The sequence below is a fragment of the Lepidochelys olivacea genome (assembly GCF_965140295.1).
Source record: "Lepidochelys olivacea isolate rLepOli2 genome assembly, chromosome: 2".
Lineage (NCBI taxonomy): Eukaryota > Metazoa > Chordata > Testudines > Cheloniidae > Lepidochelys > Lepidochelys olivacea.
In genome coordinates, this window is record NC_140412.1 from 240,970,277 (window position 1) to 241,226,479 (window position 256,203).

The following is a 256,203-nucleotide window of genomic DNA, read 5'->3' on the forward strand; positions in this document are numbered from 1 at the left end:
CGTTTGGGTCTGACAGGCCGTCTCTCAAGCCCCGGTTCCAGTGCAATGCCTTGTTGTGTTGATACTATGGTGAAGTCATCCAATGCAGATTGCTGTTGGCATAATCTCCTCTTAGTGCATAGGCAGGTGCAAGATAAGAAATATTCCATACCTGCCCATCAGAAAGTCGATAGGTGTAAGGTCCCTTCTTCTCTATGATTTTAAGAGGCGCTGTGAATTTATGGTCCCCTTTGTGTAAAATTCCAGGTTTTCGTATTCTGATGCAGGAACCACACTCAAACTTTGGTTCCTTAGCACCCTGCCAGTTGTCTGTGAAAGCTTTATACTTTGTTTGGTTCTGTTCAACTGTTTTTCTCACATCATCCTCGGTTGGGGCATCAGGTCGTGCCTTTAACAATCCAGCAATGTTCAGTTTAGTATTCATCTGTTTCCCATGCAGTAACCCTGCGGGTGATCTTTGCATTGTGACATGTCATGTAGCCTGGTATGCTTGCAAGAAATCAGTAGTGAAGGTTATCCACAATCGCCCTTCCAGTTTAGCCGTTTGCAAACTCTCTTTCAAACTTCTGTTAAACTGTTCGATTTCCCCATTGGCTTGAGGGTAATATAGGGATGACCTTCTGTGTAAAATGTTCCTCTCTGCTAGAAAAGTTTCAAACTCCAGGGAAGTAAATTGACTACCATTATCTGAAACCAGTTCTTTGGGGTTATCTTCCCTGCTAAAAACTGAAGAGAGGAACTTAATTACTGTAGCAGAAGAGATTTGCGATGTAAACACTACCTCAGGCCATTTACTGAAATAGTCTATTAAAGTGATGGCATAATGGCAGTATCAAAGGGTCCTACAATGTCAATCACCACTTTTTCCCATGCAGATTCAGGAAGAGGAACAGGCTGTAATGGAGGGGTACATGTCACTGCTGTCTTATCATGCATTTGGCAAGTGACACAGGATTTTATGAGTGCTTCAGTTTGAGAGTCCATCCCTGGCCACCAATACAGATCCTGTAGTCACTGTTTGGTTCTGACAATTCCTTGATGAGTATCGTGTGCCAGGTGTATGAGTTTTGATTGTAATTCTTCTGACACAAGTAGCCAGTGTGTACCTTGTAGCACACAGCCGTCAAGCAAAGAAAGTTCACTCTGAACTCTAAAATAAGGCAGCAAAACTGGGTAAAGGTTTTTAGGTAAAAACTGGGTAAAGGTTTTTACTGGGCCATCTCTTTGTCAGAAATTCCCGTAGTTTTTGTTGAATTGGACACACTGAACAAGCAGCTTGAAATTGTTCTTTTGTAACAATTGTGGGCAATGCAGGAGTGAATAGTGCAAGTACTGGACTATGTACAATCAAGTCTTTCACCATTTCAAAACTAGCTTGTGCATCCATTGTCCACACTAAGGATGAGCTTCTCTGTAGTAATTCTCATAACGGTTCAATGACAGAAGCATAATTGGGAATGAATTTTGCATACCAGGAGGTAAGACCCAAGAAGGAACTATTAGGTTTGAAAATCTGTTGGAGGAGGAGCATTTGAAATTGCCAGGATATGATCTGGATCAGGTTTTAGTCCAGCCTGTGAAATTGTATGCCCAGAAAGGAGAGTTCAGTTGGTCTAAATTTGCATTTGGACCTACTGAGCTTGAGGCCTGCTTTTCTGATGCAGTTTAGTACAGACTGCAGGTTATTGTCATGCTCCTCAGAAGTATTTCCAAACATGATAATATCATCCAGATAACACTGAACTCCATGTTGATTCTTCAGAATCAATGACATCATTTTTTTGGAAGGCACTTGGGGCAGATGCGAGACTGTATGGAACATGTTTAAAACTAAATAGCCCCTCATGTGTAATAAATGCTGTGAGGTCTCTGCTGTCTTCATGCAACATAACCTGGTAGTATGCGGTCTGCAAATCGAGATTAGAAAACATTTTTGCTCCACAGAGTTCTGCAAATACTTCTTCTATGTGAGGAAGAGGATGGCTGTCCATCACAATAGCTTTATTTGGCTCTCTTAAGTCCACACAAAGGCGAATGCCTCCACCCTTCTTCAGCATCACTACTATAGGTGAAACCCATTCTGAGGAGTCAATCTCTTCAATAATGTCCTTTTGAACAAGTTTTCTAAGTTCCTCTGAAACAGCTTCCCTGACTGAAAATGGTAAGTGCCGTAACTTCTGTCGTACAGGCATTACATTATTCCGCATTTTAACTTTATGCAGAAATCCATAAGCACAGCCGAGTTTCTTCTCAACCTGGTGTTGGGTCCCAGCTGAAACTGGTGTGTGTACCGCAAGAGTGCTTTGCTGAGGAAGATCAATTCATCCATTAACTACCCTGAGATTTAAAGCAGCCAATAAATCTCTGCCAAGGATAGGAGTGCCTTTGTGGACAATGTAGAACTCTGCAGTTGCACAGCAATCATCAAAAGTAACTATTGCTAGCAGGCAGCCATGTACTGGAATATGGTTTTTCAAATAGCACACCAAGTGACGTTCGGGTTCAGTAAGAGGTACATCTTTAAAGTAATGCAAATAGATGGAATCAGGTAGCATAGATACTGCTGAGCCAGTGTCCAACATTAGCTGAATAGAGTGTGATTTGCCTGAGGGTGTGGCAGAAACATTTACAGTGCACTTTATTCGTTCTGGAATAGGTGCAGTAGTGATTTTGTCCACGCTCAGCACAGTAACATCTGGTATTGTAACTGCATGCACCTGTTGATTGAACTGGCTGCTACGACATACTTTAGCAAAATGACCAATCTTTTTGCAATGATTGCACCGAGCTACTTTTGCCGGACCGCCTGTGTAAGCTTGCAAGGTGTTGTGGGGATCCACAGCAAAAGCATGCTTTTACTGTATTTTGAATTTGCTGATTTGGTGGTTTTCCATTAGTTTTCCTCTTGTAATTGTTTGTCTGCAGCGATAGTAAACTTTTCTGCAAAGAGTCACAGCCTGGACTGTGCCTCCTGTATCCATGCTCATTATTTTGGCTTCAGCTGTAGCTGACTCAATCTGAGTAGCAATGGTTATTGCTTTTTCTAGTGTAAATTGTGGTTCTAGAAGTAAGCGTTCTCTTACACGAAGCATGGTTGTTTTCTTAATGAGCTGGTCTCTAATCATCTCATCTGCCGTATTCCCGAAGTTACAAGTTACAATCAGACTCCTCAGGGAAGCAATATATTGCATTATAGTCTCCCCTGTTTTCTGCTCATGCTGGCAAAATCTGTAGCGATTAGCTACTACGTTCATGTTTGGCACAAAAAAGTTCTTTAATGCAGTGAGTGCAGTCTCATATTTATCATCTGCAAGGGGAAAAGTGTAAAATATACACTGCCCTTCTGCTCCAAGGCAGTGGATTAGCAGAGCACGCTTTCTTACTTCAGAGATCTCTATAGCAGTGATTGCAAGCAGATAAGTCTCAAACATATGGATCTAGGCAGTAAAAGCAATTGGAGGCTCACCTGGGCTTTGCAGAAAGGGTGCAGGTGGGTCCAGAGGCAGAAGATCCATCCTCCTCACCAAAAAGTTGTAGCAACCAGGCAAGGTACTAACAAACTTCAACAGGACTTTATTTTTAGAGTGGAAACCCCTTTACCAAGCTGCTGCTGCACCCTCCCTCGGTAGCTCTCACTCAGCCTCCTCAACTTCCCCCCCCTTCCTGTTTCCTGTCCTTTCAGACTCCCAACCAGTGCTCCCAGTTCTAATCATTACAAGCAGCATCTAAACACCACAGGAGTGAAAAAGGTTGTAAACCCATGGCATATTGTATTGAGATATGATTTCTTCTCTTCCAACCCCATATCTAGCTGAGATGGCTATGAAGTTTTAAAATGAGACCATTGTAGTTTAACTACTATGAGATAAGGACAGACAGACAAGTTTCCCACATTATGAGCCCTACTTCTGTCTCAATTACACTGGTGTAACTCATATGAAGGTACACATGTGATGAGAAAAGTCAGACTCGATACATTTCCTAGCTGAAGACCAGATTCTGCTCTCATTTACATCAGTGCAAATCTGGGGTAACTCCATTGGGACGCATTTTTTTTCCAAATACTAAAGAGCAGTGCTACATGAGATTTTCAATCCCAATGTGTTTTGTTTTATATTAAGAGAAAATAATAAAACCAGAATGCCTGGGAGAGCACAATGCATCTCCTCATCTCTCACACACTGTGCTCTCTCATCTCTCACACACGTGTGTGTTGATTATATGACAAGATTGCCTGCTGTAACAGAGGAGTGGACTTGATGACCCATGATATCCCTTCTAGTCCTTTGTCCTATTTATGGCTGTGTGTCTTCTCTATAACATGCTGCATTTGAACTGAACATAAAATGGCTGCTGCCTCCAAAAGAATCTTAGAAATTTTAAAGGTGCAGTACACGGAAAGCAAAATAATCTGTCACACCCCTACATACACAACTCAACTTCAGTGCAATTACTCTAGGTTTACACAAAATAGAACTTTGCCTTGATCCCTTTAAGCAAAAACAATGATTTAAAATAATCACATTTGTTCCGGATTTGGCTGCTTATTATCCAAGCAGTTGATGGATCTGAAATGTTTTTAAAGTCCTATGAAAACAAAACAAGTGAGAACATCTGTTTAGACTGATGCGTGTGCAAATGCGGGGTTGCTGGGTGAGTTCATCAGGAAGGAAACCAGTGATTGATCAGCTCACCGTCAGGTGTCGTCTCAGTCAATGGAAACACTGGCAATAAGGGGAACTGGACATGGGAAGGAAATGAGTAGCAAACAAGCCACGAATGAAGCACTGGAATCAAAAGTTGAAAAACAATGAAGCTTAGATAATGGGAGAGCACATGCCACATAGGAACAGGCTGCAGACTCATTCCAACCCAATCACTTTAGAGCGGGTGTATAAATCATGAGGGTGAGCACATGAGATGTTATTTATAGCTGCGAGTTGAAATACCTTTTATTTATTATGATGTTTATATACAAAGAAAAACCTCAGCGTAGGAGGGATGCTGCTGCAGGTCTCCAGTGCTTCCTGCCGATTCTCTATACATACTTTCCCCCCTGTTTTATTTAGGTTAATGTCCTTTATTTAAAAAGGACATGGATTAACGATGGCAGCACTGATAAATATTTATTAACACTCGTTGCTCCATCTCGAGAGCCTGAGCCTCCGGTGAGAGAGGTGTCTCAGAAGGATGCGGCCGGGGCTCTCCCACCCGATTAGCACACACCGTCTCCTGCCAGTGCTTCCATTACCAATCCCCTCAAGGGCACACAAAAGATTAAAAAAAAAACTTCAGGCTTTTCCTTACCAGATAAATAAATAAAATGATGTGGATCAGACTGCAGGCCCCTGATCTAGTGGGAGTAGAGCATGAGAGAGACATAGTCAAGGTAACTAAATCTATGGAAATCGCCTTTGATGCCACATTCTGCCCTTGGATGCACCATGGACGCAGCATTTAGGCCCTGAGATTTTGAGCATAGGTGTCAATCCCATCCAGCAGTACTGGGGTGCCCATGACTTCAGGGACCCTTAGCTGCCTGAGGAAGTCAAGTTCTAAGGTCCAGCTTCCGCCTGTGGTCTGCTGCATAGAGGCAGCTGAACAGGGAGAGCAGAGGACTAGCAGAACTGGGAAACACTGTTCCAGTGTAGCAGGCTCCTGCTGATGCTGCTAGGGAGGTGTGTGGCTGTTCCTCTGAAGGTGTTTGTCTGCCCATCTGACTGACTGCTGGCAAGTCACGTGCTACTCTTGGAACTGCAAGTCCTGTCAGCAATGTAGAAGGAGGGCAGCTACCTATCCAGTGTAGGTGCAGACAGCAGCAGTATCCCCTTTTGACAACCTAGGGTGACCAGATGTCCCGATTTTATAGGGACAGTCCCGATTTTGGGGTCTTTTTCTTATATCGGCTCCTGTCAAGGTTCCTCCCCTACTCTGAACTCTAGGGTACAGATGTGGGGACCTGCATGAAAAACCTCCTAAGCTTATCTTTACCAGCTTAGGTCAAAACTTCCCCAAGGTACAAAATATTACATCCGTTATCCTTGGACTGGCCGCTACCACCACCAAACTAATACTGGTTACTGGGGAAGAGCTGTTTGGACGCGTCCTTCCCCCCAAAATACTTCCCAAAACCTTGCACCCCACTTCCTGGACAAGGTTTGGTAAAAAGCCTCACCAATTTGCCTAGGTGACTACAGACCCAGACCCTTGGATCTTAAGAACAATGAACAATCCTCCCAACACTTGCACCCCCCCTTTCCTGGGAAATGTTGGATAAAAAGCCTCACCAATTTGCATAGGTGACCACAGACCCAAACCCTTGGATCTGAGAACAATGAAAAAGCATTCAGTGTTTTACAAGAAGACTTTTAATAAAAAAATAGAAGTAAATAGAAATAAAGAAATCCCCCCTGTAAAATCAGGATGGTAGATATCTTACGGGGTAATTAGATTCAAAAACATAGAGAACCCCTCTAGGCAAAACCTTAAGTTACAAAAAAGATACACAGACAGACATAGTTATTCTATTCAGCACAATTCTTTTCTCAGCCATTTAAAGAAACCATAATCTAACACATACCTAGCTAGATTACTTACTAAAAGTTCTAAGACTCCATTCCTGTTCTGTCCCCGGCCAAGACGACTACAGACAGACACAGACCCTTTGTTTCTCTCCCTCCTCCCAGCTTTTGAAAGTATCTTGTCTCCTCATTGGTCATTTTGGTCAGGTGCCAGCGAGGTTACCTTTAGCTTCTTAACCCTTTACAGGTGAGAGGAGCTTTCCCCTGGCCAGGAGGGATTTCAAAGGGGTTTACCCTTCCCTTTATATTTATGACACGCCCCCCAAATCTCAGCTAGGGTGAAACACTGGCTGGGATTTCTTACTGGAGCTCTAGGAAAACAGAGTTAATAAGACACATGCATCTCTAAATATACTACCAAGTACATAAAGACTAACAATATTTTCCACATCTCAAGGACGATTTTAACCAGTTGATTCTGGGAAACTTTCACGGGAGAGTGCATCAGCCACTTTGTTAGAAGCTCCTGAGATGTGTTGGATGTCGAAATCAAAATCTTGGAGAGCTAAACTCCACCGAAGAAGTTTTTTGTTAGTTTCTTTGACGGTGTGAAGCCACTTTAGTGCAGCATGGTCGGTTTGCAGGTGGAAACGCCGTCCCCAAACATATGGGCGTAGCTTTTCCAGAGCGTAGACAATGGCATAACATTCTTTTTCAGTGACTGACCAGTTGCTTTCCCTCTCAGACAGTTTTTTGCTGAGAAACACTACAGGGTGGAATTCTTGATCAGGTCCTTTCTGCATTAAAACTGCTCCCACACCACGCTCGGATGCATCTGTGGTTACTAGGAACGGTTTGTCAAAGTCTGGGGCCCTTAGTACAGGGTCAGACATGAGTGTCGCTTTAAGCTTGTTAAAGGCCTTCTGACACTTTCCGGTCCACTGAACAGCATTTGGCTGTTTCTTTTTGGTTAGGTCTGTCAGTGGGGCAGCGATTTGGCTGTAGTGCGGTACAAATCGTCTGTAATAACCGGCCAAGCCTAAGAAGGATTGAACCTGTTTCTTTGACTTTGGGACAGGCCACTTTTGGATAGCATCCACTTTGGCCTGTAGGGGGCTGATAGTTCCTTGACCCACCTGGTGTCCAAGGTAAGTCACTCTGTTTAGACCTATTTGACACTTCTTAGCCTTAACAGTTAGTCCTGCCTCCCTTATGCGCTCAAGGACTTTTTGTAGATGTTCCAGGTGGTCTGCCCAGGAATCCGAAAATATGGCCACATCGTCAAGGTAGGCGACTGCATATTCTCCTAATCCCTCAGGGGAGACCATCTACAAGTCTTTGGAAAGTGGCGGGTGCATTTCGCAGCCCGAAAGGGAGTACATTAAATTCATACAGCCCGAGATGTGTGATGAAGGCTGACCTTTCCTTGGCAGATTCATCTAGCGGTACCTGCCAGTACCCCTTGGTTAAGTCCAAGGTAGAGATGAACTGGGCCCGTCCCAGTTTCTCTAATAGTTCATCAGTGCGTGGCATTGGATAGTTGTCTGGGCGAGTTACAGCATTTAGCTTACGGTAGTCCACGCAAAAACGTATTTCCCCATCTGGTTTGGGAACTAGAACCACTGGAGATGCCCATGCACTTTCAGAGGGGCGGATTACACCCATCTGTAACATATCCTGGATCTCCCGTTCTATAGCAGTTTTAGCTTGAGGAGACACCCGGTAAGGGTGGACCCTAATTGGGTGAGCATTACCTGTGTCAATGGAGTGGTATGCCCGTTCAGTCAGTCCTGGGGTGGCTGAGAACGTTGGCGCGTAGCTAGTGCACAGCTCCTGGATCTGCTGTCGCTGCATACGCCCAAGGGTCATGGAGAGGTTCACCTCTTCCACACCACCAGCACATTTCCCTTCGTAATAGACACCTTCAGGCCACTCAGCGTTGTCTCCTCCCTGGGCTGTAAACTGACAAACCTTTAATTCTCTGGAATAAAAGGGCTTTAGAGAATTAATATGATACACCTTAGGCTTTCGGTTGGAGGTGGGGAATGCTATGAGATAATTAACAGCTCCCAGGCGCTCCTGGACCACGAATGGCCCTTCCCACGATGCTTCCATTTTATGGGCCTGGAGCGCCTTTAAGACCATGACCTGGTCTCCTACTTTGAAGGAACGCTCTCTGGCATGTTTATCATACCAGGCTTTTTGCTCTTTTTGAGCATCCTGTAAGTTTTCTCTAGCAAGGGCTAAAGAGGTTCGGAGGGTGTTTTGTAGGTTGGTTACAAAGTCCAGAATGTTAGTTCCTGGAGAAGGTGTAAATCCCTCCCATTGCTGCTTCACCAACTGCAATGGCCCCTTAACCTCACGGCCATATACAAGTTCAAATGGGGAAAACCCTAAACTGGGATGTGGTACAGCTCTGTAGGCAAAGAGCAACTGCTGCAATACTAGGTCCCAATCATTGGAGTGCTCATTTACGAATTTACGTATCATGGCCCCCAAAGTTCCATTAAACTTCTCCACCATGCCATTTGTTTGATGATGGTAAGGAGTGGCAACCAAGTGATTTACCCCATGAGCTTCCCAAAGGTTTTTCATAGTTCCTGCCAGGAAATTAGTCCCTGCATCTGTGAGGATGTCGGAGGGCCAACCTACCCTGGCAAAAATGTCTGCTAGTGCCTGGCACACACTTTTAGCCCTGGTGTTCCTTAGAGCTACTGCTTCCGGCCATCGGGTGGCAAAATCCATGAAAGTCAGTATGTACTGCTTTCCTCTGGGTGTCTTTTTCGGAAAAGGACCCAGAATATCCACAGCTACTTGCTGAAATGGAACTTCAATGATGGGGAGTGGCTGGAGAGGAGCTTTGACCTGGTCTTGGGGTTTTCCCACTCTTTGGCACACCTCACAAGACTGGACATAGGTAGAAACATCTTTGCCCATTCCCTCCCAGTGGAATGACCCCCCAAACGGTCTTTGGTCCTGTTCACCCCAGCATGGCCACTAGGGTGATCATGGGCTAAGCTCAAGAGCTTGGCCCGGTATTTAGTTGGAACTACCAACTGTCTCTGAGGGTGCCAGTCTTCCTGGTGTCCCCCAGAAAGAGTTTCCTTGTATAAAAGTCCTCTTTCTACAACAAACCTGGATCGATTAGAAGAGCTGAGAGGCGGTGGGTTGCTCCGTGCCGCCGTCCACGCTCTCTGGAGGCTTTCATCTGCTTCCTGTTCGGTCTGGAACTGTTCCCTTGATGCTGGAGACATCAGTTCCTCATTGGATTGGGGACATAGGCTTGGTCCCTCTGGAAGCGATATAGGGGATGGAGCTGTTTCTGTTGACTGTGAACCGCTCTCCGCTGGTGCACTATGTTGGGATTCAGGCTCCGGCTGAGCCTCTTGTGTAGGGTTATCGGCTGCTGCCAGTTCAGGTTCGGTGGGGCCCTCTGGTGTTGAGGTTGCAAGTACTGGATTCAGTGCTGGCACGGGGTCTGGTGTTGGTTGTTTGGCTGGTTCCGGTTCTGGGACTGGTTCCGTCTGGGTCTCTGGGACTGGATCCACTACTGCTGTTGCAGACATTGGCCTGGGGTCCGGGTCCATCACCTCTGACCGGGCCCTGATAGAAGTTTCCGGAACAGAGCTAGGCCCCACGGCTTGTTTAGCCTGGCTGCGGGTGACCGTTCCCACCCTCTTGGCCTGCTTCACGTGATTGGCCAAGTCTTCCCCCAACAGCATGGGGATGGGATAATCATCATAGACTGCAAAAGTCCACATTCCTGACCAGCCCTTGTACTGGATAGGCAACTTGGCTGTAGGCAAATTGAAAGAGTTGGACTTGAAGGGTTGAATCGTCACTTGGATCTCTGGGTTGATTAAATTGGGGTCCACTAAGGAAGCATGGATAGCTGACACTTGTGCTCCGGTGTCCCTCCACGCGGTGACCTTCTTCCCGCCCACACTCACAGTTTCCCTCCGCTCCAAGGGTATCTGGGAGGTATCTGGGCCTGTGGACCTCTGGTGTGATTCCGGTGCAATGAACTGTAATCTGTTGGGGTTCTTGGGGCAGTTGGCCTTTACATGCCCCAGCTCGTTACATTTAAAACATCGTCCAGCTGACGGGTCACTGGGGCGAGGTGGGTTGCTGGAGAACAGGGTGGTGGGACGATAAGGGGTCTGGAGGGTTCTTTGGGAGGTAGGTGGGGCTTTGGGCGGCCCCCGGTAATAGGGTGTGGTCTGGGGTGGTCCCTTCTGGTCTCCGCTCCAACTGCGACCAGTTTTCTTCTTCTCTGCCACCTCCACCCATCTGGCTCCAATCTCTCCTGCCTCGATTACAGTTTTGGGTTTCCCATCTAGGATGTATCTTTCTATTTCCTCAGGAACACCCTCTAAGAATTGTTCCATTTGCATTAGGAAGGGCAAATTTACTGGAGATTCAACACTTGCTCCTGATATCCAGGCATCCCAATGTTTCACAATGTGGTAGGCATGTCGGGTAAATGACATGTCTGGTTTCCACCTTAGGGCTCTGAACCTCCGACGAGACTGCTCGGGTGTTATCCCCATTCTGACTCTCGCCTTGGATTTAAACAGTTCATACTTGTTCATATGTTCTTTAGGCATTTCAGCTGCCACCTCAGCTAAGGGTCCACTGAGCTGCGGCCTCAGCTCTACCATGTATTGGTCAGTAGAGATGTTGTACCCAAGGCAGGCCCTTTCGAAGTTTTCTAAGAAGGCCTCAGTATCATCACCTGCCTTGTAGGTGGGGAACTTTCTGGGATGGGAAGTGGTACCTGGAGAAGGATTGCTAGGGTTTGTTGGTATATTCTGCTGGGCCTTTATCCTCTCCATCTCCTCCACATGCTTCCTTGCCTCCATTTCCCTCTTGTGGGCAGCCTCCTGTACCTCCTTCTCCAGCCGCATGAGTTCTATCTGTCTTTCATGTTCCCTTTGTTTTTCCTCAGCCTGAAATTTGGCTAATTCCAGCTGTAGTCGAGCCGAGGATTTGGCCATTCTAACCTCTCTGTTTTTAACTAACTTTACACCCGAGGTTTAGAAATAAACAAACAAAACTTAGCTGTAAAATTTTGCTGTGCTGGAATAGAATACCTATTCTCTGATAGTGATTGTCAGCCTACAGAAAAGACAATTCCCTTGTCTCTGCTCTGGGCCCAAATTAAAGCAAAAAACCTCCAACTACTTGGAAACCTGCTTACCCAGCCCAAAGAAAAAAAAATTCCTTTTCAAACCTGTGCTCCTTGTAAAACAAAAAAAAAATCAAAATCCTAAAAAAAACCCTGCCACTTTTGTCTCCAGGCAAATGGGTAGAGCACACCCCCCTATTTACTTTTAGGAAGAAAAGAAAAAAAAACCTCTGGGTTGGAAGACTGTGAATTTCCCTGCAGGAGTTAAGTACCCTGCCTCCAGGCAAAGAAAACCTGCAATTCACAAGATAATCCCCTTTTGTCTCTGCTTGGCCACAAAGCAGAGAGAAACCAAGCTGCTTTCAGTTTCAAAGCTGCTTTCTGGACTTCCTAAAAATTCCTTTTTAAAATCTGTATTTCTAGTTCAAAAAATCTCAACTGGATCTCAAAATGATTTCAGGTTAATCCCACCACTGTGCCACCATGTCAAGGTTCCTCCCCCACTCTGAACTCTAGGGTACAGATGTAGGGACCTGCATGAAAAACCTCCTAAGCTTATCTTTACCAGCTTAGGTCAAAACTTCCCCAAGGTACAAAATATTACATCCGTTATCCTTGGACTGGCCGCTACCACCACCAAACTAATACTGGTTACTGGGGAAGAGCTGTTTGGACGCGTCCTTCCCCCCAAAATACTTCCCAAAACCTTGCACCCCACTTCCTGGACAAGGTTTGGTAAAAAGCCTCACCAATTTGCCTAGGTGACTACAGACCCAGACCCTTGGATCTTAAGAACAATGAACAATCCTCCCAACACTTGCACCCCCCCTTTCCTGGGAAATGTTGGATAAAAAGCCTCACCAATTTGCATAGGTGACCACAGACCCAAACCCTTGGATCTGAGAACAATGAAAAAGCATTCAGTGTTTTACAAGAAGACTTTTAATAAAAAAATAGAAGTAAATAGAAATAAAGAAATCCCCCCTGTAAAATCAGGATGGTAGATATCTTACGGGGTAATTAGATTCAAAAACATAGAGAACCCCTCTAGGCAAAACCTTAAGTTACAAAAAAGATACACAGACAGACATAGTTATTCTATTCAGCACAATTCTTTTCTCAGCCATTTAAAGAAACCATAATCTAACACATACCTAGCTAGATTACTTACTAAAAGTTCTAAGACTCCATTCCTGTTCTGTCCCCGGCCAAGACGACTACAGACAGACACAGACCCTTTGTTTCTCTCCCTCCTCCCAGCTTTTGAAAGTATCTTGTCTCCTCATTGGTCATTTTGGTCAGGTGCCAGCGAGGTTACCTTTAGCTTCTTAACCCTTTACAGGTGAGAGGAGCTTTCCCCTGGCCAGGAGGGATTTCAAAGGGGTTTACCCTTCCCTTTATATTTATGACAGCTCCTATTACCCCCCAACTCCTGTCCCGATTTTTCACATTGCTGTCTGGTCACCCTATGACAACCATCAAGGTAACTGGGCAAAGACACATGGGAGGGAGGTGAGGAAAGGCAGAGCCAGGAGGAATGGGGAAGGCAAGAAAAGCAACAAAGCAGAGAGGACTTGAGGTTGCGGAAAGAATAGGAGCAGAGCTGGCAGGGACCGGAATAGGACGGCTAAGGGGAAAATGGCATAGGGTATGATGAACATTTTGGGTGGGTATCAAAAGGGACAGGATATGGGAATAGCTCCATATTGAATGTGTGCTTGGAGGAGAGAGGGATATCTCAGTATCATTAGATGCATTGTTACCTGAACTCAGGAAATTCAGAATAAATGCTTTCAAAACACCCATAGCCAAGCTTTCTTGAGTCCATAACATTGCAGCAGCTATGGTCCTGAGAGGGAGCTAGCAAAGGGCCTATATATGACATACACCCATACATGCCATGAGGGCACTCATTACTTCAACAGTAAGGGATGGATCCGTGACAAGTTATAGAGAGGAGTGCCCAGTTTCTACTGTAAGATAAACAGTTGGACCCAAATTATCCAAAGTGCCCACTCATTTTGGATGCCCACTGGAAGCAAAGGCATGTGACTTCAGCTGGAGCTGTGAGTGTTCAATACCTCTGAAAAGCAGGCCTGTGGTGTCTCAAGCTGGGCACCCACAGTGGACCATTAAAATATGTGATTTATATGTAGGAATAAATCCTTCTACATGGTATGAATTCTAATTCTGCCTGGCCAGGTCAAGGTGAGGGACTCTGAGGGCTAGGACTGTGAGTTCTGGAATTTCCTAGAGACAAGGCAGTATAAAAGCAAACAGTACTTTGGAAGCCTGCATTTCCTTTCTGTTGGGGATTTTTACTGTTTTATTCCTCCTCTGCCAAATATTTGATGCGGAAGAAACATGATATTCCAGCTGCTGTAGCTTTTCAGAGTTAGCCCTAGGAAAGGCCTGTGTTTCCAGCATAGCTCAAGAAAGCAGGGAGCAAGTTTTGCCAGCATGCCTTATATGCATGCCTGGGACAGCCAGAAGCAAGAAATGCCTCCGGTCTCAAGATCTGCCTTTCTTGAAAAATTGCCCGAGTGAATAACTCCCCAGGCGTAATGGGAACCTGTTCACTGCCTTTGACACTTGATACATCAGGCAATCAGCCTACCCCATGTGGCTGACTCAGAAATGGCTCCAAAGAATATTCTCATTTAGTTTTCCACATCTAGAAGGATGAAGGATATGGCCCGTGGGCCAAAAAGGTTGTAAACCGTTTCCGTGCCTGTGAGGCAGCTGGAAGAGGTGGGGGCAAATGCATGCTTGTGCTCTGACAGGAATAGCCCCACTTCACTAACCGCCATTACCATCTGCACTAACTGGCTCCTTTGTTGGCAGCCGCACCAGGCCACTGTTGGATTAAATGGTCCAGAGACACTGTTTTATCTACCATCTCTCCCAAAGTAGGGAGATTGAGGGGTGCAGGTGGGGAGGGTGTGGAGGAGCTTGGACTGTTACTGTCCCTGCTGTACCTTGTGTAGCCTTCAGTGTCAAGGTCTGCTTCAGTGTGACGCCCTTCACTAGTAGTACATTGTGTTTCCCCTTCACCTCAGAAACGGGTCAGCTGAATTGTTTGCAGGGATGAATTGAGCTTTTTCCAGTAACACATCAGAACTGTATCTGCAACTTTTTGCTCCACTGTACACTGGAGCAACCCGCCCTCCAACATCTGAATGTCCGTCTGCCTGACAAAACATTATTATCCCCATTTACAGATAGGGAAACCAAGGAAGAGATCCACCTATACAAGTGCCATCTAATTTTGAATGGACAGGGGAAGGCACAGGCAATTATGTGTAACTCCATTACACTCCCCTTGCTTCTTCCTGTTTATCTCTTTCCTGAAGTGCAAGCCAGAGTTCTGTCTTTTCAGAGTTAAAATCTGTCATGTACAGAGTTAAAATCTCAGCACTACTGCATGTAAAACCCTGACAGGTAGGTTTAGTAGCTCCCAGTCAGCTACAAAGAGAGAGTACCATACAGTTTCTTATTGCAGGTCTACACTACAAGCAGCTATGCCACTATCTACTGCTGTAGTAAATCCACCCACTTGAGAGGCGGTAGCTAGGTCAATGAAAGAATTCTTCTATCAGCCTGGCTGCATCTATGGTAGTGGTTAGGTTCACCTAACCATGTCACAAAGGGCATGACATTTTTCACAGCCCAGAGCAATGTAGCTACATCGAACTGGGTTTTAGGTGTAGACCAGGCCTTAGTCCGCAAACATTTAATGCACACCAAAAGCATGGGAAGTAGTATTTGGAATACTTATGCTTAATTTTTAAACAAAAGCTCTTAGGCAGTAAATCTACTGGTGTTTGTTATACAGGGTTCCCCCTTTGCTGCTGTTACATATTTTTAAATCCAAGGTTTCAACATAATATTTACATTTCTATACTTCAGCACACATGTATAAACGCATTCCTCTCTGATCTTCTTTCAGACATTATTTCTCAGTCTTCATAGTGTGACCATAATATGTAGTGTGCCACCTGGACTCTTGAGAGCTTGTGAAGAATGGCCCCATCTCAATTATTTTCCAAACACTTCAGAACTCTCTCAACAAACAAAGAATGGGGAGGGGGCGGTCTTCACAGCTAACCTCACTCCAGCTGACAGAGCTCCTCCATTGCTGGTAAAACATGTGTCTGCAGCCCATATCCAAAGTGGTACAGGGGTTGGGACCCAGCCCTCACAGCAGACACATCTCTTGGACCTGCATCAGTCAGACACTAAGTCCACAGGGCTGTCTTTAAATCCTGTGTTTATAACCTTCTTCCTCCAACCCATGGCTCTGATTGGCTCATATCTCAAATGGTGAGTATGTGCAGGACCTGCAAGATTCCTTGCCTACATTGAAACCTTCCCACACAGATTCATAACAGCTACGGAGTGTATCTAGTAACTACCATGCTCCACTTTGGATGTTTCTGGGCCCTTCTTGTTGAGTCACCTTGCCCTGGACGTGTGCAGAGAGACAGAATTTCCAAACAAAAATCCATGTTGCCTCTCATTGTTTTCTTCCCCTTTCTTTGGGGAGGGGACAATTGATCAAATGCACATGGGTTACACCTCATTGTGGGGTGCCCAATTTCAGACACCGATGGATTGAGTTTCAGCTGCAGATGGTCAGCACCTCTGAAAATTAGGCCAGAGGTGTCTCAATTTAGACACACAAATTAGTTGATACCCTTGAAAATTTTGCCCAGGCAGGCTTGTCAGTTGCGCTCCAGAGTTCCGGCTGTCATTTTTTTAAAAGTAAGCATTTAGCTGTTATGGGTGTGAAAAAACCCTTGAAAATATGTGTAAGGGCTTGTCTACATGGGGGCAGAGGTGTCACCCCGCAGCTTTTATGCAAGTTAGGTAAAATGTGCGATACATAAGCTTCAGTACTAGCATGCACATGGGGTGGCATGCCCTCTGTCAGTGTGCATCATTGTATACACACGGCATTGCGGAACTGGGGGCATGGTATTTGCGGAGGGAATCCCAGGTTCCTTTGCTCTGCTGCTGAGCAGTGTGCATTCTGGGATTTTTCTAAGTGTGCATTGTGGAATGCATAGCAGAAGCCAGGCTAGTTCAAATTTAAAAAAAAACTATGCAATGATTCATCTCTTTCCACCCCATACTTCCTTTATGGATGGGCTAGTGCCATTTGCAAATTGCTATTGCTCAGCTGGGACCCAACGATGCTCCACGCCACTACGCTGGCAACCTTGCATACACAGAGGCTGCTTGGACTGTAATTTGTCTTGGGGCTTCGCCTGCCACATGACCAAGCAGATGATGTGGTGGCAGCAGCATCTCCTCCAGCAGCGTTAGAGTCTTTAGCAGTGGTGGAACCAGGACACAGATGAGAAAGAAGAGGAGGTCACTGAGCAACTGATAGTAGAGGACCAGTTCATGGAGCAGCTTCACACGCTTCACAGCCTGCAGCACCATTTCTGGGCTCAGGAAACCAGCATGGCTTGTGGGAAAGGATTGTTCTGAGCACCTAGGATGACCAGCAGTGACAAAAGAATTTCAGGATGGGGAAGGCAGCCTATTTGGAGATATGTACTCAACTAAACCCAGAGCTACAGCAGCAGCATACCAACATATGGTGCCCCATACCATGGACAAGCAGGTTGCAATTGCCATTTGGAAGCTGGCCACCCCCCGCCCCAATGCTACCAGTCTGTAGTGAACCAATTCGGTATGGGGAGTGTGATGCTCTGTACCGGAAGGGAACACCCAGCACCCCCAGGTTCATGCTTGTAAAATGATTGTGTGGTATCCAGTGCAAAGTTTGTCATGTTGGGTGTCTTCAGAAGGCTCATGATGCACTGAACATGGTTGGTATAGTGATGTTATAGTAATTGTTATAGTGATGTCATAGTAATGTTATAGGTTATAATTTCATGTATGTAGTTATGAGGCTGAAAATGTGTCTTCATGGCTTAAAGCAAGTCCAGACAAAAACTCTCCAGCAGCAGAGCAGCAGTTCACACCTCATCAGGGCATGGATGGGACAAACCCAGCTCAGCCTCACAGGAACAATGGATGCTGGCCTAGGCATCAACAAAAGAATCTGTTAGAATCTCCAGGGAGCACCCCCTTCCTTTGGTCAGTTTGAAACTGTGATGAGGTAATGCTCACCTGACTTAGAAGGCGGGGGGGGGGGGAGCGCAAAGTCAAGAGGGAAGAAAGGACGTAATAAAAAGGAGAGACATTTGCCATGCTCTCGCTCTCTCTTCCACCTACATCTATAGACACCACCACCACCAAGCAACTGAAGCGCTGATCAAAGGGGAGAGCCTGGCGGAAGCGCAACCAGCCAGCCTGTGGTGTAGAAGCACCTAAGTTTGTAAGGACATTGAAAGTGTTGAGATCAGCTTAGAATGCTTTTTGCTTTTATTTAATTTGACCAAATTGGACTTGCTATGCTTTGATTTATAATCACTTAAAATCTATCCTTATAGTTAATAAATCTGTTTATTCTACCTGAAGCAGTGTGTTTGGTCTGAAGCATGTCAGAGGCTCCCCTTGGGATAACAAGCCTGGTACATATCAATTTCTTTGTTAAATTGATGAACTCATATAAACTTGCAGCATCAAGCAGGCATAACTGGACACTGTAAGACAGAGGTTCCCAGGGTTGTGTCTGGGACCACAGATATTGGCTAGTGTCATTCGCTTGCAAGTAGCTGGGAGCAGCTTACATGCCAGAGGCTGTGCGTGAACAGCCCAGGAGTGGGGGTTCTCACAGCAGAGCAGGGTAAGACTGGCTCCCAGAGTCAAGGATTGGAGTGCCCTAGCAGATCACCAGCCCGGATAACACCAGAGGGGAACATCACAGGGAGTTCAACCGTGGGCGTCATTGTCATGCTGGTGTGTTATGCCATGGAAAAAATATGATTTTACGGATTATAAAGCTTGATAATGCTCAGGAAGTTACTGATGGCTTTGCACACATGGGGTTCCCAAACTGTCTTGGGCCAATTGATGGGACCCATGTGCTTATTATTTTGACTCACCACACACCAATCAGGGCTCAGAACTCATAAACAGAAAGGGGTGTTTCTCTGTGATGCTCCAGGGCCTCGTCAGCCACCATAGCAGGTTTACAGACATAAACGTTGGGTGGTCTGGAAGGGTCCATGATGCTAGGATCTTTCGGAACTCAGCTCTATTTAAATGCATGGAGAAAGGACTATTTGCCCTGAGCACACTATGGACACTAATCATGTGGAAGCTGCTCCGGTTATCCCGGGAGAACTGGCTTATCCTCTGCTCCCTGGTTAATGAAGCCATTCACAGGCCACTTGGAGAGGAACTATTTAAATACTGCCTTGGAAGTTGCAGAATGACAGTGGAGTGTGCATTTGGCCATTTGAAAGGCAGAGTTTGCTTTTGGTGGAATAGAGTGGAAGCAGCAGGAAAAAAATTCCCAAAGATCACAGCAGCATATTGTATTTTGAACTATATTTGTGAGAGTGAGGGGGTATGGCCTCCGGGAGCACCCACAGGGATACAGCGGGGAGGAATTGCTGTAGTTCCCAGTAGCCTGTATTGTCTAGGGCAGAGGTTCTCAAAGTGGGGGTGGGCCACCCTGGGGATGCAGAATGTATTCTAGGGGGCATGAGAAGCTTTAGGAAAAAAGCTTACTGTGCACATTTTAGCCCCAGCAATGAATAACTAGCAACGCTGATTCCCCCAGACATATCAGGTCCTCATGTGGCGCTGTGCATTTCTCTCTAGATGGTGCTGTACATTTTGAGGGATTTCTGTTAAGCTTGCATAGCATTATACAAAGATGTTGCCAGCTGTACGCTAATCCGTTTGCTATGACACGATGTGCACATTTAATTGTAAGCATGGACCACAATTGCAGTTTTACTTTTGCTCTTATTACAATGGCTTGTTCGCTCCTTTGTGCAACATAAAAAAAACCAAACCCTCAAGTTAAAGAACAAAGAAGCCAAAAGTGATTCAAGTGAAGCCCCACTGCATATATTGGTATACGTACTTGTGTGGCAGGGGGGCATAAACCCCTACAGACACAAAGAAGGGGGGTACAATCAAATAAGTTTGAGAACCACTGTTCTAGGGGTTGCATAATATGCCTGGGTGTTGGTTTACAGTACTGCACTACATGCTGCCCTAATAATAACATGCACTGCAACTGGACATTTGGGCTTTGTTTTGCCTCCAGGAGCTGCTTCTGCATCTCCCTGTCTTTTTCCAATATTATCTTTGGCCATGGCACTGCTTTCCCTGGCAGCTGTCACATTGTCCTTTGCCACTGCAGCAATCTTCGTGGAAAGGTCTTTGTCAGATTCCCTCTCCATCCTCAGATACTGCCTCCACCTCTCTGCATTTGTCATTTTTTGCCCGGGGGTGGGGGGGGCAGGCTCTGTAATAAGATCTGAGAATATCTCATCATGAGTTTTCTGTTTTCTCCCCCTGAGGTGAGCCTGCTGCTTAGCCGTTGGTAAGGGCCATGTCCTTGAGGGTCTGGCCAGTGCAGGTGCCATAGCTGTGGAGATATTAAAAAAAAAAAAAAGACAATTTGTTATAGTTCATATTTTAGGAAGGCTGTGATAGCAGGTTTGTTTGTTTTTTTACATACATTTCTGGCTGTACCTCCCTGCAATTCTTACCAGTCTTGGGGGAACCTCGGAGATGGCCAGTAGTGTGTGCATGGAGATTTTTGTTGGTGCAGTATATGCTGTTTGGCTTTGCACTTGTGCATTGGGGGCGGGAGATAGATTTGGGAAATAGGTTCCTGGTCTGTCTTTGCTGTTTCGCTGTGCCTTGAAGATGCTTGTATGGTGTCAGTAGGGTTAGCAGAATGAATATGGGGGTGAGTTGTATAGTAATCCCCTCCACATTGCCATTAGGCTGTCCTGACTCTGGATGACGTTACACTGAGGCGGGTGACTAGGAGGCAGAAAATGGCCTTATTTTAAAAGGCAAAGGGCAGACCAATGAGATACACTGGGAAGTTATTCACCAACCTGGTGCCCCCATAAGGGCTGCAGAAGTGGAAGGAAGTTGCTAATTGTGCTGCTGTTTCTCATAATCTCTGAGCATAAAAACTGAGCTATTTCGTAGTCTTTGATTTTATTTTATCTCTCCTACAGATATGTTGAAAGTTCAGCGAAAAGTAAATAGGGTCTTGCAACGATTGCATGCCTGTAAAGCTACAATGGGTACAGATCCCCACTGATGTATAAATGCCCTGTAACACACATTCTTACAGACTGGTAAGAGTGAATGCCTCAGGTAGTGTCCATGCCTACCCCATGTATACTCAGAACACCAACCAGACTTTTTTTCCTGTTATCCTAGTCTCAATAAGCTATTTTGCATTTGCACAAAAGAATGTTTCCTTATATTGATCTGCTACAGGAGGAGGTGGAATAGAGGCTGCTGGCTGCCATTTTGAGTTAGCAAATGGAGTTGGGTAGGGGGTGACATTCGCAGGCAGGACAGCTGAGGGAAGAGGAAAGAAAAACAGATACATTGGCGTGTGTCTTCCGCAGCGGCCCTGAAGATGAATGGTAGATGGGGTTTTAGCCTGAGATGGAGGTTGATTGCCCTGCTGAAATAGATATCATTTTGGAAAGGTGTACAGGGTGGGCAGACAGGTAGGGAGCTAAGACTCAGAAAGGCGTCTAAACCTGTCATCCGCCTACAATGGCTGTGGCCATGGAGTACCTGGAACAGAAGCTAGCATGGCAGTTTAGCATAATAAAACTTAAAACATTAAAACTTAAAAATTACATTATTTTAAAAATTATAAAAAGACTTACATGCCAAGATTCGCTCAGGCTGCTATCTGTCAAGGAATCCCTGTTGAGGTTACAGGGACAAACCATCCCGATGTGTCGAAAGAATAGTAAATATGACAGGTGACCAGCTTGGCTTAACGGTGAAATCCTAGCAGATCTTAAGCATAAAAAAGAAGCTTACAAGAAGTGGAAGGTTGGACATATGACCAGGGAAGAGTATAAAAATATTGCTCGGGCATGTAGGAATGAAATTAGGAGGGCCAAATCACACCTGGAGCTGCAGCTAGCGAGAGATGTTAAGAGTAACAAGAAGGGTTTCTTCAGGTATGTTGGCAACAAGAAGAAAGCCAAGGAAAGTGTGGGCCCCTTAATGAATGGGGGAGGCAACCTAGTGACGGAGGATGTGGAAAAAGCTAATGTACTCAATGCTTTTTTTGCCTCTGTCTTCACGAACAAGGTCAGCTCCCAGACTCCTGCGCTGGGCATCACAACATGGGGAATAGATGGCCAGCACTCTGTGGAGAAAGAGGTGGTTAGGGACTATTTAGAAAAGCTGGACGTGCACAAGTCCATGGGGCCAGACGAGTTGCATCCGAGAGTGCTAAAGGAACTGGCGGCTGTGATTGCAGAGCCATTGGCCATTATCTTTGAAAACTCGTGGCGAACGGGGGAAGTCCCGGATGACTGGAAAAAGGCTAATGTAGTGCCAATCTTTAAAAAAGGGAAGAAAGAGGATCCTGGGAACTACAGGCCAGTCAGCCTCACCTCAGTCCCCGGAAAAATCATGGAGCAGGTCCTCAAGGAATCAATCCTGAAGCACTTACATGAGAGGAAAGTGATCAGGAACAGCCAGCATGGATTCACCAAGGGAAGGTCATGCCTGACTAATCTAATCACCTTCTATGATGAGATTACTGGTTCTGTGGATGAAGGGAAAGCAGTGGATGTATTGTATGTTGACTTTAGCAAAGCTTTTGACACGGTCTCCCACAGTATTCTTGTCAGCAAGTTAAAGAAGTATGGGCTGGATGAATGCACTATAAGGTGGGTAGAAAGTTGGCTAGATTGTCGGGCTCAATGGGTAGTGATCAATGGCTCCATGTCTAGTTGGCAGCCGGTGTCAAGTGGAGTGCCCCAGGGGTCGGTCCTGGGGCCGGTTTTGTTCAATATCTTCATAAATGATCTGGAGGATGGTGTGGATTGCACTCTCAGCAAATTTGCGGATGATACTAAACTGGGAGGAGTGGTAGACACGCTGGAGGGCAGGAATAGAATACAGAGGGACCTAGACAAATTGGAGGATTAGGCCAAAAGAAATCTGATGAGGTTCAATAAGGATAAGTGCAGGGTCCTACACTTAGGACGGAAGAACCCAATGCACAGCTACAGACTAGAGACCGAATGGCTAGGCAGCAGTTCTGCGGAAAAGGACCTAGGGGTGACAGTGGACGAGAAGCTGGATATGAGTCAGCAGTGTGTCCTTGTTGCCAAGAAGGCCAATGGCATTTTGGGATGTATAAGTAGGGGCATAGCGAGCAGATCGAGGGATGTGATCGTCCCCCTCTATTCGACATTGGTGAGGCCTCATCTGGAGTACTGTGTCCAGTTTTGGGCCCCACACTACAAGAAGGATGTGGATAAATTGGAAAGAGTCCAGAGAAGGGCAACAAAAATGATTAGGGGTCTGGAACACATGACTTATGAGGAGAGGCTGAGGGAACTGGGATTGTTTAGTCTGCGGAAGAGAAGAATGAGGGGGGATTTGATAGCTGCTTTCAACTACCTGAGAGGTGGTTCCAGAGAGGATGGTTCTAGACTATTCTCAGTGGTGGAAGAGGACAGGACAAGGAGTAATGGTCTCAAGTTGCAGTGGGGGAGGTTTAGGTTGGATATTAGGAAAAACTTTTTCACTAGGAGGGTGGTGAAACACTGGAATGCGTTGCCTAGGGAGGTGGTGGAATCTCCTTCCTTAGAAGTTTTTAAGGTCAGGCTTGACAAAGCCCTGGCTGGGATGATTTAATTGGGGATGGGTCCTGCTTTTGAGCAGGGGGTTGGACTAGATGACCTCCTGAGGTCCCTTCCAACCCTGATATTCTATGATTCTATGATTCCCTCCACAGGGTCAAATTCCTCAGTCCTAGTCTTTTGGTCTGCTCTTTACTCTGAGGTGCCCAACCTGGTAGGCCCGGGCCCCGGATGTATTTTAGGGTCTTGGGTGTGTCCCGCAAGAAGGGTTGCATTATAATAAGAAAAATTGTATTGGTAACAGATTATGAATAGTACGTATGTGGTCCAATAGCCTTTTTCTTTTTCAGCAGGGGAAGGGAGTGGGTGGTAAAGAGTAAAGCCGTCTCCGAGCTGCCTGCTGCTCCTTTAAGAAGAGGGGAGAGAGTAGTGAGAGAATAAAGGTCTGGAGCCATGTAGTCTTCCTTCCCAAAAGGAGGGAGCAAGCAAACAAGCAACGGGCGTAGGAGGAACTGGGGCTCCCACAACAGAGCACTAGAAAGAGGAGGAGTAGCAACAGAGGTCCCGCAAAAACAGATAGGGAGCAGCAGCAATTGATTTTGGGGGGGTTGTGGGGCCTCAGTAATTGACATGAACTAATTTGAGGAAAGAAGAATTGATTTGGGGGATGGGGCAGTGTGGGGGAATGGGTGCAGAAGGGAGGGTTTTGGGGGGTATGGGGTACCTGAGGAGCACAGAGTGGGAGGAGGGGGGTGGCAATAGGAGAGATGGGTAGTTGGAGGAGGCAAGGCTGGGATTCCTTGGAAAGGAAGCAGTTGTTTCACTCAAAGCTGAGGAGGGGGGTTTCCCAGCAGATAGGTTGGGGAAGAAGATTGAGATGGGGGTGTTTCTGAGGGATGTGGGGGAGTTAAAGCCATATTTAAAAGAAAATCATCCCTTTCCAAGCCCAGCTGTTGCTCTAAAAATGCAGCTCAGCACCTTTGAACCCAAATGTAAGGGGACTGTTGGCCCCTTACTGAAGCTTAGTGGGGTTTTTTGGTTGGCCCTCTCCCAGTACCAAAAGAAAGGAGGAAAGACTGATGAGAAATCAGGACCCTGGGACTGACAGTCCCCAGCACCAATGGGAAAAGTAGATAGGGTCTTGCAATGATTGCCTGTAAAACTACAAAGGGCTTTGTAGTTGATTGACAGGGCAGGTGGGCCAGTGAGGGAGTCGGGCGGCCGTGGTCCCATCCTCTATGTGAGCTGGAGCTGCCTGGGCCAGAGTGGGGCTGAATTAAGGAGAGAGCAGCAGCAAAAGAGCCAGAGCGAACCAGGGGGAAGCAGCCTGAGCTGAGGAGAGCTGCACCAGCCAGAACCAGAGGCGCAGCCCAGGGAGCTGTGCTGGAGGGGGAACAGCAGCAGCAGTGCTGAGGCAGAGTGGAGCTAGAGCCAGGAGCTGTGAGCAGCTGAGGAAAGTGAGGGGGACCCTGTGCAGAGGGCCCAGTGCAGGGGGGTCTTGTAGGCCAGATGTGGAGGGCGATAGTAACCCTGATGGGGGGCTGATGCTGGGAAGAAGGGTCCTGCCACCTAGAGCCTGAGGGCGTGGTCACTGCCAGAGCAAGTGTCTGACCCGCAGCATCCCTGCAGCACAGCCAGGGCCTGGGCAGGAGGCCTGGGACTTGTGAGGAACAGACTGAACTGCCCTTACCTTCCAGAGACGCTGGTTGTGATGTCCCCATGTCACACAGTGGGGTGACATGTTTTCCTTTCACCTTTCCCATTTTTTTTCCTTTTTTTTTAATTGGTCGCTGTTTAATAAATTGTATTTGCTTTGAACTGTAAGTAATGATCAGTGGATCATCCAGTGCAGAGAGAGCACCCCAGAGTGGGGACACTGTAGCCCCTGCCCTAAGTGACCAAAACAAGGTTGGGGGTCGAGCCCCCCTGGAATCCTGGGCCCAGCCTCATTGGGGTTACAAGGACTGTCACGCAGGAGGGTGGAAGGGGAGCCCTTGAGGCAGGCAGGCCTCTGGGTAAAGGAAATGGGAGCGAGGACTCAGATCCTTTCGCTAGCCCATTCCACCAGAGTAATTTATAAGGCAGGAAAGTTCCTTACAATGGCAGGACCATTCCCCCACTTACATAAAGTTTGGTGTTAGAGACGTGAGTGGGCAAGCTCCCTCTAGGCTCCCAGTTTTGTTTTCTTAATAGCTTAGACAGGAGAGGGGAATGGCAGCTTTAACCAGCCCCTCTCCTCTAGGCTGAGGTCCCTTGACAGTTAGAAATAATGTACTTCGCTCTTGGGCTGGAGCAGTTAGCATGATATAGCATGGAGGAGTCTACCTCTCCATTGTAGATGGAAATTGAAAGGCTCTTTAACCTATTGAGACCTGTGCTTGGCATCCTACATCAATGACACTTAGTGCAAGGAGCTGTAGTCTTTGTACAGCAAGAGAGCAATGAGGCCACTAGTTGTTGAAGGAGAAACACTCGAATCCCTGACTTGATCCTGTTGCCATGAAAGTTAGGGGTTCGAGTCTCATCCAATTCAATGGAACCAAGATTGGGCCCTGAAAGGGGAGTTGATTCCAGAGCCTGTGTTTTTAGTGTACCACGGGTATGTGATTTCAGATTCCCCTTGCTAATGATATAGGATCCTAAACAGTGTTTTAGTGTTTAGTCATGTAAAATAAGGAATTCAGTTCACTCTCAACAGGAGTCCCAGCCGAATTAACAATTCATTTCTAACACATTGTACCTCTCAGAAGCCACAGCACTTTCCTTCATGCTGACTGACTGCACTTCCCAGCACCTTTTTAACATATGGTCTATTGGGTGTAAGTGATGCACACCTGCTTTATTGTCTTTAAAATAGCAGGAAAAAACTAAATATATAACGGATGCTCAAGTACCTTGAGATTAATGTATTCTGGAAACAGAACTGTCATCACACCTATTGCAATCACATTTTTCACTGGCTTTATGTGCTGTTTACCTGTGGTTTGTTTTGACAGTGCATTTGTTAGCAGTTGGAAAGTTCCCAGCTTCAGAGCTGCCCTGCTGTCTTTCTTCTCTTCTTCCAAAGTTTTATCTGATTTCTAAGTGCAGCTTAAAACCTGTTCCACTCCTTTTAAAATGTGTGTCCAGTCACAGAGACCTCTAGATAAATAAAGATGCACAGACAGTATAAAGACCTTTTAAAGACCTCAGGACAAGCAGTCCTATATGGTTTTATTAAAGATGTGTAAACAAGGTCTGAATGAGCTCTCCTCTGACATCTACTGATATGCGGGGTGGGGAAAAGACTTCAGGAGCAGACCATATTTACATAGACACACCTACTGTGCCTAGGTGTTCAGCAGACAGGCCTTCTTTGCCAAAGTGATCAACTTTGGCTGGTTAAAGGTTAGAATTCACTTTGGTATTGAATGCAGGGATAATGAAAAGTTATCTTTCCTATGTGAGTAAAAGGCAGCAGAACTGTTACGTAGCATGGCCTGATTGAGGGGGTCACCCTAAACTGAGCCTCATTTGCTAATCTGGGATAAGAATGCCAAATCCAACAGACAGTGAGAAGTGGTTGTGGACTTTGCTTAAAGAGTCTGAAACACCATTTGATCCTCCTTTCTCTGGTGATAAAGAACACTGGTGATTGGACTCTATTTAGGGTCCTTGCTTCTGTTCAGTGGTTGTTAGTGCTGAAATTACTGATGAATTGATTGAGGGGCTAAATCTTAGACCTGGTTTGGGGACAGCGTTGCAGTGAAAGACAGCAAAGAGGCAGTAGCACAGTGCTTCCTGCTACCCAGTGAAATTATTAAGAGTTGTGTTAGGTGGGGGAACCTCAGAACATGGCATTGTGGAAGCACCAGAGATAATGGTAGCAATGATCCAGTGGTGGCATTGCTTGATAACTCCCCACACTTTTCAGGGATGGGCGGTGGACCTATGTGAATGCACCACTGAACTCTGTGTCTTCACTGGCGAAGGACAAATAGCTGTGAATGGGGTGCAGTAGAGGAAAAGGGGAGTGCCATGTTAAAGGGACATTTGTTCATGGGACTTCACACCGCAAGGTGGGAAACTGAGGCAAAGGGCACTGCCCACTGTATTGTGAGGTGGGTGTTTGCTTATCATTACGTGTTTTCAGTCATGGTTGTGTTCCCCCCCCCCCGCCCTTCCCCAAAAAATTATTCATGGATTCCCTCTCCCTTTTAATAAAAGTTTTCTTTTGTTATACATAGGCTCAGTACTTGTGAGTGGGGAAGTATTGCCTCTTAGAGGGATCCAGAGTGGTGGTTTGTTTCCCCAGATTACCAGGTGGGGGCTTAAGCTGTTTGGTTTTTGTTTTGTTTTTAATATTGTTAAGAGGAACCCCAGATACTGAAACCTTGTTTCTGCAGTCTCCACCTGACAGAAGGGTTACAGATGGATTCAAGTACAAATGGTGACAGGGCACTAGTCTGTGGGGATGACTGCACACTGTGAATTCTCCCAACATACTGAAATGACAGAAAACGCTGCTTAGAAGTTTTGTGAAGAGTTATTTCTTCTGCTAAAAGCAGCGGATTGTTTATGATCCTAAGGATTCCATACCTCTTCTTGGGGCTGACTTCATATTTCTGCATTGGACTACACAACAGGAAAAGCAGGGAATTGTCTCTCAATCACATTTAAGGGGTTTGGGGCCTGATGCTCATGTAATTTACACTCTCTTTGAGTAGGTCTGTGCAGTATTTTGGAGCTCACGGGAGTGAGCCTCCCCACTCTGTGGGACAGACTTGGGCTAGCAGGGCTCACACTAGAACTCTACAAGCAGCTGTGCAGCTTTGGTGGCTCGGGCTGTGAAGCCCACCGCCCTCCCCAGGCTTCAGGACCCAAGCTCCAGCCCAAGCCGCAACTTCAAAGTGCTGTCAATTATTGCTGCTAGCGCGACACCCCCCCCAGCCAGAGTGTGTCACCTCGAGCTGGGAGAGTTGCTTGCGCAGGTTCCAGAACACTTGCACAGATCTTGCTGAAATGGCGCGATGGGGGCCTTAGAATGAGAACTGGACTCTTTCTTTTCCTGCTTGCCTGTGAAATGCTTCTGTTTTGTGGCCACTCCAGTCGTCTTGGTTGTCAGCTCTGCGGCGTGCTGTGGCTACTTAGATGTAATGGTAATTAGCAGCCGTAGCACTCAGGAACTTCTGCTCCAAACACCATCCCTGAACTACCTCATCTCACCTCCTCTGGGAGAACTAAATGAAGAGAGGAGGGCAGTGTTCCACCAGTGTATAGCAGTGACCTGGGAATGTCTCAAATGCCATTTCCATCCTCCCAGTCAGGGTTTGCTTGAGCCTAGCTCACGAGTGAGCAGTCACACACAACAAGGCCATACCTGAGTTACTGTGTCCTTACTAATTCTGCACTCATACCTCTGTGGTGTTAGGAGTTCTGAGGGCATAGTCCATGGTTCTTTGTGCTGCTGAGCCACTGTCCTTCTGGATACCCTGCGGGTGAATTGTAGGAAGGCACTGGAGGAGTATCAGGTTTTGAATGGTTTAGCTTGTGTCCTCACTACACAGTGGGTGTGTTACCAGACTGAGTGAAAGCATGCCCTGAGCTTTAGCCTTTACCCCCTAGCCTGGGTTGAAAGCACCACTAAAACTCAGGTGACAGGGCTCTGTGTGTGGATGGGAGTGGGGTTAGGGGCAACACCCAAGTAAGAGCTCATGTTAACTTGGCAGTGAAGACATACCCCTACAGCGGAGGTTCTCAACCTTTTTCTCTATGAGGCCCCCCCCAACAGGATATAAAACCCCACGGCTCACCAGTGTCATAACAACTGTTTTTCTACATATAAAAGCCAGGGTCAGCATTAGGAATTAGGAAGCAGGGCAATTGCCCAGGCCCCCATGCCACAGGGGCCCCCACAAAGCTAAGTTGCTCAGGCTTCAGCTTCAGCTCCAGGTGACAGCACTGGGAGCCCTGGGCTTCAGCCCTGCACTGTGAATCGTCAGCTTTCCACCCTGGGCCCCAGCAAGTCTAACACTTGCCCTGCTTGGCGGCACCCCTGAAACCTGCTCACAGCCCCCTAGGGGGCTGCGGCCTGCTGGTTGAGAACCACTGCCTTACAGTACAGACCTGGATAATGCTGTGTGCCAGGTTACTGGCAGGTCTTTGAATCAAAGCAGAGACTCAGTATTGAGTTCTTACTGAAGCTATGAGCTTTATTCTTCATGTCTGTGCCCTTCAGTATCTACACTTCTGATTTGTAGATGGCCAATGTTCTGCACATACTTCAGTATCTACACTATTTCAATTGTTCCAAAGGCTTGGCCAGGATTCTGATGTGGTTCTTCCCAGGATTGCACAGATAATATCACTATAATCATTAATCTTCCTTCCTTCCTTCCTTCTATGCATCTACAAAATGGAGAACGCTAGCATCCCAGAGTTTTGTACCTGAAACAAGGAGCACAGTGGAGGGCTACCCCATTCTTCACAAAGGAAACACCACCTCTGTTAATCTTCCATGGACACATGGAGAGATGAGCCCTTCTACATTTAAAAATCAAAGACAATTCTTAACTGATATTCTTGCTCTCATGACTAGTACAGCACTCAAATATAATACTCATTATAAGGGAAAGGTATACTAATATCCTACTATTATCCATTTAGAGTCAAAATCCTGTGCTCTTCAAATAGTCTCATTGAAGCCAGAGGGACTATACCTGAATAAAAAGAAAAGGAGTACTTGTGGCACCTTAGAGACTAACCAATTTATTTGAGCATGAGCTTTCGTGAACTACAGCTCACTTCATCGGATGCATACTGTGGAAACTGCAGAAGACATTATATACACAGAGACCATGAAACAATACCTCCTCCCACCCAACTCTGACACCTGAATAAAGTGATTAGGATTTGACCCTTAGGGTAACACCACAGGATGTCTTTTATTCCCTTCCTCTCTCCCATTCTTTATGCATGCTGGCAGGATTACTTTGCATGGATGTGTTTGTATTTGGGAACTGCACCTGACTGTATTGGGTCCTTATCATTATAGAAGCAGATTCTTTTGCGACTCCCCTTGCTCTTAATGAAGTCAGTTGGAAGCCCCCACTTTCACTTCAGTGAGAACAGACCTTTAGTGCTTAGGAAAGAGGGGGAACTCTTAATAGCATAGGGTGGAACTTGCCTCAGTATAGTCTATTCATGCTGAGATTCCTTGTCTAACTCCTCTTCTGCTGCCCCCTTGGATGCTGGTGTATCTGCACTTGGGCCACATTGAGCAATGGGTTAAGGAGACAGTCTGGCTTTTCATCTACCAATAAGACTGATCAACTGCAGCCTAAATGAGTTGCTATGTAAAACTAAAGTTTTTTTTTTAAATGGTTCAAGAATACCTGGAAGTAGAACAATAGCTGTGGACTCCCTATACCTTGGAATACTTTAAGGATGAATTTAAACGGAAAGTCTTGCATTGGACACAATATTTTTACAAGACTAAAAACAACTTGGGAAAAATGAAGCCACTTCTTCTTATTTATCTTGCAGAGATGTTGTCCAAGAACAGTTCATCTTTACAAAAGTATTACCCCAATAATGACATCAAGGGCTGATATATTTATTTGTCATGTAATTACTAGGCATGCAAATTAAACCTGACCAGGAGTCAGTCTGTGTTGGCAACTGGACTTCTTAATCTGAATCTTAAAACATGTTCTAATGTGTTATCTGGGATATCATGGAAATTTTTTTTTAAATTGCTCTTTGAAATTGACGATGGTATTTTGCTGAGCTCTAATGTTGTCCTTAACAAAAATTTAAAAGTTTTCTTTATTTCACAGAGCTGTGGAAGTTGGAGCCAGTCACTCAGTGAATTATATTCTGGCTAAACATAATTTATTATGAGCATTTCTGAGCACAAATAATAGCTGACATTAGCTTATTAGACTCATTCTCACCTGCAGCCTTTTGTTTTTCTTAAAACATGGAGATTTATATGGCAGTTTAATAATAAGTAAATGCATGTCTTGGCCATTGGAAATTCTGCGGAAATTCCCTGCAAGTGTAATTCTCTGGTAACCATGAATGCACAGACTAATGCCTACCGTTTGAGAGGGCTTTGCTGTGTTGGCTTGATGTGACTAACTGGCATAAGAATGATTCCATCAGCAAAAAGTAATGAAGTCTGCTATTACAGTATTAGCAAAGGTTTAGTAGTAAGGCTTAGCCATTAAAATACATAGCACCCTCTTGTGGAAACATGCAGTGCCAATGTACCTCCTTTGGGAAAAGTAATACTAGGATCATTTTCTTTGCAAACCATCCGGAGCCTCGTTTTTCAACTGTTTCCCAAAATCCATTATAATGTACCTGCAGATGTCAGTATAGCCTAAAAAATACATATATAAATAGAGGGTTCCAAATTAGTGAAGGTTGAGGCATCACTTCGGGCCATTCACAGGGATACCTGTGACTTTTTGGTACAGAAATAGGGCTTTGGTGAACAAATGTATTGCTAAGGTAAATGAACTGCCAGAGACTCCATTGAAATACATGGCTAAGAATGTGAGAGACCAGAAGACCAAAGCAGTTGTCTGGCTGATACAGGTGGAGTGAAAAATCTGATTCCTAAAACAAAGATGTGAATGAGTTGTTGTTCTTCAAATTAAGTTGTCAGAAGTACATGGACTGACAGTGCTGGCCTGGCTTCCTTTAAACTGTGGCAATTTGTTCCTGGTGTTCCTATTAAAATTACATCTTAAAAGGCAGATACAGGAGTTTTTGTTGAACTATATTTTCAGGATTCATGTGATCACACCCATAGCCTGCGCTCGGTGACGTGTGCCCAAATGGGGCAGATCTTTGCCCCCTCTCCACGTCATCACAGCTTAAGCTCTTACAAGGTCCTTTGCTGACTAACATGGGTTTTCCTGGGCAGTTCTTACATGTTCTTGGAAAAGTTATAGAACAACTTTGGGTAAAATCTTAACCCCACTCAAGACAAAGGGAGTTTTACCACTGGCCTCAATGAGGCCAGGATTTCACACTCTATCTGCCTCCCCCACTCTTCACTCAGAGCTTTCAGAAGTTTAATGAAAAGGGGACATTTAGTTATCTTTATTTGAGAAACAAATGTAAAGTTAACACCTTACATTTGTATGAGGGCTTAGATATCAAATTGCTTTACAAGGTGTATATGACACACAAGAATTACATCTCAGACTTCTGAAATGCAGCCTGTTCTAGGGCGGAAATGCACAGCCCCCAACACATAACAGTTTAGGATAGGAAGTGAAAAAGATTACTGTATGTAGCTGAACATGCAGAAGAAATGTAAGCAGGAAGAATGCAGTCATCCATGTTGGGATGTGGTGAGAACACTGGTGTTTACACACCTGCCATTATCAAAAGTTCTGCTGGACCGCTACTGGACACAAGGGTGAGCCCCTTGGTTTTATGGCCATCTGGGTACTGGTATGTTCTGACTAGGGAAAGAATGCTACACAGTGAGTTCACAACAACACTTCATAGAATATCAGGCTTGGAAGGGACATCAGGAGGCCATCTAATCCAACCCCAAGCAGGACCAATCCTCAATTTTTGTCTCAGATCCCTAAATGGCCCTCTCAAGGATTGAACTCACAACCCTGAGTTTAGCAGGCCAATGCTCAAACCACTGAGCTATCCCTCCCTCCATGATGGGTTTTGCTTGGAAGCATCCCTTCTTAGCTTGTGAGATCACAGCCTTGGGGGGGTAGCTGAATGAGCTACATCATAACATAAACCTTCTATTTGCCGATTTAAAATATATACTGTGAAGTCTTGCTAGAGTCAAGCGCTAGAATGAATATAGACTAGCTTGCTTTGAAAGGGAAAATAAACATCACTCCAGGCCTTCCAGCATTCCATTTTATAGCAAATACCATGTGTAACAGCCTGAAGGTAACAAACCACTTACCCAAAGAACTGGAACTATTCATGTGCGGTGTCTCCAGGGATTACACAGAAAAAAGGCTGTATCTGGCTGAGCCCAAATCTGAGAGGGAGCGAGAGAGAGTGTGAGAGTCACTCTTTCCCTTCCCATATATGCTTTTTCCTGTCTTTTCCTGCCAACACCCAGAGACAGCCCCCCCTCCCCCCCGTGCAGTCTTAAGGCCAAGCGAAGAACAGCGGGTGATACTGCTGCCTTTCTTCAAGAATCACATTTAGGGGCCTGTTCCTGTGGGATGCTTGGGTTCCAACTGGCATGGAGGAGGCACTCAGCACCTCAGGCATTCAGGCCCTGAAGAATGAAGCAATAAAGGTATATTTCTGTAAGTGCGAGAGCTGTGGTAGCAGGCTCACCCTTGTGCAGCTTCTGTAACATAGCTCAAAAACAACCAGGAATGCTGAATCACTTGGCCTCGCACATCTCATTTTTTTGGCAGAGAGGCAGTTGTGTCTCCCGTGGAGTGTTCACTCTCATTGCTAGGTCGAGGAGGGTGTTGTATGATGTATATTAATTTAAATTAAAATAAAGGGGGGGTCATCATGGCTGTGCAACCGACCACCCTTAAATTAATAAATAACTAGACGTTGAAATACAGAATCATAAAGAGCAGAAAATCACAAGCAGCCAGTGCCCCCAAATCTGCCAATAAACCACAAAATAACAAGTAATCATTGCAGCAGACGTAAACAGAGATGGGAGGGTGCCATGGATATTCCATTTGCATATGTTTCATACATTTATTTTTATTATTTATTATTTGTATTACCATAATGTGGACCATAGTTCATGGACCAGGAATAATACTATTCAATAAGTATTTGTAATTGATCAAACTTGTAATGTGGTGCTCCCCCAAAAAGTATGAATAACAACTGCGCACAAGTTCTATTTATAAAGTCGGTGTCACACACAGGGATAAATTCACCTGTGGTTTATGCAAATGGTGGCAGATGTCCCTAGTAGCTGAAAGTGTGCCAGCGTACCATGTTACAGGAGCTCAGAGGGGCCCACTGGGGCTGTGCAAACTCAAAAGTAGCTGGTGCGAGCCAAAAAAGTGGGTGGATCCAGGGCACCTGGAGAGAGCATTAATTTGTCATCTAATTTCATAAACTCTTGCCTCCAGAGTTCCTGTGAGTTGCAATGTTGGATATTAAAGTTGAGCTCCCTGGTGGAAACCTTGCTGGATAGAAATGCTCCTACCATCATCACCCTTCAGGTGCAATGGCCTTAATTGGTGCAGACAAGTGTACTTTACACCTCTGTGTTTCAGCTTTGCTAAAGTTGTTCTTGTGACCAGATTATTTTTCTTAATGACATCGCAGTTAATCTGATCATTCATGGGCATGGCAGGGAAAGACAGCAGAGGAGAGCAACAAAGGAAATATTCTCTACCCAAAATACAGAGAAGAACAACCACAACATAACAGCAAATCTCCCATGTTTCACCTCCGGGAGCTTCCCCAGAGGAAGTTAAAGAAGATTAGCAGGGGATAAGCATCTGTTCTTTGCTGTTAGACTTTTACCTGTTGTGTAAAATGAACAGATCTTTCTATTTTAGTCTGTCTGGTTTCTTTACTAACACCCCCACCTCACCCTGCTCTGTGGGAAAGCAACAACTCCTTACTGCTGTCTCGAGCATTCATTTACTTTAAAGAAATTATTGGTTAAAAAAAATGGGGGGTGTTCTAAATTGTAATGTATTTCAAATGCCCCCAAAAACCTCTCTCCTCTTGGCATCTGTTTCTGGGTTCAACTCAATCTAAAGCTCTGGATCTGGGTTTCTCTATCTGCAAAGCTGCCTCTTCTCCATGCCCTGTCTCCACCATCAAGACCCACTGAGGTGCTCTTGTTGGCAGTGCCTCAGATTGAACCACTGGGGACTGGAAGCTATGGGTGAGCAGCAGTTCCTTGCTCTGCATTTCATTTGGTGGCAAAGTGCATTAATTCAGACACTTTTTTCTGAATTTTTGGTCATCTGAGTTGTGTATCAGGGAGCTGTGAATGGTAATGTATGGTGCAGCCTGGTTTGTTCTGACTCTTCTGTGGGTGGTATGCACTGTATGTGCCTTTTGCTCCCAGATGGCAGGTCACAGGAGTCAAAAAATCTTTGCATTAATAGAACATCTCACCTATGCCGTTCCCACGAGGAGGCTGATGAGAACAGAGGCTGAGTCAATGACTACAGCAATAATATATCCTTTAATCACAGTGCATCCTGTGGCTTTTGTCACTAAAGGTGGAGCCACAGTTTCAGGCATCTCAGACAAGGAAGTATTCTAAACCCCTGAAAAGTACAATTTCCAGACATCTGAAAACTATGGAACCTTTTTTCACCTATGACCAAAATATTTCTATCACCTATTGGCGGACTCTGAGCGCACCAGTGACCTTTACTAGAAAATGCCTGATGTGCTAGTGTATGAGAATTCCCACTTATTCTCCCAGTAGAATCACTGTAGCTGCCCTACGAGCTGACTGATTCCAGAAAAGCGGCCCCCTTAGCCCCAGGTCTCAGCTTTGAATTCCCTTTTCCCCTCTTGACGTTGTCAGTGAGCCTCAGTTTAAAGAGAGAAGAGTCTGAGGTGAGCATTTTAAACAAAGGTTTCAGAGTAACAGCCGTGTTAGTCTGTATTCGCAAAAAGAAAAGGAGTACTTGTGGCACCTTAGAGACTAACCAATTTATTTGAGCATAAGCTTTCCTGAGCTACAGCTCACTTCATCGGATGCATACCGTGGAAACTGCAGCAGACTTTATATATACACAGAGATCATGAAACAATACCTCTTCCCACCCCACTGTCCTGCTGGTAATAGCTTATCTAAAGTGATCATCAAGTTGGGCCATTTCCAGCACAAATCCAGGTTTTCTCAGCCTCCGCCCCCCCACACAAACTCACTCTCCTGCTGGTAATAGCCCATCCAAAGTGACCACTCTCTTTAAAATGTGTATGATAATCAAGGTGGGCCATTTCCAGCACAAATCCAGGTTTTCTCACCCTCCCACCCCCCTCCAAAAACCACACTAACTCACTCTCCTGCTGGTAATAGCTTATCCAAAGTGACCACTCTCCTCACAATGTGTTTGAAAATCAAGATGGGCCATTTCCAACACAAATCCAGGTTTTCTCACCCCCCCACCCCCTTTTTTCAAAAAAACACACACACAAAAACTCACTCTCCTGCTGGTAATAGCTTATCCAAAGTGACCACTCTCCCTACAATGTGCATGATAATCAAGATGGGCCATTTCCAGCACAAATCCAGGTTCTCTCACCCCCCCCCCCCACACACACACACAAACTCACTCTCCTGCTGGCAATAGCTCATCCAAACGGACCACTCTCCTTACAATGTGCATGATAATCAAGGTGGGCCATTTCCAGCATAAATCCTGAAGGATGACCCGACACTCTCACAAATCTTGGGAGACAGGCCAGTCCTTGCCTACAGACAGCCCCCCAACCTGAAGCAAATACTCACCAACAACCACACAACAGAACCACTAACCCAGGAACCTATCCTTGCAACAAAGCCCGTTGCCAACTGTGCCCACATATCTATTCAGGGGACACCATCAAAGGGCCTAATAACATCAGCCACACTATCAGAGGCTCGTTCACCTGCACATCAACCAATGTGATATATGCCATCATGTGCCAGCAATGCCCCTCTGCCATGTACACTGGTCAAACTGGACAGTCTCTACGTAAAAGAATAAATGGACACAAATCAGATGTCAAGAATTATAACATTCATAAACCAGTCGGAGAACACTTCAATCTCTCTGATCACACAATCACAGACATGAAGGTCACTATCTTACAACAAAAAAACTTCAAATCCAGACTCCAGCGAGAAACTGCTGAATTGGAATTCATTTGCAAATTGGATACTATGAATTTAGGCTGAAATAGAGACTGGGAGTGGCTAAGTCATTATGCAAGGTAGCCTATTTCCCCTTGTTTTTTTCTACCCCCCCCCCCCCCACGTTCTGGTTAAACTTGGATTTACGCTGGAAATGGCCCACCTTGATTATCATGCACATTGTAAGGAGAGTGGTCAGTTTGGATGAGCTATTAACAGCAGGAGAGTGAGTTTGTGTGTGTATGGGGGTGGGGGGGGGTGAGAAAACCTGGATTTGTGCTGGAAATGGCCCACCTTGATTATCATGCACATTGTAGGGAGGGTGGTCACTTTGGATAAGCTATTACCAGCAGGAGAGTGAGTTTGGGGGTGGGAGGGGGGGCGGAGGGTGAGAAAACCTGGATTTGTGCTGGAAATGGCCCATCTTGATTATCATGCACATTGTAGGGAGAGTGGTCACTTTGGATGAGCTATTAACAGCAGGAGAGTGAGTTTGTGTGTGTATGGGGGTGGGGGGGGGTGAGAAAACCTGGATTTGTGCTGGAAATGGCCCACCTTGATTATCATGCACATTGCAGGGAGGGTGGTCACTTTGGATAAGCTATTACCAGCAGGAGAGTGAGTTTTTGTGTGTGTGGTTTTTTGAAAAAAGGGGGTGGGGGGTGAGAAAACCTGGATTTGTGCTGGAAATGGCCCATTTTGATTATCATACACATTTTAAAGAGAGTGGTCACTTTGGATGGGCTATTACCAGCAGGAGAGTGAGTTTGGGGGTGTGGGGGGGCGGAGGGTGAGAAAACCTGGATTTGTGCTGGAAATGGCCCATCTTGATTATCATGCACATTGTAGGGAGAGTGGTCACTTTGGATGAGCTATTACCAGCAGGAGAGTGAGTTTGTGTGTGTATGGGGGTGGGGGGGTGAGAAAACCTGGATTTGTGCTGGAAATGGCCCTCAAAGCAGCTCAATTTGGTAGACAGCCCTGAGGATTAAAATAACAAAAGCCAACATAGCTGAACTACCCAGAGGTGAAGCCATGTAAAGAATGAAATAAACCCTCCAAGCTGCTACGTAGTTGCTTTCTCAGTCCTAGCTCTGGCTGCATGTACTCAGAAAAGTATTCTGTACCACTGAGCTGTGTTAGGCAGGCCATTCATTCGGAAATTCTAGTGGAGAAAGAATGTTTCGCTGATCTAGATCCTAATGCTTTTGTAAAGGAAGCTGTTAACTATGGAAGCCACAAGCAGCAGAAGGCGAGCGTAGGAATCCCAGAGGAGCACTTCCCAGCTAGGGAGGAAAATGTGCAAAGAAGAAATTTAACAGGAGCACTTTCTTCCTAGGTTCAGAATAACAGATGTTTCCCTTTGACATTTAAAGAAACCATCTCTAAGGGATTTGTTTGTTTCTTTCAAGCCTTTATCCAGTCAAAAGAAATTTGTAAAATTGCTTAACATTTAACACCTACCAGTATTTAATATCAAGGTAAGCAGGCATTCGCTAAGGCAGGGCAAATGTTAAATGACTGCTCTAAGCAGCTATATTTAATATTTTCTGTTTCAATTACTGCAGTAGAACCTCAGAGTTATGAACACCTCAGGAATGGATGTTGTTTGTAACTCTGAAATATTCATAACGCTGAATAAAACGTTATGGTTGTTCTTTCAAAAGTTTACACCTGAACATTGACTTTACTATGCAGAAGAAAAATGCTGCTTTTAACCATCTTAATTTAAATGAAACACAGAAACAGTTTTCTTACCTTGTCAAATCTTTTTTTAAACTTTCCCTTTATCTTTTTAATAGTTTACATTTAACAAAGTACTGTACAGTATTTGCTTTTTTTTTTTTTTCTGTGATCTCTGCTGCTGCTGTCTGATTGTGTACGTCCGGTTCCAAATGTGGTGTGTGGTTGACCACTCAGTTTGTAACTTGAGGGTCTACTGTATACTGCAGTAAAACAATGCATGGAAGGTTCTGTTTTCATTGGTTGCTTGTTTTAAACCATCTGAATCATTTCTACCAGTACAAGAACATAGAGATAGCCTAGTGGATCAGATCTGAGGTCTGTCTTGTCCAATACCCTGTCTCCAACAGTGTCAGAAGCTTTGGAGCAGAGGTCCCAAATCTGTGGGGCACCCCCCTGGTGGACACCAAGGAATGTTTGGGGGAGCATGGTAAGGGCCCGGGCCAGTCCCTACAGTGGGGCAGGGAGGGAGTGCCACCGAGCTCCAGTCCTGGCCCTGGCTGCCAGCCCCATGCCTGGGGTCCCCCCCCCGTTGTGGCCCCAGCCTAGGCCCCCTTACCTCTGTCTACATCCCCACTCTCAGCCCTGGCAATGGAGAGTGGAGGGGCAATGGACAGGGGTAACGGGCGGCGCAAGGTAAAAAGTTTGGGGACCACTGCTTTAGGGAACGTCATAGTGGACAATTCTGGCCTATCCTGCCCCTTGGAAAGTTTTTTTTCTAACCCATCATTCAGTGTTTGGCTTAGGCCCTTCCTGTATCACATGTATTTTTTTTTATACTTTATTAACTGTGGATGTTCTTTCTCCATATAAATGTCTAATCCGTTTCTGAATCCTGCTAACTCTTGTTTGCAGTGATATCTTGGGGCAATGAGTTCAAAAGGTTAAAGAGTGCAGTAAAAACTATTTCCTTTTAGCAGGTTTAAGTTTGTTGCCTTTATGTCGACTTGTTTTTGAATGATGAGGGAGGGTGTAAATATTCCTGTCTGATTTATCTTTTCTTTACCATCATTCTGTATACCTCTACCAGTTCCATCTTATTTGTCTCCTCTCTAAAACTAGCAGTCCTAATCTTTTCAGTCTCTGCATGTGTCGAATATTTTTCATTACCCATCTCTGGTACCTGCTCTTTCTGATATATATGTATTGAGGTGGGAGGACCAGAACTGACTACAGCTCTCTCCAATTCCTTGTATTTTATGCTATCACCTTCTTTGAGTGATACAGTCTGTTACTATTTCTCTACCAATATAAACCTGTAGCTTGTCAGCATGAATGGCCTTTGATGCCTGAGGCAGAAGACTTTGTGGAATATGCTAAAAAGAACTTAAAAAATTATTTTCAAGATAACATACCAAAACAAAGGCAAAATGAAAATGGGATTACTTTTTATTTGTATACATCAAACTCCACTCAAGATCTATTGGCCTGTTACAGTTACATTTTGGTTTCTGCCCTTTTAGCTAGGTTGTAATCCTCTATTGCCTGCTTTCTTCCTGGTCTACCAGCTACAATTTAGACATCAGCTTTCACCAAGTAAAAAAAGTTTCAAATGTTTATAGGAAAATCTAAATGCCATAGGAAATCCATGGCATCCCCTGTTCTTTAAAGAGCTCCAGAACATAGTGGAGAAAAAACCCCATACTTTGATAAGAGCTAGAGCGAAAGGTAAAATGTCATCCTTTTTCTTTTGCATTGTTCTGCAAATTCTTAAAAGTATAGCTTCACTGTAGCTAAATTCTTTGTTTTACTACGGTAAAGACATTTTTCCAGTTTACTATTGACTGAGCTGTTAATAACTTTCTCTCTAAGCTTGACGATAGAAGGTAAAGGATTGAATGTGAACCCAGCTCTTTGCCTGAGAACTTTTTTTTTTTTTTTAATTCAGGTTGTGGCTTAAAGTTGAAAAATACATCAGAGTCAAGTCTTGATATTGGTCTCTGTTGTGTGCAAGTATGATAGCTAATATTGGGCCATATTCTGAAGTTTTTAATCAAATCTGGGCTCAGTTAGGGACTGCAGAATTTGGCCTATTGGGGCTTCTCCCAATGAGCTTAGTCTCTACTTTTACATACTATACTGTGTGATCTGCAGTTCCAGACATAACAAGGTGAGCTAATAATAGATGAAGTTTAAACTTGGAATTTTCTGTTCCCTTATCTTGGTTTACACCTCAGCTTTACCATTGTTTTAATTAATTTCTGAGGTTTGGCAAATTATTGTAAGCAAGGCTGCTGTGCTGTATTAGGATGGCAATCTGACTGTGAATAGACTGGTTTAGAATTTTGTTTGTATTTTCTAAAATATTCCCAATGTCTGTTAGCACTTTGGCCAACTGAATATCCCTGTGTTGTCGGGGGCAGAGTCACAATTCCAGCAGCCATAATAATGTTTTAGGAGGTGACTGGATTGGATGTGTACCATTTGCCAGCCTGTGAGAATAGAGGTTTTTTAAGACTCTGCACTTGGACATGGGGGTGTAATTTCCAGCTTGAGGAGAGCGACGAATGCAGGCTTTGAATGAGCTATTGTGCTAAAACTATAGTATAGCTGCAGCGACATGAGGGTCTAGCTGCCCTGAGCAAGTGCCAGTCTAAGCCCATCGGCATACTGTAAGCCAGGGTATGTCTATAGTGCATTCAGCAGGTGTGATTGCAGTTAATGCAGACAACTCCAAGCTAGTGTAGATCTAGCAAGAGCTGCACTAGCATGGGTATGACGACACAAGATCAACGCTAGCTTGAGTAACACTAGCTGTGCAACGATAGCTATCTAGCTGTGATAGCATGGGCAGCAACGTGGCCTAGCTGCTTGAGCAGGTATCTAGGGCCTGGGTAGAGTTGTACTCTAGCTAGATCAAAGCTAACTTGGGAGTGCCTGCACAAGGCGCAAAACTTACCCGAATTACTGAATGGAAAACTGGACAAGGCATCCAAATGGAGGCCACCCTTTTGGGTAGGTGTTTTCAGACCAGATTGGGATGGTTCTAGCAACACTGATTTAGGCACAGAGTGGAACTCCACCAATGCTGGCAATTTGTTTCTGTGTGTGTATATATGATAAAATAACATTTTCTGGTTTTTATTTTAAAATGTCAGGAATATTGAGTCTGATTTTCCCTGGTTTTATTAGAGGACTGTTAAGAGGCCCCAAACACGGGCACTGTGCGGGTCCTCCTTCCTTAAATGAAAAGGGCTAGTTTGTGAAGCTTTAACAGAGACCGCTTTTTTCCCCATGTATTTTAGTTTTTTAAACAGTCCAAAGCAAAATCACTTCCCTGTTCAGTTACTCAGGTTTCGCGCCCACGGTACCTGGGATGTCATAATCCATTACTTCTGCAGCCATCCATGTAGTATTCTAGGGTAGATGTGCCCTTGGTACTCTTGTGGAAAACGACCATGCAAAAACAAAACAAACCAGAGCCTTCCAAGTCTTCTTCCCACATCATGAAGAACAAATCCGTTATTTTTCCTTTGTAGATTACGCTTAAATGGTTTTGTTTACACTGTGTAATGTTCTGTAAGTTGCTTACATATATGGTTTTTTCTTGCTGTTTTAATTTGAGTTAATGACTATGCAGATCTCTGGCCTTGACTGTTCAAAGGTATTGCTCAGTCACTAGACAATAATTCAGTGTTAGGGAGCCTTTTTCCAGACCTGTTATGTCACCAGTACACTTTTGCACAAGTGCTCTCAGGAGTACTTCACATTGCAATCAGCAGCTTTCAGCAGGTTTTGTTTTGTTTTTATCACAGCCTGCCCTGTTGCTAAGACTGTATCCGGAATAGCCTTTGCTGTTGTAACTTGCTTCACAGTATAGGTCAGAAAAACAGTCGTGTGCTACCCGGGGAAACTGCATCCTTCCTCCCTTATTTCACCTTGGTTAGCTGAGGTTAATGTCATGGTAAATGAAGTCCTCCCGTGATCAGAGATGAAGTATATTTTTACAGCGCTCTCTTATCTGCAGAAACGCTTCCTGAGCAGCCTTCCCATCCTGCCTTGGAGATATATTACAGTTTCCTGGCATGTGTTTTTGTTTTATTTTGTTTCATTTTTTGCCCTGCTATTTTTATCTTCTGCCTCATTTGTAAAAAGAGTTTCTGCTGATACCTATAATATCCTATAATATCCAGATTGCTTAGGTCATTTCTTTTTTCAGACATTCTCGCTCATCCTTGTTGACATCCCCACCCCCATCTTTAGTCTGCTAGATTTATCTCCTATTTACTCTGTATCCTGGTAATCTAATATAGCAGACAGTCAACTGATTTAGCCCAGCCAAGACCTAGTTGTGTCAATTACACAGGGTATTTCTGTAAAGATGTCTTTTCCTGTCCTTTTAAATAACTATTTGAACAGGTGAGTAAATCTGAGGGTTCTCATACATTATTCTCCATGCTTTGGCACAGTGAAGAGAAATAAATTAAACAAACATTATTTTGACGAGAATGATTAGAGGCTTGTCATACTTTTGGAGATATGCACTGTGTACCTTTGGAATTCTCTTTTTAAAAAATCACTAGTTTAACTGTAAATATAGAGAACATTGAGCCAAAAACATATAAACACTGTTTAGATGATAACATATGGACTCAGTTACAACAGAGACTTTCACCTTCTGTTACATTACATTAAAAAACTACACTAAAAGAATTTTAAAGTCACAAAGTCTAGCACTCTAAAATTAAAATCTGAATTTATCTTCATTTGGCCACTTTGTGCATATGCATTGTGGTAGTATTTAATTGCATTCTCAGATACAGTTTTTCCCCCACAGGACCTCTGTTCCATTCAGTGCAACAAGGAATGAATCAGAGTTGTGTAATGAAGGAGGCTGTTGTTGGTAGGTTCCCTGCCTCATTTGTTGCAAAATTTGGAAAGTGTGTGGTGAATGAGGCAAGAGAGTGCTGGAAGAAAAGTCATGATCCTATAGTTAAGGCAGTTGAATGTTACCCTGGAGAACTGGATTCAATCGGTACCAGTGTTAGAGTTTCTGGGCGATTCTGGACAAGTCACTTAAACCAAACTTTTCACAGAGGGTCACTAACTGTGTGTGCCTCATTTTCTGGGATCCTTAGGTCTGACTTGCCGAAGCGCTGAGAGATTGAGATCCTTAGGTCTGACTTGCCAAAGCGCTGAGCACTCACAACTGCAACTGAAGTCAATGGGAGCTGTGCTTTGAGCATATAAAATGCTATATAAGGCTAAATACTCTCGAAAAAAAGTTGGCCCTAGGCATCTCAAATTGGGCACATAAAATTAGAAGGCTTCTGACATTAATGTCTCTGTAACTCAATCCCTCATCTGTAAAATGAGAATAATGTCACCTCCTTGCCTCAGAGGGTGTTACAAAGATAAATTCAGCAATGTTTGTGAAGCACTTGGATACGATAGTGATTAGACTGTAGAAAAGCCCATGAGTTAGGGCCCTACCAAATTCACAGAACGTTTTGGTCAATTGCACGGTCATAGGATTTTAAAAATCATAAATTTCATGATTTCTTATATTTAAATCTGAAATTTCACAGGGTTGTAACTGTAGAGGTCCTGACCCAAAAGGAAGTTGTGGGTGGTTGCAATGTTATTGTAGGAGGGGGTGCAGTACTGCTACCCTTACTTCTGCGCTGCTGCCTTCAGAGCTGGGCTCTTGGTCAGCAGCTGCCACTCCCCAGCTGCCCATCTCTGAAGACAGCAGTGCAGAAATAAGGGTGGCATGGTATGGTATTACCATCCTTACTTCTGCGCTGCTGCTGGCAGGACATTGCCTTCAGAGCTGGGCGCCCAACCAACAGCCACCGCTCTCCAGCTGCCCAGCTCTGAAAGGCAGTGCAGAAGTAAGGGTGGCAATTCTGTTACCCCCCCCCCAAAATAACCTTGCAGCCCCCCCCCCCCGCAACTTCTTTTTGGGTCAGGCCCTCCAATTTGAGAAACGCTGGTCTCCCCTGTGAAATCTGTATAATATAGGGTAAAAGCACACAAAAGACCAGATTTTACAGGAGGAGACCAGACTTCACAGTCCATGATGCATGTTTCATGGCTGTGAATTTGTTAGGGCCCTACTCATAAGGAAATTAATAGTTCTGTCTACAGAGCAAGGTTTGAATAGTCTGTAGTAAATAAGACCTAAGACTACACATTGAACAATGAGGATAAAACAAAACATTGAATAGCTGCTTATTAAGTAAGCACTGTCCAGCTTGTGCACTGAATGAGGCAGAGGTCATGTGGAAAAAGAGTATGTGCTTACATAATTAAAGACTCTGTCATAATGCATACACGCAAAGGAACTGAATTAAGATTATACAGACAACTTTAATACTGGCATTTCCTACCTTTTGAGTACTTGATTTTGTGATTATAATGCTTTTTACATGTTGTTTTCTTGTATTTCAGTTCCTAGAGTTTTAATAAAACGAGCTGAAAATACAGAAATTCCACCATAGTGACTTCCACATGGGTGATCAGGAGCACTGAAAGTTTTTGAATCCTCAGCACAGTACCCCTTGAGCTAGAAGAGAAACCAATAGCAGTAGTAGGTTGTCATCCTCTACGGGGACCAGCCACTAGAGTGAGACATGGCACACATTTTGCCAGTGGTTCACAGGGTTGCTGACAGCAGAGGAACATTGAGTCTCAGGACTCCTCGGGTTTATTCCAGGTTCTGTAGGGCATGTTCTCTTTTTGTAGTTACAGACTTGCCTGAGCCCGGGCTGGCCTCAACCCCAGCCCCTGCAGCCTGTCCTCAGCCCAGCCCCAGTCTCTGCTGTTCCATGTCCCAGCCTCCCACCTATGCCCTGTCCCCTTGCTCCAGTCTCTCCCATTGCCACCCTGGATCCTAACCCCTCTGCATTCCAGTCAGGTTGCTTCCTCCTTCTCCTAAATGCCTGGGCATGAGCTGAGGGAGTACTGAAATACAGGAGAGACATTTTCCCTGCTCTCACTTCCGGTGCCTGGCACCACAATCTCCCTAGAGGAGCAATTGCAGGAAAAATCCTGCTCAACGCCTGCAACCCTGGGCTGAAATTAGGAACATTCGGTCGAAAAGGGACCCTGGCGGCTCCGCTCAGCACTGTTGACTGTGCCGTTAAAAGTCTGGTTGGCAGTGCAGTGAGTCCGGCCAATGGGAGCTCCAGGGGCAGTGCCTGCATGTGGGGGTGGTGCCAGCACACGCAGGTCCATGGCAGCACCTCTGCCTAGGAGCCGGAGGGACATGTTGCCGCTTCCCCAGAGCCGGCACCCCTCGCTCCCTCCCACACCCCAACCCCTGTCCCAGCCCTGAGCTCCCTCCTGCACCCCAGCTCAGAGCCCCCTCCCACACCCTAAGAACCCCTCATTTCTGGGCCCACTCCAGAGCCCACATCCCCAGCCCAGAGCACATACCCCCCCCTGCACGCCAAACTCCAGCCCAGAGCCCCCACCTGCACCTCAAACCCCTCATCCCCAGCCCCACCCTGGAGCCTGCACCACCAGCCGGAGCCCTCAGCCCCCTCCCACACTCCAAACCCCTCATCCCCAGCTCAGAGCCCCCTCCTGCACTCCAAATGCTGCATCCCTGGCCCCACCCCATAGCCCGCACCCCCAGCGGGAGCCCTCACCCTGAACCCCCTGCCCCAGCCCAGTGAAAATGAGCAAGTTATGGTTATGTTTTGACACTTTTCCTAAGAGATCATAGTAGCTAGAGGTAGAAAAAGGCTGAATCAGTCATGTTTACCCCCTTATAAGAGATCTTTTTCCCTTGCTCAGATCAACTGAGCAGATAGTGGGTCATACATAACAGTTGACTGGGGACTGAATAGTTTCTGTGCTTTATTCTGCTAACCAAGCTACATGTTAAAAACTACTAAAAACTTTTCAGGTTTACCAGTTTCTGCTGCTTGACTCCAGGCAGGACAAATACAATATAAAGGAACTTGATTTTGCTATTCTAAGAACCAGGAAATACCGGAAAGATTTATTTTGTTTAATAACTTCATGTGACGTAGATTGTATTCTAACACTAGTGGACCCAGCATGGCTAGCAGACTGAGTGTCACTCACTTTTTGAGTTGAACTCCCATTCTAATCAATTGAAAGATGCCTCTTGACTTGAATGGATTAGAACATGTATGACTTTGTGCAAGACACTTACTTTTGTTTTCTCCTGGATTTCCTACCTGTAAAATAAGAACAACAGTGTCTTGCCCAAGGTCAGGTGAGGTTGAAAGAGGAGCAAAGAATCTGGAAGGCTGTGGCAGAATGTGTGAAAAGGGAAGGGAACCAAGTCTGAATAAGGAGAGGTTGGGGGTGGGGAGGGAAGGAGAGGCATGATGACAGAAGTGATGGGACTGGAGGGGATCACACGTGGAAACGAGGGATGGATGGAGGAAGACGCTAAAAGGTGGCTTTCAAATGAAACTTAAAAACCATTGAATGCCCCATCTATCTATGCAATGAGGGTTCTTCAGAAACCAATAAATGAAGGCTGCCTCCAAGGGCACTATTCATGAGTAAGTGCACACATGCATGAGTGTTTGCAGGGCTGGGGTCAACGATAAGGCACATCTTCTGCTCCAAAGAACTTGCACACAAGACAGGATGAACAGTTAAGCACTGTGGGACATACAGATCTTGAAAGATGAGATGGGTGGGATGTAGGGAGGGGCCCAAAGGAGGAGAGCGGGCCTGTGGCTAAGGAATGGGAGTGTTCCAGGCAGCATGATGAAAAGCAGAAAGATGAGAGTGGGCAAAGGCAATGAAAGGAAGATGTGAGATGAAAGGATGAGCATGGGGAGAGTAGGACCAGAGCTAGAAGTGAGAGAGATGTAGGTTAGAATATAGAGAGCTTTCTGCGTGGCGATGAGAAGCAAGGATTTGATCAAACCAGTAATAGTTCCTGAGCCTTTCAGTATTTTTTGAAAGAACGATCTGAGCCACTACAATCATTTCTGCTTTGATTGTTTACAGAGGCAATGTTTCCGAAGCTTGTTTAAGCCGTTCATATATACCTGGCCTAACCACTTCCCCCCTACATGGCACAACGGCACATCCTGCTGGTGCTAGGTGCTGGAATATTGTTAGCATTTACCTCCGATAGTAATAGCTCATTCAAGTTGCTGGGTGAACAGTAGTTGCCCAGTTATCCTTTACATTTGTTCACCAAGCTGTAACAAAATACCTGTTCCTTGGCACAAGCCCAGATATACTGCAGGAGAGTGAACTGGGATGTAGAGAGACTGCAGAAAATTGATTTGGGTTTTTACAGCATGCCAGCTTCTTTTGAGGCTCAGATTTAGACACAGAGTTGCTCAGTGAAAGGCCATGGATGCACAGACCAGATCTTCACTCTGTGAAACCTAATAGAACAGTGCTTAGATGGCGATGGCAACTCTACATACATTTCATAGACTTTGAGAAGGCTTTTGATAGCATTCACAGGACCAGCCTATGGCACATTCTGCGGGCACATGGAATTCCTTTCCATATAATCAACGTCATCAAAAGCTTCTATTTCAACATTACATGCAGTGTTGATCACAGGGAGCTCAGTTTTGAAGTCAAAACAGGAATACGTCAGGGGTGCGTCATGTCTGCAATCCTCTTTAGCGTTGCCATTGACTGGGTAATGTGGCGTACAACAGAAGACATGCCAAGAGGCATTAAGTGGACACTCTTCTCATCCCTTGAAGACCTGGATTTCGCAGATGATGTCGCTCTCCTATCACATACCCAACACCATATACAAGAAAAAACAACTCAAATCAATGCATTCAGCCAGCAAATTGGACTGAAAATCAAATGCAATAAGACAGATCTCATGATCTTTAATATTGCCTCACCATCACCAGTAGGGATAGAAGATTATGGTCTCACCAGTGCAGAAACATTCACATACTTGGGCAGCACCATCAGCCAGGACGGTGGAACAAGCCAGAACATCCAGAACAAAATCTGTAAGGCCAGGAACACCTTCAGAAGCTTAAATACAGTGTGGAAATCATCAAAATACACCACCAAAACCAAACTCAAGATTTATCAGAGCTGCGTACTTTCAACACTACTTTAGTGCAGAATGCTGGGGAATGAGAAAGTACAGCCTGCCTCAGAAAAATCCTCTGTATCTTTTGACCCAGAACAATCTCAAACCAAGATCTATTGACACAGTGCAGCCAGGAGGATCTGAGCACCATCATTGCCAGGAGGTGCTGGAGATGGATCGGTCATGTGCTTCGGATGGAAACTGATTGCATCACCAGAGTAGCAATAAGATGGACATCTGAAGGCAAGCGAAAACTGGGCCGCCTGAAAACACCATGACGAAGAGCTGTGGAAGCCGAGCTGAAAAACCTGGGGGCCAGCTGGGGAACCATTGAAAGACTTGCCAGAAACAGACAGGAGTGGAGGAGCTTCGTCACTGCCCTAAATGCCAGAGGCGTAATGGGAACATGATGATGATGTTCAGTGAAGACAGTTTGTGGCTCTTGGCAACCTGCTCCTGGCACTTCTCCTTTGTCACTGTCTTTCTCGTGGCCAGCCAGATGCCAAGTCACAGTGGTGGTTTCCCCCTCCCCCTCTTGTTTCTCTCCCTTCCTTCCCTCCTTCCCACAATGCAACACAGAATTGTGTTGGTGTCTTGTCCAGGCTCAATAGTAGAGCTGATTGGAAAACAATGTTGTGGAGATTTGGGAGGGGAGGGAGAGGGGTTTCTGCAGAAAATTTCAACTTTTAATTGAAAAAAACAAAACCCCAAAGTTTGTTTTTTTGATGAAAAGTTGAAATTTTCCACAGCTAGCAGCCGCTTTTCATGAAAAAAACAAAACAAAATAAAAAAAACTTGTTCAGTTGAAAGCCCAGATGTCCATCAAAAATAGCTATATGTATTAAGCACATACTCTAATATATCATAATCACACTACAAGCCAATGAGAGACTTGCAATCACATGTCATTAGGTCCACAGTGCCTTTTGGACTTGATGCACTGTCTAAATCAAACAATTCCATGTACAAGTAACTGTTAGGGGAGTTTCAATTCATGCTGATTCATCCACAGATGCTTCATTAAACTGATGCAATACATTATTTCAACCATGTATGTTTTAGTAGATTGCCTTGCAAATAGGTTTGCTGCACAGATAAAGAATATGTAAAATAGCTGCTGTCCTTCTGGAAAAGACGGTGCTGCCTGTCAGACTTGACTCTCTCATATATTAAACAAATACCATTAAAATGGTTAGACACTGGTTCCTATTACAAATGATGCAAAATGTTTACCTTTTTTTAAGACTCTGTTTTAAAAACGGGTGCAGGCCAGAAAATTGTCACAGGCCAAACTGCCATTGACTCCAGGAGCTTTTGGGAGTCCAACTTCAGTGAGAGATTTGTGACTGAATAGTGTCTGACTGCACAGGGGCCAGAACTGCAAAATCTGGATCCAAATTTCAAGGCCTCAAAAGCTTGGAGACTGGGTTTCAGAGGCCAGACAAGAAAGATCTTGGTTTGGATTTTGCTAGGCTGACCAGATAGCAAGTGTGAAAAATCGGGACAGCAGGTGGGGGATAATAGGCACCTATATAAGCAAAAGTCCCAAATATCGGGACTGTCCCTATAAAATCAGGACATCTGGTCACCCTAGATTTAGCAAGACTGGGGTGGAGGGATGGGATTTGGATGCAGAGTTTGGGGGTTGGGTCCCTCTCTACAAATGGGAGGTTGGGGGTTGGGTGCCTCTCTTACATTTCAATACTATCAATTGCTTTAGACATCTTAATGAAGAGAAGAGTCATTCTGCAGGAAATGTAATATCTATAATTTAATATGCATACCTGTCCATGCAGAGACGCATGCACACAGTGGGACAGATCATCAGCTGGTGTGAATCAGTGTAGCTACATTGACTTCAATGGATCTGGCCCTAAATATTAGGGATGTTAAACAACTAAAAAAGATCATTGTAATTAATCACGAGATTTTAAAAATAGTCATAATCGCAGTTTTAATCGCATTGTTAAACAGTAATAGAACCAGTTTAAATGCAGCATGGAAGCATGTCCTCTGGCATGGTGGTTGAAGCATGAAGGGGCATATGAATGTTTATTGCATCTGGCAGGTAGATACCTTGCAAGGCCAGCTACAACAGTGCCATGTGAATGCCTATTCTCACTTTCAGGTGACATTGATAATTAGAAGCGGGCAATATTACCTCCCGTAAATCTAAACAACTGTGTTTGTCTTAGCGATTGGTTGAACAAGAAGTAGAACTGAGTGGACTTGTAGGCTCTAAAGTCTTATTGTTTTGTTTTTGAGTGCAGTTATATAAGAAAAAATTCTACATTTGTAAGTTGCACTTTCATGATAAAGAGATTGCACTACAGTACCTGTGAGATTAATTGAAAAATACTATCTTTTGTTACAGTGGAATCAAAAATAATATAACGTGAGCACTGTACATGTTGTATTCTGTGTTGTAATTGAAATCAGTATATTTGAAAATGTAGAAAAACATCCAGAAATATAGTAGTAATAGAATACCAATTTAAATTGAACAGTGCAATTAAAACTGTGATTAATCGCAACTTTTTTTAATCTAGTTAATTTGTTTTGCATTAATCGCTTGCGTTAATGGTAATTAATTGACAGGCCTACTAAACATATAATAATCTAATACATGTACATTTTCCCCCCAAGAGTTTATTTAAAAACCTTGTTCAGCAATCCCTAAAATAATAGTGTGAGGAGGAGGCCCCAAACAGGGCTTTAAAAACTATCTAGTTTGATAGTGTGGTCTGGTTTTTACAGGGCATCTGGGGCCCTTTGAAGCTTAATTTGTTAATGTTTGGTAAAGCACTTTTGGACCTTTGGGTGGAAGTTGCTATATTAGGTACAAAGTAAATGTTGCAGGGTACAAAATGGGATTTATTTTCCTTTATAATAAAATCAGGGGTTAAAATGGTTGACAACTAGAGATGGGACTGATCTGCAAAATTCAGATCTGGTTTTTGAACATGTGACTGTTCTTTGAGTTTTGGATCTTCAGGTTTTGATTCACGCCCATCTGCACTCTAAGTCATTTTAAAAAGAAAAACTGCACGTAGCCTGCCAAATTTACACTGCATTTCAATCTAATTTGTTCTATAATGGGAGAGTAAAGCCAGCAATCAAGATTTAGAATGAAACTGACCCTTAAACATAAAAATGCAGGGAACTCTCCTATAATCAGAGCCCTTCCCTTTGGAAGATACCCTGATACTAAAGGCAAGCCTCTTGCTGTGCCATAGCTCAATAAATATTTCAAGTCAGGGATGAGGTGACTTATGTAGAGAAGGTTGCACAAAATTCCATCTGGATCCTGCCTGGCTTTAATGTTCAAATCTGTCCCTATTTCCATTTCTGAGGCCTCAGATTTGACAAACATATGTTTTACAAAGTGGCTGGAGAGTAGAGGATTTGTCCTGTTAAAATTGTACCAATATGTATCATCATGGCATAGAAGGGATTAAGTGAACCCTGCTGGTTATGAATGATGGGAGAGACAAAGTTCAGTTAAAAGATTTGGACAGTCCCATTCAATTCCTGAACACTGGAGTGGCTTGTAACTGGAGCAATGTTGGCAAACCCAAAGAATGTATTATTGTGAGGCTATATACAAGTCCTAAGAGCAAAAGTAAAGAAATTGGCAAGGAGAAGACATTCTTAGTTTGCCATTCTAAACAAGAGACCTGGAATAATTGTTAAAATTAGTTTTCATTTTATTTTAAGGTCCTTTTGGTGCACTTACAGAAAACCTGTAGTCTCGAACACTGATACAAGAAAGGGGTTAATTCTTTACAACATTTTATATTCTGACAGTTGCCATAAGAATGGATAAATATTTCATATTAACTGTGTTCTTCTGCCAATTTTTGTCATGAGAACAAGGTCTCGGAATTGTAGTGCCTGTGAATTATAGTAGTAAATGCTTTGACCTTTCGAAATGTCTCCAGCATGATTGGCTGGCTGTCCTATCCTTTTCCCAGAGGTCAGTCAGGTTGTAAATATAGGAGAAATGGAATAACCAGATAATCAAATTGAGCCTCTTTCACTGCAATGCAGTGCAATCACAGTGTAGTGAAATTTCATCATTGTTAGAGGCTGTGTTCATAGTGCCACAGAAATCACTTTGTAATTTCCCACTGAACTCAAGAGGCAAAATATATACAATTGCAGAACTATACACCTGAGCCTTGCATTTTAAAAGTGTCCTCAGAAATAGCCACACCGTCCAAATAATCTCATTAGGCATGCTGAGTGATTTAAATGGTTGAAGGCAGAAAGAAAATGTTCCTCTGTTCAGATTTAGATAGGTGGTAAAAGTCACAGCTCAACAAAAATGTATGATGTTTCAGCAAAGAGCAGCTCAAATGCTTATAGTTACTGTAGCATCAGAGCTGCAGTACAGTATGTAAGCAGTGCTACAGGAAAACTCCATAACTCTAGCCATGCGTGAGGAGGATATTTGGAAGAAATGTCCTCTGTATAGAAAACCAAAATCAGGCTCTGGAGGCTGAATCCCTGAAAAAATACTAAAAAAACCATAAGCCAGGTACGGGGTTGTAGTTCTGTTAAACTGAGCACACCGTACCTTAAGCAGTGTGGTAGCAGGGCATAATTAATGTTTACTTATAATCAGTGTCTTTCTATGCCAGCAATCATGGCAGACTAAAACTAAGCAGGGAACCAGCAAACCTGCTGCTTTCAGCTGTCTGGAACAATAATTACACAGTGCCATAGCACCTCTGGGAATCTGGCACCATTTATCCTCTATGACTTTTCTCATTGGTTACCTGCCACAGAGTAATCCCCAAAGCAACCAATCATCAACATCGTTTTCATGCAAAAGGTGGAGAGAATTATAATGGAAAAGCTATTGCTCTGCCTTCAGAAAGCTGGGCTGATAGCTTAATTGAAGTTAAAATAAGCTCCAATCAGAGAGGTAAAAAACCTAACAGGACTACTTAATCTTATATAAATACAGGAGCAATACAAGTGCATGAGGAGAGAATAATAGCTGACTCCAGTAGGGTTTCTATGGAGAATAATCATTAGCCAGGCACTGAACAGACTGGACTAGAAGCAGACTGTTTAGCATTCATGACCTGGTGGCAAAGGCTCTGAATCGGAGGCTAATTTGAATTTGAGAGAGGTTGGGGGAGGGAGATTAAGCTCTGTCTGCTGCAAAAGCAGCATCATACTAATTTTTCCCCTAGACGGTGATGAATAAAATAAATAGACTTTTAAACTGTAGCTAGGTTGCAGATTATGTCTAATGTAACTGAGCTGTAATTATGAGGCTGCAGTGGGTTTAGTTCACCCTGGAACGGTAAGGCTGATCTGCAATAGCACAAGGAAGACGCAGGGATGTTCTGAACAGTGGCTGTGAAATGCTTTAAAAAGCCCAACTCCTACCCCCTACACATCGCCCTTGCTCCAAGTGTACCACAGAAAACAAACACAAAGAAAGAGAATTCTAAACAAAAAGAGAATTCTTTATGGGCACTTTAAAAATAATAGAGCCTTAATTTAGTCACATAACTCACCCTCTCCCTTTTAAGTGCTGGAAAAGTAGAAAACTCCTTCTTTTTCACACTATTGGAAATGGCAGCTACACGCACAGAGGAAGTTAAATTTTATTATTGTAATTCATATTCCTGAGCACTGAGAGCTTTCTATTATGCTTACACTAGATATTAGGATTTAGAGCTTCCAGTTAGATTAAGTACTTTGAGACTTTACAGGTGATCCATATAATTTTGAACTCCTGTTTAAAGTCCTTTTTTCAGCTACCAGCACTTCAAATTTTAGCTAAACTTTCAGTTTATTTTCAGTTCCATTTGTAGATTTCTTGCAAGATTATCTGGCATGATCATTTCATTTCATTCAGTCCTTTCAAAATGACCGCATGAAAGAGATGTAGTAAGTGCCTGGATAGTTACAGCTCCTGTTGAAGTACAGTTTTCTATGCTTTATTTTTTTGTTTGTGTATTCTCAGAGACGGAATTATTCCATTCCCGGCTGCTCGCACCTCAGTGACTCTGCCTGTAGAGTTCCGCAGTATAGGTAACTTTAGTGGTGGCATTTTAACAAGTTATCTTAAGACCCCTTGTTTTCTTTTGTAATGAACTATAAATGAAAAATGTATTTGTACAATTAAAAATGTCATGGCGGGGATTTTAAGTCACAGTAGAGCAGTGCTATACATTCTTGGTACAGTATTTTGTTGTGCAGTAATTATATATTGGCTCCGTTAGACATTCTCCCTAATCTGAGCTGGATTTCTTCAGGGAAGATGCAGAGGCAGATAAACTTAGCTATGCATAATACCACTTGTATCCTTACAGCTCTGAACAGCCAAGATACACCATTGCTTCAGCAGAGTCCTCAAAAAAACAGTGAAAAATGATCCCTGTCCAGACACTGAAAAAACCTCAGTAACCTCATAAACAGTTTGTAAGGCCTTAAAGGAGAATAATTACACTGGGAACTGACTGCTTAGCATTCAAGAGCTAGCCGTGCCCTCAGGAAGAAAGCATGCAGGATCCCTTTAGAAATGAGCCTGTGAATGGAAAAAAGTTTCCACAGCCCTCTTTCTATAACAAAGAGATAGCAGTCTGAATCCTGCCTTCACTCCTGTGATCAGTCCCATTGTGCCATACGTACCACAGTATCTGGATAATAAATGTGCATCTTTCCTGCACACATGGCTCAGCAGATAATCATATTTTTATTGGTATAAGTTTACCATAGCTTTAAAGATTTCACTAATAGCAGAGCCATCAGTAATAGCTCAACATCAGACACATTAACCAGTGGGATCTTGGTGCTTCAGGCAGTAGCTCTGGCATCCTGTGACCTTCCACAGTAAGCATTCAAGTCAGAGTAGTAATGTCAAAAAATAGTTACTCTCCTAGGTCAGTGTGGTCTCCCTATAGTTGACAGTCACATGGCTGGGACACTGAGCCAACTACCCTCTCTCACACTCTAGCCTAGAGTTGGAGCAGGGCAGGCTCAGGAAACTCCCATTGTTGCTGCCTCTGTGGTATCTGTTCTATAGATAAAGAGCGATTTAGTCTGTCAATGTACATTTCAATAAGTTTCAGAGTAGCAGCCGTGTTAGTCTGTATTCGCAAAAAGAAAAGGAGGACTTGTGGCACCTTAGAGACTAACCAATTTATTAGAGCATAAGCTTTCGTGAGCTACAGCTCACTTCCTCAGATGTTTCCACGATATGCATCTGAGGAAGTGAGCTGTAGCTCACGAAAGCTTATGCTCTAATAAATTGGTCTCTAAGGTGCCACAAGTCCTCCTTTTCTTATTTCAATAAGTGTAGTTTGAAAGCTTGTTCCTCTCACCAACAGAGGTTGGTCCAGTAAAAGATATTGCCTCACCCACCTGGTCTCTCTCTCATAAAATATGAGTAGTTTGCTTGAGCCATGTAACATTCTTTGTTACGTTTCCTGAATTTGATCTGGTTTTTCCTATCATTCTGCTTTCCTGGGGCTTGAAGGAAGGAAAGATTTGTTCCTGTTGTGGTCATCTCAGTGGGCTGACGCACAATTTCAGTTTGCAAAGGAGCTGAAGAGGCCATGTCTGAGTACTCCTAGCCCAGACTTATGATGGGCAAACCACCTAAATTACAGAACTAGCATTATCGTGAAATTCACACGTTTGTCCAGTGTTGCAAAGATGACTTGTGAGTCATTTGTTAGATAGTTGTGGTGCCCGAGCAGTGAATCCATTTCACAGACAGAGCATTAGAGGGACTAAGAGGATAAGATTGCAGGGGAAGGGCCTCTTCAGTGTACCCTAACGGTATTGCTGGGAGAGCCAGTGGGGATATACTGGAAGTATGTTTCACCCAGAGCTGCCTTATAATAAGCAAGACGGGGGGGGGGGGGGGGTTTGAGGGAATATCTTTTGTTGGATCAACTTCTGTAGGTGAGAGAGACCAGCTTTCAAGCTTACACAGAGCTCTTCTGCAGGTAATAAGCTAAAATATGGACTAAGTACATGTACCATTTTATGTGGTACGTGATGGAGCAGAGACTTGTATTTTAATTTGTTCATGTGCACTCCAGCTGCCTTTACTGTGTCAGAGGCAGCTGTGTTGATAGGGGCAGGGATTACTTGCAGCAGGTTGTCACTGCTTACACTGTGATATGAGGGGAAGTGCATCTGCACCCAAAGGAATTGCACACCCCTCCTTTCTGGGCTGAGTTCTGTGGGCTGTGCAAGGGGAGGAGCCCAGTAGTCTCTTCTTGGCAAGGGGACTTGGCAAGGGAGGCTCAGAAAGAGTTGGCTGAAAGTCAGAATTGCTGTTCCATGGAAAATTCTGAAAAAACCCTTCCATGTCAGCACAAAAAGTGTAAATTCTTCTTCGAGTGCTTGCTCATTTCAATTCCATTCTAGGTGTGCGCAGAATGGAGTTGTCGGAGACTTTTGCCTTAGCGGTATCCATAGGGCCGGCTGTGGCACGCCCTGGAGTGCCACGCTCATGTGTCGGTGTATCAGACACCCCCAGCCCTGCGCCCTCTCAGTTCCTTCTTACCGCCCGTGGTGATTGGTCGGAGCGCCTCTCCCCCTTGCCCGCAAGTGGTCAGTGATTTCCTCTAGTCGCTTTGTGTATTAGAGCCGTAAATAGTTTTGTTTACTGTAGTTAGTTAGTAAGTACTGTAGTTAGTAAGTTAGGGTCCCGGCAGGGACTTTGCCCCAGGCAGGACATACCCTAGTCTCTGGGTTTTATGCCCTGCGTTGGCTGTAATAGGCCTATGCCTGTTAGTGACCCCCACGGCAGCTGTCTGATGTGCTTGGGGAATCTCACACAAAAGAAAAGTGTTGCATCTGTAAGAACTTTCATGCCAGGACACAAAAAAAGTGCAACATCCATTTGAGGCTTTCCTCATGGAGGCTGCTGTCTGCCTGGCCTCAGAGCTGTCTCGGCTGGACACAACTCAGGGTGTAGCGCACCCCCGGCACCTACCTGGCACCGTTCCCCTTCACCGGTTCCCAAAAAGAAGTTGAAAAAGCAGGACCCAGCAAGAAGGACCAAGGGGCATCGGGTAAAGGATCCTGTTGGGGCCACCTGCCCACTCCAGAGCCACATGGGGACCTCCTACCCCCGCCTCCCCCTCCCCCCCGAAAAAAAAGGATCCGCCCCCAACTCCAGGCCTTCCCAGCTCCCAATGCCTAGAGAGCAAAGGATGCTCCCAGCACAGCCAGTGCTGCAATGGACCCGGCAAAGGCTCCCTACGAGGGCAAGCCAGCCGTGAAAGCCTCCCAGTAAGTGAGTGAACATGGCTGGTCTCTGGAGCCAAGGCACAGCTCTCTGTCACCGCGCTCTTGGTCTCCGCATCAACCCAGGTTGCCGGTTCACCACCACAGATGGCCGGCACCGCACTCCCGGTCTCCGCCCTCTCATTGAGACTTGCCCAGAGGGTGGCTCCAGTCACCACACGGTAGGCACCGGTCATCCTCCTGCTGACCCTCTCCACAATGTCGATTGTTGTCATCTAGACCAAAGGAACATTCCCCAGCGTGGTGCCGCTCCTACTCCCAGCACCATTCAGCTACGGCGACAGTTAGCCGCCAGACTCAGGCGTCAACAGTCCCGCCATAGTCACCGGAGGAGGATTCCTCTGACACGGAGCAGCAGTTTAGCCCCTCCCCAAGGCAGCACCGTCACGACTAGGCTCCTGAGGCTGCGTCCACCTCCACAGTGGCCCTACTGGAATGCCTGGGGCATGCCGGTTATGCCAATGCCCCCTTCGCATCAATCGTCAGTGTCAGACAAGCATCAGACAGCACCAATGGCCCTGGAATCGGTGCACAAAGTGCAAGTGGACACCGGGGTGGAAGGGCAGGTGCCCACTGAGACCCCCTTCCCCCACGGTGGTCCAGTTGTCCTTATCCCCTCCAGATGAGGCTGTGGCAGGGCCCTCTCGCGCTAGCTCACTGGACGATTTTAAGGAGCACCAAACCTTGCTCCGAAGGTTGGCCATTAACTTAGAGAAGGCAGAGCAATCAGACACTTGTTTAATGTGCTCTCTACATCAACCATCGCATGTGTCGCGCTGCCGGTGCACGAAGGGGTTCATCATTTTAGAGAGAGGCTTTTGGAGTTTCTTTATTTCAGGCCATGGTTGCTAGAGCAACTTTAAACACACGTGCCCTAAGATCTCAACTCATGGTGACAAGTCAGGTCATGACTGTATTAGCAAGTACTGCCACATGTACTGCATTAGCAACTATTGCTCATGGGACACAGGAGAAGCACTTTTGGCTGATACGAAGCATGAGTGAGTAAGGAACACAAGCCTGGTGCCAAATTCATTCATAGATTTTTAAGGCCAGAGGGAACCGTTATGATTATCATGTCTGACCTGCTGCATTGAACAGGCTACAAAACCTCCCCTAGTATGTTATAGGCAGGCTGAAGGGGAATCTCTCTCTCTTTCTCTCTGAACAAAGGAAGCAGGAAGGGAAAATCAGTAATCCCCACCTCACTTAACTATACCATTAATATTGCATTACAGCAATGCTACCCATAGTTCAATAAAATGTCGATGCTGGCAAAATGGAGTTTGCTTTTACAGCATAGTGGAAGTAAACCGTCTGTACTGAGTGTGCCATCACACAATACACATGGCCCAGAGGACTGGAGAAGGGCAAACATGGCACCTATCTTTAAAAAGCAGAACAAAGAGGCCCTGGGGAGTTACAGGCTTGACTGGTCTAACTTCAATACCTGGAAAGATACTGGAACAAATTATTATAATTTCCTTCTTTAACAGGTTTACTGGCCTAGTGGATGGGGGTGAAGATGTAGAAGGGATACATCATGATTTTAGTAAGGGTTTTGACAGAGTCCCACATGACATTCTCATAAGCAAACTAGGGAAATTTGGTCTAGATGTAAATTATTATAAGGTGGGTGTACAGCTGGCTGAAAGACCGTACTCAAAAAATAGTTTAAATGGTTCACTGTCAAATTGGGAGGGTGTATCTAGTGGAGTCCCGGAGGGGTCAGGCCTGAGACTGGTACTGGTCAATATTTTCATTAATGACTTGGATAAAGGAGTGGCACCAAGTTGGGAGGGGTTACTAGCATATTGGAGGACAGGATTAGAATTCAAAATGACCTTGACAAAATGGAGAATTGGTCTGAAATCATTAAAGACAACTGGAAAGTATTAGCTTTCAGGAAGGAAAAGTCAAAGTCACAACTACAAAATTGGGAATAACTGGCTAGGCATTCATACTGCTGAAAAGGACCTAGCGGTTATAGTGGACCACCAATCATAGTCAACCATTTGATGCATTTACAAAAGAAGCTAATATTATTCTTATTCTTATTATTATATTGTATTTATAGGAGTGTTGAATGTAAGATATGGGAGATAATTGTCCAACTCTACTTAACACTAGTGAGGGCACAGAGTACTGTGTCCAATTCTGGGCACTATACTTTAGGAAAGGTGTGGATAAATTGGAGACAGGAGCACAACAAAAATGATGAAAGGTTTAGAAAACCTGACTTGTGAGGAAAGGTTAAAAAAAACCATGTTTAGTCTTGAGAAAAGATGACTGAGGGGGGAACATGATACGTTTAAGGGCTGTTATAAAGAGTACTGGTCAATTGTTCTTAATGCCCACTGAAGGTAGGAGAGGAAGTAAAAATAGGCTTAATCTGCAGCAAGGGAGCTTTAGGTTAGATATTAGGAAAAACTTTCTACGATTGTTAAGATAATTAAGCACTGGAATAAGCTTTCAAGCAAGGTTGTGGAATTCCCTTCATTGGAGGTTTTTACAAACCGGTTGCACAAACACTGGTCAGGGATGGTGTAGGTTTACTTGGTCCTGCCTCAGCACAGGGCACTGGACTAGATGAGCCCTCGAGGTCCCTGTGATTCTAGGCTTTTCCTTCTAGAAAAGCAAAGAAAGCCCAGCCCACATTTAAATATCCAACGGGGGAGTTAAATATGATTTTTTTCAGAGCTAAGGATACCATCCTCTGTTCATTGTTTATTAACTTTCACTCAAGTAAATGGTGTATATACAGGGGACAAGGCTGAATACATTGCTGCCATAGAGAACCCTTGGCTAATCACAAGGAAATCTGTACCAACAGAATTTAATGGGGAGGCAGGGAGAAAGTTAGTTTTGTGTAAAAGTAAAGGGGCTGGCATTAGTCAATGCAAGTATTCAGATGTTCAGTGATTTGACGGACAGCTCATGTATCAGTCTACTCTCAAATGATGAGATGATGTTTAAGTGCTGGCATGAAATTGTATTGCCTTCTCAAACGTTGCTTCAAAAATATTTAATTGTTTTGTTCATCCACACTTTTCCGTACTTCTGCCACGCCATGAAATAGGGGACCGATATGTGATCTGCTTTCACATAGTTGTCACTTGTAGAGGAAAGCTGTTATATATTCCTATGCATTCAATTATTTTTAAAGCTATATTACTGCTTGGTTCAGAGTCATTATTAGAAAGCAGCCATCAGTGTTGTAATACTTAAACATGTGTTATGCTCCCTGCAGGCAAAGCAGCAAACCAGCATTCTTTGCACAGTAGAGCACATTCCAGCCCACATTCCCAGCGATGAGACTGTACAAATAAGGAAGCAAACAGTCCTGAGTCATACTGACTTTCAGTGCAATAGAAATAACAGGTGGATGGACAGTGAAGTTAGTGCTTACCAAAGAGGGAAAAGGACAGACTAGCCACGAAAGAAGTGTTATTTTTAAAGCTTCAGAAAGGAATTCTGAACCCAGTAACTAATAAGATTAAACTATCACCGGGTAACAATAGTTCAGTTGAACTATGAGAAACTGCAATCTTGGGCTTATTAGACAAACTTGTATGTCTGGAAAGGGGGCTACACTCTCAAGTGTGTGGAATACTTAAACACATATACTGAGAGGTGAGGTCTCTGCTCCCGGCAGACAGCCTGGAGCAAACAGCATCATTCTTCTGTGAACAAAAATTATGGGATGTTTGTGCCATAGGCAAAGCCGAGGACCAATCACTAACCAAACTACCCAGCAAACAAAAATCCCAAGAATTTAGAATGCAAAGTCTTTAGGATGAGGACTGTCTCTATACAGCGCCTAGTACAATGGGGTCCTGCTCCATGACTGGGTTCAAAGATGCTACACTAATACAAATAGTAACCCAACAGAATGCACTCCATGCTTTGCCTGAATATTAGAGCTCAGGCATTACAAATTATTTCACTTTGCCTACACTACAATAAGCAATTTTATATATCTAAATATAGATAGATATATAGTCTAGTCTAGCTTAGTATTAGCTTAGTATTCTTGGTAAGGCTAATGAAGAGCATAAGCAAATCAACATGACAGGTAATTTGTCATTAATAGTTTGATTTCATCAGCCTGGCCACAGTGCATTACAAACTAGGAAAATTATATGAGGCGTGAGATGATAGCATCAGTGTTTAACATTTATTTTCCATTACTTGACTGCAAAAGAGAAGTACAGCACCTATTACAGCATTTTTGCTAAAGTATTTTAATCTTTCTAAATTTTTTTTTAGAAGTCAGTGGTATCTTTTCTTCATCTGGACGAACCACCATCCCAGCAGGTGTCCCAGTTAAGCAGAGCTGTTGTAGTACAGAGTCTGCATGAAAAGTTTACTGAAGCAGATTAGGACTTAAACCTAGTGTGATGGGATCCCTGAGGTGCAGCTTGGGACCACTGTGCCCACCTAACTCTCCAGCCTGGGCTGTCTCTTACAGTGTGTTGATAGAGACAAGCAGGAAGCCCTTCCAGGAGCTCTGATCACTCAGCACAACAGCATGCGGAGCCCCACACCCAGCTAGGTTGCGTGAATGCTCCCAGAGCCACTCATGAATCACACAGAGAGAGGAACCAACCAAATCCCCCCAGCTCCCAGCCTTGCACCTCAGGAATATACCATTTTGCACTGCTGAGGACCAGCAGTGCAAGTTTATTAATTGGTTCACCACTTCATCAATGGAAAGTGGCCATACACCAGCCTTTTTAAACCTGAGCAGATTTACCAGACACTTCAGGCAAACTTACGGTTTTCAGCCGGAATGCCCGGTCGAAAAGGGACCCTGGCAGATTCAGTCAGCATTGCTGACCAGGCCCTTAAAAAGCCGGTTGGCAGCGCAGAGGGGCAAAGGCAGGCTTGCTGCGTGCCCGGCTCTGTGCAGCTCTTCAGAAGTAGTGGCATGTCCCCCCTCCGACTCCTACACACAGGGGCAGCCAGGGGACTCAGCATACTACCCCCGCCCCAAGCGCCAGCTCTGCAGCTCCCATTAGCAGGGAACCGGGGCCAATGGGAACTGGGGGTGTGGGGGGACAGCAGACAGAGCTGCCTGGCTGCGCCTCCGTGTAGGAGCCAGAGAAGGGACATGCCACTCCTCCTGAGAGGTACTTGAGGGATGCTCCGCCTGGAGCCTGCACCCCTGAGCCCCCTCACGTGCCCCAACCCCCTGCCCTGATCTCCCTCCTGCCCTCCAAACTCCTCGGTCCCAGCATGGAGCACCCTCCTGTACCCCAAACTCCGCATCTCCAACCCAGAGCCCGCACCCCCAGCAGAAGCCCTCCCCCTGCATCCCAACTCCTTGCCCCAGCTTGTAGCCCCCTCCCATATCCTGAACCCCTCATTTCTGGTCCCACCACGGAACCTGTACCCCCAGCCGAGCCCACACCCCAACCCTCTGCCTCAGCCCAGAGCCCCCTCCCATACTCCAGCCCCCTCAGCTCCACCCCCTGCCCCCTCCTGCACCCCAAACCCCTCACCCCCTCACATCCCAACCCACTGTCTCAGCCTGGAGCTCCCTCCATATCTTGAGCTCATTTCTGGGCCCACCCCAGAGCCCGCACCCCAACCCCCTGAGCTAGCTTGGTGAAAATGAGGGAGGGAGGGTGGGGGGAGCGAGCGAGAAACAGCAGGATGGGGGTTGAAGTGAGAAGGCGAAGGGATGGGGCAAGGGTGTTCGGTTTTGTGCGAGTAGAATGTTGGCAACCCTAGGCAAATTCACTGGTAAAGATAAAAAGTGAAACGAGTTTATTGATTTTAAGTGATTATAAGTTTAGGCAAAAAGTCAAGGGTTACCAAAATAAAATAAAATATAAGCATACAGTGTAAACACTCAACCCTATTAGACTGGGTAACATCTAGATTAAGGAGTGTTTCTCACCCCCACTGCATATTGCAGTTCATAGTACACAGGATTCATCCTTGAAACCTGGGCCAGTCTCCAAAATGGAGTCTTCAGTCTTCTTGGTGTCCTTGTTGCTTGCAGCATAGGTGGAGGAGAGGAGAAAAGGCAAAGCGTGGGACCACTGTGTTTTGTTTTATATCCTTAATATATGTGCTTGGAGAACACAAGTTCAGGCATGTCTGGTGGGCGTTGCTGAGGCACCAGGCAAGGTTGAGCAATTCCCCTGGTGTGGCCCTGTGCGAGTGTCATTGAATTGTAGCTCCCTTCCTGGCCAATGGCTGTTGATGGTTGTTCGACACACACTCGGCAGTTGGTTACTTTTCCTTGCTGTTGTCTCTGGGGAGCTGCCGATTCCCCTATTTACAACATGTTTTAGTGATAGCTGTATAACAAAATCTCATAACTTCATATGCACTAATGATTTATAGATTTAGATAGAACAAAGACTTTCAGCTGATCATAACCTTTCCCGCTACCTCACATGGCATGCTTTATATGCAATATCACAATTATATATGAATGAGGCATATAGAGTTACAGGGCACAGTGTCACACCTACCAGTAGTGCTGTTTTATATAGATGAGAACTCCCACTTACACTTTTCAAACTGAAGTTATGCACTAAACAACTTCTGTTCTGCCTTGTTTATTTAGGTATCTTCAGGTCATGCACTGTGTCCAGCTGTATGTACTGTGTCCTGGTATATGTACATTGCCCAGCATGCTAGGGTCCTGATCTTGGTTGGAGCCAGTGGGTGCTACTGTTTTAGCTCTTCAGGGCAGGAACCATGTTTTATATGTACAGCACACAGCACAATGGGACCTGGATTGCAGCCTGTGGGTGCTACTATAAGATGGGCTAGTGAGCTGGACAAAACTTTATAAAAGGAATCAAGATTACTGTAGATGGTTTACATAGAAGTGGTATAGCAAAATGGGGAGGGGGTGTATTAAGGTGGACCCCCACACTAAATTCAGGAAGGGATATAATCTCATTGTGGAGGAGACTTGCATGCATACTGTCGGTGTCTAAACGTCAAGTGAAAATCCTTTATCTTGAGTGACGCCTTCAGATGGAGGAGTTCTAGATTTGGATGGAGGATTTGGCCTGCATCCTGCAAGAGGAGGTGTCGAGTCAACTGTAGGGTGATTGGTGGACAGACTGGCGTGTGCTTGAGATATGGGTACCAAGTCTGTCATGGCCACGCTGAGGCTATGAGAATGACTGTGGCTTGTTCCACCTGTATTTTGTGAAGCACTTTGAACAATAAAGGCGTTTAACAAGGGTACATCCCATCTAATGAGGAAGGCTTCCCCAAAGACAGATGACCCAGACCTACTCTTGAGCAGAACCGATTCTGAAGGGGGCCACCTGCCCTGTACGGTGTGGGGCTGCAGCTGTGCTCCCCAATCACACAGGGGGTATTTGTTGTGAGTATCAAGGATGGACTGCGCACTTCCTTTGAGGATAGCAGACCTGGTCATTTCTGTCTCCAGTAATGGGTGCCGGATGCTGCAGGGAACAGTGGGGACTCAGGGATTGGTGTGTGCCTAGCGCTAGCCTGCACAGGGAAAGTGAGGTCTGCAGAGCCCTGGGCGGCAGTGCGTATGTGGCCACAAGCTGTTGATTTCAGGGAGCTGAGCTACAACAGCCACAGACGAGACTGCTCCTTGCTAAGGGTAGATAATGGGCCTCAAATTTGGGGGCAGATTAATAGTATCTGCTAAAGCTCTTCAGCTGCAGAAGCTACTGCACATGCTGAGGCTGGGAGACATTACTGCAGCTCCAGAACGACACTGGCAAGAGGAATAATGGGGATGTGTGGAGGGAGCTTATTTCATTGAGCTGCTCTTCCCAGTTAACCTAAATTCCTTTTCTCACCAGCTGCGTTGCACTGTCAGACCTTTCCCAGGGTCAGCCAGTTTACACAGCTTCATGTGCATTGGAGTCACATAAACTGGGCTCAGACTTAGGCTTCTTAACAGTAAGCAATAAGTAAAACATGCATATAAATACTGAAAAATGCAAAACCAAGGACTGGAAAGAGAAGACAGCCTGCTTAGAACTGAGTCCTTCCATACTAAGAGATAAGGGGCAGCAGAATTTCCCCCACAGTTTCTGAGGAGACCCTCCCCAAGTCAGTTTATAGAGAAGTGTCTTCATGAGCTGTGTAGATTTTACGCAGAACAGGCTGGCTGACAGAAAAGAGCAGAATTCCATGCAATCTGGCTCGCTCAGACCTCTGCTTCCTGGCCAGTCTACTGCTTTCCAGTTTCTTTCTAGTTGTCTGTTTGGGGCCCTTCCATCCCCAATACTTCAATTGCTTTTGGCCATTTGTCTGATCTCTCCAGTCTCCTGGGTCTCAGTCTCTCTCATTATCTCCCTTTTGTCACCTTCAGAATCCTGCAGCTAATATTACTTACCCAAAACCAGTGAGCTCTGTTTTTGTTTTCCTAGTAAGCTACATTTCTATGGAATATGCAGTAGTAGGGCACAATCCTAAAAGTAGAACCTGTTCATTACCAAGGCCTTTCCCAAAAAGGAATCTCATTCCATCCATAAACTAAGACTCCATTTAAGAATTGCTGATTTACACATATTTACAAGGCTGCTGCAGGTAGATTAGACACTCATTTTCTTTCACAAAAATCATTCTAAGAGTCTTTATATACTTTTCTCTGAACAGTGAAGCTGGCCAACTTAGGGAAATTGTAAAATCTTTAATATCAGAGCTACCATTTGATTCTCAAGGGAAAAAGGAACCAAAAAAGAGGCCAGGTCCCCTCCAAATGCCTTTTATGTTGCTTTGTCACAGTGTTATCTTGTTTTACAAGTGGTCTGTTTATGAGAATGCCATGAAGAAAAATGTTCATTTAAGTTCCATAATCACATAGGGCTACTTTGTAAGCCAGCAGAATACAGCCTCAGCAGCTGCTTGCCCACAAAACTTTACAATTGTGGAGACTAATTAAGATTCTTCAGAGGAAGTCCCTTCTCTTTGCAGAATGCCTTATTAGATATTCTGTACCTCCCTTCTTCAGAGCAGAATGTCTGACTGTGCCTGGTCTAAGTTTATGGCTTATGAATTACCAATTGATTCCAAAATATCACTGCTCTTTTCTGTGTCTGAATAAAATTGTTTCCTTTACAGGAAACAAAAAGTAGCATTCTGCAATTGACTACCTAAAGTACAGCTATTTAATTATGTTAGACTGAACTTTTAATTAGACAGTACAATACTTTCTAACTCATCTTCTCTACCAAATGCTGTTTGGATTTGCATGTCATAATGCAGAGGATGCAATAAAGGGGGGGATTAATCATGGCTTTCAGTTGATGGTGGCTAAAGTTCAGGACAGTCTTGCCAGTTCGTAAGACAATTAAATTCAAGAGATTTTTTTAAAAATCAACAGAAGGACACGTCAAGTCAATTTGAAAAACTATTTTATTTACAAGATTGGATACATTTATTAAAGTACAGGAACTCCTCACTTAACATTGTAGTTATGTTCCCGAAAAATGCGATGTTAAGCGAAACCATGTTAAGCGAATCCAATTTCCCCGTAAGACTTAATGTAAATGAGGGGGTTATATAGATGTGTCACACGTTTTAAATGAAAAACTTAATACTGGTACACAGTGATGATGATTGTGAAGCTCGGTTGAAGTGGAGGAGTCAGAGGTTTGGATATTTCCCAGGGAATGCCTTACTGCTAAATGATGAATTATCAATTGGCTGAGCCCTCAAGGATTAACTCTCACACTCTACAAGGCAGCAGGAAAGGAGGGAGGGCAGAGACAGAGAGAGACACCCTGTGTGTGTTTCAGAGGTAGAGTTGTGCATTTCCCCTTTAAGTATGAAGACTGAGGTCAGAAGTACATTGCCTTGTTAATTAGACCAGCAAGCTGAGACCCCACTGCAGCTGCTCCCTCTGTCCCTGTGTCCCCCCTGCTCTATGGAAGATGGGGTAAGCGGGGTGCAGGAGCAGGGGGGAGGGGGACATCCTGACATTAGGCCCCCTCTTTTTCCCCTCCCCCACAGCAAACAGGAGTCTCAGGGAGCAGCTCCAAGGCAGAGGGCAGGAGGAGCACATGGCAGTGGCGGGAGGGACAGCTGAACTGCCGGCAATTGATAGCCTACTGAGCAGCTGCTGCACAGGGAAATTAGAGGAGCAGATAGGGGGGCTGGTTCCAACCACACACCAGCTAGCTGCAAGGGGCTGCTCTTCCTGCAAGTAGTGGACAAAGTAGGCAGCTGCCAAATGACATCAGAAGGGAGCATTGCACAACTTTAAAGGAGCATGTTCCCTAATTGATCAGCAACGTTAACAGGGACGACTTTAAGTGAGGAGTTCCTGTAGTCTTTATCTGTGCCCAGTTCTCTGCATTGATCCATGGTAACTACAGCAAAATTTCCTCAATACCAAGCTTGGGCTATTCTAAATGTCACTTTTTAGTGATACTATATACAGCACCTCCATGAGGCATGCAACTATTGCTCATGGGACAAAACTTGAGTTTGTAAAACAAGTTGACACCACTACACAGCCACAGTGGGGATACAGTCTCCAAGTCTGAAAAGTTTGGTATACTAATGTCTCCAGTTTTAATAAAAAAAATCAAGTTTATATTCTCACTTTTATGAATTTTTATTTCTATTTTGGGCTCTATACATTAGATAAAACTTTTATAAAAATGTAAATAGTTACCTTTACCTTTTCCACTGCTCAGCTTTCATCAGTTTGTGTTCTTTTCCATACTGACTTTGAAAAACTCAGTGTAAAAATAAAGACCTTAAACTTAAAAGGTATGCCAATTTCAGGAAGCAGCAAGGCAAGTGATTAATCCTAGACATGGAAGACACCATTTGCTACAAGTTTATTTCTATCACTAGGGTTTGAAAAGGAAGCAAGAGATGTTAAATATGTAAACAAACTGCCATGGTTCTAATGTGCAAAACTTCTAGCTGGTGTGCTTGTCCTTTGCCATCAAGTAGATCAGTTTTATTTTTCTGTTGATTGCAGTATGTGTTTAACTCTTGCCACATTATCTGGATTTTTTGGGAAGTATTTCCAGCTCCCCAAACTAAAAATTAGCAACTTAAAGCTTTCATATCACTTGCTGCACAAAAGATATAATTATATAACAAATACTTAATTCTCTGGGAATATAATGTTACATTCCCCATGGTTAAAAGAGGATATTCAAAAGAGGTATTTTCTTTTTCTTTGATTACCTCAACACTTAGACAACATGATCTGTAATTAAACAATGCTATTCAGAGGAAATTGATTTTTTTTTAAATTGGGATTTGAATAAATTATAACAAATTTCAACTTCATTTATATTTCCTACTAGAATGATGTGTCTCAGAACAAGTATCAAAAAAAGAAATTATACTTTTAAATCTCAACAGGAGGTTGAAAATGCAACACTGATTTATAGAAATCACGATTCTCACCCAAGTTATTTTGCAACAAACCGCAAGACTTCACCACTACCACAATAAAAATAAAGTGAGAAAACCACAAGATTAGTCGTCCCTTCTTTTATCTACAAAGACATTTTCAAGCAAGCTTTCTGCTGCTGGAATTCTCACCTTGAACATATAAAAGAGATCAAAGGCTAAATGAGATAATTTCACCACTTGTCTGTCTTCCTTTTGTGGGCAGGTGATATGTGTTTGGAGCATATCAAACATTAGGACAAAAATACTTGTGTGGAATACTTATAAATATTTGCAAATTTAAACCTATAAATTACCCATCTTTGTCATACAATCCAACTACTGTTCAGGGAAAAGGGGGATTCTTAAAAGTTTCAGTTAGACACTATTTTTAACCACAGCCCAATGACTTTGCTGCAGGAAATAACATTTCAGGCAGTCAGACACAACTGAATATTTGGGAGTGTTTGCGAAATTCAACAGGGGACTATGTCATCCAAATTTGGACTGGCAAACTCCAAACTAGCTAATAGTTTTCTTTATTGAGATTAGACATAACAAATATCAGGTACAGCAGTTAGTCTAAAAAAATACATTTAAAAATCTTCAGTCGACCATGCTCCCTATAACAAAAATCTTCCAAAACCAATTTATTTTACAAATTAATCTACATTATTAATGTAAAAAGAAATTCTCAAATTTAGCATTATGTCATTATTTCCAACAAACATCTATTGGAACATGTTTCCATTATTTGCAAATGTTAGAATCTGTAATACATTTTTCTAATGTATCCTGTACATATTAAATAACCTAAAAGGCTCCTCTTGTAGTGCATTAACAATTTAGCAAGCACACAGTATTTTTCCAGTACCATTTGCATTACAATGCCTTGCCTGCAAATGTAATTAACATCTAAAAAAGTGCACCTGTTTAGTTTTTCGAGGAAACCTAGACCTAGACCTCCACTGGAAGTGTTACATTACCTGTAGCTAATCTACCCATGATTAGAAATGTGCAACTAGAAGGTACTTTGAGACTATACAACAACTGAATTATGTACATCAGCCAAAGGTCATTCAGTCTTTAGCCTGTATTTACATCCAAAAATGTTCTCTACCACAGGATCATACCAAGAACTCAGTACAGCATTAGATAATGATGGTATTTAATTAGAATTGTTAACTGCAATTCAGTATAGCACAAAATGTAGCCCAAGAAATACCCTGAAAAATGGATGTGTGTATTAAATAAAACTCTAGTATGTCACAGAACAAATCCTCTGCTGGATATTCTTACAAGTTCAGTGTTTGAAATAATAGGGTCCTGCTCTATCAAGCAACTAGAAGATCCAGCAAGGATGCAATGTAATACAGTTTTTTTTAAAAAAAGCAAGCCTCAAATGAGGGATTATTTGAATTACTGTAAACCACACTGGCCACTGTTAGCACTAGTTTAAAGACAGTCACACTACATGCAGAATCCCTGCTGACAGGATCCACACAGGTTTCAGTACATAAGCATAGGATGAAATTTTATTGTCACTACAAGTATCAAAAAACATTTTTGAAGCCAGTTGATAGGGTTTTCCTCACCCTACCAAGTGGTGAACCTTTTAAAAAAAATCCATTCCAGATTATCCAGTCTGAGATTAATTTTAGCTTCTCACCAAGAAATCCAGTGTATATGCTCGTACTAGAATTGCAATTTGTAATTATTAAAACAGGCAGAGTACAAACTTTGAAATATTCGCAATGTAATAAGTGAATTATAAAGAAATTCAAAATTTTATCATTAACTTGCATGAATAGCAATTAAATCGGTCAAACACTCCTCCCATTTCTTCCCTCTCATCCTACTGAAAAGTGCAAAATTGAGCTGTCGCTTGGTCCACAAACACAATACATCGTGTACACTGAGAGATTTGACTCCTGATGGAAATCTGTTGCCAACTCATCACTTCAGTTTTAACTCTGAGAAAACTTCAACATCCAAAGATGGAGTTCAGTTCCAGCAAAATTAATTCTACAATCTGATTCTGGTACACAGTGTGGACTGCTATGTTACCAGTCTCTTTCTCTGGCTTTAACAGAGTTGGTCCAAAAACTATTGCTACGCTTTGATAAGTCATTCGGTTCTTTTCTCCATTTTCTACAACTCTGGGGGAAAAAAAGAAGAAAATATGCTTTTAAAATAAATTCATCGATGTGAGAGAATAATGTGTTAACAGAGAAGAGAAACAAAACCAAATCAGAAAAGGAGTACTTGTGGCACCTTAGAGACTAACCAATTTATTTGAGCATGAGCTTTCGTGAGCTACAGCTCACTTCATCCGTGAGCTGTAGCTCACAAAAGCTCATGCTCAAATAAATTGGTTAGTCTCTAAGGTGCCACAAGTACTCCTTTTCTTTTTGCGAATACAGACTAACACGGCTGTTACTCTAAAACCAAATCAGTAATTCCTCATAATATTTATTCCATATTTACTGTCATTCATGAAACATGCCACTATTGTAATCATTCTAATCATTTAAAATATATTTGACACTAGCTCTGTCCCTATAATCTAAAGTTTAGCAGCTAAAAGCACAACTAATAAAAACACTGTCCAAAAGTTGGGTTTGCTTCTCCATAAGCTTGTATAAACACAAACAAGTGTTTTGCTTTGATGAAGCACAACGAACATCAAAGGAAACACGCTTAGAACCTTCCCCCAGGACTTTTAATGTTTGAACACTCAGCTTTAAGAAAGGTGACTAGATGTCCTGATTTCATAGGGAGAGTCCCGATATGTCTCATATAGGTGCCTATTACTCCACACCCCATCCTGATTTTTCACACTTGCTATCTGGTCACCCTATCTTTAAGGGAGCTCTGCAGTACATTAAGACTTTTTCCTCCTCCTCACCTCTTGAGGTGTCTAAAAAGTATCTGCATGGTATCCTGATTTGGCTTTGGCAACTGTTTAATTAAATCTTTGACAGCACGAACACGCTGTCTTGCTTCTTGTTCTGGAAAAGATAAAAGGCAGATAAACCATAAATTCAATATTTTTATTGAAAATTTTGGTAGCATATAACTTACCGAAAACTGAATGAAGCACACAATTTTACAGTGCTGATATTAAGTAACACATTGCCACCTGGTGGCCACATTGAATATTACAGATAATCTGAAGGTAGTAACACCTTAGAGACAAGATGGGTGAGATATCTTTTACTGCAATGGCTCTCAACCTTTCCAGACTACTGCTCCCCTTTCAGGAGTCTGATTGTCTTGTGTACCCCAAGTTTCACCTCAAGTAAAAACTACTTGCTTACAAATATCAGATATAAAAATACAAAAGCATCACAGGACACTATTACTGAAAAATTGCTTACTTTCTCATTTTTATAAAATAAATCAACTGGAATATAAATACTGAACTTACATTTCAATGTATACTATACAGAGTAGAACAAACAAGTCATTATCTGTATGAAACTTCAGTTTGTACTGACTTTGCTAGTGCTTTTTATGTAATCTATTGTACAATGAGGCAAATATCTAGATGAGTTGATATACCCCCTGGAAAACCTCTGCATGCCCCCAGTGGTACACAGAATCCCTGGTTGAGAGCCACTGTTTTATTGGACTAACTTCTGTTGATGAGAGAGACAAGTTTTTGAGCTTACACAGAGCTCTTCTTCATGTCTGGGAAACGTACACAGTTTCATAAATAAATACAACGTGGAACAGAATGTTTAGCATAAATAGTTAACACATTCCAAGGACCATTCACCCACCTTGTCTTTAACATCCTGGGACTGAGAGCTACACCACGACTGTATATAAGGTAACACCTTTATAAAATTTCATAATTTCTCCTTTTTAAACAGTGAAAAGGAGAAAATATTACAATTAAGTGTACTGTGCATATTTAAATATTTATGATTTATGAAAATTCTGTGCATGCTTTATGGACTTACTAATTGCATTGACGAAGTCATTGAAATGATTATATGTGAAGAGTGGTTCTGGCAGTTCTCTGAAAAACATTTTTAGAGCTCCTGTGATGACATGTATATCTTCCCATTTACTGTCATTCAAGTCCAATTTCTCATCTGAAAGAAAACATGAATGATTACTATAATCTAGCAGGTGTTTATCATTAATTACTTATTTCCTACACAAGTTGAAGAACAATGGGGTGGGATTCTTATTACCCAGTGTGAAGGGGCCAGAGGAAACAGTTACTTACTATAACTGTGGTTCTTCAAGATGTGATTCAAACATGTATTCCGCTTAGGTGTGTGCATGTAATCCACGTGTCTAACAGGGAGATCTCTCTTTAAGGGTATGTCTACACTGGAAACTTCAAAGCGCTGTCCTGGGAATGCTCCCGCGGCGGCGCTTTGAAGTGTCAGTGTGGTCACATGCGAACACTAGGAGAGAACTCCCCCAGCGCTCCACTCGCAGCGCTTGGAGCCTGTCTACACTAGTGCTTTAAAGTGCTCAGATTTGCTGCGCTCAGGGGGGTGATTTTTCACCCCCCGAGCCAGCAAGTTAGAGCGCTATAAAATGCAAGTGTAGACATACCCTAAGAAATCTATTGGAAGGTGAGAAGGAATAAATTGTATCTGTCATTGTTGCTAGGCAGATGCACAATTAGCACTCCACATCCAGAAGTTTCTGGAATTGGGTGTGGTAGTTTTGGATATGCTCAATAGGTTCCCTATTGCTGGACTGATTTCTGCATCTCCAGGTGCTTTTCTGCATCTCCAGGCACTGGAGAAGGGCACCCAAAGGTTACAATGCACACCCAGAATGCCAGAGCCAGATAATTTTACCTAGCAGTACCAGTAGAGGGATGGTGCTCACACCTTCTTGCTGTAGCTCTTCCCCTGGCTATACGAGGCAGCAGTGCCCAAACCCCCATCAGTTCCTTCACACTGAGCACCTAGAGCGCAGTGCAGAGACGATGGAGGGTAGATCATGGAATAAAGGTCTGCATCACATCTTGAAGAACCACAGTTACAATAAGTAACCATTTCTTCTTCTTTGAGTAGATGCAGCCATGTATTCCACTTACATGACTCACAAGCAGTATCCCTGGGATCGCCTGACCAAATATTTGCATCCTCTGGAAGATGCAGTAACTGATCGTGTAGAATGAGCTTGCACATACTGAGGAGGCATAGCTGAAGCTATTTTATATGCAGTCTTGATACAAGATGTTATCTATTTAGAGATCATTTGTGAAAAGATGGCTTGACATATCATACGATCTACATATGACACATAGGTGAGGCGAAGCACAAAATACTTTAGTTCTGTCCAGATAGAAGGCTAGACATCACCTGACATTTCATGTATGGAGATGAATGCGGCTTAGAAAAAAAACACAGGTAAATATACCACCTGGTTCAAATGAAAAGCAAATTTTTGTCTAAAGTCGTTTGTCTTTGGAGAATTGTGTATAAGGAGGCTCTGCCATCACAGCCTGCAACTCTCACACTCTTCTTGTGGATGTTATTGCTACCAGGAAAGTAGTTTTCTGACACAAAAGCAGAAAGGGACAAGATGCCAGGAGCACAAATGGAGGTCCCATTAAAGTTGCTAGGACCGAGTTAAGAGACCACAGAGGCAATGGCTCTCAGACCAGAGGATGGAGATGTAAAAGCCCTTTTAAGCATCTTGCCACAATGGCAATGGAGAGGACTGATCTTCCTGAATGGGTGGGATGAAATGCCAATATAGCTGCCAGATGCACTTTCAATGAATTAAGTGCAAGACCTGACAACCGAAGGTGCAGCAGATATTCTCAGAATCCAAGGGCAACCTCTGATTTGACAAGGGCCATGGTGCCAAAGCAGACCACATGGCCTGCTCAAGCAGAGGCTGCTTCAGATGAAAATCCCTCACCACTTGAGAGTCTGTTTGGTGAGCAACCTGCAAATCAAACACCACTCATTAACACGGGCTTTGCCTAGGCACAGCAAGCACCGTGTGTGGGGATCGTTGTTGGGGATCACTTCCCCACATAACAGACAATGTTTAAACCCTGGTGATGCCATCACTAGGGAAATAGTTAAATTACAGCTAACTAACACTAAATCTAATGAACTACATACATTAGAAAAAAATCACTAAAAATAGAGGGATTATGCGGTGAAAACCACAACAGAACTCCAGCAACAGGCTGTGAGAAGGAACAGGGGGGGTGGGGGGGGTGGAGTGGCGCCACCTCATTCAGCCAGGGGAGGGGCTATGGCAACAAGGTGCAAGCACCACCCTTCTACAGGTTCTACTAGGCAAAAGGTCTCTGGTTCCAGTGCCCTGGGCATGCATGCACCTAAGTGGAATACATGGCTGCATCTACTCGAACAAAAACGGGGAGAAGAGTTGGAGCAGTGCAAAGGGGTTTTAAGAGCTCCACATTTGTCTGGGGGAGTATTCTCCCAGCTCAGGCATTGTGGAAGACACCTGAAAGACTTCATTCTGATGAACCGTTGCAAGCCCTGGTGTAAGATCTCAGCCGTGTGGAGATTCTGGGCAGCACTGAGCCCTTAAGGCAGCCCTAGGTAGGTTGTTGTAACTCAGACAAGCCCACTGGTTTATCTAAGTTATAAAAAGAGCCGCTTCAGACTCCAGAGCAGCAAAGAATTGGGAGGGGCAAAGGTAGCTTAAAGCTACTTTAGAGTTCCCTCTCCCTCTAGGCCAGGGGTGGGCAAACTTTCTGGGCCAAAGGCCATATCTGGGTATGAAAATTGTATGGAGGGCCATGAATGCTCACGAAATTGGGGGTTGGAGTGTGGGAGGGGGTGAGGGCTTCGGCTGGGGGTGGAGGTTCTGGGGTGGGGTTAGGGATGATTAGGTGGGGGGTGCAAGAGGGTGCTCCAGGATGGGACTGAGGGGTTCGGAGGGCAGGAGGGGGATCAGGGCTGGGGCAAGGGGTTGGGGCACAGGAGGGGGTCAGGGGTGCAGGCTCCAGGCCGTGCTTACTTCAAGCAGCTCCCAGAAGCAGTGGCAAGTCCTCCCTCCAGCTCCTACGTGGAGGTGCAGCCAGGCGGCTTTGCATGCTGCCCCGTCCACAAGCGCTGCCCCTGCAGTTCCTAGTGGCTGTGGTTGCTGGCCAATGGGAGCTGTGGGGGCAGTGTGCGGAACCCCCTGGCTGCCCCTATGCATAGGAGGCGGAGTGGGGACGTGCCGCTGCTTCCAGGAGCCGCGTGGAGCCCTGGCATGCATGGAGCGGGGCAAGCCCTGGACCCCGCTCCCTGGCTGGAGCTCAAGGGCCGGATTAAAACGTCTGAAGGGCCAGATGCGGCCCCTGGGCTGTAGTTTGCCCACCTCTGCTCTAGGATGAGAGTCCTTTGCTGGACTGCATAAGGGCACAATAGAGATTCTCACCCAAGATCAGAATGATAGACAAATGTTAAATGCTAGTACAAGGTTGCTGGGTTTTTAATACTTTTTCTCTTGCTTTCCATAAGATATAGAAATATTCTATTTGAGCTTCATTCCTTTTAAACTGCCATGCCACATATGATTCAGAATTATTACAGCAGTGACTAGACAGCTTCAATTAGGACCAAGGTTCTGGTGTGGTAGGCACTGTATGAACAGATGTAGACAGTATCCACTTTGAAGAATACAGAAGCTGCTATTTAGTAGCAGTTTCATTTTGAAAAGTGCTACATATTTCTCATGAAATGTTGTCATATTATTTTAAACAGACGGACTAAAAATCACTGCACAATCTGAAGAGCTTTCTAGCAATTTTGACAAATATTCTTACATAGGGTGACCAGACAGCAAATGTGAAAAATCGGGACGGGGGTGGGGAGTAATAGGAGCCTATATAAGAAAAAGACCCAAAAATCGGGACTGTCCCTATAAATTCAGGACATCTTGTCAAGCTACTCATGCATATATTTTCAAATTGATAATACAGTTGGAGAATGGCACTTACCATGATTAACTGCAAATCTTAGCTTCTGTATCACTGCAAGATTGCCACTAACTCGGTATAACCCATCAACATCCAATCCTAAAACAAATTTTAAAATGTAGATTTTTTTTTTTTTTTAAGATACTTAAATGGGTCAGTCTGCTCATTTTAGAGATTTCAGTTAGCAAAAAGAAAACCCACCATCAGGAGAACTGCAAAACCTCTTGTCACAATTAAAACTATTTACTTATCGGCAGAGATAGTTGCTGACTGGCATCTTGCCACTGCAAAACTTATGTTTGAAATAATGTCTAAAATGTGATGTGTACTCAGACAATGTGAAGAAGTCTTCAGGAGTGAGGTGCCCAACTCCCACTGATTTTCAATGAGGGCTGGAAGCCCACCCTCCAATAGCTGCTTTTAAAAATCTCGCACCTAATAATTAGTTAGCACAACTATTGTTTAGTACATAAAGGATTTCACTTTCTCTCTTGCACATATATATGTGCACTCTCGCTCTCTCTTTCATACCTCCACTCATCCTAAAATACTAGCAGTGAGATTGTAGGGTTTTTGATTTAGGTTTTCCCTTTCATATTAAACCTATATTTACCAAAATGTATGGTGACTAAACCAAGCTAAGTCAGTCATTCTGGAGAACACCTCAAAGTTGATAGTGGGTGACCAGGTCCACCAGATACCACCCATTCCACTGGTTTATGAGTTTTCATGTGTGTTTAATTCCATCCTGTTGCCTTACTTTCTCATGACAAGCAGATGTCCCCTCCATCCCTACCATCTTTACAGTGTTGAGGAAAACACTAGATTTGGCAAAAGGAGAAAAATTACTTCTCAGTGGCTGCTATGGCAGAAGATCAAAAGTGGTCATGTGCGGAAGACAGGAAGAATTTCTGTCTACCAATGCTCATAACCTCTACATGAATTCAGTACATTGCGTTGGCTGATACGAGTGTTGAAACGACGGGATTCAACAGCTCCCTTAATCCCATCCACAGGGAATCCTGATGTAACAGAAGCATCAGGAGATATGACGCACAACTGTCAGTAGCATCTGTCCCACCCATCCATTCGCCACTACCTTTTACTGCCACAATCTATTGATCATTCTCTCTCTTAAGGGCTAATGGGGAGGGGGATGGAGATGGAAGAGGAGGGAAGAAGCTGCTCAAATCAGTTCCCCTTAAGGTAAAAGAGGATAGCAGTGAAAGCAGCAAGTTCTGTCTTAATGCAGAAAACACACATCCACTGCAGCTTCTGGAGTTGGGTGGAAGACAGTAGAACCAGTTCCTGCTCTTCCTTTTTGTACTGAGTCACCAGACAGCAGCAGTAAGGGGGGCTATAAGTTGCACCATATTCCTTTACTGTAGCTGTTTCCCCATGGAGGGCGAACCTATTTTGCCCTGCAACATATTTTGCCCTAGCTCCCACTCAGGCCCTGAATGTGACGTGCTAGATCTAAGGTGGGAAGGAAGTGGGGTGCACCAAAAAGATGGGTGGGTAGATTCTCTTACACACAACTTGGATCTTTAGCATCAGCCACCACATGGGAATAATTTCACTACAAGGGAGTAGGTGACCCACTTGCAATAAGTAACCCACTCTCATAAGAATTCTAGTAACAACCACATCAACAAGCAGGCAAGAGACAAGTAAGGAGGCAAGTCAGGGTGGGGATAAATATGCAGCCAGTTACCTAAAAGTTTTTATATATATAAAATGCAGAAGCATTGGGTCATCTTATACATCAGGCTTTCCAAAATGTTAACATTCAATCTAGACTCACTTTAATACTTGAGTAAGAGAGATCTGCCTTCTCTTATTGTCAACAGGAAAAGAGAAGAACATGTTCAACAAATCAGGGCACTTTAACACATCAGATAAAATATAGAAATCTGGTAATCTGAGCAGTTTGAAGCACATTTTCCAAGTTGTATCTGTATAACTGGCTAAAGGAATCTCAGATGACTTAGTGTTATCTGAAGACCTTGATTCTCCACACATTTACACAGGTGTGGTGTCCCTAAAATGAACTTGTAGGAAAAAAAAGTCTTTAATGCAAGTGGTGTTTTGTTAACATAGGTAAAGATTTAAGAAGCAATTTTATTAGTTACCTACTGACAAGGCCCCTTTCAACAATCCTGTCCCCAATATGATGACCTGTTCCCAGTTCCCTCTTGCTACTCTTTGCTAGCCACGATCTCACTGGATCCTAGTTCAGGTTGCCTTCCCTCTCTACTTCCCAGCTGTTGACATCCTATTGCTATAACTCCAGCTATAAGCCTCAGACTTCACAATACTCAGTTACCAGTCATTTGGAAACCAACAGGATAAGAATTAAGCTTCCAAAATTAGATACTGACTCAGAGATTTGGATATAAAAACCAAGAGATGAACATTTTCACCCTACCATGTTCTTCGACATGTTCAATGCACAGCTTCACGAACTTTGGCACCGAGCTGTTTTCTTTCTGACACAAGCTGGTGAGATTGGAACCAAACACTTGATCTGGAATCAAGTAAAAAAATCTTATTTATAGTTGAATGAGCTTCAAAGGATAAAACTAGTTCATGCACAACAGTGATATACTAAGAATATATGGCAACACACCCTTAGGTAACAAGAAGCAACAGGCAAGGTTTTCAAAAGAGCTCAGTCCCCATGGGGAGCAATGGTAACTTCTGAGTGCTGAATGCTTGAAAAATTCACCCCCAGCTGTGAGTGCTGAGCACTCTTGACAATCTGGCCCAACACGTCTGGTGATTCAAGTAAAGGGATGGAAGTTAAAAGACTAGTTTATTAAATACTCTTCCACCAACTCACTGTATGACCTTGAGAAAGTCAATGAACTTCAGTAAAATCTGTTACTATCACAATAGGCGGAACTATAAAACCTCGATACATACTTATCCACCTATCTTAGGTTTTGTTATAGCTCTCAACACTGAAGTATCTTAAATGCTTCATCTATAGAAATCACTTCGATACCCTCAGGTGAATTACTATAAAATGTCATGCATATAGTTACTGTAAGAATGGACCTTAAAGGATTTGCATGTTTTATGTTGTATTTTGCACTTGTATGAATAATCACAGGATTATACAATATATGCTTACTGTAATCTTTGTGCCCAACTTTTTTGTATGGAGATAGGGAGTACCAATAAGGAGTATTTAAATTACAACTTTTGGCATTATCTTTAATGTTACTTTAAAACAATATTTCACTGTTTAACTTAGTATACCCCTATAAACAGAGCTCCAGAGCTATAACAAGTGCCCTCACATTGCAATCGGATCCATAAGGGTGGATCCTTGTATCAACGCACAGCTCTGTTGACTTCAGTGACGCTCTGCACAGGTGATCCAACTGCAGGATTATGGCATAGAAGTGGATACCCACAGACAAAATTATTTAGCAAGACACTCAAGCAGTTTTTGAGCTTTGTCGTCAAAAGGAGCTTGTAACAAAAATAAAGGAAGGGGACAGGTTTCCACTGAAACACAAAGAAAACCAGCATAAGGCCAGTGAGATGCATGCTACTGTATAACAAGGAATCTTGCAATGCATCAATTTAAATGCTTCAGCAATATACTAAAGATTCTGCATTTATCATATTTCATGTCAGAGCTGAAACTGCAACCATAGTCTGGTATTTGTACATTGCATTCCCCTTTGCTCTGCCAATTATGTTGGCCCTTGTCTTTTTCCTATGCCCCCATCTTCATGCCTTCTTCCACAGTGCTCCAAGGGCGGAATAGCTTCCTAATTCAGGTCCACCAGACTTCACTTCCCCATTTAAAACCTTTCTGAAGATTCATTTCTTCTTTGAGGCCCAAACACACACAAAAAATACATACTTTCAAGTGTTTAAATGATCCTCCTTCCTTTTGGGTACCCCGGGTTTCTTTTCTTTCTTTTGTAGGTTGAAATCTCTCCCTGGAGCACAGACTGCCCTTGTGTTTACATCATGCACAGCACCAAGCACGTTTTGGCTCTTAATAAATTAAGTGGCCTCGTGTTCCTGAAATGAGTGCTAATGAGTTTTGCATCATTGGAGCATAATGGGAAATCCCTAGAGTGTTATGGATATTAATTATCACACTGTGCCTCTTAATGTTTTCTTCCATTGTTTCTTCAAAGTATTTTCCTTAATTGTACTTTTTTCATGTAGTAAAAGCACATTTAAAAACAGTTACTCTAATTAATGCATGCTGTTCTGCAGTGTTTTCCTAGAGATTGTTTTTTCAACATTTTCCTTATTCTAATCACCTGCTTTTGTAGTTTACTACACTTTTGTAAAAGCTTTTGTATTTTTGTGTCTGTTAACTAACAGCTTCTGTATAACTCAATGCACAAGGATAATGCAGAATTGCAGATTTATATTTTAAAATATACTAACAGCACCAACTTTAAGTTTAAATGCTTGCTCCTTAAATAAAAACACCTTTATTATCTCCAAACACCAGCATTGCATTTGTGCACGCAGTTCAACTTGGCTCAGTGTTCACACCAACTAATTTCTCAGAAGTTTACACACAGTGCATAAAGTCAGTTCCAAGCTATAAAATGGAATGCAAAGCTGCAGTCTGGGAAGAATTCCCTCCATCCCAAACAATTAAAAATCCCACAATTTACTTTTGTAATTATGATCTGGAAATATGACATATTTTGTAAATGTTTGGGCTCCTATTACTTAAGCTAAATTGGTTGAAATTGACATTAAGTTTGACAAATTTAATGTCAGATAAGAATTTGGCTTGGTATATTTCTACTGACATGAGCTATAACTATATTTATTGTATGTAGTTGACTTTTAATTATGAAGCAGTGCAATGTATATTGGACAATAAGAAACTAAGTCTAGAATGAATATCAAATCAATTGTAAGATCATTCTGTTTGCAAACAAAGGAGTGTTGGCTTGCCAGCTGAAAGTGAAGAACAAATGGACTCTGCTTCCCAGAAGCATTACCCAAGGCCCAGTGGGTTCTTGGGACCTCATCCACCCCATCCCTTCACCTCTGTCCGTTATAATATGACAATTACTTCTTCTCTGTAGCTGAATTTGGTGACCACTAGGGCTGTTGAAAGAATGACACACACCTACCCAGAAACTGACAAACTAATCACATCTGCCATCTGTTACAAAAATAACTGGTTCCTTTTCAGTCAAATGTAGTTAACTTTATAAGGCTGGTTTCCTCTAGAATTACACTAATTCCTGCTCTGCGACACAGACATGATTGTAAAATTCAGCTTATCAAAAGGTTTACTGAAGAAATAAGGATAATTTACCCTTAATGTAGCCTTTTTCTCGAACAGCTTGTAACGTAGGGCGTCGTGTAAGAAATTTCTTCAGCTTTGTTTTTGTCTTCTTCTGTTCTGAAGAATCTATGTTGCTAGATATTTTCATCGCTAAAACAGAAAAAGTAAATTTAATATAGAAATGTAAAAACAAACTTGACAAGCATTAAATAGCTAAATAGTTTGCCCAGAGAACAATACAAGAAAAACTTATTTGAAGCTGGCAAACACTTCAAGGGAAAAAACCAGTATATTCTAACACATTAAAATATACAGTGCAAACTATTTTCTCTATCTTTTATTTATGCAAGCACCTGGTACATCGTAGGCACTTTCCAAACTGTCAAGAATGGCCCCTTCTCAGAGGAGCTTACGGGACAGAGGATTAGTTGCAACCCTGCCATATACACATACACGATTTACTACAACTGTACTATTTCTAAGTCAGGCTTTTTATCTTAGATTTGTATCCTTCATGTCCAACATCAAACCTCCTTGATATGAAATTACTTACACAGTTAAAATAATTATTTTCTAATGTTACGTATGAAGCCAGACACAAGAAGTGAAAAGTTTGCCTGATCACTTTGTTTATTCTGTGCATTTGACAGCGACTTTCAGGTTAATTTGTCAAAGATATGAAACTTAATGAAGGGATCTTCACTTATTGATATATCCGCTAACTTTAAAAAAAACTCTCCAATTGTGCAGTACAGAAACTTCAAATTCATTTTATTCACTAGTCCTGGATTCTAGAGCAACAAACTATTTTTCTTCCACCCAACATTATAAAAAATCAAGTTAACTACAAAAATTTGAATCTCAAATTATAAAGTATTTCTCTTACATCTTGCAAAGCTTACAAAAAACAACTGATGAAGCTAAAGCTTTATAAAACCAAACACCTAAATTTCAAATTTTTGAAAAGTAGTTATAATAATTAGTATACGGATAGTACACTGTGGTAGGGTACAGGGCAGTTAGGATTGTTTGGAGAACTTTAACTTTGTATGATCTTTCATTTGTTTATCTTTTTAAGTCGTTTTAAACTGCAATGCACTAAATGTTCTTTTTGCTTAAACTATATTATTTCCAATCTTAACCAGGTAGATATTAATAATGAAGGTTTTACTGGGAATTAGCTTAACTTACAACGAAGTTTCTTGGCATCCTTATGGTCCTTCTCTTTGTCTTGTTTTTCCACCCCTGGGGAATCTGGTACATCATCTTCGAATGTTTCATCAGATTCCACTGCCTATTGATTAAAAAAGACACTGATTAGTTCTCTTTTTGCTTGACAGTTTTCAGAACAGACAACAGTATATTTTATTAACCATAATCCATAGACAGTCTTATAATACAAATATGCTTTTTAAAAATATTAAACTGGTAACTTCTTGGAATTAGATACCATAGTCTTGTAAGCTATATTCATTTCTGTATCAACAAGACTAGTATTAACCCTTAACAGTTGCAGGATTTGTTCACAAGGCCCAACAGAGAAAATGTCACCAGACAATCATTAGGTTAACTGAATTCAGCCAAGGTCAAAACACAAGTAGTATACCTTCCTGCTGAGATTTTGTAACATCAACCAGCCAAGCATATATAAAATATTCTTTCATAGGAAGGTAGACTGTTCGCTATTCTACCTATGTTTTCCACCACAAAATCACTTAGTGTGGGGGCTGGGTGTACACAAAGAGCCCATGAAGCAGTTTCCCTATCTTTGTCAGTCATGGCTATAAATAAGTAGCAATCTTCTACGGCAGAAACTGGAAATGCCTGTTGGCAAGGCGTGCTCGATTGATTGTTTGAAAATGTGAATTGGGAGTGCTTTGTTCCAGGTGAGCCTTGACTGGGCCTGACTGTTATAAAAAGCCAGTCAGCTGCGAACCAGCTGAGCAGCGAACAGCAGAGAGGCTAACAGAGGAAGTTTGCCTTTGGAGAGCCCACTGAGGCTTACATCTTGCCAGCTTCTCCAAGTAGTTACAATAATTCCTGAGGAAGCTTATAGAAGGAAGGTAATATGGATGGGGAGTGTTCAGCTGTTGTGACTTGCACAGGATGTTCCATGTTTGTCTTCCACAGGACAGAAGCGACTTTGTCTGTACAAAGTGCAAGCTGGTCTCCATATTGGAAAGAAGGTTCAAGGTCTGGAAAAATAAGTGTCGATCCTGCATTCCATAAGAGAAACAGAATTCCTGGACAGACGTCAGGATATGCTTCTACGGACACAATGTTCTGAAGATTCAGAGAAGGCTGCGCAGCAGGGACAGAAGGACGGTGAAGCAATTTGGCAGCATGTGACCTCCAGAAGAAGAAAGGGGAGCGTCCATGTACCAGCAACGCAGATACAGGTAAGCAACCGTTTTCATGTTCTCTCCACAGGTACTAATGCGGAGAGTGGACTGGATGATCCATCTGAGGGAAGGGAACAGAAGAAGACTCCGCCGATTGGAAGGCATGAGATGCACTGTCCTAGGGATGCGCGTTCCACGACCACCGCTCCCAAGAGAAGGAGGCGGCTGGTGGTGGTCGGGGACTCTCTCTTCAGGGGGACTGAGTCATCTATCTGCCGCCCCGACCAGGAAAAACCGAGAAGTCTGCTGTTCGCCAGGAGCTAGGATTCACGATGTGATGGAGAGACTGCCGAGACTCATCAAGTCCTCGGATCGCTACCCCTTCCTGCTTCTCCACATGAGCACCAATGATACTGCCAAGAATGACCTTGAGCAGATCACTGCAGACTACGTGGCTCTGAGAAAAAGGATAAAGGAGTTTGAGGCGCAAGTGGTGTTCTCGTCCATCCTCCCCGTGGAAGGAAAAAGCCTGGGTGGAGACCGTTGAATCGTGGAAGTCAACGAATGGCTACGCAGGTGGTGTCGGAGAGAAGGCTTTGGATTCTTTGACCATGGGATGGTGTTCCAAGAAGGAGGATTGCTAGGCAGAGACGGGCTGCACCTAACGAAGAGAGGGAAGAGAATCTTCGCAAGCAGGCTGGCTAACCTAGTGAGGAGGGCTTTAAACTAGGTTCAGCGGGGGAAGGAGACCAAAGCCCTGAGGTAAGTGGGGACGTGGGATACTGGGAGGATGCACGAGCAGGAGAGCGCAAAAGGGGAGGGCTCCTGCCTCATACTGAGAAAGAGGGATGATCAGCGAGTTATCTCAAGTGCCTATACACAAATGCAAGAAGTCTGGGAAACAAGCAGGGAGAACTGGAAGTCCTGGCACAGTCAAGGAATTATGATGTGATTGGAATAACAGAGACTTAGTGGGATAACTCGCATGACTGGAGTACTGTTATGGATGGATATAAACTGTTCAGGAAGGACAGGCAAGGCAGAAAAGGTGGGGGAGTTGCACTGTACGTAAGAGACCAGTATGACTGCTCAGAGCTCAAGTATGAAACCGCAGAAAAACCTGAGAGTCTCTGGATTAAGTTTAGACGTGTGAGCAACAAGGGTGATGTCGTGGTGGGAGTCTGCTATAGACCACCGGACCAGGGTGATGAGGTGGATGAGGCTTTTTTCTGGCAACTAACCAAAGTTACTAGATTGCAGGCCCTGGTTCTCATGGGAGACTTCAATCACGGATATCTGCTGGGAGAGCAATACAGCAGTGCACAGACAATCCAGGAAGTTTTTGGAAAGTGTAGGGGACAATTTCCTGGTGCAAGTGCTGGAGGAACCAACTAGGGGCAGAGCTCCTCTTGACCTGCTGCTCACAAACCAGGAAGAATTAGTAGGGGAAGCAAAAGTGGATGGGAACCTGGGAGGCAGTGACCGTGAGATGGTCGAATTCAGGATCCAGACACAAAGGAAGAAAGGAGAGCAGCAGAATACGGACCCTGGACTTCAGAAAAGCAGACTTTGACTCCCTCAGAGAACTCATGGGCAGGATCCCCTGGGAAAATAACATGAGGGGGAAAGGAGTCCAGGCAAGCTGCCTATATTTTAAAGAATCCTTCGTGAGGTTACAGGGACAAACCATCCTGAGAGAAAGAACAGTAAATATGGCAGGCGACCAGCTTGTCTTAACAGTGAAATCCTTGCTGATCCAAAACACAAAAAAGAAGCTTACAAGAGATGGAAGATTGAACAAATGAGCAGGGAAGAGCATAAAAATATTGCTTGGGCATGCAGGAGTGAAATCAGGAAGGCCAAATCACAACTGGAGGTGCAGCTAGCAAGGGATTTTAACAGTAACAAGAAGGGTTTCTTCAGGTATGTTAGCAACAAGAAGAAAGTCAAGGAAAATGTGGGCCCTTAACTGAATGAGGGAGGCAACCTAGTGACAGAGTATGTGGAAAAAGCTAATGTACTCAATGTTTTTTTTGCCTCTGTCTTCACGAACAAGGTCAGCTCCCAGACTACTGCACTGGGCAGCACAGCATGGGGAGGAGGTGACTAGCCCTCTGTGAAGAAAGAAGTGGTTTGGGACTATTTAGAAAAGCTGGACGAGCACAAGTCCATGGGGCCGAATGTGCTGCATCCAAGAGTGCTAAAGGGGCTGGCGGATGCGATTGCAGAGCCATTGAAAACTCATGGCGATTGGGGGAGGTCCCGGACGACTGGAAAAAGGCTAACGTAGTGCCCATCTTTAAAAAAGGGAAGAAGGAGAATCCTGGGCACTACAGGCCAGTCAGCCTCACCTCAGTCCCTGGGAAAATCATGGAGCAGGTCCTCAAGGAATCAATGCTGAAGCACTTAGAGGAGAGGAAAGTGATTAGGAACAGTCAGCATGGATTCACCAAGGGCAAGTCATGCCTGACTAATCTAATTGCCTTCTATGAGGAGATAACTGGCTCTGTAGATGAGGGGAAACCAGTGGACGTGTTGTTTCTTGACTTTAGCAAAGCTTTTGACAGTCTCCCACAGTATTCTTGCCAGCAAATTAAAGAACTATGGGCTGGATGAATGGACTATAAGGTGGATAGAAAAATGGCTAGATTGTCGGGCTCAACGGGTAGTGAGCAATGGCTCCATGTCTAGTTGGCAGCCGGTATCAAGTAGAGTGCCCCAAGGGTCAGTCCTTGGGCCGGTTTTATTCAATATCTTCATTAATGATCTGGAGGATGGTGTGGATTGCACCCTCAGCAAGTTTGAGAAAAGAGGTACGCTGGAGGGTAGGGATAGGATACAGATGGCCCTAGACAAATTAGAGGATTGGGCCAAAAGAAATCTGACGAGGTTCAACAAGGACAAGTGCAGAGTCCTGCACTTAGGACGGAAGAATCCCATGCACCGCTACAGACTAGGGACCGAATAACTAGGCAGCAGTTCTGCAGGAAAGGACCTCGCCGTTACAGTGGACGAGAAGCTGGATATGAGTCAACAGTGTGCCCTTGTGGCCAAGAAGGCCAATGGCATTTTTGGGATGTATACGTAGGGGTATTGCCAGCAGCTCAAGGGATGTGATCATTCCCCTCTATTCGACATTGGTGAGGCCTCATCTGGAGTACTGTGTTCAGTTTTGGGCCCCACACTACAAGAAGGATGTGAAAAAATTGGAAAGCGTCCAGCGAAGGGCAACAAAAAATATTAGGGGACTGGTACACATGACTTATGAGGAGAGGCTGAGGGAACTGAGATTGTTTAGTCTGCAGAAGAGAAGAATGAGGGGGGATTTGATAGCTGCTTTCAACTACCTGAAAGGCGGTTCCAAAGAGGACTGTTCTCGTTCTGTCATCTGGTACCACTGAGGAGTAACGGTCTCAAGTTGCAGTGGGGAGGTTTAGGTTGGATATTAGGAAAAAAATTTTCACTAGGAGGGTGGTGAAGCACTGGAATGCATTACCTAAGGAGGTGGTGGAATCTCCTTCCTTAGAAGTTCTTAAGGTCAGGCTTGACAAAGTCCTGGCTGGGATGATTTAGTTGGGGATTGGTCCTGCTTTGAGCAGGGGTTTGGACTAGATGACCTCCTGAGGTCCCTTCCAACCCTGATATTCTATGATAGTGACAGAACACCACACCAAAGATAATTTGATATAGTGATCTTGTCAGCCTCTGAAAGCCTAACCCTGTTTGCTAATGTCAGTGTTCTCTCAGAATGTTAAAATGAATAGCTCACTCAGATGTAAACAGTGTGAATTACTTTCTAAGATCAGGCATAAATTCCAACTAATCAGAGGGCTATTGCCAAAGCCCCTATACCTGCAATGTGATACCTAGACAGAACACACAATTCCAGAAATATTAGCAGTTTGGTGAGGATGCTCTCATTGACTTTACACCAACCCCCTGCCCTGAGCCCCCTTCTGCACCCACACCCCTCCTGAGCCCCAACTCCCTTCTCTGAGCCCCGTCGCATCCCCCACCTCCCTACCCTGAGCCCCAACCCCCTGCCACATGCCACCTCCCTACCCTGAGCCCCCTGCTACACCCTGCATCCCTCCTGCACCCATGTCCTGAGCCCCCTCCTGCACTCCGTACCCTTCTGCACCCCAACCTCCTTCCCTGAGCCCCCTCATAAACCCCGCACCCCTCCTCTGTGCCGTTTCCTGCACACTGCACCCCCTCCCACACACCGCACTCCCTCCTGCACTCCAATCCCCTGCCCCAGCCATGCATGCAATTTCCCCACCCAGATGTGGCCCTCGGGCCAAAAAGTTTGCCCACCCCTGCATTAGACAATCCCTTTTCCCTTATCAGCGTTAGTGCTATTACATTAGCCAGGCATCAGGGACCACTGAACTGGCTACTAAATGCCCTTTCCTCTTCCCACCTCCAATATACTCACTCTCCAAGAAGTCAAGAAATGAAAGCATGAGTGATACACTTAACGCTTAAAGGGCTGGAATGATGGAGTAGGTTCACAAAATAGTTTCTAACTAAGACAGCACTGAAAAAAATATCTTCAAGATTTAAGTACATACCTGATTACTGATAGTGTAAGAAAGAACTTTAAACCACTCATTAATAAAAACGTCGTTATCAGATTGAATTAAGAGTTCAGTTCCTTGGCGGGTTTTCAGCTTTAAAGAAAAGAAATATTCTATTAGAACAAAATATAAATATTCAGAATAATTCAGTGTTTTAAAACCATATTACGTTAAACTCAACAGTTGTACATAGCCACAAATGTGCAGCAGCTGCAAGTCATATGGCAATGCGAGCCTGTGTGTCAGACAGGATATCAAACCCTAAAATGAATCTTACCTATCCTTTATTGTGTATATATGCTGTACAGTTATTGTTTGGTTAATATAGAAATTCTGAATGCTGTAACTGTTAATGATATTTATCTGTGACCTTTGTCGTCTTGTTTTCAGACAGGAGAACAATGTGCAGCATGTCACAGTTAACTATGCTGATAATATAAATAGATTCATAGATTCATAGATATTTAGGCCAGAAGGGACCATTATGATCATCTAGTCTGACCTCCTGCACAATGCAGGCCACAGAATTTCACCCACCACTCCTAAAAAAGACCTCACACCTATATCTGTGCTATTGAAGTCCTCAAATTGTAGTTTGAAGACAATTGTATACAGCTTGCACTTACAGTAATGTGTACATATTTTAGAAAAACCTTTATCTTGATATTGTCCTGGGGCATGTATGCCTTTAATCCAACTAATTGGTTTTTTTGTTTGTTTGTTTTAAGTTTAGAGAAGTTTTTTTTTTTTCCCGTTTGGAGTATAGTAAACCACCAAAACAAAGCCATACTTCTGAAAAGTAAATAAACTCACCTCAACAACATTCTTTTTGCTGGATTTGTCCTTTGATGCCCAGTCAATAACAGCCCCTCTGATATCCACTGTGAATTCTGGTTTAGACTGATTGACCCCAAACTTCTGAAAGAAAGAATAAATAATGATTTTCTTTGATTAGTCACCCCTAAAAAATGTACACAGTCTTGTGACCCGCATATATAATAGAGCTTAGTATTTTACAGACTACACACAGTTAACTCAAGTACAGTGTTCTGCCCAACTTCCCAACTGAAGCGGTACCATGAAAAACTAAATGTTTCCAAAGAATGGTTTGTTTTTGAGAATAGGCAAATGTACAGATGATACTGATATATGCTTTAAATGAAAAAAATAACTCCAACACAGAATGTTTTAATGCAACAATTGTACAACTATAATTTGATTATAGTATGGTTTTGGGCACAGATTATAAACAGGTTGGCTTTTGGTGAAGTCATTCTAGCATTTAACCATCACCTGGACACTTGGACTTAAAAAATACTAATGGCTTTACTAGACAGGCAACAATATACCCTTGTAGAATATAGTAAAAGCTCTCCCTAGTATACTGAAGGGACATTGGTTTTTAAGGAATGTTTCATAAAACCCAATTAATTTTACAATTAAATTTTTACTTAAAATATTTTCCTGTAGCATTTGCAACACAAACACTGCTGCACTGTGCAAGTGCACAGAAACAAAGCAATTTCACTGTCTAATCTAATATTCAAACACTGAATAACCAACATAAATTGTGAAAATGGGATTTAATCCACAAGCGTCCTTCACGCAAGTGGGGAAAACCATTCACAAACTTTCTTTTCTCTCTCTTTTCCGGATATCAGCACAACCACAAGTTTCCTTGTTAAACAAGGAGTATTGCATTGGGTTTTATGAAACAAAATAAAAATTAAAAACACACTGATGACGTTTTATTGTGGTACATGTCTAATGTAACAACAGTCTTAAATGGGAAGTTGAACATTCACTAGAGTTTCACCCCTTATCACTCAGCTTTTATTTCCCTTTTAAAGAGTCTGAACCTGTGGTCTTCACAAAACATAAAAGGTAATTTTGGGCTAAAAAATGAATAATCAAAATTTTAATTAGCCAAAAGGGGGAAGATTAGAAGTGAAGTGGTGCTGGCACAGAAATTCAGTGCCATACCATCACTGAGACTCTCCTGGCTCCAGACTAATGACTTAAACATGTTTTGTCTTTCTATAAAGGTGAATTTAACGTCTGTGTGGAGTGCTGATTGACTGCTCTGGAGGAAAAAAATCCTCACTGTCGCCACAGAACAGGAACCCCATGGAGAGCATCAATGCAAGCGTCTCCACAGTGAATCTACCAATGTGCCTCATCTCTATTCAGGAGCAACCACCTTTAGGAGAACAGTAGTTCAGTTTCCATTCCCATTTAATCTCTGTCCTCTCTGCTGAGACTGTCAGCAACGATGTTTGTTAGTGTCAGCGGTTCTGTACCATAGATATTGTCCACCAGGAACAGAGCAGGAGCTTTTCAAAGGCAAACAGCAGTTGGGTAACTAATTATTATTTGTGGCTTTACAATCCTAGTTTATGGGAAATTTTTCAAACACTGTGGGGACAAAACAGAATCACCACTTAAAATCAAAACACTAACTCATTTAATATGCACCTCTAAGCAGGCATCCAATGATAAGGAAAACCATTTTAAAACAGTGTTGCAGCAGTAGTCAGAGGCCTGGCTCAGGATCAGGCTCATTGAGACAGCTGCTGTACAAGCACGCTCAAATACAGGATACTTGACAACCACCTCCTAGGCCAATTCAAACTATCAATTTAGAGAGATAATTTCCATATCATATTATCAGACTGTCATTCATTACCTAATACATGCTAAACTTTGGCTATTATTTTTTTAAATAATTTAAATGAAGGGAGGAGGGATTTTACTCTTTATTTTCCTAACAAAAGGATAGAAGAAAAATTCTTACTGAAAAACATGTTTTTAAACATGACAGACCCAATCCTCCAGAAAGATTTTACGTTCCAATTAGAGATCGTCCTTGTAATTTTATTCTTTAGTTCTTATATACACAGTTGCACAATACTGGTGAGTTATGGTATAGTATATAGTTTTAGTAATATAAACATATTTAAGAGATCTCAGATAATGTAGACTTTTAGTACAGGTTGACAGCTGAACATTTCAAAACAGTTTGTTGTATTTTAGTAAATCACACAACACAGATTTTCCCAGAATATTTATTAGTTTGTATAATTTGTATTATCATAGAGCCTAAGAGCCCCTATCATGGACTAGAGCTCCATTGTGCTAAGTGTTACAAACAGAACAAAAAGCTGGTTCCTGCCCGCACTGAACTTACAATAGTAGTCAGTGGACAGTGCAAAACTTTTGCTACCAAGCAGTTAAGAATCAGGCTCTCACTCAGCAACTGAAAGTCTAAATTTCTTCAAGAATCAGTTCAGATTCTGAAACAATGTACAAAAATCCAAACCACATACTCAGACCATGTATTCAAGAACAATGGATGGTAAATATTTATGAGCATCTGGGCCTTGTAACATTTCATGCATTCAGCAGCACATTTTGACTGACAATGGAATGGAGTTTACATTAGTTTAATTTCTCTTATTATTTTGCTAATTAAACATGCAGAGATGCATTTATATTGTCCTATTGCAAACCTCACCAAAGAGGTCATAATCAAAAGTGATTGCCACAAGTGAGATGTTAGCAGCCATACCAAATCTTAAGTAGCCTGACTAAATTTAAAGTTAACAGTCCCTTTCCTTTTCCTCTAAAGGCACTAAAAAGTACTTGCACAACTATGGCATCAAAATGATTTTTTTTTTTTTTGCAACATTTCTGTCCATCATCATCATCAAAACATACTGAAAGTAAGTTTTGCATTTGAGCTTTAACACTTTTTTTTTTTTTTACTGATAATTTTGCAGAACTGAAGATAGCTCAAAGGAGCCAATTACCATCCCTTACAAACAAACTTGTTACTGTTGAGCTAGCATTTTAGCCTACAAATATTTGATTCTTTTCTGAGAATACAGCATTTCTATATTGTACCCACACTATACCAAACAAGGCTGTCTTATTGTATGTAAACTGGTATGGTGTTTTGAATCAGTTTTCTGCATGCTGTGCAGTAAGACATCCTTGACATTTTCCTCTTATTTCAGCTGCATTATATGTCCCATGATGCATAATGCGACATGTATGCAGTCATGTGGTCATAAGGTATTTCATTTATAGCTATATTTGACAGATTTCAAACAGATCATTCAAATCAAATGCATATAAATATCCTCCAAACATCCTAAATTAGTTGCATTGTTAGAAAGAATTAGACATAGGCCCTAAAACCTGTTAATATACTATATCATGCCCTCCATTAGTCAAAATACTAGTGGTTCCAGTGACTGGTACAATGTGGATTAGAATCCACTTCATCGGTACTGGAGTTATCTTTGTATTTAGTTCCATTAGGGTGATTACAGGATTATTGGAATATACCCGTTAATTTTTACCTTGTACAACCTTAATGCATTTCGGAAAAAAAAAGAGAGAGACAGACACACAACCTCCAGAAGATATAGAGAAAACATGAAGTGTTACATAAAATGGCATGAAAATTACTTCAACTCAGTTAGCAATTCTTGGAGAAATGAGGTGTCTTTCAAATTTATTTTAAGATACTGATAGTGAATAAAATAGTATGATGCAAGAGGCATGTAACAAGAACACATACAGTGATAGCTGAAACAGGATCACAGTTTACATAGGTGACAGCAGGCCGACCACTGAGAGCATTTTTCCAAGAAGAAAACAGCGAGAGCAGGAGCTCAGGAATTAAGCCCCACTGGCAAAATGACTTGGTGAGAAAAAGGAAGAAAAATGATGAAGTCACAAAGCAATGCACAAGAGTAAAAGCAAACACATCAACAACTAGGTAACCATTAAACAAGTATTTTTTCAACCAGATGATGGTGACATGAAACTCGGATCTTAAATAGGATTCAAGTGAACCTTAAACATGACTGTACAACATGCGTTTAAATATTCTTATGGGTTGTTTCTGAAGGATAAGAGTTTACAAATGACTGATTACTAGTTTTTTAAATATTGTATTTTTTTTCATTGCACAGGGAGAGCAGAAAAGTGCATAAGTATGTATACACAGAGATATACAGTCTTTGAAAACAGATACTCTCCCTTGATAATTTAAAAGCTAGTTTACACTGATCACACTGTAAATATTGGTCTCATTTCCAACACTGCATACCTTAAGGTACTAAATAGAAAATATTTTACCATATAGTGGACAAGATATGTACTTATATTTAAATTAGATCAGTGGTTCCCAAACTTTAATAACCTACGTCACAGAGTTTCAGGCCAGAGAGGACACTATATCATTGGGTCTGACCTCCTGTATCTTACAGGCCACCACACTAATCCCAACAATCGAAATTAGACCAAAGTATTACAGCCCACAGGAGACTAGCTATGTGCCACAAGCAGAGAACAGGTGCACTAGCGCAGGAAGCCCCTGGGATAGGAGGGAATAATTAAGTGAGATATACCTAGATGATCCTGGTAAGTGACCCACATGCTGCAGAGGAAGGCCAAAAACCCCCAAAGTCACTGTCAGTCTGACCCAAGGGAAAATTCCTTCCTGATGCCTCATATGATCAGTTAGATCCTGAGTATGCAAGCAAGAACCATCCAGCCAAGCACCCGAGAGAGACTGTTCAGCACCACCTCAGAGACCTGGCCCTCTCTGTCGAACCTCCAGTCGGAGATTCTCTCAATTGATTTGGAACATTACAGTATGCGTTATACCTTTAGCTACAGAAAACTATAAAAACGATTAGAGGGTACCAACAACAGCAATATGCTTTAAAGGGGAGGAGTCATCTTTATACATGGCAGACTGAATATCAGTTCTCATGATCATCTGTAGTGCATATGCTATGTTATAAAGCGGGGTGGTGAAATTAAGCTAATTCGATTCCAGTCAGCAATAAAAGGGAGAAAAATTAAGTTTCTATTCTTGTCGAATCTCATCACTTCACTAATACAACATTTCCCACTCCCATGCTCACCTTTCCAGGTTCTCCAATATTTCTTCAATATGCCATGTTATTAAATTTACATAAAAATCACATGCACTGCACAGAAAACCATTTAAGTGTTTATATGTAATTGATTTTTTCCTTTATCATAAAATGTATTGCTTGTAGAAATATCTTCTACCCAGTATTGGATGCACAAGTCATTTAACATTTGTTTCCTTTATCCTTTTAAGTGTTTCAAGCTCACTTTCTATGCGTCCTCAACCATGCTTCCACCCCCATGCACACCCTCTCCTGTTCTTTCAATTCATTCATATTGTGTGAACATCTCCTTAGGTCACTAGGTCCACTCCCTATCATATCCCAATATGATTAACATTGCCTCATTCCTTTTACTCTTCATTTTGTTCTGCCCCACCCCTATTTTTTTTTTCTTTCCTTCCTATCACCTCCTGATCCATCCTAGTAGCCTCTCTGTCCTTACCTATTCCCATTGTGCTTCCTGCAACCATCCACTCGACTGCTACAGTGCAACAGAATGGCAAAAAATGACAAGATTTCTGATCTCTGAAATGAAAATAGTCCTTCAGAAAAATTGTCAATACCAATTTGCTGCTTATACAGTGTGAAGCAGCAGAGAGTGAATCAAGTAGAAAAAAGTTCCAGAGAGTATGCTAGAGTAATAGCATATGCCAGTCAAATACAGCTGCTAGAATTGCAATCTGTTTATCTATTTATTAGGTTTTCAAATAGGACTACATACTTAATATAAGAACTTCACTAATCTTGTAGAAAATCTAATATTGAAAGAAAATGGATAGCAAGACATTTCTGAGATGTAACTGGATATATACATAATCACTGAAACAGTAATTGTTGTTCAATGTGGGATGGATATAAATTTGAAGAACTTTCAGTCGAAGGATACCCTTAAACACTGCCTTTTGTCTATTGGACATACTGCATGTGAAAAACATATTTCTTTCAACATGCAGCATAAAACAAAATTCAATAAAGCATGGATTGTAACATGACAAAAGCTCAGAAGTTCTGCCTTCTCCCCTATCCCTTAGATTGATTCGCAAACACCAGGAGCATAATCTATGAAGTACATACTGGCTGATTCAGTTCTTCCAGTGTAATAATTTGAGCTTTACAGTGTGTCCTTTATTATTTAATTTTATGTATTTATTTCAAACTTACCTCAAAGTGTGAAAAATATCTTCAAGCTACTAACTAACCCATGAACCAAAACACACACGCAAAACAGACCCAATTCAGAAATGCATGGTGAGAAACAAATCAAGGACAAATTTGGTCTGGAGCATCTTCTGCAACCTGCTATCTTTTGATTCAATTCTGACAAATTTGAAGACAACCAAAAACCCTTTATGAGTTTCTAAATTAGTGCTGATAAGAATGAATCACAAGATTTTCTGTAACATGGAAAAGAGTATATTTGGTTTTCTTCTTACCCATCATCATAATTGACTGCCACACTACACTATTTTCCTTGTTTTGTCATTTTTTGAATCATGTAAGTACCTTTTTATATAGATTCTACAGATAATTGCTAGAATTTATTGTGCTTAATCTGTTCCACATTTAAATAAAGCAAAAAGATAGCCTGAAGTACTTACCCAACCAGTTCCAGTTCCTTGGGTTTTAGTAAACAACAGTGATGAACCCTGTAATACTGCCCATGACGACATCCAGTTCTTTCTGCAATTAAAATACTGACATTTATATTTGTTTTCAAATAAAATTAAACTACCTTACATTGTCCATCACTGCGAGAATGCTGATCTCTGTGTTAGCACAATTAACTACATATATACTCATTAGTGATATTAGTAAGTCTTTTAATTGCTACTATTATATTTGTGATGGGGAACTTAAGTTAATAGCCCCAAGCTGGCCATCAAAGTCTAAACCAAATAGAGCTATTTAGTAGTGAAAGCCACCAGTTTCACTAGAAGAAACACAGTGTATAATTATGACCTCAAAGATGCTAATTTAGCCTGCCCAAACTGCAGGGTATTAAATAGGTTATGTCAAAGCATTGCATAATCATGAGACTGACTGATCATGGTACCTCATACCTACATGATCATGGTACCTCATACCTACACAGGATGTAAGTGTACCACATTTGACAGAATACACTGATTTGTATTTGGATTGAAAGAATATTTGTTGCGTGTTTACAATGCAGAAAAGTACAAGTCCATTACTATTTCTGAACACCTATTCCCTTGAGGTTAAAAAAAAAAAAATCTTGAGTAGCCATGTCATCTAGTCTTATTGCCTAAGTATGAAATAATAATAAATAGCTTAGCAAAATAGACAGGGTGGCCATACTGCTTCTTTTTAAGCAGAAGTCCATAAACCTAAATGGCTATACTAAACCTACCTGCATAATTTTTAAGGGCTTGTTTGGAACAAAAAATTTAATATTGCATGTGAGTTTAAGCAAGACACTAACATTCAGAACACTCCACATTTTAAATTAGACTAAAGGAAAAGTAGACCTGAGTTAAGTAGAAAATATTTTTACATTCATGCAACATTTAAAATAAAAAAAGGTAGAATTCCAAAAGTTGTCTCATAACATCAGACTGTCCATACTACAACCTGTATATTTATTCCTATTTATAAAATTTAAGTGGCCATCTATGGCACTAAGCAAAGGGTCAGAGAAATCAGAAATGAAGATCATCACCGAGGCCAGAGGTAAGATTGAGCCAGTACTCTGTGGTATATCATACTGACAATGCTTTGGTGGCCAACTGGTTTCTGAAACATTTCAGCTTTCATTTTTTAAAAAAAGTTTAGTTTATAACTCTTACATCTGAAAAGAGAATACTTTGAATGTGAACACTGCAGTCTTACAGATGCCACACATGGATAAATTATCATTCTAAGTAACGTGAACTGCCTCACTCCTTTCAACTCCAACAGTTAACTGTTTCACAGCTTTTCAGTTTCATCCAACAGTAATACATATCCCAACTTCAAACTAGCACTCCAACATAAAACTTTAGCCGATTGACCTCATATGCCTTCACATCAATTATATCAGCACATGCTGAATCACTTAAGGTTTTGTTTTAGAGTGCAAGTTTGATGAAGTTGGGTACCTATTGCTTTTGAGTATCTGTTGGAGATGGAAATGAAAACCTTATGGAGTACTGGAGTGAGTTACTGACTGTTGTAGGCAATAAGAAAGTGGAAAGGAAGGCACAGGTCTTTCCTTTTAAGATATTTCCATGTCTATAAGGTTTTGGGTGGATGCTGTCGCAATCTTCACCGTCACAAAACATAGTCTTTGTTTGTTAATTTCCTAGATATTTTTAATGCATTTTTGATGTACCTCAGTGAATAGCACCAGAGCCAGGGAGAACAAGAGCTGTACCTGCCTGGAAATCAGAGGGAGAAACTGACCTTCCAAAGCTCTTCCTGTGCTGACCCTCCTGAAAATTGTGAGAAACTGTGAGGTGCCTCAATAAATTCTTTGTCTCTAAGATTTTATCACCATTTTAAAAGTTACTGAGACTAAGTACACCAAAAGTAGCCCTCTGTTTTGCAGTAACAGCATAACCTGTCAGCTTGAGGGAACTTTAGTAAAGGAGTCGCTTTCCAACACTCCATGTGGACTTCTAGAACTTGGATACAGCCAGATACAGTTGCAGCACTAGGGTGCATGTGCTTGTATTACACCAGCAGATATGTCTATTGCTCTCCACACTCCCTGATGGAATGAAGCATACTTCTCGAACTTTAAATATGCCAGTGCAGGACAGTTGCAAGAGTGATGGCCACCATGTTGGCCAACACAAAGGATTAAACGAGTGACCTCCACAGCTAAAAGCCTTTACAACTTATCCTAAAGAGTCAGGCTCTCAAGCTATCACAAACGTGCATCCTCTATGGATTTGGCACAAAACGTGACAACACACTGACCAATGAGTTACACAAGCAAAATGTATGATAAATGACAAACATGTATTTTACGATTCACACCATAATTTACAGATCATCATAGTTTAAAAAAGGTTTCGTACTTAAAGTCATCTATTCACTGCGTGAGTCACATGTAACCATACTAACCTCTCCCAGATCAGCAGCAGGATTTGAACCTCCCGACCTTCAGATCCCTTCTACTAGAGCTAAGGAATAACTGCTAATGCCTCCATAGACCTGCTATTGGAGGAGGACTTAACACTTTCCCAATGGATTACACAACTGTACTAGTCAGCAGTAAATGGTTAATGATCAGGAAGCATGGATTCTACCCCTAGCTCTGGGAAAGGAGTCTGGTGTTATAGTAGTTAGAGATAAAATAGCCAAAACAGGGTTAGTCACTTTGAAAGTCAGCATACTACAGTGGATAAGATTAGGGTTTTTCAGAGATCTAAGTTTTGTATTGGCAATGATATTGTATAAATGCGCTAATTTAATTGAACAAATTAGGGTGGGTGAATTTTTGACAGCTCTTCATTAACTGTTCTAGGTTGGGGTTGAGAATTGTTGTCAATAAGGGTAGTGAATTGCATGGAAATTTAAACAGCATTTAAAAAAGGGGGAGATTTGAAGTCCTAGACTTCTTTCCCACCTCAGGAAGCTTTCCTCCAGGCTTCAGAGAGTATTTGGTGAAGGAGATACTGTGACAGTGTTTGCACAATGATGATTTGTTGTTAAATTAGTCTTGGTGCACATTTTCTATTATGGCTAAAAATTATAAAATGCTCTCTGAATTACCACTACTAACGTGAAACTGATATTTGAGGAATCAGTATGAGGCACCACAATGTACACAAAGGAGAAGATCCCAGAGTGCTCTAGATTTCTTGCAAAAGGTGTACAAAGAAAAGTGAGACAATCTAGTTGGGAAAAAAATTGCCATAAGTGGTAATAATCTAACTTATTCTTTTTGTATGAATTCATTTTTCAAACCATTTAACCATTTATTTTGTAAAAATAAATGGTTAAAAGCTCTATTAAAACTGAACTCTAGTGCAACCTCAACTATAGTGCAGTTATAGCACAGCATCAAAATACACCTCACACCAATCTCTTTGAAAGTTTTTTTCCAAAGTGCAAACAAAAGATGAAAGTGATAGTCAAACTTACATCCACAAAAGAAATAAGAATACAGACCAGAACATTTCCTCTCCTATGAGGTATAGAGCTAGACAAGATTAGCTAGAGGCAACAGCTGAAATTTCTCTCCCCTCCAGGGAATACAACTACTCTTGGAATACAGGAGAAGAATTAGTACAGTGTTGTCTAAAATTTAAAATTAGCTTTGTTATGAAAGTCACACTTCAGTTCTATAAAGGAAAACTTGTTTGAAGGGAAAACGAAAAGAACAAAGTTCTAATTACATTGCTAATGCCATACACAATTAATACCTTTCATCATCATATTCTTTACCAATCAGTTTAATTGGTATTTGGAAATGAACAATTTGGATAATTACAACAAAAACTAATTAGGTGAATCTGTGGATTGAGTAATAATTGCTATAGCCTCACAATATCGCACCCAAATGGAGTATGAATGAGCACTTTCAACTAAAGCAGGATGATATCCAGAGACCTGACATACCATAGTCAGAAATCCAGGATCTTTAGTCCACATGTTTAGCTTTGGGATAGGGAAACTGTTGTCCCAAAGAGAAACTGAGGCAAATTCACACAGAAGAGTTACAAATCCAGAATAAAGAGGTTATAAAAAAAAACTGATTAAAAGTCCTACTATGAAAATCCTAATATTTGCTATTGCATATTTACTCTGATAAACAGCAATACATAGATCTAGAATATGAGGACCAAGGAGATATAATTAAGTGTAAACTTACCGGACTTTTTTCCCATTTTCTGTAACTTTTGTTACGTTTAATAATCCATACTTCTCTTGACCCTGCAGGAAGACCGACATTAGACAAGGCGACGACATTACATTTATGAACATGGGCCTCTATGTTCCTATTCATCAGTAGGATAAGCATTTGGCAATAAGAAATATTTTCACTGATATGACACTTGCAGAAATTGAATTATGCTTAAATATATGCATATTGATGAAAACAAGATGACAATGGAAGGTTCATCATTACTATTCAATAAGTGGGAAGCTGACCCTATTCAGGGCCCCATGTACTCTGTTGCAAACTAATTTCTTTGACAGTTTGAGGCAGCAGACTGGAAATTCTGTGGCAGCTTCAGTTTGAATTACGGTTTGTAAATGAAGGTAGTTCAACACATTGATGACATACTGTACGTCCTCTCTTAAAATGATTGGGCTAATTGAAGAGAAATCAGCCTTAACTCTGAATTCTGTCAGTTAAGAAGAAGCTTTTAGAAATTATTTTAGCATTGCATTTTTTTTAAAACATACTTTGCAGACTCAGTAAAAAATGTTCTCACTCATGTGTTTAATTTAGCTTAAACACTGGAAGTGAAACACTGCTTTGATGTCTTGTGTATTATTCCCCACCATGAAGGGCTTAAAGATTAAAACTACAAACTGCTTTGCTATGCTTTGTCCAATTGAAGAAATTAATTGGTCAGCATCTGCGTAAATTTGTAGATCTCTGAATGGCTGATTAACCACCCCACACAGCAAAAAAAGTGGTACACAGGTGCCATGGGGTTAAATATTTTCCGATGTTATGCAACATTAAGAACATATACAGGCATATTTATCAAATTCTCAGATAAAAAGGAAACTTTATACTTGTACTGTTTCATATTTGCAGAATGAAGTAATAAATATAAATTCTGCTACTTGTTGCTTAGTTATATGCAGTTTAGTTGTAGCCATGTCAGTTCCAGATATTAGAGACAAAAGGTGGGTGAGGTAATGTATTTTATTGGAGCCACTTCTGTTGGTGAAAGAGATGATCTTTTGAAACACACAGAGCAATTTTTCAAATCTGGGAAAGGTACTCCTAGTGTCAAAGCAAAACGCAAGATGCAGCATAAAAAGTTCGCACATATTGTAAGGGACCATTCAAGGCAGAGTGGCCTGTTAACACCGCTGCAGTCATAGTACAAAAAAAGAGGGTGTTAGTGGGTTACGGATCATTATAAGAAGCCATAAATCCAGTGTTTCTGTTCAATTCATGATTTTTAGTGCCTAGCAGAGTAATGAATTTAAGCTCCCATGCTCATCTCTTGAACGTGTTGTGTAGGTTTCCTTTGAAGATGAAAACTGATAGGTCAGATATACAGAGATTGCTTTGTGAAAAGTATTCATCCACAGGTGACAGGGTGTTTTTGTCCTTTATCATTTTCCTGTGAGAGATCATTTGAGAACACAGCGATTGTCTGGTTTCACCCTCACAGTTATTTGGGCATTTACTGCACTAGATGAGATAAAATCCAGATACTTCTTATACCATATACCAGCTGTTCTCAACCGGGGGTACGTGTACCTCTGGGACTACACAGAGGACTTCCAGGGGGTATGTCAACTCATCTAGATAGTTCCCTAATTTTACAACAAGCTACATACAAAGCACTAGAGAAGTCAGTACAAACTAAAATTTTATACAATGACTTGTTTATACTCCTCTATATACCATACATTGAAATGTAAGTACAATATTTATATTCTAATTGATTTATTATATGGTAAAAATGTGAAAGCAAGCAATTTTTCAGTAATAGTTTTGTATTTTTATGTATATTTTGTAAGCAAGATGAAACTTGGGGGTACACAAGATATATCAGACTCCTGCAAGGGGTACAGTACTTCGGAAAGGTTGAGAACCACTGCCATATACCACATGCCATGATAGGATCCACCTATCTTAAAAAATGTGTTGCTGGACCTTAAAAGTTGCACAGGTCACCACATAAAACTAACGAAGCGCAAGCTTTCCTTCCAAAAGCTGAGCTGTTACTAGAGCAGAATGCACACTACTGACTTTCATTAGGTTCCCATAATTTCAGTCTCTCTTTAGCAAGACACCAGTGGTAGCAGGAAGCTCAGAAATAACAGTTGTAATTAACTATTACACTTTACTAACAATAGGAAGTGCTTCATGCCTTTGACCTATCGAACTGCCAGCTGAACAAAAATAGTGGAGATTTCCCTTTGAGATGCTAAATAACTTGCCATAAACTATTTATTCCACAAGCAAGTCCTAACTAAATACTTTGAAAAAAAATTTAAGACATTAAAGAAAAGCTTCCTATCCCTACAGGGACGTTGTGAAGATATTATTGTTTGTGTAACATGTAAGCATGTTACAATCTCAAATAATAGGCATATGAGATACTGAATCCTATTCTAAGAAAAAAATCATTCAATCTTTTCTTTTCTCACATGACTGGATAGAATCTAAATCCTAATGTGAGTCTTTTTTAAATGTAATTTCAGAAGCAGATGCAAGCCAACAGAGAGAAAATCCTGAGACACCTTTACTTTGTTTAAGAGCACAAGCAGACTTGCTGTCTTAAACTATCTAGTGCACCTGTTGCCTGGCATCTACATGTCTATTATGAGACAACTTGCATACTGACTGTGGCTTGGTGCTTTGGCGAGGAAGGAGAGGACTCATTTTCCGGACAGTTGGATTTTGAAGCAGCTGGATATTCCTACAAGAAAAATAGATGATGCAACCAGTTATTCTCTTTCCTACAATAATATTCTTCATACTATCAATCCTGGAAAGAAAAAACAAGTCATTTTACAGTCTCAGTCCTGGACTACGGATTGTTTTTTGAAGCATAAATAGAATACTAATTGTTAACCTAGCAGGAGCTCCTGCAAGGTTTACAGAATCCAAACAAACAGAGTTAATGTGGACATGTTCACTGAAAAGGAACAGTAACCCCATCTTCACTATTAGTTTACAATGCTGCTTCTTAATATAAGCAGAATTTTTGTATGGTATTATTTTAAAAATTCACCTGTGTTGTCAAAAGATAAATCATGTTCTGGATACTAATGTGTTCTGGGTACGGTGGGAATACCTGGCATTAGGCAAGAAATGTTCAGAGGAAATATGCCTGTGCTTGGTTGGTAACTGTACAAATACAAAATTACTTTAACATGTGGATAATTATTACATAGATTTTGCTAAATATTCTGAAGTAATTTTAGTTAAATTTCTTGTGATCATCAGTGACTAGAAGTTTCTGAAAAAAGTGCAAGACAATCAGGTTTACTGAGTTAGGATTAACTGTGCCTTAAAAAGGGAAATGCTAAATCTCCAACTGAAAAGAAAGTCATCCAAAACAAAAGAAAAAATACTTAAGTGTTTTCTCTGAAGCTGTTTATGATCATTCTGCATTTGAAAAGTTCTGTGCAATTCTCCCCTACAGATCTTCAGTGGGGCTATTTCATAAGAGACACTGTTTGATTTTACCTGTTACTGATGGAAATTCTCTTTCTTATTCACTTTCCCAGGTACTTCTCCAAAGGTTTGACCAAAACCAGATTAGTAAACTGTCTCACTGCACAATATTAAAGCATTAATTTTTCTAAGGGCATGCGTAACACTCATGATATAAATGTCTGAAATCTACCCGCGAGTCTAACTATAGTAGTAGCATACTAGCTTTTTTACAATCATGGTCACGAAGAGCATTACAGTTGTAGAAAAGAATCTGAATAATAAAATTCAAGTTTCCTGATTTTACTTCACTTCTAAGGAAAGACATAAAAATCTCTTCTGATTGTCACACAGAAGTGTAAATGTGGACAAATACATACAAACACCATAGTGTGTATCGCCTGCTGCTGCTAGGCACTGAGCAGGTACTGATTGACAATGCTGAGTTATGAATTGTGAAGTGAACTTTTGTAGCCCACTTGGTGACCTATACTGCTGCTGCTGCCACCCACTTCAAGTGCTCCTTTGACTTCAGAGAAAAAGTAGTAATTTTGTTTTTTTCCCACAAATTATTTCCTAGAAGTTAGATGTGTTTCAACAAACACTGAACTGTATTACTATCTGCACCTACCAAGCTAAGTACATTTTAGATTGGGGATATAATTTTTCCCTTTATTTTCCGTTAGTGCTATGAAATTTTAGGTGGCCTTTTTTTAAAATTTAAACAGGAAAACTCCAATGCATCTGATCATGGGCCACCCCTCACCACATCCCATTCCATCCAAGCCAATGAAATGCCACGATGGTCATCCATCCACCCTCCAGTGGGTACCTCAATGATCTGAACAACAGTTGTGATATTTTCAAATTCCACTTTCCATTCAAGGTTAGCTTTTTGCAACTCTCTATATTTTCATCTTTCCTCAGAACATTTGCACATTAGCATAGAGACTGCAGTTTTTGTAGAGCAGTCGCAAGTGCGTACTGCCTCACCAGAGCATGTAGTAGGCTCTTACAGCCAGCCATAAGAACTCACTAGGTGAAAAGGAATTAAACTATTACTCTGCATATGCATTATATATGCAATGCCTTGAAATGCCTAATGCAGTGGCTGTATCACCTGTCAGGGATGGTCCAGATAATACTTAGTCCTACCATGAGTGCAGGGGACTGGACTAGATGACCTCTAGGTCTTGAGGTCCCTTCCAATCCTATGATTCTATGACCAATCATTTCCTAGCTTGTTTTGAAAGGATAGGTATGGGGAAAAAGGAAGAGGTGTGGCACTGTACATCAAGAACATATACACTTGCTCCGAGGTCTAGAAGAAAGTGAGCAAACAGACCTACTGAGAGTTTCTGGGTGAGGATAAAAGGCAAAAGAATAGTAGCGATGTTATGGTGGGGGGGGGTCTATTGTAGACCACCAAATGAGGAAGAGGAAGTGGATGAGTCATTCTGCAAGCAGGTAACAATTCTATTATTATTCTATTTCATTCTATTAGCTAACACATGAGCTAGTATTAATGTGGATTTTAACTTCCCTGATATCTGTTGGAAGACTATTACAGCACAACTTAATATGTCCTGCAAATTCTTAGCATGTGCAAGGGACAACCTTCTGATTCGGTATTCAGAGAAAGAGACACAAAAACAGAGAGAGAGAGAGAAAGACAACTTTAGAACGCATTAACAGAGGTATACATTGCAAGTCATGGGAGCCGATAGTACACTGCTCTACTTGGTGCTGGTTAGGCCTTAGCTGGAGCACTGTGTCCAGTTTTGCTCACCAATGTACAGAAAGGATGTGGAGAAACTGGAAAGGATCCAGAAGTGAGCAAAGATGATCAAAGGGATGGAATTCAAGCCATATGAGCAAAGGCTGAAGGAACTGGATATATTTAGTAGGGAAAAGAGGAGATTGAAATGTGCCATGATAGTAGTCTTCAAATACCTGAAAGGCTGCCATAAAAAAGATGGAGAAAAGTTGTTCTCCCTTGCCACAGAGGGCAAGACAAGTTCAAACTACAGCATAGCAAAGTTAGATTAAATCTCAGGACAAACTTAACTCTAAGAACAATAAGACAATGGAACAGACTGTCTAGGGAGGTTGTGGAAGCTCCGTTGATGAAGGTTTTCAAAAAAGAGGCTGGACAGCCATCTGTCTTGGATGGCTTAGACACAACAAATCCTGCATCTTGGCAGGGGGTTAGACAAGATACATTCCATTCTAACCCAATGATTCTATAAACATTTGTACTAGTTGCCTTTAAAGTCAGCGCAAGGTCTTTGTATTTGTGCAGCTGGATTTGAGTTAATCTACAACAATCTCTCCAATGTGAACAAGCTGCTGCAAGTATTACTTCTTTACTGGCTCACGCTGTTTCACCTAGTTCCACTCTACAAAATAGCATCCAACTCTCTGTTTGGTGCTATAAGATAGGTGCATCAGGGACCAGAGAATATAATGGTACAACCATAGCCATAAGGCAGGCTGAGTATGTATGTGCCAAAATGGCAAAACACCACCACTGGTGTGTGCATGGCAAAACCAATTTATAAAACATTTGCTCAGTCTGCAACACCTTCCTCAGTTAGTATAGACACACCCAAGGACAACCCAGTGATAACAAGAAACCTTACTCCCGGAGAGTAAGGTGAAAAACAAGGCCTACAAAATTAAGCCTAGAACCAACGGAGCCCATTAAATACATGTCAGTGGTCCTGATTTGGCTGGACCATCCCTGAGTTTTGAAATTAGACCAAGAACAGGATTTAATGATGTGGGCTCTTCCATAGGCTAAGATAAGCATCTAAAGGTAAGTCTGCACTGCAATAAAAAGCCCATGACACTGAGTCTCAGAGCCTGGGTTCGTTGACTTGGGCTTAGGCTGAGGGGCAAAAAAAATTACAGTGTAGACATTCAGGCTTGGGCTGGAGCCCAGGCACTGGGGGACCCTACGGGTTCCAGGGCCAAGGGTCTAGCCTAAGCCCAATATCTACACTCAATATTTAGCCCCACAGCCCAAGCCCAAGTCAGATAACCTGAACCAGCTGAGGCTATGCTGCAGGTCTTTTATTGCAGTATAGACGTACCTTAAGTGTCTGAATGCTTTTAGAAGCCATAAGTCATTGAATATATGATTCACCAGAATGCATACACCCCCAAACTTCCATAGCCCCCAGGCCCCAGCTTAGGTGGAGAATGATCTCAACATTGGCAAGTATGTAACTGGTGACACACTGTCAAGAACATAGCAATATAATGGACTACTACAGCTCTTTGGACAGAGTCCTCACATCAGAGTAGAGAACTGCCACTTCCAGAAAAGCAAAGATTAAGAGATTCAATCTCGTAGAACATAGTGAACAATCACCTCTGTAGCACTTTTCATCCATCAACCACAAAAGGCTTTCCAGGGGAGGATAAGCACTTGTGCTCAATATGTGTGTGGAAACTGACACAGTGCCACAGAACCAGTGTGGTGCTCTATCTATTGGACCACACCTTTTCCCTCAAATACTAGTTCTATATATAGTTGAATATTTGAATTTTTTTCCAGCAAGCTGAATGGGGATTTGTTTTTGCTTTGTTTTTCAATATTCTACTTGCTCTGTTGCCAGGTTAAAGTAATATTTTAATAAAAGACCAAACAAAATTAATAACTTATAATATTACCAATAGGTTTTTAAAATTCAGGTTTACTGTTCACTACTTATGTTTCCTGTTTAGTTTTGTATTCACCAGCTTTGAAAATGAAAATAATTAGCAAAAATTTTCAATATCTGTCTTGCAAACACAGCAGAACCTTCATTTTAAAAAGTTGGAATCTTTATAACACTTTTGTTTTAATCTTATTTTTACAAAACCTTAATTCTGATTTAACCTAAACAGGTTGAAGTAAAAGTGTTCTTCAGTGTGTGAAAGCAGCTGTAGGAATCAAAAGTGCTGGCTCCAGGAGGGGGCTGAGGGTTGTGGTATGGCCTCCTGCCAGGCAGGACTTACCTCCGGCGGCTCCTGGTTGGTGGTAGGCACAGCGAGGCAAAGGCAGGCTCCCGGGCTACCCCAGCCCCACACCGCTCCCAGAAGGGGCCAATGTGCCCCTGTGGGGGAGGGAGAGGAGAACGTGGCTCCATGTGCTGCCCCTCTTTGCAAGCTCCTGGGCAGTGGGAGCTGTGGGGGCAGTGCTTGCAGGCAGGAGCAGAGCGAGACCCCCTGCCTCCCCTCCCCCGGCTCACAGGGCCACGCTGGCCGCTTCTGGGAGCAGCATGGGGCTGGGGTAGGGAGTCTGCCTTAGCAGCAGCCACGCTACACCACTGGAGATCTCGATCGACTGGTTGGTAACCACTGGCATAGATGAACCGAACATGATCACAAAGGACAGTATGGTTCGAAGTGATCAGAATAAACCTTACAATGGAGCAAGTCTTGGTAAGAACAATACAGAACTTGGACCAGTTTTAAAAAAAATGGGAAACAATTGGCTATTTCAAAATAAAATATACCAACACTGTATAGTTTTAAAACCATTTGATACTATAATACAGGTATAATGTGCTCCTTGGGTAGATATAGGTGTATTATTGAAAGCATTATATACATTTACAATATGTTTATTTAAAAATAAACAAACATGGAATAGTTAAATATTGAGGGAGACAAAACATGGACTAGTAAATGTTAAAGTGATACTGACTTCAGACACTTAAGAAATTAAAGCATAATGATGTGTTTGGTACTGTACAAGGCATAAATATAAGAATCCCTGACCTGAAGGGTTCTATGACAGCTTTGCCTGTTTGATTCCCATAATGAAGAAGGTATAGCCATTTATGACCTGCATGAGTAATTTACCAGTGTTTCTAAAGATGTTGCACCTGTCAGTTTGATACTGTTTTAAATGTCAGAGTAAACATGTGACATCCATTTGATGTTTTTCCAGTGTAGAACTAAATCTTATCAGTATTAGGAATTCAGAGACTTCCTGTCTATGTTGCAGAGATTTTCCCCAAAATTCAAACAGGATAAAAAACAGTTCAACTGAACGAATTATAAATCCAGTTGGTGACCTAGTGTGGGCAAGGTTTTTGGGCAACTTGAAACATTTTTACTGAAACAATTTAGTGAAATTGTTTTAAAAACTGGTTAGAAACTTTCCTAGTATAGATGGTGCTTCAAGGCTAGATGTTCTCTGTGCTCTCAGTTCCCACTGAAGTCAGTTGAGGACACTCAGCACCTTACAGAGTTAAGGTTTCAGCAATGATTGGAAGAACCAGGACACTTTTGATTGCAAAGCTACCTATGATTTCCATTAAAATCCTGGGACTGATTGCTCTGGATGAATTATGAAAGCTAGAAACTCATCAGGATACAATGCTAGTTTAATTTCTTCTCCATTTATATTGATACCTATAATTTACTGAAAGGATCTTATGGTAATAACTAATTCAGCTATTGCTAAAATCAGGGGAAAAAAGGGTATAGTGGGCACACTTGTCCCTTAATTTTGCTTAAGATAAATTTCTTTATATTTTGTTAGGTGCTAAGAGGGCCTAAGTGAGGGGACCATCAAAAATCACTGTGCAAGGAGAAGCTTTTAAAAATGAGACAGAGCTACTAAATTCAGTTGATCTCTGGAGAGAAATTACAGCCACATATTTAGCACTTTCAGTACCCTGTAAATAAGCAAAAATTGCTCCATGTGACAAGAGCATATCCTCAACATTATTAGCTGAATGTTCTCTTCACCAAAACAAATACAATGGAACTCGTATATTTGTTAAAAGAATAAAGTCACTACATATTTCTACTGTTACTCCCATCTTAAAGGTAATATTTAGCTTGGCAAACACCATGTGTGTCTATTACTACTGTGACAGTGAAACCCACATAAACACCTATTGAAAAAGAAAACTATAAATGTTTGCACTTCACCAGTGTTTTCATACCATATCTCTGTTGCGGACAATTCAAACCTTCAGATACAAGATACCAAGCATTTTACATAACTGATATTACATTGCTAAATATTATCCATTTTTAACCAAACATAGGTGGTTTCTAATTAGAGGCAAGTAAATGGTATTGAACATCCAAAGCCTAAATTAATGTTAGTTAAAATTCATCAGCCAATCAAATGAAGGTTTATAGAAATAGTTTGGAAGAAAGGAAAACAGTCCAATAAAGATTAAAAAATAAGCTACTCTATTACAAATTAAAAAGAAAGATACCAGTTTATCAAGTTGTCCTTGATTTTACTGAACATTTACATACACTGCATGGTACGTACCATAGAAAAACTGCCAATAATGAATCCTTCAGAAATTAGTGTGAATTAAACATTTCACAAACCAGACAATGGCCAAAATTCTAACATGCTCTTTAACACATTCTTACCTTATCATTGGTGTCCAACACAATTGTGCTGTGCCTCCACTTTGTTAAAACAATTGGTTCTTGTAGCTTCCTGTCCAGACTCCTACTCTTAATTATTTCTCTTTGCTGCTGTGGTGAAGCATTATACTAAAGAAGAGAAAAATCACACTATCAACAGGGTCAAATTTATACTAACATAAAACCCAGATTATTCATCTGTATATTTTCCAACAGCACAATTTTTTATAATATCACTGATTCAGCCATGAAACTGCAAACAATAGCCTTTTTTTTTTAACCCTATGTCTTGAAAGCTAAATTGTCTGGTGCTGTTTTCTGCAGAGGTAAACAGGAACTAGCCTGATGTGATCGTGCATTGTACTGTCATCCAGGTTTGAGATTTCTGGTCCCGAATTCTTACTGCCTGCACCTGTAGGCACTGGGAATGCCACCAAAGCACTACAGTGTTATCAGCCACTCTTCAGAATGGAACTAACATTGGATTTAGATCTTTACTATCCACACTGGGAAGTGTTAAGAGCACCACACACAGTTGTATAAAAGGGGTGTGTCATGTCACCCTATTGTGATACCTCTGGATCAAGAACTATAACAACATCTGAGGGTGTACCGTCCAACCCTATTTGGCCAGAAGGCTGGTTCGTGCGGGAAGAAAGGAGACACTGTAGGGTAGTCTATTCTGATAGAGAAATTCCTGTCTCCTAGTGGTGGTAATGCAATAACTTTTCTTCCTAGACCAGATTTATGCTACATTTAAACACAAAGAAGGATATATTTAAGAGTAAAAAGTTGCAATTTAGTTTAATATCCGACAGTATCCAAAGATGCATGACTTAGAGAAAGGCATGAAGTCTATAAACGGGGCCATGCATATTCTGTATAATACTAGCCCTAAATTTTGCAGCAAGACTATCATCTCTGGCACGGTAGCACTAAGTTATCAAGTGCACAGAAATTCATGTAGCATCCAAGTAAGTTAAAAAACATTCCAAACAAAGCTTTTTATTGAATATACAAAACAGCAAAGACAAATTTTAACAAAAATCTTGTCTGGGATTTCTTTCTCGGGTAATGCTAAAGTCGCAAAACCTGTGCTTTGGAACACACTGGACAACTATGATTGTACTTGTTGATTCATTACACAAAGGATTGTAATCCACTGGGCACGGCCTATGACAGAAGCAGGACACCAGAGTTATTAAAATGTAAAAAGGGGATGATGACACTAACCTCAATCGTAAAGTGCTTTAAGACCTACTGATGAAAAGTGTTATTTAAGAGCTAGGAATTATTATTCTCAAATTTGCCACTGACTCATTATGGTGACATATCGCAAGTCACAACCTCTTACTGCCTCAGTTTTTCCATGCATAAAATGGGAATAAGGCATACTGATACTTATGAAGCACTTAGAGATCTACTAATGAAAAGTTAGATGAATGTAATGAATTAACATCCTGAGCTGCACCATGCTCCAATAAAGGGTCAACACTGCTATTACCATGGCAGATACCATGTTTATGTTTGCAGCTTTTCATTTCATTGTCTATAGGATTCATGCTTCAACAAAAGATGTAAAAAAAAACAGTGATTTTTCATGTCTTACTGAAATATTTCAACATGCATCATAGGAACGAATCACTCCAAATGGAGAACCTCATGCTAAAAAATAAAATTTGGTAACTGTGTCTACGACAGATTTATAAGTCTCCTATACTAGTAAGAATTATTTCAGATTGAGAACGCAGAGCCATATTTATGTATCATGGATTCACTACACATTTGCATGACAATTGTAACAAGTACAGTAAAATAGTGAAGTGTGTGTGGCTCTCACAATTTGTTCCCCTGTCAAATCAGAGCTGAATGGTCAGCCATTTAGTCTTTCAAAAGTGTTTTTCCTCCATGTGTGCTGGAGTGCATCTAATCTCTTGGTTACTTCCTTACCAGGGAAATATCTACTTCGCAGCTATCTAGTCCACAGCAGCACTCTCACAATTCACAGTATATCAGCAGCTAAGCATTATTTAGAAACCTGGTCCATATTACAACTAAAAACTGAACTGTTTGCTATGGGACCATGCTTACAGTTAACTCAACTTCTAGGAAGCTAACAGTGTTCTCTAAAGCACTTAAAGCAATTTAAGGAATGTATAGGCTGAAAACGTATTAGCTATTTATTTCCTGCTACGGAAAAATGGGGTTACTACTTAATTTGGTAATATTATCCAGCATCATTGTGAATTTATGGCAGTCTGTGTATGCTTCTGTATTTGATGGTTTTATTTTTAATATGCTTTTAAAATACTGCACAAGTTCAGAGTCCAGGATAAGTGCTTTGAATTCCACTGAAATAAAAATTAAAATTTATTATTTTAAAATAAATGTTAAATTTGTAAAATATGCAGGGCCTAACTGTACACGATCTATAATCAAAGGCGCCACTGGTACCATCACAAACCATGAGGAGACTTTACTTAATAGGACAGACAAGTCCATGTTGAAGGAGAAGGAACCTGTAAGGCAATATAAAACCTAGGTTTCAAATGTTTCTGCCAAAAAAGCAGAAGACAGAGACAGAGTTCAGGTATGAAAGTCTGATGACAGCCTTGTTAACATTCAGTGACAATAAGCAGTGCTTCTTAGCAGCTTAAATACTTTGCATTGCTAATGTAAACAGTGTTAATATACCCTGTAAATTTTCTGAGAGAACATTTGCCATTTTTCTATTTTCTCACATTGCAGGTGTCAAATAAACATCTTTACACTTGAATGTTTAAAGATTGTTTTCATTTCCTCTTCATTGCACAATACACCTCAAAAATAGTGGAAACAATAAAATGAGGATAAAGCTGGTATATTTCTAGGCTAGAGATAAACCCTAGACTTTAAAAGTACAGGAAAACAATCTATTTACTTTAAGACTTATTACTGTCAAGTCATTTTTCTGAACCTACTAACAGAAACAACGGTCTCCCATGTGACATACTTTCAGGCAAGATTCTTTATTAATACTTAATGCTGCCTTCAGAAGTCATTTGACATAGTCTAGGCACTTCTGAAAAGTATGTTAATTTCTTCTCTATAAAAGTAAATGACTGGCTTTTTTCTTTTTTAAACATCCCAGCATAGAATGTATGTAGTTTACATGAATTCCATCACCAAATATATCAACCTCCTTCTTCTTGTTGTCTATACAGTTATGCTTATCGACCTGACCATTGTTAGTTAGTCTTTGGAACTGGCAACAAGCAAGGATCATTTATAAGGTTAAAGTAGGCATGTCCAAGATTATGGATATCCTGTTGCTACTGATTAAGTGAGTTTTAGCCCATGAAAGCTTATGCCCAAATAAATTTGTTAGTCTCTGAGGTGCCACAAGGACTCCTCACTTTTGTTGGTACTCTGTAACCAGAGGACTAATACTTAAGAATGAGCTTGAAGGTTAAAGCTCGTGTTTAGGGCATACAATAAATTGATCAACTCAGGAGGTTAAAAAGGTATCGTACTATCGTCCCCATGTATAACTAGATGATGAAGGGGGCTCCAAGCTTTTCACAGGGTGTAACATTCTTAATTGAGATTATTAAGATCACTATTGCCCCCTCCCAATCACAGTCACATTACATCACTGTGACAACTACAGCAATATATTTACATGAAAGAATTATGATCAAGTACCTTTACATTTTAATGCACTTCATCAACAAAAAACGAGAAGAGCCAGCACCCTGTGACAAGCCAGGTCTCTGAACCATCAGCAAGTGCTCCATGGACCAAAGTTTGGGAACCACTAGATAGCTATAGTATAGGTATTGTGACAAAGTTCCTCCTCCGCCTTGGTGGGTCCTGTGCTTATTGGTGGATTTGCTCGCCTCAGAGGTTCACAGCAGCCCTCAGTTTGGCCACTTTCGTGGCTCAAATCTGCCATTCACTCAGTTAGCCTCATCACTGGCCAGCATGGGGAAAAGGAAGAAGAGCAATCCCCACAGTCTCAGGCCAGGGACCTTCCCCTCTGGTGGAACCCACAGTCCAGGTCAACTCCTCCGGTTTCAAGCAGGGAGTTGAGGGGATGGAGGAATGGGGGGAACCTGGGCCCGTCCTCTACTCCGGGTTCCAGCCCAGGGCCCTGTGGACTGCAGCTGTCTACAGTGGCTCCTCTAACAGCTGTGTGACAGCTACAACTCCCTGGGCTACTTCCCCATGGCCTCCTCCCAACACCTTCTTTATTCTCACCACAGGACCTTCCTCCTGACATCTGATAATGCTTGTACTTCTCAGCCTTCCAGTAGTACGCCTTCTCACTCTCAGCTTCTTGTGCCTCTTGCTCCCAGCTCCTCGCATGCACCACAAACTGAAGTGAGCTCTTTTTTAAACCCAGGTGCCCTGAATAGCCTGCCTGTCTTAATTGATTCTGGCAGTTTCTTGACTGGCTGCAGGTGTTCTAATCAGCCTGTCTGCCTTAATTGTTTCCAGAAAGTTCCTGATTGTTCTGGAACCTTCCCTGTTACCTTACCCAGGGAAACGGGACCTACTTAACATGGGGCTAATGTATCTGCCTTCTATCACTCTCCCGTAACCATCTGGCCTGACCCTGTCACAAAAAGCATAGTAGTTTTCTTAATTCTAAAGCTTTATATACTGCTTGCTGCAAGAAGTAGACTTGATGAACCAACTGATTTGGTAATGCAAATTCTGTGTGCTTATGCTACAATCAATTTGAGGCAGGTTCCACCCAAAACTGAAATCTTATGCCATTACATAAAAACCACCACAGAACACCATCTCAATTTATCCTACTTTTCGCCATCAGTTTCCCTACACCTTCATGGAGACAGTAAACACAATTTTCATGACTAGGTAGGAATTCTCAGTCTAACTACTGTATTGACATGGCCTTAATGTATATACCGTACAGAACTGCAGCAGCGCAGCTGTATCGATACAGTTCTCCAATCAGCATAAAAAAACCTCTGCGAGCAGCAGAAGCTATGTTGGTGGAAGAAGCTCTTACACCGGTGTAATTTTTGTGGCTCAGTGGGGTGGTTTATTCACACCCCCGAGTGACAAATTATGCTAGTGCAAGCTGTAGAGTAGACAAAGCCTAAAAGTAACCCGGCCTTATTTCTGTTCTGTTAATGAGGTACGGCTCAAGGCTGTGTTCTAGCCCATTTGTGCCTATTTGTAGCAGTTGTCCTCATTCTTATGTAGATGAGGCATCGGTCAGTTTCTCAAGTTTCGGGGAGAGCACTGGTTCCTCTTTCTAGGTCAGAAAGTCTTTCCTCCTAAGGACATCTATCATCAGATGAAAAGGAACTGGACAGAGCTTCACTAGAAGAATGGGGACAGAGTACGCAACAAGGTTTTCTACATGGCCTGCCTCTGAAGGTCAGAGAGTGAGGGATCGTTTTCCAGGATAGGTTGTAGATCAAACTACAATACCCACCTGGGGAAGTGAGGAAACAGACTGACAGACAGACGGGTACCCAGAAATCACCTACTACAGGACAGGCCCAACAAGGAAAACAACAGACCACCACTGGTCATCACGTATAGCCCCCAGCTAAAACCTCTCCAGCACATCAACGATCTACAACCTATCCTGGAAAACAATCCCTCACTCTCCCAGACCTTGGGAGGCAGGCCAGCCCTCGCTTACAGACAGCCCCTCAACCTCAAGCAAATACTCACCAGCAACTATACACCACACCACAGAAACACTAACCCATGAACCAATCCCTGTAGCATACCTCATTGCCTACTCTGTCGCCATATCTACTCTAGTGACACCATCAGAGGGCCCAACCACATCTGACACACAATCAGAGGCTCATTCATCTGCACATCTACTAACGTTATATATGCCATCATGTGCCAGCAATGCCCCTCTGCCATATACACTGGCCAAACTGGACAGTCCCTACGTAAATGAATAAATGGACACAAATCGGACATCAGGAATGGTAACATACAAAAGCCAGTCGGAGAACACTTCAATCCTCCTGGACATTCTATAACAGATTTGAAAGTAGCTACACTTGAACAAAAAAACTTCAGAAACAGACTTCAAACAGAAACAGGAGAACTAAAATTCATTTGCAAATTTAACACCATTAATTTGGGCTTGAATAGGGACTGGGAGTGGCTGGCTCATTACAAAAGCAGCTTTGCCTCTTCTGGAATTGACACCTCCTCATCTGCTATGGGGAGTGGACTACCTCCACCCTGATCATATTGGCTCTGTCAACAATGGTTTTCCACTTGTGATGTAACTCCCTTCTTTTCATGTGTCAGTATATTTATGTCTGCATTTGTAATTTTTCACTCCCACTTCTTCAGATGCATGGTTTTTTACCCACGAAAGCTTATGCTCAAATAAATCTGTTAGTGTTTAAGGTGCCACCGGACTCCTTGTTGTTTTTGTGGATACAGACTAACTCGGCTACCCCCTGATGTTTGAGATTCCAGTTTTTCCCACTGTCCCACAAAAAAAGACAATTTTCTGACTTGCAGAGATCTACTGCTGTTAAAAGTGAGACCACCACATCAACAGTCTCTGAATCCAAATTCTTAAGTGACTTCCACCAGTTCACTGGTGTGACTTTCCTTAAAACATCAGCAGCAAACATATTTCTTGAATGGTTCTTCTTCCCAAACTGGGTCTCTTTTACAGCCTGCTGCCATTACAGGTTTTCCCTTCTAGTGAGAGAATGGTAAGGTAGATCTCAAAGCAATGAACGCTACACTCGGAAAGACCTCAAGACTTCTGGAATATGCTGTTCAAACAGTTTCAGCTTTCTTTCTACTGCCTGTCCCTTCCTTCTCACATTTATCTCCAGACTTCTTCTCCTTGTCCAGATCTATTCCGTCCCCAACAGTCTTCTATTCATTGAACTTTTTGAAACTTTACAATTTTAGAGAGAGGTAAAGGATTGACTCTATGTACACACATTTGCAGAGGGACAATAGGGTTGAGGTCTGTTATTTCTCATCTCTATATATTATTTATTTTAAAACATTTCTGCTGTTAACAAGCATGTTATCTCTGGAGACACAAATCCACAGTTTGAGAACTGCACTAAGCATCTGTGATGGTATCTTCTAGACTAAGCTACTATTTTTAAGCTCTAGATATGATTTTTGCAAAAATTTCTTGTTTTCATTAGCTAAACTATAAACGGTTACTGTTTTTGCAGCTATTTCAATACACTGACACAAACAATTAAAATTGTTTAATTGGAAAGGTGTATATTATACCATTTCTTGATCTCCTCATATTCTTACCATTTTTAATTTTGCATGTTATTTTCTTAATGTTACTTGCACTTTGTTCTGCTTTTACATTTTTCAATTTTAAGGTGTGTGTAGTAGACAGGACTTAGCATTCATTTGGCAGTACTGTGGCCTCTGAGACAGATGATCACACGTCTGAGTTTCAAAACCAAGATTTGGACTCATATCTAATGCTGACAGAGCAAAGCTAAGAAGTGAATAATGGACTGTTGGTCTAATAAGGTATCAAAAACTGAGGTCCTTTCCTGGTGACTCTGCTGTGTGTGGTGGGGGAAGGAGGAAATTGATGCTGTGTTAATTTCTTGACAAAAGGAAGACTATAACCCAGTTTTTATGGTCAATATTCATACTTTTAAATTTTCTAAATATCAAAAACTGTGTTAGCTCAATGTTTAGAGACTAGAGTGATAGAAAGACCTAGGAGAGTCTCTAACGCACAATAGATCTTTTCCTTCACTCCTGTTTCACTTATTTTGTTATTCTCTCTCATTTTTGCTTTCTCTGACCTTAGTCTATGTTTCTTAACTTATTTTTATTTTAATTGCTTCATTTGAGGGATATAGGACTCAGAGCTGGTCAAGACAGATCAAACAGTGGTCTGATTTTGTATGATAACTATGTTCCTACGCCTGTGCGGAATGAAAGACTGGGAATGCATGTTGGAAATATGTCTGTTAGTCTCAATGTCCCCTTAACTTCTACTTGATGGGGAAAGAATTGCAGCACAGTCTCAAAATTATTTATTCAGTATTTTGTAGATAGATAAAAGGAAACACTGTTAAACAATTTCTTAGACAGCTAGTACGTGTCACTCCAGACTTTACATTTTTTCCTTTATAAATTGTGCCTGATGTTCTCACAATTAAAATTAAGTATTTTTAAACACACAACTCTTCATCTGGATTTTAAGCATATGCAACATTTTTCCCTACACACCATTTTAATTCCCGTATCACGGCTATAAGATCCTGAAGTGGTGTATGGCAGAGGAGGGTTGAGGTTCCAGTCTCAACATGATTTGGATATATATACTGGATGGATTAAGTGTGGAGGAGAAAACAAAAGCTAACTGTCACAAAGAAGAAAATATTAGGCTGTCAAACGATTAAAAATATTAATCACGATTAATCGCACAATTTAAAAAATAAATTGTGATTAATCACACTGTTAATAAAATACCGTTTATTTAACTATTTTTGGATGTTTTCTACATTTTCAAATATATTGATTTCAATTACAACACAGAATACAAAGTGTACAGTGCTCACTTTATTTTTTATTACAAGTATTTGCACTGTAATAAAAATAGTATTTTTCAATTCACTTAATACAAGTACTGCAGTGCAACCTCTATCATGAAAGTTGAACTTACAGATGAAGAATTATGTACAAAAAATCTGCTTTAAAAAAAAATGTAAAACTTCAGAGCCTGCAAGTCCACTGAGTCCTACTTCTTGTTCAGCCAATTGCTCAGACAAACAAGTTTGCTTACATTTGCAGGAGATAATGCTGCCCGCTTCTTGTTTACAATGTCATCTGAAAGTAAGAACAGGCATTTGCATGGCACCTTTGTAGCCAGCATTGCAAGGTATTTATGTGCCAGATGTGCGAAAGATTCATATGTCCCTTCACGCTTTAACTATTCCAGGGGACATGCATGCATGCTGATGATGGGTTCTGCTTGATAACAATGCAAAGCAGTGTGGAGGAACATGTTCATTTTCATCATGTGAGTCAGATGCCACCAGCAGAAGGTTGATATTCTTTTTTGGGGGGTTGGGTTGTGTAGTTTCTGCACTGGAGTGTAGCTCCACACCTCGTCTCTTTCAGATTTTGTACGGCACTTCAGATTCTTAAACCTTGGGTCAAGTGCGATAGCTATCTTTAGAAATCTCACACTGCTACCTTCTTTGTGTTTTGTCAAATCTGCAGTGAAAGTTTTCTTAAAATGAACATGTGCTATTACATGAAATATATGGCAACGTGTGGGTAAAACAGAGGAGGGGACATACAATTCTCCTCCAAGGAGTTCAGTCACAAATTTAATTAACGCATTTTTTTTTAAATGAGCATCATCGGCATGGAAGCATGTCCGCTGGAATGGTGGCCAAAGCATGAAGTGCCATGTATTTTTCCCAGTATTTTTATCTCCCCAATGTGTGTTTGAATTTTCTTCCAAAGTGGTATATTCATAGCAGTGTCCAGTATCCAACATACATCATGAAGATTTTAAATTTTTAATCTTAGATTAGCATCTTTCACAGTTAACTCCTTCCAGACTCTTTTTGATGATTTTTGGTTCCAGTGATATGCAGTTGCTCTAAAGGATTTGTAATAATTTACCAAAAATGATTATAGATGAGAGAACTGGTTTATATGTTTTTTTTTTTTTAAAAGATCATGTTCAGGTGGATGTAGGACCCCACAGCTTCAGTACTATACCTTTTCAGTTGTAAAACAGCCAAAAGTCTCCTAAAGTCTTTTCTTCTCCCACTCCTGACAGTTAAGAAGAGAAAAATCTTTTTCCTGAAATAGATCCTCAGTCTGTATTATGTTTTCCAATCCTTTACTTCCTGGGTAAATTTTGAACCAACTTCTAATAAATCGGAGTTTATCCAGATATGAGGCTTCAATTATGCTCCTGCCTTTACTCACAAATCTCTGTTAGTCACTGTAAGTTATAGGTTGGGTAGTCTTAAGATCTTTTGTGGAAAACTGGTACACTAAATGACTTCTAGAATTTCAAGCTGTTATTTTAAAAGTACACAGGGCACTGGGTTATGGCGCAAGATCAATTGTTCATTCGTTTACACCAAGTTAACATTTGGTAAGTTTTGGCAATTTCATACTCATTTACCATTACGCATTCTTTTAAAAGACAGGTTTCAGAGTAACAGCCGTGTTAGTCTGTATTCGCAAAAAGAAAGGGAGTACTTGTGGCACCTTAGAGACTAACCAATTTATTTGAGCATAAGCTTCCGTGAGCTGTAGCTCACAAAAGCTTATGCTCAAATAAATTGGTCAGTCTCTAAGGTGCCACAAGTACTCCTTTTCTTTTAAAAGATTACATAGTTAGGAAATAATTTTAAACAGAGACTGCTTTAATTAATTAATTCTTTCCATTATGGTAGCACCTACGGCATCCTTATGCTAGTCCTTACAAACACAGTGAAAAGACCATCTTTGCTTTAAGAACTTAGAGTCTTAAGTAGTGATGAGACAACAGGTGGATACAGTCAAACAAGGGAAGCACGTGTTAACAATGAGGCAATTATGAGTTTTCATTTTGGCTACATCTACACTTGGAGCTGGGAATATGATTTCCAGACACAGCAGACATACTCGTGGTAGTTCTCATCAAGCTAGCACACTAAAAATAGAAGTGTAGCCACAGTAGTACAGACAGCAGCACAGGCTAGCCACACTACCCACAGGGTCCAGGTAGGTTTGTATTTGGGGCGACTAGCCTGTGCGGCCACTCGCGCTACCACTATACTACTACTTAATGAGAGCTATTATGAGTATGTCTATTCAATCTGGGAATCACCCCCACCCCAACTCCAAGTGTAAACATAGCCTCTGTGTAGTTACAACAACTAGTACAATCAGGCCCTGATCCTTGATTGGGACCTCTAAACTACTGCATTACAAAACTCACAGCACCTTGAGACACCGCCTTTCTCTACACTTCTTTAGGTAAATTTCTATTGGGTTGGCACTGTGAACTGTAGTTCTTGGATTGGCTAGATTGTCGGGCTCAACGGGTAGTGATCAATGGCTCCATGTCTAGTTGGCAGCCGGTATCAAGTGGAGTGCCCCAAGGGTCGGTCCTGGGGCCGGTTTTGTTCAATATCTTCATAAATGATCTGGAGGATGGTGTGGATTGCACTCTCAGCAAATTTGCGGATGATACTAAACTGGGAGGAGTGGTAGATACGCTGGAGGGGAGGGATAGGATACAGAAGGACCTAGACAAATTGGAGGATTGGGCCAAAAGAAATCTGATGAGGTTCAATAAGGATAAGTGCAGGGTCCTGCACTTAGGATGGAAGAACCCAATGCACAGCTACAGACTAGGGACCGAATGGCTAGGCAGCAGTTCTGCGGAAAAGGACCTAGGGGTGACAGTGGACGAGAAGCTGGATATGAGTCAGCAGTGTGCCCTTGTTGCCAAGAAGGCCAATGGCATTTTGGGATGTATAAGTAGGGACATAGCGAGTAGATCGAGGGACGTGATCGTTCCCCTCTACTTGACATTGGTGAGGCCTCATCTGGAGTACTGTGTCCAGTTTTGGGCCCCACACTTCAAGAAGGATGTGGATAAATTGGAGAGAGTCCAGCGAAGGGCAACAAAAATGATTAGGGGTCTGGAACACATGACTTATGAGGAGAGGCTGAGGGAGCTGGGATTGTTTAGCCTGCAGAAGAGAAGAATGAGGGGGGATTTGATAGCTGCTTTCAACTACCTGAAAGGGGGTTCCAAAGAGGATGGCTCTAGACTGTTCTCAATGGTAGCAGATGACAGAACGAGGAGTAATGGTCTCAAGTTGCAGTGGGGGAGGTTTAGATTGGATATTAGGAAAAACTTTTTCACTAAGAGGGTGGTGAAACACTGGAATGTGTTACCTAGGGAGGTGGTAGAATCTCCTTCCTTAGAGGTTTTTAAGGTCAGGCTTGACAAAGCCCTGGCTGGGATGATTTAACTGGGAATTGGTCCTGCTTCGAGCAGGGGGTTGGACTAGATGACCTTCTGGGCTCCCTTCCAACCCTGATATTCTATGATTCTATGATTAGAGCCAACAGTATCAATTATTTGTATAGTTCAGATCTGAAACTGAATTAGTGTGCAAGATAGAACCATTCCACTCTGTCAAAAACACTCTGCATTAAGAATAGTGACAGCATGCCAGAAACTCATCTTTCACTTCCTGGATTAAATTTATATTATTCAAACTGACTGCTCAAAGTGTTTTTGATAAAAGCAATTTGTTCAAGCGTATAAGACTGCTAATCACTGGACTGAAGCAGTTGGTCAGTATCTATGTAATTTTTAAACTGTATTCATTAAGGATAGCCTGGTAGGTCTTCGGCTGCCACAAAATTTGGATTAGAGAATTACAGAAAAGTCTCCCTAACACATTGTGTGCAGATTACAGGAGAATTCCATTTAACTCATTAGTAATTTAGATGTCAGTATATTTTCACAGGCTTAATAAAGTTCTGTTAGAAAACTATCTTCCTAGTCATTTCCCACTTTGCTCAGGTCTCTCTTTCTTGGTCTGCTAGTACTGGTATTGCAACTTGTTTTAAAAGCTAGTTCATAGTTTCTCTCAAGGGCCTCTGATGAATATCACTGTCTATAGAGCGGAGTTTAAAAAGTGAACACAATACTACTACTCATAAAAAATACTTTGAAAACCCTGCCTCTATAACAGGAATGCCAATGGTAATGTGCAACACTACTTGAAAAATATGGTTAGGCACAGAGGTAAGATTGTCTCTTGAATTTTTAACACCATTATACTGAATTATTTCTGATGTCACATCCTTCATGATCATGAGTTTGTCTTCCCAGAAAAAAACAAACAAGAAACGTCAAGAATAATTAAACATGGGGCATTAGCCACTGTTGAAAGAATACATCTATTGTGAAGAACTCTCACCACAGATTCCTGAATGTTTATTGAAAAAACAACCAGTTGTCACAATACTTTTGTTTGTTACCTTTGGCAGTTCCCATTCTGATCGTGATCCATCAGCACTGTAGTAATATGGTCTACCTTGTTCATCTACATGTTTTATCCACTGTAGAAATAAATGTGACAATAGGAAGTTTAATAACAGTGACAGAAAAACTGATATCACAACACATCTTAGTTACTTTGCATTCAAGCTTGAAGACAACTTGCAAATAATAAAACTCCATTTACTTCAGAAATGTACCAACTGTGCACCCTTTTCAATTAGGCAAAACTAAAAAGCAATGAGAAAGTAAATTTTATGTGCTCTTTTTTATTTCCAGGTCACATTCACTCTCAACATCTCTATTGTAACTCCCTAGAAAGTATAACCCTGTGATGTCACAGCATCAAGATAAACAGATTTTTTTTAAAGTACAGTACACTGCACTCTTTTCAACGTGAAAGGGTTAAATTTAAAAGTCTTTGAGAAGATAATACAGAAATGTATATAGAAGTCCTGCCACTTATCTGATCAAGCTCCATTAGGTTCCTGGTACGGCTAAGAGGCAAGTTGTAATAAGGGCCCATTTTAGAGAGATTATTGTACAAACTTATTATTGTTCTAAACCTTTAATTATTTCGTAAGAGTACTGACAAGTAATTGCTTCAGATCTTGTTCCAGGGGACAAGCAGTCCGCAGACCCAACATCTGTAACAGTTCATGCTCACAATTTCACTGAAAAGGAAGAGCTCTTAAGGGCAAAGTTCTTTGTATCAGGCCCTGATCCTAGAACAAGATACACAGGCAGGCCTTTGAAGCCAGGCAGAGTCCCTCAGAAAACACTGGGACTTCACACAGATACCCTTACAATAAATTCTTTGAGTCAGGAAATGTATTTTACTGTAAAGCATAAAGTAAATTTATAGTGCTTTACAACATATTATAGCAGAGTGACACATTCTGCAGAGCCTAGGGGCAGTTTAAAGAGAGGAAAAGCTCTGGTAGTAGTGAAATTCTGAAGTTTTTTCTGAAGTAAATTAAATTTATGACTTATTTGCAGGTCAGCTTTGAGAAACTGAAGCATTAAACATGACAATTCATATCTCCTTAAAAATACACCAGCTAAAACTCACAAAATTCAAGCCTTTACTAAAAATCTATTGCAATTTAAATTCTGCATCTTAAAAACTATTTTAGTATATAACATATTCCAGCACCATATCCATTTCAGTTACATAAAATTCATAATTGTTTCAAATAATTATTTTAAAAATAATAAAGAGCAGCGCTAACATGAACACAAACCAAAATGATTACATACTGTTTTACAAAATAGGGGGGTTATTCCTATTTTACAAATCAGGAAACTTATTGTGACTTCCCAAAGTCGAAGTCAGTCAATGGCAGAAATTAGAACAGAACCCAAGTCTCCTGATACTGCTGTGATCTAGTCACTAGATTTTGCTGCTTCCCAAAGGAAGATTTAACAAGGTTATGAAAAGCAAAAGCAAAAAGTAAAGCAACTATATGTTCAGCAGGAAACAGACCCACGGAGAGTACTATATTATCAACCCTACACAGCACCATCAAAAGAAGTGTTTCTGAAAGACAGAAAGAAGAACATTAGAATGGTAAGGAATACGTTTCCTATAACATCACAAAGAGGACAGAAATATAAAGAATTGTGCAATATACATTTTTGTTTAAATTTGAGCTGATGCCCCAAATCTCACACTGAATTAGCATTAGGAAAACTCTCTCCATGGAATATCAATACAACATACATCAGAGCAAACTGTTAGTTTAGTTGCCAAAGTTGTGGACGTTTAAGAACAAAGGAAGCCAGCACTGAGGAAAGATTTTCACCACTGAAAATGAAATCTGTATATTCTTACAACTAAATTTACTGAAAAGATTCTGCCAATTTAGAATATATGTGATGAGAAGAAAGGAGAATGTACCTTTTCATTAGTATAGTCATTGGTATATAAGGTTTGACCATGTTCATCCAATTCTTCTGACCAACCTTTTGGAGGAGAACCATACTGACTATCTGACTGGCTGTAACAAGAACTGTAGTCGTTTTCTTCAGATGAAATAAGCTACAAGTAGTCAAACATACAAGCAAGTTTTAAGAATGAATATAGTTCAAAATCTGAAAGATCAAAGTTTACTTGGCTAGCAATAGGTTTTAAAATGTAGAAATAATTCGAAGGGTGTTTCCACTTTTATTTAATACCGTTAAGCCAGAAAATAAATGCATCTTTAGTGTTTAGAAACTTGCCTGATTATCACTAACTAGTTCAAAGACTTTGAATTTGAAAGAGCTAGATGACATTATAGAACAATGCTAGTATTCCCTGACATCAAACATCCACTCTCCAAATTATTTTGGCATGTGTCACGTAACAAAGCAGCTTCAATTTAATTCATTTTCACAAGTTCCTGGTCAGTAAAGGCACCTGAATTTTATTAACATACTTCTATTTGACATTACTGGGCTGATCCAATGGTTTAACTGCTAGCAATCCACACAGTCACGCATAAGACCTAGTGGGAGCAGACACCAGCTATTTATATCAAAATCTTACTCCTAAACTCAATGTACCAAACCCCAGGAATAACCTGAAGTCCCAGCTGTACCTGCACTAGGTCTCAGAACCCTCTCACTGAACAGTTGGGCACATGCAATGGAACCTAGGGTGCTCCAAATTTCCACTGGCATTCCCTGCCTCCCACCCCCACCCCAAAACTGTTGCATACCACAGTGAAAAATTCAAAGGGTAGGTGCTATGCCAGGAGCAGCCAGACAGCTGAGCACCAATATCTTTAAAATATAAGAAAAGGATCATTATGTGCAGGAGAGGTAAAAAATAGAGGACTTGGGAGGTCAATGATCAGGACATTCAGGGCATGTGGAAGAATATTTGAGCAGGCATCTCTAACTAGATCTGTCCTCCATTTACTTTTTCCATGTGATAGGGTATTCCCAAGTCGGATGTGCCATACACTAAAAACTCCAGCATCCATCTCATCTATGACAATATAAAGAATACTGTCCCAGTATTCTAATTAAAAAAAAAAATCTTGTCTCTAGGGAAATCAAGTGTAGATTCCTTTTTAGATTCTCTAGCTCCCACGGCTGGTAACAGTTTAGACTGCTTCACTCTTCATAGGAGGGGGCACATCCAGGGTTGCCAGGTGTCCGGTTTTCGACTGGAACACTCTGTCAAAAAGGGACCCTGGCGGCTGCGGTTAGCTGCGCTGACCGGACCATTAGACGTCCAGCCGGCGGTGCTGTGGGTCTAAAGCAGGTTAGTCCCTACCTATCCTGGCACTGTGGTGCGCCCCAGAGGCCAGCAGGTCCAGCTCCTAAGTTGTGGGGGGCCCCACAGGGCTCTGCATGCTGTCCCCACCCTGAGCGCCAGCTCCGCTCTCCCACTGGCTGGGAGGGGGGAAGCAGCACACAGAGCCTCCTGGCCCCCTCTCCCACTCTTGCCTAGAAGCTGGACCTGCTGGCTGCTTGCAGGGCACAGAGTGGAGCCAGGATAGGCAGTGATTGCCTGACTTAGCCCCACTGTGCCAATGACCGGGAGCTGTGCAAAGTAAGCCTCTGTTACAACCCCAAGCCACAACCCCCAGCCCTGAGCCCCCTCCTGCACTCCAAGCCCCTCATCCCCAAGACCACTTACAGCCTGCACACCCAGCTAGAGCTCTCACCCCCTCCCACATCCCAACCTCCTGCCCCAGCCCAGAGCCCATACCCCCTCCTGTACCCTAACTCCCTGCCTCAACCCGCAGCCCCCTCCTGCACACCAAAACCCTTGACCCCCTCCTGTACCCCAAATCCCTCATCCCCAGCCCCACCTCAGAGCCTGCACCCCCACCCGGAGCCCTCTCCTGCACCCTGAACCCCTCATTACTGGTCCCACGCCAGGGTCCGCACCCTCAGGTAGAGCCCTCACCCACTCCCGCACCCCAACTGCCTGCCCCAGCCTGGTGAAAGTGAGTGAGCGTGCGGGGGGGGGGGGGGGAGCAAACCACCAAGGAAGTGGGAATGTATTGAGCAGAGGGTGCATCTCGAGGTGGTCCTAGGGCGTTTGGTTTTGTGCAAATAGAAAGTTGGCAACCCTAAGCACATCATGTTACTCGACAACCCTGACAGTTAACACATAGCCATAACAGGTTCTAAAAGGAATGGCTCCTCAGCTAGAAAGATGGGGGCCATGATACAAGGTTTTGAGAGTAGGAAATCTGTAAAGCAGGAGGAAAATGGCAGATCTTCAGCTTTTCTAGCAATACAAAACAAGAAATTAGTTTCCTAATATTTATATCTTTTAAAACAATATTAGTAATGTTGGTGCACCTGAGCTTTGTTATACCCAAAAGACTTATTTAGTTTCTTGGAGAGGGAGGTCATAGTGACTTTTCCTAAACAAGCATATCTACTTCTGCTGCATAGCTTCTCTCATTCCATTTCTCATGAGCTAATGCCTCCTACCTGTGGAATTTGGAAGCAGTCCAATGTTGTTGCTGGAGGCTCCAGGACTAAACTCTGTCCTTCAACTTCAGGCCACCAGATTCTCTGCCTTTGGCAGTGGTACAAGTTGATAGTTCAATTTCTCCCAACAATTGTGTTTCAAAATCTTAAAGTTTCAACTAATCAAAAGTGAATTAAAATAATTCTCACTCTCTCCTCCCCACCCCCACCCCACCCCAGGGGTTGGGTACATGGCAGTGTGGTGGTTTCTGCCACTGCCCTGCCTCCCTGCCAGACTCCTCTGTCCCCATTAAAGTATAACAGAGCTGTCCTGCAAACACCTGGATTAAATATGTGTTCCCTACACAAGGCAGCACTCAGGCTCTACCAAGGGTGAATTATGGCTAAAAAAGCAAATCTATTTCCTTCTGTGCAGTTTTTCTTTGATGCGTGCGTGTACTCCAAAAGGAAGTACAAGACTAATGTATAATTTTACATGAAATGGCTTCAGTATTTGCATGAGCTAGCTTCCCAAGTCAACCAAAACAGATGAGCCCTCTACAGAGTCCCTTCTGGATGCTAAAAAACAAAGCATGAAAAACCTATAGATTATAAAGGATGCCTACCCCAAAAGAGAAAAGACCCGTACATTACACAAACTTAACATAACATTACTTATGTGTGGAATTTGATGTGGGAGTTTGTAAATCACTTAAGGCTGAAAAGCCTTCAGGTATGTTTTGTCTGTCAGTTATAGTCCATCCTTAGTTCTGAATATCAAGAGCTGCACTGACAAGATCTGAAAGTTAAGAAATACTAGTGATAGGCCAAACCAGATAAAGCCTTAAATACGCTGGTATCAGTAGAACGAAAATAGAGGACTGAGCGCTCTTTAGACTTTTCAGATAACAGAGTGTCTTGGCAAATAATTTAGTGCATCTATGTTCTGCTTTTGCCAAGCAGTTACTACTACCACTATGAAAATACCATACAGTTAAATCCCAGCAGAATACCTGTTAATGGAAGAACTCTGCTAAAACAAAGTCTCATCTATTCTACAATACAAATACAAAATAGGAGCAAGTGTAACTATATAAAAGTTATCATCCTTAAAGATCATAGAGGCAAACTGATCTCAACTGAAATATATCTTCTTCATATTTACCATGCAAAATCTTACACATGACAAAGGAATTTAGGTGGTACAGGTCTAAACTTTAATGCTATTCCTGTTTTGTGATGAGAAAATAAATCAAGTGAAGACATTTTAAATATTCTTTATCTGGCAGAAGCAGTTGAAGTTTAAGCAAGTCTGGGCCCAGAACTGTACAAGAGACCTCCAACTCCAGGAATAACTAGGCTTCATGAGAACCCACCTCTCCCTCCAGCTGTGTGGGCTTGGAGAAAGGAAGAGAGAAACTGCAGGGGAGCCAGACAGAGACTTAAAGGTAGCTGCAGAAGCAGGTGAAGCAGGAGCTATAAAACAATAATGATAGATTGTTTTCTCCAGTTTTCACTCTTAATATTCTCATATTCTCTCTCCTGTGCTGACAGGCTGTTTGCTCCAAACCCTCCTGTGTGCTCCCTCAGTCTCTTCACCACAGCCCCATTCCATCTGCCTTCCATGCCCCCCTCCTTCCTTCCCGCCTTATATCCTTAACATCCTCTCTTCTTGTGTGTGTCTTTTGAGCTATTCCCCTTGCTAAATTGGAGTTACAAAATTAAAAACATTGTACCACCAACCCCCATCCCACACAAAACTAATGGCACTAACATAACAATTGCAAAGCATTCTTTCGTTCCTTTCCCCAACCTTTCATCTTCTTTGTCTATTTAGACCGTAACCTCTATTTGTACAATGCTCAATGGGATCCTGTTCTGAGTTGGCTCCAAGCCACTGTTCTAATACAAATAAATAATAAATGCCATAGTGAAATAAATAACCTTGTGAAAGAATGAATGGCTTATTCAGTTTGTTCAATTTTTGTTACAATTATACAGTTGTTTTGCTAAAACCAAAGGACCCACTGGATAATTCGAGATCAAACTTAAAAAGGAAAAAATCAAATGTTTGGTATCAAACCAATTACATTTTGGCAGGAAAGGTGGTTTTGAACCAATCTCACTTTCCTACCAACTACCTTGAGAAAGTTCACTCACTTCTAGAATTGTATGCTTTCAAGTCATAGCTATTCGCTTCACACAGAATTACAGGTGTTCTTAAAAGAGAACATACAAAGTCACCCTCTCAATTCCAGTTTTTCTCTCTCAAAATTAAAAAAATTGGACTATGCAACTTTGAAAATTCCTGATGACACAAAATTTCCTTTCAATATGCTTTTTGTGGTTCTCAACTCTATTCAAGATCAGAGATAAAGAGCCTGTGGTTGACATTCAACAAACCAACTATGATTTTTGTAGTAGTTCTTGTAATTATGCACTATGAAAGATTCCATCTGTTCTCATGGAACTACCACAACTCCCCTTAAAAATATCCATAACAAGGATGCTACTGCAGACCCATGAAGTTCTGGATTCTTTCACTGTGTTTCCACTTACTGTTTATCTTCCCTATCTCCATCATCCTTCGCTTGTTCATTATTTTATCTATGCTCTTAGTAGGTTTTTGAATTTCCCTTGTCCCCTGAATCTTACACATTCATAAGAATGAAGTATTTTCACCCTTCTCTCCACAACCCAATTTTCCATGGTCATAATATGGTCTCTAAAGAGATCCCTGCATTTTTGTTCCCGTCTTCTGTACAGCTCTATTGCAACTCGAGATTTACTGTTCACAGCTATGAGAAATCTGAGAGTGACAAAATCACCAAATCCATTCCTTTGCCAGTGTCCCCCCACACCCACAATATACTTTCTACCGTTTGGGTCAGTTCAGTTTTACAAGTCTTTCATCACTTCCTAATGAGTTTAATTGTGAAAAAATTTTCAAAAGGAAATTTGTTTTATTTCCATCACTCCTAACCGCAACTTTGTGTACAACTTTGTGAAATCCCTTCCCTTTACCTGTTTCAAATATTTGGCAAAGATATACTTAGTTTTTGATCTAATTTTCAATCAGTCCCTGCAGCCTCTGATTTTGTTGCTCTTCTATAGATTACCTACAACTTTCTGCTAATGAGGTATCCAGAACGACACATTCTACTAGGTTAGTTTCTAAGCCATGTACAAAGAAACCCATGCCTTACTCCATGACAAAATGTCTCTGCACGTGCAGCCAAAAGTTGTATTACCCCTTTTTGCTGCCATACTACATTCCAAGTTCAAATTTAACTCACTGCTGATATTCCCACATCACTTTACAGTCCAACATATTCACACTGTAAATATCTGTCTTGCATTATTCTTCCTCATATATATTAACATGCATTGCCCAGGATGAATCTCATCTAATAATTCCAACCTCCTACTTACTTTCTAGACTCCTGATCTTTAGGACCTCATTCTCGGTCATTACTTTTTTTGTGCTAAATACCGAGAACTTGTAGAAAACTTCACTGGAACTATATTTGTTTTTCCTTTGTGTCTATCAAGTCCCCCACCTGTCCATTAGAAGTGCAGCTAGGCTCTGAAACACTTTCACTTACTTTGCCTATAAAAAGGTACAGTTACATCAGTTTCTAATTATCTAAACTTTCCTTCCAAATCAAGGAGTTTCAGGACCAATAATGAGCTGATTCAATTGCCATCTGCTTCAGTATAACCTTACACACTCCTCATATCTAAGTCACCTTGCTTTTCCACTTTGACAAAATTTAAGTGGCCAGCCGTTTCTCCCATGTATACAACTTATAAATTTCCTTTTCTATTTATGCTTGCTGTTTAATATTTTGAGACATATTCATTCATTTCAGTTAGAGACCCAAATGTGTGAGAGTACAATTTTATACATCAATCTATAAGTGAAAAGGCCTTAGATTTACTATTCTAGACCAACAGTATTCGGGTATACATTTTAAGAAAACGGTCTGAATCTTCATCATCTGATAAGATCTAGAACCAGAGCAGTTACATGCGTCCTATCATAGTTGACTTTTCTCAAATCTTTGGAGAGTCTCGGGTTTACATCTTTATCATACCCAATATTTTACTTAAGAAATATTAGCTGCACCCTCAATCTGATTATTTAAATTGCCATTGTATTTTATTGCTAGACATCTGCAACTCAACCACTAGGACTCAAGGGAATATAGTTGGCAATTTTGCCAGAAGATCCAACAAACATACTTGAAAAAATTCATAGTTGAGATGTCCAACATAAAGCAGATGAAAAGAGATAATTAAGCTCCCAAAATGCAAACAGGAGAAGGCCCAATGGATGCAAGGGCTGAAAATTAATACATCTGACAATTTTTACTTTCTGAAAAATACTATCCACATTATCAGCTTATAGCAGTATCTCAGAGGTTCAGAGACTGAAATCCAGTCACCAAGGACACAAAGGTTATTTAATTTATGAGGCTACTTTGTGACTGGGAAACCTTAACCAGAACAAAGTTTACCATGCACCCTTCAGTGGCCTTAAAGCAGGGGTTCTCAAACTGGGGACTGGGACCCCTCAGGGGGTCGTGAGATTATTACATGGGGGGGGGGGGTCGTGAGCTGCCAGCCTCCACCCCAAACCCCACTTCGCCTCCAGGATTTATAATGGTATTAAATATATTAAAAAGTGCTTTTAATTTATAAGGGGGGGAGGTGTCCCACTCAGAGGCTTATGTGAAAGGGGTCACCAGTACAAAAGTTTGAGAACCACTGCCTTAAAGAGACCGAAAACTGAACAGATATGACTGTCTGAAAACAAGTGCACAAGGATCATGACAAAAGATGAAGAACTAAACTTTAACCATCAATGAAATGAGGTATTCATAGCAAAAATGAATAAAATATTCCTGAGGGTGGGACCACATAGTAAGATTATGATTCAAAGGTAGAGGGAAGACAAAAGGTCAAATGTAGCTCTTCTCTTTGATGAAGAACTGGAGCAAAAAGACAAGGCCCATTGTTAGTGCTGACAGTGGAAAGGAGGAAGAAAGATAGGGTGGAAAATAATGTATACCATCCACCTATTGTCAGGAGACTGCTAGAGGGCTGGTTACTGAAGAGCTACTATTTTCAACCAAACTTTGAATAAAGTCCTCTTCTGGTCAACAACTTGAGTGGGAAATTTTTTTAAAGCTATTGGGAGAGTGTCAGAAGCAGCACTATGACATTTACAAGCATATAATCTGCTTCACTGCTACAGCCTACAGGCTCTGAGGCAGTGAAACTGATGAAATGCTTGTAAATGCCACCGTGATACTGCTTCAGAATATAGGAGAAGCAGCAGAGATTCAATCCTGTTGCGGGGTGGGCAAGGCTGGGGAAGAGGAATCATTTCTCTTTCTCCCCTTTCTCCTAGTACGTTAACAACCCAGCGTTAAACTTTTGAAGCCCTCATCTTTTACATCAGAACACCTGTCAAGGTTCCTCCCCCACTCTGAACTCTAGGGTACAGATGTGGGGACCTGCATGAAAAAAAGCCTCCTAAGCTTCTCTTTACCAGCTTAGGTCAAAACTTCCCCAAGGTACAAAATATTCCACCCGTTGTCCTTGGGCTGGCCGCTACCACCACCAAACTAATACTGGTTACTGGGGAAGAGCTGTTTGGACACGTCGTTCCCCCCAAAATACTTCCCAAAACCCTGCACCCCACTTCCTGGACAAGGTTTGGTAAAAAGCCTCACCAATTTGCCTAGGTGACTACAGACCCAGACCCTTGGATCTTAAGAACAATGAACAATCCTCCCAACACTTGCACCCCCCCCTTTCCTGGGAAATGTTGGATAAAAAGCCTCACCAATTTGCATAGGTGACCACAGACCCAAACCCTTGGATCTGAGAACAATGAAAAAGCATTCAGTTTTTACAAGAAGACTTTTAATAAAAAATAGAAGTAAATAGAAATAAAGAAATCCCCCCTGTAAAATCAGGATGGTAGATATCTTGCAGGGTAATTAGATTCAAAAACATAGAGAACCCCTCTAGGCAAAACCTTAAGTTACAAAAAAGATACACAGACAGAAATAGTTATTCTATTCAGCACAATTCTTTTCTCAGTCATTTAAAGAAATCATAATCTAACACATACCTAGCTAGATTACTTACTAAAAGTTCTAAGACTCCATTCCTGTTCTGTCCCTGGCAAAGACCAGCATACAGACAGACAGACAGACCCTTTGTTTCTCTCCCTCCTCCCAGCTTTTGAAAGTATCTTGTCTCCTCATTGGTCATTTTGGTCAGGTGCCAGCGAGGTTACCTTTAGCTTCTTAACCCTTTACAGGTGAGAGGAGCTTTCCCCTGGCCAGGAGGGATTTCAAAGGGGTTTACCCTTCCCTTTATATTTATGACAACACCAGTAATCTAAAGTTTTAAATCAGTTCTCCGATTAAAGTACTTATAAGAAAGTAACAGGTGAGGAAGAAGCTTGTACTCAAAAAGAAAAGAAAAAGTTAAAACTGGGCACTATAAAATAAAAAAGTGGGAGGTTTGCTAATAAATTATTTTTCTTCCAGTCATATCAGTTTCTGAGATTCATCTAAGAGCTAGAATGGCAAGATAAAAGTGTATTTTAAAAAAATTTACAATTTAAAATAAATAGCAACACCCTCCTCCAACTAGCGTTTCCTCATTTTTCTCACTGTAATTGGCTTAGGAGAGCAGGAAAGTGGTACATGGCTGCTCCGTTCGGAAAATATGCATGTGCATCTTAGAAAGTTTTCAGGTAAGCAGAGATTTATTTATTTTCAGCTGTATTTCTAAGTAATAGGTCCAATGGATCTGTTCTGTGCCTTCAACATACTTGCGATTTTGAATGGTGCCTCCAATGCTACAAATATGCTGAGGTTCCACTGTAACAGATCCGTGGAATTTATTAAAAGATAAATTGGGTAAATAATGCATAGATACTATACACAAGGGAGAGATGGCTATATAGAAATGCATATATAGATGGAAAAATAATGTAAGAACACCCTCTTTCCAAACAGGACAAACTGCCATGACACAAAATTGTACCTGTCTTTCAGTTGAATCTTGCAATTTGGAGTCTTACAGTTCTGAACTGAGGCAGCTTTTAAGTGACCATTCAGAAACTGTTGAAAAGCATGCAAATTCAAGTCTAGGAAAGAGGCGTTAAGGTTTGCTTCCACAATGCCGCATGCAATCCAGGTGGTTTGATATTCACTGTAATTATCCCATCTCTTATGAAATCAAGTTCAAAATAAAAAAAAGTCAAACTTGAATGTATAACCATTCTCTTTTGCTTTTCCTTTTTATATAATGGTTTAAATCTGACATTTCACATTCCATCATTAATGTCTCAAAATAATCTCTATTACAGAAATAAAATTTACATTTCTGTGTAAAACTGACTATGAGCTTTATTTCTATTCTACAAAAACAGTGTTTCTGCACATTGTCTATCAAGACCCAATAAGTGTAGACCACTGAGGAAAATACTGGGAGCAAAGCAGCATGTCCTTCCATTTTCATTCCAATTCCACTGTAGAGAATTTTTTAAATATTTGTTTTCTTGTAGATTTTATCATATTATTAATTACATGGTATCCAAGCATCTAAATAATTTTTCTGTTTTGTTGTGCACGTAACTCATGTTATAGAAACACTTCCAAAATTTTTAAGCCAGTCAATTAATATTAGACAATTTTTTCCAGTAACTAGCTACTATCTTGCAGCACTAAAATATGAAAAAATTAACTCTGACTTCCTACCACCACTAGGAAGTCCTATAAGAATTTCTAGGGAATTATTTGATAGTGTTACCCCACTATTTTGTTTAATTTGAGCTTTACATTTCTTTCCAATATTCCTTAAGAAAACCCCATTTTTATTTTTTTATAGGTCAAATGTAGCCCTCCTGGCCAAGGAGGACTGGCAGATCACGTTCGGAGCCTAAAGTGCAGTTCTTTAATGGGCAGTGTAGGGAGAGAAAGCTAGAGAATAACTTTCCTCCAGCCTGCCCTCCACAAGCGGAGTATGATTCCTCTACAGCAATGGAAGCTTCTGACAGCATGAAAGTGAGATGCCAATAAATTAATTTGTGCACTGTAAGATATGTGAACTGTGCTATGTTCTGGTACAGATGAAGCAAAGGGAAAATTGATCAAAGCAGGAAAAAAGGCACAGGAAAGAGGTGCCAAAATTGTCTGGCCAGTGATTGACTCCACTGTATTCTGTCCAATGAGACAGGAAGATATGCCACAAGATCCAAATCAGCATATGAGAGCACAAAGAATAATTAGGTGTGTAGACCTTCAAGCCCACCACATCTTATTTTTCCAAAATCTTTCTTCTACACATAACATCACGAAGAGGACAGAATGCACAAGAGAACGCATTCCACATCCTAGAAGTTATAGCTGACTTACTCCACTGTCACATGGAGGCTTATTAGCTCCAAAGAAGGCCATTCACTTGTTCTTCAAAGGAAGAAAAGAAAAATAAAATACTAGCTACAGGTGTCAGGTACACAATGAGGAAAGAAGCAACTCTAAAAGGGTTAAGCCCAGAGGTTTGGGTTCACTCCTGGTTTGGGGGCACATGAGTTTGGCAGATTAGAGTAACACAAACTATACTAACATACATCTAGCAAAATGAAAGAGGATTTTCCTTCAGAGAAGAGGAGAAAAATAATGAAAAACAATTCCTCTCTACCGCAAAACAATTTACATTTTAATTTTACAGTTCAAATAGGTAACAACATAATTTAATAGCCTGAGAGCATAGACATGCATCACTCAATCTCACTGTTCTAGTTACACTGAACAACTTACCTCCTGATCAGCTTGGCTCTGGAAATCCCCTTTGTTTATGCTTGCATCCCGGGTCCAACGAGGAGGTTTCCAGGTTCTTTCTTGTGTTCCTCTGTTGTAGTAGTAAAAACGTCCTGTAGTATCTTTATGGGTTTCCCATTCTCCATTAATCTGAATTGGGGAATTTGTAGGTAAAGGTGGAAGTGCAGACTGAGATATTTTCAGTTCTTGTAAATTAGCATAAACTGGTGAATCCGGCCTGCCTTGGCTTGGTGGAGTAGTTGGCTATTGTGAGAGAAGAAATTCAGTATTACTTAAACTGCAAGCATATTTTTAATTGTTCTCCTTTAATAAAATCAATTATATTACAGAAGTATAAAAGGAAATATAAATTATATAATAAAAAACAAAGTCCTACTTTTATACAGAGAAATCTTCTGTGATTAAAACAGTCAAATCTAAGTCAAACAAAAAAAAATCTATTTTTTGACCCATAACCACAAGGGTTATTTCACAAACTGTATTTACATAGTTTAGTAAAAATCTTAAACATTCCTGCAGATGGCATCTTTTAATGATCTCATATGGTAGAATTGTGAAAAGATAAAACAGTATTCAATAACTGGAAGATTTCACTGGTTTTTGTTTCAAAACGTGAAATATTGATGGCTCCTCCCTCAACCCTCAAACCTGAGTGTGTGTGGAGAGAAAGGAGAAAAAAAAGCATTGTTTTACACCTCTCATCCTCTATCTTGAAAGTGAGATCTAACAGGCAGTGCAGTCTAAATTAATGAGTACAGTATTGGACTAAGGAATTTGGGAATTTCCCTTGAGCCATTTCTTTGTAAATTTTTCCAAATTAACAGTCACAGAACTAAGCTAATCAAGCTATTTTAAACAGATTTAAGATATTATTTACTACAAACAAATTTTGCATACCACAGTAATTTATCAATGTCAACAAAAGGAATAACTTTTACCTGTTTAAACAGTAATGTGGAACTGAAAATATGTAGTCAGATAAAGTTTAGTCCTAAATACAAGAAGCAGAACCACAACCAACATCTGCAGGAGAATAGCAATGGTACATAAATGCAAATTTCTGCTAGGATGGTGAGCTCAGACAGAGAACATCCTCAACCATTTACTCACAGGAAAAACTACTGGAAATTCAGACAGAGAATTATGAACCACAAAACTACTTACAGGGGAAAAAAACGGTCTTTTTATTTTTTGAAAAAAGTATAATTCTAAAAGCATATCACCACCCCATAGTATGTTAACATCACCATAGAAAAGGGTGGATAAAAAATATTTACATTGGATTTATTTAAAGTATATTTCTTTTTAAAAATAAACCTGTTTAAAATTAAATCTTACTGTAACACAAAATATGTTATGTCTAAATTTATCACAGTCTCTTCAAACATTTTAAAAATAAATATGCTTAATCCATGAACCTCTATCAAAAACGGAGTTTAAGGCAACTTTTCCATATAAAGAAAGAATCAGGGGAAACAAATCTAACACTTGAGGTCAAGCTTTATAAATATGGCACAATAAGTCATACTGTATTAAAAAAGTTTAATCTTTTGGAGGATCCAGGAGCTGTGCTACAGGGTGCAAGAGACTAGCAAAGTCATCACAGGCATTGGAACCCAGCCTCTGACTTTCGGAGATATCATCATGTATCTCATCAGGATCATTCACTGACCACCTGGGTGGTCTCATACTCGTAACTCCTATTTTATAACTTCTTCCTACCCAAGTTCTGATTGTCTCGATTCTCAAAACGACAAATGCTCATGACTCTATCCACTATGGAAACTTACTCCTCAGCTCATCGGATACATCCGATGAAGTGAGCTGTAGCTCACGAAAGCTTATGCTCAAATAAATTGGTTAGTCTCTAAGGTGCCACAAGTACTCCTTTTATTTTTGCGAATACAGACTAACACGGCTGTTACTCTGAAAACTAATAGAAATCCATTAATTTCTCAACTGCCTCCCTCTGTCTCTAAACAAATAAAATACTGCAGTGCAAAAGGCATGTGGGTTACACAAGCAGAAGTCCTGGATTGTTGTTAGTCCTTTTGTTTTCTTGGGAGTAACGGTGGGGGAGGTATGTAACAAGGGAGAAGGAGCACAACCAGAAAAAGAGAAACACTGGTGTCAAAGCAGGACACTGAAGAAGGGACAACATTCATTTGAGTGCAGCCTCTAGTGTCGATTTCAACACATGGGAACAGAAGGAAAAAACTGTCATAGCTGCAGGTTATTAAAAAAGAGACCCTATTTGGGAATATTTTTACTTATTTTCAAGAATTTTGTGAACTTCTGGATAAGAAAGGAACACATGCTAAATGGAAACAGTGCAACACAAAGATGAAAGGACTGGTTATCAGAATGAAAGATTATGAAAAATGCTCTCAAAAGTGAAATGACTGTTTCAGACATCCATATCATCATCTTCAATCTGGGATTAGCTGATAAGAATGGTGCAAAAATACATTTATTAGACTGCCTACCATTTCTTACTATTCTAGGAAACGAACACAGATTACTGTCATAAATTGGTGTTTTGGGTAGATTTAAGAATTTCAAAATGTTTGCATTCAAAATATAGCTGGTATGTTATTTTGAAGTGGGAGTATTTATCAATTATATTTTTACTGTTACGGACAGACTTCTACAGTTATTTTTATTGCTGAATATAAGCAAATATCCAAGGTGAAGATTTCTACTTGAAAAGTAAAGTTTTATGAGGCATTTATGAATTTTAACATTTTAAAAATGTTTTTTCTCAAGCGGTTTGTTGCTAGAAATAAAAAGAGTTTAAATAGATTTAGATAATCCTTATGATGTATTAATTTTGGAAAATTCATTAATCTGAGTCTTGATGGGTGGAGCAATGTACACAATTATCCAGTAATATATGCTTGTGTGACAAGAGCAGATGGAGTTGTCTATCTTACAGAAACAATTGATACATCAGGAAATCCCATACAGCAGAATAATTAAAAGTAGCAACAGTAAAAGCTATAGCAAACTGTGAACAAAAGTGTCAAGTGTGTAGCTTGTCAAAGACAATGCCACAAATGTAAAGATGAAAAGAAATCTAGAAGATATTGAAGTAACCTGAACCTTATAATAGATGGGTGCAGTGCTCATTTGATTCCTCTTTTAGCCAAAGACTTAAGTACAACTCCAGGAATAAAGGAAAAAGTTGAAATTGCAAAATACTTCCATAAGAATCTATTTGATTCAGTTTCACTGAAGAGAGCAGGACAATCCAAACTAATTCTCCCCCAAGACGTATGACAGAATTCAGTGGTGACTGTTTTGACCTATTTATCAAGAACTGGCCTATTCTGATTATTATTTCTGAAGAAAATAATGACAAAAAACACATGGACCTATCAAAGCCAAAATAGTCAACATCAGACTAAAGAGAAATGTAGAATATCTACTGAATATATTGAAACTTATTTCCATAGCCCTGGACAAACTCCAGAAAGATTGTTGCTCTATTTCTGATGCTGTTGAAATTTGGAAAGAACTTCGAGACACTGAAGGAAAAAACCCCCAACAAAGTTAAATTGCAGGCAGTAAGTAAAGAAGCAGATGGATCAAGTACTTATTCCACCTCATTTTCTTGCCAATATTCTCAACCCAAAGTACCAGGGTAGATGTCTAACTGCTGAACAAGATGCTGATGCTATGACATGGGCATCTAATAACCACCAATCAATCATGCCAGCCATAATAAATTTCAGGACTGAAGGTGAACCATTCAAGCAGTATGAAGAATATTTTCTTCATTTGGAATAATTCATTCAAAATTGAGAAGGTGACTAGAAGCTGAAAATGCAAGAAAACTTGCCTCTCTCTTCCAGTATATGAATAAAACCAAGAAAGGAGGAGATGAGAGCTACTAATTTTAGTAGTTTGAAGGACAGCCTTTAGCAATTTAGGAAACTGTCTCATTTTTAAGAGACTTAGGCAAGTAGAAACTTAAGATCCAGTCACTTTCATTTAGGCATTTTTGAAAATTGTCTCAGGCTGACCGGAAATAATCAGTTAATCCCTCTGTTCCTTTAATAAATCATTTAGTTGTAAATACGAAACATGTTTTGGTAAGAGAAGTTTATGTATCCAAAACATTTAAGATCGTTTTGTTTAATAAAAATTAGTTATATGCTATTGTGTGTTTAATTAAATTCCAGTTACCATTCTAATTCAGCTTGACACGAGCATGAAGTTAATTTTCTAGTAAACAAGCAATATATCGTTCACCATTTTCTAACATCCTAAAACTGTACAATTAAGAATCTGAAGATATTAAGCTATATAATTGCTTAAATAAATGTACCAAATCTAGTGAAAGACTAATTAGTTGTAAATCAACATGTTTTAATAGTTATATCACCTAGTAAGAATGCACCTTTCTTTAGAAAATAACTGAAGTACAAATGGAAAAGTTAATTTAAACCATGATTTAAAATCGTTGATTTAAAAATCAATCCACATTGCCATATAAATACAATGGCAAAAACTATGTTAATGAAAAGTTAAGGCTGCATGGTGGTATGTCATCCCCTTGCAGGATGCTGAGTTGAGCAAAACCTCAAACTTATGAAAACTAGGAAATACACAGTTAAGGTTGCCCATGCAATCTTAACTCTGCTCTCTTGCAGTGCCCCAATATGTGCTGTTAACACATACAACTTTACTCTGCCAATCCCCCAGTTGCTGAAATGTACAAGGTCTTCACCTCTTTTCACAACCCATTCACTCTTACACAAGATTTCCATCTAACGTTATTAAAGGCAAAAGAGGAGGTGCTGAGAGGGGGAAGGTTGCCCACACCACCTTCCCTCTATTCCCCTGGATCAGGCACCAGCTGATGGAATTTTTCACATACACTCCAGTATGCAGTCTTTCTACGCAGAACTGCGTGGATTACATGGGTAGCAGGTCTTGTCCACAGTAAGGTGGAATAAGATGGATTCTAACATTTTAATGATGGCTAAGTTAAAGTGTAGGTTGAGATGGTATCCTTGAGTAAGTGTAAGGGAGTTGTAAGAGACTATGAAGTGGTTCTTAAACTCTAAACGTGTGGTATTCTTTCTATGTCAGTATATGGAACCTCCTGGATTTTACAGTGCCAAGGATCAGTGCATGTCCTAGGTGCCTATTGAGACAATGCTCTAAGGTGGTAGAGGGGAGGTAGCATGGGCATTGTTGTTTTTTTTTTTTCTTTTTTGTCCTTCAATAGTGTTAGATGGAATTCTGTGGTGAGAGTGAATGGGGCTTATAAAAGGAGGTGAAAAGCTGCTACATTTCTGCAACTGTGTGATTGGCAGAATAAAGGTGTGTGTGTGTGTTAATAGGACCTATTGAGGCATTGCTCAAAGACTGTAAATTTATGGGTGCATGGCCAACCTTACCTGTGCATTTCCTGGTATTCAGAAGTTTCTATTTTGCTCAAATCAATGTTCTGCAATGACTATTCTGTTGCGTTCACAGTAAGCCTCCCCACATATTAAAAATCTCATTATATTAAGCGACTTTCAAGAAGCAACATTTTTAAATTTTTATTACACAGTGATACAAAGGTTTGGACCAGAAACATCACTGGCAGCGTGTTCACAGGGGTAATGTCGTCAGCACATTCTCTTGAACTTCCCAGGCAAGTATAACATGTCTCCTTAGAAAGCTTCATTGTTTTTTTCCTTTATTGGTGAATGTGCACTATAGTCCTTCCAGACTACACATTTATTCAAATGAAGAAGTGAACATGTTTTTAATTTGGGTCTCCCAAGACTTAGTGGGTGTCATGCACTTCCTTAGATAATAATTAACTATCTGAGACCATTTTTACCTGCACCACAGAAATAGCTGGATCTCTAGCTCTGCCCTTAGAGGGGCAAAAAGGCCCCCACCCCCCAGATCAGGGCACACACACAAGGGGAGAATGTAGAGCTGACAGGTATATTGTCTCTGTTCTCTCCCAGTCTCTGCCACTCATCTCCATGTTCCTTCTGCCAGTGTTCCACCCCTCATCTCCCACCCACTCATAGAATCATAGAAAATTAGGGTTGGAAGAGACCTCAGAAAGTCATCTAGTCCAACCCCCTGCTCAAAGCAGGACCAACACCAACTAAATCATCCCAGCCAGGACTTTGTCAAGCCGGACCTTAAAAACCTCTACAGACGGAGATTCCACAACCTCCCTAGGTAACCCATTCCAGTGCTTCACAACCCTCCTAGTGATACAGTGTTTCCTAATATCCAACCTAGACCTCCCCCACTGCAACTTGAGACCATTGCTTCGTGTTCTGTCATCTGTCACCACTGAGAACACCCTAGCTCCATCCTCTTTGGAACCCCCTTCAGGCAGTTGAAGGCCGCTATCAAATCCCCCCTCTTCTCTTCTGCAGACTAAATAACCCCAGTTCCTCAGCCTCTCCTCCTAAGTCATGTGCCCCAGCCCCTAATCATTTTCGTTGCCCTCCACTGGACTCTCTCCAATTTGTCCACGTCCCTTCTGAAGTGGGGGGGAGGGGCCTAAACTGGACACAGTACTCCACATGTGGACTCACCAGAGCCGAATAGAGGGGAATGATCACTTCCTTCGATCTGCTGGCAATGCTCCTACTAATACAGCCCAATATGCCGTTGGCCTTCTTAGCAACAAGGGCACACTGTTGACTCATATCCAGCTTCTCGTCCACTGTAATCCTCAGGTCCTTTTCTGCAGAACTGCTGCTTAGCCAGTCGGTTCCCAGCATGTAGAAGTGCATGGGATTCTTCCTTCTTAAGTGCAGGACTCCGCACTTGTCCTTGTTGAACCTCTTCAGATTTCTTTTGGCCCAATCCTCTAATTTGTCTAGGTCACTCTGGACCCTATCACTACCCTCCAGCGTATCTACCTCTCCCCCCAGCTTAGTGTCACTTGCAAACTTGCAATTCATCCCATCATCCAGATCATTAATAAAGATGTTGAACAAAACCAGCTCCAGGACTGACCTCTGGGGCACTCCACTGGATACCGGCTGCCAAGTAGATATCGAGCCATGGATCACTACTCGTTAAGCCTGACAAATCTAGCTAGCTTTCTATCCAACTTACAGTCCATTCATTCAATCCATACTACTTTAACTTGCTGGCAAGAATACCGTGGGAGGCCATATCAAAAGCTTTGCTAAAGTCAAGATGTATCCCATCCACCACTTTCCTCATATCCAGAGAGCCAGTTATCTCATCATAGAAGGCAATCAGGTTGGTCAGGCATGACTTGCCCTGGGTGAATCTATGCTGACTGTTCCTGATCACCTTCCTCTCCAAGTGCTTCAAAATGGATTCCTTGAGGACCTGCTCCATGATTTTGCCAGGGACTGAAGTGAGGCTGACCGGTCTGTAGTTCCCCAGGTTCTCTTTCTTCCCTTTTTTAAATATAAGCACTATATTTGCCTTTTTCCAATCATCTGGGACCTCTCCCGATCGCCACGAATTTTCAAAGATAATGGCCAATGGCTCTGCAATCACAGACAACTCCCTCAGCACCCTTAGATGCATTAGATCTGGACCCATGGACTTGTGCTTGTCCAGCTTATCTAAATAGTCCTTAACCTGTTATTTCACCACTGAGGGCTCCTCCCCATACTGCGTTGCCCAGTGCAGCAGTCTGGGAGCTGACCTTGTCTGTGAAGACCAAGGCAAAAAAAGCACTGAGTACTTCAGCTTTTTCCATATCTTCTGTCACTATGTTGCCTTCTCCATTCAGTAAAGGGCCCACTCTTTCCTTGACCACCATCTTGTTGCTAACATACCTGTAGAAACCCTTCTTGTTACTCTTAACATCCCTTTCTAGCTGCAACTCCAAGTGTGATTTGGGTTTCCTGATTTCACTCCTGCATGCCTGAGCAATATTTTTATACTCCTCCCTAGTCATCTGTCCAAATTTCCACTTCTTGTAAGCTTTCTTTTTGAGTTTAAGCTCACCGAAGATTTCACTGTTAAGCCAAGCTGGTCACCTGCCATATTTGCTATTCTTTCTGCACATCGGGATGGTTTACTCCTGCGCCCTCAATAAGGCTTCTTTAAAATACAGCAAGCTCTCCTGGACTCCTTTCCCCCTCATATTAGCCTCTCAGGGGATCCTGCCCATCAGTTCCCAAAGGGAGTCTAAGTCTGCTTTTCTGAAGTCCGGGGTCCGTATTTTGTTACTCTCCTTTCCTCCTTTTCTAGGGATCCTGAACTCAATCATCTCATGGTCACGGCTGCCTAGGTTGCCACCTACTTTTACTTCCCCTACCAATTCTTCCCTGTTTGTAAGCAGCCGGTCAAGAGCACTCCCATTTATCCCCCTCCTCATAATTCCCCTGCAGCCCCAAACCCCTCTGTTGCCCCATTCTTCACCCCTCAATTACCCATACTCTCCCAGGCAGCATTCACATGATTATTCCCCCCCCCCAATACTTTGATTACTCTTCCCCCAAACGAAAATTGCCACCCATGACTCAAATTGTGGTAACCTCCAAACACACAGTCCAGAACTCCTTTTGTCTCATCTACACCATGCAGCTTTTAGCGACAAGGCTGTGTCAACACAGCCTTGTTGCTAAAAGTGAGCATGTATAAATGCTCTGTCTGCGCTTTTGCAGACAAAATACTTCCAGCCCTGCGAGCGGCATTAGCTTTGTCGACAGGGGAGCTCTCCTGCTGACAATGCTGCGTTCACACTACCACTTGTGTTGGCAAAACTAAGTATCCCTGAAAGACAAAAGTTTTGTGGACAAGTTCACAGTATAGATATACCCTCAGGTGCAGGCTTGTGATTAAATTATCTTTAGTTATGTTAACTGAAGGGTGAGTTCACAGTCATCAAGAGGTCTGATTCATCCAGTCATCAGCACCTCAGTTTAACAGTACAAGGCAGCAGAAGGGAACAGTTTTGGGAAGGCTGTAACTTGGGGACCCCTTGGTAAAAGAACCCCTAATTTGGATTACTAATGCTACCCCACATGCCCATAAGGCATACCAAAATTCAAAACAATCTAACAGCTCAGATTTTAGGGCACTTACAAGAGTTGACCTTTAAAGCACATAAAATGGCAGGAACAGAAACCCTCTACCTGTTTTTCTGTATTGCACATGCACAGTACTAAAATGTACATTTTCTTAATTAGAAGCAAGAATGTGGATTCCCCCAAAGGCTGTGTAGATACCAGGCACTACCTTGTGTAAAACTTGACAGACTGACTATTTTGACCCATATCACATCAATAGTTTGATCTAACTCTGAGCAAAAACCTAGAAGCTTTTTTAAAAATTGCTGTTTTTCCTCCTTGGCTTATATCTCTGGAACCTCTAGCTCAAATTACTCCAAATTTTGGTCACTAACCCCCTATCTTGCACCCTGCTGAGGCACGCTGAATTCCAAAAGGTATCCAACTAAACATGTCCATTAAATATTGAACTTTAAGTCTGCTAAAACAGATGTCATGACACAACCTTAACTATATGGCACTGCTGCACCTCTACAAATCCTAGAACTAGTATGCCATTTTTCAGAACTGAGGTGATTATGCTAGCAACCTATTATTGACTCAAGCTGTACAGAAGTTTCCTGTTAATGCAGAATCTATATCCCCATGTCTGGTGTTAGCACTGTCAGCAGAGTTTTTTTTCTTCATAGCTCCTAAATAAATTATATTCTGTATTTTTCCCTTCAGTCTTCTACTTAGTTTTAAAATGCAATTTTCATCTCTGGAGGCAAAAATATTCATTTTTTGCTGCATCTTTTCAAAACAGAAAAAAAAATCTGTTTCGATATAAGAAAGTTTGCATTATACAATTACAATCAAAACCCACATTGATAATCTAGACCACACCTGGTCATAAACAGATGGTTTTGCTTACATGAAGAAGCATATTTTGGTTTACACCACACAATCAAATAGAAGCCACAAGTGGGCAGCACCCATAACCAAAAGGGGAAATTGCTAGAAGAGGAACAGCCTGAAATTACAAGCCTATGTCTGTTAGAAAGCAGATTTCCCGGAACACAGAAAAGTTGGCCATAAAGTGAAAACTTGCACTGCTGGAAAACGAGTGAAACAAACAACATTTTCCACCATATGTATGAAAACTTTTGATGTTCCTACCAAGTTTTATTAGGTCATAAGGTAGTTTTAAAGGTTAAAAAAAACAACCAATCAAAAAAACCCTCTCTTAGCCTGCTAAATGAAAACCTCATAAATCAGCTGGAAGGAAAAAAGCTTCACTATTCCAGACACAGGATCATATCTGATTCCCCACTTCCCATCCCATGATGGATGGCTATCTTGGAATTCAGAAGGCACTGGTTCTTGTGTACACGATTGGTATAGCCAGCTGCTTTAGCTTCCTTTTGCCTATGATATTAAATTTATACTTCAGAATTTTTAAAAGGAAGACTGAATTCCACACCACAGCCTTCATCTCAAATCTTGTTTATGCTCTCCCCAGCCTCCTTAATTTCAGTAATGCAGCCTCCATACCCCATCTGTTTGCTTCTCACACTCCTGTCTCTGCCATCTTTTCATTGAGCATCTCTATTCATGCATCAACCACCCTAATACCAGCATCCCATCCCTCCACCCTCTCCTCATTCAAATCCCCTCAAAGACCCACTACTTCTTAAGCATAAACCTATGTCAGACAACTTTTCACCACAAGAGATTAGTAAAGTTAGAGCAGAATAAATCTAAATTATTCCCCTCCTCAAGGTCTTTTTTTGTAAACTCTTCAAGGCTGATAATTGTGCATTGGACAGCACTGAGACCATCCTAGCACTTAAAATATAAGAGAAGAGTACCGACCTGTAACTGGAAGTTCTTCAAGATGTGTGGTACAAAACTATTTTACCTTTTTCCCTTGGATTTTATTGGTGACACCAACAAGCGTCTAACAAATATATAACAGGGAAAGAGCCCGCTTGGAAACATCTTTTCCCCCAAAATCCTCCCAAACCCTACACCCCCTTTCCTGGGGAAGCCTTGATAAAAATCCTCACCAATTTGCATATAGGTGAACACAGACCCAAACCCTTGGATCTTAAGAACAATGAAAAAGCAAATCAGGTTCTTAGAAGAAGAATTTTAATTGAAGAAAATGTAAAAGAATCACCTCTGTAAAATCAGGATGGTAAATACCTTACAGGGTAATCAGAGTCAAAACACAGAGAATCTCTCTAGGCAAAACCTTAAGTTACAAAAAGACACAAAAACAGGACTATCCATTCCATTCAGCACAACTTATTTTATCAGCCATTTAAACAAAACAGAACCTAACGCATATCTAACGAGATTGATTATTAGCCCTTTACAGGAGTTCTAACCTGCATTCCTGCTCTGGTCCCGGCAAAAGCAACACACAGACCGAGAGAACCTTTGTTTCTCCCCCCTCCAGCTTTGAAAGTATCTGGTCTCCAAATTGGTCATTTTGGTCAGGTGCTAGCAAGGTTATCCTAGCTTCTGAACCCTTTACAGGTGAAAGAGTTTTTCCTCTGGCCAGGAGGGATTTAAAGGTGTTTACCCTTCCCTTTATATTATGACAGGGGCTATGAACAAGCACAAAGATCCAGCCCCACAAATCCAATTTCTGGATAGGAGCCATTACTTGTAAGTAAGGCTAAGATTTTTTTATGGATATTTTTAGTAGAAGTCACAGACAGGTTATGGGCAATAAAGAAAAATTCACAGAAGCCTGTGACCTGTCCCCGACTTTTACTAAAAACATCCATCACAAAATGGGAGATTCCCAAATCCAAGCCATTCTTGTTAGGTGACAGATCTGAGGAACTGTTGAAGATTGAGGTATCATTAGAGGTGGTTTTGGAACAAATTGATAAATTAAACAGCAATAAGTCACCAGGACCAAGAATTCTGAAGGAACTCAACTGTGAAATGGTAAAACTACTAACTGTAGTCTGTAACCTATCATTTAAATCACCTTCTGTACCAGATGACTGGAGGATAGCTAATGTGATGCCAATTTTTAAAAAGGGCTGCAGAGGTGATCCCGACAATTACAGGCCTGCAAGCCTGACTTCAGTACTGGGCAAACTGGTTGAAACTATAATAAAGAACAATATTGTGCAACATACAGATGAACATAATTTGTTGAGGAAGAGTCAACATGGTTTCAGTAAAAGGAAATCATGCCTCACCAATTTCCTAGATTTCTTTGAGGGGATCAACAAGCAGCAATTCCTTGAGGGAGTCAACAACTGGACCAAGGGGATCCAATGGATACAGTGTACTTAGATTTTCAGAAAGCCTTCGACAAGGTCCCTCACCAAAGGCGCTTACGCAAAGTAAGCTGCCACAGGATAAGAGGGAAGGTGAGCTCATGGATTGGTAACTGGTTAAAAGATAGGAAACAAAGGGTAGGTATAAATGGTCAGTTTACAGAGTGGAGAGTGGTGTCCCCCAGAGGTCTGTTCTGGGACCAGTCCTATTCAATATATTCATAAATGATCTGGGAAAGGGGGTAAACAGTGAGGTAGAAAAATCTGCAGACGATACAAAATTACTAAAGATAGTTAAGACCCAGGCAGACTGCGAAGAGCTACAAAAGGATCTCTTAAAATTGGGTGATTGGGCAACAAAATGGCAGATTAAATTTAATGTTGATAATGCGAAGTAATGCTCATTGGAAAGCATAATCCCAACTACACATATAAAATGATGGCATCTAAATTAGCTGTTACCACTCAAGAAAGATCTTGGAATCATTGTGGATAGTTCCCTGAAAACATCCACTCAATGTGCAGCGGCAGTCAAAAAAAGAACAGAATGCTGGGAATAAATAAGAAAGGGATCGATAATAGGACAGAAAAAATATACTACTTCTATATAAATCCATAGTACGCCCACATCTTGAATACTGTGTGCAGACGTGGTTGTCCCATCTCAAAAAAGATATACTGGAATTGGAAAAGGTTCAGAAAAGGTCAACAAAAATTATTAGGGATATGGAATGGCTTCCATACGAGGCAAGATTAATAAGACGGGACTTTTCAGCTTGGAAAAGAGATGGCTAAAGGGAGATATGATTGAGGTCTATAAAATCATGACTGATGTAGAGAAAGTAGATAAGGAAGTGTTGTTTTCTACTTCTCCTAACACAAGAACTAGGAGTCACCAAATGAAATTAATAGGCAGCAGGTTTAAAACAAATAAAAGGAAGTATTTCTTCATGCAACGCAGTGTCAACCTGTGGAACTCCTTGCCAGAGGATGTTGTGAAGGCCAAGACCATAACAGGGTTAAAAAAAAATAGATAAATTAATGGAGGATAGGTGCATCAATGGCTATTAGCCAGGATGGGCAGGAATGGTGTCCCTAGCCTTTGTTTGCCAGAAGCTGGGAATGAGCGACAGGGGAAGGATCACTTGATGATTACCTGTTCTGTTCATTCCCTCTGGGGGACCTGGCACTGGCCACTGTTGGAAGACAGGATACGGGGCTAGACAGACCCTTGGTCTTACCCAGTAGGGCCATTCTTATGTTCTTACGTAAAATGGGGACCTGCTAGGCAGCTGCAGGGCCCTGGTTGGAAGCTCCGGGGCCCCCAACACCCATGTAGGCTCAGAACTCCAGGGTCTCCCTCCCCTGCAGCTGTGATCTGTGGTGTCCCCCTGCCACCAGAGGCCGGGAGCTGTGGGGTCCTCCCTCGCCCGCTCAGAGTTCCCCAGCTGCCTTGGATGGCAGGGTTACCCTGAAGCTCCTGGCCACCCCAGGTAGCAGGGGGACCCTGCAGCTCACAGCCACCTGTGGGCTAAAGTCACGGAGGTCTTCGGAAGTCACAGATTCTGTGACTTCCACGACCTCCGTGATGAAATCGTAGCCTTACTTATAAGCACATCTTTGAGAAATACTATATTCTTATCGAGAACTAGTCTAAATAATTATATAACATGAATTTTTCTTTAGAATTTTTTAATATGTCTTTGTAGGTTTACAGTGTCTAAACATAATGGAGCCCCAACAGATTGCAATTGGACCCAGATGAGCCAATGTACATAATTAATATATTAAAATGTACTAAGTTACAATTTTTAAAAATTCAAACCTAACTGAAGTACATTAAGGAGTTAAATTAATTTTTTCCCCCGATATAACCAGGACTCTTCCTCCCCTAAATCGCACTGGTGTTTTTATTATTATTTAAACAAGAGTACTTTAAAAAGCAATCCCCACTAGATGTCATTGTAGACCTCTGAAGAACTTGAGGAACATTGTAATTTAATTCATCGGGGGGGGGGGGGGAGGGGATGTTTCTAGAGTTACACAGGCACTGACCAGACACAGTTGTATTAGGCAAAATAGTCCTTAATAGTTCCAAGTTAAGCTATATTTAAGCCATTTTAAATGCATTCCTCCTATTTACTACTACAAAATAGTACAATTCATCATAATGAGCACTAATTTTTTTTAAAATCACTAACCCAGAAATCTAATCCTTCTAGTTACATCACAGTAAAAATTTCTAGTAGACTCTGTATGGACCAAGAGAAATAGATTTTAAAGAAGGCTAGAAAAAACTGAATTACAATTAGAAGAAAAAAAGTTTTTTGTACACATTACTACATGCAGTGTCAAGATTACAAGGACAAATCTGAGAAAGTATCTTCAGCACACAAAGACAGAGTCAGGCTGCCATCATTATAAGCCTTACCAAACCCCAAATGCATTTTATATTTTTCATGCAATATTCTCCCACTAGAATATGGAAAGTTAGAAAAAAGAACATTGTAGGACAGATTTTCAAAGATAGATACATGCAAATATTTGCATGAGTTTACAATTTTGCATGCAAATTCCAAATATATGTATGGCCAGTTAGCTATTTAATATTTACATGCACCAAACTTTTAAAGTCTGGTCTCAAGTCAGAATCTGCACAGGAAAGTTGATTTGTGAGCAACAGATCTTTGTGAACTAGCGTGAAAACTATTTAATCTTAGTGTAGGCAAGAAAACACAATTTTTAGTACCATTACAGAATGAGTTCTTGAAATGGGGCTTGAATATACAGGTCTCCAGATTTAAGTTTTCACAGTCACATAGTAGGACACATAGGTATCCACCCCTAAATAAAACACCTGGTTAATCATTTATGAATGAACTGTCAACATTTTCATACAAAAGACCAAACATACATTTCCTAGCCTATAAAAACATTTGCTTGAACTCTATGCCAAGAAAAGCAGACTTACCATACTTCACAAAGCATACTTTAATATCAAAAGGAATGTCAGATTCTCAGGAAAAACTTGGAGATTTTAAAACAGCACCCTATGTTTTGAAGGCTTACTTTATTAAAAAAATATACACAAACAGTATTTACTCTTAAATGCTCAAACACAGCATGAAGCACTAACGTCAAGATGACTTGAAACCACATGTACGTACTGCATACACTCTAATAGTATAACAGATTGTGAATAGCATGAGCAAAAGAGGACTGATACAGACATCTAGATTTTTTGGGACAGCTTGCTGCACTTTCATTAATTCCCTAACAACTTCTCAGGGCCACCTGTCCTTGCAGAAATTAAAACACTGTTCTAACAGTAACCTGCCTTCCCCCTTGTACAGTGTTCAGCTGCACAGCATCAAAATTGCTAGGCTTAATAGCTGCTTAAGCTATGGTTGGGGAAGATAGCTTTCCAAATGCAAGAAGACATAACATGGGGTCTGCAAACAAATCACTCCTGTCTCTACTTTCCTGAGTGCCATGAAATTAACAAGAGGTTTTTAGTGTCATTGCTGGTATTCAAATGGGCAGCAATTAAAAGAACAGGAATCATGTAAGTTTCACTGGGCTGCTGTTTAGGAAGCTACTAGCACTAGCAGACATTGGGACTTGTTATCTTCCCACATGAATAGTAGTTGAAGGGTGGAGGAATGATTCCAAACACCTAGATTTTTGCCAGAAAACTGCAGCTGTATCTTTTGGGAAGGCCCAAGCCCTAGCCCCTGCCCCATCTCTGTTGTCCCTTGCCTAGTAACTATCTTGCAAATTATTCAAGTTTAAGTCTTTTTTTTTTAAATGGCATATTTATTAGTTGACAGCCTAGGCCAGCCAACAATCCCTGCCACATGAGGGCTATTACATATGGGAACACTATTGAGGGGCATGGTTTGGCTACCTCTTTTTGCTTTATTACTGCTGAGCTTTTAGCATACATCTTACATGTATGCTCTAGGTTTTGCCTTCTTTCCTTAAGATACCTGAATACGTTAACAAAAACTCACTATATGGTCAATTTTGTATATATTGCACTTTATTTTCAACAGGGCCCTTCTTCAGAAGCAAAAACAGAAGCCTAGTTGGGGGGGAGAGGGAAGGGGAGAGAAGCATTATGAATCCACAAATAATGTTACACTATACTAGCTATCCCCATCTAAATACCAATTGGATAAATTATTGGTTAAATCTAAATATACATTTTAACTGGGAATTCAAACACTAAATGTCACCATAAAGCCACTTACTGAAATGGTCCCCCTCAGTTTAGGACAAACTATCTTACATAGGACTATCTAAATCTGCAGAGATCTCCCACTCTTTATTCAGAAGAAAAACGCAGCACTACTTGTGCTATGTAACTGACTTTCAACCACCAGGTTGAAAATTAACAATTATATCATAAGTAACACATCTATTAAACGGTAATTCAGAAACATTTGTGTTCACCAAGCAGACACAAGTCTCATTCTTATTCTGGGCATTGTCTTCAGAGACTGCAGCAAAACTGAGCAAACATTTAATAGCTTTTGCTGCAAAAGCTGAAACAGATCACTCAAATGAATGGAATGACAGAGGAAGCAAAGATCATCAAGCAGTACTAGGCTAATGCATTTGTGAAATGTACATGTCATTCAGTATTAAAGTGATTAAGAGCGTCCTCTAATTATTCAAGAGATACTGCCAAGAAAATCATTTAAATGATTTCACCCAATTTCACCTTAGATTAAGACTAAACTTTAAACATCTAGTTTACTTTTCATCATCTATATTTTGAACTAAACGAAGTAGCATGCAAAACGCAGACTTTATTTTCACCTTTGTTTCTAGTGATATTCATACACTATAATGACAGCAACATTTCTATTCATGTTTTGTTTTATTAAAAAATGGCTTATGAAAAAAAAGGAAGATCTTGTGGCTAAGGCACAGGACTTGGATCGGGGATATCAAAGCTCTCCACAGACTTACTTTATCCTGTTACCTTAACCAGGTTAGTTAAGTCCCTTTGTGCTTCATCTCCCAAGTCAACAAAATAGCAGACAATCTACATCTCAGGCGTGCTTAGAGAATTAATGTTGGTAAGGCATTCAGATACTATACGGCTCTACAAATACAGAAAAAACATTACCACCACTTACGTTTTGAGCCTAATCTAAGTTACTTGCATCTTTTTAAGTTTCAAATTAATACTTGATTAAGATGAAGGGAGAAAAATCCCTATTTCTCCTAATGCAATTGTTTTAGGCTGCCAGGTTTAATAGTCAATGAGACAACAATGCATTTGTTTGCATTGCAAAGATTAATTTCAAAATCAAAAGAGCTAAAAGCCTCATTTTGTTCTTCTCTCCTATCAGTACTGTCCTATGAATAGGATTTGAAAACTGTTCTAGCAAGATTGTTTTCCAACACAGTTGGGTCTGCTCTTATGGGTGGGGATTTTATCAGCACTGTATTTAAACACCACTTTCAAACTACAGTCCAGTCATGATGGTCCGACTGGGAGAATTTCTATTGATGCTTGTAATTATCACAGGTGGGAGCACTATTAAATGTGGGCTTATGAATTTTTCATTATCAATGAAGTTATATATGCACGAGGGCCACAGTAGTACTGTTAAATATTTTACAGTAACTAAAATAACCTCTCACAATGAGAATTTTGGAAAATAGCATTTACTCTGCCTCTACTTTGCCATTTAAATACTCTAGCTTTTCTTTTAGTAAGAAAAGATTTATCCAGTGAGGTTGAGGAAGGGGCTTTGCGGATAGTAGCCAAATTAGGAGTCAAACATGCTGGCTTCTTGCCCTTTATACCCTTACTCAGGTTTTATCCAGTCATCCATGGCTGCTTAACATTGAATCCTTTTTCTCCCACTACCAATGCTGTCTTAAAGTTCTTCCAGTTTTCCTCAATGTCTTCATTATCAAATTCATAGGAGACAAAGACTTTGGTTAACTTTTGAAGTATATTCGATGGATTTTTTGTTGTTGTTGAGTATGTGCACATCAATTTGTACAATTTGATACAAAGACTTTTATATCTTTTTGGTAGTTTAAGTAGCTTTTTAAGCTTCAGTCTCAGCTGCACGGCACACAGATTGTGATCACTAGGTAAAAGAATAACTCTTCTGTGGACACACAACTCATCGATCAGAGAGCAACTCACTTCCAGCACTCATTATCAGGCTTGACTGCAGGCAAACCAGGAAGAGGGGGAAAAAGAGTTACATCAAAAACATCACTAGATAGACTGGTATACAAAAGGATAGTGGAAGTCTTACAACTCCGTTGTGACTGTGAAAGATGGAAAGTGATGGTTGACAACCTCTGTATCTGAGATGTCACTTGAAGAGAGAGATCATAATGCTTGTTCGCAAGGGAGCTCAAAGTTGCACACACACTAGTTAGGAAATGCCAGAATTAAGACTGAGCACTTGACTTTACTACTTAAACGTTTTTTAATGTCTGTGTGTAGCTTCTTACTTTTTTTAAAAAAGCACACTGAAAAAAAGAAATTTGTCTAAATCTGCAACATGATAAACCACATAATCTGCAGAGTTGGAACTTGTACATCCACCACATAGACCTTTGCCTCTTGAGCTAACAAAATAACAGACAGAAATAGGAGGTTAGTATCTTCTATATGGACCAACACTAGAGGAGTAAGAGAGAAACACTCTGCCAGTGGGTTTCACAGATATTTGCTGACAGCAGAGGAATATTAAGATTCAGGAAATTTATGTTTCATTCCAGGCCCTGAAGCAGAGTATTCTCTAGAGGGAGCAGATTCTTCCTATCTCCCCAAAGCTTGATCCCTTCTGTCCCATCCCATCCAATTTGTTCATGTCCTAGTCCCATCTCTCCCTTATCCCCATTCTCTTTGCCTCCCCAATCCTAGGCTCCACTCCTCACGTTTCTTTTCCCAATCCCAGTCTCCTTTCCCAGACAGCCCCACTAAAGTTTGTCTGCTCTAATCTACTCTTTTCCCTCCCCCAGTCCAACTTTTGTCCCATCTCCATTTGAATCAGATTACTTCCTACTCCACACTACCTGGATGCCAGCAGGTAACTGAGTGTACGCAGAAGTGACAGACTCCTCCTACACTCAGTTTCCATGCTTGGCCTCACTCTGGTATGAAGCAGTTTGGATAACCCATTACATGGAAAGTCCAACTTCTGCCCCTGTAGCCCTGCGCTGCAGCATGCTTAGTTGCTCTCTGGGGTTGGTGCAGGGACAGGATTCCTTGCACTATGAGCTAAGAGAGGCTTGAGTATGCCCAGTGAGGATAGAACATTTGGAGATTTTAGCTACTAAGATTTATGGAGTCTCTACTGAGCATGTGTGACCCATGATTTTTCAAAGGCTTATAAATTGGCCAGCTGGGATAGATTTTCATGGGCAATTCGGGGGGGGGGGGGGGCAGTATGACCTATCCCTGACACACAGGCCACCACCTGGCAAACTAAGTCTCTGCTCTAAAAGCTGTTCAAAGAAAAGAAACCGGAGCTCTTCAAAGAAAAGGGTCACCAGAGGGGTTTTTTTTTGTTTGTTTGTTTTAACATGGGCAAAACACATTTTTTCCCCTCAGTCTCAGTCTCTGAACTAAGAACCATTTTGGTTGAAATTTTACGAAAAAAATTCAACCTGTGACAGATATCCAGCGTGTAAAATTTCAGCTTGAACAATTAAAGTTAGGCAAATTATAAGCAAGTGAAAACAGGGTCTTGTAATAAGTGCTGGGCAACCTTAGTTACAGTGGTGCTACCAGCCCCACCTACAATAAATGCAATGCAATTGTTTAAAAATTGTTCGAGATATTTAAAACATTCTTTCTGAAATTAAATGAGGGTCATGGTCATATTAAAAATCAGTTCTGCTTGGTCAGCCCAAGTATTTATTTCCATCTATTGGATTTATTTAGGTCAATAATTACGATTTGTTTCTCCATCTCAAACTGTCCATAGGTGTTTAAAAAAAAAATCCACACACATTTCTGGGACTGTATCTTTAGGTCAGTGCATAGGAGTGGAGATGGTGAGGGGCAATCTTAAAACCCCACATGACATGGGTATGTCCCAAAAGAGAGGTAGGATTTCCTATCTTTAGCTATTATCTCAGACTTTGGCACATTTGTTTCAACTTTACCCTAGTACCACCAAGTTAACAGTATTATAAAGGCCAACACTCATGAAATCCCAAAATTAGCACAGAACCCTAATAATTTTCTAGGGAGCAGGAAACCCTTTGCATGTTGCCAAAAAAAAGTTACTGCACACAAACCAAGAATATTCTTTCACAAATGCATTTTGTCAAAATCAATGACTAGTGTAGTTTTAATTTATAATACTTCAGAGTACACAACAAGATATATTATACTAGATTTAGTAATATGAATGCAGTCTCGGTAAATAAGAGACCATGCTAGAGTCATCTATTAAATCTTTGAGAAATAGAGCAAGGCCACGAGGCTCTTTTTTGAATTTCCAAGTTTGTCAATTTACTAATACTCAGCGTTCTATGGCAGCTAGAACTACTATTGCTCCAACAAAAACCATCAGTGATTCAGAAGAATAATCCACATTTTCCAACACTTATGTACTAGTGTAGCTAACTACTACTATGTTAATTTCAAGCATGCTTCCTGAGTGGGCTACTACAACTACTCTACAGTTAAAATCATGGCTAGTCAGCTTGCTCCTTACTCACCACCCCAAATGTTTCTGGCTGTGGTGGTTCTATCCACATCTCTCTCAACTGTCTCCAGATTATTTAAAAATGAGTAACAGTCAATTTGGCCCACATAGGAACTGCACACACAATACCCTGGCTGCACAAATGGCACTAACTCCTGGGAACCCAACGCTTATTAGAAATTCTGCAAGAGGATTTTTCATGGAAACAGGAAACCACTGCTAGTACAAATATTCACAGCTAGGAACAGATAGGGCTACTTCTATAGTACTAACACCATGGTTCATTAGCTGGCCAGCCTCAAAAGTTATGTGCTGCTACCAGTCACAGTACTGTTCTAATTTCCATTTGTTTATTTCAGTTGCAATGTCACACATACAGAAAGAGGTGCCCATCTTTATTTACCTAGTCACCTTTGACAAAACTGGAAAAAAAAAAAAACCAACCAACCAAAAAATCTTTAAAACCAGCAGAGGACCCTAAAATTGAAACCCAACATAAAGAGGGAAGACTTTGCCCAGATTCCCCTATCCCATACATCTTACCTACCATCAGTTCTGTTGGCCCTCTAAAATCCACATAACAAAACAGGCCTTGAACTGCGTCCTTAAGGTCAACCTCTTTTCTGTACAACAGTTTCTCAACTAACAAACTTTAATCACCAACTTGATGTTTCAATTTACAGGACTCTTATTTCCTGAACACACATACACAGGATACACTTTAAAAGAGTCTGAGAATTCTGACGCTGAGAAGTATATTTTGCAAAGAAATTGAGATTCTGATGCTGCAAAGCATATTCCAACAGTCTCAAAACAATATTGAGTATCACTGAGGTTAACAAAAATACCATAAATGATACCAATTACAATAGAATTAAAATAAGAGGAAGTGAAACAAGCCACAAATCAAAGCAAAAGCCACCATGAAGCCTAAAAATAGCAAAATATATTTTGCTAATAAGGTGTTTAGAAACTTTTGATAATGGACGTTATAATAAAAACACAGGAACCACTGTTCCACAACAGAGCAGTTTATTTTGTCCAGTAACCTGTCTCAAGAGTGATTAATGCTAAATACTTCACAGAAAGATGTAAGACTCCTGTAACAGAATTTCTTCACAACCCCCAGGTACTTTGTGATTGGCTTATATCTCTTATAAAGTTTTAGCCTATTTAATGAAACATAGGAGCAAATATCCTTTGACTTTCACAAAACTCTTTGCCTTAACCTAACCTGTAGAACTCATTCCACAAGAATTTGTATTAACACTTTCTATTGTCAGTTTAAATTTTTTTATATATATAACGTCTAAATGAACCTGTCGTTGAGGTGTATGGTTTGATAGTTTAACAATGTAGGTCTACATAGTCCTAGACAGCCACAGCAGGTAAAGACCCATTTGTTCCCACATTTCATCTTAGCAGGCAAATCATCCAGGCTGTTACCCTTAAACTACTCTGGGATGACATTAATATTTTAAAAAACTGCAGCCATACAATAGCTTTTATGAGCACAAGAGTCTGACACTGGGATTCCTTAACAAATGCGGTGAAGGGAGAAAGGATTTATGAACACCACATTTGTATTAATGAATTATCTGCATAAATCCCCACGCATACACTAGAACAGTTCCCTTTGTGTACAGAAACAGTAGCTACACGGATAGGATTGCCTACACTGAAGATTTACTGAGACTTTGTATAAATTCAGCAGCAGTTCATGGACACTGAACCCTCACCCTGAAAAACCAACATTCTGATGTCTCGAGTTACATAAAACAGGATACATCAAGAGATACAATAAAAAACAAAGTTATGCCCTCAGCTGGCATGCTGATCTCAGTTTGATACCTTTTTGTCAGAAAGAAATTATTGCCCTGGAGAAGGAGCAATGTAGGACAATGGCAATTTCAGCATTTAAGAATATGGTCTAAAGGAGGAAAGACCACAGGCACTCAAACTTATTCTCAAAAGACGAGAGAACTATTTCAAAGTGACCCCTTCTCCCCCTCCAAAAAAAAATTCAGAAAAATAAGGAATTTTGATGAGCAGAAGATGATCAGCAGGTTCCTATTAGCTAGTACTGTAACACAAAAGCAGCAGCATGACAGGTAAAAGAAAGCACGCCCTCATTAAGACTACCGGCACTAACGTAGTGGACTTCTGCTTGCACAGGGTAACAATCACCTCATTTTTTTCAGAAGTCAAAGAAAGGTATTTTGAGACTACTTATGTTTTCTTCATACCAGCCCCAGAATCCCACAAGACCCTCTGAGCCCTTAGGATCCTACTTCTCCTATTCCTGCAATACAGGAGTAAAAACTGAATCTTTCTTCTGGAAGGAGACTAGTTATAACCCCCTTCTGAGTCAGTCAGCCCCATTTCACGCTGCAGGAGGGGATGCCATACAGGTAGCAGATGTAAGCCTTCAACAGACATGAATTTTGACTGTTTACCTGTAAGGAATTCTCTCGTTTTGCTCATAGTGGACTTCTTCCATCACCTTATATGAGCAAGTAACCACAGGAAAGAAAAACTAGTTGTTTCCACTACGAGGGTCATTAGCAAAAAGAGAAGAGAGGGAACAGACGTCTTAGTAGAAGAAGGGGCAGCAAGCATTCTCAGCTATGCTCAGCAGGTGTGCCTGTAAATTTGTTAGAAAGGAGCAGCAGCCGATCAATTATAAGCATTGAAAATATTGAACTATTTTAAAGCTATTTATGTAAGATTATTATATTTTAGGTAAAAATGAGTTTTGTTAATCTTTAAAATGAAAATTGATTTAGACTTTCCCATTGTACCGGACCCAATTTTAAAAAGGAAAGATGCTTTATTTTATTTCTTCGGAGACTCTAGGGTCCACTAAAACCTAAAATAAAAGTTCCAATACAAATGAGGCCTGGTCTACACCTAAAATTTCAGTCAACCTAGCTACATTACTAGGGGCTGTGAAAAATTTTATGCCCTGTGAAATACAGTTAGGTTGACCTGTCCTTCCATCAACCTAGCTACCACCTCTCCAGGGGGTGGACTTACTAGAGCAACGGAAAAAACCCTTCCGTCACTACAATACAAGTACAGCTGCGTAGCTGTCGTGCTGCAGTAGTGCCAATGTAGCACTTGTAGCGTAGACACGCCCTGAGTTGCAGAACATTCAGAAACCTACCAAAAAAGACACAGGGAGATTCCTCCCAATTGTTGAAATTAAAGAATTTCTTCAGTCTGGGGTACAGTGGCATGGATGTGTGAAGAAACTTGCCCTAGACCAATTCACACTGCATCTGGTTCTAGTCAGTGCTATTAGGCTCTTCAGGTTTTTTGAGAGCCAAATAATTCAAAGATTTTTTAAGCAAAAACCATCCACTCAGTCATTCTACCAGATTTGACCCCTGCACCGCCTTTAAGGAAACAGGTTTGCAAAAACAAACTATTTTTAGTCAGGTGGCAGCAAAACAAACCAGAGACAAAAGTTTATAGCAAAATACAACACAATTCAATTTTGAAGAAAGCTAGTCAGTCAAGAGTATGTAAGAACTTTATACAAGATAAACCTGTCCGCTCTTGTACCGATTTCTACCACACCAGTAAATCAGTGAAATCACGTTTAAGGAAGGAAGTTATATTTATAGAGAAACATCAGCTGAAGCATTACATTATTTAAAAATGTCATTAGGCAACTACAAGGGCTGATGCCTAAACCAATTTTTCTTAATACCAGTTTTGCTCTTGTTGTCAACAAGGAAGTTGGTAAGCCATCATGGAAACAATTTGCAAAATATGGATGACAGGTGGCAGTCCTGAATATTCACACATTTAGGCTTGGAAGGATTAGATTACGAACATAAGAACGGCCATAATGGATCAGACCAAAGGTCCATCAAGCCCAGTATCCTGTCCTCTGACAGTGGCCCCAAAGGGAATGGACAGACAGGTTATCATCAAGTGATCCATCTCCTGTCACCCAATCCCAGCTTCTGGCAGACAGAAGCTAAGGACACCATTCTTTTTTTAAACAGTAAATATTTCTCACACTCAAAATTTACAGATAGGCAAAGAAGAATGGGAACTCACTAGAGTTTAGTCTATGGATATTTATTGTGTATATTTTGACAGGTGATATTGACAATTTGTGTTTTTATGGCTATAAAGCTTTAACTTTTTAAAATCCATGTCAACTGTCATTAGATAAGTGGCTGACCTGTCCTATTGTCTGAGCCCCATAATTTCCCACAGCTCGGAACATTTTAAATCAATAGAAAAATGTTTTAAATCATATGTCAAAATTATAAAAAAATTAAAATAGACTTCTGTCAAGCCTACACATATTCAAAACAGTTCTACTTAACTAGACCTGTGACTATTTCCTACTTGTTAACTTTTACAGATCCATTAACAAGAAGCCTCATGTCACCTGTTTTCTCTGAAATGAATTACAAATTTTGACTTGTTTCATCATTTGCCCAGTGCTAAGACAAAAATACAGTCCTCACAAACAAAAGTGAAAATACCTCCTGTTTTAGACTACATTCTAGGATGAATGCTTACTTTTCAGGAAAAGTTGCCTACATATTTTCCATACACACACCTCTGAATCAATTTAACAATGGTTTCAGAGTAACAGCCGTGTTAGTCTGTATTCACAAAAAGAAAAGGAGTACTTGTGGCACCTTAGAGACTAACCAATTTATTTCAGCATAAGCTTTCGTGAGCTACATCGGATGCATACTGTGGAAAGTGTAGAAGATCTTTTATACACTCAAAGCATGAAAAAATACCTCCCCCTACCCCAGTCTCCTGCTGGCAATAGCTTATCTAAAGTGATCACTCTCCTTACAATGTGTATGATAATCAAGTTGGGTCATTTCCAGCACAAATCCAGGTTCTCTCACCTCCCCCCCACGCCCACACACACACAAACTCACTCTCCTGCTGGTAATAGCCCATCCAAGAGTGGTCACAAATCTTGGGAAACAGGCCAGTCCTTGCCTACAGACAGCCCCCCAACCTGAAGCAGATACTCACCAGCAACCACATACCACACAACAGAACCACTAACCCAGGAACCTATCCTTGCAACAAAGCCCGTTGCCAACTGTGCCCACATATCTATTCAGGGGACACCATCAAAGGGCCTAATAACATCAGCCACACTATCAGAGGCTCGTTCACCTGCACATCCACCAATGTGATATATGCCATCATGTGCCAGCAATGCCCCTCTGCCATGTACATTGGTCAAACTGGACAGTCTCTACGTAAAAGAATAAATAGACACAAATCAGATGTCAAGAATTATAACATTCATATACCAGTCGGAGAACACTTCAATCTCTCTGGTCACGTGATTACAGACATGAAAGTTGCTATATTACAACAAAAAAACTTCAAATCCAGATTCCAGCGAGAAACTGTTGAATTGGAATTCATTTGCAAATTGGATACAATTAACTTCTTGTCAGCAAGTTAAAGAAGTATGGGCTGGATGAATGCACTATAAGGTGGGTAGAAAGTTGGCTAGATTGTCGGGCTCAACGGGTAGTGATCAATGGCTCCACGTCTAGTTGGCAGCCGGTGTCAAGTGGAGTGCCCCAAGGGTCGGTCCTGGGGCCGGTTTTGTTCAATATCTTCATAAATGATCTGGAGGATGGTGTGCATTGCACTCTCAGCAAATTTGCGGATGATACTAAACTGGGAGGAGTGGTAGACACGCTGGAGGGTAGGGATGGGATACAGAGGGACCTAGACAAATTGGAGGATTGGGCCAAAAGAAATCTGATGAGGTTCAATAAGGATAAGTGCAGGGTCCTGCACTTAGGACGGAAGAACCCAATGGACAGCTACAGACTAGGGACCGAATGGCTAGGCAGTAGTTCTGCGGAAAAGGACCTAGGGGTGACAGTGGACAAGAAGCTGGATATGAGTCAGCAGTGTGCCCTTGTTGCCAAGAAGGCCAATGGCATTTTGGGATGTATAAGTAGGGGCATAGCGAGCAGATCGAGGGATGCGATAATCCCCCTCTATTCGACATTGGTGAGGCCTCATCTGGAGTACTGTGTCCAGTTTTGGGCCCCACACTACAAGAAGGATGTGGAGAAATTGGAGAGAGTCCAGCGGAGGGCAACAAAAATGATTAGGGGTCTGGAACACATGAGTTATGAGGAGAGGCTGAGGGAACTGGGATTGTTTAGTCTGCGGAAGAGAAGAATGAGGCGGGATTTGATAGCTGCTTTCAACTACCTGAGAGGTAGTTCCAGAGAGGATGGTTCTAGACTATTCTCTGTGGTGGAAGAGGACAGGACAAGGAGTAATGGTCTCAAGTTGCAGTGGGGGAGGTTTAGGTTGGATATTAGGAAAAACTTTTTCACTAGGAGGGTGGTGAAGCACTGGAATGCGTTGCCTAGGGAGGTGGTGGAATCCCCTTCCTTAGAAGTTTTTAAGGTCAGGCTTGACAAAGCCCTGGCTGGGATGATTTAATTGGGGATGGGTCCTGCTTTTGAGCAGGGGGTTGGACTAGATGACCTCCTGAGGTCCTTTCCAACCCTGATATTCTATGATTCTAACTTAGGCTTGAATAGAGACTGGGAGTGGCTAAGTCATTATGCAAGGTAACCTATTTCCCCTTGTTTTTTCCTACCCCCCCCCCCCGACGTTCTTGTTAAACCCTGGATTTGTGCTGGAAATGGCCCACCTTGATTATCATACATATTGTAAGGAGAGTGATCACTTTAGATAAGCTATTGCCAGCAGGAGAGCGGGGTGGGGGGAGGTATTTTTTCATGCTTTGTGTGTACAAAAGATCTTCTACACTTTCCACAGTATGCATCCGACGAAGTGAGCTGTAGCTCACGAAAGCTTATGCTCAAATAAATTGGTTAGTCTCTAATTTAACAATGCAGTCACTAAGATGACTGTAGCAAGGCAGTCTGCCCCTTTAAGAGCCTGCGGAGCGAGGGGGCAGCAGGCCAGTACTGGCAACCAGCTGATTCAGCTAAGCTGCAGCTAATGGTTGTCTCAGATTTCCAAATGGAAGATACAAGTAAAAACCCACTCTGTAAGACAAGACTAGGAGAGAGAATTTCCCAGAACAGCAGCAAAAGGCTGCAACAGGTCTGTGGTACCCCTGAGGCTAAGGGAGGGCCATAACCCATGAACTACTGGGGGGCAGAGGCAATGTTCCCTCTAATTTTTTACATCCATGTGCGGAATGAATTTTGTTATGTGTACCAATATAGAGGTGATGTGTGGCGGGGGTGGGGCCAAAGGGTACAGGGTGGTGAGGGCTCTGGGGTGGAGCCGGGGATGAGGGGCTTGAGGTGCCGGAGGGCTAGGGCAGAGGGTTGGAGGGTGGGGGGTGACGGCTATGGCTGGGGCTGGGGGTGTGCGGTGCAGGAGGCGGCTCTGGGCTAGGGCAGAGGGTTGGCGAGTGGGGGGTGAGGGCTCTGGCTGAGGGTGCAGGCTTTGGAGTGGGGCAGCCTCCAGGGCCAGGGCAGAGGCACCTCTCCCCTGGCTGGGGCAGCTCTGGGGCCAGGACAGAGGCACCTCTCTCCACCTCCACAGGGCTTGATAGCCTGCTGCGCGCCCACGCAAGTTAGAGGGAATTTAGGGCAGAGGATCCTGCGATGTCAGTCCAGATCAGAACTGTTACTTTTCCATATTCTTTTCCCTTTGTGTGGCAGAAAAATAAAAGCTGGCATAGAAGGCTAAGAGTTGGTTGTGGCTGACTTCTGCCCCCAGGTTGGTAGAGAGGCCCACCAGACTACAAATTCTCTGCATTGTATACTGAGAATTGAAAGGAGAGTCACTTCGGGTAGTGCCAGTGCTAGTCCCCTTGCCCCCAACTTCATCTAGCAAATTGTTGCACAAGTTTTTGGCAGGATTAGTGAAGCTTTTTTTAAACGCTGAGGGTCATTTATGTTGCACAGTTTAACAACTTACTAAGAAAATACACATTATTTTTGGAGGGAAATGAATAAATGAAACAAAATTAACAGTGCATAACAATAAATAGCTTTCTCATCAAGATGATCCCTACCACTGAGAAACTAAGGAAGAAGGTTGGATTCTCAGTCATTAGAATTATTTCAATCAAGATGGTATCTTTTTTAAAATACATGCTTTTTACTCAACAGAAGTTATGCAGAAGTAATTGATACAGAAAATTTTTCTTTCCCCCCCTTTGGCCTGTGTTATGCGGGAGGTCAGACAAGCAGTTCATAATGATTCCTGCTGTCCTTAAAATACATTAATCTGCAAGTCTGACATCTTGAATGGAGATTACAGTAAAATAAATCAAAAGATTAAAATGTAACACCGGTGAAATATGGTAAAATAAGTGCATTTTTAGGTAGAAAGTAATGTAGTTTAGTAGTTCAAGAATGGGACTCCCCAACTCCATCACTAACTTGCCGTTTGATCTTGGGTAAATCACTACATATCTTTGCCTGTTTCAACATCTTTAAAATGAGGATAATTATGCCATTGGCAAACTTTTAGAAAATCAGATCAAAGACTATGTAAATACATAGTACTGTTATTCTTCCCAGCAGATTCCATTAACAAGAGGGGAAAAACTTTCACTTTAGAGTTAGTTCCTCAGTGCTGTTATCTAGTATTAGAACCTGTCAAGGTCAAAAAAAGCCTAAAATATATATAACTACACAGATGAGAATCAGCCAAATTTCCCATAACATATTTCAGTAGCCTAACAAGAATGTAGTTTGTGTGTGAAGTACACAACATTTATAGATATCACTGATAATTATTCAGCTGAATCTGTTACATTAAAATGGTAAACAGGATTTTTTGTTCAATTCTACTGCAATCAATTTTTTTTTTGTTTTTAAAAAGTTAATATTAAGCACTAAAAGAAAACTAAAAACAGGAATTGGAATTACAAGGATTAAGGATTATTTTTAGTTAAGTAGTGTGTTAAGAATGAACAGTAACCAAATTGAATTATTAGTACATATTACCTTTTTTCATTTGATTTCCTCTGAAACAGTTTTATTCTAATGTAGTACTCTTTTCAGTTAAACTACTCAATTCAGAAAAACATTTAAGAAATAGATTTCTGTAAGCAAGCCACATTGGGGGAAAAACCACTATAGACTGACACATTTTTACCATGACACCATGGGAAAAAAAACAGAGTTTTACATAGGTACACACATTCAGCTCTAATACTAATATAGTACTGTTTCCTGTGTTTAGCCAGCATTTGCTTCTTTAAATTCTACAAAACTTGTTTTTAGGGAGTTAAATGAGAAAACCACCCAGCATGAATAAACACACTGTTACTATTATGAAAGAAAAACATTGTTCACTTTTCTGACAACTTTAAGTTTAACAATCATTCCTCCAAGATTACAGTAAAACCTAAAGCCAAAATGTTTAAGAAATTGGACATCTAAATTTGGCACATAAATCCACATTTAGGTATCTAAATAAGTGCCTGATTTTTTTTTTTTTTTTTTTTAACAACAAAGTGGGAGTTGATTGATTCAACCCCTCCAGATCAGACCACTTACATGGATGCCTAGCTTTTAGCACCCAAGTTTGAAAATTCTGCTCTAATGCCTTTCATGCTTGTCTATACTGGTTATGGAAGAAAGACTGCTAAAGAACACAGAAGAGGTTTTTTTTACTTGTAAATTGTTTGTGCATCTTTCACTCACCATTCTAGACTGGTGAGCTGGTCTCGCTTCTTCAGACAAAAAGGAGAAGAAACTAACAGTTAAAACTTTTGTCACAAGTTGTCTTGCCGGTTTGTGTACCCTTACTAAGGAACGCTTTCACTGCATGGGGATGGGACAAGGGTTGGGGGAACTCCTGTCCACAAGAACGAAAGTTCAGTCTTCGGCTGGAAGTGCCAGTTCCACATCTCTCATTGTATGTTTACAAACCCTATTATAAAGCGCAACTTCAACATGGCAGCCCAGTTTGTCAGAACCTACTGAAAAAAATTCAGTTATTTGATATTGAGAGTGAGGGCTCCAGCTCCAAAGTCTTGCAGTCATGCTCAGAATGATCTAGACCAGAGGTTCTCAAATTGTGGCCTGTGTAGCACCAGTGGTCCGCGAGCTCCATTCAGGTGGTCTGCGGATAGTTCCTTCTAAGGTGCATGTCTGGGCGGCCTCACACAAGAGAATGAAGGGCTACCCACCTAATTAGTTGGAGCCGCGCAGGCAGGGCTCCACTAATTAGGTGCCTAGACCCTGGAGAAGACGCACATGTAAGGTGAGATGGTGGCCTTGGGGGAATTTGGAACGTGCAGGGCTGCGGCGGTCAGAGAAAAAGGCGACTTTCCCCAACTCCAAGGCTGCGGCTACCAGAGAGAGACAGCCATCCTTCCCAGCCTCAGCTCTGTGGTAGGGGAGAGACCCCCGCCCCAAATCCTTCCCAGCTCCATATCAGGGGCTACCGTGGCGGGGGGAGAGAGGGCACACCTTGCTAATGCAATGGAGAAGACTATGGATATTAAAATAGGAGTTGTGTGCTCTTATTTGTAGAGCCCAAAAATGTTAGTTATCAAGTTTGGGTTTTTTTATATAGTGCTTTTATCCAAAGCGCTTTACTGTAGTTAGCTAATGGTACAAACAACATTTGGAAAGATCATTAAGTGGTCCGCCAAGACCCTCAGCAATTTTCAAGTGGTCCGCGGGGAAAAAAAAAAGCTTGAAAACCACTGATTCAGACTCTGGTAATGCTATACCTTTCAGAAAGTTAACATCCTGTCAACCCCATTACAGATGCAACATACTGGAAGTAGTGGAATGGAATGAGGTAAATAGTGGTGTCCCCCCAAAGAGACCAGTACTATTCAACATATTAATAAATTATCTGGAAAAAGGGGTAAAGAGCAAGGTGACAAAATTTGCATATGACACAGAACTACTCAAGATAGTTAAGTCCAAAGCAGACTGCGGAGAGCTACAAAGGGGTCTCACAAAACTGGGTGACTGGGCTACAAAATGGCAGATTAAATTTAATCTTGATAAATGCAAAGTAATGCACATTGGAAAACATAATCCTAACTATACATATAAAATGATGGCATCTAAATTAGCTGTTACTAATCAAGAAAGATCTTGGAGTCATTGTGGATAGTTTTCCAAAAACACCCACTCAATATGCAGCAGCAGTCAAAAAAGCTAACAATGTTGGGAATCATAAAAAAGGGATAGATAAGACGGAAAATATATTGCCTCTACATAAATCCCTGGTATGTCCACATCTTGAATACTGCATGCACATGTGGTCGTCTCATCTCAAAAAAGATATATTGGAATTGGAAAAGGTTCAGAAAAGGGCAACACAAATGATTAGGGGTATGGAACAGCTTCCGTATGAGGAGACATTAATTAGATTAAAACTTTTCAGCTTGGAATAGAGACTAAGGATGGATATGATAGAGATCTATAAAATCTTGATTGGTGTGGAGAAATTGAATAAGGAAGTGTTATTTACTCCTTCTCATAACACAAGAACTAGGGATCACCAAATGACATTAATAGACCACAGGTTTAAAATGAACAAAAGGAAGTATTTATTTACACAACGCACAGTCAACGTGTGGAGCTCTTTGCCAGAGGACGTTGTGAAGGTCAAGACTATAACAGGGTTCAAAAAGGAACCAGATAAATTCATGGCGGATAGGTCCATCTATAACTATTAGCAAGGATGGTGTCCCTAGCCTGTTTGCCAGAAGCTGGGAATGGACGACGGCAGATGGATCACTTGATGATTAACTGTTCCGTTTATTCCCTCTGGGGCACTTGGCATTGGCCACTGTCAGAAGACAGGATACTGGGCTAGATGGACCTTTGGTCTGACCCCCTATTGCTGTTCTTATTTTCTTAATTCCCGCCAGTGAATCCAATCACAAGCACCATGTTGGACTGAGTGTGCATGGTATCTGTTTCAAAGTCTGGACTGAGAAATAAATGAATTTCAAAATACAGCTATGGATGAACCAGATTTTGATCTGGAAATGAGGACATTGAGGTATTTTGCTTGTTTGTGACAATTATGGCCTACATCAAAACCTTGCAAACAGTTAAATATGACAGAGGCTCTTAGGCACTATGGCAATAAAAATAAATCACAATCATTCTTAAGGAAGTCCACAAGAACCTTTGGGTTGGTTTGTTTTCGGTTGTGTTTTTTAACTCCCAATACACAGCAAAAAGGGTTCAGCCCAAACCATACTTCTTTTGCTTCCTTTGCAAAAACCTACTTAGGGAGAGTTCTCACAAGCCAGCTAACTAAGACTGTTGGCCCTTCTATCACATCAGGTTTCAGTCTGAACAATAATTCCACAAACAGGTCAAATGCACCAATCCAGGTAGAACTAGCTGCACCAATGTCTGACATGAAGAAATTATTTCTTGCCTTTTCTGGAATCCTGGCCCTAGGTTTAAAGATTACAAAATGCAGAAATGCATATTGCCTCTAAAACAGAAGGTACAGACAGGAGAGGTAACAAATATTTGCTGCTAGTTATACTTGTGATTTATTATCTCTGCTTGTCTAAGGAGGAGGCCTAATTCACCATCCCCTGAATTGCACATTCCAATTTACTTCCAAATCTGGAGAAAAATCTAGAATAATTTAAGTAACTTTAAAAAAAGTCTTTAGAAACATAGAATAACAGAGATGGAAGGGACCTCTGGAGGCCATCTAATCCAACCCCCTGCCCAGAGCAGGACCAATCCCAACTAAATCATCCCAGCCAGGGCTTTGTCAAGCCTGACCTTAAAAACTTCTAAGGAAGGGGATTCCACCACCTCCCTAGGTATCGCATTCCAGTGTTTCACCACCCTCCTAGTGAAAAAGTTTTTCCTAATATCCAACCTAAACCTCCCCCACTGCAACTTGAGACCATTACTCCTTGTCCTGTCCTCTTCCACCACTGAGAATAGTCTAGATCCATCCACTTTGGATCCATCTTTCAGGTAGTCAAAAGCAGCTATCAAATCCCCCCTCATTCTTCTCTTCCGTAGACTAAACAATCACAGTTCCCTCAGCCTCTCCTCATAACTCATGTGTTCCAGTCCCCTAATCATTTTTGTTGCCCTCCGCTGGACTCTCTCCAATTTCTCCACATCCTTCTTGTAGTGTGGGGCCCAAAACTGGACACAGTACTCCAGATGAGGCCTCACCAATATTGAATAGAGAGGGAACGATCACATCCCTCGATCTGCTCGCTATGCCCCTACTTATACATCCCAAAATGCCATTGGCCTTCTTGGCAACAAGGGCACGCCGTTGACTCTCATCCAGCTTCTCGTCCACTGTCACCCCTAGGTCCTTCTTTGCAGAACTGCTGCCTAGCCATTCGGTCCCTAGTCTGTAGCGGTGCATTGGATTCTTCCGTCCTAAGTGCAGGACTCTGCACTTGTCCTTGTTGAACCCCATCAGATTTCTTTTGGCCCAATCCTCCAATTTGTCTAGGGCCCTCTGTATCCTATCCCTACCCTCCAGCCTATCTACCACTCCTCCCAGTTTAGTGTCATCCGCAAACTTGCTGAGGGTGCAATCCACACCATCCTCCAGATCATTAATGAAGATATTGAACAAAACCGGCCCCAGGACCAACCCTTGGGGCATTCCGCTAGATACTGGCTGCCAACTAAACATGGAGCCATTGATCACTACCCATTGAGCCCGACAATCTAGCCAACTTTCTACCCACCTTGTAGTGCATCCATCCAGCCCATACTTCTTTAACTTGCTGACAAGAATACTGTGGGAGACCGTGTCAAAAGCTTTAGAGACTTTTAATACCTACAATAAAACTATTCACATGTATAGCTTCCATAAAACCGTCAGAGTACATCAAAACAAACCTGTTAATTGTGACTAAATTTTATTGCCTTCTATAGGATATTTCCTGGGATAATTTGGAGATGAAAATTATGTAGACAACTCTGGTTAGTAACCACTAAAACAAATAGCATCTCACGTGTTGAGTGGCATAAATACATTTATGTTTATTTATGAGAGATAACTTAAAAAAGGTGTCAAACTTCATTAAGTTGAGGTATTTGCAATTAAAACATCCCAGATTCTTTTGCCGTCACTGGTCAGTAAAATAAATAAACCCATGATAGCTGAGATGGCAAGAATTGTTTCATGCTGATTAAGCCCATGCAGTAATCAGGTGCCTGACCATTCATTAGAACTAAATATCCCCCCACATAGGACTGAATTATAATGCCGTGTTCAGCATTCAGAGGATCAGCTAGCGAGACAAATCTTTGGAGAACTCTCTCGTTATAACTTCTAGTAAGAATATAATAAAATGTAATGGCACTATCCTCCATGCTTAGAAAGCACTGCTTACAAAAATGTGTTTTTACTGTAAGTGCAGTAGGGTCTTTACGTGATTACAGTAAGCACAATGCTGAAGGTTATTCCTGGAAGCTGACAGCTTTTTTGTACTACAGAAAATAACTGTACCGCATCTAAAGCGAGGGCAACATTGTCTGGGCTTGCTAAGGGAAGAGGGCTGTGCTTTATGGCTTAGGGAGTAGAGGAGGGGAAAAGAGGTCAAACTGCTGCAAAAGGTGAACGGTGGTCAGCTTTGCAGCGCTGACTCACCCCCAGAAATGTGAGGTGTGAAGGCTTTAAAGATGCAATCCCTGGGTGTTGGAAGCCTCCTTTTCGGGTTTGTGGCCCAAGGGCACTAATGGCTAAATGTGATATTGAGTCTGCTTTTCGACTGCTGCCGGTGCATTCATTGGCCTTTGTTCCACAAAAGAGAAACCCAAAAGGTCAATTTTATTTTGACAAAGCTATGCCCATGGGCTGTTCGGTATCCTGTTCAGCATTTGAAAAATTTAGTACAATGTTACACTGGGCAGTGGTGCAGGCTGCAGGACTATGCCAAGTAGTGCATTATTTACACAATTTTTTGTTTGCGGGACGAGCGGGTCAGATGAGTGTGTTCACCTGTTGGACACATTTCAGGTCCTGGCTAAACAGTTGTGGGTACCCCTAGCAAAAGAAAAAAAACAGAGGGCCCTTACAGTACACTGACCTACCTAGGGATCAAGCTGGACACTGGGGAGAGCATATAGCTGCTCTCTCAGAAAAAGCTTCAGGAACTATTGGGATTGCTCAGGAGAGCTGTAGGAGCGAAACGAAACTCACACTGCAAGACCTGCAGTCTATTCTAGGGCACCTGAACTTTGCCTACAGTGTTGTTACCCAGGAGCAGGCATTTTGTACTCGGCTGGCAGTGCCAACAGCGGGCATATCCAGGCCACACTATTACATACAAGTTACTAGAGAGATGAAGGAAGACTTGAAGGTGTGGGTATGTTTTTTGAGTCAATTTAATGGGTTGTCGTTGTGGAGGGTAGAGGTTTTGGGGGTTTTTTGCAACGGATACAGGAGGGGGGTGAATGGTAAAGTCCAAGCCATGGGTTGGCTGGGGGGACCTGAATGGAAATAAGGGGGAGCTGATGGAAGCCCTGCGTAATGATTTGAAGAAGCATGGATTTGCCTGCATTGTACACTTTACCTGCTGGGTAGTCTCAGACATCTATATAATAAAGTTGCAGCCTGATTAAAATCCATATCAAGTGTCTCCTGTCCTCCTTTTGGTATACCCAGATAACATAGGTTAAAGTGGTGGGAGTTGAATTCTCTATTGAACTTTGAGGTAGTTTCAAAGTGGCATTTGTATTTTGGTACAGAATTTATTTGTTGAAAAATCTAGTATTCCTGATCTACCTACTACAGTAAGCTGTAACAGATTCCGCAGCTTATCTTATAGCTTTATTTAGTGGTTTTGAGTATTCATTTAGGATCCTCTACTGATAGCCCTTTTCTCATTCATAGGAGAATTTAATGGTTGAAACAGCAGTTATGTTCAAATTTTAAATAAGACAGCAGACCTTGAGCAGGTTGACAAATACTGAAAGTAGAAGTATGCCTTCTTCTATTATTCAACCTATTTGTGAAGATTTAGCAGCTGGCCAGTGGTTAAAACAGCAATCACTGCTTTATCCAAAGCTGCAACACAAGTTTCCAACCAAATGCCCTGCCACTAGCCACAATCCTAGTTTGCAGACTAAACCTGCTGGAATTTCCATTTGAGCTTCCTATAAGAAAAGCAGACAAATTATTGCTAATTGTTAATTAATTGTGAGCATCCTAGTAGTTGGTAAAAAGAAAAGGAGTACTTGTGGCACCTTAGAGACTAACCAATTTATTTGAGCATAATCTTACGTGAGCTACAGCTCACTTCATCGGATGCATACTGTGGAAAGTATAGAAGAACTTTTTATACACACAAAGCATGAAAAAAAATACTACACTTTCCACAGTATGCATCCGATGAAGTGAGCTGTAGCTCACCAATTTATTTGAGCATAATCTTTCGTGAGCTACAGCTCACTTCATCGGATGCATACTGTGGAAAGTGTAGTATTTTTTTTTCATGCTTTGTGTGTATAAAAAGATCTTCTATACTTTCCACAGTATGCATCCGATGAAGTGAGCTGTAGCTCACAAAAGCTTATGCTCAAATAAATTGGTTAGTCTCTAAGGTGCCACAAGTACTCCTTTTCTTTTTGCGAATACAGATTAACACGGCTGTTACTCTGAAACTAGTAGTTGGTGGTTCTCTGATGGGTCTTAAGTCTCTGTGGTTACACAGCTAAAAGGCTGATGTTCATTCTTGCCCTTGATTCAATAAAACTTATTTTGCCTGGATTCACTATTCAACTACTACTGCTCAGCTGTCTCTACTACAATAGCTATATTAAACAAAGTTTCCAGAAAAGCTTTAAATACTTTAATGGCTTTAGGTTAAGATTACCCAAAATTCTGTTTTCTCAAAAGCTGCAACTCCATATAGTGTCAAACCACATCTTCCCTCTAAATATCAGCAAAAAGAAAAGGAGTACTTGTGGCACCTTAGAGACTAACCAATTTATTTGAGCATAAGCTTTCATGAGCTACAGCTCACTTCATCGGATGTTTTCATGAGTTCTTCCAATTTCAGGATCCGGAATGCTGGTCACCGATACTGAAGTAAGCTGTAGCTCACAAAAGCTTATGCTCAAATAAATTGGTTAGTCTCTAAGGTGCCACAAGTACTCCTTTTTTTTTTGCGGATACAGACCAACATGGCTGCTACTCTGAATCTATAAATATCAATAAACTAGTTTCAATGCTTGTACTTTTTCCATTGAAGTCAGTGAGTTTATACAAGGAGCAAATACATAATCTGGGGCAGTCATAGTAACAGTAATTATAAAATACAGTGGGCTGAAGCCACTCAACTGCACTTGTTACATGTGCACCTATGCTCATGGCTACCATCATTACATCCCACAGGAAAAGGGAAAACAATAGTAATGGAAACAAATTTCAAAAACGTATGATTTTGCCCTTACCTGCCAAATGGATATTCTTGTATACATGTACGTATTACACACACATAGATACACACTTTTTTTTGCTTTAGTATTGTAGAGTCAGCACAACTTACATTATTTAAATTATATGCAGTGCAGTTGTAGCCAGATTAATATCCTAAAACCAGAGAGACAAGGTGGGTGAGGTAATATCTTTTACTGGACCAACTGTGATTCTCCGAGTACCTTTCCCAGACTTGAAGAACAGTGCTGTGTGGCTCAAAAGCTTGTCTCTTACCAAAAGAAGTTCGTCCAATAAAAGATATTACCACATCCACCTTGTCTCTCTATTATTTAAGCTGTAATGAAAAATCCATTGTGCTATTGGTAAATGCAGCATTTTAAAACAAACAACTTTCAGCCACATTGGCATGTGCACCATAAAGGAATGAAGATATGGTGGTGTCAAAAAGTTATAACAGTCAATTGGAAAAAACACACACTTTGTAATACTGTGTGTTACACTATTATTGGAATCCTTAAAGCAAGGATTGAAATACGTAACAAAAACACTTAAACTAGCATTTTGTAATTAGCCCAAGAGTTATTTAGAATAGTGATTTTCAACGTGTGGCACACAGACAATGTTTAAGATTTCGAAAGGGATCCATACCTCCATATGGAAAAAAAAAAAGTTGAAAACCACTGATTTATAATTTTTTTAAACAGCATTGAATGATTTTATGGTCTCTCACTCGATCCATAAATTATGCCTGTGTTACTCCAGGGGGGATTCTGCACAAAAGAAATTCAAAATTCTGCATATATTATTTGTCAAAATAATGCACTATCACACCAGTTTCAATTGTTTTGGTAATTTATTTAAATTACAATGCAGAAAAAAAGTCAACTCTGAAACCAATAATTATTCAGCATTTCCTAAACACATGAAAGTTAAGTTACAAACAACTGGCAGCTAATACTCTGAATACCACTTATAATTCTGGATTTTCATTTAAACAGAACACCAAACAGCAAAAAAATAAAAAATATGTCATTTTAAATTGCTCAGACTTGACACATGAAAGTCATACAATTTTGCTAATCATTGTCCTGGACCTGGCTGGGTACTCTGGGAAATTCTTGCTTCTGATTGTCCTGACATTTTCTTGACTGCTTGGTAATTTTTTTTTTTTTTAAATGGGTAAGTAAAATAAATCCTGAGCTATAATCTAACCCCATTGTGCCACTTTATGCTTTCTCACTTTTTTCCTGTGCCATAGATCTTCTTAGCTGATTCCCTTACTCTGGCAATGTGGGGGCCTTAAAACTTTTACAGGTTTTTATGCTCCTGGGGGAATTGACTGAGTATGTGAACAGTTAATTAACAATAGGAACATTAACAATATAAGTTAGCAGGCAAGCTGCTACATTTCTGCCACTGGGACAGAGCCTTCCTCATGCAGAATAAAAAGACCTACCCCCTCCAGGCCCCGAGAGAGACAGTCTCTCTTGCTTGTTGGCAGGCACGCGCCCAGCCCAGCCCCGACACTTATAAATGTCCCCCCGCAAGCACATACACCCAGCCGCCCTCCCGCTGCAGTAATTTGTGTCTCTCGGAGGCTGCTCCAGGCACACTGGAACAGATGTTCTGCCTAGGCTGCAGGGGAAAAAGTGAGTGTCCCCCACAGATTTTTTTTTGCACGTTTCTGAGCAGGGTACACAGAAATATGCGGGCCATGTGAATTCTGCATCCCCGCAGGGGTGCAGAATTCTGTCAGAAGTACTGTGCATGTCAGTATTGCAAAGTAACATATACTTAAAAATTATGGATATCAGGTCTTAAATTACATACAATTTACTATATAAAAATAGTAAATTCATGAGACCGCAACTTTTCATGCATCTGATCTGCCTTCCACTCTTGTGTAATTGTTTAAAAGCGGTAAATGGAATGCATCCCTATCTGCAGTGGAGTTAAAACATATTTGGAATACAAGAGCAATTACTCCCCAAAACGAAAAAATTTCAGCCTAGAAACTATAACTTGACAGCATCTCTATGTTTAAAATTTCCAAAGGATAGTTAGCTACTGATTTACAACTGAATCTTCCTACTTCTTGTTCTGTAAGTGACTTAAATCATTTGTTTTAAAGGTATTTATTTAATTTACATCTAAACATTTTGGAGAGAGAGAAGAAAAGGAGATTGCCTTTCATGTTTACACAGGATGTAACTGTGCTGAAACTAGTAATATACGAATTCTTAAAGTTATTAGAACAGAACCAAAATTAATTGTTACATAAAGTTCAGTTTCTTCTTCCCCTATACGCCCTTTATCTGACCCACGGTAGACCCACATAAAACTGATTTGTGCTCAGTGCCTGTAACAAGATTTTAATTTACATCCGGCGCAGTCTTGCACAATGTCAATCTTTCTGCATGACCACCTCCAACAGTGCAGAAAAATACTAGCAGTAGGCTTCATTTATAATCTTCCCCCACCGAATGCCTGCATTCTATTATAAACATCAACTTTATAATATCTAGCCATTGTTAAAGACTCAAATGCACATTTCCATATAGTTTTAGTTTCCCTTTGGGAGCCTGGAGTATATGCCAGGTTCCTCACCATTTTTCTCTTTCTGTTTGTGTACACACTCATTTCATGTTTTGAAGCTCTCATTATTAAAAACGTGCTAGGTCTCTGGCACTCAAAGTAGAAGTAAAAGGGACTCCATAAGAGCCAAGAGGAATAAAAAAGGGCTTTTACAAATCTGTTTATTAAATTAACAGAGTTCTAAAGAGAATATGCCTAAAAGAGTCAACAACTAGGAAGGCAGAGTGTAGATTCATAGGGTACGCTGCCCCAACTGAAGTCATGGCAAAACTGCCATTGACTTCAGTAGGGTCAGGGTTTCAGAGAGATTTTAAGGCCAAAAGGAAAAATTACAATTGTTTAGTCCAGCCTGCTGCATAACCAGTCAATATTTCAGTCAGTGATTCCTGCACTAAACCCCTAACTTCTGGCTGAACTAGAGAATATTTTTCAGACATATAATCTTTGAAGACTTCAACTACTGGAGTTTCCCTAGGCAAACTGTTCCAATAGTTAATTGGCTTCACTTAAAAAACTGCACCTTATTTCTAGTCTGGATTTGTTTAAGTTTGTCTTCCAGACAGACATTTGATATTAATGTCTTTGACTGCTAAATTAAAGAGCCCTCTCTTATCAAAAATCTTCTTCCCATGCATGTACTTATAGATTGACCATACCACCTCTCAACCTTCTTACACATTTGTTAGCTCAATGCTTTCTTCCCCACAGATGGGGGGGGTGGAGCGGGAGGAACAACCAAATAAATAATAAATAAATAAATGGGCAGTATCCACATAAAAACTTATCACCAATTGACCCAGAGCTCCTCTAGTGTTCAGCCCTACAACTGAAACCTACCAATATAAGGGTTAAACTTTCATTTTACATCTATTGCAGTGTACATGCAAAAGCATGTGAACAAAATTAGAAAGATTAAGGCACAAAACGAATTACACCTAGCAAGGGACATAAGGCAATTAGAAGTTCTTTAAACACACTAGAAGTCAGAGATGAAGAAAAGTATAGGTCCACTACTTAGTGGGGAAGGAGAGTTAATAACAGATGACATCAAGAAGGCTGTGGTGTGTAATGCCTATTTTGCTTCAGTCTTCACTAGAAAGGTTAATTGTGACCAGAGCCTTAACACAATTAATATTAAACAACAAAGGGAAGGAACACCAGCCAGAATAGTGAAAGAACAGGTAAAAGACTATTTACATAAATTATATGTATTAAAGTCACCAGGGCCTGATGAAATCCATCTTAGGATTCTTAAGGAACTAGCTGAACTTTTGAACCACTAGTTATTATTTTTGAGAACTCATGGAGGATGAGTGAGGTCCCAAAGGACTGGAAAAGGACAAAGTACTTATCTTTAAAAGGGGCAACAAGGAGGACCCGGGGAATTATAAACCAATCAGCCTAACTTCGATACCTGGAATGATACTGGAACTTATTAAACAATCCCTTTGCAAGCAACTAAAGAATAATAGGGCTATAAGGAATAGCCAATGTGGATTCGTCAAGAACAAAGAAACCTAATTTCCCTCTTTGACAGGGTTACTGGCCTAATGGATGTGAGAAAACAGCAGATGCGATATCTTGATTTTTAGTAAAGACTTTTGACAGTACCACATGACATTCTCATAAGCAAACTAGGGAAATGTGGTCTAGATGAAATTACTATATGGGTGAACAACTGGTTGAAAGACCATATCAAAGAATAGTTTAAATGGTTTGTCGTCAAATTGGGAGCGTGTATCTAGGGGGATCAGGCCTGAGACTGCTACTATTCTGTGTTTTCATTAATATTTAGATAAAGGATGCTTTAAAATGCTTTAAAATGTGACAGATGACACAATGTGGGAGGGGATGCTAGTACTTTGGAAGAAAGGAGTCGAATTCAAAAGAATTCAGAGAACTGGTCTGAAATCAAGATGAATTTTGATAAAGACAAGTGCAAAGTGTGAAAGTGTCAAATGCCAGTACTTGCCCAAGCTGCAGGCATTAGTTAAGAATGGACTACCTCATAGTTGGAAACCAGACCAGACCACCTGTAGGTTAGTTTTGCTTAAAGCACATATTAGCCCTATAAGAACTGTCAAGGTTCCTCCCCCACTCTGAACTCTAGGGTACAGATGTGGGGACCTGCATGAAAAACCTCCTAAGCTTATCTTTACCAGCTTAGGTCAAAACTTCCCCAAGGTACAAAATATTACCCCCGTTATCCTTGGAATGGCCGCTACCACCACCAAACTAATACTGGTTACTGGGGAAGAGCTGTTTGGACGCGTCCTTCCCCCCAAAATACTTCCCAAAACCTTACACCCCACTTCCTGGACAAGGTTTGGTAAAAAGCCTCACCAATTTGCCTAGGTGACTACAGACCCAGACCCTTGGATCTTAAGAACAATGAACAATCCTCCCAACACTTGCACTCCCCCTTTCCTGGGAAATGTTGGATAAAAAGCCTCACCAATTTGCATAGGTGACCACAGACCCAAACCCTTGGATCTGAGAACAATGAAAAAGCATTCAGTGTTTTACAAGAAGACTTTTAATAAAAAATAGAAGTAAATAGAAATAAAGAAATCCCCCCTGTAAAATCAGGATGGTAGATATCTTACAGGGTAATTAGATTCAAAAACATAGAGAACCCCTCTAGGCAAAACCTTAAGTTACAAAAAAGATACACAGACAGAAATAGTTATTCTATTCAGCACAATTCTTTTCTCAGCCATTTAAAGAAATCATAATCTAACACATACCTAGCTAGATTACTTACTAAAAGTTCTAAGACTCCATTCCTGTTCTGTCCCCGGCCAAGACGACTACAGACAGACCCACAAACCCTTTGTTTCTCTCCCTCCTCCCAGCTTTTGAAAGTATCTTGTCTCCTCATTGGTCATTTTGGTCAGGTGCCAGCGAGGTTACCTTTAGCTTCTTAACCCTTTACAGGTGAGAGGAGCTTTCCCCTGGCCAGGAGGGATTTCAAAGGGGTTTACCCTTCCCTTTATATTTATGACACGCCCCCCAAATCTCAGCTAGGGTGAAACACTGGCTGGGATTTCTTCCTGGAGCTCTAGGAAAAACAGAGTTAATAAGACACATGCATCTCTAAATATACTACCAAGTACATAAAGACTAACAATATTTTCCACATCTCAAGGACGATTTTAACCAGTTGATTCTGGGAAACTTTCACGGGAGAGTGCATCAGCCACTTTGTTAGAAGCTCCTGAGATGTGTTGGATGTCGAAATCAAAATCTTGGAGAGCTAAACTCCACCGAAGAAGTTTTCTGTTAGTTTCTTTGACGGTGTGAAGCCACTTTAGTGCAGCATGGTCGGTTTGCAGGTGGAAACGCCGTCCCCAAACATATGGGCGTAGCTTTTCCAGAGCGTAGACAATGGCATAACATTCTTTTTCAGTGACTGACCAGTTGCTTTCCCTCTCAGACAGTTTTTTGCTGAGAAACACTACAGGGTGGAATTCTTGATCAGGTCCTTTCTGCATTAAAACTGCTCCCACACCACGCTCGGATGCATCTGTGGTTACTAGGAACGGTTTGTCAAAGTCTGGGGCCCTTAGTACAGGGTCAGACATGAGTGTCGCTTTAAGCTTGTTAAAGGCCTTCTGACACTTTCCGGTCCACTGAACAGCATTTGGCTGTTTCTTTTTGGTTAGGTCTGTCAGTGGGGCAGCGATTTGGCTGTAGTGCGGTACAAATCGTCTGTAATAACCGGCCAAGCCTAAGAAGGATTGAACCTGTTTCTTTGACTTTGGGACAGGCCACTTTTGGATAGCATCCACTTTGGCCTGTAGGGGGCTGATAGTTCCTTGACCCACCTGGTGTCCAAGGTAAGTCACTCTGTTTAGGCCTATTTGACACTTCTTAGCCTTAACAGTTAGTCCTGCCTCCCTTATGCGCTCAAGGACTTTTTGTAGATGTTCCAGGTGGTCTGCCCAGGAATCCGAAAATATGGCCACATCGTCAAGGTAGGCGACTGCATATTCTCCTAATCCCGCTAGGAGACCATCTACAAGTCTTTGGAAAGTGGCGGGTGCATTTCGCAGCCCGAAAGGGAGTACATTAAATTCATACAGCCCGAGATGTGTGATGAAGGCTGACCTTTCCTTGGCAGATTCATCTAGCGGTACCTGCCAGTACCCCTTGGTTAAGTCCAAGGTAGAGATGAACTGGGCCCTTCCCAGTTTCTCTAATAGTTCATCTGTGCGTGGCATGGGATAGTTGTCTGGGCGAGTTACAGCATTTAGCTTACGGTAGTCCACGCAAAAACGTATTTCCCCATCTGGTTTGGGAACTAGAACCACTGGAGATGCCCATGCACTTTCAGAGGGGCGGATTACACCCATCTGTAACATATCCTGGATCTCCCGTTCTATAGCAGTTTTAGCTTGAGGAGACACCCGGTAAGGTTGGACCCTAATTGGGTGAGCATTACCTGTGTCAATGGAGTGGTATGCCCGTTCAGTCAGTCCTGGGGTGGCTGAGAACGTTGGCGCGTAGCTAGTGCACAGCTCCTGGATCTGCTGTCGCTGCATACGCCCAAGGGTCATGGAGAGGTTCACCTCTTCCACACCACCAGCACATTTCCCTTCGTAGTAGACACCTTCAGGCCACTCAGCGTCGTCTCCTCCCTGGGCTGTAAACTGACAAACCTTTAATTCTCTGGAATAAAAGGGCTTTAGAGAATTAATATGATACACCTTAGGCTTTCGGTTGGAGGTGGGGAATGCTATGAGATAATTAACAGCTCCCAGGCGCTCCTGGACCACGAATGGCCCTTCCCACGATGCTTCCATTTTATGGGCCTGGAGCGCCTTTAAGACCATGACCTGGTCTCCTACTTTGAAGGAACGCTCTCTGGCATGTTTATCATACCAGGCTTTTTGCTCTTTTTGAGCATCCTGTAAGTTTTCTCTAGCAAGGGCTAAAGAGGTTCGGAGGGTGTTTTGTAGGTTGGTTACAAAGTCCAGAATGTTAGTTCCTGGAGAAGGTGTAAATCCCTCCCATTGCTGCTTCACCAACTGCAATGGCCCCTTAACCTCACGGCCATATACAAGTTCAAATGGGGAAAACCCTAAACTGGGATGTGGTACAGCTCTGTAGGCAAAGAGCAACTGCTGCAATACTAGGTCCCAATCATTGGAGTGCTCATTTACGAATTTACGTATCATGGCCCCCAAAGTTCCATTAAACTTCTCCACCATGCCATTTGTTTGATGATGGTAAGGAGTGGCAACCAAGTGATTTACCCCATGAGCTTCCCAAAGGTTTTTCATAGTTCCTGCCAGGAAATTAGTCCCTGCATCTGTGAGGATGTCGGAGGGCCAACCTACCCTGGCAAAAATGTCTGCTAGTGCCTGGCACACACTTTTAGCCCTGGTGTTGCTTAGAGCTACTGCTTCCGGCCATCGGGTGGCAAAATCCATGAAAGTCAGTATGTACTGCCTTCCTCTGGGTGTCTTTTTCGGAAAAGGACCCAGAATATCCACAGCTACTCGCTGAAATGGAACTTCAATGATGGGGAGTGGCTGGAGAGGAGCTTTGACCTGGTCTTGGGGTTTTCCCACTCTTTGGCACACCTCACAAGACTGGACATAGGTAGAAACATCCTTGCCCATTCCCTCCCAGTGGAATGACCCCCCCAAACGGTCTTTGGTCCTGTTCACCCCAGCATGGCCACTAGGGTGATCATGGGCTAAGCTCAAGAGCTTGGCCCGGTATTTAGTTGGAACTACCAACTGTCTCTGAGGATGCCAGTCTTCCTGGTGTCCCCCAGAAAGAGTTTCCTTGTATAAAAGTCCTCTTTCTACAACAAACCTGGATCGATTAGAAGAGCTGAGAGGCGGTGGGTTGCTCCGTGCCGCCGTCCAAGCTCTCTGGAGGCTTTCATCTGCTTCCTGTTCGGTCTGGAACTGTTCCCTTGATGCTGGAGACATCAGTTCCTCATGGGATTGTGGACCTAGGCTTGGTCCCTCTGGAAGCGATATAGGGGATGGAGCTGTTTCTGTTGACTGTGAACCGCTCTCCGCTGGTGCACTATGTTGGGATTCAGGCTCCGGCTGAGCCTCTTGTGTAGGGTTATCAGCTGCTGCCAGTTCAGGTTCGGTGGGGCCCTCTGGTGTTGAGGTTGCAAGTACTGGATTCAGTGCTGACACGGGGTCTGGTGTTGGTTGTTCGGCTGGTTCCGGTTCTGGGACTGGTTCCGTCTGGGTTTCTGGGACTGGATCCACTACTGCTGTTGCAGACATTGGCCTGGGGTCCAGGTCCATCACCTCTGACTGGGTCCTGATAGAAGTTTCCGGAACAGAGCTAGGCCTCACGGCTTGTTTAGCCTGGTTGCGGGTGACCATTCCCACCCTCTTGGCCTGCTTCACATGATTGGCCAAGTCTTCCCCCAACAGCATGGGGATGGGATAATCATCATAGACTGCAAAAGTCCACATTCCTGACCAGCCCTTGTACTGGACAGGCAACTTGGCTGTAGGCAAATTGAAAGAGTTGGACTTGAAGGGTTGAATCGTCACTTGGATCTCTGGGTTGATTAAATTGGGGTCCACTAAGGAAGCATGGATAGCTGACACTTGTGCTCCGGTGTCCCTCCACGCGGTGACCTTCTTCCCACCCACACTCACAGTTTCCCTCCGCTCCAAGGGTATCTGGGAGGTATCTGGGCCTGTGGACCTCTGGTGTGATTCCGGTGCAATGAACTGTAATCTGTTGGGGTTCTTGGGGCAGTTGGCCTTTACATGCCCCAGCTCGTTACATTTAAAACATCGTCCAGCTGACGGGTCACCGGGGCGAGGAGGGTTGCTGGAGAACGGGGTGGTGGGACGATAAGGGGTCTGGAGGGTTCTTTGGGAGGTAGGTGGGGCTTTGGGCGGCCCCCGGTAATAGGGTGTGGTCTGGGGTGGTCCCTTCTGGTCTCCGCTCCAACTGCGACCAGTTTTCTTCTTCTCTGCCACCTCCACCCATCTGGCTCCAATCTCTCCTGCCTCAATTACAGTTTTGGGTTTCCCATCTAGGATGTATCTTTCTATTTCCTCAGGAACACCCTCTAAGAATTGTTCCATTTGCATTAGGAAGGGCAAATTTACTGGAGATTCAACACTTGCTCCTGATATCCAGGCATCCCAATGTTTTACAATGTGGTAGGCATGTCGGGTAAATGACATGTCTGGTTTCCACCTTAGGGCTCTGAACCTCCGACGAGACTGCTCGGGTGTTATCCCCATTCTGACTCTCGCCTTGGATTTAAACAGTTCATACTTGTTCATGTGTTCTTTAGGCATTTCAGCTGCCACCTCAGCTAAGGGTCCACTGAGCTGCGGCCTCAGCTCTACCATGTATTGGTCAGTAGAGATGTTGTACCCAAGGCAGGCCCTTTCGAAGTTTTCTAAGAAGGCCTCAGTATCATCACCTGCCTTGTAGGTGGGGAACTTTCTGGGATGGGAAGTGGTACCTGGAGAAGGATTGCTAGGGTTTGTTGGTATATTCTGCTGGGCCTTTATCCTCTCCATCTCCTCCACATGCTTCCTCTCTTTTTCCTTCTCCTCCTCCTTCAGCCGCATGAATTCTATCTGTCTTTCATGTTCCCTTTGTTTTTCCTCAGCCTGAAATTTGGCTAATTCCAGCTGTAGTCGAGCTGAGGATTTGGCCATTCTAACCTCTCTGTTTTTAACTAACTTTACACCCGAGGTTTAGAAATAAACAAACAAAACTTGGCTGTAAAATTTTGCTGTGCTGGAATAGAATACCTATTCTCTGATAGTGATTGTCAGCCTACAGAAAAAGACAATTCCCTTGTCTCTGCTCTGGGCCCAAATTAAAGCAAAAAACCTCCAACTACTCGGAAAACTGCTTACCCAGCCCAAAGAAAAAAATTTCTTTTCAAACCTGTGCTCCTTGTAAAACAAAAAAAAATCAAAATCCTAAAAAAAACCCTGCCACTTTTGTCTCCAGGCAAATGGGTAGAGCACACACCCCCTATTTACTTTTAGGAAGAAAAGAAAAAAAAAAACCTCTGGGTTGGAAGACTGTGAATTTCCCTGCAGGAGTTAAGTACCCTGCCTCCAGGCAAGAAAACCTGCAATTCACAAGATAATCCCCTTTTGTCTCTGCTTGGCCACAAAGCAGAGAGAAACCAAGCTGCTTTCAGTTTCAAAGCTGCTTTCTGGACTTCCTAAAAATTCCTTTTTAAAATCTGTATTTCTAGTTCAAAAAATCTCAACTGGATCTCAAAATGATTTCAGGTTAATCCCACCACTGTGCCACCATGTCAAGGTTCCTCCCCCACTCTGAACTCTAGGGTACAGATGTGGGGACCTGCATGAAAAACCTCCTAAGCTTATCTTTACCAGCTTAGGTCAAAACTTCCCCAAGGTACAAAATATTACCCCCGTTATCCTTGGAATGGCCGCTACCACCACCAAACTAATACTGGTTACTGGGGAAGAGCTGTTTGGACGCGTCCTTCCCCCCAAAATACTTCCCAAAACCTTACACCCCACTTCCTGGACAAGGTTTGGTAAAAAGCCTCACCAATTTGCCTAGGTGACTACAGACCCAGACCCTTGGATCTTAAGAACAATGAACAATCCTCCCAACACTTGCACTCCCCCTTTCCTGGGAAATGTTGGATAAAAAGCCTCACCAATTTGCATAGGTGACCACAGACCCAAACCCTTGGATCTGAGAACAATGAAAAAGCATTCAGTGTTTTACAAGAAGACTTTTAATAAAAAATAGAAGTAAATAGAAATAAAGAAATCCCCCCTGTAAAATCAGGATGGTAGATATCTTACAGGGTAATTAGATTCAAAAACATAGAGAACCCCTCTAGGCAAAACCTTAAGTTACAAAAAAGATACACAGACAGAAATAGTTATTCTATTCAGCACAATTCTTTTCTCAGCCATTTAAAGAAATCATAATCTAACACATACCTAGCTAGATTACTTACTAAAAGTTCTAAGACTCCATTCCTGTTCTGTCCCCGGCCAAGACGACTACAGACAGACCCACAAACCCTTTGTTTCTCTCCCTCCTCCCAGCTTTTGAAAGTATCTTGTCTCCTCATTGGTCATTTTGGTCAGGTGCCAGCGAGGTTACCTTTAGCTTCTTAACCCTTTACAGGTGAGAGGAGCTTTCCCCTGGCCAGGAGGGATTTCAAAGGGGTTTACCCTTCCCTTTATATTTATGACAAGAACGTATTTAGTGTTTAGACTCTATGACATGCTTGTAAACTATTGCATGCATTAATTCACTGGTAGTGTCTGTATTCCATGCTATAAGCTTTATAATTTTGAAAATGTTTGCCCTGAACTTGTAAACTCAGACATGGGAATCTCCTCCCCCTGCCCATCCAGAAGGGCTATCAAAATCAGGTGGGTCATCAAGAATCATTACAATATAAAGGACTGATTAATGGCCCTATTGCACCTGGGAAATGCTATGTGCAAGGACACCCCTTCTGTGGGTTGAAAGCTGAAGGCAGGCAGGCTATGGCTACACTGGCACTTTACAGCGCTGCAACTTTCTTGCTGAAAAAACACCCCCGAGCGCAGCAAGTTACCACGCTGTAAAGCGCCAGTGTAAACAGTGCCCCAGTGCTGGGAGCACAGTGCTCCCAGCGCTCTAAGCTAATCCCCTCCTGGAGGTGGAGTACCAGGAGCGCTGGGAGAGCTCTCCCCCGGTGCTGGCACGCGACCACACTGGCACTTCAAAGCGCTGCAGCGGGAGTGCTCCTGCGGAAGCGCTTTGAAGTTTCGAGTGTAGCCATGCCTGAAATAAAACCACAGGAAAATTGTCCATCTTTTTCGCTGTTTGAACTCTTATGGGCCAGAGATTCTAAACTGAAGCCAGAGATCTCCAGGTGTAGCATTCCTGTGTCTACTGTGAAAGACACTTTGAATCGACAGCTCACTACAACTCTGTCACTCTGAGGATGTAGATGGGAACTCATCTGTTTGTGTGTGCACGCGCACGCGCTTGCTTGCACCTGTAAATAACTCAATCCTTTTTCCTAGTTAATAAACCTTTACATAATTCTATAGGATTGGCTACAAGCATTCTCTTTGCTTTAAGATCCAGGGTAAGCGTCTGATCTATTGGGACTGGAAGCAACCTGAATGTGGCATGATTTTTGGTGTTAGTGACCATTTATTTCAAAGCCCAGTTTGTCTGAGCGGCAAGATAGACAGTGCCCTAGACATTCCAGTCTGAGACTCCATGGTAAGATGGTTACAGTGATCCATAATTTCACATGTGTTACTTGCTTGGCGAAATGTAATTATAGAATGTAACACCAGTTTGGAGTGTCTTCCCAGTTTCTGACAGTGTGCCCTCAGGTAGGCACTCGCTGTTGTAAGCAAGGGGCATGGATCAGCCTTCACGTCGCACTCCTTGTCAGTACCTGGCCCAAGCCAGGGAAGCTGAAGATCCAACCAGCAGATCAAATTCAGTGATGAATCCTGGTCACATGCCACCTGAGGATCATCACACACATGCATCACACACGACTATCATAAGCCATTCCAGACAGTGCGATACAAAGTACTACATTTATCAAGGAAAATTCAAATGCACAACTACAAAATGGGGAATAGCTGGCTAGGCAGTGATACTGCAGAAAAGAAAATGAATGTGAACCAACAAATGTGATGCAGTTGTGAAAAAGGCTAATATTCTGGCATGTATTAACATGTGTGGACAAATTGGAGAGAGTCCAAAGGAGAGCAACAAAAATGATATAAGGTTTAGAAAACCTGACCCACGAGGAAAGGTTAAAAAACTGGGTTTGTTTAATCTTGAGGAAAGAAGACTAATGGGGACCTGATAACATATTTGAAGACTGTTAAGGGCTGTTATAAAGAGGACGGTGATCAATTGTTGTCCTACTTTCAGTGGATTTGGAGAAGTAGTAATATGCTTATCTATAGCAAGGAAAATTTAGGTCAGATACCAGGAAAAACTGTCCTTATAGTTAGAAAGTTAAGCACCTAGAACATGCTTTCGAAAGAGGTTAGTGATGGGAATTCTACGGAGGTTTTTAAGAACAGATTACACAAAACCTGTCAGAGGTGGTCTAGGTATAGTTGGTCCTGCACAGGGGGCAGGACTAAATGACCTTTTGAGGTCCCTTCCCCAGCCCTGCATTTCTAGGATTCTATGGCTGATCTTAGTTACGCGTTGCCATACATGCAGGAGTTCCATGATGGTCTGTCTTGATTAATATAATGTGTTCTAAATGTCTAGCATACAGATGGTAACATTTTTACTAAGTGACAGCTGATCAAGCTGAAGGCTTTGGGGGAGCCTAGATTGCAACTCAAGCAGGTAGAACAAGGTAAAAGAAGCTGTACAGCAGGGAGGTGTGTCCAGAAAATCCATTCATGCCCCTCCCACAGGTTCCTCTCAATCATCCTCCCCTGACCATCACCAGATTCTCAAAAAACACATGGGAAAGTCACCCAAAAAAACTAAAAATAATAGTAAAAGAGTTAAGGTTGCTTGGTAATGGATTGTATGCTTTTGGAATGTGGATGGTGACAGCCAAAACCAACCATATTAAAACACAAATATTAGAAAAATCAGGAAATGCACTGCAAAGGTAAATGCACAATTAAGATTATGCTTCTCACAATCTTAACTCCACCCATATAGAGATTGCAATACACCCTCCTACTATAACTGAGCCACAACCATTACTATCACCACCTGCCATTTTCATCTGCCTTCTCCCCACCCCACTCAAAAAACCCTCTACACATCCCAAATCTACACTCATATTCCATACACCTCATGGATCTTCACTATGCTCTGCATGATACTGACCGGGGGAGTACTAACAAGGGGGCAGCAGGTATCACATTGGATAAGATGACAATGCAAGGAGTAAAACAGGGAAATCTCCAAGAGGAATTCCTCAGAACAAAGACCAAAGTTTGAAATACTTAGATTCTTTAGAATTTCTTCAGCACCACTCCTCACTCAAGCTTGATGATCATCAAGGTTATAGGTAGAACACAGTGGTGTACCCCACGGTAAGTGACCCTTTGGGGCCATGATCAAAGGGGCTGAAACATTATTTTAACTGTGCAATTAACTCAGGATTATATATTCCCAGTTTCCCAATGTTTCTGTTGTATAGTTCGGTATTCTTCCTGACCTCAGAGATTTAAGATTTTGGCTGCCAAAAATTCCACATTTTAGAGGGATACAAGGCACTGTGCAAACTTAAATCCTCTTTAACAAAGTTTCTTATTGAACTGTAAGTTATTTACATAACACTGAATACACAACAGAAAATACACTGTGGTTACAGCCAGTTTACAACTGCTCTGGAAAATATCAATATCCAACTCATGATAGAGTCAAACACGTAGCAGATAGGAAGGCAGACACTGATTTTTTATTGGACTCCCACAGAAATGTTAGGATTATATTAGTTGTGTACTGGAATATTCATACTGACAATTGGAATCCTGCATTTATCAATATCTTCTTTATTATTTTTTTTTTTTTTAGTAAGGTCTGAAGATAAAGGAATCTGTATATAGGGCAAACATTCAGATTTATCTGAACCAGGGAAGAACTCCACTTTTGCCATCCATTCGCTGGAAATGCTGCAGTGAAAAGGTCATGCAAGAATGACTATTCAGCAACTCCATGAAGAATAGGAACAGTTGAAAGTTTATGGAGGCAGTTTGAACTGATCAGAAACTTAAGTGGAAAAATGGAAAAGCAAAAGCAAAGAAAAATTAACAAAACTTGTTTCACTTTTCCTACTAGCTAAACCAGAGGTGGGCTAACTACGGCCCGCGGGACTATCCTGCCTCGCCCCTAAGCTCCCAGCTGGGGAGGCTCGCCCCCAACCCCTCCCTCACTGTTCCCCCTCCCCTGCAGCCACGCCACCGTGCGGATAGCACGGCTTGTACCCGCCCACCTCCCAGGCTTTCCAATAAGCCTGTCCTGTCGCTCTGAGCAGCATGATAAGGGGGTGGAGGGTTGGATAAGGGGCAGGAGGTCCGGGAGGGGGGGCAGGAGACAGGGGGGATTGGATAGGGGGTGAGATCCGGAGGGGGGGGAGGGAGGGAGCAGGAAGGGAAGTGGGATAGGCCCTCCATACTGTTTTGCAACCCTGATGTTGCCCTTGGGCTAAAAAAAAGTTTTCCCACCCCTGAGCTAAACTGTTAGCTACAGGAAGTTATTAGAGATTTTACAGTCACATAAGTGGGAGGAAGTTTCTGCCATTTAAAAGATAGGAAGATCCTGAGTCAATGCACACTTTAGCTTTAGAGCTTTTTTAGCACAGATATGCACTCTAATTGAACTAACTAAATCTAGTAACCCTTTCAATTATAGTACTCTGTTACATTAACTGGAGGAATAAGTGAAGTGATTACAACCCACAGCATGACCAAAATTTGGAACCCCTAAAGTTTCAAAGTCCCGTATAAAGTCATCTGTATTTGGGTAATTCTCTGTTATTTGGGTAAAATATCTGCTATTACTTTGTAGGCAAGCATACTCTCTCCTTCCCCACCTCACTCCCTATTTCCACCTCAAAAATAACTTTCAATACTCTTCTCTAACAGAAAAGCCAGCAAGTACAGCACTTAGTGCAGTAGTGCTCAAACTTTTTCAGTCACGGGCACCACGCTTCCCCCCACCCCATTACTGCACAGCCAAGGCTTCCTTAGCAGCAGATCTTGGGCTGAAGGCGGAAGCGGAACTGGGGACGGGGGAAGGAGCTGGTGAGAGAGGCGGAGCTGGTCTGGGGGGACTGAGCAGGCCTGCAAGCATAACACTCCCTTTCTGCCCCCTGTGGGAGCTGGTCTTGGCCCTGGCCCTGCTGAGCACTCCTCCCCCCGCCCCCACACACAAAAAAAACCTTCCTCTGTATGGAATATGTGGAACACTTTATGGTATTGTTGACATTATTATTAAATTGCAAGGAATCTGACCAGATGTGTCATGTGAGGTATCTGCAAAAATGCTACTATTTGCCAAGTAGGATAACCTTGTTTATATGTTTGTATGACCTTTGTATTGGAGTTATAGATTTGTAGGGTATATCTGTATTTCCAAACTTGTGCTGTGTTTCTGGGTGACACCCCCAGACAGATTGACATCAGCACTGCTTAGCCTGTTTGACGGCCCCTCAAGGACCATGAACTGTACAATGAACCCATTAAAAGGAACCAGGGAAGACACCTTATGAGTCAGTAAGGCAGCATGTGGTATGCCTGTCTGCACAGAGAACTCTGAGGCCTTGTCTACACTGCCACTTTACAGTGCTGAAACTTTGTCGCTCAAGGGTCTGAAAAAACACCCCCCCCCCCCCGAGCACTGCAAGTTTCAGAATTATAAAGTGGCGGTGTAGACAGTGCACTGGTAGCTACTCCCCTGTGGGGGTGGGGTTTTTATAGCTCTCTCCCAGCGCTGGTGCCACAACTACACAGCCACGTTAAAGTGCTGCTGCAGCAGCACTTTAACATTGCTAGTGAGGCTTCCATGCCATCTGCTGGGAAGCTTGTGTTTGGGATAAAGGAAGTACAAGCCGCATAGCAAAAGACTATTAAAAGGCAGCTGCATCTTTTCCATTTTGTCTTCATTCCTGCTTCTTACCTCTGGAGTATCTTTTCTATAAACCAAGCTCTGACTGAATGACCCATCCAAACTGTGGAAGTGTTCCAGAGGGACTTGCAAGCCAGCAAACTCACCAATACTGCTAAGAACCTGACATATGACCTTTGAAGTCTTTGTATGTATGTGAGTGCTTTACCACTTAACTCTCTTCTTGTTCTTTTTTCTTTATAATAAACCTTTAGTTTTAGACACTAAAGGATTGGCTGGCAACACGGTATTTTGGGTAAGATCCAACTGACCTGGCAATATGGCTGGCCCTTTGGAGGTCAGAAGAACATTTTGTATAGTGAGCAGAGTTTTAAAATAACTTCTCACTGTACTGGACCTAGGTGCAGATTGAGAGCCAGAGAACTGGAATGCAATCAGGGGGCTGTGTGATTCTTTTCTTTTCTTGTCTTCTTGATAACCAGCGTGGGGATCAGAAGTACAGTTTGTGACTGGTTGGGGAGTTTAACTTCAGTGTTACCCACCAGTCTTGGGAGTATCCGCTCTCCTTTGTGCAGCCTGCCCTGCCCTTGGCATTTCCAGTGAGGGCTACCTCAGGCACACCGGGTCACAAGCTATATGGACAATTTTTATATAGAGACTTTTTTTTTAATGGAAACAAGCAAACAGATTAGTAGCAGCAGTCTCAGCTCACCCTGTGCTTAGCCATTCAGCTGGCAGTGTTCTATAGGTATCACTGTAGCAGTTCAGTAGGGATTTGAAGGACTGAGTTGTGGTTTTTCAATTTTCAGCAAGGGAGGGGTTGACAATGCAACAAGATAGAGTGGATGGTAGGATGAGAAATAGGTGACTGGCATTACAGAATCTGAAACTTTCCCTTAGAGACCAACATAATACTGCCTTTGGCTCAACCTGAGACTTCAATGCTTTCATCACATTGCTGGCAGCACACCATTACATGCTTGCCTGCCAATGGTACAGAAATAGCTAGTAGTTTCACTAGAGTTGAAAGTGTAGTATTTCAGTTTTGCCTTACCATTTCCATTCATCCATTACTGATGTCATGAATATAAAGGAAAGGGTAACCACCTTTCTATATACAGAACTATAAAATCCCTCCTGGCCAGAGGCAAAACCCTTTCACCTATAAAGGGTCAAGAAGCTAAGATAACCTCACTGGCACCTGACCAAAATGACCAATGAGGAGACAAGTTACTTTCAAAGCTGAAGGGGGGGGAGGGAACAAAGGCTGTCTGTCTGTGTGATGCTTTTGTCGGGAACAGATCAGGAATGCTCTTCATAACTCCTCAGAACTTGTTGTTAAGTTAGTAAGTAATCTAGCTAGAAATGCATTAGATTTCCTTTTGTTAAATGGCTGGTAAAATAGGTTGTGCTGAATGGAATATATATTCCTGTTTTTGTGTCTTTTTGTAACTTACGGTTTTGCCTAGAGGGATTCTCTACGTTTTGAATCTGATTACCCTGTAAGGTATTTACCATCCTGATTTTACAGAGGTGATTCTTTTACTTCTTTAAATTAAAATTCTTCTTTTAAGAACCTGATTTATTTTTCATTGTTCTTAAGATCCAAGGGTTTGGGTCTGTTTCACCTATGCAAATTGGTGAGGATTTTTATCAACCCTTCCCCAGGAAAGGGGGTGTAGGGCTTGGGAGGGAAGACGTCTCCAAGCGGGTTCTTTCCCTGTTCTTTAACACGCTTGGTGGTGGCAGCATAGGGTTCAAGGACAAGGCAAAGTTTGTACCTTCAGGAAGTTTTTAACCTAAGCTGGTAAGAATAAGCTTAGGAGGGTCTTTCATGCAGATCCCCACATCTGTACCATAGAGTTCAGAGTGGGGAAGGAACCTTGACATGGTGGCAGAGTGGTGGGATCATTTTGAGATTTTTTTTAAGATCATTCTGAAGCAGAAGCACAGTAGGATTTTAAAAGGATTTTTCCCCCCCTTTGGGCTGCTTGGAAGCAGGTTTTAAGCTGAAAACAATTAGAGTTTTTCTGTCTCTGCCTGGGGGCCAGAGCAACAGGCATAACAAAAGGGATCTTTCTTTTCTGAGCTGGAGTTTCCTCTACCTAAAGGCAGGGTAGTTAACCTCCTGCAGGGAAATTCACAAGTTTTTCACAGACCTGAAGAGGGTGCTTTTTGTTTGTTTGTTTTAAGCTAAGAGCAGCTAGAGGGGTTTTCTGTCTATTTGCCTGGAGACAAAGGTGTTAGTTTTTTTTAAAAGATTTTTCTGTAGGCTGAGAATAGCTATCAGAGAACATAGGTATCACATTACAGCACAACTAAATTTTACAAAACAGTTTGTTTGTTTGTTTTTTAACTCTCGGGTGCAAAGTTAGTTAAAAACAGAGAAGCTAAGATGACAGAACCCAAGGGAGAAAAAGCCAAAGAGGCTGCCCACAGGACAGAAATGGAGGCAAAGGAAAATGAAATGTAGGCTGCCCACAAGAGAGGAAGCATGCTAAGGAGGAAAAGGAAAAAAAGAGAGGAAGCATGCACTGGAGATGGAGAATCATAGAATCATAGAATAGAATATCAGGGTTGGAAGGGACCCCTGAAGGTCATCTAGTCCAACCCCCTGCTCAAAAGCAGGACCAATTCCCAGTTAAATCATCCCAGCCAGGGCTTTGTCAAGCCTGACCTTAAAAACCTCTAAGGAAGGAGATTCTACCACCTCCCTAGGTAACGCATTCCAGTGTTTCACCACCCTCTTAGTGAAAAAGTTTTTCCTAATATCCAATCTAAACCTCCCCCACTGCAACTTGAGACCATTACTCCTCGTTCTGTCATCTGCTACCATTGAGAACAGTCTAGAGCCATCCTCTTTGGAACCCCCTTTCAGGTAGTTGAAAGCAGCTATCAAATCCTGCCTCATTCTTCTCTTCTGCAGGCTAAACAATCCCAGCTCCCTCAGCCTCTCATAAGTCATGTGTTCCAGACCCCTAATCATTTTTGCTGCCCTTCGCTGGACTCTCTCCAATTTCTCCACATCCTTCTTGTAGTGTGGGGCCCAAAACTGGACACAGTACTCCAGATGAGGCCTCACCAATGTCGAATAGAGGGGAACGATCACGTCCCTCGATCTGCTTGCTATGCCCCTACTTATACATCCCAAAATGCCATTGGCCTTCTTGGCAACAAGGGCACACTGCTGACTCATATCCAGCTTCTCGTCCACTGTCACCCCTAGGTCCTTTTCCGCAGAACTGCTGCCTAGCCATTCGGTCCCTAGTCTGTAGCGGTGCATTGGGTTCTTCCGTCCTAAGTGCAGGACCCTGCACTTATCCTTATTGAACCTCATCAGATTTCTTTTGGCCCAACCCTCCAAAGAAGGAGAAGGCAAAGGCTCAGCAGAATATACCAACAAACCCTAGCAATCCTTCTCCAGGTACCACTTCCTATCCCAGGAAGTTCCCCATCTACAAGGCAGGCGATGATACCGAGGTCTTCTTAGAAAACTTTGAAAGGGCCTGCCTTGGGTACAGCATCTCTACAGACCAGTACGTGGTAGAGCTGAGGCCGCAGCTCAGTGGACCGTTAGCAGAGGTGGCGACTGAAATGCCTAAGGAACACATGAACCAGTATGAACTGTTTAAAACCAAGGCAAGAGTCAGAATGGGGCTAACTCCCGGGCATTCCCATCGGCGGGTTCATAGCCCTAAGGTGGAAACCAGACGTGTCATTTACCCGACATGCCTACCACATTGTGAAACACTGGGATGCCTGGATATCGGGAGCAAGTGTTAAATCTCCAGAAGAGTTGCCCTTCCTAATGCAAATGGAGCAGTTCCTAGAGGGTGTTCCTGAGGAAATAGAAAGATACATCCTAGATGGGAAACCCACAACTGTAATCGAGGCAGGGGAGATTGGAGCCAAATGGGTGGAGGTGGCAGAGAAGAAAAAAAAAACTAGTCACAGTTGGAGCGGAGACCAGAAGGGACAACCTCCGACCTCACCCTACCACCAGGGAGGGCCCAAGACCCCAACTACACACCAAGGAACACTCCAGACACCTTATCGTCCTGCCACACAGTCTCCAGCTTATCTCCAGCAACCCACCTCACCCCTGTGACCCGTCAGCTGGACGATGTTTTAAATGTAACGAGCCAGGGCACGTAAAGGCCAACTGCCCCAAGAACCCCAACAGATTACAGTTCATTGCACTGGAATCACACCAGAGGTCCTCAGGCACAGATGCCTCCCAGATACCCTCAGAGCGGAGGGAAACTGTGAGTGTGGGCGGGAAGAAGGTCACCGCTTGGAGGGACACCGGAGTACAAGTGTCGGCTATCCATGCTTCCTTAGTGGACCACAATTTAATCGACCCAGAGATCCAAGTAACAATTCAACCCTTCAAGTCCAACTCTTTCAATTTGCCTACAGCCAAGTTGCCTGTCCAGTACAAGGGCTGGTCAGGAACGTGGACTTTTGCAGTCTATGATGATTATTATGATGATTATCCCATCCCCATGCTGTTGGGGGAAGACTTGGCCAATCATGTGAAGCTAGCCAAGAGGGTGGGAATGGTCACCCGCAGCCAGGCTAAGCGAGCTGTCACGCCTAGCTCTGTTCCGGAAACTTCTACCAGGACCTGGTCAGAGGTGATGGAACCGGACCCCATGCCAACGTCTGCAATGGCAGTAGTGGATCCAGTCCCAGAGACCCAGACAGAGCCAGTCCCAGAACCGGAGAAACAACCAGCACCAGAACCATTGCCAGCACTGAATCCAGCACTTGCAACCCCAACAACAGAGGGCCCCACCGAATCTGAACCGGCAGCAGTCGATAACCCTACACAAGAGGCTCAGCCGGAGCCTGAACCCCAACGTAGTGCACCAGTGGAAAGCGATTCACAGTCAATGGAAACAGCCCCATCCCCTACATCGCTTCATGACTGACCAAGCCCAGATCCACAATCCTATGAGGAATTGATGTCTCCAGCATCAAGGGAACAGTTCCAGATCGAACAGAAAGCAGATGAAAGCCTCCAAAGAGCTTGGATGGCGGCACAGAGCAACCCACCGCCTCTCAGCTCTTCTAATTGATCCAAGTTTGTTGTAGAAAGAGGACTTTTGTACAAGAAAACTCTTTCTGGTGGAAACCAGGAAGACTGGCATCCTCAGAGACAGCTGGTAGTTCCAACTAAGTACCGGGTAAAGCTATTAAGTTTAGCCCATGATCATCCTAGTGTCCATGCTGGGGTGAACAGGACCAAAGACCATTTGGGAAAGTCGCTCCACTGGGAGGGAATGGGCAAGGATGTTTCTACCTGTGTCCGGTCTTGTGCAGTGTGCCAAAGAGTTGGAAAACCCCAAGACCAGGTCAAAGCCCTCTATAGCCACTCCCCATCGAGGTTCCATTTTACTGAGTAGCTGTGGATATTCTGGGTCCTTTTCCGAAAAAGACACCCAGAGGAAAGCAGTACATACTGACTTTCATGGATTTTTCCACCCGATGGCCAGAAGTAGTAGCTCTAAGCAACACCAGGGCTAAAAGTGTGTGCCAGGCACTAACAGACATTTTTTGCCAGGGTAGGTTGGCCCTCCGACATCCTCACAGATGCAGGAACTAATTTCCTGGCAGGTACTATGCAAAGCCTTTGGGAAGCTCATGGGGTAAATCACACTGAAAGTGTGAGAAACCTTTTTCTAGACTTCAGCTACCAGACAAAGAGTATCTGGAAAGATACAAAATTAAGCACTTCAGCTTTGCTGCCCAAGATAAGGCATCAAGTAATGCAACTCCAACTGAAGCAATTTCAGTTGTTAATGTGGGATCAAATCAATTCAAATTTACCAGTATAAACTGATGTCTTAACGAGTTCTACATTACCATGAGTCTTACACGCACAAAAATTCAATAAGAAACAAAGTACTAACAACCGTCAAGTACAAAAATTGATCTTCTCTTGACTTTTCAACTATGAATTCTAATTCAGAAATTACAAAAATGTAAAATAAGATTGCCTATACTAAAAGTAGGTTTGCATTTCACTAAACTATCTATTCAGTTGAGAGACATGCAACCACTTGAAATTACTACCATTCCAGTATTTTAAAAAAAGCCAATTAAAGCCTTCCCTCTATCTCAGTTTGATTTTTCCATTGATCTGTAGTAAAGATCAAGCCACCTCAACTCTCAAAAATACTTGCTGTTGTAGAAAAGAAAGCCAGAGACTGTTTTGCTAAAGGAAAAGTAAAAAGTAAATTCATAACACTAAAGCATCACTATGAAGGGAATGGATGGGTCAAGGAATAATAATGAAACATGGAACCTTTCTGCTGTAAATCACTCATTTGAATACAGGAATATCAGTTGTGACTGAAAGGGAGTACCATCTGCTGGCTGATACAAAGAGAGCTATTGGTTTCATTACAATTTGTCAAAGAGATGTTGACATCAGCTATTTTGAACATGATTAGAGCCCTTGTTAGACGCAGAGAAGCCAAGGAAATTGAACTTCTCTTATCTCGGAGGTGACCCCAATCCTGCCACTTGAAGGACAATTTAGTGTAGAAAAGCTTACACCCATAGGAGAGGTGCTGGACTGATAGCACTATAGCACTGATAGTCACTTAGAAAACACTTCAGGCTGAATATGAAATGCTAGATGCAATAACTGAAGAAAAGACAAGTCTATTCATTTTAGTGTTTTGCAAAAAATACCTTAAATTACAAGTAGTTTTTGGTCCTAAATTTAATATTGCCTTTAAAAATCTTAACTATACCAGACAAAATGTTGTCCTACTACAGAGAGCATAATTTCCAAGGGTAGGTGAAAGAGGGGAGAGAGAGAATGTTAATTATTCTGGCAGAGCTTTTGTTTTAAGTGGGTTTTAAATATTACACGTGGCACATCTGGGATCTATATTAACCAAGCTATATATGCAGCCCTAGAATTTGGTGTACATGCCCAGTGTGATTAAGTATACGTCCTGTAAATAGAATACTTTCAATATCCCGCCTCAAAATTACTAATTGCTGGACCCTGTGCATTAAAAATAAAGACAAGCAGAATAAGCAGCACATTTCCAACAATAAAAGCAGGTTAAATCTGGGACCTAGAGAACTTGACAACTCCCCTGTATTTAGAGGCCTAATTAAGTTAGTCTGCTAATTAAGAGGAAACAGCATTCTGTGATTTCCCATAAAGAAATTTACCAGTATACATAACTAGTTTTATTTAGAAAAATGTGTAACTTACTATGTTTTAATGTAATCAAAAACAAAATTATAGCGTTTTCTATAGAAACTGTAGAGGTAAAAGTCAGCTCCATTTGTGGGATCTTTACTACTCAGAATTAATCAAAGCAAGACAGACATCCTACTGATAATCCACTTTAACGCTTCACAGTTTATGCAATAGTCAATTACTAAAGAGGATAAAAGACAGAGCAATCTTTGCAAATAGGTCACTGTCTATATTTGTAATGATTCCAACTTTTCTATGAACAGGAAAAGATAACATTTAATCAGCATAACAAAAGGTTTAGCTCTTTCAAGGAGTCAGGGTCACTCCCCAACAACAAAAAAAGAGGAGGGGATGCGAAAAGCGAGGAAGTTCCTCGCCATCACCATAGAGGCATCAGGCATGCCCTTAGGAAGATTACCCAGATTCAGCAAATTTACACAGGTTTAAAAATCTGAGGGAATTGTTAAACAACATTAAAGTACTATAATCTAAAAAGGTGTTAAGCACATGCTTATTCAAATCACAAATGGGTACAGAACATAAGTTAAGTGGAAAACGGGAACACAAATTCTAAAACTGAATGTGCCAACTAGAGGCATGTTGCAATAGAACATAACCTTAAAGTCTGATCATGCTCCATGCTGAAGCTATTAATCAATTTGTGTACAATATAACTGCAGAGCAGATGGTACCCAAGCTTGCTCATGATTTCATTACAGAAGTTACTTTACAGGATTAAGTCATATGCTCAATATTTTAATCAAAATATTAATTATGGTGCAATTGGTGCAACTCGTTTTTATAAACCACCTTTAGAACAGTCATATAGATGCTCTTTCAAGATAAATGACAATAGAGACTAACTCCAGTGATCAGAAAGGTATGCTACTGCTGTCATTATTGGGCATATTCCAGCTGCTTTACATTTACAGCTAATATAAACTACAAAATGATTTGTGCACTACATCTTCCAGACACTAAGATTACTACAGAAGCAGATAAATCAGGGGAAAATATCACTTGCTACTTATGACTCTACCAGTTTATTCAGTTCTCTTAATCACACACAGAGAAAGAAGCTACTGGGAAGCCAAGATAGAACATTCAATTCACAACAAAATTACTACATTTTCCTTCCTGTTTCATTCTTTTACTGCAGATGGCCATGACAAAGAGCCAAGTAGAACAGAACTGAATGTTTAAATTTGTTTTTGTTGAAGATTTATTACTATAGAGCAAAAACAATGAGGAGTACTTGTGGCACTTTAGAGACTAACAAATTTATTTGTTAAGCTTTTGTGGGCTAAAACCCACTTCATCAGATGCATGGAGTGGAAAATACAGTAGGAAGATATATATAACAGTACATGAAAAGATGGGAGTTGCCTTACCAAGTGGAGGGGTCAAGACAATTCAATTAAAGTGGGCTATTATCAATAGGACCAAAAAAAATCACTTATCAAAGGTAATCCGGGGTGGCTCACTTCAAACAGATGACAAAGAAGGTGTGAAATTAGCATGGGGAAATTAGTTTAGTTTTTGTAGTGACCCATCCACTCCCAGTCTTTATTCGGGCCTAATGAGCCACCCTGATTACCACTACAAAAGTGATTTTTTTGTCCTGTTGATAATTGTCTCAACCCCCCACTTGGTAAGGCAACTCCCATCTTTTCATGTACTGTTATATCTTCCTACTGTATTTTCCACTCCATGGGTTTTAGAAGGTGCCACAAGTGCTCCTCGTTGTTTTCGCTGATACAGACTAACGCGGCTACCACTCTGAAACCTGTTACTATAGAATAGATTCTCAACCTTTTTCTTTTTGAGGCCCCCCCAAAATGCTATAAAAACTTCACTGCCCACCTGTGCCACAATTGTTTTTCTGTATATAAAAGCGTTAAGGGGTAGCAAGGAGGGCAACTGCCAGGAGCCCCACACTTCAGGGGACACCACAAAGCTGTGTTGCTCAGGCTTCGGCTTCAGCCCTGTGCAGCAGGGCTTTGGCTTTCTGCCTTGGGCCCTAGCGAATCTAATGCCAGCCATGACTGGTGGACCCCCTGAAATCTGCTCAGGGCCCCCTAAGGGGGCCCCAGACCCCTGGTTGAGAACCACTGCTATATAGTTCCTGACCAATAAGCAAGATATACAAAGTGGATTGTATACTACAGTAGTGTTCAATTATCTACAGGTAATTCAACTACGGCCCCATCTCCATTCTGCCCTTTACCTCTAAATTCATTGACCATTCCACCTTCAACTATTGCCTCAAGTGGCTCTACTCCAACTTCATTCTGAATCTTCTCTGTTCTGGTTTCCATCTTCTCTACTGCACCCAAATTGGTTACACCAAGATTTCCAATTACTTCTTCAATACCAACTAGCTATGACACTACTTCATTCTCATCCTCCGTTATCTCTCTGCTGTTGACACTTTTTATCATATTCACATTCTCTCTTGATCTTGTCCACCTTTGGCAACAAAGTTCTCCTCTCCTTACTCCCCTCCCTTCTTTTTTAGATATTCCTTCATTCCAGTCTCTTGGAGGAAGATTTTTCCAACCCCTTCCTCCCCGCCCCCTTCCATGGGGTCCCACATGGTTCTATCCTTGGCTCCCTCCTCCTCACACACTTTTTCTCTTGGGTAACCTCATTTGCCCTCCCAGCTTCAAGCACCATCATCTTTATGTCAATGACTCCTAGATCTTCCCATCCACTCCCGACCTGTCTTCTTCCATCCAACCCCACTGCTACTGATCTTTGGCATCTCCTCCCACACATCCTGCTCTCAATTTAAAGTGACTATTTCTGAACTAGTTTCCTCACAAGCCCTCCCCGGTCACTGTAAAACAGCATCACCATCCTTCCTATAATTCAAGCCCATAACTTAGTGTTCATTTGACTCCTCCCACTCCCCTTGCCTACACATCCAGGCTACATCCAACTACAACTGCTTCTTTGTCCATAATAATTCTAATATCTAATGTTTTCTTCCTGGCCACAACACCAGAATACTTGTTCAGGCCTTCAGTAGCAAATTCCCCAGCATTCACATTGCCATCTCCCCATCAACCTCTAGTAAATATGAATTTCAACCACTAAGAATCTTTTCCCATCACTGACAATGTCAACTCCAAACCTTTCTGGATATCTGTGTTACATTGGCTTCCTACCAGTGTCTTTACTTCAAGGACTTGGTCCTAACCTACAGAGCTCTCAACCGGATGGGACTGGCTGTGACTTGGACTATATCCCCCTCTCTATGAAGCCTAAACCCACAACAGTTGCATTCTTCAGAGCCTCTGCAGCTGACAGAACGATGAGACAATCCTTAGTGACTGGTCCCCAGGTACAGCATTCCCCTCCAAAAGAAAACAAGATGACCCCAGAATTCACAAGAGTATAGTTTAAGAACCATCTCTTTACAAAATTCTTCCCACAATAACAATACCCCCTGACGAAAGGATATGAAAAATAATCCAAAACCCACACACATACTCCACACTTATGCTACTGGCAAAGACTCAGAATGTGGAAGACTATAATCCCCCCAACGTAGTGTGTCTTCACAGTTTCATAGCTGCCTATTATCATCATCATTATTACCATAGTGCCAAGCAGCCCCAATCATAGACCAGGAACTCATTGCATTAGGTGCTATACAAACAACAAAAGGACAGTCCCTGTCCCCAAGGGACTTACAATTTAAGTATAAGGCAAGAGAACAGATGGGTACAGACTAATCAACAGGGAGTACAAGTAAACAGTGAGACAATACTAGGCAGCCTGATAGGTCATGACTAACTATTGTCAAGTTTTTTGTAGGTATCACAGCAAAGGAGAGCTTTAAGGAGTGCTTTGGGGGAGGAAAGAGAGTTAGTTTTGCAAACATTTACAGAAAGCTCTTTCCAAGCATGAGTTTGAGAAAGTACACAAAGGTACTTGTCTGAGAATTTAACAAGTGGGGCAATGAAGGCTAATACTAGGCCAATCGGAGGCAGGAATCGACCCTTTAGTACTGAATTGAGAGGCTAGGTAGACACCATGGTAATGAGCACATTAGATTCTAAGCTTCCCCCTGCAATAAAACTTTATAGTATATATCAATGCCAAAAACTGTATAAAAATGTATTCTAAGATTCTGAGACACTTAAAAGCTCACTCCGCTGTGGCAAAAGTATTAAGCAGGCCATACCCATCTCACCCAAGCTCATACACATCCCTTCCTAAAACCATTACAGAAATGGTGCACTCTAAGACCTGTGAAAAACAGTTTCAGAAACATACCTAGAAACTTTGGTTTACATTTGCTGATAAATTCCCCTCTCAATTTTTCTGAAGAAAATCTTAAAATCCCAAATCCCTCATTACAGACAATAATTAAACCATAGATCTTTTAAGACAACAAGCATGGTACATTTTAACAATTTCAATAAAACCGTTCTTGCTTTTGGCTAAAAGTTAAATCAATCAATCAAAGGAGATAAATGTGAACTTCTGATAGTACTGCAAAGTTTATTATGATACAGACTGCGTAAGACTGGACTCCACAATGAAAAAGAAAGGATTCGGCTTGCCTTGTGAAATTAAAATAAGCATTTGTGTATGCAGATTTGGAACTTCATGTTCTGACTACAGACTGAGAGCAATAAAAACAGCTTTCTAAGCCATTAATTTCTGCACAGCTGACTTCTGCTGAACAATGCTGATTATTGAAAGCATGAGGGACATTCCAGTGGAGAAGGCTGGCATTTCTAATATCTAAACCAAGCCAACACAGTAACAATGACATCAACACTACCACTGCTTTAAACCCTTTGGCTCATAAATGTCAAATATTTAAAATTATATTTAATGAGATTGTGATTCCATATGATGAGATTAAGTTACTCCACTGCTTTAAGAGAGAAAATTGCAAACCACATTGAATATTTGCTTGCTTGTTTCCTAAGGCAATGAGAGTAAAAGACAGCTCCACAGCAATATTAATAAACCATAACCATGTTTTTTCACAGCTGAAATCATAAAAGTCACACCATTTTTAACACCATGAAGATTTCCATCACCAAACACAGTGGATACTAGAAGTATCCATGACATTGGCCTTTTTCCTCTCCAACGCCTCAGAAATGTATGAAGATTAGCATATTCAGTTCACTGAAAAAGTATTTGTTTGTTACTAATATTGCCAAAATTAGCTGAAGACTAAACTGTAAACATAAATAAGTGTGACAACATGATCAGCCATGCAATGCTAACAGCATCTAGTTGTACTACAAATGGAATTGACTGGATTTGCTTCTTCTAATATGATGTTTCTTCCCATTTTAGTAGGATTGTATAAAGCAATATAGAAAGCACCAAAAAAAGTGTTTTAACTAGAGTACCCTTTTAAAAAGGGTTCTCTCATCCTGGTCATGAATTTGGAAGTCATTATATCAACAGCTGATGGGCCACTAAATATTTTGCCAATGCTGAAAGAGCAGTTAAATATACATTTCATCCTTACTTGTTCTCTGTGGTACAGTTTGCTCTCAGTTTGCAGTGGATAAAACATGTTGCTTTAAAAGATCACACTTTAAAAAAAAAAAACCTAGAGAAGTGTGACAGTTCAAAGGCTAAATAAATGAGGACATAGTAGCAATATATAAAAAATTTACAATATGGAGAAAATAAATCCAGTGATCCTATTTATCCCTTCTCATTATGCAAGGAAAAGGGTCAATGAAAATGAAAGGCAGCCACCTTAATTAAAAAAAAAAAAAAAAAAAAGACAACCATAACCCATAGAACACAATGCCTCAAAACAGAGGCCAACAGTTTTGTACATAAGAACGGCCATCCAGGGTCATACCAATGGTCCATCTAGCCCAGTATCCTGTCTTCCGACAGTGGCCAGTGCCAGGTGCTTCAGAGGGAATGAACAGAGCAGGCAGGCAGGCAGTCAAGTGATCCATCCCCTATCATCCACTTCCAGCTTCTGGCAAGCTGAAGCTGTGGACACTCACAGCATGGGGTTGCATCCCTGATCATCCTGGCTAACAACCATGGCTTGACTTATCCTCCATGAATTTATCTAGTTCTTTTTTGAACCCTGCTTTAGTTTTGTCTTTCACAACATCCCCTGGCAATGAGTTCCAAAGGATAATTGTGTGTTGTGTGAAGAACTACTTGTTTGTTTTAAACCTACTGCCTATTAATTTCATTGGGTGACCCCTAATTTGAGTAAATAATAGCTCCTTATTCACTTTCTTCACACCAGTCAAGATTATATAGACCTCTATCATACCCCTTTTAGTCATCTCTTTTCCAAACTGAAAAGTCCCATGTTTTTTAATCTCTCCTCATACCAAAGCTGTTCCATACCCCTAATCATTTTTGTTGCCCTTCTCTATATCTTTTCCAATTCTAATGCATCTTTGAGATGAGGCGACTAGTAGGATCAAAAAGGATTATACATATAACAAGAACACCCACCGTTATATTTTATTGGTTAAAGTTTTAGGGGATACAAATACTCATGATTCAATGCATAAGCCAACCTCTCATTGAATGGGATTAAGAAAATATTGCCACTATCCCACTTGGCAATTTATTAAGACACTGTCCAGTACAATGCTCCTTGTACATTCCTCTGAAGCATCTAGTACTGGCCACTGTCAGTCAGGATACTAGACTAGACTAATGTACCACTAATCCAAATGTACATGTGTAAGGTCCAGGTAGCCAACTGTACTGGTTCTTGTTAACCGAACAGTGTAACAAAGCTTTGCAAGTTATGCTGTGGAATTTCCTAAAAGAAAATTGCCTTAATTGTGGCTTTTCATCCAACTGATTCCAGCTAAACAGCCATATAATCAAGATTTCATTTCTAAAATTAGTGTCTACCCTTATTTGAATACCATCCTTAAACTAAAATATTTGTGGGTATTAAATAGGTGCTGATAAATTGACTTACTATAATCAATGTTTGTCAGTATGTACTGAAGCTACAGTATCACAGCAAGAGTGGGAAAATGTAGAATTTACTAGAGGGATAATGTATATCACGGTTTACAGTGACCTCTCAGACTGGAAAAAGCACGCAGAACCTTACATTTCTATGTTAATGGTTCAAAATGGTCTAGAACAAGGGTCTCAAGCACGCGGCACGCGGAGTTATTTCCTGCGGCCCACCAAACTCCCCTCACCTTCCCCCACCTCTCCCCCCAAGTGCACCACATCCCTGCTACTCCACCTACCTTCCAGCACTTCCTGCTGCCAAACAGCTGTTAGGCGGTGCTCAGGACTTTCCAGGAGGGAGGGGAGAGCAGCAGGGATGCAGCGCACTCAGGAGAGCAGGCAGAGAAGAGGCGAGGCTGGGGGTTTGTGGAAGGGGTGGAAAGAGGTGGGGGCTCATGGACTAGACAAGCAGTCTGAGGTATGAAATTCAGCATGTACGATTCTTTGCTGTGAGTAGTTGGGAAGAATGTTTGTTAAAAGTGGCAACGTATTTTGTATGAATAGTTACTTTAAAAAATTCCTGCCATTACAGCTATGTTGATAGACTGTTAGTGTAGATCATCATCAGTGTTACTGACCATATAAGGAATAGTTACAGGTGTTTATATTTTATTAAAACCCCTCTTCGCATTACAGTTTTTAAAAACAGGTTTCAGAGTAACAGCCGTGTTCGTCTGTATTCGCAAAAAGAAAAAGGAGTATTGTGGCATCTTAGAGACTAACCAATTTATTTGAGCATAAGCTTTCGTGAGCTACAGCTCACTTCATCGGATGCATACTGTGGAAAGTGTAGAAGATCTTTTTATACACACAAAGCATGAAAAAATACCTCCTCCCACCCCACTCTCCTGCTGCTAATAGCTTATCTAAAGTGATCACTCTCCTTACAATGTGTATGATAATCAAGTTGGGCCATTTCCATCATATACATTGTAAGGAGAGTGATCACTTTAGATAAGCTATTACCAGCAGGACACTGGGGTGGGAGGAGGTATTTTTTCATGCTTTGCGTGTATATAAAAAGATCTTCTACACTTTCCACAGTATGCATCCAATGAAGTGAGCTGTAGCTCACGAAAGCTTATGCTCAAATAAATTGGTTAGTCTCTAAGGTGCCACAAGTACTTCTTCAGTTTTCAAAAAGTTAATACATTGATTTTAATAGCATACTATATTACTCTTCTTTTTTTCATTTTTGACTATAATGTTATATCATTGTATGAAAAGGTTTCAGTGATGTGGCCCTCGGGCCAATGTACTAGTCCTCATGGTGATTTGAGTTTGAGATCCCTGGTCTAGAACTACAGTGTCAAAATGCCATTACCAGTCAATGGCTCTCTAGCCCTTATGGGAAGAAACTGGTGATCTCCCCAGCCCATTCCCTAGTAAGCCAACACAGACTCTACTAAGATAACCAAAGGTAGGCAAGATACCAGGGTTTGCTATTTTAGCCTAAAGAGAATTTTTTTAAAGCTGTCACTAACTGGCTTTGGTAAGAAACCACCCTTACCACCATTACTTCTTTCACAGCTCAGCATATCTCTGAATTAAAACTCAAATATGCCAGTTTCCATTAGTTAATTTCAAAGCTCATTAGTTAATTTCAAAGCTAGATAGAAATGTTCTTGAGATATTTTCACACTGTCAACATTAACAGTACCATTTCATATCCACTAAGCTATTGATTACATTCACCTATCCATACTTCACAAATTACCAACATGCAATATACATAAGAAATCGATGGCAGTGGCTATTGACAATCACATGCATCTGGATTAAAAAGTTCAGTGATCCCAGAAGTTTAAATTAACAACACTGGGCTTGCTTCCTCTAGGAAAGAGTCACTAAGAACTGCTTAAATTCACATTATCTCTAATTACACGTTCAACACTGAAAAAAATAGTTCTAATTGAAGTTCTTCTATGCCATTCATATCCAAGGACACTGTAAATGAGAATAAGAGCACAAAGCAAAGTACTTTTTATTACAAATAAATTCTACGTGCCAGTTTTTCTTACTTGACAAATCAATGCCATGCTAGATGAGATGAAAAATATGAAATGAAGATTTCACCTTAATCTTCTTATTCTTTCTACTTAGGAAGCAAACTAAAAACCGTAGTAAACTACATCAAAGATGTATAATCGAGAAAGAAAAAAAAAAATCCACTTAGATCCTTTTCAAGCTTACCTGCACTTGTTCTGTGGAGCTGCTACTGAGTTCATCTCCAGATTCTGAATCCTGATGGACTTTTTCTGAGCTTTCCCCTGCTGAATCACAGGACTGTTCATGTGAGAAGCTGGTCTTCTCTATTTCCATGAGTTCTGGACAAGTGAAATGGCCCAGACACAGAGACCTGTACTGGCTGGAAACCTTTGGGGACTGCAACTCACTGTTAAGTTTTCCATTATTTTGGGCAAGGTCCAGGCTCAGGCCAAGATTTTGACCTGGGCTACTATCTGGGCCCAGATTCTGATTGGCATCACGAATCAGACCAGACACTTGAACTGGAGAGGATTTTCCAAAACTAGAAAGCTCTGGAGACTTGTTCACATTTTCTGTCGACTTCTGTAAACTATGCATCAGTTTCAAAGAGCTATTTGGCAGACCACCTGATTGTTTAACAGGTGGCATTAGTGCTTTTCGTGTTACTTCTTTCACATACTGTGCTGGCACATAGAAGGGCTTGGAATTTTCATCCCTTTTGACTTGCCACCAATCATCATTAGTCTTTTTCACTAAAATGTATTTCTCCCCTTGTTTTATCACAATCTTTTTATCCTTTGCCTCATACTCATAATCATACTCTACTTCAATGTACAGTGGTCCTGGGAGGATCTTTCCAGCTTTGTCAGCCATCTCTATCTGAAAGAGATATTCACCTTTCCAGGCGAAAAGTAAGGCACATCATGACTTGTTTTTTCTGTTTGTATCCATAGAGCTATAAGAAAAACAAAAACAAAAGTCAATTGCCTAAAATGTCTGAGGAAAAAGTGGTTTCAAAATTAATACCACATATTGCATTAATTATTTAAGTCTTTCGACAAGTAGTAACAGTTTGATAAGGAAACTAAGATCATATCTGAGACCCTATTTATGAAAGTAAAACAATGGAAACCATGATCTCTAGGATTGCCAACTGTAATTGCACAAACCCAAACACCCTTGCCCCCCCGCCCCACCCCTTCTCAAAGACCATGCCCCCCACTCACTCCATCCCACCTCCCTCTGTTGCTTGCTCTCCCCCACCCTCCCACACTTTCACCAGGTTGGGGCAGGGGGTTGGGGGGCAGGAGGGGGTGCAGGCTCTTGGGAGGGGTTGGGGTGCAGGCTCTTGGGAGGGGCAGGAGGGGGTGAGGGCTCCGGCCAGGCGGTGCTTACCTCTCGTGGCTCCCAAAAGCAACCAGCACATCCCTCTGGCAGCGGCTCATAGAGAGGGGGGCCAGGAGGTCTCCACACACTGGCACCGCCCACAGGCGCCACCCCCACAGCTCCCACTGGCCACGGTTCCCGGCCAATTGGAACTGCAGAGTTGGCACTGGGGGGGGGGGGGGAAGAGGAGGAGAAGAGAACACATGGAGATCCCCTGGGCCCTCAAGGGGCCGCAGGGACATGCGGCCTGCTTCCGTGAGCGGTGTGGAGCCAGGGCAGGGAGGGAGCCTGCCTTTGCCCCACTACACCGCCGGACTTTTAGCACCTAAAATCTCCTGGTTTGGCTTCAGTAGCCTCCAGGAGATAGAGTTTGATTCCAGAAGAGTCCCTGAGAAACCAGGATTGGCAACCCTAGCCACAACTTCTACCCTCCTATGCTCATGACCCTCTTACTATCTGCAAGCTACCTATTAAGCCTATTGTTTCTGTTACTTAGCAAAGGAGATCAGTGGTTTTTTTAGCTCGAGTCAATCGCTTGCTTACGTACAAGCTTAAAATTCTTCATGGAACAGTGCGACTTCTCCTATAATTAAGTCTTCAGAAGGAGACTGGCTGGTTTGCTTATTTTGCCGCCCTTTCTCTGGTCCCAAGAAGTCCTCTGAGGCCCCTTTCAGAGTTCCCAGAATTACTCATTAGTCCCCTTAATCGTTCTCCCCCCACACCAACAAACTTGTGACAGGCCAGCAATCCTTGCAAGGATGGCTTGATGATACTCCATTCAAGGGCTACTAACACCTCTTCTGTATTGGCCAAATAGATCCCTCTACAAGGAACTCTCTCCCTTCCACATGCAGAGCATAACGCCTCCACTCAGGCTTTCATAATGGAGCAACTGGCCTGCTTGCAGATTTAAGTGTGCTTTACCAACATCCATGACACCATTAATTAGGATTGTTATTTGCTCATCTCTCTCTAAATGATATTTTAAATTCCCAATCTAGTTTTTGGGTTTTAGCCCAGTTAGAAGCAGTTAAAAACATCCACAATTTAATTTGTTGGGATTTTTTAAAGCACTCTCTAATTACTTACCTCACAAGACAGTGTGGCACAACCCAGATAGAGCTAGAAGGGAAGGGGACAAAACAAACAAGAGAACACTGGAAATAGAGTAAGAGGACAGAACCAACAAGAAATGTGGAAGGAGGGTAATGAGCAAACAATAAGCCTTTTTTTTTTATTTTCTCATGTTTAATTCTTTTAACTATCTAATTTGATGCATGTATTCTATGGAAAATTTGGAAAGGGCTTTCAGTCTCTCATAGTCCAGGCAATATAACCAAATATATATCTGCCCTTGCACTCTGTTTAATAGTCCTGTTATAGCGTTAGTCATAATCCAGTGACAATTTGAGTTCCAAAGAGCAACTGATGATAATTTAGTCTGGCCACCGCATAAAAAATTAGTAACAAGAAATTTTAAGATTAGCATTAGACAAAGATTAACACACATTAAAAGAGAGCAGAAAGTCTAAAAACCAATGCTAGCTTCTTTAAAATACTTGTTTTAAAAAGTAAAAAGTATAAAATAATGTATAGTTTATTGAACACACTGCTTAGGGAATAGAAATTCTTTAAGAAACTTTGAGCTCCTGAAAGCCCCAAGCCTGCAATCAGAACTGCATGGGCTTACCCCTGTAAGAGAATGAAATCAATGCAACTCTACACTGACATGGGTCCATCCATACAGACGTGACTGCAGGATTGGAGCCTAATTATGCAAACATAGGAAATTTTAATAAGGGAAGCGGGCTCTTCTAATGAGCAAAACAACACAAATCCTTTTCCCTTTGCCAGTTTGGCTAATTGTAACTCTGATCCTTCAATGTATTGTGCACCTTTATTTCCTATTAAACTTCCAATGTGGTTGAAAGAGCTAAGTTCATAGTAGTGAGGTCCATAAGGAGCCACTGGTGCTTAAGCAAGTATCTTTTTCTACAATCCACCTTCTTCTGCTTCACCCTGAAATGTCATGAGAGTGATTTTTTAATTACAGTCATTTCCAGTGAAAAAACAGCATCATAAACTTAGAATTATGATTTTATTGGGGGACTTGACAGAATAAAAAGATATTATGTTCAAACAAAACTGAAAAAGAGCACAAAAATACTGCCTAAGATTGTGCGTGTAGATGTTCTGCTTATAAAGTACATGCCTGTGTCAGTGTTAAAGTTTCTATCAAAATTATATGGTTTTGATTAAAAAGTGAATAGCTTTTATGCTATTCCATCAAAGTAGAGGTCTTACAGCAAAGGAACTCGGATCACCTGTTACCTTTCCTCAGCTGCACAGCTCCAATCTCCACATGTAACTTTTTCCCCCTCTTTGCCCTTCTGCTTGCAGCTTCAGACTTCCATTATGAATTCTTGGTGTTTTGGCTATGACTTACATATGTTTAAGGAATATCTTGCTTCCTGTCCCAGCTTCCAGCAAATTCTTACCCTCAGCCCAATTTCAAAATCTTCTCACAGGAATATTCCATTTTTAAAATTATTAAATCTTACTGTTCCTAGTGCTTCTTCCAAGCTGACTGCTTGCTCCCTTTCACAGCAGCTAACTGCTGCTCCCTGCTTCAAGGTAACACCTGACAGAAACTGCTGCTATCATTTTATGTTGCACCCCACCATCACAAACAGCTAAACTTCACATAAGAAGCCAAAATGCTTAACGTTATTTCAAGATGGAAACTGATACAAGCTACTGTCCCTGCTTTAAAAAAAAAAAAGCTCACAGTATTATGGGAGCAGAGACAAACTACAAGTCAACAATCCTGAAGAGAGTTCAATCCCACCACTCTATTATCAGTATCAGAGTCTCATGTCCCATTTCTTAAGGAAAGGAGAGGGATGGCAGCTCTCAAACATACTGCAATGTGAATGATGATAAGTCAAAGGACCTGCATTAAGCACCCCATGAAGGTTTCTGCAATAGTCTGAGTACCACAGACTATCAAGACAGAAAAGGAAATTATGTTAATTATTATCAGTGCATTCCATATTAGACTGAGCCATTAATGCAGGTTTATAAGATGCTCATGTCAAGATCAAGCTAGTGAGTAAGACCCATTTCTGTCTGTCACAGTGAAAGGCAATAGGGATACCTGGAACTCTGTTTCCCACCAACAGGATGAGTGGATCCTGTGAATGCTCAACATCAAAATAATTCAATGCTCTTTATCACACGTACCCAAAATGCAATAGATTGCCACTAGTACTCCTTTTCTTTGTATATATACACTTAGAGACTAACCAATTTATTTGAGCATAAGCTTTCATGAGCTACAGCTCACTTCATCGGATGCATTCAGTGGAAAATACAGTGAGGAGATTTATATACACACAGAACATGAAAAAATGGGTGTTATCATCACTCTCCTTACAGTATGTAACACCCATTTTTTCATGTTCTGTGTGTATATAAATCTCCTCACTGTATTTTCCACTGAATGCATCCGATGAAGTGAGCTGTAGCTCACGAAAGCTTATGCTCAATAAATTGGTTAGTCTCTAAGGTGCCACTGGTAGTCCTTTTCTTTCTGCGAATACAGACTAACACGGCAGCTGCTCTGAAACCACACATTGTATATATAGTCATTCTTATGAACACTACCACAGAAGACAGACTTTCTGAACTATAGTAGCACCACTAGTGGATTCTTACCTTAGTAAAGGATTCTGATTTAATTTGTGCCCTTCCAAGGATCTGAATGCCCATCTTCTGATACTTCAATGTAAGGAAGTATTGTCAAATCTCAATGATAAAATTTTAGTTATCCTTTCCAAACAAGTAATGCTAGTGTAGTCTAGAAGCGAGCATATACGAATGGAGTTAAGAGTTCCTGAATTATTCCTGACTTTGTCACTGTCTAAAGTGATATAGTTGGTCAAGTTTTGAACTTCTCTGTCACTCGGTTCCTCCCCGCAACCCCCACCCATACTCGGTAAAATGATAATACATTCCCACTATGGTAAAGTGCTTTGAGATCCTCAGAAAGAAAGTGCAGTGTATGTGTTTTAAGTATTACTTGAAGCAACTTCCTCTACAGTGTACACCTGTAGGCTTTGATATTTGAATGTATCGGGAAATCCGATTCACGAGATTAATGTTACTGAATGGATCCCCACTGATCACACTGTAGTCAGTAAGAAAATTCACCATTGACAACAGGACCGAGATCAGCATCTATACTTGTTTCTTTGGTCAAAGAAAGCCTGGGTGCCAGAGTGCATTTAAAAGACTGACAACATCCTTGCAGTCTGGCAGTAATTAAGTTCCCGCACTCTACACGGCATTTGTGCCATCCTAAAGTGATGTACCATGCAGAATACAATTATACTACCTATATAACAGGAACTGAAGTAGTTAAAATATATTAAGTTAGATTTTTAAAATTAAGAACTCATGCAGAGAATCTTTTAGGTCACCCATTTCCTGGGGGAAATGGAACACTTCTCAACACAGAGATAGTGATTGTGTTGTGATAGTGAATCCATTAAATTCTGTAAGGACATACTCAATATTGGGTAGGTTTTATGACTTGCTGAAAGGAAAAAAACCCTCTCCTAGCCATGATTCAGGGGCCTCAGGTCCAAAATTTAGTCTCTCTCTCATAAAGACTTCTCCAATTTTAATGGAATAATGGGTTTATGATGACAATTCCCTCACTATCAGACACATACCCCTACCAGAAGAGATTCATCCATAAATCTAGGGCCTTGTCTAAGCACAAATTTGCACTAATATAACTAAAGTTTCTTTTTTAAACCAGTTTACTTAAAATTGGTATAAATTTGCATGTAAACACTTTTAGATTGTTTAATAGTAGTTTACTTCAGTTTAGCAAAACTCTAAAAAAATTTAATCTACACTGAAACAAGGCTCTCAAACTAAAATAAGTGTGACTACACAGACTTGCACAAGTTTAAACTGATTTTAAACCACACCTTTAGTTAAATCTGTGCAACTTTCAGATAAGGCCTGAAATAAGTACTCTATATAGCTCAGCTACTTCCCCAGATTCCACAGCACCTCCCATCTTGAAATATCAGCACTATGCTACACAAAGAACAAAGATCTCCCCATGTGTGGTTGCTGTCATAGCAGTTAGTGCAGTTGTGTATTGACTGCATTTCTAAGCTTCTATGAACTGGACTCTTTTCCCAAGAGTTCTTTGAGGAATATCAGAAAAGGTTTTACAAATACTTAGATTTTTAGGAGTATTTTTGAAGAGCTACTGTTAAGACATTTTAATTTACAATACAGTCAAGAAACTGAGGTTCACACATTTCACCTCTCAAAAAGGTTAACTGAACCATTAAAAACTAAAACCAAACAATAGCCACTGTTTATGTGATCCACACAGAAACAATGGTTTGGTTCTTGTACCACCTCTGCAATAGATATTTCATTGAAAAGCATTATTCCCTACAGCTACAATGAATACATTAATGATATTGCTGCACAAACTAGAAAGTCAGCCACAGAAACCATATTTGAGAACATTTGTCAAATTCTTACCAACTGAAGGCCAAATGAAATATAAAATCCACCCAATTATCTCTACATAGTAGATGTTTTTCCCCTTGAATTTGCCCTTTCAGCACCTCAAAAATATTTGCTCAACAGCATTTCTTGAATATGGTCCCAGGATATACTTAGTTTGGGGACAGAATTAAACCCTTTGTGTAATTCTTATTATATCAGGATGAATTTAGTATTTTATTCAAATTTCTCCAATGAGGCACTATTTCTTATTTTTCATGATTAAAAACAAAAAATTAGCTGATCATTCTTTCAAGCTTTTCGATAGATTCAGTGACTGAGGGAAATAACAAAGGAAGTCGGCAATATATTCTGCATTTTGTAAGTGTTCATGTTAGAAGCAGAATTTGAAGAAATCCTCTACAATATCCAAAGAGCTACTTCTTTTTTTAAAGTTTCAGAGTAGGTCATCACAGAATCTCCCAAGTCCATACTTTCTATAAGACAATTTTCCCTCACATCTGCCCTGTTAGAAATGAACTTCAGATACTGAAGTTCATTAGAACAGTTTTGCTTGACAACATGCATCAGTTTATTTGTACAGAATTTTAGGCAAAATCATTTCAAGCTAGCATGCACATATATATATGAAACACAAACAGCTAATGTGGACAGTAGGAACTTGCAGGCCCTTTAAAAGACAGATCTAATCCTCTACCCCCTTCCTCAGACATAAACCATCATTAGTATTAGGAAACAAATGTAATTCCCAAGCAGAATAAGCCCCCCCACAAGTGTTTAGACTTCCATAAAAATTAAAAGCATAACAAGTAACCATCTAATTTCCTGATAATTGTCTATTAACTCAGCCTAGAGACTTCTGAGTACATGGTATATTTTAAATCATTGTCAAAGCAACTTTTAAAAGCCACTTTTCACCAACCGTAAATATTAATGAGCACGCAGCCTAACATCAGTCCCTTGCCTTTCACTGTGCACTTTTGTTATGTTGTTGACTAGAATGATAAGCTATAAATAGCTGAGCAAATCTGTGTCTGCACACTATGATTAAATCATACAAACAAGCAACATTCAAACTATTTTAGGGCATGTTAAGAGTCCACATTCAACATGGACAACTGAAAAATACAGTAATGGCTACCATCTCAATTAGCATTTAAGCTGTTTTGATCTGAGCCTTAGGAGTCGTTTTAACAGGTGAAACAAAATTACACAAGACATTCATAGCTCCGTTGACTCATTTGTGAGCATATATATGTGCAGTGTATAAAAACACATACACAAAGGTCTACGAAAAACATACCGAACGGTACTGAGCACAGCCTGTGAAATGACCCTCACACACACACACACAAAAACAACACTTCACGTTTTCAACACACGGAAGTCTTTCTCGGCCAGCTTCACAGCCTGGGCTAGGCAGCCCGCTTCTCGGTACAGGGGAGGCAGGGGGCTGCAGAGCGGGTGTCACTTGCTTTGCCCCCACCCAACCCCAGGAGGTCTGGGGGGACAGAACAAGCCAGCCCCGCACAGCGCAGGTCTAGCGGCCCCTGGGCAAAGCGCAGGAGGGACCGGTGCCTTCACGCTTCCGGGCACAAGCCAGCCGCTGGCAGGAGCCAGGGAGAAACTTCCCGTATGGGCAGGTTATTCCGTAACTGCCCGTTATCGGGATCCTCGCAACCGGCTGGTCCCAGCCGCCGCCTGGGCCAGGCCAGCGGCCCAGGCGGCTCCCCAGCTCGGCCCCGCATGGCAGCCCCTGGGACCCCCGCCCTCGGGCCCCACAGGGGTGGGGGGCACACAGAGCCCAGGCTCCCCCAGGAACGGACTCGGGGGCACCGTCCGAGACCCGCTCCCGCCGCGGCCAGCCAGGGGGCGCCCCGGGAGGAGCCGCCTCCCACCAGCCAACGGGGCCACCCGCAGGGTCCCCGCGCTCCCCCCGAGCCGCCGCCGCGCCCTGCCCCGCCGTAGCCCCCTGCGCAGAGCCGCCTTACCCAGGTAGGCGTCGAGTCCGCTCCCGCCTCAGCACGGCGGCTCCCGCCGCCACCACCCGGCCGCCGCCGCCGCCGCCGCCTCCTTCTGGCGCAGTGGCCGCTCCCCCGGGGCACGGCGCGGCGTCAGCGCTCCCTCGTCACGTGCCGGGGGAGGGTGGCGCGAGGGACGTGGGGAGGAAAGGTGCCAGGGGGCGGGGACAGCTGGGCGCTTATGGGCAGCCTGGGGTGGGAGAGGAGCGGGGTGGGGAGGGGAGGGGAGATGGAGGAAGAGAAAAGCGGGGTGGGGAGGGGAGATGCGGGGTGGGGAGATGGAGGAAGAGAGGAGCGGGGTGGGAAGGGGAGATGGGGGGTGGGGAGATGGAGGAAGAGAGGAGCGGGGTGGGGAGGGGAGATGGGGGGTGGGGAGATGGAGGAAGAGAAAAGCGGGGTGGGGAGGGGAAATGGGGGGTGGGGAGGGAAGCTGGAGGAAGAGGGGAGCAGGGTGGGAAGGGGAGATGGGGGGTGGGGAGCTGGAGGAAGAGGGGAGCTGGAGGAAGAGGGGGGAGCTGGGTGGGGAGGGCAGTTGGTGGGTGGGGAGATGGAGGAAGAGAGGGGAGCTGGGTGGGGAGGGGAGATGGGGGAAGAGAAAAGCGGGGTGGGGAGGGGAGATGCGGGGTGGGGAGCTGGAGGAAGAGAAAAGCGGGGTGGGGAGGGGAGATGCGGGGTGGGGAGCTGGAGGAAGAGAGGAGCGGGGTGGGGAGGGGAGATGCGGGGTGGGGAGATGGAGGAAGAGAGGAGCGGGGTGGGGAGGGGAGATGGGGGGTGGGGAGATGGAGGAAGAGAAAAGCGGGGTGGGGAGGGGAGATGGGGTGGGGAGATGGAGGAAGAGAAAAGCGGGGTGGGGAGGGGAGATGCGGGGTGGGGAGGGAAGCTGGAGGAAGAGGGGAGCAGGGTGGGAAGGGGAGATGGGGGGTGGGGAGCTGGAGGAAGAGGGGAGCTGGAGGAAGAGGGGGGAGCTGGGTGGGGAGGGCAGTTGGTGGGTGGGGAGATGGAGGAAGAGAGGGGAGCTGGGTGGGGAGGGGAGATGGGGGAAGAGAAAAGCGGGGTGGGGAGGGGAGATGCGGGGTGGGGAGCTGGAGGAAGAGAGGAGCGGGGTGGGAAGGGGAGATGGGGGGTGGGGAGCTGGAGGAAGAGGGGAGCTGGAGGAAGAGGGGGGAGCTGGGTGGGGAGGGCAGTTGGTGGGTGGGGAGCTGGAGGAAGAGAGGAGCGGGGTGGGAAGGGGAGATGGAGGAAGAGAAAAGCGGGGTGGGGAGGGGAGATGGGGGGTGGGGAGATGGAGGAAGAGAAAAGCGGGGTGGGGAGGGGAGATGGGGGGTGGGGAGCTGGAGGAAGAGAGGAGCAGGGTGCGGAGGGGAGAAGGGGGTGGGGAGGGAAGCTGGAGGAAGAGGGGAGCAGGGTGGGAAGGGGAGATGGGGGGTGGGGAGCTGGAGGAAGAGGGGGGAGCTGGGTGGGGAGGGCAGTTGGTGGGTGGGGAGATGGAGGAAGAGAGGGGAGCTGGGTGGGGAGGGGAGATGGGGGAAGAGAAAAGCGGGGTGGGGAGGGGAGATGCGGGGTGGGGAGCTGGAGGAAGAGAGGGGAGCTGGAGAAGAGAAAGAACCTGGGGAAAGGAGATGAGCCAGGGTGGGGGTTGGAGGGGAGCTGGGTGTTGTGGGGCGGAGCAGCTTTGAGGAGGGAGAGGAGCTGGGCATTGTGGGGATCTGTGAGGGGCGGGGAGATGGAAGAGAGGGGAAGTGGTTGGCAAAGGGGAGCCAGTGGGATGGAGAAGTCAGAGCGCAAGGTGTCCAGCCTTAGGTCTCGCTGCTGCTGGCCCAATACTGCCTTAGTCCCTGTTGCAGGGGGGAGTGAGGGGTTAGGTCAGCGGCATATTCACGCCTCTAGGCTGACAAAATTGCAGGGTTGGCAAATTTATAATAGCAGCCAGAGGCTGCTTTCCCTGGTGCCAGTTCGCGCCCCTGTCCCTGCCCCAACTCCACCTCTTCCCTGCCCCGTCCCTTTCCCAAATCCCCACCCTGGCCCCGCCTCCTCTCCTGAGTGCACCGCGTTCCCCCCTCTTCTTTCCTCCTTCGCGAACCTGTTTCTCGCACAAGCACTGGCAGGGAGCGGGGAGAAGCAGGGCCCGGCAGCGCGCTCAGGGGAGGATGCGGAGGTGAGCTGAGGGGGAGGGAGGCGGGGAGCTGCTGGGGGGGGTGGCGGCAATTATTTCAGGGCCTAGGGGTGGCAAAATCATTAATCCGCCACTGGGTTAGGGCATTATCTGGATGTGATATGACTCTCTTGGCACAAGACATCCAGCTGGACAAGTCCACGGCGGGGTTTTACCCTCTGTCTTGCTACCTTTAGGTGTTCTGTGATCTCCAAAACCCAGCGCACTGGAACTCACCCTCTCCTCATTCAAAATTTCCCCATCATCCGGCTCACACACTGAGCTCAGGCAAATGCCCTCTGCAACCCAACATCCCATTAGAGATGGAGTAAGCTCTGAATAACTCACACGTCAGACACTCAATCTGTGCTAATTGCATAGTCTGCATCCCCCTGAGCATTTTGTTCTTTTTGTCCTTCAGATTGTAAAATCTTCTGGGAGGGTTTGGCCTTAACTTCTCAGTGCCTTGTACAGTGCGCAAGTACATTGTAAGTGTTTAATCAATAATAATAACCCCCAGTCTATCCAGCTCCCTCCCCAGGTTACCACCCATTTTGCATGATCCACGTTTTAACGAGGAGATCTTTGTCCTATAGCATATCCCAACTTCGCTGTGTCAAAATAATGCACATTTCCCCAATCAGCGAAACTCAAAAAAAGTTTTATCCTTGTCTAGCAGTAGGGACTAAGTAAATGCTGACTCCCGGACCATTAAGCTTCTGATATCTTTAGCTAATGTAAGCCCTGATTTTAGCCAGGAATGTAGATAATAATTTTAAATTGGCAAACACATACACTGTTTAATCCATTCTGCCATCCTTCTTCTTGCAGTATCCCTATAATCTGTCAAAGTAATCCTGATACCGCTATGCACACAATAAGATCACTCACTAGCACAGATGGTAGTATAAAATATAGAGATCTCTATGTGTGGTTAAAAAAGCCTGATAAAGAGCAAAGAAAATCTGCACCATTTTTGGAAATGCACCCTTCACTACGTAATTATGTACACACACCCACGATTTCAGAAAATCATCTCCCTGCAGTCACTTCACTGGCTTCGTGTTAAGCAACCAAACATTTCTAAAATTGTAGCCTCATCAATCTCCAATTCACTGCAAGTCCCCCTGCCCACTTCTTATATCATGGGGCTACTTTCATCATATGCTGCCTTTGACACGAGGGGTATATTTTTCCATACATGACATGTGGCTATAGCAACCTTAGTCACTTCATCCCCATGTGGTTTAAAAATTGATTGTCAGTTCAATCACTCTAGCCTGGGTGACCTTGAAAATCTAAGACTTAAACACTTATTTGTTCTGATTAGCATTGTTAAATATCTTATTTTAGAATTTTTCTGTGTTTCACTGCTAATTTTAACTTTAATTGGAAACTGCCACGGGCTACAGAACTCACAAACATCACCATCTAGGTTAAATCCTTATTATTACTGATGAAAATCTACAGAAGTCAAGGAATTTTAAATTAACCCACTTAAATAAGATTATTATTTTGAGTACACTGAAATGTGCTGGGTGTCTCACAAAAGCCAGTGAAGAGTTTGAAATCTAAATTAGAAAATGATGCAACAGATGGGGGTAAAAAATCTAATAAAGGGAAGATGAAAGAGGCATGATTGGGGTAGCATTAATAAGATCACAGGTCTGCAAAGAAAGGACTTGATTAAATTTAAATTTATTTTATTCTACTTTTTGTTGTTAATTTTCCTCCCTCTAACTTCTGACTGGCAAGGCAGCAACAGTGAATTTTTAGGAGGGATTTGAATTGTATTTTTGTAAATTTTGCATATTGTCATACTACAATTGACATTTGTAAATGTAGCTCAGCTTTCTAAATACATTTATAAAAAAGTCTTCTTTACTCTTTAGGAATTTAAGCCCTCACTGAAGTCTATTGGTCTGATCCTTTGTGTTACTGAACAGTTTTCTTTGGGCTCTTGTTCTCTATTATAGCCACTTACGTTGTCCAAACTTTGCAGCTCTGAAAGCAAATGAAACTAGACCCTATCTTTACTGGCTAAACAACTGAATTTAAATCCTACTTAAGCACAGTTTGAATTTGGTTATAGACAAATGAGATTCTAACACAATTGGATTTCTGACCTAGCATGTACCCAGTGGGTCAGGTCATAGGCATAGTTTGACTTAGATATCGGGGGCTGTCAAGGTTCCTCCCCCACTCTGAACTCTAGGGTACAGATGTGGGGACCTGCATGAAAAACCTCCTAAGCTTATCTTTACCAGCTTAGGTCAAAACTTCCCCAAGGTACAAAATATTCCACCCGTCGTCCTTGGATTGGCCACTACCACCACCAAACTAATACTGGTTACTGGGGAAGAGCTGTTTGGATGCGTCTTTCCCCCCAAAATACTTCCCAAAACCTTGCACCCCACTTCCTGGACAAGGTTTGGTAAAAAGCCTCACCAATTTGCCTAGGTGACTACAGACCCAGACCCTTGGATCTTAAGAACAATGAACAATCCTCCCAACACTTGCACCCCCCCTTTCCTGGGAAATGTTGGATAAAAAGCCTCACCACTTTGCATAGGTGACCACAGACCCAAACCCTTGGATCTGAGAACAATGAAAAAGCATTCAGTTTTCTTACAAGAAGACTTTTAATAAAAATAGAAGTAAATAGAAATAAAGAAATCCCCCCTGTAAAATCAGGATGGTAGATACCTTACAGGGTAATTAGATTCAAAAACATAGAGAACCCCTCTTGGCAAAACCTTAAGTTACAAAAAAGATACACAGACAGAAATAGTTATTCTATTCAGCACAGTTCTTTTCTCAGCCATTTAAAGAAATCATAATCTAACACGTACCTAGCTAGATTACTTACTAAAAGTTCTAAGACTCCATTCCTGGTCTATCCCCGACAAAGACAGACTATAGACAGACCCACAGACCCTTTGTTTCTCTCCCTCCTCCCAGCTTTTGAAAGTATCTTGTCTCCTCCTTGGTCATTTTGGGCAGGTGCCAGCGCGGTTACCTTTAGCTTCTTAACCCTTTACAGGTGAGAGGAGCTTTCCCCTGGCCAGGAGGGATTTCAGAGGGGTTGACCCTTCCCTTTATATTTGTGACAGGGGCGAAAGGAGGACTCCTGTCAGGCCATCGGGGGCCATGTGCAGGGGAACAAATTCTGCATCTGTCCTAGGTTTTCAGTTTTTTTGTGGGAGCAATGTCACTTCTGACCCCTCCAAGCTATGCCAGTGGGTCGAGCAGGGTTGTATTTGGGTGGCTAGCGCAAGCTACTGCCAACCTCACCACAGCCCCACTACTGGTCTTACTCTGCTAGCTGGAACAGAGCTAGTGCATGTGGAGCACCGGCCTAGCTGCTGCGTAGTGTGCAGGGGGCCAATGATATGTTAAAACAATGCTCTAGTCTAGAGAGTATGACCTAGACTAAATCATCATTTTTTAACTCTGTTCTAGCTTAGTACAATCATGTCTATACTGGCGAACCAAACCGTATTAGAACCCTATTTGGCCAGAGTTTAAATTCTGATTAAGCAGGTTTTTATCTGATTGTTCAGCCAATTATTCCTGGGGGAATTCTGCACCAAAAAATTAACTATTCTGCTCCAAAAAAAATAAAAATTCTGAGCACAGTATTTTAAAATTCTGCAAAATTCTGCATATTTTATTTGTCAAAATAACACAATATAATCACACCGGTTTCAATTATTTTGGTCATTTATTTAAACTACAATACAATGGATGGAGAATGGCAGTGGGGAGCACTGGAAGAAATCCCCAAACCTCTTGTCTAATAATAATGTAGCTAGGTTTGACCCTTTATTTCTAGTTATTAGTCAAAAAATATAAGCAGCCATATGTTCAGTGTTACAGGATAGGCAACTGAAGAGCAACTGAGGGCTGGGGAATCAAATTCACAATTTATATTGGCTACTGACCATCTCCAGAAAGGTCATTAGCAAACAGTTCATGGAGCATATTTTGATAGGAAATGTTTTCAATCCAAAAATTTAGACCAGTTCTAATCACTAAAGCACCATAAACATTTATAAGCCATACTGTCGTTTACAATAAGACTCCTTTACACCACTCTGGCAATGTACTCGTGTTTAAAACTTGTACACGTGTTTTATACTCCTGAGGGATTCACAAAGACAATGGGAACAATTCACGAAGCAGACAGGCTACTACATTCTGCTCTGCCTGAGGGGACAGAGCCTCCCCCATGCCTACCTCCTCAGAAACACCCCCAAAACCCTGTCCCTCCATGCTGAGCATGCCACAATAGCACGCAAGAGGGACAGAATGTCTTTCTCTTTCACATGCACGACTGTCCAGCCCCCTTTTTCCCCCCGCCCTGGAGGTGATTTATGGCTCTACTGGCTATTCCAGGCACCCAAACCAACCTGCCTGCACTGCCTGAGAGGGGGGGCGCATGACTGCTCTTGAGGCTTCCCTTTGCTTCCGTGTCAGAAGTCACTTTTCTGCGGGGAAGCAAAGAAATCTGTGGGGGACATGAATTCTGTGCATGCGCAGTGACGCAGATTTCTCCAGGGGTAGCCAATGTAGATAGCCCTTAAGGTGACCTGCAAAGGAAATGGGAATTGTGCCATTTTTTTCTTTCCTGTGATAAAAAGGCAGCCTGAAAGCTTTTGTTTTGTTTTTAAAAGGTAATTTTTTTTCTTGTTTTTCACTTTGGGAATATCAGAAATATTAATTCTGGTCTTCTCAGGTTTTGTTTAATAACCCTTTGGAAATGTCATTTGTGGATTGTGAGCTTTTTCATCCCTTAATGGAAGAGATAGGGTGTTAAATTTTTAATAAAGACGTATCAGCTCATATGATCCTTCACTCTCACTGATCTTGGGAGACAGACCAGTCCTCGCTTACAGACAGCCCCCCAACCTGAAGCAAATACCAGCAACCACACAACAAAAACACTAACCCAGGAACGTATCCTTACAACAAAGCCCAATGCTAACTTTGTCCACGTATTTATTCAAGTGACACCATCATAGGACCTAATCACGTTAGCCATGCCATCAAGGGCTCATTCACCTGCACATCTACCAATGTGATATATGCCATCATGTGACAGCAATGCCCCTCTGCCATGTACATTGGCCAGACCGGACAGTCTCTCTGCAAAAGAATAAATGGACACAAATCTGACATCAGGAATCATAACATTCAAAAACCGGTAGGAGAATATTTTATCCTCTGTGGCCACTCAGTAAAAGATGTAAGGGTGGCAATTTTGCAACAGAAAAGCTTCAAAAACAGACTCCAACGAGAAACTGCTGAGCTTGAATTAATATGCAAACTAGATACCATTAACGTGGGTTTGAATAGAGACTGGGAGTGACTGGGTCATTACACATATTGAATCTATTTCCTTAAGTATCCTCACACCTTCTAGTCAACTGTCTCAATGGACCATCTTGATTATCACTACAAAAGTTTTTTTCTCCTGCTGATAATAGCTCATCTTAACTAATTAGCCTCTCGCAGTTTGTATGGTAACTTCCAACTTATCTGTATGTGTGTGTGTATATATATATATATCTATCTTACTATATGTTCCATTCTATGCATCTGATGAAGTGGGCTGTAGCCCACGAAAGCTCATGCTCTAATAAATTTGTTAGTCTCTAAGGTGCCACAAGTACTCCTGTTCTTACATCAGCTCAAGTATTTCTCAGGTGTTTGAGTTTAAATAGGTGATAACTCAAGAAAACCACGTTTTTAAACAGCCTGACCAAAACATATTGCCTCTTTCAATTAGACAGGAGTCATTTGCTTGGTGTTTCTGATTACATTAGCCTGGAGCTGGATGCGTTTAGGTGGTCGGTGTGACATACTCAGATTCTGCATAATTCTTTTTTTTTTTCCCTCTCTCTCACTTTTAAGTATCTAGTCCCCATAGTTGCAAAGATAACCCTGAAAACATGAACTGACTGTAACTAATGCAGTGATATCTGAGTGAATTTGTAAACATTCTGAAAAAATGTGATAGAGAGGAGTGACCTGTCTGCCCTCTATTAATCTAATCAAGATCAATGGTGATATTTCAGATGTCAGCTTTAACTATTTCATTGCTGATCACTTTAGCATATGGAATAGGGAAGGAGGCAGGAATGAAATCCACAGGGGGTGCAAAGCAGGAATTGCTGAAAGGAAGGAAATGCAGTAGGAAGAACAGATGAAATGCAGAGAAGATGTATACAGACAGGGAAGAAGGAGAGAAACAGAGACCTTCACTGAGGAGGAAAAGGGGGAGATACAAAGGGTAGAAATAAGGATGATCATAAGAGTTGGAAAATTTTCCCACTGAGGCCAAATGTGACACAAATTTACAGGACAAATAATAATGTTAATAACTAAAAGTTTAATTATTACATATTCTAGCCTTGATCTTTGCACAAAGCTCCCAATAGCCCCAGTGAGAATTCAGCTCTGAGCTGAAGTTAGTGTGTGCTTATGGAACATCATTATTGAAATGGAATTTAACTCTCTCCACAGAATGAGTCTGACACACTGTCATAAGTCTACTAGCGTCCAAGTTGTTCACAGTGTCAGGAAAAGGGTAGACAAGACTAGAATTTGTGTTTTAAACAAAGAGAACAAATTATTTTAAAGAAACCCTTCCAGGTCTTCTTTATGTGTTATAAAGATAAAAAACAGGATGTAGGGCATAAACTCACCTTCCACCCATCCCCACTTTGACTGTCATTTTTTAAGGAAGGATCCCCATCCTTACTCTGCTCCATAGTGCAAAAGGCAAGTGGGTTTGTCTTTTTGGGTTAAGTTTTAAGCTAGCCAGGGGCAGTGGGGCATGGCATGGCAGGGGAAGCCATGCTCCGCCCAATGCGAGGGCACTATTTACAAACCATCAGTTGCCAGACGCACAGTGGCCCACCCGGCCCCGTGCTGCCAGCATGCCCCTTCCCCTCAGGGGTGGGCCTATGCTACACCACACAGCTCCTCCTGCCCAACAGCCCCCGACTCCCTATTGCCAGAGGACCCCCACCGATGCACAGCCCCACCACAACTGCCCAGCACACAGATCTTCCCCGCCCCTTCACAGCCCAGCACCCTCCCAGACTCTCCACAGACGCACTCTCACAAGCCCTGCCTCCCGGCCGCACTCACCACCACTGCTGGGAGGTGACTGTGTCTGCTGGGCGGAGCCGGCAGCACAGCCAGGGTTGGTCCCAGGGCCGGGAATCGCTCCAGCCCCTCGGGAGTGGCACGATCAGCCGGGCCAGGACCTGCCCTGGCCAGGGTTCCTCAAGATGCACTTGCCTGGAGGGGACCAGCCAAGCCCTCGACACTGTTCCCCCCCACACACACACACACACACACCTGGCTGAGACTGGCCAGGCTTCTGCACCAGTCCCAGGTGGCTCAGCTCCGGGGAGACAGGTGGGGCCCCACAGGTGGGGTGGGAAGCAGAGACTGCCCAGAGCCAGAGGTGCACTGGGGTCTGCCCAGGGGGCTGAGAAGAGCAGGGGGCGGAGAAGAGCCATGGGGCAGCCGGCGGGCAGGCTGAGAGAAGCAAGTGGCGGGCAGGGGGATCTCAGGGCACAGTGCAAGTGGAGCAGGCCGGAGCCCATTCTGAGCATGGGACTGGCTCCATGGAGGCACTGGAGCTACTGTAAATGCAGCACTGTCTGCTCCTAATTGGCCCAGGCACCCTATTTAAGCCCAGGAGGCATTCCAGAAAGTGTCCATGTAGGAGCTGCAGATTCTTGCCCCTTGTAATGATAGACCTGCTTCTTGGCTTGTTCTTGGACTCCTCACCCTTGGCTCTGGTTCCTGACTCCAGCTTTGATGCTTGCCTCCGATTCCCGTCTCTGGTTCTGACTTTCAGCGCTATTCCTGTGTTCTCACTGCCCCTGTTCTGATCATTAGGACTGACTACCGAAGCCCCTGTTGTGAGAGGGTGGGGGTGTGGGGGAAGGGAAAGCAGGAAGAGGTTCTGACTGGTGCCAGTTTCTCCAGTGGGAAGGGAAGGGAGAGGTCCCAGCCACCACAGTTTAAATGGCACTCTGCAGCCCCTGCTTCATCCTCTTTCCAATTTCTTTTCTGAGTACTCACTACCAATATAGTGAAAATACTCCCTCCCCCCCATTTTTTAAAAAACTAGATGTATAGGTCCCATTCTAACTTTGTTTTTCCTTTTCTCCAAAAGTCCTGAATCAAAATCCTAAGCTAGCCATTATTTTACAATTTAATTGCAATGATTCTGTATGAGCATTTGTGTTCTGATTAGTTTACAGTTCTGTGTATTCAGATTGTCTCAAAATTTGATGTTAGCATCCTATTATTTATGATGTCTGGTTACTAATGGAAACATGGTGTTTGAAATGTATGGTACTAATTCCTGTTAATTAATTGATTTTAACTGTGATTTTTTTCTTTCCCCTAACAAAATAGGCTGACTTCATTGTGAATTGTATAGAAACTTTGTCTGGGGAGTGACAAAAAAGGAAAACACTGCTTCCCCACATTTGGTGGACAGACAGTCAGGAAATACTGGTATCACTGTACCTGTTTCCTTATTGGGTTTTTTTTCCTTTCCTCCAATGGGCTTCTTTGTGAGCTTAGAGGAAGAACTATGTGATTAATATGGCAAATAACTCTGATATACATGGAAATATTTCTTTTGTAATAGCTAAAAGTGTTCTTAAAAGTTTATTTTTAAATACCTTCCCGATTAGTCTGACAAAAGTATCTCCTGAGGCAACTCCTCTCTGCTGTTCCTCTGCTCATTACTTTGGCAGCTTCTCTTCACTCACCACTATGTAGCAATAGTTGTTTCACCACCGACACAAGCAGTACAATCACTTCCTCCTTTTAGTTCATTCTAACAATCAAGAAGAAAGCACTTCTTGACAGAAATAAAGATTCCTGTGGGTTTTCTTTTTTTTTTTAAATGAACTTGTCAATTTACTCTGTTTCCTGCTTCAGCTAACCAATAAGCCACATTCATTTTACTCGTTTGTGGAAAAGTATGTAGTTGTGTGTACATGGCAAATCTGATTTAAGCACGAATTATTTATCAAAGTTCAGCAAAGATCTCTGCTTCACTATGAAACCAAAGAGAGAAGTTTGCAGGACTCTCTACTCTTAAACATCCAGCAGAGTTTCTTTTACATCATATTAATCAATTGGAATGAACTGTAGTTACAAACACTCCTGTCTAACTGGTTCCATTTACCTACCTCATGGATGTTGTGAGGCTTAATAGTTGTAAACTTCTGTGAAATCCTTAAATAGAAGGTGCTATAAACATATAACTATTATTTGTATACATATAATTTGTATCTGTCTACAGTACAGCCATTTGTAAATTTCACAAACTTCTGATTATCTGCCTGAATTAAATGGGGGAGGAAGCAACACAGCCTTTAATTTGATTAAAATAAATTAAATCTCTGCTAGTCAGAAATAAGCACCTGAATTACTTCTGAAACATTAATAAAAGTGTTTATATTTTTTCAGCCCAGTATCCTAAAATCAGTAACTTTCACAATGAGCAGTTTCAACCCCATATAGCTATCAGTCACGGCACAAAGTTAAAATGAGAGAATGCACCAAATGGTTTGCTGATGGAATCCGTGTGGCAAATAATGGGTGAAGGAGGATACTTCCTAAGCTACCTTGACCTAAAACTTTTGCTGTAAGACAGAACAAAGCTTCAATCAAACCAGCCAGCTCTGCATCACTAGTTTTATCTTACTCTATGCAAGTAGCTCAAGCTAGCAGACAAAACACACCAAAGGTGCAGTTATCCCTTGCAACTGGGAATGTCCCTTTCTTGGAATAAAACTATATGAAAGGTTTCATTCAAAGAGCCTCAATGTAATATTTCCTTCTAGCATCCTGTTTTTTCTCCTGGAGAATTAAAGAGAGACCTCACACCAGTCTCTGCCGTTGTTAAATAGCTTATTTTTGTCTAATGGAAAAGTAAGAACTATGTTTCTGTGTCGCATTGAAATGCAGAACCTAGAGGAATATAAAGATATTATGTGATTGTGTAGGCAAAGAATGAGGTAAAACATTTTATTTAAAATAAAAATTTCTTCATATTGACAGTTCTTTCATGTCTGTCAACACTGCACAAAATGCAAGACTTTAGAAGTGGGGTGAGGTAGGCTCACATTCCCCAAACTAATTAAGCTCAGAATCCCCTTTTTATGCAGAATTTCAGTATGGCTCAGGTGGCAACATGCTCACTTCTGGGCCAAGTGGTTTGGATTCAACTCCCAAACTAGGACTCGAGCTTATACCCAGTGCAGTACGGTACAGTATTAAGAGATGTTGACATTGGATAAAGGTCCTCTCCTCCTGATGACATGTCAAACTACAGTCCTTTGAGGCGACCAGTGTAACAATTCCAACAGTATTTTTGGGAAAGAGCAGGGATAGTCATTGAGCTCATATGTAATAATGTTATGAATATTGCTATGGAATCTTATGAACGCTGAAAGTCACCTGGTCAGAGAGGGGAAGGTATATTGTATATTGCGGCTATTAGAATTTCCTGTATGGCTGTGCTGATCTAACTTAATTGGGATGGGGGTTAGTGGAATGTTTATATGCCTGTAATGCTTGAATTCAATGGGCCTATACAGGAAGGTGAAGCAGTGGCTTCCCAGATAAGAACACCTAGGCACACACTTGAAAGACAAGGGCATCCTTCTAAGCTCTAAGATGAAGTGACACAGTTGTTTTGTCAGGATGAGACGCTAAATAACAAAATGACTATAAACAGTTAAAAAGTGTCTGATCCTTGCCAAGGGACGGGATGGGGGAGTCACCAGGGCTGGCTAGAGAACTTCAGTGAGATCTGTCAGAGAGAAGCTCTGTGGATGAATTTATAGGGGGTGAGCCCTTCTAGGATCCCAGGAGGAAGATAGTTAAACTGCTGTAAGATAGACATGTGTGTAGTGTGTTTTACTGTTTTCAAGAAACGTTTTCTCTGAAAACTTTTGTTCTAAATAAATCATACTTTGATTTAAGAAGGCTGTCTGGTCACTGCTTGCCACTGTCATGGTTATAGCTTTGCCTTATTGTTTACTTCATTATCACTTTCTCTGCTAGTTTTCCTGGTTATGTAACCCTTCTGCCAGGTGAAGTCAGCAGCAACAAGGGCCAGGTTCAATATCTAGGGGTTCTTCTTACACAGAACTGGTTTGAGCCCCCATCTAGTAATCTGGGAAAATTTAACATCACCCCTGGGAGCCTGGAAGAGGCAATACTTCCCCACTGGCAAGCACTGAGTCTGTGTATAAGAAAAGAGAATTATTTTAAAAAGGGAACTAAGCATTAGTTTGGGAAAACACCACAACCACATTCAAAAAAAATGCAATCATAAGTCAAACACCACCCCAGAGTAGTTTGGGCAGTGTCATTTGCCTCAGTTTCTGACCTTGGGGTGTGAAAGTCTGACAAACAAATGTTCCTTTAACATGCTAGTCCCCTCCCCTCTCCTCTCCACTGCCCCCACTGACTGTTGCTGTCCTTGGTCAGCAAAGACCCAGAGTTCAGAGTTACATTCACCTCCCACCCCAAAGGGATGGCGAAAGGCGGTGGCATCGAGCAATGCCTCAGCTGCTGCTGCCATCAGCATCACGGTTGCCACTGTTCACTCTGCATCAGTCCACCACCATGAGTTGCTGTGCTGTCTCTTTCTCTGCTTCCAACTGCCTCTCTCCTATAACCTCTGCAATGCCACATCTTGTAGTCCCATCATCACTTAATTAACCCAGCTCTCAGTGATTTCAGCAGTTAGTGAAACCTCTCCACAGTCTCTTTCACTGAAACACTGTCCCACAGCAGGCCTAAGGCTTAGCACTAGACTTGGGGCTTGTCTAGACTGGCACTTTACAGCACTGCAACTTTCTTGCTCAGGGGAGTGAAAAAAACACCCCCCTGAGCTCAGCAAGTTGCAGCGCTGTAAATGCAGCCGATGAAGTGAGCTGTAGCTCACGAAAGCTTATGCTCAAATAAATTGGTTAGTCTCTAAGGTGCCACAAGTCCTCCTTTTCTTTTTGCGAACACAGACGAACACAGCTCTTACTCTGAAACTTAACAGAACCAAAGACGCTCAGTTGAGCCTAATCAGCTCTATCTTTAAGCAGTGGAGAGGGAGATAAGTCAGAGGATGCCTACGGCTATGGCTATGCGACAGAGCTTTCAGTTGTGCTGCTGTAGCGCTGCTAATGCAGATGCTCTAAGTTAGGGGTTCTCACCCTTTTTCTCTCTGAGGCCCCCACAGCATACTATAAAAACTCCACGGCCCACCTCTGCCACAACAACTGGTTTTCTGCATATAAAACCTAGGGCCAGCATTAGGGAGTAGCACGCAGGGCAACTGCCTGGGTCCCATGCCACCGGGGACCCCACAAAGCTAAGTTGCTCAGGCTTCAGCTTCAGCCTTGGATGGCTGGGTTCAGGGCCCTGAGCATCAGCCCCATGTGGTGGAGCTTCAGCTTTCTGCCATGGGCCGCAGGAAAGCTAATGCTGGCCCGGCTTGGCAGCTCCCCTGAAAACTGCCCCAGACCTCTGGTTGAGAACCACTGCTCTAAACTTATGGGAGAGAACTCTCCTGCCAACTTAATTACACCAGGCCCAGCAAGCAGAGGCAGCTAGATTGGTGGGAGAAGCTTTCCTGCCAACATAGCGCTGTCCACACAGGCACTTAGGTTGGTGTAACTTACGTCGCTCAGGGCGGTGGCTTATTCACACCCCTGAGCAACATAATTTATACCGACCTAAGCTGTAGTGTGTACATAGCCTTAGACTCCTTGGGCAAATCCCATACCACCTCTTCCCTTTCACTGGGATTTGGCATCCCTACCCCTGCTTAGCACATGCAGTTCAGTTGAGGGACATGCTAAGGACAGTTCTACTGCCCTTTACACATACAATAAGAATAACAATACTTCTTTACCCCTGCATTCAATACTAAAGTGATTTGTAACCCAGCACCAGCCAAAATTGATCACAGCAAACCAGCTCTGTCTGCTGAATACCTAGGCAGAGTAGATGTGTTTATGCAAATACAGTCTGCTCCTGAAATCTTGCCCCCAGCTCATCACCGGATGTCAGGGGAAAGCTCATTCAGACCCTGCTTACAATTGCATTTCTGTTTGTTCATTTGTTCTTCCCTGCATAGAAAAAAAGAGAGGGAAGTGCCTTACTCCTTTGCTGTAGTGGAATATATTCATTGTAGCAGGGTGAGGCTAGCAACAGTGCTGTAGCAAAACACCAGTCAACATTGCCATTATCAATTCTACTTTCTCAGATGCCTTTAGTCAGAAATGTGGCATTCATTTTCTAAGCTAAAAGAAAAGGAGTACTTGTGGCACCTTAGAGACTAACAAATTTATTAGAGCATAAGCTTTCGTGGATTACAGCCCATTTCATCGGATGCACAGACTGGAACAGATAGTCAGAGGATGCATTCCATTCTATGCATCCGAGGAAGTGCGTTGTAGCCCATGCAAGCTTATGCTCTAATAAATCTGTTAGTCTCTAAGGTGCCACAAGTCCTCCTGTTCTTTTTGCAGATACAGACAAACTGGGCTGCTACTCTGAAACCTGCCATTTTCGAAGCTAGAAAGCAAATTACTTAAAAATAAGGCTGAAATGAGTCTGGATGATATTTATTCCTCTTTATTTTGATTTATAACATCGTCAATGTACAGTTAGAAAAAAATGGGAAGCTAGAGTATCTTGGCCAAATTTGTGTGGGCGTTGGCCTGCATAACACAGTGAGGATTTGAGAACGTTCAGCAAGTTAGATCATGTGATTGGCTGAACTTTCTCACTGCTCCGTTGCCTGGCTGGGGGAAAGGTTGTGCTGGCTAGTAGCAGTTGCATTGCTTCTTCACCGCAACTCCCGAAGCCTCACGGAAGAACTGTGCTGGCATTTCATAATACGTTCATAAAGGTTCCTTACCGGTCTCTATGCTATTGAGTCAATTCCAAGACCTAGTCACTTGTTATCAAAACCATCACTGCAGGTTATCAGAATTTTTCATTGACCAGAATGCATGATTTTAACAAACAGAACAGTTCAATAACTGTTTCAATGTCTTTTGATACAAACGTTGATAAAAAAATTTTATGGAAATTTTTGAAAAATTAGTCCACCCTCTGAAATGTAAACAACTCCAACATTTTGATTTATTATTTTTCCCCAAACAGTTCTAATGCAAACTGTTTCATCTATAAACAGAAAGTTTTGTGCAGTACTAGCTCATGATGTTAGTAGGATAGGGTATACGGACCTACCCTGTGTTTTGCATTATTGGGGTTAAAATCCTATTCCTGCACACAGATGCCAAAGAAAATTGCTGTCCTAACTGCCAGGGCCATGCCAGAATCCAACTCTCCAGGAAGCTGTTGGGGTTAATTAGGATTCCATGCCCTAAAAGGGAGGTGTCTCAGCTAGGCAGAAATGAAGCTGAGTCAAGATGTAAGTAGATAATGCTAAACCATGTATATATGTGAGCAGATCTTTTAGGTATGTATAATATAATTGCTATAACAATATGTTGAGGGTGCTTCCTGTTTACAAGATGATGACCATATCCTAGGGCTGATAAACCCCAAAGCCAAAAGGATAGGTGTTTATTAGACCAGGATCTCTTTATTACTGAGTCACCAGAGACCTCTCAAGTACTATTAAACTAACACTTTAAATTAAATATTAGAAATGTTGCCTATGGCTGTTTTGTTTTCCAGCCCAGAAAATAAAACACAAGATAATATATTTTAAACAGGCCTTTCCAAACACAAGTTTTCTTTGTCAGTACCCGTGGCACTGAGCAATAGGCGAATCATCACTTCATTGTATCAGCTTCATAATAAGCAAAGCCTAGCACTATAGCAGTGTACAAGATCCAGCAGTCTTGATCACATGCTGTATTGAAGGAATCTCATGAGATGCTGGTCACAATAATCATCTGACATTTTTATAAAACCGGTTGCTGCTGTGGATACCAAGGAGCTATGATGTAAATAAAAAAGTCAAAATAGGTCTGTTGACATGGCAGTGGGTAACAGTAACAAAAATTATAATGCTCTTTCTGACATCGGGCTCATGTGCCAATGAACCTATTCTAATTGTTGTTACTTTTATTATTAAGATCCCACTTAGTCACATGGTCCCAGAAACTGCTATTTTTCTAAGCCATCTTGATTAGCTTTTCTGGGACAGGAGGTGCAGACAGGTTTGGAAATTAGGAAGTACCCTTTCAACAATGGTTTATACAGGTTGCTTCATGGAAGAATGGGTATTTACCATTATTCCCACTGATTTTTGCCTTTGCCATTTGAAGAGAGATTTAAAAGATTTGCATTGTTTGCCTTAGAGATGAGATGCATAAGAAGTATACAAAATAATGAATGGTAAACGGAAGGTACATCAGGAACTTCTATTCACTTTGTCTCATAAGTCAAGAAGAATGGAACATTCAATTATATTGAAAAGGGGCAAATTATAAACTGATAAAAGGAAATACTTTTTCACACCAAGCACAGTTACACTGTGGAACTCATTGCCACAAGATATCACTGAAGCCAAGAGTTTAGCAGGTTCCAGAAAAGGGTTAGACCTTTATACGGATAACAACAATATCCTCAGTTATTATAATAAATATTTTTAAAAAATAAACATGATTTTGGAAGGGATATACACCCTCAAGCTTCTTGACATAAACTACCCTATAGCTACTAGTGATTAGGAAGAAACTTTCCCTGGAGCTTTTTATCCTGTAACTGCTTACTGTAGGGTTTCTTCCTCTGAAGCACCTGGTACTTACTACTGTCAAAGAGAGGTTCCTGGACCTGGCAGTGGTAATTCTTCTGTTGCTGTCTCTGACACCATTATGAGGCTTTGAACTATGTCACAAGCAGGATACACATTCATTATTAAATGTGTTTATTATTGATTATTATCATCACTTTGTAACACTCCAAATGCTTGGCTCCTGAGGAATATTTATTATAAAGGCTCCAAAATTGTACTATTTTCACTGGATCTACTGTTTGTTCCAGGTAGTATCTGTGTAATAATCAAGTTAACTAGATTTCATATGGCAAAATCCAAAATCAGATAAATACTGATTAACTAGATTGTTACTTGCAAACAGGAAGATTAACAATGGACTAAAAGATATAAAATCCTTTATAAAATTCTTCCTCCCCACAGAGTGGTGAAATAGTAGTTTGAAAGAGAGTAACAGGCTTGTGATCACTCACAGTAAGCTAGAACTAAATCAAGCTTCTTAACTGCAACTTCTACTCATGTGGTTTCCACTTGGCTTCTGCAGCATCATATGCAATAGCCCTCTTTGGGTCTCAGATATGGTTCAGAGTCCTTTGTATGATCAGCCATAACATCTGATTTAAAGCATCACAGCTGTTGGTGCAAAGGATTCTGGGATATACCTGAGAAATGTAAGGTATGTATTGCAGATGGCTCAATAGAAACAGCAGCATTCTTTTGGCAAAAGAAATAATACAAATCTTAGTGGTGATCAGGGAATGATTTGTGGCGAAGAGAGTAGCACCAAATCCTGTCATCTCCTAGGTCTGTAAAGTACCTAATGGCCTTGCTGCCCACAGAATATAGAAAATATTTCTAGAGCTTGCTGTTGATTTCCTTTGACCCTGCTCCTATCTTTCTCCTATGTTTGTGGCATCTCCACACATCCTATGCATCTCCAGCACTACAGGATGGTCTTTCAGTGTTGAACAGTTGTTATCCTCCATTAATGTAAATGATAAAAAGATTATTTTTCAGCCTACATTCCTGCAGGTTCCCAGCTAATCATTTGAACACATAGCACACTCCTAGCTCAGATACACTTTAAAAACCAACAAAAGGAACATGCATTTTGTCTTTCTCTTCTTCATTTAAAATCTCTGTGCAATTATAGATGAATTATGCACTCTCTCTCCTGTGTATGCATTTTCTATCTGGCTAGATTTTAGCCATCTATTATTTATTCGCTCACTCACTCTCTCTCCTGGGACTCATAGTTTTTTCTTATTGCTGCACTGGAAGCTCATGGTCCCATTAATGTTCACACCCTGTACAGTCCTGTGTACATTCCATTCATCCTGCTCACCCATTATGGGTTATTGCCATCTGCTGGAAAAACAGGGTGGATTACCAAATAACCATCTCTGAATTCCTGAAAGTAAAGTCACACAGTTTAAGCAGTAAATAGTGTACACTTGCTTTGAAACATGCACAGTTTAAAAAAAGGGATGGTTTTCTGTACACTTCTGCTGGATTCCAGTCTTCTGAATTGCTGACTTGTAAACAAGTTTTGTATGCATAGAGCCAAAGGCAGCTTTCATCAGGAGCGCTGAGGGAGAAAAATATATGCCCCACAGCATTATGAGTAAGTCACAAAGCAACCATACTGCTGCAGTGACCAAGTTATCACTTCTGACAAGACTGTTGAACAATCTTTACATTTTTTTTTAATACATACACATCACCATCTAGTTAGACTTGCAAGGAGATGGTCTTTTCTTTAAAGAATTAATTTACCCCAAATAAGAGTGAAAGAGAGGAATTACACTGAAACCTCCCCTAAACAATCCAGATATTTTATCAGTAATTTGACCAGCAAAGGAAAAGACCTGAGGTGAAGAACGTTTGTTGAGGACAGGCCCAGAAGTGAGACATTCTTTATTTCTAATAACAGCTGTAAGATTGACTTTCTATAGCCTTGCACAAGTCACTTAACTGTTCTGCCATTATAAGATAGGGATGATATCTACTCTACCTTACGGAATGTCAGGAAGATTAATGTTCATAGAACACTTGGAAAATAAATTATTTTTATGCCTTTCACCATTCTATAAAATGTTGAGGTTCAGCTGATGTTGGTGTCAAAGGGAAATGAATTCATACCTTAAGTTGAGGCTGGAATGTCAGCTTCTATATGCTTCATTTCCTTTATTTCTGTGTTTAGGCTGCAGAGGCATTTACTAGCCCACTGAGTGATTACAGTTTTTTGCAGCGATATGCAGGCTCCCTTTTTACAATTCCACCAGAGTACTAACCAGGGACCCAATTCACTACCTTCTTACTTATAGTGCCAAAAGAATCTTTTACTCAGGCTGTCAGGCAGCAGAAGGCCATACAAGGAGTAAAATGCTTGAGGAGGTGATATTGTAGAAGGAGTACATAATTCAGATAGGAGAGAACCACTAGAAGGTTCTATGGTATATCACTGAGAGCTATTTTGTCTTTTAGTCACAGCTTTGGCGCAATTTCAAGTGATAATGTAAAAGGGGAGGAAGCTAAGAATCTGAACTCTTTCCCCTGAATAATTTTTGTGCTAAAGCAGATGTGTTTGCATACCCTCACATGTGGGGCACATCAAGCCTCAGGCATCTAAATGTTTGACTTGGTGCCAGTACTGAGAAATTATATAAAATAACTAGACCACAGTGGATGTTCAGACTTGCCTTGCAGATGGAATGCTAGAGGAAGTTCTAGCTTCCCCTCCAAGGTTGTGGTACTCTCCAAACAAATTATAGTCCTGCCAAGATGATACTTTGATGACTATTTGTTCTCTATAAACCCTCTAATTTCAGATTCAGAGATTGTAAAGCGGGGCTTGGGGGAACAGATGTCCCTTTCAAAATCAATGCTTCCCAAAGCAACATGAGCTTTTCCTTTGTAGGAAGTGTGTTCTTCTTGTCTGGAACTTCCATGTGACGTTCTACAGGAATTTTACAATAAATTGATTTTTAAACTTTGTAAGAAGAAACAGAAAAAAAGATTTTGCAAAGATTGCTGGGGCGCTTTACACTAGGAATTTTGTTACCTACAAATCTTCCAAGAATTTATTCTTGTTGAATGGCAAGAGTAAAATATTAGTATGATGCAAACTTCATACGGCCCCTGAACTGGAGGATTTTCTTAGGACACAGCATTAAGATAGCCAAGAACTTTTGTTTAAAGAATTCCATTGTAGAGCCCCAAAGATTTTACATAGAATGATAAAGGTTTTTCTGTTGATTTAATCCAAACCAATGGTATCCAATAATCTGGTAATTATACTATGTGGTCAGAGCAGTCTCTCTAGTCCTTGATTAGATCTTTGCTTGTAAACTGCTATATATCACTCATGTCATTATGTGCATTTACTTTATCTGCTCTTAGGATCCTCACAAGATCTGAAGGTTATTCACAAGGCATGGAGGAGGATGTGTCCAAACTCAGAAAAGTAATGTTTCTTTCAGGTACAATACAGTGGTTTCTTGAGAATCCATAATGAAACCAATGTTCTGGCCTTCCTCATATTCTGCTATAAAGGCCTGTCATCCATCACCATAGTATCTGAGCACCTTCCACATGAAATCAGTAGCAATAGCAAAGTCCCTGGTGGACATCCTGGAGTCTCTAGCTCTTCTTTCTGTTGTGGGTAAAAATTCTGTCTAGGAGAGTTTTTGTTTGTTTGCTTTGTTTTGGTTGCTTTGTTTGAGGGTTATACATTTAAGTTCTTTGGGGTATTCTGAATTGAAGGGGTTGGAAAAATTGTGTGTCATTCTTACGGTGAAATGGCCTTTGTCAAAAGAAAGGCCATGACTGTCTAAAGAAGCAGTCCTTGGAACCAAGGACTCTTGGATCCCAAAGCAATAGCCATTCTACTGGTTGTATTAAATGAGACTCTCCTTTAGATGTCAGTTGTAGCCTCACGTGCCCTGTCCATGCAACTGCATTGCCAGCCCTGCCTCCCAATTGATCTCAGTCTGAATGCTCAAAGTGACTTCTCTCTCTCCTGCAGGTTCCTGGTGTGAGACAGCAGTCAGGAACTAACAGAAAGGGAAGTGGTCACATCAAGAGGGCATGTTGGGAGAAGATGAGGACATTTGGCAAGGTTAAAGAGGGAGAAAAAGGCAGTTAGGATTCACAACAGGAGAGTCCCAACATACCTCTGCCTCCCAGGCCCTTATATACTCACTCCTCTGGCACAGGGTAATTTCCTTTTCCTGGGTTCAGTTTATTTTTTTCAGTTATGTAACTTTTGTCAAATTTCCAAGGGCAGAACTCTGCTCTTGGAGCTTATTTTGATCATAATTAAATCATAGGCAGAATTTCCAGTAGGACCAGGATTGGGGCCCTTGTCCTCAGACATTCAGAAGTAAACAGTCAGCCCAGGTACAATTCTATTCATTTTAGTGGCGTTGTAGCACAGCTGAATATGGTTCCTTAGTCTCCAATTTCTAGGGTTTGGGATTTTTAAAATATATACACAAGATATTGCAATGTTGCATTTTTATACACAAGATATTGCAATGTTGCATACCAAGACCAGTTTTACCAGACAAAGAGCATGAAAAGTGACGATTCTCTAGGCAAATTATTGATATAATTTGCTCAGTGGTGTGCTGTAAATAAACATGTAGTTTTCTGACAGACAGTAAAGGCAGAAGAGCATCAAAATCAAGATATACAGAGCCATACAGGCAAGTATAATCACAGTCACCTATGGGTAAGTACAATACCTAGGCAAATAGTCTATGTATTGGTAGCCAGTGAAAGAAATGCAAGATCACATAAAATGTAACTCTACTGAAATTTATAACTAATTTGTTTCATTTTGTTTTAAACTTAGGATACTGTTGGTGCAAGAATTATTAAGTTAAAGGTACAGTTAGTATTTGAAAGGTGACTGAAGCAGACTTCATGATAAATTATGTATTCAGTAATAGCATGAAATAATTTATCAAATAGAGACACTACTGATTTCTGCTGTAAGTTAGCCTGGCTGTATTACATCTCAGTCTCTGCAGCTGGGTCCTGTGTGTGTGTGTGTGTGTCTGTCTGTCTAAGGCCTAGTCTGCACTACCCGATTAGATTGACCTAAGCTGCCTTGCATCGACCTAGCTGTGGAAGTGTCTTCACTTAAATTTGGTTCCCGCTGACATAAGTGCTTCTCTGCGCTGATTTGGTAACACCACCTCCCTGAGCGGCATAGAGTCATGGTCAATGTAATTAGCTCGATGCAATGTCAGTGTAGACACTGAGTTGCTTACATCAACTGTTACTGGTCTTCAGGAGCCGCCCACAATGCTCCACCCAGATAATACAATCAAATCAAGCGCTCCCACTGAGGATGCACACTGCCGACACCAGAAGCCAAGCATGCACACACACAAGCAATCTAATAACTATGGTGGCTGTATGCTGATTAAGTTAGGTAGACATAATCTTGTAGTGTAGACATGACCTCATAGTCAATATAAAGTGTAGCACTGCATAGTGCCCTGCAGCATTTTAAACTTCCTGCTGAAACGTAAGTCTATAGGCACAGAACGTTGTTACAAAATCTCATATAAAAACAAGATAACCTGTGTTATTAATAAGTCCTTTGAATATTAAAATATAAGTGATTTTTAAAAGCCAGTTTATTTCTCATCATGTATTTTGTTTACTGTTTCCATTTCTCTCAACATGAGCAATGAAAATAAGCTAGATACATTCACTGTTGTCTAGTCACTTCCTGGCTCTTGGTCACTAAGGGGAATATGTGCATCCCAACAAAACAAAACAAAAAATTGGACCTGACAGTGTCCCTTTAAAGCCAAAAACATTATGGGTCTTGAAGACTAAATATATTGTCATTAGCAAGACAGAGATCTCCCTTGGGATTTTTTTTTCCCCCAATGGAAAATGTTATTTTTGGATGGATTGTGCATTTATTTAGTCATTGTCAAAGAGTCTAGAACCTGGAATAGGCACATTAAAATAAATAACATACCCATTGACAAATGATGCATGTATCTCAAAGACTTTGCTAATAAAAGCAGCATTATACAGTATTCCAATGAGAGATAAAGAGTACAAATTACAGTATTTATATAGTGCCAGTGTACACAATGCTGTACATTACAGGCTAGATCACAGCTCTGTCCCTTTTGTGCCAACCCTGGAGGTGCAAAGGGGACTGTCAGCTGTCCTCCCAGGTCAATGGGGGATTTTGTGTAGTTAATGGTCGTTACACATTGCAAAACTGGTTGATTTAACTCACACAGTGAGAAAACATTCTTTCAACTAGGTGATATGGTTAAAAACTATTATCGCCTGTTGCACAACATGCAACAAAATCTAGGTGTTCTGCATTCTGTACATTTGGGAACAGGTGGAGGAATCCCTGCCCAGGTTGCAGCCCCAAATCTGGGTTTCTCCTGGGGCACCAGGGAAAGGAGTAGTCCCTGCCCAGATTGCCCCCAAATTCATTTCATGCTATCTTCCTATACAATCAGTGAAGACCCTTATCCCCCATTAATGCCACCTTCTTACAAATAATGCCCTTTCTCTTAGTGCTTGCTGCCCCTGAACACACACACACACACTTAATGTATCCTGCCACAATTAATGTTGGGCCCCCCTTTACAATTAATGCAGCCCCATCCCCACCTCCACCTACTTTCTTAGTACAGCAGCTGCTGCCATACTGCCCCAGTGCTCTTCTGTGGCCCAGGGATCCAGAGTTGCTTCTCTTACTGCAGTTTTTGCCTCTTCTCTTTTAGGAACAGAGAGATGCCTGTGAGGGAAAGAAGGGGGAGCTTTCTAGATGACAGTAAATTTCAGGTCTGGGTGGGGTGAAAAGGAGGAGCTCTAATAGGCTGACATATTATTCACTTCATGGATGGGGGAAGGAGTGGGTGTCCAGCACCTCAGAGGCAGTTCTGTTTTGGGGGGAGGTTACCTTATATGCCACAAACCTGATGTAGCTTAATATAGACAAGTTGCAATCCCCTGAAAATTAGGTTTGCAATAGGTTTGTTGATGGATGTTAACCTTTCAGCTATCTGGTGCTGCTAAGTAGGTTAATAGTTGCTCAAATTGAATGGGATTTTTGGAACAGTAATTGCACTAACATTCAGGAATTTCTAATTACCACTGCAGCGCTATCATTACATGACACTCACCTGATCTGGAATCTGAAGGATGCACTGAAATATTAAATTATTCTAGATGGGTATTTCAAAACAAGACAGTAAGCAAACAAATGTCTATTCCCCTAACAGGTGTTTCGCTACCTCAGAGCCATTTGGATACAATTCATCTTAGCTCAAATGTAAATAGATTCATAGCAGTAATGACCTCCTATATTAGATGGTTCAGGGAACTGGTGGCTTGTTCAGACTTGACTTGGTTGGGAGGCTAATGGTGGTTACCATCCAACTAAAATGATTTGGCTGTTTCAGGCCAGTTTTTAGAGAATGGGGTCACCATCATTATGCTAGTTAATAGCATATTTATTGGTAGACTCAGCCAAGAGGCCAAAGAACAGATGTGCCTGGAGGCTGAATCAAGATGGAAGCAGATTGATATGGCAAGCAGTGAGGAGGGAGTTTGCACTGCAACTTTTATAAGGGCTAAATTCAGTGTATTGAGATATATTAATAAGCTTTTGCTCATCTTACAATAGCTTGATTTCTTATTTTTAAAAGGGAAATGGCAATGATAACATCTTCCAATGAGAAACAGTCAAGACCAGGTCACACCTCTATTGCACCTCTTTCTGCTCATGGCAGGAGAGCATCCCTGTGGGCCTGCTCTCCTGTCAGCTTAACTACTCCAGCCCCCGCATGCAGCAGAAGCTACATCAGCGGGAGAAGCTCTCCCACCCACATAGCTCTGTACACACCGGCACTTATGTCCATGTAACTTATGTTGCTCAGGGGAGTGATTTATTCACCCCCCTGAGTGACATAAATTATGCCGACATAAGCTGTAGTGTAGACATAGCCAATGAGTCAGTCAGATTCTTTTACCTTTTCAGGTATGAAGGGCATGTGCTCCTCCCTGCCTCAGTCAGCTTTTGAAAAATTATTACAGCAGCCTTTGAAGTGATATCTAATCATTGCACAATTAACATTATTTCCCTTTGCCACATTTTAGTACACTGAACATTGTCATAAATGGTGATGAGTATTACAGAAATCCCTGTAAATAAGTCAGTCGGGTCCTAAACATCTTTATGCCATTATGAGAATGTTAGCATTTGCAAATGCTTGTGTTACTCCTAGAGTCATGGGATGGCACTACTTTAGTCTCAACATGTTCACCATTGCCACTGTGGAATCTATCAACATCCTGATTAGCCATCCTATTGTAAGTCTATTCAGCATTGTCAAGGACATGACTGACTGGCGAGAGAAAGCTGTCTAGTTCCAAGATTCAGCTTGAAACCCTTTTAATGCCAAAGTGAAACAACACCCTTTTTGTTTTCATTTTCACATTTCTTTGCCTTTGAAAAAATGCTTGGTCGCCTCTTCTATAGATGTGGAAGGCCCCGGAAACAGGACAACACGTGAAATTGAGCTGTACAGACAAAAGAAAGATTTGGGGAGTTTGTGAAGGGAGCAAACTGAGGGTGGGGGAAGGAAGAGCCTCCAGGAAAGAGAGGGAAAGGGACTAAAGCACTGGGCTGGACATCAGGCAAATCACTTCACCTTTCTGTGATTCCATTTTCAAATCTGTAACATTGATGAAGTGAATCATAGAATCATAGAATATCAGAGTTGGAAGGGACCTCAGGAGATCATCTTGTCCAACCCCCTGCTCAAAGCAGGACCAATCCTCAATTTTTGCCCCAGATGCCTAAATGGCCCCCTCAAGGATTGAACTCACAACCCTGGGTTTAGCAGGCCAATGCTCAAACCACTGAGCTATCCCTCCCCCTATCCTCCTTTGTAAAGTGCTTTGCAATCTAGTGGTGCACAGCTCTAAGGGTTACCATTATTCTGTTTTTCCTAATTGCAGCAAGGTCTTTTCCAGTATTTGGCTAGTTAATGTCCTTTTTTAATCTCTAAAAATTAAAGAGTACTAGACTGGAAATGAGGCTCAGGCATATGAGACAATCCCTGAGTAAATGATACTATGCAGCGATGTTAATAACACTGAACGTTCATTGAGCTAGACACAGTGGGGTATGGTTTCAGCAATATACACACACTATGGATATTATATAAAAAAAAAGGTTATCTTGCGAGAGCACATTCCACACCACCACTCAGTGTGAATGTCTAGAAGGCTGCAGAGACCAGAACCTGTGTGAAAAGTCTTAGTCACTTTAAAGCATAATGATTTTCCACTAAATCAGTGGTTCCCAAACTTTAACAACCTGTGAACCCCTTTCACTTAAATGTCAAGTCTCGCAAACCCCCTCCTAAAAATGAATATTTCCAGGGATTTTCTCCTTTACCTGAGATAAATTATAAAAGCAGTGATCTTGGAAATATAAAATTTGTTTTTATGACACGCTTATTACACACTATTTATGATTAATTATTATTTATCATTATAGTATTTTTATTACATTATGAAAACGGCAACACTCTTCCAAGATCCCACTTTCATAGCTTTATCACTTTGAATAAGCCTGTTATAAGACAAGGCTCCTATGTTTCATCAAGGCGTATCAGATGTGAAACAGCATGAAGGTATTTAAGAAGCCAACTCAAAGAGTTCCTCCTACACAAGCATTCAGGTCTTGAGCAGTCCAGGCAAACAACGCACATTACAACAAAGCTTAAACTTGTTCTTCATAATAATTTTAAAAACAACACTAGCTGCCTATTTAATTTTAAAAACAGCAAAAAATATCTACCTCCCTTTCCATTTCTTATAAGAAGTCTTGAAGTTTAAATCTCCTCAGTGTGATAGATATGCCTGCTTTGATCTGCTTAGCTCTTGGAAGTCCAGGGGCTCCGGTCTGCTGGCCCCGTGCTGCCAGGGATCCCTAAAGACAGTTCTGTCTGCCATTAGGGAATTTTTTCCAAGAACCCCCTGTAACATTTCACGAACCTCCAGGGGTTCACAAACCCCAGTTTGGGAACCACTGCACTAAATACAAATATAGGACAAGACCTTGCATTGGTGCTTTGGGGGTTCTTGCGTGGAATGAGGGGATAGTTTCTTATCACAGTCTCCACTGTGGAAAACATAACATGCTGCCTAATGTGCTATCTCACCATTTGTCCACCAGCCAGGCACATGGTCAGCTCTCTCCATCCAGCTAGCGCATTTGCTACCATCAGTAGCAGCAATGAGCATAGGACTTGGCACTTATGTGGTGCTTTACATTTTCAGAGCCATGTACAAACATTAATTAATCCTCACCATGGCCTGTGAGGTAAGTAATCATTTCACAGGGGGAAAATGAGGCAGAGCATTTAAGTGGCTTGCCTGACATTAACACAGACAGTCCCTGACAGAGGCTGGATTAGAATTCAATGTTCTCTGGCTCTGTCTGCTAGACAATGCTGCCTTCTACAGCAAATGCTTAGCCATGCTGCTCCTCTTCTTACTCACTGCAGAAGGCCTTATGCAAAGCCTACAATCATTTTTGTGCTATTCTGTCATGGGTCACATAAGGAAGAACAGGATTTTGCTTTTAGTACAATTTGGGCTTGTTCTAAACCCCAATGAAGTAAACGCAAAAACTCCCATTGACTTCAATGGTCTTTTGATCTGGCCTTAAATATAGTGTAAAATGCCTACCTGTTCCTTAAGAACATAAGAACGGCCATACTGGGTCAGACCAAAGGTCCATCTAGCCCTGTATCCTGTCTTCCAATAGTGGCCAATGCCAAGTGCCCCAGAGGGAATGAACAGAACAGGTAACCATCAAGTGATCTATCCCCTGTCGCCCATTCCCAGCTTCTGGCAAACAGAGGCTGGGGACAACATCCCTGCCTATCCTGGCTAATAGCAAAAGATAGACCTATCCTCCATGAATTTATCTAGTTCTTTTTAGAATCCTGTTATAGTCTTGACCTGAACAACCTCCTCTGGCAAAGAGTTCCACAGGTTGACTGTCCGTTGTGTGAAAAAATACTTCCTTTTGCTTGTTTTAAACCTGCTGTCTATTAATTTCATTTCATGACCCCTAGTTCTTGGTGTTATGAAAAGGAGAAATAACACATTGTTTATTTACTTTCTCCACACCAGTCATGATTTTATAGACCTCAATCATATTCCCCCATAGTCATCTCTTTTCTAAACGGAACAGTCCCAGTCTTATTAATCTCTCCTCATATGGAAGCTGTTACATACCCCTAATCATTTGTGTTGCCCTTTTCTGAACCTTTTCCAATTCCAATATATCTTTTCTGAGAGAGGGGTGACCACATCTGCATGCAGTATTCAAGATGTGAGCATACCATGAATTTATATAGAGGCAATACGATATTTTCTGTCTTATTATCTATCCCTTTTTAATGATTCCCTTTTTAATGATTCCCTGTTAGCATTTTTGACTGCTGCTGCACATTGAGTGGATGTTTTCAGAGAACTATCCACAATGATTCCAAGATCTCTTTCTTGAGTGGTAACAGCTAATTTAGACCCCATCATTTTATATGTATAGTTGGGATTATGTTTTCCAATGTGCAATACTTTGCACTTATAAACATTGAATTTCATCTGCCATTTTGTTGCCCAGTCACCCAGTTTTGTGAGATTCCTTTGTAGCTCTTCGCAGTCTTCTTTGGACTTAACTATCTTGAGTAGTTTTGTATTATCTGCAAATTTTGCCACCTCACTGTTTACCCCTTTTTCCAGATCATTAAAGATCTCGATAATCTAACAGAATTACTAATGGTAGAGGGCAAATTTGCTTATTTTACCCCACAAAACTATTTTCTATATCAAAGCATTCCTCAAAATTTACCTTTTCAATGGATGAGAAGTGCAATATCCAGAAAATAGTTATAGCTGGATCGATCTGTGAAAAAAGTAGTCTGGATATATAGTGCAAATAATGAGCAGTGTCTTTCGCTTTAAGGCTACCCATTGTAAGTAGCTTTGTGTGATTTCTGTTTACTTTTTAAAATATTTAAATACTGGCTAGTTTCTAGGCTAATGAGCACTTTCTAAATTATAATACATATTAAATATATACCCTAAGTAAAGCAAACTGTATGCTGAATACAAGGAAACCTAACATTATGGCACTTCCTTAGTGTATGCTTTCCCCTCTAATTCTTTGTCTATTCTGTTTCTTTTAGGACCCAAGCTGGAAAGGGGAATCCACCAGCTCAGAATTATGTGCTAGATCAGGATTCTAGATTGTTAACACAGATTGTCTTCTGATGTCTGTGTGGTATTATGCATTCCTGTGGTGCTGTAAAAGTAAAATAGCAAGTTTTTAAAGTGTAGCATCTCATTAATATATATATTTTTAAATATTAAAAGGCCCATTTCAGTGCTAAACCTTCCATTATGAACATTGGCTTTTCTACTTAGATGACCATTGCTACTAATGGAAGAACTAAAACTCTTCCAGCTCTGTTGTGGTGAAGAGATTTAGAGCAATGATGATGTGAAAGACATATTTGTTCTAATAATTAGAGGTTCGGTTTTGTAAAAGGCAGGGGGGTTGGGATGGTGACAGAGTGCCTGTTGGCAGGTGGGGGAGATAAGTTTGCAAAAAAAAAAAATCTAAAAAACATTGTTTTGTTTTTGGAGGAAGAAATAAACAAAAAACCCCGCAACACCAAAAAACAAAACAAAACAAAACCCCTAAACTACACCTCCTCAAAACCAAGCAAACCAGTTCTTCTTCCAACTATTCAGTCTCATCACTTTTGTTTTGTCTACTTTTATGAGTGTGCTTGATCCTTTATTGTGTGTGCTGAAGCCATCTAAAATTGTGAGTAGCTCAAAGCAATGGATGTGTACAGAACTATGCATACTATGGTGCTGTAAAAAAATGAAAATAAAATATGTTCCTACCTTTACATCTTAGCACAATGTTTTTTCACAAATAACCTCTTGAGTAAAACTCGGGCTATATTCTGGAAATGTCAGCTAACCCTAAACTATCGCAGCATAAGAACGATTCTGTAATAATTAGAGAGATGCATCCTTTGTGATTACATTGTATCACTTTTCATCACTGAATTTCAAAACTTTAAAGAGACTGGGAAACCACAACAGTAGGGAGGTACACTTGAACTGGCAGTAACTGATCATGAACAAAAAGTACTTTGCTGTATCAAGATTCTGGCACAGCCCTAGTTACATAAATATTCTCCTAAAGTGCTATCCAGGTGCAGCACAAAGCATAGATATGTTCCATGACATCCGATACCAATGCTAGTTAAAAGGAAGTAAGTCACAGGACCTTACACATTGATACTTTGGCAACAGAGGCTATATAGCCCCATATACCAGCTCCCTCACATAAAGACTACTGGATGCTCTGACAGTCTGCCCTCCCACTTTTTCCAATGGCCATAATTGAATTTTGCACATACTGCCCACTTGCCAGCCTTCAACTGGGTCACTGGGAGAGTTTTACCTTGATTCATAGCTAGAAGATAGTAAGCAGTACCCATTAATTTTTTTAACCCCTTAACAGTGTGATTTAGTGCATAGCTAATTCCTGACAGCTAGTGCCCAGGGGCTGGTGAATTGATTCCTTCAGTAGGAAAGTCACGCTTTTATTTAATAGCTATAAGGTCTTACAGTCCAGTATCTTCAAATGATAAAAAAAAAAAATGTTTTTAGCCCTTAAAGTGAAATACTATTATTCAGAGAGCAATATATACATATTTCCCCCTTTTCATTGTCTCAGAGACAGTGTGGCTTGTCTTTCATCTCCACACCCTGCGTTTCTCTCCCGCCTCCTCTTGTCCCTTGAGGAACAATCCTGGCCTTGTTTCCATGCAGTGACCTGACGCAGAGATTAACACGCATGAGTGGCTGCACCACTGTGTTCCATTGTGTGCACTCCCACCAGACGCTGATGCCATCGGGGGGGGGGGGGGCGGGGGGGAGAAGATCAGCAGCTCTGATTTTCAGCAGCCACATGGAAGACATGGCTCATTCACCATAGTCATTTAAGAACAGATACAGCAGCAGTCTGCTGGGGGTGGGGGGAGGAGAAGATTTAAATAAACCAGATATAGATCTTTTAAAAGTTTGTTTTCAAGAAAGCTCAAACTAAGACGTTGAACTATAAATACAGATTTGTTCTGTGGTTTATTGTCTGAAAAGGGCTAAACTACTCCATCTGCAGGCCAAGTGTTGCACTGCAGGTCGGGGTTGAACCGGGGACCAGGTTACACAGGCAGGGGTAGAACAAGGAATGTTTGTATAGCATCTGTCATTGAGAAGCCCTGATGGGTTTGGTTTCTAGGCACTGCCACAATATGAGTAATACATAAAGGATTCTCCATGCTGCCCTGCTAAGAACCCCAGCCCTGATATTGAGTCTCCATGGCAACTGCATCTTCTTTTCTGAGAAGGCCAGATTGTGCCCATTGCAGTGGTGGGTTCTTTGTGATATAGAGATCTGTGATGGAGAGATCAAAGTGAGACCACCAAAAGCATTTCATATAAGCCACTAAATAGCTGATAACAGCTTTCAGTCACCCGAAACCTGCTCTGAAGTGGACCTGAATGCACAAGCTGTGCACTCATTCTGCAAAGCAACACTTTCCTACCATGCCTATGAGTCTGGAAAGAGGCTGCCTGTTTGCCCTTAGTGTTTTTCCTTATTTGTCACTCCTTTCTGCTCTTTGGCAGTTCCAAGGAACAGTGGAGAAATGGCTCATTTTTTAACCTGATGACAGCTGCTGTACATATCACATCAGGATGTTGTAGAGTGACAAGAGCTGAACCTTTATCCCTGGAGAACCAGCAAACACCTTTGAATACCTCGATTCTTTACTCCCGAGGGCATTCTGCACCAAAAAAATAAAAATTCTGCACATAATATTTTAAAATTCTGCAAGTTTTATTTGTCAATAAATAAATGCAGAGGTTCCAGCATGGCAGTGGGGAGCACAAGCTACTGGCTTCACGAAGGTGGGAGATCACCCTGCAGCCCTCCCACAACCCACCCCTGGGACACAGACTCAACAGTGAGGCTGCACCCAAACCTGTCACAGCACAAGGCCTGGACCTGCCCCAGAAACACCCTGGGGCCCTGTCCCTCTGCACCAGGTGGACCAGGTGTGGGGCAAGCAGGCTCAACCAGGCAGTATCCAAGTGTAAAGGGGCTCAGTGTGGGGGGATCCAGGTGTGGGGGTGAGAGGGGTCTCTGTGGGGCAATCTGGGTGCAGACAGCTCAGTCGGGGGTCTAGGTGTGGGGGGATCTGGATGCACAGAAGCTTGTTCCAAGTACAGGGGCAATGGGACTCTGCAGGGGCTTTCAGGTGAAGATGGGTGGGGCTCAGCGGAGGAGTCTGGGTGCTGGTGGGGTGGGGGTCTGGGTGCAGCTAGTTGGGGGTCAGTGGTGTGTCTGGATGTGGGTGTGCAGGGGGGTGGGGCTCATCGGGTGGGAATTTGAGTGAAGGGGCTCAGTGGGGGGTGGTCTGGGTGCAGGGGTGGGTGTCCAGGGGCAGGAGGTCTGGGTGCAGGGGGGCTCCAGTTGCAGGGGTTGAGGTTCAATGGGGTGGGGTTCGGGTATGGAGGCCTGGGGGGGGTTTCTGGGTGTACAGGGTGAGGCTTGGCAGGGGTGTCTGGGTATGGGAGATCTGGATGCATGGGGGTTGGGCAGATGGGGGAGCAGCTCACCATACAGTGACCTCTCCCCCCGCAGCTGAGACGCAATGGGGGCAGGAAGCAGGGAAGGATGCTGAGCTTCCTGCAGCTCAGGGAGGTTTCTGGGACACAGCCCCAGCCACTCCTTGCAGGGGAAGAGGAAGTCCCACCCTCCCCTGCCTTCAGACCAGCCAGGACTAGCAGCTGATCCCAGCTCAGGGCAGTTGTCCCCAGCCCCACAGTGATTTACTTCTCTGATGGCTGCTCTGGGTGCCTGAAATGATGTACCGGCACTGCTAGGGAGTGGTGCACGACTGATCTTGCAGTTTCCCTTTGCTTCCCTCTCAGAAAGTAATTTTTCTGTGAGCAAGCAAAGAAATTCTGCAAACATGAATTCTGCACATGCGCAGTGGCACAAAATTGCCCCATGAGTAATTCTTGCAGACACAAGGTGGGTGAGGTGAGGTAATATCTTTTATTGGACCAACTTCTGTTGGTGAGAGAGAAGCTTTCAAGCTTACACAGAACTCTTCTTCAGGTCTTGCAATCCTAGAAAGCGGACAACTGAAGCTAAAGCATAGGCTTGTGTCTCCCGATCTCCTCTTTGCTTCAGGTTCAGAGAGATTCTTAGCTTTTTTATTGGCCTGACTTAAAGTAGAGGAAGGGACATAGTGGCTTTCTCCCACCCACTGTTACTTTCCTCTCTCAGATTCTTTGCATTCAACATTTACCATCCCCACATTTTCACCTTCACTCACAGTGAGCTAGATGTATCCCTGCAGTACCATCCACCCTCCGGCATGGGATCACCACTTTCCAGAAGGGTAAAACACAAGCCAAGGTTATTTCAAGCTCCACTCTCTCTCTCTCTGTCTTACAGCCACCTCTCCCAGCTGTGGATAGAGAAGGAGAGAAATCTCCCCTGTCTTTCTCCTTGCATTCTTGCTGCAGAGAGAGAGCTCCACTGCAACACTCCTTCTTTCCAAGTCCTCCACCCCACAGATGCTGGCAGGAAGGTGCTTCTCAGAGGTTGCAAGTGCTGGATGCAATGACCGGGGCGTCGGCGGTCAGGCCTAGCGGTTGGAGCCAGAGTCAGGCCTAGTGGCCAGAGACAAGGGTCAAAACTGAAAAGAGTGTCAGGTACCAAGCCAAAGGTCAGCCAGAGCCAGAGCCAGCTGCCAAGCCAGGGGACAGTGTCAGAGCTAAGGCAGAGGAACAGGGACCTGGAGTAGGGGAGGATAGTAAGAACTGGGAGTAGATGGGAGTCTGGAATAGGAGAACAGGAACCAGGAGTTGGTGGGGAAGCAGGAACCAGGAGATGGCAGGAATGCAGAGCTCAGGAGGCAAGTAAGTTGGAGGGGTCTGTAGTAGCAACCAGCCAGCCAGGGATTCCTCTAGTTGCTCAACTTCCTGTTGTTACTTCCTGCTTTGTATAGAGTCCCTCAGCCAATCAAGGGGATGCATGTTTCCCCAAATTGTGAACTTTGGGGGTGATGACTTCTGAGAGCTAACCCTTCCATTGGACCCTTCACTGGTTACTCAGGTGAGCTGCTGGGTGGGTCATAGCCTGGACACTGCTTAGGGACCCGTGGGCCTGGGTTCAAGGACTGTGATTACTCACACTACATTCCCTTGAGTATATAGGCATCAGGTAGAATAGGGAGCTGTGCTCCACACTCCAACTAACTTCCCAGAAAGAGTGCACAGAGCAACAGGACCTGGCATTCTGGGAGCAGGGCTCTCACACCACAGGCCAGGGCATGCAGTACTAGTGTGTACAGGCCCACATGGAGCCCAGTCTGGTGACCTGATTTTTGCCTGAATGGGCACAGACATAGGACGACACTGCAATGACTGAGAATCTGTAAATAACAAATTCTCTTCCTCATTTCCCCACAGTGGGTGTTTCAGCCATCAGTGCGGTATTACAGCAAGTTAGAGGTTATACATATTTTACATCACCATCTGAAAATGTTTAAACCATACTGAAGCATCTGTCGCCCCCTAGCCGCTTCAGTAACCACTGCAGCTGCGTGTGGGTATATGGGATATTGTTTCCCCCCTTTGCCCTCTTTTGCTAAGCCTGGTAATTAAATGTGGGGTGAGCTTTAAGTGCAGACTTCCCTCCCTACTGATGCCTCTCTAGCCTCACTCATTCTTTCAGGTGTTAGCGGAGTCCAATTCTCCTAGTTCTCCCTGGCCTAAAGATTTCCAGGGCTGCCGTCACCTGTGGTAAGTGTGGGGCTTTTAACATCACCATGACTGCAGGACAGCAGGAGTTAAGGAACATGGAGGTAAAAAGAATCAGGTCTGTATAAAAACTGCATTTAAAAAAAAACTACCGGTGGGAAAGGGGGCGTGAAGAGGGAGGGTATAATTTGTGATTGCACCAGCACTTCCAAATTTAGGTTCAGAGTTGTGACTCTAGAGCTGACATTTTGTGATTCCATATTATTCTCTTTCAGGACCTTCCATAGCAAATTTAGCAGTTCACAAATCTAAAGGTTTTGCTGCTATCCATTATTTACCATATCGAATTAGGAAACTCTGAAGCAGTTATGGAGAAAATGCTTTTTAGCTGTTCAATAATTTAAACAACCTACTCCTCCTTACCTACGCTTTTTTCCCCTGGAGTTACTGTTGGCATTAAATGAAAGTTCCGTTTCTATGGTTACAAAGATCAGTTCCCAGTAACGAGAGATTATGATCAATAAAGCATGCCGGATGCCGCTTGAAGTAAAGAGCTTTGGTTAATAAAAACAAGCATGATGAGTATCTTCAGGCTAATTCTGGTGGCCTATGAATAAGATGCTTTTAAAAAAGTGATCTGATGAATCTGAAAACAGCAGAAGACCATAAGAACTCATACCAAGCTGTAACTGCAGTGTTACTATAGCAGAGAACATGTGCTACGAAACAGAGTTTCAGAAACATCCGGCCTATGCTGCAGTCACCAGGAGAACTATCACCATTTTCCTTATGATAAGACTGCTGCAGGCACTGTCTCTCATGCAGAATAACTGACATTCAGAAGAAAGAGATCCCAAGGTGGAAGTGAAGAAATGTTAGTCCTAGTGTTAAATGCAGAACTGCCAATCCTCAGTGCCCTCCACTCCTTTTTGGGTCATCACCAGGCCACGGTACATCACACCTTTTTGGGAATCCGGTTGTGTGCCAGCCTCCAGCTGTGCCCGAAGGCCAAAGACAAAGGCTATAGGCACATTATATGCTACGCCTGAGCACCTAGTGTGTTCCAGGTACATACCCAATAGAAAGTTGATCTCTGCTAGGGGTGACAGAAAGGAGTTGGGCAGATTAATCTAGAGACTCTGGTGTTACAGTGGTTCTATGGGCAGGCGGTACAGTTCCTAGCTAAAGCCTTGACAAGGACCCTGCAGAAAGGTGAGAGGCTGTTACTTCTGGTATCTTCCTAAGTCTTAGATTCTGTATCTCTACTGGAGAGCTCTGCTTTTGTCTCTGTGGACACTTGTTAGGTCATAATTCCTGAATACTTCTGGCTCTGCTTCTCTTGTCTTTCTTCCCAGCTCCACACTTACTAAGGAGATCATCTCTTCCAGACCTAGCTTATCCCAGGTTGCCTAACCTGGATCCCCTACACACACTGAGCCCGAACCCTACGCTCACATGCAACCACTGCCTTTCTCCATGCTAATAAGAATGAGTGAGTTCTGGCCCCTGGTAGCTTCTCTACACAGGCACAGAAAGGCTACTCTTTGGGCTATTTTCCCCTCAGGATCGCATATGCTTGTGGGTGGTCTCAGATCCATATTGCCCTCTAGCTCCTATGACAACGCATAGAAGGGTTCTAGATAGAGCTGGTTGAAAATTGGGAAGAAAAAGTTTCAGTGAAATTTTATCTGAGTTTATCAAAATCGACAAATTTTTATTCATATTTTTAAACTTTTAAGGCATTTCCAGTCTCATGATCTCTTTCCTCCTGCCCCCTACCCCACAACTACAGTTTAGTTGCCAATTTAGTAATCT

At 42.1% G+C, this 256,203-nt stretch overlaps 1 protein-coding gene and 1 long non-coding RNA gene across 5 annotated transcripts; both read right to left on the reverse strand.

Annotated features, from left to right (window-relative positions):
• Positions 1–19,557: 19,557 nt before the first annotated feature.
• On the reverse strand, positions 19,558–33,406 carry LOC311515350. Its single transcript, XR_014710114.1, has 3 exons — positions 33,331–33,406; positions 26,374–26,537; positions 19,558–20,173 (listed from the first exon to the last, which is right to left on the reverse strand). It is a non-coding gene; the product is annotated as an uncharacterized lncRNA (long non-coding RNA).
• Positions 33,407–70,306: 36,900 nt separating this feature from the next.
• On the reverse strand, positions 70,307–218,612 carry ARHGAP12 (Rho GTPase activating protein 12). 4 transcript variants are annotated; one of them, XM_084618208.1, is made up of 18 exons: positions 218,456–218,612; positions 209,724–210,474; positions 137,750–138,013; positions 126,382–126,522; positions 124,463–124,543; positions 111,446–111,571; positions 104,235–104,309; positions 101,564–101,625; positions 97,341–97,422; positions 90,602–90,703; positions 89,783–89,881; positions 84,058–84,160; positions 82,897–83,016; positions 80,008–80,106; positions 77,601–77,678; positions 73,618–73,752; positions 72,558–72,660; positions 70,307–71,808 (listed from the first exon to the last, which is right to left on the reverse strand). In XM_084618208.1, exons 2-18 carry the CDS (start codon positions 210,390–210,392, stop codon positions 71,634–71,636), a joined length of 2,514 nt encoding a protein of 837 aa, XP_084474334.1. In that variant the 5' UTR covers positions 210,393–210,474; positions 218,456–218,612; the 3' UTR covers positions 70,307–71,633. The 4 variants fall into 4 exon arrangements, with proteins under 4 accessions (XP_084474334.1, XP_084474333.1, XP_084474336.1 ...); XM_084618207.1 differs by having other exon boundaries at positions 70,324–71,808; positions 90,602–90,706; XM_084618210.1 differs by lacking the exon at positions 126,382–126,522 and having other exon boundaries at positions 70,324–71,808.
• Between the last annotated feature and the right edge of the window lie 37,591 nt (positions 218,613–256,203).

What these genes read in the sequence shown, in the direction of transcription:
- ARHGAP12 (XM_084618207.1), bottom strand. Translation starts at nt 210,392, where the DNA reads ATGGCTGACAAAGCTGGAAAGATCCTCCCAGGACCACTGTACATTGAA. An exon ending in CAGAATGGGAACTGCCAAAG is followed by an intron (nt 111,572 to 124,462) that starts GTAACAAACAAA and finishes TCTCTTCTTTAG; the next exon opens with TATAATGCTTCACCACAGCA. An exon ending in CTTACACTATCAGTAATCAG is followed by an intron (nt 84,161 to 89,782) that starts GTATGTACTTAA and finishes TTTAATCAATAG; the next exon opens with GCAGTGGAATCTGATGAAAC.